This window comes from Pomacea canaliculata, linkage group LG12 (genome assembly GCF_003073045.1).
Source record: "Pomacea canaliculata isolate SZHN2017 linkage group LG12, ASM307304v1, whole genome shotgun sequence".
NCBI lineage: Eukaryota > Metazoa > Mollusca > Gastropoda > Architaenioglossa > Ampullariidae > Pomacea > Pomacea canaliculata.
The window spans coordinates 8,868,638-9,092,637 of NC_037601.1; the positions used below are offsets into that span (position 1 = coordinate 8,868,638).

At 41.5% G+C, this 224,000-nt stretch overlaps 6 protein-coding genes and 1 long non-coding RNA gene across 17 annotated transcripts; 6 read left to right on the plus strand and 1 right to left on the minus strand.

Annotated features, from left to right (window-relative positions):
- The first annotated feature begins 4,274 nt into the window (after nucleotides 1-4,274).
- Nucleotides 4,275-8,847, plus strand: LOC112553179 (epimerase family protein SDR39U1-like). Its single transcript, XM_025220233.1, has 6 exons — nucleotides 4,275-4,424; nucleotides 4,905-5,011; nucleotides 5,797-5,882; nucleotides 6,052-6,173; nucleotides 6,728-6,874; nucleotides 7,944-8,847. Exons 1-6 carry the CDS (start codon nucleotides 4,409-4,411, stop codon nucleotides 8,348-8,350), a joined length of 885 nt encoding a protein of 294 aa, XP_025076018.1. The 5' UTR covers nucleotides 4,275-4,408; the 3' UTR covers nucleotides 8,351-8,847.
- Nucleotides 8,848-11,079: 2,232 nt separating this feature from the next.
- LOC112553173 (AP-1 complex subunit gamma-1-like) lies at nucleotides 11,080-39,829 on the plus strand. Of its 4 annotated transcripts, none has more exons than XM_025220220.1 (23): nucleotides 11,091-11,193; nucleotides 12,487-12,524; nucleotides 21,404-21,613; nucleotides 22,247-22,371; nucleotides 22,626-22,767; nucleotides 23,089-23,185; nucleotides 25,896-25,972; nucleotides 26,286-26,303; nucleotides 29,123-29,218; nucleotides 29,510-29,590; nucleotides 30,693-30,791; nucleotides 31,821-31,876; nucleotides 32,114-32,227; nucleotides 32,620-32,760; nucleotides 33,070-33,124; nucleotides 33,345-33,557; nucleotides 34,451-34,578; nucleotides 34,802-34,906; nucleotides 35,345-35,495; nucleotides 35,733-35,949; nucleotides 36,257-36,414; nucleotides 36,889-36,987; nucleotides 37,438-39,829. In XM_025220220.1, exons 2-23 carry the CDS (start codon nucleotides 12,513-12,515, stop codon nucleotides 37,537-37,539), a joined length of 2,496 nt encoding a protein of 831 aa, XP_025076005.1. In that variant the 5' UTR covers nucleotides 11,091-11,193; nucleotides 12,487-12,512; the 3' UTR covers nucleotides 37,540-39,829. The 4 variants fall into 4 exon arrangements, with proteins under 4 accessions (XP_025076008.1, XP_025076005.1, XP_025076006.1 ...); XM_025220221.1 differs by lacking the exon at nucleotides 26,286-26,303 and adding an exon at nucleotides 26,705-26,713; XM_025220223.1 differs by lacking the exon at nucleotides 12,487-12,524 and having other exon boundaries at nucleotides 11,080-11,193.
- Nucleotides 39,830-41,040: 1,211 nt separating this feature from the next.
- On the minus strand, nucleotides 41,041-217,291 carry LOC112553174 (leucine-rich repeat and coiled-coil domain-containing protein 1-like). 4 transcript variants are annotated; one of them, XM_025220226.1, is made up of 19 exons: nucleotides 209,047-209,178; nucleotides 125,279-125,412; nucleotides 87,737-87,836; nucleotides 78,043-78,161; nucleotides 75,425-75,559; nucleotides 73,921-74,060; nucleotides 66,297-66,413; nucleotides 62,759-62,843; nucleotides 60,593-60,706; nucleotides 51,508-51,579; nucleotides 50,023-50,097; nucleotides 46,375-46,474; nucleotides 45,255-45,343; nucleotides 45,047-45,121; nucleotides 44,403-44,516; nucleotides 43,873-43,967; nucleotides 43,395-43,532; nucleotides 43,095-43,230; nucleotides 41,041-41,375 (listed from the first exon to the last, which is right to left on the minus strand). In XM_025220226.1, the coding sequence occupies exons 2-19, from the start codon at nucleotides 125,384-125,386 to the stop codon at nucleotides 41,250-41,252; spliced, it is 1,938 nt and encodes a 645-aa protein (XP_025076011.1). In that variant the 5' UTR covers nucleotides 125,387-125,412; nucleotides 209,047-209,178; the 3' UTR covers nucleotides 41,041-41,249. The 4 variants fall into 4 exon arrangements, 3 of the variants coding, with proteins under 3 accessions (XP_025076011.1, XP_025076010.1, XP_025076012.1); XM_025220225.1 differs by lacking the exon at nucleotides 209,047-209,178 and adding an exon at nucleotides 125,657-125,697 and having other exon boundaries at nucleotides 41,239-41,375; XM_025220227.1 differs by lacking the exon at nucleotides 66,297-66,413 and having other exon boundaries at nucleotides 41,239-41,375.
- On the plus strand, nucleotides 94,790-140,542 carry LOC112553176 (FMRFamide receptor-like). Of its 5 annotated transcripts, none has more exons than XM_025220231.1 (3): nucleotides 129,157-130,000; nucleotides 136,489-137,706; nucleotides 139,569-140,542. In XM_025220231.1, exons 2-3 carry the CDS (start codon nucleotides 136,560-136,562, stop codon nucleotides 139,589-139,591), a joined length of 1,170 nt encoding a protein of 389 aa, XP_025076016.1. In that variant the 5' UTR covers nucleotides 129,157-130,000; nucleotides 136,489-136,559; the 3' UTR covers nucleotides 139,592-140,542. The 5 variants fall into 5 exon arrangements, 3 of the variants coding, with proteins under 3 accessions (XP_025076015.1, XP_025076016.1, XP_025076014.1); XR_003096972.1 differs by having other exon boundaries at nucleotides 129,158-130,000; nucleotides 136,489-138,198; XR_003096973.1 differs by having other exon boundaries at nucleotides 129,158-130,000; nucleotides 136,489-137,834.
- LOC112553178 lies at nucleotides 169,217-171,170 on the plus strand. Its single transcript, XM_025220232.1, has 3 exons — nucleotides 169,217-169,348; nucleotides 169,708-169,980; nucleotides 170,597-171,170. The coding sequence occupies exons 1-3, from the start codon at nucleotides 169,239-169,241 to the stop codon at nucleotides 171,168-171,170; spliced, it is 957 nt and encodes a 318-aa protein (XP_025076017.1). The 5' UTR covers nucleotides 169,217-169,238.
- On the plus strand, nucleotides 186,559-202,862 carry LOC112553175 (FMRFamide receptor-like). The gene is made up of 4 exons (XM_025220228.1): nucleotides 186,559-187,534; nucleotides 197,903-198,644; nucleotides 199,073-199,291; nucleotides 199,601-202,862. Exons 2-4 carry the CDS (start codon nucleotides 198,240-198,242, stop codon nucleotides 200,204-200,206), a joined length of 1,230 nt encoding a protein of 409 aa, XP_025076013.1. The 5' UTR covers nucleotides 186,559-187,534; nucleotides 197,903-198,239; the 3' UTR covers nucleotides 200,207-202,862.
- Nucleotides 217,292-219,202: 1,911 nt separating the features above from the next.
- On the plus strand, nucleotides 219,203-223,233 carry LOC112577216. Its single transcript, XR_003102024.1, has 2 exons — nucleotides 219,203-219,476; nucleotides 220,497-223,233. It is a non-coding gene; the product is annotated as an uncharacterized LOC112577216 (long non-coding RNA).
- Nucleotides 223,234-224,000: the final 767 nt, after the last annotated feature.

Consider the following 224,000-nt stretch of genomic DNA (forward strand, 5'->3'; position numbering starts at 1 on the left):
ACACACAGAGTATTACATCTTCACATTGAGACATTTACGATCGCACCTCTAAAAATTAGTGAAATAAAAGACAGCTGTCTTCTAAAAGAAAAATTCAGAATCCTAAAACATACATTTGCAATTTGTAAAGGACTTCTTGGGTTATTTTCACTTTTGTGTATGTTTATGTGGCCAGTTTTTCATTTAGTTACAGACACGTAGCCAGTTCAGCTATTTGTTGTCGTTTATACCTTATTCTGAAGTTGACTGCATGTAATATTTTAGTTAGGTAAGCTCTTATAGAAAAGACCGATTGTGATCCCCATGTTCCAATGCGCCACAGCTACCTGTAAGAGAAACAGGAGGATGACTATTGAACAGACGGGAAAACCAAAACAGGAATGGAGATCATAGGAGACAGGAGGAGTACATTGACTTAATTATATTGACAACGGATCTTGCAATTGCCATCCTGGTCTACGAAGACAGCCCCTTCTACAACTGTTTCTCCTTGAATCTGTCAAAAAAGCGCCTTTATATGTTTCGCATTCCTTTTCCATGCTCCACACCATTTCCTATTTTTCACGTCAACTGGAGATATGAGTGCTAAGACTTGAAATCTTCAGATGTGGATAACATTATCTTAAAGCAGCTTCTATGGATGATACGCTGTATTGCGGAAGAGATTCTTAAGATATGGAACTGATAAGACTAACCCTAAAGCAAAATTATCTCGTCAGTTTGGTTAATTCATTAAAATACTAATTCCCCAAATATGAACAATTTCCTCAGTTCTCTTTACAGGAACAATTCTCCAAATAGTTCCCTTCCCGAAATACAGACCTTTTAACGCCATAGCTCGTCACCTAGGTTTAGAAAAAGGTCAAGTACAGGTTAAGAGAAATACTAATGCCAAATGTGAAGCCTCAACATCAACAGATCTCGAGCTGGAGCCTGGACCGATCGCGGGACAGCACGAGTCGGATGCCGAGTGTGACCTCTTCCGCGCAGCGGAAGTACGATTCCGCCTTCTCGTCCTGCCTTCACTCCGTAAACCTCGTCCGACCATCAAAGAGATATGAGATACTAGCATACTCGTAGCCAGTTCTTTCCGATTTAAGGTTGTGTCCGCTCTCATCTTTGAGATTTCGGGTGTATGTTTCCTGTCATGTTTCCAGCTACATAGCGAGATTTTTTAAAGTTCTCCACCTCGTCCGTAATGGGATGTCGACGGCGGGTTCATTCGCCAACAAGATACTGGCAATCTCAACGGAATTTGGTTTCCGTTTGGAAATTTGACCTTTTTTCCCCTCGAAAACAAAGTTGGAGAGGCTTTGTAGCGTGCTTAATTGACAGTAAAGCAGGTCATTGGGTAAATAGTAAATAGGTCATAGGAAAATTCCCCTATCTCGCAACACAGGTACGTGAAATGTCGGGATTGGTAAAAGTGCCACATGCCATAGCTCAGAATTGACTACCCCTACAGTAAGCAGATTATTTAGTTGTTTATAATCTTTACTTTCTTAGTTAAACAAAGTTCATCCAGAACTTTAAAAAATCTAGTCTTTTCTATCCTTTGTATATACTTCGATAATTTGAACGAGACTTTTCAATATTGTATTTCCGCCTCAAAGGGTCAAAAACCCTTATGCAAGACTCAAAGGTGATAACGCCTTTTTGAAATCGATGAAATTGTGATAGCGGTCTACCATATTGAAAATGTTTCTCAATCATGATGCGGCTGTTGAAGGTCTGTTAACTGTGCTTGTTCATCCATTAACACCCCTTATAATTATGTCACCTGCACTCTACAGTGCCTTTCAGACGAGGATGATAAATCAAATCAACGACAACAATTTAAATTTTAAAAATAATATAATTTAAATTCAAGAAAGCACAAAACAAATCCAAATTTCCCAACCCACAGTTTGAACTCTTCCAATGTCACAAAACATCTAATGTTCCTTCCCACTATTCAATTCCCCACAAAGTCTCCACTTGAGACAGCACAAAATCCACACTTGAAGTAGCACAAAGTATCCTCTGGCATTTAATACGAAGTTTCCACTGGCGAACCCCAGGCGGATACAAAGAAGAAGAGTAACAACCAAAAGAGAAAACACAAAACCACAAAAACCTCAACAGGTTCAATGTTACATAAAGATTTAAAGATTGTACAGTTCAGTCAGGACTACGTTCAAGACTTGTTTACAATAGAAAAACCAAAACACTACCACACTCTTTCCTTTGTTCGAACAAAAACCTATCAACACCAACTTAATTAAAACAAAGACCGGCCGGCCATCCCTGTATGGCGCGGCACCCCCCCCCCAGGCTGTTGACACTGACAGCCGTGGTAACAGCTAGGTGTCTTCCAACCTCCCCCTTCCAGTTACTTCTCCCTATCCCCTTCCTAGCTTAATTTTTTTTTTTAAATATATCGAAGCAGGTTTGTGACACCTTAGCTATGGGGTTGAGGTGGTTTTAGGTCATTTTCAACACGATCTTGCTTTGATGGATTATCAGTCTGATGGTCCAGTAGTTCTGACATTCCTTACCGTTGCCCTTCGTTGGTAGGGCTATGACAAGCAGTAGCGGCTATTCTCTGGGCTACTATTTTCTCTCTCAGACCTTTCCACACATTGTGGTAGGGTTTCACTGTTTTTTTCCCCATCATGCTTGAGCATCTCCATGGTTGTTTCTTCTTCTTCGGCTTCCCTACTGCCTCTCCGGCTTTTGAGAGTATCACCTCTTTGATGTTTCAAGAGAGATTGTTTGCATCCCAGATGACTCTGTTGAGGAAAGCAAATCTGCCTTTTCCGAACAATGTTTAGGTCTCGCAGCTTGTCCAGGTCACAGCAAATTCGAGGAATGAATGTACACGTTTCACTTACAGCTTCAAGCTTAGGCTTGTTAGGATCTGTCATTGTGAACATATGCGCCTGGATATGCCCTCTTTTTGGCCTTGTTGATGTTAGATTGGAAATGTCTCGGTAGTAGAATGAATCTGATGTGCAGGTAGATCGAACCGTCTGAAGAATGTGATCGAGGTACTCGCTCTCAATTTCATGTGAGGATTGAGGGTATTGGCTAAAGTGAATCTGTGGGGATTGGTAGTATTGGCTAGGGTGATTCTTTGGTTCCCTACAAAACTTAGGAGTATTAATTAAAGCCTCTGTCGTTCATTTCCCCAGATTTTGCTCACCATTCCTTTCATTATCAGTCTATGTTTGGGTCGACCTGAGCATTCCCGTCATCAAAACGCCGAAGATGTCCCCTAGTGGGACTGTTTTAATGACTTTGCCCACCTGTAAATAAAACTCCTTCAATTCTACGTCGTCATGAACGGAGGTTTGGATGTACACTTGGATGGAGGGGATATTGTGGCGTTTGGCAGCGTGGCGAATGGAGATCAGTTTTTCCGGAGATAGGGGAACAACTGACGACTGTTCTAGCCACTTCCTTATGTACGAGAAATCCCACACCATGTTTGTGTTGTTTTTTTTTTCCTCCCAGCTTGTACGTGACTTTCCTCCATTACTATTTCTCCAAATCATCTGATCTCTGCCAGGCCCACGTTATCCTCATTGAAGTTCATGTTTCCTTACGTTTGCTGTCTATATCACGTTATTAAATGAAATATAGATATCGATAATCGAATTGTAAGAATACTACTATTTATTGGAAAAATAATTACAATTATAACCAGGGCTTCTGCTTACGCAAAAAACTGCGTACAGCACGCATTAAAAGTTTGGAGGACCCCTTCAATTTTCGTCAATGAGGTCCCAGGGGACCCCTTAAAATTTGGGCGAAGAACAGATACAAAATTGAATAAGTATAGTGTCTGACATCGTAGCCCAATCTAGAGTTGTCGTCTGCTACAAGGTGAGAGTTACTTCCCCTGCAGTGAGTTTTTTCCCTTACCGGTAAGAGTTCCATCATGGACAGCATGGTTAAAATCATCGTCTCAGAATCGGAAAGAAAGAGAGCATCCCAAGCACAGTGAGCATAAGCTCATCACAGATGCTTGCACAGACTTCATGGCACAGAAATCTCTCCGTTTCTGACTAGACATTACAGTCATTTGTGTGCCTGAAAGGCAGTTGAACAAAGTAGTTGATTTGTTGATTTTTTTTCACAGTGTAAAGGGACCCCTTAGAGTTAGCCTGGGACCCCTTAGAAATCTGAAGAAGGGGTCCCTGGGACCCCAAAGAATTTAGCCTTAGCAGAAGCCCTGTTATAACCATTAATACAAGGGGCCTGATGGGAGGAGGAGCCTAGCTGTGGTGGCTACTGGGGTCACCGTGACGTCAGCTGACCTCCCAGTCCACGGGAGACAACTCACGCAACCTTGAATCTCCGCTCACTGCTTCAACGATCTGCGTAAACATCTACTGTTGTTTTCGGAAGGAGTCAGGTCAATAAAATGAGTGTTTTAGTAGGTAAGAATACAGCAGCAAGAGCTTTATCTAATCACATGGGTATTCGATTTAAACCTTGTAACATTTGAGGTTAAAAGGGCGAAGCAGTTGGCTGACCAGCGACTGTAGTAGATGCGACGTAGTGTCAGAGTTTGTTTCAATGTAAGCTGGTGCACACAACCTGCAATTACAAAAAATATTATTGCACACAAATTAACTTTGATAAATAATGAAATATTAAGCGTTTCTAAGTTTTATCATTATAAATTGTGTGGCAGTCTGCGTAACACGATATCATGATTATGCAAGTACATGCAGTAAGTAAACAACATTCAACCTGTCATAGAGGTCATAGAGAGAACCTGAAATAGAGTTTATGAAGTGCATTTATCAGTCTAGAGGTGGGTTCAATGCACTATGCTTACAAGATGTGTATATTTAGGTTTGTGTGCATGTTTACATATATGTTTTTGTACATAATTTTCATACACCTTGCTGAAGGTGGAGGATCTGGTTTCATTGGACGACATCTGACCAAGGTCCTGAAAGATAAAGGCATGACAGTCACCATGGTATCTCGAGAAGCTGGGCCTTCACGAATCACCTGGGTGAGTGTGTGCTGTAATAGCCTGTGCACATGATGGCAGCAGTAGTTGTACCGATGGCATGTATATGTGTACGTGTGCATCTATATCAAATTTGTATATGATGTGTTTATGCTTATGTGCAGTTTTGGAAATGCTTTCTGATATTTTGACATGTTTTTACTGTCAGTTTGTCATTTACAAAGTTCTAATCAGTTATTCAGCAACAGCATACATAAATACTGTTAAAAACAATGCCTCCAGCAAAATGTTGTCAAGTGCAATAAATCTGATTTCAATGTGACTACTGTTATTTTATTTATCTGATTTAGCTATTTAATGGAGAATAACTCAGTTGCATTTCTGAAAAGGCTATTCCCACCATTGCATAGATGTTATCAAGATAATACAGCAATATAGCTAAAAGTGAATGTTAATTATGCTTAGCCATATGCTAAAAAGTTTTGACTTTATTTTGAGAATGTCAGTCTTTGAAGGCTTATGGATTGGAGGGTCATGTCCCCAGATTTTGATAGCAGTTGTATACAATACCATACATCTTTTTTTGTCTATTTCTGCATGACAGAGGAAGAAATTTTTTTTTTTATTGGGAGCTCATGAACTGAACAGACTAACCAATGATCTAAACCAGTCACAACATATTTTGCTTGTGTCAGACTTAAAAAAAAAAAAAAAGAAATGTTTATAAATAATACAATAATTTATTGTATGTTTATGGTGTTTATTGGACAAAAGCTATCATCTGGTGGAAAAAGCTTGTGCAGATTTTTTTGATGCATTTATTTCAGTCAGATATCCAGCGCAATGGGCTGCCACATGAGTGTACTGCTGTTGTCAGCATGTCAGGGGAGAACATCTTGAACCCCATGAAAAAGTAAGTTTTCTTTCATGCTGAAGCTGAATAACTCTTTGATACTGGACCTTTTTTTTCCCCCTTACCACCTTATTAATTTGGCTATGCCTGTTATTGATTGTGATGAAAATGTTAATTACCAAAAAATCTTCATCTAATAATGGTCAAAAGTAAAACTTTTTTTGTGCAGATGGGATGACAACTTTAAGGCTGCAGTGTGGTCCAGCCGAGTAGATTGCACCAGAACACTGGCTAATGCGATCATCTCTGCAAAGAACCCACCACGTGTCTTTATCTCCTTTTCTGGTGTTGGTTAGTTGCAATGGTATTTCTGATTGTTTTCTCCTGAAAACTGAGCAGGTTCTTTATTGAACTTGGTTTAGTTTGTTTATCTGGGTGTAAATGTTTGCTTTAGCAGCTTCAAGAATTACCCACTTTTATAGAAGGAAATTTGCAAAACAGAAATATTATGGAATGTGGACAATGTGCCATACAGCAGCAAGAACGTTGGAGACCACTAAAAACATTAGAACCTCCATGTTCTACAAAGGCCCTTAAGAACAAGATAAAATTCCAGATCACATACTATAGTTTCAGACCATACTGAGTAACAACTTAATGAAATTTTACTGCACTGTTCTGAAAACACAAGTCTATACTGTATGGTCATCCTTTTACCCATGCTTAATTGCAAGCTCATGTTTTCATGTTCCTTTAAGTATAGCTTTTGCTTACATTTAGTGATTTTCTTATTTCACTAACTGATCAGTTATATGATGTTTGTCAAAGCATCATCATTTTTTAATGAATGAATCCACTTTGCTGTTTGAATGTTGCCATTAGATGCAGAATTTTTATTTCATCAGGATTCTACAAGCCAGACCCTGTGAAGGAATATGATGAAGAGAGTCCTGGTGGGAATTTCGATTTCCTTTCAAGACTTTGCACAGAGTGGGAAGCTGCTGCTAAACTGCCTAAAGATATTGGTGTTAGACAAGTCATTCTCAGATGTGGTGAGTTTTGTGCTCTTCTGTCAAGAATCAGTCTTGTTTTGTGTGCAGTTTAAAAGATTTTTTTTCAGCTTATGCTCATACTTCCTATCCTTGAGTCCCAATCATTTGTGAAGTGATGAGTTAACATTTGTGATCTAGAGTTTATATGATAATTTATCATTTTACACAAACCCCGTGAAGCATGCTGAGTAATTGAGTGAAGTGGAACAAACGTTTTGTTCTTGTAAAAACTTAAAACATTGTAAATAAAATTTTAAACAGCAATAAAGCAGTATTTTAGTAAGTAAAGATACCGCATATATTCTTTTAATGATCAGTCAGCAAGATGTATGAAATTCACCGAAAATGTCAACAGACAGGTAAATAACATGATTAGTGTTACCAGATGACAGTTTTGCAGAAAGGATTTTAGTCAGCTTAATTCGAAGCTTCACTCTGTACTGTATAGCTTTTAAAATGTAGACATACAGTTCCATATTTTCATGAGTTATCCAGAAGGTGTGTTACAAGGGAATGTCAGAATCTAGATCTGGGTGAGCAAGCTGAATGTCACCCTACTTCAGCAAAAAAAAAAAACCATAAACAATTTTTGAGAAAGCATTTTTTCCAAATCCTTGAAGAAAAGGGTATTATTAGATGTCTTACTTCTGGAATAAATAATTATTTTTTTGCATGCATTTTACTGAAAATGTTTTAGGTATAATTGTCCATCTATTACTGTCTCCTTAAAAATCACACACACATAAAGGGGTTAGTAGGGCCTCTAGTTAATATTGAGGGAGGTACCTTACATTTTAAAACTGCATTGTATACGAGGGGAACTTAATCGTGACTTCCTAGTTTAACATCATCAGTCCTTTGTCTTAGTTATGGAAGGCATAGAGGTCAAATGAGCTATTTGATTCTTTTTACTGAATGGTTCTTGTTTTTCCACAACTCAATACTTGTGATTCTTACATCACCAGACATTCAACAACTTCAGCTTAGGATTTATTCTGACATAACTTTTAAATTATTTGAATTATAATTTTGGCTTCATGTTAATAATAACAGTACTTTTTTTGTGCAGGGGTTGTGTTGGGACGAGATGGAGGCATGATTAAACAGATATACTGGCCATTTTTCTTTGGTGCTGGGGGGCGCATCGGTGCAGGAACCCAGTGGTTTCCCTGGATACATGTTGCAGATGTTGCTGGAATTGTAACACATGCCATTGAAAATGATAAGGTTTCTGGTATTTTGAATGCTGTTGCTCCTCACCCAGCCACAAATGCAGAATTCACTAAAACATTTGCATCAGCATTGAGGCGGCTGGCAGTTTTTCCAATTCCAGGCTTTGTCATGAACTTTGCCTATGGTCCCGAAAGAGGAAAGGTGGTGTTGGAAGGACAAAAGGTCATTCCTAAACGTACTTTACAGTCTGGATACAAGTTTGTTTTTCCTGACTTAACTTCAGCATGCAGAGACTTGACATAGACATTAATCATGAACAGCACCTGTGGAAAATATGCTTTTTCTTTTTTATGTGAAAGAAAAATTTCTTGTGTGTTAAAACCCCTTCCATTTGTTACCACTTCGTAAGTACAACAATTTTTTAGCCTAGGATGCTTGTGAGTCTCTCAAAGTCATCAGAGTCACTCAATCCATCTCATCAATGAATTTAAATCCAGAACTAGCAAAATATAATTTTTAATGTTTCATAGAAAATTTTAAGACTTTTTTGTTGCCATGTTGGCTGCATTTTAGGCATTGCCCATGTGTTGGTTCTGAAATGTGTTATTGAAAAGAGTCACTTGACCAGCGTCATCACTGGTTGTTCAGCAGAAGCAAAGAGAGGTGAATGTTTTTTCTTTTAACCTGCAAGTAATGCATCAGTATCTGTAAATATGTTACCAGACCAGAGAATGTCTTCATTAGATCTGATGAATCTGCAGTATAATTTCTGGAACATAAAAATTTTAAGATATTGTGAATCTTCTGAGTGGAGCTTATGTGTTCTGTATGTTTTTGCTAAATGCAGAAAAACTGTGACCAGAAGAATTAAGGCCAGTAACTCACATTTAAATTATTTGGAAATTAAGGTTCAGACTTAGTAATCTGTTAGTTTGTAGCTATTTGTAAATTTGTTTTTGATAATAGAGACTGTGAGAGTGTATGAACACATGCACATGTGTGATGTACAAGGGACGTTCCGCTTTTGCCCTGACCAGTATTTTCGCGTCCTTTCAACAAGTGCAGACTTGATAGAGTGATTCTTCAAGGTGTCTCCACATTTTCATCATTTTTTTCCCCATCCTGGCTTTTCCAGGATGGAGAGGATAACATGACTAGAAACCCTATAATGTCTCCACTGAATGAAGAGACGGAGGCAGGGCATTCAAAATACTCTGATTTTATTATTTGTAGTAAAAGTTTGCTCCAAGATAAGCCCATGCTTCTGTATTTCATTTCTTCATCCTGAAAATGCAGTGAATGCACGTTTTATATAGAAGACATGATCTGCAATGTAGAACAATGCTAGACACTTGTCAGCGTACAAGGGCTTTTCATCTTCTAGAGGTCTGAATAAGGGTTCCCAGTCACTTAATCCCCAGACACTTCATCCCCAGACACTTCATCCCCAACGCTTCATCCTTAAAATGAAATTTTAACTATAAAAATTATGAAGCCGGCGAAAAATTTAACTGAAATTCAAATAATTATCTTCATATAAACATCACAATAAGTTTTACAATTAAAATAAATATTGGAATACATTAATAATATTCAAATCTTGCTATTAACTTCAACGTCATTTGAACATCTACAACATTAGTTAAAGTATTTTAATTGTAAAACTTATTGCTTTAGTCATTGTTTGGCTGACATGACTACAGCAGGTTAGTTGCATTATTGTGCTTTGTGACTTCTTCATAACTATAAAAAATTGTAAAGCATATAAAACATCTCTTGTAAATCTAATACATTGCTTAAATTATTACTGTAACTCATGTGGAGTGTAATGTGTTCAAAAAAAGTAAGCTGTGAGATTTAGACATTAATGACTCTGCTATCCCCCTCTCCCCCTTTTCACAATCTGCCTTCTCAGTCTCTTGGTCACCTTGGTACAATAGACTTTTTTTTAAACGTTTCCTACTGGGGATTAAACTGATGGCTTGACTGCTTCTGTGTACTCAGCTATTTGTTTTAGTTTGCATGACTAGAAAGATTTTGTCTGTTTGGATGCACTTCTACTAGCCTTTAAAACAAGATCTGCTAGACTGCATAAGCAAAAATTGCACATATGCAAAGTTTTATAAGCTATTCAAAAGACTACAGATCCCTCTGATGTGTATTTGTAAATTTCACCTCATCTATCTTAATGTGCCTCATCTGCTTTCATTTGGGAGTTACTTTTGTCATGCAGCAGTCAGCTAAAATGCTTGTATATACTTTATTGGCATTTTTTCAGACTGCTATGTTGTGCATATGGTCTCTGGTGCCTTGTGCAGGACTATATTACAGGAGAAATACAAAAAAGTTAAAACATTGAACAAAAGAGTTTTACAGTAATACTTGCCTACCAATGTATTTGTTAATGAAATATATAATGTGAAGCACCAATTTTCGCGATAATACAGATAAGGCTCACTCTCCTCGCTGATCGTATGGTTCACTCGCTCGATGTTGAAGTTTTAAAAAAGTTTTCTGCTGTAAAAGGATGTAGGGCTCGCTGCTCGAATTTAATTAATATAAACATTTTATTGAATGATGAGCTTCAGTGCTATTCATTTCCTGAAGTGGGCGTGGCCCGAGAATGAGAGGGTACTTACGTATCGCATTCACAGGCTCGAGATACTCCTACTTGCCACACGAGTTAATGAAAAAAAGAAAATCGTTTTAATTCCTTTACATTAACTACAGAAGCAGTTTCTAAGCTCTTAGAAAAAGAAGCAAGAAGCACAAAAGGAAAGAAATTGTCGTCTGTCAACAAAGTGGTCTCCCGTTGAAAGGAAATGACGTCACGAACTCCTGCCACGGGTCGACGAACTTTTTTTCCCTGCTTAAATTACTTCGCACTGCCGGTAAGACTTTTTTTAAAAAGAAGCACTATATATAAATAAGAATTTTTAAAATAATGGACTGTAGTATTAATATTACAAAATAAATGATAACCATTTTAATATTTTTGAATTACGAGAAAGATCTTAATTATGCTTATTACACTATTTTCTGTCGCGGATGAGTATATTTTCATCGGCACAGAAGCCATCTTGGCATGAGGCTGTGTGTTATCTGCTGTTTGTTGTGCGACTGATTTTCGTCAACTAGTTTTGAAGGTACGTGATTATAATGGTCTACAAGACAGTCGGGAAATAGATCCATGCTTCATAGGGTGCGGTTATTGTTTATTTAGAAGACAGGGACAGTCAGTCATTTCATTGATTTGTCTACCTTTTATTTACTGCATATATGCTAAACAGCAATTTAGAATGAAATCACAGGTAGAGCACTTGCCGGAGAAAAAGCTACATGTAGAATTTAGCATTGGTTATCATATTTCGATTAATATTTAACATATCCAGGATTTACATTGTGTTTTATATTTTGTTTTCTTGAGGCAGATGTGTTAAATGAATTGTTAAAACCACTTTACCTACCGTCTGTTACGGTGGCATAGTCATGAGAACTTTTAATTATGATTCTGGTACTTCATGTAATGTAGGTGTTGTCATTTGAGCAACTCCCATTTGCAATATATCTGGTCGTAACTTAGCCATAGAAAATACTCATTACATAATTTGCTGTTGTTATCCCCCAAAATATAATACTAATATTGTAAACCTGTTTTGCTGAGTGCTTGATTAGGCAATTTGATAAACGGAAATGACTACCTACAGGATCAAAATATACAGTCAATGATACTTAATATATTGCAGCAACAGGTTACTGTCTTGATTGTTTACCTGTTCATTGGCCTCGGCGCTTGGCATGTTCACTAGATAATTATTGAGGTGTAAATTCTGCTTTTAAAAAGTAGTACATTTAATAGTTTGTTGCCATTTTATAATATTAATTGCCTGTTATATATTTCATACAATGAAGGTAGCATGTACTGTGAGCATCAAAGGATTCCACACTTTGACCCACATGGTGGTGGATTAGCAAACCTTTTGAGTTTTAGTTTATTTTGTTTAGTCACTTCCTGGATATTAAGTTTTCGAAGCGTTGTTTTGTATTCTGGGTAACCGCATATGTAGATGCATATGTACATATAGGATCAAGATTACAAAACAAAAAAACAGAAAGAAAAACCTAAAGGAGCCCTAAAGCTTTCAGTCCTTGAAGTTGTCTTAACAACTAGCAAGTAAAGAAGTTGGTGTGAAGTATATTTTACATGATTATATGGTGTGCATTTTGTCCTTGAAATTAAGCACTAGCATTTCAGCAGTATTAAATCATTGGTTTATTCATCATTTTTATTTGCTGTATTTGAGTTTGGGGTTTTTTTGGGGGTTTTTTTTTTTTTTTTTTGCAATATTGACAATGATCATGATACCTCAAGTTTTAGATTTTCTTTTGGTTAGTTTAGATGCTTTTGTCTTAGCTTTATTTGTTTTCTGTTTTGACAGAGAAATCTACATCTTACACATTTGTAATGAATTTCGGTGTAAGTTCTTTTCCTCCCTCATGTTTGCTATAACATTTTTAATATGGTTGTGCAGTTTTATATATATATATCCTATTGTAGGCATTTAAGGGTAAATGTTTTAAATATATATTTTAAATATAAATAGCTTTTCTTTAATTTTAACAAATGTTCTTGTCTGCTGTTATTATACAGTGTACTTTGTAGTAATTATTTCTGACATTCTGATACTATTAGCAATGTGTGAAGGAATAGTTCTTTACTTTTTGTTATGAATATGATTATATTTTGCAAAAGTTTTACTGAGAATAATTATTAAATATTAATGAAATAGTTCTTTTATTAGCCTTTCCTTTATTTATTGTTTGCTACCAGAACTGAAAGAATGCTGCAAATCTTAGACAGTGACTTCAGTAATTATTTAGAATTTTGAATTTTTCGATGATGTTAATCCTCTTACTGAGAGAATAATACAAGAAAGCTTGATGGAAATTTTCTTAATGCCTTAAAATTTTGTGAGATTGCTAGTAGTTTGCAGCATACTTTTAATACTGATTTTTTTTAAAGCCTGAATTATTTTATATTATTTACTACTGGTTACATACATTTTTATGTTCTTTCTTGGCATGTCTTGTGACAGTGGAATTGCTGGTTTATAAATGTTATATTTTGACAAAACAATAATTTTTATGCACTTTTTTCTGTGTATTATAGTCACATGTAATGATTAACTGCTTTTACTATTGCCTCAACTGTAAATACATAATGCAGTAATACAGGTGTAGGTTTTTGTGTAGACTTGCTTGCTTTGACAGTCTTGCACTCTTCCTTCACTCTATATAATTGTTTAGATATTTGGTTTAATTAGTCCTTTGCTCTTTTAAGTTTGTGTGTGTGAGACGGAAAAAGTGTGTTTTTTTTTTAAGCCATGTTAGGTAAATTCTATTTGAAAAGTTAGTATCTAACACTAACATTAAAACTTGACCAGTATGGAAAAGAAGTTGATGTGTCACAAAGGAGACTTGGAATTGAATTTTAATTTTAAATGATGATTTAAAAAAAAAATTTTGTGTGCAAAAGTCTTGTTTGTGGTCGGTTGGTTAGAAAAGTATGAAATAACCTACTTACAAGCTGGTGGTTTGGTTTATAGGTGACATTGGTCTCTTGTGCCAAAACAAAAAGACTAGAGTGTTGATCACACTGCTCTTGACCTGCAGAGACTAATCAGCACGAACACCACCTTTAACTTATACCATGTATCTCTTCTAGGCCACGTGTGTACTTTTAATGACACATTGTAAATAGCCTGTACAACTTTTGCCCCTGAAAGGATTAAAGGGATAAATATGTCGGATGTAACTGGATCAGAATGGTATCAGCAAGAAATGGCTTTTAAAGCCTTATATACAAAGTTTTCTGATTTATGGTCCCAAAATAGGACTCTGGTATTTAAGAGAAATTCAAGACACAAGCAGATGGGTGCTGTTAATGCCTGTGGGGCACCTAATGCCCTTTCATGCCATTTACAAACTAAGAATTTTAAGGAGGGGAGAAAGCTACTTCATAGGATACTTGGGTTGTTTATCCTATATGACAGGACTGCTTCTGTAGAAGACTTTGTGCATCTGCATGCACCACACGTGGAAATGGGCAACATCCTTCCTGAACATAGCCTCTGAGTTATTGCATCGTTCCCATGCTATCAGATTCCTTTTGTCATTGCTGTCACCAGGATATAGCCTTAGTTGCTGGCATACTGTAAAACTCCAACAACAAACCATTTTTTCAGTTCATGTAACACCATGGATACAGATAACTAGATGTTGGCAATACTAATTACTATCAGTCCCTTACTTGTGGGGCTTCCAACATTAGAAATCTTGATGGGTAGATGTGGGTTGAGGATTTTCTTTGCAAACCTGAGTGTTCAGTAAGCCTTTTTGAATGCCATATAATGCTGTTGTTTATCCCTAGCTTTAATTGTTTTGATCTCTGTGTTGTGTTGACGAGTTGAGCCCTGGATCTGTGGCACATTTGTTAAGAAGGACAATTTAGCTTGTGCACAAGAAACATCAACGTTCATTACTGCTTCAGTTCTGTAAATGGGAGAAACTGGAGTGCAAATTTAATGCTAGTTGTACAATTTGGTTCTGAAGTCTTCCACAAACTGAGGTTTGTATTGTTTGCTGAGTTTAACACACCAGCCTTCTGCAGCACATCATGTAAGCTCTGTATTCTGCAGCTAAAGTGATGTCTGTTACACAGTAAAATCAGATCAAGTATGTTAAAATGTGCATAGAGGTGTTTTCTGATGTGTAACGTTAAAATGATGTTGCTGCATGAGATTAAATAATTCAGATAATTCAGCTACCAATGTTCAGTGTTACCAATGTAATGTTCACGTTCACTTAAATGCATATGTATTTGGCAAGCAAATCATTAAGTATAATTTACAGCAGTAGACCTTCCTCAGCAGCAGCATTATTGTTTGATTTAGTTTTGCAGACACACTTAAACTTGCTGAAGCTCTTTTTCCCAGAATATTTGACTGATATTGCATGCTCTTATTTGCTTTTATTCTTTTTCTTTTTAATCATCCTGTCAAAAATATATTCTGTTTCATTTATTAAGACTGGTCATGAGTAGATATATAATTTGTGTCGCTACTTTTATGAATTGTGTGCATGCCAGTTCGAAGTGATTGACCATCCAAGTTTTTGGTGGTGGGCTGGTGGCAGGAGGGGCAGCATGCATTAATATATTATCCTTTATGAATCGGTTAAAGTGAAATGCATGCAAATGCATATCTGTTCTTGAATTCTGAAATATTTGTCAGCTGATTAAGCCAGTCTACATAATACAGATCTCAAAATGAGCGTCAGTTCACAATTGTGCGTGAAGCCAGTATGGCTGGAAAATCTGGTGAGCTGCCTTCAGTGACCAGACTGCATTATTAGTTGTTCACTGATATAATTATTTCTGACATTTATACCAAAGCACAGTTACTTTACAGATATTAGCTTTATCCTATTTGTGATTATAACATTTATTGCATAATAAATGTAGGCATATGGCATAAGTAGTAGATTCGTAAATTTTACTCTATTGAGCGTGCCTGTATATAAGCTGCACCCACAATTATTTTTTTTTTTATTCTTTACTTTATTCACAAATACATACAACTTTTTCAATGGCCAGGTCAATTGCCTTCAACTTGAAAGCTGCATCATAAGCATTTCGTCTCGGTTTTGGCTTGACGCGGGTGTGTACTTGTGAGCAAATGATCTGAATGCTTCAATTGTATACAGCTTTGATTTAAAAATATGGACAGTCAACTCTGTAACAGTGTTAGCAGTTAACACTTGAACATGGAGCTCATCAGAATCTGAAAAATCGCTGTTTTAACCTGTACAAAATTTACAGAATATATATTGGAGAAAAATTATTCTTTCTCTAACTAGAGGTAGTATAAAAAAATTTTAACATTCTTTGCACATCATTGTTTATCCAAGTATAGTTATTCATGTTAATGGTATTACATTGTAATATGTGTTCACAGAGCAGATTAATCTTTGCCCTCAGACTTGAGAGGTTGTATTTAAGCTGATTATCTTCTGGTGCTGTGGTTGATCATCAGGCAGCCAGTGTTTGTGACAGGCTAAACAGAACAGGAAAGAGAAGTTCCATTGTCTGAGTCCTGGGGTTGCAATTATTTTTAACTTTATGTAGAGTTGTGAGAACCACAATCACCCTCCTTTAAAAAAAAATGTTCTAGATAGAACAATGAATTACCTTGAGTCTACCTGGTTTACTTTCTAGTCTGTTGAGCAGTCTTGTGAAACTAAAAGCTTGAACTTGCCGGACTTCTCTGCTAGTTAGAAGTGTCAGACACTTTACTGATTTATTGGAAGCCTTTGTTGAGTTACTAAGTATTTATCTGATTATTTGCATTTCTTTCCTGCTTTCATGTAGATTGTAAATACAAATGAAATTAAAAACTCCATAAAAGTCTTTCCAAAATATATATATATGATTGTCATAAGACAATCAAAAACTATTTTATAAAGTTTATTAGTTGCAGAAAAGGATTTTATTTTGTTTCTTCTGATGTTGAAGCATATTTTGGGTATTCTTTAGTGTGATTTTTAATTACTCTTATGTGCTATCATATTGTAGTCGAAGACTTATTTTTTATTTAATTTTCACTACACATAGAATCCTCATCCATGTATTAGCTCACATGCTTGAGACATGAAGTGTATGCACTTTTACAGAACCTGTTAAATGGTAAGGTTAGTTTTGCCGTTAAGTCCCATTGATAAAATGCAAGGGGTTTGAGACCCAGCAGACTTACAATATATAAGATTTTAAAGCTTTTATTGTCACAGGAAAAAAAGAGAAATTTGAATGTGCGCATGTTGTGCGTTACAAATAAAATTAAGTACAATTTTTATTTTCATCTCATTAACTTCTTTAGCACCCATACTCTGACCCAAGCACAATGCAATTACTGTAAAAGGGAATTTTTTAGGTTTGCATATGCCAAGTCATGAGATCTTGCCTGTGACAAATTTTTGTGGAAGTGTAATGAGACAGTCCTATGCAGGTTTTAACACAAACCATGAAAGAATCTAAGCTCACATGTCTTCTGAAGTAGCTTAATAGTTGTGATTGAAGTTTGGAATATTAAGGTATAAATAAAGAAAATGAATGACGTTTACCATACTCAGGCCATGTTTTTTCAGGTTAGAAAGTTTTGATATTTTACATGAACCCTAAGATCTATCAGAAAATGTTTCTAAAACTACATTTATGCTGGTGACAACAAACTAGTGTGTACAAATATACAGTAACCTGTATAGCAAGACAGCAAACAAAATGTGTTGAGGTTTAGGTATGTTTGCAATACTAAGTTGTACGTGTTTAGGTAGTAATGATACTGATAGAGATCACAAATGTGCAGACCAATCATTGTAAGCTGTTAAAGGAATTCCCCCCCCCCCCCCAACCCAACACACATGCATGAACTAAAAGGTTAAAGGTTTATGTGCCTCATATTTCGAGCTTATTTGTGAAAAAAGGTAAGCTCCATCTCGTCAAAATATGCATGTTATTCTGGTTTGTTTTTTCATTGATCGGTATTATTTTATAGCTTTAAACATGCAGCCTGTACATTTTGAGTGGTTTCATTGGATCTTTTCATCATCTCTTAGGTATGTCCTTCATAACCTTGGCTGTTCTTAGAAAGATACAACTTTTACACCTGTGTTGATGAGTGTACAGATGGTTAGGCTAGGGTAAGGAGAAATGCTTTCAGGAGCCAGGCATGGCAGGTCTTTTGATTGTAGTTCCTTCTGTCAATGAGACATCTGCTGTGTGTAACTCACCCATGAAATAGAATAGTACTGGTAGAACACTAGGAGTTTTACAAACAGCTAGACAATGTTATAAAAGCAACCCTGTACAGGGGCCTCAGACTTCTAGAATTTGCACAGAGCAGTTGATTCACCTTAGCCTATACTCTACACCTTCACAAAAAACCAAGGACACTAACTTAGCACATACCAGATGGATGGGTTTTTAACCAAATCGACTTCATCCTGCTACTTAGACACTTCAGATCCAGCAGCAGCAAGACATAGACGCGGACATATTCATGTAGTCACCACAACCTTGTCTTAAAGAGCCTGAAGTTGACACTCCCATATTTTCATTGATTGGGAGAATCTGCAAGATACAAATGTTGTAGAAATCTTCAAGGCTAAAGTGGGAGGTAAATTCTCTGCATTAAACTTGGTAGACTGTGATGTAGACACCTCCGCTGGAAACATCAAAGAGGTGCCACTGTGAATGGCCCAGGAACATATGCATCAAAAGAAGGAAAACAGCCCTATGTTATGAATGTCATCCTAGACCTCTGTGACCAAAGGAGTTCTTTGAAGAGAGAAAGGAAAAGCAAACCTGAATCACCTTTCAAGTCCAAAGAAATGTGTCATTAGGAAAGGGATGAAGGCAGCTAAGGTAACTGGATTGAGGGCCAGTGCTGAACCATAGAAGAAGGAATAACATGGGCAGAAATATTAAAGACCCTCACCAAATCAGGTCAGTTCAAGAGCTCAGTCATCAAAGACAGCAACAGCCACCTTCTGACAGAAAGCACTGCTGTACTCTGTAGCTGATGAGTGAACATTGCAGTCTGGAGATTACGCTGTATCTTGTACAGAGAATGTAAAACCAGTGACTTTTTACAAAGCTTAGTCGCAACACTCTTAGGACACAAGTCAGTCTGGCTTAGCCATTTGACCTGACTGACATTTGGAGGGTGGTTGATGTCATGATGGCCAGTTTTGGTTTACTAACGTGAAGGAGTGGACTGGTCATCCTGTGCAGGACCTGCTCAATATCACCCAAGACAGGTGTGAGTAATGGGCTTTGTCAGCTGTGGGAGTATATCCTTATTCCCACCCTCCACCCACTCCCACTCCCATTACCAGGTGTTTGGGTGGCTCAACAGTTGGCGCCTGTCACCGATACAGGGCTTCTCTATGCATGTGGCATCTGTTTACAAGGTTGGCTGCCTTGCCGTGATATAGCCTTAGTTGCTAGTTTGGCCCCTTCCCTCATGATCAGCACCATGATGAATGCACTGTAAAGTTTTTGCTTTCACAAATGACATTCCAAATCAGCTCTGCATTTGCATTGTATTTAGTAGAAAACAACAATGAAGCCTCGGTGCTGTGAGCCAAGTGTCGGGTGATTGCTTACACATGTTCTGTTAAATGTTATTGAGGGTCAGGCATAGAGGTTCTTACCTGGCACATTTTCTCATGATGTGACACCTGTTTATATAACTGCTTAGCTGATCAAGCTTAAAGTCCTGACTTGGGAAGACCAAGCAGCATCTAAGCAAACCATAGCTCTAGTACCTGTAAAATATGGTGCAATATAGGGTTTTCTTGTTGAACATAAAACAAAATGGCTTATAGTTAGTGGAGTAAAATTCTTCAGTTATATGCTAGTCATTCAAAGAGGGTATTCATATTTTAGAATGAGGGGTTGGGGGAGATGAGATCTGATTTTATTTACTCATTCTCACATCTGTCATTTTACATACTACAAGTTCCGGAAAATCAGCTCCATTCGCCATATTCTATCCATCTTAACCAAAAAAATTCTCATCTGCTCATTTGTTCTGTCTAGACTACTGCAATTCTCTTCTTGCTTACTGTCCACAGTACCTCATTGATAAGCTTCAGAAAGTCAGCTGCTTGCCTTGTTTTCGGGACTTGCAAATCTGAACATGCCATACCACTTCTTCATTCTCTTCATGGATAATGGACGTTCTCCCACTGTGCTGTTAAGCAGTGGAACTCTCTTCCACATCACATTTGCCACTCGGACTCCATTCAAACATTCTCTGAAAACATTTCTTTTCACAAAGTACTATCCTTGAATTATTATTCTTAACTTTGCAATACTGTCTGTCAATCTAACCATTATGTAATGACTCCATCTTACTCTGTTTATAGTATCTACATCCCTTCATACCTTCATTGCTTTACGTTCTACTCTTCATCTTTGTTGTTCAGTGTGTCTGTATGTACCTTACTGTCTTCTGGCTGTTATCTTTCATTTATCATTATTGGTCTGCACAGAGAGTGCGATCTAACTTTGTCATGATGCTTTGCGTTACAAGTTCACATTATTATTATTATGATTATTATTCTATTACCAAAGAAAACCACAGTGTTTCAAATGCATAATTACTGTGCCTGTTGCTCTGTATATTCTAGAAGTGAAAAAATTGTTTTAAATTATATTACCACTTCTTGAAATTCATTTTGGAAGAATAGCGATCTGTGACAGTTGAACATGTTCTCATATAAGAGGCGTGGAAACAAGCTGGATTTTGATTAGCCATTTTGACCAGAAATGTTTCTGATTATTGAGAGAAGTTTTTACACACATGTAGAAAAGTAGCTTGGGTGCATAACACTTGTCTTTTTAGCTCAGCATAACATGTAGCATGTGCCGCCGACTGATCTAATTAATGTAGTGTAACAGATGGCGAGGAGAATGCACTGACAATGCACATTAAGGGTTTAGGGTCATGACTCGCTCTGAGAACTTATACGAAGTGATGTGCTGGCCTTCAGATTCTATTTTTGTTGGATGCCTAGCATTCAGATCTTTTCTGTTATTTAATATTTTTTGCTTGCAATTAGCACTTTGTATGGGTTGTTACTGAAGGTTAGTTTGAGCCTGTCTGTTGTTAGTATTTTAAAATGTTGACAATATATAGAGCTGCTGATTATCTCACTGGTGATGGTATTGAAAATGGTAGTAATTAATTAGTAAAGGCAGTAGGGGATGCAGTGGCTGAAATGCTTGTCACTATGACAATGAGAATGGAGTCTTATCACAGACTATGGCTCCACCATGCAGAATAGACTGTCAATGGTTTTCTCCATAATTTGTATATGTGCATGTGAAAAATAATAGTTTTGTGCCACATTTGATGCCCACTTCCTAAGATTTGTTTGATATGTTTGTTTATTCTGCATTTGGTGGTTTGGAAAGGTGCAGTATACATACTATTTGCATACTAGTGGTGGTGGTTGTGTATACGCTTGTTCATGTATGAAAATGCATGTACGGAGAAAAAACATAATGGTGTAAGACAGTAAACATAAATAACATTAATGTGATTAATTCAATTGATTTACATGATAATAATATAACAGAATGTAACATTGAACGTAAATGTGTTGTATCTGTTGATTCATGAATCATGGGAGGGGACACTTCTATAATTTTCAACATAATCATTTGATAACAACCAAATAATCATCAGTGCAATTGGTCACATTTTAGCTTTTAAATGCTTTGCTGTTTTGTAGATATCTGCCATGCCAACGCCAAAGCGGCTGCGCGATCTGATTCGCGAAATTCGGTCAGCGCGCACTGCTGCTGATGAACGAACTGTGGTGAACAAAGAATGTGCTAGCATCCGTGACTCTTTTCGTGATCAAGACAATACTTATCGATGCCGTAATGTGGCAAAACTACTTTACATCCATATGCTTGGCTACCCCGCCCACTTTGGACAGGTCTGTATGACTTTTGAGTCATTTAATGTAATAGTGGTGAACACAGGAAAAGCAGTGCAATGTAGAATTAAAAGAGCCAAAACCAGCTATTGGTACATTTGTTTAAAAGGAAAATGAAGTTATTATGATCATATGTATATGTGGCTTAGAGCCAGCATACAAAACATCCAGGAATAATTCTATCCATGATAGGCAGTTCTAGTAAGACTCCATGCACATAATGTCCACTTTTTCTGCCTCTTTCTGACTTCTAGGCTTTGGTAAATTGACACACGTTTTGGATGTTTATCTGGTGTCAAGCTTAATTCTGTTCTTGATATACTGCCTGCAGAGCTACTAGATTTTTTGACATGGGACACTAGCAGTTTCTGTCCGTTCATATTGAACTTGATAAGTGATGTGTAATGTGTGAATAATAATTTCAGTTGCATGCTCTAAGTCCTTCATTCATACCATTGTCCTGTTAGATATGAAATCTTCATTCATGCCATTATACTGTTAGGTATGAAATCTTACCCCAAGGGTTTGTCATGGTTCTTCTGTTGATACCGCTATGCAAATGATCTTTATGTATTCTCTTCAGCTTGCAATACCTTTGCATAATTGAAAATCCTTTGTACTTGCTTTTTGCAGCTGGAATGTCTGAAGTTGATTGCATCACCACGTTTTACAGACAAACGCATTGGATACCTGGGGGCCATGCTTCTTTTAGATGAGAGACAAGATGTACATCTCCTTATTACCAACTCCCTAAAAAAGTGAGTTGGCTGGATTTTATTTGTAGTGGGTTTGTAAAATGTCAGGGATATTTTATCATTTATATTTTACTCTGTTAAATTGACTGTTCAGACAAGAACTTTTTTCACACAAGAGAAAGAATTTGCTTCTAGAAGTTTTACAGTCTTGCATCAAGTAATCCTTTAGAGATGTAATATTTTCTTCTGCATGGTAAATAGTGATTCACACCTTTGTGATAGAAATAGAGCCTTAACATTTTGGCTTATGATTCCAGTGATCTTTCACATCAAACACAGTACATTCAGAGTTTAGCCTTATGTACCATGGGTTCTATTTGTTCCACGGAGATGAGCCGTGACTTGGCTGGTGAGATTGAAAAGATGATCAAATCCTCCAACGCTTACATCAAGAAAAAGGTAAGAGCACGCTAAGAAAGCTTCAAGTGTTCGAATTTTCATAAGTTGAAATTGTCATTGTAGCTTTGTCGCTATCAATATCTGTTGTTTCTTTTTTCCTTTTGCTGTAATGCCTTAAGCCATTGTGTGTATTATAGAAGATCAATGGATAATTTTTTAAAATGTCATCTTTCTTCTAACTATGAGTTTCAAAAGAGCTAACTTTCTGCAGTTTCTGTATGTGCAACATCACTTTTATCAATACTTAGATTGTTAAAAAATATATTGACATAATGTATGCAATCATTACATTGATCATCAGAACTGTAATTGCTTTTGTAGGCCATCCTGTGTGCTTTTTGCATCATTCGCAAGGTACCAGACTTAATGGAGATGTTCATTCCAGCCACACGCTCCTTGCTGAATGAGAAAAACCATGGTAAGGAGTAAGCTACAAAGTACATAAACATGATATACGGTAGACATATAGCAGTGATGTCATACATTAGACATAGTATGGTAAACAGTAGCAGTAGGTGAACATACAGTAGATGTAGAATGACATACAATAGCTGTCATTAATAGAGATTAGAATATAATGCCTGCCAAGACCACAGACTTTGTGGTATACAGTAGAAGTATGTGAACATCATGATGATGTAGATACAGTAGATGTTATAAAAAGAGTTGTCATATGTAGAGATTAGACTAGTTACTAGTAGTCCCTGCCAACATTTTTTATGGCTTTTAGAGTTGACTGTAACACTGCGTGCATGCTTTCTGAAATCTAAAGCCATACCTAAGAAAACATCTGCTCTGTAGAAGCCTGCAAGGTCGACAGAAATTTTTGTCCAAAAATATAGCTCTTCAGATCAGTTTCCTGAAGGTTTCTTTAGTGCTGTATGATAAGCTTCAGGCCAGACAAATCTTCCCAGCACTGAGTTTCTGAGGAAGATTTTAAGGGGATTGTGGTGGTGAGTCAAGAAAGCAGGTACATTCCTCCTAAAATAATCTGCCTTTAACCATCAAAATGTTGCACTTCAGCTTACGTAATCATTGTATGAGGAAACAATGTACTCTCTAATTTGATTGATGAGGTCAGCAAAAGGTATGCTGCAGATGGAAAAGAATGATTAGATTTGTTAAAGTATGTCAAGCAAAAATGGGGAGAAGGAAGCCATTTATGTTCTCAAGTGGGATAAGGTGCTATACCTTCAACACAGAAATATTTTATTTTGGGCTAACATGTTAAAGGTTCTTCAAGTGTTTTCACAGGCCTACTTGCAGAAATAATATTATTTCTGCCCGTTGAACTTAAAACACTTGAATAGTCAAGTCACACTTTGGCCCAAAGAAAAACAGGACACTTTTAGAATGATGTCTAAAACTAGAAGCTGAGTTATCCATATGCTTTTAAGAACCAAAGACCACCTCAGCCAGCAACGGAATACTCAGCACACAGCCCAGAGAAAAAGAAATCCTCATACTTTCAAAAAGCAAGCAGAATCAGCAGAATCTTCTTCAAGCAATAAGAATCTGCTCAATCTGCTTCTTCAGGGCCTTGAAGAAAAAAAAAAAAGCAAACTCAGAGCTGCTACCAAAAGAAGTGAACTGTGCCAACAAGAAAGGAATGAAGGTAGCTATGGAGAATTGGATCAAGAGCCAGTGTCGGGACATAGAGGATGGAATGACACGAGGTGACAGCAAGAGTGCTTACCAACTACTAAGGACCCTCACTAAGACAGATCAGCACAAGACCTCTGTCATCGAAGACAGCAATGGCCATCTCACAGAAAGCAATGCTGTACTCAACCAATGGACTGATTATTGCAAAGGCCTGTACAACTTCCAGTTGAGACCAACGCCAACATCCTTCTAAACAACTAGACTAGAGACAGTGAACCTGCAGACCTACGAGTTGTTCCAGCTGAGCTGCTCAAGCAAGGTGGAGAAAAAACTACAAAGTTCCTGACTGTCCCATGCCAAAGAGTCGTGGATGTAGTCACTAATCATACCCCTCCCCAAAATAGAAAACAGCAAACAGTGCCAGAACTTCAGAAGCATGCCTTATCAGCCTCCCAAGCAAAGTCATGCTGAAGATCATGCAAAACTGCAGAAGACCTGCTAGCAGATGAACTGGCAGTATTCAGACCACATAGAAACACAGTTGAGCAAATCTTCTCGTAGAAAAACATCATCAGCATGAGCGGGACCTCTACCACAACTTCATTGACTTTAAAAAGATTTTAAGTTAGTTTAGTATGAGGGGCATGTGATGCGAAAATTTAACATCAACAAAGGCCTCATTCAAGTCATCGAAGCGCTATGCAATAGCTCGAGTACAGTACTGCTGAACAGCCCAATAGGAGCTTCCCTTTGAATCACAGTAGGTGTATGTCAAGGATGTCACCTATCACCTATGCTATTTAATATCTTCCTGGAGAGTATCATGCTCGAAGCTCCCCACAACAATCATGCTTCCATCTCAAATGGTGGAAGACTGACTTGCAACCTATGCTTAGGTCTGTTATCAGGCACTAAAAAGAACTGCAAGACCTCACCAACAGACTGACAGTTCAAATGCATATGGCATGGAGACCAGCATTGAAAAAAGCAAAATTATGGACAATTGCAGCAGCTAAGCAGAGATCTGTACAGCTCGAAGAGGAAAGTAGCTTCAAATACTTGGGAGCCACCCTCTCCAAGGATGGCAGATCCATACCAGATATCCGTATCAGGATCACAACAGCAACAGTGGCAATGGCTAGACTAGACAGAATCTAGCATAGTCATAAGATACAGTTCACAACCAAGTACAAGCTGTACAAATCTCTGGTAGTGCTGATCCTGTTCTTACGGATGTAATGAAGACTTTGCTCACCGTGATGGAAAGGAGAATTCAGGCATTTGAGAACTTTGAGGACTGCAGCCTGTTTTATTGTCTGTACCAGGCATAATCTGGGACAAATTTTTCTTTTGCTCACAAAATAATTTATACATGTGAACATAATACATATATGTATAAAAAAAAACCACGTCCATATAACAATTTACATGCACACTTACCTATACCCTGTCACGGCTTCCTGTATTATTACAGAAAGTCCTGTTCCTATCAGTCTTGTGTACATCTGAGGTGTTCATTTCAGGTGTGCTGCTGACATCAGTGTGTTTAATCACAGAAATGTGTGAGAGAAGTCCAGACACGCTTCATCACTTTAGAAAGGTAGAGTATTCTAAACTTTTACTTGGGTTTTCTAAACAGAGCATGAAATCACCAGCATGCACTTGTACATACATACTAAGTAAAGGTCTTGTATTACAAAGTCTGGTTTGCAAGCATAGTTATCAGGCACTAACATTGTATTTAAGGTGGATGATTGCAGGTTATATTGTGGCAATTGTAAATTAAGTTGTAAATCATGTATTGTTGCAAAATTAATAGCTTTACTTTTCTGAATTCTTGATTTTAAAATAACTAGCATGATGTTGTTACTGAAAGCTTTTATATAACACTCTTGTTTTCATGTGGATGCAAGGGAGTATTTATAATTGAGGTAGGCTGCTTTTGAAGTAATTGTGCATGGACTATAAACTTGCAGACTTGTTCCGAAACTTTTAATTTTTGCTGGTTTATCATTTTATGTTTTGTGTTAAGTGTGTTTGATTTCGTCCTGCTCCCTGTTAATGACAACCATCTGAAAAATGGAAAATAGCTGTTCAAATAAAATTTTGTTGCTGTGTGACCTCACAAAGCTTATATTTTACAAAAATGATGGTAGTGTGCCCTTGCATAGTATACATAAGCTAACATTTAAAAAACAACCAGAAGTATTGTACATTTTCTATAGATGGTATAAAGGGAGCCTTCATGAAAAGGGGGAAAGTATGCAGATATTATTTAGTCTTCAGTTAAAAAGTATTAAAATTGTCATTTGATTTTTTTTTTCTCTTGAAGGAATCAGAGGTAGGAAATTCAAAAATTTCTGCAGGCTTGTAATATTGCAAAACCATGCAACAGGGGGTGTAGTGACTAAAGAATTAAGAAATCACTCCATGTGGAGAATAGCTAGAACCAAAACATTACCTGCCCTTGGGTGCCTTTAAGTTCCAACTTGCTTGCATTATTGAGTTCCTCTACTAGTGCTAGACAGGCATATTCTAGTCTTAAGAGAAAGTTGAGATGCATTGAAATGTGCATGATTGGTTCACCCTTGATATCCAAACATGGAATGGAATTTTGTAGCAGGTAAGAACTACCTCTTGCCACTTTTTAGTTTGTGGAGAGACTTTCTCTTTATACTGGCATGCTTGTCTACCTGGCAGTTCCCAATTTCTTTTCTTGTCCTTTTACAACTGAGATTTTTCAATCTTTACAACAGAGATTTTGCCACCTTCACAGTTGAGACTTTGCCATCTTTACAGTTCAGATTTTTTTAAACAATTTGTCAATTTATATAATTTTATTTTTGTGTGTGCTGCTCACCCTTTGTAGCTTGAAGTCTTCATCTTTGCTCATGTTGTCCACAATTTCTCCAATTTCTGTGGTGAAGATTGAGCAGTTTTAAAAGACTTTGATGTTGACCCTACTCCTCGTATGTAAAAAGCTTGTGGTCTCTTTGGACTTTTGGGTTTTTTAAATTTTTAAAGGGCACCTTTTTCTGCATCACTACTGTTTGATTTTCTTCAGTCATTTTTCAGTCTGCGATACATTGAAAGTTTACACATAATGGCAGTGTTCACATCCTTGCCAGATACAGGTTTGAGTTTTGTTCAGTTTCTCAGTTGGACAGCAATGCATGGAAGGACAAATCAGATGAAATATAGTCACTCAGGTGGACTTTTTACTAATTTTCATACTTGTCGATTCTTTCAAATATTGCGTAATGTTAATAGGGTTTTCACCCCAGAAACTGGTAAACTGTACTTGTGTTTACACTTTTACTGTAGGGGATGTCACTTTTAATCCCTCATTATAATTTTTTGCTTTTGGCATGAGAATATTTAATAACCATCAGGTAGATGGGGATTTAACTGAAAGCTGCCTCCCCTGTTGAAATGGGTGTGCTTTGTTTTGCATGTATCTCAGGATGAGTTTTATTAATTTTAGCATGCATGCTGTAGGTCCCTTCTGCTGCTAATTTTTTTATGAAAAGATCTTCCTACTGTTGCTTGAAGCTTTATTTATTCCTTTCGAAGTAGTTATAACAAGACATACAAATTATCACAGTATGAAAGATGCATGTGAGCAGTGCTTTATATTGGATGCTCAGCTTTTTTTTTTTTATAGAAAATGTTTTTGCATATATTCTTTCCTTTCTAGCCCAGTGTTGGGAGAGACACTTGTCCATAAAGATGGGTTGAGGGATAATCCTACACTAGCTGACACAACATTACAACCTACGCAGTAAATTTTGCTGCATTACAACCTACGCAGTAAATTTTGCTGATTTTGGTAGATTCTGCAGTCAAAACCACTCAGTATTCAGCAGTTATAGAATAGAACATTCGTACAGAGCAGAGGACTGACTACCATACCAAATACTCCTAAATAAAGTTATATTTTAATAATTTCATAGCTTGGTGTTGAAGGTTCTTCACTATTTCAATATGTTGAATATATTTACTGGTTGATTTCTTAAAGAAATACAAATTTATCATGTGCAGCATACTAATATTTTGGTTAGCATGAATCCAAACTCCATATTGTGATAGACTAGATACCTTTCGGTGCTGTGCACAAGAACGGGAAACACGTACATGTGCAGTTGGATCGCACCCCTCTCCTGCCAGACACACAAAAACTTGTTCCTGCGCACATGCTTAGGTGCACCATAGTTGTGTGTAGGTGGTTCATGAAGATCTTTCACTTACATGTGTGAGAATGACACAACAAATATGAAGTACCGTCATTAATGACATATTGGAGCATTAGGATTCACATCTCTTTGCTACAGTCTCATCCTGTTAAGTAAAATTTCCAAAACACCTTTAAAAAAAGGAATTATAGCAGCTAGTTGAAACCCATTTAAATAAAGCAGCAGTACTATGATTATTTACTGCTGAGGGAGATTGCCGGTAGGGATCGATAGTGTTTCACTATCATATAATAAATGTTTACCAAATGTTTATCTTATTTATCCTTGTATGGACATCATTTTTTCAAGTTTTTAAAAAGCAGGTCTATGTCTAAAAGTCTAAAAGTTAGGCATGTTAGTCAGTAAGGTTGTTTGGGAAGTTACAACAATTGTGAATTAAAGAGTGTTGTTGGGACATCAGTTTTATTCTGTATTAAGTGACAAATTTAAACTCTTGGCAATATTATGCTATTGTTGCAATTACTCCTTGATTTGCAGAATTTTCATGTTTCTTTCAGTTAGTACCACAGTTGGTTCGTATTTTAAAAAATCTCATCATGGCTGGCTACTCACCTGAACATGATGTCTCTGGTGTCAGCGACCCTTTCCTGCAGGTAAAAATATCACTTTGTCAGTTGTAGCTTTGAGTGAATCCACATCATTCTATTTTTCACAGATGTAGGTACTTTTCTGTTTGTGATATTTAGAAGTAATTAAGAAAGTGTGCTTATTTCTATACAAGCTATAGGCCTGTCCTTGTAAATGTATGGCAAAGATTTTTCTAAATGTATCTGCATGAATGAGAATCTCTTTGGAAAATTATAAAGAAGCTTCTCCATTGCCAGTGTTGACTAACAGAAGTTATTGGCAGCATTTATTACAGTAGCTCAGTTTTAATTCTGTAGGTGAAAATTTTGCGGCTTCTGCGTATACTGGGAAAGAACGATAATGAAGCCAGCGAAACCATGAACGACATTCTTGCTCAGGTGAGATGGCATCTTATCTGAACATTTGTGATTTGATGGGACAGAATGAGAGGTCTTTTGATGATCATGCTAATTCTTTTTAAAAGAGCACGCTCGGTGAACATTGCTGGAAATAGAGCATAAAGTATCACAAAAATGCATCACATATTCCGGTGGTATAACAAAGAGGCTTAAGAACTATTCATGTTTTTGTCTTAATCACACCTGAATTTGTCGAGAAAACAGGAAGCGATGAAAGGTTGGTTTTTCTAAAAATAGTTGCACAAACTGAAATCAAAGAGAAAAGATCCAATCCTCAGTAAAAAAAAAAAAAGAAAAAACAAAACTCGGACACAGTCTGCTGTTGCTGAATGTTCTCTTCAACGCTCAAATGGACTTTGTGTTTGTTTAGGAAATCCTAAAGATAATGCCAACAAACACCATTAGATTAACTTTGTTCAGAGATGTGTGTGTATATATATAGACATACACAAAACACTTTGTTTAAATGTGCCATGCAAACTTTGTTCCCACACCGTACTCCAGAATTTTCTCAAAACATTTCAAAATTGATTGTTATCCATATTAATGGAGCTTAAATGGGAACACGTGTGAGTAAGTAAATAGTAAATTTTGCATGCAGCTAAATGAGGAAGAAATAAGTAATTTTCTTCTGCTTTCCTAGTGGCAGGTGAGAGTGTCGATGTTTGAAGGCTTATATCTTGAAAATTAAGTGTAATTATATATCCTTATTTTGGTAATTATTTTCAAATGAACTTAACCCAATTGCAAAGAAAAAATGTTGCACTCATGTTGTCCTTTTAAACCATCATTACAATTGGAAACAGGCTTTCAGTGCAGACTTTCTGATAACTACATCATGTTGGAGAAAGTTTCATTTTAGGTTTGCAAGGTTTTATTATTAGGTGCTGCTTCTGCTGCTGTTATTGCTGTTTATTATGTTATTACAACCTAGATAATGTTACAAACAATTAAAAACAGTTCTGTTCATCAGCAGGTCACTGTAAACAAGAATGCATATGAATCATAATGGCTGCATTCAAGTCTCGGCATACAACACTCTGGGACATTTAGCATTGATAGCAAGGTTGTGTGTGTGCAGGTGGCAACAAATACGGACACCAGCAAGAATGTGGGTCATGCCATCTTGTACGAGATCGTGCTGACCATCATGGGCATACAGTCTGAAGCTGGCCTTCGTGTAAGCAGATGTATTAATGCTGATTTGTAAAGAGTTGTTGTTTTATTATTAAGAAATATGCTTAAGTCGTATCTTTAAGGCTTTCATGTTATAGGTCTATTAATGGTACCTTCCCCTGATAGCTTTGATATGCTTATGACTCACATCTGTATCATAAATAAAATACAGTGTAGCTCTGTGTGTGTGTGTGAGAGAGAGACCTCCGAGCAAATTTGGTATGAATATTTATTTGTTGATAGCAGAGGTCATAAACTATGTTAGGTAGATGTACACTGCTCTGGAACATGTTTATTTGCTGTGTTCTGACAATCAAAAACTTCAGCAGAAACAATGCAGCACAAAAGAAATTGCAAAATCTTTAGTTTTTCTCTTTTGATGTGGTGATTTGAGAGTATCTTATGAGACTGGAACAAAGGAGGTGTCAGCAGGAAAATGATGGTGGGGTTGGGGGATCACAAGGTAGTGGCAAGGTGCAGAAAGAGTGGAAAGGTAGTGGAAGGAAGGGAAAGGGTCTGGACAGCTATGGTCACCTGGCAACACTACAGTTTTTATTTCCCCTTTTACTGGGAACACTGTGCCTCCATTGCCAAATGAGTTGTGAGCCCATCATGTGTGGGGTGGGGTGTATTGAGTACATTATACAGTAGTACATTATACTATACTGAGGCTGCACATAAATATGCTTGACTCCAATGAAGTGATAGTTGAAAATAAAATAACACCTGGAAGAGCTTGTGGCAGAAAAGCAACCTTGACAAAGCCAGATAGCCTAGTATTTATGATAAGTATGTGCATTTATTAGTAATTACGACACTAACATTTGCTGATATGTTAGTGTGATATTTTTTGAATAAAGACAGTACTGACTTCTTTTCCTTATTTATAAACATAATAAACCTTTTCACATTTAGAAAGGGTGGAGAGAAATTTTGAGTATTTTTTAAAAACACTGCAATTTTAATATTATATGATCTCTGGTGGGAGATATATTTTCATATCTGTAATTGGATGTATCTTTCTTTTATATAGGTGTTAGCCGTCAATATTTTAGGGCGGTTCCTCTTGAACAATGACAAAAACATCAGGTATGTACTTCCATTTTGATTGCTTCACATTGTGTATTTGTGATGAAAGTCTTCCCTTCTATGACACTGTTTTCATTGTTGTGCTGCTTTACATCAATTATTATACATGAGAGTAATCCCAGTAGCATGTGCTGCACAGTTTCTACTGCTATACGAGGACTGGGAGTTAAAAAAAAATTAGTTCTTTTTCTTTCGATGAAGATGGCTTTTCACATATTTTTCATCATATGGGTATAGGTATGTAGCTCTGAACACCCTACTCCGGGTAGTGCATGCTGATTACAATGCTGTGCAAAGGCATCGCACAACCATCGTGGACTGTCTGAAGGATCCTGATGTCTCCATCAGAAGGTAGATAAATCTTTCTTTGTAGATACAGTCATACTAGTTTCTCATAGTAAAATATGCAGCAAGCCTTAAAGGTGACGAAAAACCTAGTTATGATAGTCCAGAAGTTATCTCCACTCTTGTGATGGCGGTTTGCTTATGACTGTACAGTAACATTGCATCATTTTTAGACAGAAAAGGTGCTGATCAGTAATTTAACAAGCAAAAAAATCTGATCTTTATCATGAGCATAATCTATTCTTCTTTAGCTGTTCACCTGGATAATTGCTTGTAGATATCATCTGAAGTTCCTTTGTGATGTTTGCATTGATTGAATAGTTGTAACATTTCTCGCACTTGTACCTGTAGATGCAAATGCTGAGGTTATGACCTTGACACCATTTCCTCCTTGTTAGGCGTGCCATGGAGCTATCATTTGCTCTAATCAACTCCAACAATATCCGTGGCATGATGAAGGAGCTGTTGCACTTCCTGGAAACCTGTGACCCAGAGTTCAAAGCTGACTGCTGCTCTAACATTGTTATTGCAGCTGCCAAGTATGGTGCTTTGCAAATCATTTGATTAATCATATTTTTTTCCTCAGCTACAACAATTTATTTTTTCAAGTGTTTGTCACCAGACAGAACAGGGGGTGGGAGATTCACCAGCATAATACATGTTATTTTAACAAGAAGAAAACTAATTAATCTGTGCCTTTAGATGTGCTTGTAATTTGGCAAGACTTGAATAGAAAATATTTTAGAAAACTAGCCATTCAAATTTGAAAATTCATTTCCAAAGCCTTAGTTTTTTTGTGTTTACAGATTATATGTGTTGGGATGTTACACCAACATCTTTATTTTCAGGTACTCACCGAACAAAAGATGGCATATAGACACAGTCATGAAAATCCTGACATCAGTAAGTTCCAAGTTTGTGACTGGTCAGTTAACACAAATAAAGTTTTGTGTTTGGGTGGGTTTAGGGATGCATGCTTCAGTGTGAAAAGAAAGTCATTGCTTTGGTGGAAGGATGCCATTGATCACAGCATGTTTAAGTACATTAAAAACACGATTGGTTAACTCTCTAGCCTGCCTGAAGACCTACCTTTTACTGCATGAAGCATTTTTGTCTGTCGCAGGCAGGGAACTACATCCGTAGTGATGTTGTGACAATCACCATCCAGCTTATTGCTGAGACCACATCCTTGCATGGCTACTCGGTGCAGCAGCTCTTCCGTGCCATGCAACAGGACTACACACAGCAGCCTCTTGTCCAGGTGGCATCGTGGTGTGTAGGCGAGTATGGTGACCAGCTTTTTTCCACGACAATTGAAGATGAGGAACCGTTGCAGGTGGGTCATGACTGGAACTCGTTATTTATTAGCCGCATCCACCAATTTTAACTTGAATAAGTAAGGGAAGAAACTGTTGGTACCTTTAGGAAATATTCTGTGGATTACATATCTTACGAAGCTGAGAAATAGTCAACCAATCAGGTGTTTTGTTATATTTGAAAGTAAGCAGGTAGTCAGTTCTTCAAGCACAGTGTTTGAAATGATTGCCAGTTTCTCATTTTGACCTGGATTTGTGTTCCAGCAACTGAAAATGACAATAAAATAGTAATAGTTGAAGTTTATGTTCTAATAAAATATTTCCATCCTTCACACTTTATGTTTGTATATTATAGTGTAAATTGTTTTTAATTTCTACTTCATGACCTACTTTCACAATATAAACTCTCCTTTTCATACATTTACCATCTTTCATTTGAATTAAGTACAAGATTACCAGAACTATATTTCTTAAACATCACATAAATGATTAAAAATGCTTTTTAAGAAAGTGTTTCATGGACGTTTGTCTTTATTGTAGATTAATAGGCATAAATATTGAAACACTACTGTTCAAAATGCTCATATTGATATCAAGCGAAAAGAGTAAGTTAATGTCTGTGACATGGGTCACTGTCGGTCGTGTCCACGTAGACGCCTGGACATTTTACGTGTTCTTTCTATGCAAAAAAGACTCAGTCTCGTTTGTAATAATTTTAACTGATAAAAGTGATCCTTAAGGCTTATGGTAAAGATCTGCATGCCCATGCTATGTTAAATTTAAATCTTGCTACTGATGTTTTGCATAGAAGAAATAACTTGTTTTCAAATTTAGCTTTTGTGGACATTTTTGTTGAACAAGGCCCTTGCAGTTTTTTTGTTTTTGTTTTGTTTAATGACTTTCTTTTTGACAGATCAGCGAGAGTGATGTTGTCGACCTTCTGGAGAAAGTGGTTGGCACTGCCAACTCCTCTGTTGTCACCAAGGAGTATGCCATCACAGCATTGATGAAGCTTTCTGCACGTTTTACAGCTACTGTTCCGTGGGTCATTTCTGCTAAAATATTAAATTTTCTAGGCTTTAGTAAAAAGTTTGTGTGAAATGTTTTTAACTCTAACCAAAAGAAAAAAGTAAAAATAAAAAAAAAAATCCTTCAGTTTCCATCATAGCAGCTCACTTTGGGTGTTATGAAATGACCATGTGCAGAAAGAATGCTTTAGAAAAGACAGCAAAAAACAATGAAGGTTTGACTGTGCATGTGGCAGGCGTATCCGGCAGGTTCTAGAGCTCTATGCCACTAGCACCAACATGGAGCTACAGCAGCGGTCTGTGGAGTACTCTACAATCTTCAGTGGCTTTGACCATTTGAGGTGAGGCGAAGATTTGTACTTTGTGCACATGAACTGTTAGCATGCAGATTGGGAAAGGGACTTAAAAAGGGATTTTTGTAATGTTTTAAGAAGGCAATCTGCTCAGATTCTTGGAGAGATTCACTTTGTGTTTGTTGAAAGCCTAAATCTCTGATAGAAGTTTACACAAGCATGAATTTTAATGGGTGAAGACTATTTTAGCCTCTGTGTAGATCCATCATGTTACTTTCAACAGTTTTGCTTCTACTTGTATAGTTAACCTTGGCAAATTTGTGGACTGTTAAGATGACTTCAGGTGGAATTCAGATAGTTGCATTACTTTTATTCAAGAGCTAAATCTTTAGCATTCCTTGTAGCATTTAGCCATGCAAATCAGAAGTGCTGGTGAGTTTTGTGCAGGCATCATTGTGCTGGTAAGCTGTTGCACGCACGTTTCAGGGCTGCCCTTTTGGAGCACATGCCACTTATCGTCACTCATCACCACACTCTGGAAAATGGTTTGGAGGCTGGGGACGACGAGTATCTATCAGAAAGAGACTCAATTTCACGTACTAACCAACAGAACATGCAGCCCTCTGCACCACGACAGGTGTGCCTTATGGCTAATTACAAAAGATTCTTGGTGGGGATCAAACTAATAGGACAGATGCATTTGGTTTTGAAGACTGGGAGTTCTCATAAGCATTTAGTTTCATTATTATTAAAAGACTAGTTGTTAGTCTTCTACAAAATAGCTTGATGATGCTTTTATATGTTGCAATAAGGGTGAAGGATTAATTTTTACTACTGGCTATGGACACTTAAAAAAAGTATTTCTTGTCTTCAGCCTGGAAACATCTTGGACATACTTGAGAATGGACAGTCCAGTGGACCAGGGGAGATGACTAAGATAACTGGGGCAGCAGACCTTCTGGACCTGCTGGGTGACTTGGGTCCAGCACAACCACTTTCCAATAATGTGGTGAATGTGATGCCCGTTGGCCCACTTGATGGCATGTTGTCTCCAGCAACGCAGGCCAAAAACCAGATAAATGGTACAGCAGGTTCGGAAAGTTGTTTCACAAATTATATATCAGCAATTTTAATAGATTTTTGAAGGGCTAAGTGATAAAAATAGACCATTTATTCTGCAGAAATAGATTTGATTTGTAATATCTTGTTGGTTAATTAATTATCTAGCGATTAGTAAATCTGTATCAGCAACATTGGAGTAGATAAGAGTCAGTGAACTTGGACTCAGGATATTGTAGTGACAAGTCTTTTCTAAAGTAGCTATTTGCCATGCAATTTTTATGCAGTCTTTTGTCAGATCCTTTCTTATCCAAGTGATAGATCTTTCTTTGACTGCAGGTTTGCAGGTCACAGCTTTTGAGAAGAACGGGTTGTGCATCCGATTTCTATGTGAAAGAGACCCAGGTGTGGTGTGTGCCACTGTTATCAACATGATAGCCACAAATTCCACCCCTTTTCCTATTACAGACTTCGTATTCCAAGCTGCAGTGCCAAAGGTAATCTGTCAAGAAAATGCCAGAAAACACCCCAATCTCTTGTACCATGACTCTTCCCCTTCTCCCTTACTGCCAGTATTCTCTTAAATCCATCATATTCTTTTTGCCATCTTCCAGATGTTTAAGTTTCGTGTTTTATCAAATCTGTACATCCTGTGGGAATACCCCGAGGGTATGTTATAATATTTGAACCAATATTTTAAAAATAGATTAAAACTGATCATATGTCGAAGGATTTTAATCTTGAAACTTCGTGCTGACTTTCCCGACTTGTGCAATGTTTTAGTGTGTATTTTATATTAAAAAGAATTGTGAATGTTTTTAAACAAGAGCTGGTTTAACCACAAGACATTAGGTAGAATGATTAAGGCTGATATTTGGTGTACAAGATTTAAACATTGTATTATATACTATCACAAGTGTTTTACTTGGTCAGCAGAATGATGACATAGTCATGGAATCTCTCTATTTTAGTCTTTCCAGCTAACCCTGCAGTCTCCTTCTAGCAGCATCATTCCCCCTCTGAACACAGACAACCTGACACAAGTTATACGCATAAATAATCCACAGAAGGTGAGTCACTCTGATCTTGCAACTTTTCTTGCAGCTGCTATGTGTGCGTGCACAGTCCCTGACATGTCTTGTGACCACATCTGTACATGTGTGATGTATGTTTTGACCTAACTTGACTGGGAAAAAGACTGCTATTAAAAGTACAGCCATGACGAATAGGGTACAAATTTGACCAAAATATTACTGTGGTTTATACCCTGGTACATTATTGAAATGTTTTTGGAACAAAGAACCTCTCAATATTTTTATTCTTATTATTTTTTATTTTTATATACTTTTTATTCTGAATGCTTTTGCGGAAGGCTGATATATGACCGTTGGAACCATATGTTTGATACAGACTTGCTTCATGAGTAAAAATTTGTGAGACTCTTTAACTTCTTTAGTTATGGGGACGAATAATTTACAGAAATAAGATATGCTATTGCTGTTTTTTACTTTTAATTTCAGCAACCCATAAGAATGCGTCTGAAAATCAACTACATCCATAATGGAAGTAATATCAATGAGATGGGCGAAGTCAACTCTTTTCCTTCAGTTCTCTGGGAATAGTAGTGAATGGTTATGATAGAGTGCTGTTGTGTGCGTGTGTGCACACTTGTGTGCATGTAGCACATGCATGTGTCTACGCGTGTATGCACACAGGAATGCAAGAGACAGAGGGATACAAAGATGTCAAGCGTACAAGACCTTGGCCACTCCTGCAGATCCTGTCATTTTGACCACAGTTCTACTAAAATACACAATGGAAGGATAGTTCCCTGAACGCCAGGTTTGGTGGAAGCCATGGCACTGAATGTTTGACTTGCAGACATCCTACCTTGTGCAGTGTTTGTCGTGGGCAAGAAAAATTCCCTTAAAGCTGTTTTTAATTTTTTTTTTTTTTTTGTGATGCACCAGGTGACAAAAAGATAATTTTGCTGAAAGTGGAATATGGGAAGTTGCAAAATGAATTCTAGTGAAGCATTGGACCAATGAGACAGGCTATGGGGCATTCCTTCTTTCTTCACTGTTAGGTTGTGTCATATGCTGGCAACGTGTTACAGTATTGTAGTGCTTTGAACCCATCATATGCCTCAAAGTGCCAATGGGCATTGTCAGCAGAAGCTCCCATTAACAGCTAGCTGTTGGATGAAGTCAGTGATGGTGTTGGGCTTTACTAACACCAATCAGCTGACCGATGCAGGTGATTTTTCTGACAACAGGAAATAATTTGGGACAACTTGTTTGGAACCTGAGACAGGAGTCGAAATGTTGGCTCTATTGTCGCATTCCTGTCTTGTCATTTATGTGCGTGTATGTCTGTTGCTTCTCTAAGCCTGCATTCTGAGCAGAAGCAGTAGAATGTACCAGGGCGTGCTGTGTAATTCTTTTCACTAGAATTATCAATGAATAATTGTTTTAAAAATTAATACCATAGGAATTGAGTTAAGAAGAGCTTGATTTGGGATCTCTTGAGGAGAATATGTAAAATACAAGTGCGAGGGACCTACTTGCGAAGCTTGATGCACTGATCAGGTTCTGTGAATGCTTTACATTTAGTGCAAGTCATTAATAAACCTTTACATATAGTGTAGGTAGCTAAACAGTCCTTTGAAGGAACGGTAGGATCCAGTCCCAACAAGTGCATTCCCTGATTTGTTTAAATGGTTGAAGGGGGTTCCTTTGAACAACAATTTTGAAAAAAAAAAGCTGGTGCATTTGGATGTTTTGTCATTTAAAACTTGCCCTGGGGAAATAGCATTCCAAAATAAGGTTCAGCCTTGTCAATACATGCAAGACCTGAACATGTTTAAAATTGTGATTATATCTGTATTTTTAATTATAGATTTGCAAGTTTTGGTGTGCAAGATTGTTTGTTGGCTTGTGTTGTTGTTTCAAGTGTACTTGAAGAGGGACTGATAGAGGAATGGAAGAGAGGATGAAAATTGTTGCAATCCTGATTGTATACTATTGGTTAGTGATGTGAAATGGATCAAACCTACCTTGATGTATACACTTTATTTATGACTATGATCTACACTTCTGTAAGTAAAACTGTGTATGGTGCAAGAGTCACTTATTATTATGTAAGGTGTAGCAGTGGGCTTGTCAGAAAATGTGCAGCACTTACACTAGGAGTACAAGCAGGATATGTGGTGACTTTGTGGTCTTTTTTTTTTTTTAATCATATTTGAATCAAGTTGGTTGCTTTTATTACCAAAAGCATGCAACTGTATAAGTTCTAATATTGTTTTTCAGACTATGGCTTAAAATAATAGGAAGATATATGTCATGAAAAAGCATGTAAACCTAGCATGTGCACGCATGGATGCATTGTGTGTACTGGTGCATTCCCTTCCAGTCATAACCAAACAAGTGTATCCACAAGTGTTTTTTAGAATGGAAGTTATGTAGGCCATTGGCTGTCTACATGAGTTAATGCAATGTGTACATGGAGTGTGTGGGTGTGTACTTGTGAAAAGATGCATACATGTATCACAGTACTAATAATAGTAATTACAGTAATAGTATATGTGGCCTGGCAGCCACAACATTCTATCCCAGCCATTTAGGACTGACGTTGGAAATAAGAATTAGAAGCGCAGCAACTGTTTGTACATCACAGTTTGTAGCATGTTCACAAACCTTGTTAGGGAGCAAGACATTCAGCTGAAAATATTGCCGTGACCCACCGACTCCATGCTGTCAGAGTTTTGGCTAACCACATAATAATAAACGCATGATTTGTATAGCGCATACTCACACTCATAAGGAGCATGCTTTTAGCTCTTGAGACATGGACAGGAACAGAAGGATGAATAACAGTACTGATGACCAATAAAAGACATTTCGTAATGCAGCATTGTGTGGATTGTTGTCGAGAGTAATGCTTAAGGAAGAGATGAGTCTTTCTCATTTGAGAACTAATGAGGCTAGGTCAGTTTCTTCATTACTCAAAGCAAAAGTCTCAGAAGCTGGAGAGAAAGTAGCTGTTAAGGTTGCCATCCATTAGTCCCATGATCCAACTAAACCTGTTTGTTCCCAGTCAAGGTTTATAGGGGATGCTGCCCTAGACCAGACAAAAAAGCAGGTGCAATGGCATCTAATAACTTGTGTAAGGAGGTTGATCATAGGCTAGTGTAGTCTCAAATCAAGTGAATTTCCTGTTCATGTTAAGAAAGCAGGAAGATAAAATGGTTAGTATACAAGTGTCTTCTTGTCAGACTCCATAACAGGTACAGAATAGTTACATAAGTGAATAGAAATAATGAATGAAAAGTTGATGTCAACAGCAGTTGCTAAAGGAAAAAAGTAGTAAACGTTCTCAAAGGGGCGTTGGATTCTCTTCGTAGATCTCCAGCTTTTTCCAGTAATGCCTGATGAATGAGTTGAACATTGCTTTTAACTGAAATAAACTTCCATTCAGTCTGTACCCGTCATTGTTGCATTTGTTATTGTGTCATTTATCATGACTATCCAGTCAACCAAGCATTGCTTGCCATTGACTTTGCATGGATGAAATGATAGAACAAATTACCTCAATAGAAATTAAATTACTACAAATCTGCTAAAACAAAATTACGTGCAGTTTAAATGCACAGCGCCTTCTGAAACCAAACAAAAACAGACATCTAAACTTGAAGTTGCCTTGAGTTCTGACCTGGGTCTATCTACATGTTTTTTCCTGGTAATGCAACTTTGTTTTCAACACTGAATATAATTAAGATAAAAACAAGTCTTTTGTGCAAAAGTACATAGAAAGTTTCAACTGTAAAGTTAAAAAAAATTTTTAAGTTGTAAATTATGCTGCCTTTTAAAGACAGCTATACCTAGATTAACAGACTTAAAGGTCATTCAGCCTTTCATAAGTCATGATGTAGAAAAATTGAATAAAGGATTAAGAAAACCAGTTTGTCTAGTGGTTGAAGATGCAATCAGGAAAGCAGAGAATTTTGCCGAGAAGGTCATTCAGCCTTTCAAAAGTCAATCTTCAATGTAACCTGGTCATTCAAAATGATCTACAAAAACATGCGACATTCACCTGTTTTGAAAGCATCTAGTAGCAAAAAATACAAGGACAAAAATTTATTAAAAATTTGCAAGAACTGGCACATGCTTCAGCATATTTAGTGGCAAAGGGCTTTAGAATACACTGTCAATGCATTAGCCTTTAAAAGACAGTTTGTTCATGTTTAATTGTAGAATTCATCAATTTTTTTTTCCTGGGGTAGGGGAAGGAATGATGAGATCTGGCAGAAAATGTTGCTGTTCCCTGGTGGTCAGAGAAGATCAGACTGAAGGTCACCCAGGGCTTGGGTCAGGCGTTTCACTTTGTCCTCCATGGTCCTCTTTGCCTGCTCTGTCTCGCACAACAGGCGCCGCATTTCTTCTTCCACAATCAGGACCTACACAGAAAAATACACTGCATCACTGCAGTCAGTACAGGAGTCTGCAAGACAAAAGTATTCTGCTCTCACTAGCCTTATATAACAGTATGTTACAGAGCTTAGCAATATGGTAGGGTTTTTTTTTTTTTTTTTCGTTTCTATGTGAGGATTGATTTTTCCAAAGTATCCACAGGTTCATACCCCGTGGTGTCGAGGGGTATCGGTGACGGCAAGGCCGCCCTCAGTGCCTGGAGGGACCTACACTCTTGTTGGATGTGTTCCGTGGTTTGCATCTCTACAGGTGCATATTGGGGATGATACTAGATGTAGCTTACGGTAAAGTTGGTGCTGTAGCCTGTTATTCCCTGTCCTGAGGCATAAAATTACCACCTGTTCTAACCTGGACAGGTGGTGGTAGCTGTCTGCATGGTGGTTTGGGTGGTCTGTGCAAAGCCTTGATGGTCTTTGTCTCTGCTAGGCTGACCCTGTTTTCACCCTGCCTGGCTTCAGCTTCTAATTTTGCCATTCTGTCAGCCTGCTTATTGCCTTCAATAGGACAGTGAGGGTATCCACAGCAGTACTGTTTTCAGGCAATAGGTATTTCTCTTTCAGCTTCAGTAGCTGGTTACTGTGAGCAGCTTGTAGGACAGGATATTTGTCAGGAACATCACTTGGGAGTCTGTGCCTGCTTTGTTGCTGACACTGACTGCATGCTGCTCAGATCAAGGCTTCATCTTGATGTTACCATCTTCACCTCTGGCCCAACATTTGTGTCGAATGAATGGTGGAGAGCTAACCAGTGGGGACTGTTAACTGTTCATTAATAAATGTCAAGATCTGTAAGATAATTATTATCAGAGGTAAAACTGATTACAGATGATGTCAGTTTTCATGAGAGAAGATACGCAGAGAATTATTACCAAGGACAAATATCATCAAGTTTTTCCAATTTCCTTAAGTTATTAATGATCTCATGATGACAAAGCCAACTTAAAACAAAAAATTGGAGTGGGGAAGAATAACTATTTTGATTGTAGGATTTAGACAATGCTGCCATGTTGTTAGTAGTGTGCTGATGTTTGCATGCACACATGGGACAGAATGAACGAGCAGGTGATGTAGACAAATTGAATAAACTGATTAAGAAAATCAGTTTGTCTAGTGGTTGAAGCTGCAATCAGGTAAGCAGAGAACTATGCCGAGAAGGTAGTTTTGCCACAACACCCTGCATACCACCCTCCTGAAGTGGAGGAGCTCCTTCAATTACAGATTTATCCTCAAAAGCTGAACATTATTTGACATCTTTATTAGATCTACCCTTGGTAGATACCTCTAGATATGGAAGGGTTGCAACTGTTAAACCATGTGTGTTGTGATAACCCTGTAATAGCTACGAATACTTATCTGTTCTTTCTGGCTGGACATCAGTACTTGCTGTCTAATGCAGTAGTTGAGAGACTGGTTTGATAGAACTACTTGCTTTCTAATGATAATTGATTGTTTTCTGATGAATGGATAATTGACCATGTGGTTGGATACTGTTGACTGATAATTTGTTTTTATAAATATTGTTTTGAATGGAGATATTTATATTGCTTTTATTACTGATGCTCTGGTGGTGTGTAAATAAACAAGGATCAATAAAATATTGTAGTGACAATTGTGATAAAGCTGCCTCGTAGTACATATTTGGACAACACAATCCTGTTTGGATAAGGAATATTTCCAGCTTTTTACCTTCTGCTCTGCAATGTGAACCTCCTGTTCCTTCTCTTGAGTGACCTGTGCCAGTTCCTCTCTGTGACTTTTCTCTGCTGCCTCAAGCTGCCTTCGAAAGCCGTCATCCATGCTCCGCATCTTCTCTATTGCCAGACTACCAAATGGAAGAAAATTTACATGAAGAGGCTTGAATGATTTAAACAAAAGTTCAAAGTGGACATGTCTATAACTGCTTGCTAAGTGCCTGACCAACATGGGCTTGAGAGGTGGCACAGAAGTGGACCATCCCATTATGTAATTCTCAACACTGACACTAACCTGGCTGCTTCCTTAGCTTGATCTCTCTCTTGTGTCAGTCGCTTCTCCCTCTCCTCCCAAGTGTTTTTCATATTGGAGACTTGTTTCTCTAAACTTCCAATCAGGTCAGACTTCTCCCGCCATCGGGCACTCAGCTGTCTAAAACATTTAATATGCACACATAGTCTTGCAGGAATCTCATCCACACACCAGTTTGTGTAATTTTTTTAATGTTTTTGTTTCCAATTGCAACACAAGGCCTGCTGCTTTTCAAATTAATGATAAACACTAATTATTTCTGTTGCTCATGTTATGGTGGTATATGATGCGATTGTCTGTAATGATAATTTTTGATTTTGAAACGGAAATTGCCTCTCTCTTTGGTACAAGTTCAACAGATGTCTAAAAAAAAAAAAATATTCATTGTAAAATAACCAGCAAAGCAAGTGAATCAAATAGCAAGCAGTCTGAGTGCTATAATGGCTGCTAACGTGCTCACTGGTGTGCATGTTGTGAAGTTTCCAGTTCAGCCTGCAGTGTAGACACCTGTTGTTTCAGATCATTCTTTCTATGTCTCATTTCCTCCAGAGCTTCCTGCAACACAATTTAAACATTCCTGTTGCTGTCTGCAGATTATAGATCACCAATTAGTTAAAGCTATTTGTGGTAATCTGGGCTGCTACAACTATTAGCTTTAAATAAAACTCCTCCTGGGAATAAACAAGCTGTGGTTTCAAATATTGAAAGCAAGCAGGCAGGCTTGCATTGCTGCAATGTTCCTTGCTACTAAGGGTCCGTAGATGTCTCCAAGTGTATGTGTGAGTCAGAGGTACCTTTAAGTGCAAAAACATTCATTCAAAATGTCTGCTGCCACGAATTTTGAAAGCTTTAAATTTTAAATCAAGATTAATTGTAAACTACTACAATATTAAAAGCCACGTAACTCTCAAAAGCCATATCTGAAACTTGTAAACATGAAAGCGTTTTTTCATTAATATTAAAGTGGGCTAATTTTTGCTTGTTCTGTACTTGTAAATCCTGATGAGCTGCCCTTTCCTCAGCCAGCTGCTCCTCCAGCGTTCTCTGGACTTTGAGGGTGTCCTCCCGTGCAGCCCGGATCTGCTCGTCTCGATCCAGCAAACCCTTCAGTTACAGACGAAATGTCATACAGTAAGCGCATTAAAAGTTTTTGAGAAATGTTACTGTTGTAATTTCTTTCTACTCCCAAACGGTTGTTCGGTCAATATAAAAAAATCAACCTTCCTGTTCTACATCCACTGACTGAAGATTTCACACGCGCTGTATTTAAACACTGGCAAAGAAATCTTATCGGCTTAACAAGCAAAATACCCCACACCTGCTTATTTTGAACAATTCTGCACAATTCAGCTTCTCCTCTCCAAAAACCACGGTAGGCATGTATGCACAGGCACACACACACATACACGCTGTAACACGTATACAGACTTATCTGACGATGGCGGCCTGGCGTTTAACGCCGACATCTGCGTCATGGCTGACTTTCTCCTGCTGTGATACTGGAGAGACTGGGCGTGTTGGCCACTATTTTCTAGCGGTCAGGTGGAAATAAGACTTGGACTCTTTATTTGAGGCATTGTATAGCTGCCTGGGTGGGGTGTTGGGGAGGAGTGGCTGCTACTACTTCGTCTCACCTCCTTCAATTTCCTGATTGTTTCCGTCTGGTCATCCACCATCTTTGTTTTGATCTTGACGAGGTCGGTCTCTCTCTGTGGACAATATCATCAAATGTCTTAATCTCTTCTCCATTGTCAGGCGTCTGCCAGTCCTAAAAGTGCACACACACACACACACACGCATGCACACACACACACACACACACAGAGACAGGAAGCATCGCACCTCCAGCTGTTTCTTGAGAGTGACTATTTCCTGCTGCAGTGTCTCGATCTTGGCCTCCAGACGCCCGCGGTCTTGTGACAGGGAAGCACCTGCAAGAATGGACCGACGCATCCTGAACTGCTCGTCAAGTGAATGTAAATGAACTATTTGCATTCAGGCGAAATTTATTATCTTTTTACTGAATTCTTGGATGATGGAAATGACGAAGACGATGACAAACAAGAAAAGAGTGAAAAAAAGGGAAAAGGGGGACAAGATACACAGCTTTAAAAAAAAAGAATGATGACTGTACAAATAAGAAAGAAGAAAATTGATGAAGAAATTCTCTGAAAATAGAAGGAAACGAAAGAAAGACAGAAAAGTTATCTACTGTCGCATCTCAGCGTGGATCAATACGGATCTAGGATCTCTCTCCATATCAGGGCCTCTTCTATTCTTTACCTACATTAAAGATCTTCCTCTCTACATATCCCAGTCATGTGAAATGTTTGCAGACGACACACAATACATGCACACCTTCACTTGTACCCAGAGTCTCTTGACTATTTTCCTCCAATAACATTTGAACTTCTCTAAAACATAATATTCCATTCCTAGAGTAGATCTTTTTAAATCGTCTGAAATACTCATGGAGCGTGCAGTGGAATAGCCTCCCTCTCCATCTTTAGCAATTGAACTCCAAGAACTGCTTTCGACACCAACTTCTCAAATATGTATTATAGATGAATATAGGAAAATTTGATGAGGCTTGCTTAGTTTACCATTCTCGTTAATAAAGAATTTTCATTCTCTCTCACACAAACAATTTGCGGTTTCGCCGTACAAGGGTGTGAACTTTCTAAATCTTCTGAGACAAGCATACGATAACCTGCAGAGAGAGAGAGAGGCAAAAGACAGAGTAGAAACTAGTGACGAGGGCTAGCGGTGGGACAGAGATGGGAGCCTGACACGTGACCGGAAGACTAGCGAGACACAAAACCGAGAGGCTGGGAACGTGCACTAGACGGATGATAGCCCGAAAGGCGAGGCTGGAGGGAGGAATAATGGAGGAGATGGCAAGTCTGCAGATGGCGAGGCTGACAGCAGCGAGTGAAGAGGTTGAGACAGACAGTTGTGACACCTTGCTGAGCCAGCTCCTGACCCCACAGTCTTCTCTCGGCCTTCAGTCCTTCGATGATGGACTCCTGGGCGTGTACTGTAGACTGTAAGCGCGTGCTTTCCTGTCACACACAGAGAGAGAGAGAGAAAAGAACACATACAGAGATGCCATCAGTTGAGTATTCAACACAAAAACCATCTTATAATGAATGGAATTTTTAAATGGCTAACTCGAAACAGCACTTTAAAATTATTTTATTTCAGCTCCGATGAGAACGACACTGACACGATAACAGATGGCTAACAATGATGACGATGACAAGATAGCAGATGGCTAACAATGATGACAATGACACAATAACAGGTGGATAACAATGGCACGATAGCAGACGGCTATCAGTGATGACAATGAAGACGACGGCGGCGGTCGTGTAGTGTAGTTGACGTGAAAAATCCATGTTTCAGATGACCAATCTAAGCTCATGAAACAAGAGAATGCGAGCTTGTGGCCAGTCAGTCGGGAGCACGCCCCCATTGGTGAGGACTCGGGTCAGTTCCTTACAAGAAGCAATCTTTGCTTTGCGTGCAATCGGACGGATACCCGTGACAATGCCAAAAAAATGACCAGAAACCACAGCCTACAGACGACTAGACTGACGCCATTGCCGGCTCGCTGGGCAAGAATGGGGAGTGGTTGAGCAGTGCTCACAACATCGCTGACTGGACAGCTAAGATGGAGTCAATAAAATATGAGGATTAGAGATGTCTGCTTGAAGTTACACTTGCATCGCACCCCCGAGCTCCCACCTACCCAGTTGCCTCTGGTTCTCCATGCGGGTGTAAGTGACAAGACTTTCTTGGAGCACGACACCCTGATGTATGTGTTTGTGAAAAGATTACAAAGTCTTAGCTTCCAGGCCGGCAGCAGATGTCTTGACAAACTCTTACTGTCGCCCCCACAGCGCCATGTTGCTCGCGTTGACCCACACGGTGGTCTTGTCTGACTGGCATCGGTCTCAACTTTCAAATCCCACCGCACCCTCCCCCTCCCTAAAAAATATCCAATTTTTATGTGGAATTATTTTCATTTAATCTCTTTTTTGTCTCTAGGTTTATTCTGCGGGTGTCACTGCTTGTGCGCACTCATCATCATCAATCATCAGTCATCAATCATCAGTCATCCTAACGTTTCTATGAGGAGGGGGCTCCTGACCGTATTACCATTATCTTTCGCCAGATTTCTCGGTTCTCTGTCCTTTAGGATGCGCCGAATGCTAGGCCTGTCCATTATCGGAATGAAAGTGTTTCCATTCAGACAAATATCGTCTAACACTTCATCAAGTATCGCAAAGTTTTGTGAAGCCTGTGGTTTCGAGGATAATGCGAGGGACGTTAGAATTTCGGTTAACATGTCTGTAAGATCTGTTTGCCAGTCCAGTGGTCCGTACAGTGGAACTTTGGTTTGACGAGGTTTGACGATTTGACACTTTGCCCGGGTACACTACAACCTTAGCTGTGACCTCTGGGCACTGACTGATGCTCGACTGATCCAGTCGCCTACGTGTGTCGTCTTCAGTCGACGTGGTCGTCACGTAAGTCACGTGACTATTTGTTAGTACTCTCCTCAAGTCGTTCAACTCACACATTGCTGTAAAGAAACGAAGACACAGATAGGGGTAACTTTCTCATTTGTCATCCCTTTCAACATTTAAAAGTATAAAAGTGAAAAACAAAATCGAAGTCTGTATATCATGAATTTAAAAAAAAATACTGAAGGAAAAAGGAGTTCAGAAGGAGAACGAATTAGCTTCGTTTTGTTTTTACTTTCTCCCGACTGCAACAGGAGCACATGACATTGAAAACCAATGTAAAGAACAGAAGGTGGACTGGGTGGATGGAGGAGATGGGGACGAGATTTAGTCTGGCATCACGTGCAGTGGGGCTGTAAACAAGATGTCACCACAGACTTCTCACTGAACATTTCACGGAGAGCTTACATTCCAGGCAAACAGAGAGCGGAGTGTGTTTGTAGAAACAATACTCCAGCGTTTCTTATTTGTAGAAATGGCGACCTCATGCTGTGCACTCCATTGCACCAAAGACAACAGACGAAAGATTATAACATGTCTTTTCATGTGCAAGGACTGCTACTGATAATGCCTTTTGATGTTTTTTTGAATACTCTGTAGGTAAAATTGTAAACACTTCTTGGAGCACACCTGTCATCCATCGATCAGTGTGAAGCACTTTAGCACACGTGCAAGTTACATTTCACAGTTTAAAAGTCTAATCAGACATATATATATATACACAGTTATATACATATCAGTTTATGACACTACATGCGATGCAATGTTGATATCATGATGCAACATATGAAGAAGACTTTTCAGATAACTGTAAAAGTTGACAACACTTAAGGACTGAAATGGCAGAAGCTACATGAGTTAACATACAATTAATGGTAAGTGATACTTGTAAGAATACAGCCTGCTTAAAATATTCATTTAATCAAAATGATTTGTTCACAAGCAAAAGTGTTGACATGTTCAGGTTACCGTTAGAACCACCAAGGACAGCTTTGTGGCCAAGTGTTATAAAAAAAAGATTGGTCTCAGAAATCAACCTTTCATTTGAAACTTCCAATTCTACATCATCCTGAAATAGCACTTTGAAGCTGCACTGAAGTCTACATTGCCATCCGTTCTGTTCATGGAAGAGGCATTGAAGGGTAGTTGATGATATACAAAAACCCCAAGAATCCGGTTTCTCTTTTCCATATCCGAGTTTCCTTTTTAGATTCTATAAAATGCAGAGTTTCTTCTTGAACCTCCAACCAAATGTAGGTTTTCGACGGTAATAATGGACAGAGGTGTAAATCAATGATTGACATCAGTCTTTTTTTGGCTGGTTCGCTCAAAAACTAGTTTCTAGTCTCTCAAGGAGAAAGAATGAATCGTATAATCCGTTTGTCGAGTATCATAAAAATAAACTCGCGCAAAAACTTTTATCGCTTGCAAACTGAGGTAAGCTTCCCTACTGTACTCTTTCACTTTCACTTTTCTCTTTCACTCACTAAAGGCTTGTGTCTTGTTCTTTTCTGCGTGAAAATCCACGAAGGTTTAAGAATGGACAAAGAAACACAAAGGCTTGTACAATCCTCCGTGATTTTTCGTTTAAAAATTTAATACGCATTCGCGAACACCTCCACAAACACTAAACAAAACACGCAAATGCACGCAGGTGTAAACAAAAACAGCCCAGACAGGGACATGAAGTGTGCTGAAGCTGGAAGCACAGTTTCATAGTTGGTCTATGATTTGCGGAATGTGCGGCGAATGCATGCAGACACACGCGTGAAATTCAAAGCCATGTAAGGTTGTCTTAAATGACCAAACATTCCCAGTCTGCACCGGGTACAGGGGGACCACCGGTCATGATCCATCCCCAACTGTCATTAAGTCTGAATGCAGAAAAAATACGTGCGTGCGTGTGAGTGTGTGTGTGAGTTAGAGAGAGACTGTCTTTACGACTTTTTGAAGGGAAGTACGAGTGGCCGTGCAAGTCTTGCGGACTATGTCATCATCCCTGTCGGTAGTAACAGCAGACGGTGTAGATACAGGCCGGTGTTGACTCAATGAAGCATGTGGGCGACAGGACAGAGACTAACCTGTTTGAGGAGTTCAAACTGCACCATCCTCTTGCGAGCCTCCTCCAGGCTGGCCTCCAGAGTCTCCACGCGCTCCTGTATACACACAATGTCATGGTCACAGACATACCATGGAGTATAGTCCACATGAAGCTTTGGCATTGTACACACACACAAACACCACCTTACACACACACCTACAACATAATTATTATCGCAGTACTGTTATTATATTTTATTGCTAAGTTGAAGCCTCAAACACAACTGAAACATTAATCTTGTACAGCCATCCACTCTTAACATGTTAAGTATGTGATGTTGACATGGCCAGATGGCTTCTCAAAAACTGAATGAAATTATTGTAATTATTGTTACACACACGCGCGCGTGCACACACACACACACACATACACAATGTAGATGAAGTGGTCTCACGATTCTGGGCCCATAAACACATATAATGACGATGAACAAAAGGTCGTACTTATAATTCCCTTTAAAGATTGATGGAATTCAGGAAGATGGTTGATCATTAGAAGTATGTGTTATTCTTGATAATAGTTTGAGTTTGACTTCTATAACGTGTAGTCAGGGTTCAAAACATCATGTTCATGAACTCAAAGGAAATAACTTTTATTTTCCCATTCCATTGTCTCATCTTTCCTGACCCACAGCCAGCCAGGGTAGGACAGTACACGTGTACTAACTTCATCCTTCTTATCGCTTTGTCTTACTTACTCCGCTGATCAGCGGATGACATACGAGTCCCACCCCTCTCTTCCTCTACATCTCACACCCTCGAAGTCTACCCTCATCAGGAAAGTGACGCGAGGAAGGACGATGCTGCGAGGGACAAGAGTGAGGAGGAGCTGGCGATGACAGGCGGCGTGTTGACCCAGACCCAGCACCATCGTGTACGTCGATGACGACCATCTGCTGCGTCCACGGCGCCCGGGGACGACATGCTGCTGAAGTAGTTTCTGTCCTTCTCATCTCGTCTCAACGACAAGCGGCCATTGTCTTGCCCCTCCTCACACACGCACTCCATGGAGGGTACCGACTCACGTGACCCAAGGTGTCTCGCGCAGCTGTGAAGCAGGCCTGAGGACTACAACCCATAATCATCCGTAGGTCGGCGCTTGACACCCGGTGTGAAGGATGAGTGGCGTGCGAGTTTTGGTCACCGCCATGAGCGACGCATGGACAAACCGTTTGTTGTAGTGGCCGTTGGTGTCCTGGGTGTTTGGGTGAAGCTGATGTAGTTCACTGATAAATCGAGTACGACATTCTGTGCATCAATTCTTTCACTTTTTATACATGTTCTTCTTGCTATCTTTTTTGTCTGCAGATCAGTGTGTGTGTGTACGCGCGCGCCTTAGCGTTAAAATATGAAAATCCCCAACAGCCACAGCCAAAGAGAGGGCACCGAGATATGAACCCAGGACCACGGAGAGCCTCAGTGAAGTCGACACAAGTAACAGGTCTGTGGAACTTTTGAATACGTACCCTGTACTGGCTTGCCTGCTCTTGCTTGGCTCTAGAGAGTTCAGTTATCCGCCCCTTCTGCTCCTTGACCAACTGCAAACAACGAGAACTGATTAGTGAATACTGTTGAGAAAAGCCTGTTCGCCGTCATTCCGCATCACTCATTCTCACTCAGACATCCTGGACATCTCAGTACATTTATATTTACAAAATAAATAGAATTTGTAAAGTGCTCACACATTTATACAATATACAAACATAAACTAGGACAAAGAAACAAATGCTTTAACCTTCTGGCAAACAGGTTAATGTGTGATCTGCTTTAGCTCTGAGCTAATGTCAGTGGTGAGTATGCACATCATCCTCCATAAGATGGATTTGCCTACACTATCGTCTACAAAGTCCTGTTGGGATGACACGGACACATCCATGGAGGGCAGATGAGCATCACTTGTATCTCTTCCTTTGTCTCGCATTTCCTGCTCAACAGTGAAAGTCTTGAACTCTAGCAACACGATGTTGTCGGTCAGGTTGCACAAGTCATCTTTACGGATTCACGAGCGGAATGGATCTCACACACACACACGATAGAGAGGGAGGGGGGACTAGCAGACATGAACAGATGCCAGACCATGACGGTAGAAATACATTTTTGGCGGACAAGTTGTTGCAGCTGCTTGTTCAAGACAACAGATAACTCAGACATACGATGATCCGATGACATTTTCTTTTCTAGGTAGGAGATCTATGTCTATTTTGGGGTTACTCACTTTTGTCTCCTACTTCTGTAGACGGATGCATCCTTGTGTGCTAATGTGGAGACTGATCATTACATTTGCGTATATCATCGGTTCATCTGCGCACGATGCTGTTTTGACAGAAAGGCTGAGAGCAATGCCACTGTGTCGAGGACTTATTGTCCATGCTATAATTCACATATTGTTGTTTCCACAGAAGGGACTGTGTGGAAACTAGTCCTGCGAACGGTGACAGATGCGTCCAGTTCATCATCGCTGACATTCTGAGATGCTGCAGACCGGGGGAAGGCGGGTACCTACCTCCGCACGATGACGACATGCAAGTAGGTAGGAGTCCCTCACAGGGAGCGGTCACCACAGTGGGTGAGTCCCATACCTACAGGCAGGCCTCTATGGGGCGCCCAGGAGAATTTTCTATAATGCATTATATAGCTAAATAATTTTATTTATATAGAATGCATTCTACGCTTGTACAATTCCGCAGTTACAGAATGCATTTTATACGTACAGAATGAATTTTGTAACTACATAATTCATTCTATAGTTATAGAGAGAAAACACTCGGTAAAAACCAATCTATTTCATATATAGTCAACTCAGAAGTTGTTAGCCAATTGATTTTATATGTACAGTTCCATTCTGTAGCTTTACAATTCATTCTAGCTAATTTTATTCTTACTCAATAATATCTGTAATTAGAGAATTGAATTGTATACAGAACGAGGCTGGCTCATTTGCATTGTATTTTTGTTGCCTGCAGCAACCACTTAGTGCCCTCGCAACATGCCTTACGTTCAGTCGTCTGCTAGAACGTCTCGGAGCAATCGCAAAAAATATGTCAACCAACTCTGTGATCGAGACAGTTCGGGCTCTGTTTAAGACCATGTCTGGTTTCCGAGAAGCGGTTACAGATGTTCTGGATGAAGATTTTCTTGCACAGCAGTTGAGCATTTGACTTCTTCACATGTTAACAGCATTGCGCTATAGAATGCATTTTATAGAACAGAGAGAAAATCATAGAAAATGTCCCTCTTGGCGCCCATAGCCCTCGCTACACGGGTGTGTCCGATGCCAAAAAGCCGTCGTCACCACGCGCACACCCTGGTTGCTATGGTGGCGGGTGTGTGACGTCTCGTAGTAACGCCGCCTACCCAAGACTGCGCGCTGGATGTACAATGGCGTGTGTGGATGGAAGCCACAACAGTCTGTATGTTTATCGCAGCATTTATTTCCCAAACAAATCATCCGCAGCCCTCGGGACGGACGCACATGCGACAAGTTGAGGGGCTGCGGGGAGCAGATAAAAAGCGAGGTGTGGGCAAGAGTTGGTAGCGGCCACCCACTGGGTGTTCAGCCACACACTTAATACACTGAGCAGACGGAGTGAGAGTGAGACCAGAGAGTGAGACAACCTAATGGTCATCGAACTGCTGCTAACGACAGGCTCCAGACGTTGGCGAACTTTGTCCGTAGCGCGCGCAATGCTAAGATTAGCAGCAGATGCTTGTCCAACTCTCTGACCGTCACATCAAGCAGCTACAAGGAATGCAAACACACACACACACAATGTGCATGTTGTGCTCATCATAACCTTCAAGTCTTTCAAAAAATATATAGAAACTTCATTCTTTGAAGACATCACAGAAAGAGGACATTATGCAGTTGTAGTGTACTGCTAGGTTCTCTACCTTTCTCACTTTCACCTGTACTTTTTTCTAATAAAATGCCTTCTTGTTATTTTACACTATGGTTTGTGTTGATGACTGCGTTGTATACATCTTACACCTTAGGAATACTGCTAAGTGGATGAACTCACCTAACAGCTAGCATGGAAGTCACAGGACTCCCCTGATACCGTGTCATCTGCCCGCCCAAGAAGAAAGCGTTCGCCATTAATAACACCACGGACATACATACACTCAACTTATTGCAGACATTTTATATTTCCGAGTTTCTTCACGACTACTCAGAAATTAGGTGCTGGAGCAGAAGTATCGGGTACCATCCCACTGAGCAGAAACGCATAACGAGAGGAGAGCGGGTGTGGAATGGGATGGCTTTAAGAACCGGGTGATAGTGATGTGTTCAGTTGGTTGTATTAGGGGTTTACATCAGTTAGAATCAATCCTTGCAAAGTCACGTGACTAATTTTGAAGTTTTACTCAACTTTGGTGAGGGACATCGGATGAATAAAGCCTCGATTGCTGCCCACACCACCACCATCAAAATTGTTCCTAGATAAAGTCATCAGCTAGCTACAATCCCTGGCTAGTTCCAATCATTAGCTAGCTTAGCTACAATCACTAGCTACAATCACTGGCTAGTTTCAATCATTAGCTACAATCCCTGGCTAGTTCCAATTATTAGCCAGCTACAATCACTGGCTAGTTCCAATCATTAGCTAGCTTAGCTACAATCACTAGCTAGCCTCCGACCGGAGACAAGATGATGAATACCGACCCCCGCTGCCAAAGACTGCGCCTGAAGTGAACCTGAACGAGTCCAAGGACTAACCCACTGACCAGTGGAGTCACAGGCTGCCTTGCGCTCTCTCTGGGTTCAGGTGGGTGCCGGCATCTCTAGCGACTGCACAATGGAAGCCAATAAAAAGACAGCCCAGAAATAAACAGCAGATGGCGCTGAGGAGAGAAATGAAGACAGACTTTGTGGAAGAAACATGTGACTGACAAAGAAAACACTCAACAGTCCCACAATCCTGATCTGCTGCGGAACTGTGAAGCCATGACAAAGGCGCTCAGTGTCACGACCCGCGAAGACCTTGGACATGTAAAGCCTTAGGGTCTGGTGGGCAGACGACCACGGCATCGGCTGTTGCTGATTTAAATGCAGGTAAGGAATGGTGTCAAGGGAATGCGACCATCTTAACATGCTGCTCACCCTGTTCAGCAGACTCTATGAAACAGAGACACCCAATCATTAATGAAAGTTTGTAAAATACCAGTTTGAAAATAAACAGTGTTCTCATATCAGGCAACTTAAAAAACTGGAAACAATGGAAAGCCTTTTGAAACATTAAATAACAACTCTTTGACATCATCATCCGTCAGTTCTTCCCGAATGATCATCAAGCTGTAAATCAGGAATGTTTGCGACGCAAATGGCACAAACACAGGACCATAAAACTTTCAAAGTAGATTGGCAGTGACACGTGCCGAGAACACTGGATTTAAAAGAATAGCCGCCAAGAAAGAAAATAAACCAAAAGAATCGTGACAGGAAACGGAAACGGATTAGAGGCTATTAACATCTTTGACAACAAGAGACTATATCACAAGAACAAGATGAACTCAGTGATTACTGTCGAGATGAAAGAGATAACATTCTACGTATTGTGGAAATGTACGACAGTCCAAGAGTTCGGGAAAGATTTTGAACAACAAATGAAAAAAAAAAAACAAAACAAAAAACAAAACAAAAAACGATGCACGAACGTCAAACACAAACACAAATTTTTGAGAAAATCTTGTACTTTTGTATGTATTAATAATTTTAATACTGATGCAGCCTCCGACTTGATGTTACTGCTTACTAAACTATTTACTCATGTAACATGAAAAAAGAAAAACCATCAGTTCAATGAGACATTTAATATTTTGAAAATTAATATTTTTTTAACCACAAAGCATCAGTTGTCCTCAGGCTGTAACCGTCCCTACACCATGTTGTAGCCATTATTATCATGTGAGTTTTGTACTCTGTGTGTGGTCCTCACTGTAATTGTTATTACAATACTGTCATGTGGTGTCATATAAAATAAACTGTAAAGAGACTATTTAAGATGTCTGTACTTTACACGGCAAGTTCCTAGCTCTGTGGTCTGTCACCTGTCACTTTGCGTGAGTTGTGCTCACTGCAGTGATTTCCACTCGTACACAACTGACCAGTGCCTGCTGCTGGAAATCTTCAAGATCAAACCTAATACAAAAGCATGTTGCACTCTGAGGGTTCATAACACTAATTAACACCAACTCAAAACTACAAAAAGAAAAATACATACATCAATATATTTGTACCAGCTTGATTTCAAGGATTCAAAGCTTTCTTCTATAAATCAAACATGTCCACGTGTTTTTATGTTTGCGCCACGTTGTCATCTCTTTGTTCCTGCTTGTGCCTCTGATGTATGACAAGCTGTTGGTTGTTTGTAGTCTTTTGTTTACAACGCTTTTGTTGAACTCGTCTCTCGATTGGAAATGCGCTCTTACAAATTCTTCTTCTTCTTCGACGACGACGACGATGATGATGATGATGATGATGATGATGATGATGATGATGATGATGATGATGATGATGATGATTTAAAACACGTGTGGTAGATTGTATTTCTCTTTTTAACTTCGGTTTGTTTCTCAGTCTCGCTCACCGAAACATTCCGTACATTGGCTCTTGTGACAGAGGAATGTCTGGAATAATTCAGTCGTTTAGCTCCAGCCGCCATCGATTGGCCCCCGCAATGTGTCCGGCGATCATTTCTAGCGATTTACTGTATTATCCACCCTTGGATCAGACCCAACGGTCAGTCCAGGCTGAAGCAAGAGCAGGAGTAGTTGCAGACGACATAGAAGTGCCACTTGCAGACTTTCTTCTTCTATACCATGTAGTAGGTTGCACTAAGCTCATTATAGAACCAATAATAAGCAAAAAGAAAATTACACAAATAGGTTTTCAACGGTACCAAGTTTTTCATACAGCTAAAATAGTTTCCGAGTCACAAATTTTAAATACTCGTGTTACCCAGGTAATTTAATGCTCTAAGCAAAATACGAATAAATATTTTTTTCAAACAACGGACACATACAGTTAGGTATAAAAACCTAGAAATCATCAACTGGCAGTACTACCTACGATGAACTGCTCAAATTTTGTTCAGGACGACCAGGTACTGAAAAATTTAGTAAGATCACTTTGAAATTGGGATTTCAGGCAAATGTTACTGCTCTGAGTCATAACACATGTATGAAGTATTCAAAAATGAAAATATCATTTTAAATTATGTATTTTGGGTTGTAATTAGTCTACAGATTATGGTTTTGGTATCAATGGATTCAGCATGTCCAGCGCTTTTCAGCAAATGTTAAAAACATCATAGACTGACATCAAAGTATGTTGTACAATCATGCTTTTTATAAAATGATAAATTTTAATCCACAGCAGAAGTACAATTCAGGCACACTCACACTTCAAAGATTACAAACTCTTTCATAGTTATGACCAACGCCTGTAACACCTAAAACCTGCCATATACCATATTCTGCCATCACTGGGAACTGACAGAATGTCAGGGAACATGAAGCATCACTTTACTTCTAAAAATGTCTTTTCTTTGCATGACCACCAAGAAAAAATTGCTTCTCCTTGATGTCCTCATGCGAGACTAGAAGGCTAGCTTGTCAAGATAAACAACTCTCGGTCTTAAGAATATCTTTTTGGACTTCAATGGGATGGATTTGTAGGTGGCCTACCCTACAGTCCAAGATAGGCTCAAGGCTTTTTTCTGGTTCAAAACAAATGTGTGAGAAATGCTTTGATCCAACAGCTGACCTCGTGGTAGTGCAAGAAATTTCTTCCGAATGCGTCTTCTGGATTAGTCTTGAGACTTTTGTACTTTTGCACTTTTTCTTGCTGAGTCGGCGCACCTGGCTGCAATTCTTGCCTTCTTCAACTGCTGCTTGCACTGGTTTTTCAGCAGTTTCCTAATCTTTCTTTTGTACACAAATTTTAAGTACACAATTTTCTCCTGTTGCCTTGACGGCTGTGACTGTATCTTGACTGTGTTCGTGAGCTCTGGCTGTTCATAACTTCTCTCAACAGGCCACTGGTTCTTTGTGGTTGTGCCGCAATGTAAACCAGTGCGGAAGAGAAACATGGCTTGACCTGCTCATAATTAAGTATACATTTTTGAAGATTCTTTCTCCTGGCTTATTGGTGGAGCAATGGTTAGCACCACCTGTCACCAATACAGCCAAGGTTGGCTGTCCTGGGTTCAGCTCTCGTCTCGGGCCACTGTGAAGGTTGAAGTATGTGACCGCTACAAATTGTATATTTTCTTATAACCGTCAGCTTTTGTCCAGGTGGACAGATGGACAGGGGTGGGTATTTAAGTCCGACCGTTAACAGGCAGAGACTGTTGCTGGTTGCTGTTGTGAGGGCTGCTGTTGCAGTTTTTGGTTGGAAGCTGTTTGCTGAGACCCAGAGCTGTGTGGTTCGGAACCCGCTTACTGCTTGTGTGCGGAATTGTAGCATCTGGTCGAAGCTGGAGCAGAAGGCCGGGTTCAAGGGAAGGCGGGGACTGATGTTGGAGCAGGCGTAAGGGAGGCGACAAGAGACTAGCGACTCGGTGTTGAGCAAAGGGGCTCCACCATCTGTGACAAATACTTTTAAGTTCGGAAACGTGTCCTTACGTAGGGATTTGAAGAACTGGACAACTTTTTGTTGGTAAAAATAATCCTCAACACTGTAAATCGATCGGCTCGAGTTACACTGGCGCACTTGATTTCAATAAGATGAACCTAGGTTTAAATTGAAAAAAAAATAGTGCACTGGACACTTTGGTAGACGGGCAGGTCCAGTACTGTGCCCACCACTGCTCTACACTGACCTCACTCTGTCACGTTGGCGGCGATGGACCTTCTGTTGCCATTATTAATCCAGTTTGTACTTCGTATCTATCAATCATTATTCAAACTTTGTACGCTTGATTTTAGCGCACCTTGTCAATCGACCATCACCAGGTAATTAGTATGAAATTAAACCCTCTCCCCTACATGACCAAACTGCCTATTTTTAGATAATGTACTCTCACGCACTTCAGATCATTACTGTCGTGTTCTCTCTCGGGAATTAATAATGAAAGTGGACTAGAGTCTGACGACGGCCATAACCAGCTTCTGACGCCGAGGGCCTAAACGAACCGAGTGGTGTAGCTCCAAGTCCTTTTATGCTATTTGTTACATCCAGTCATCAAATAAACTACACCAACTGACAGGAAGAAAAAGGAATATTATTTTCACGAAGCATTGACACGCAGAGCCTGGCTGTGCTTTACCTCACCTGCATCAAAGGTGTGGAGAGAGAAAAACTGTATTTCGCGCCAACAGCGCGGTTGTTGATCGTTCGCACAACAAAAACAACAACAACAACAACAGGCGTGACGGATTTGTCATCGACTGCATTTTGCAGACAAAAACGGAAGTTTTAGAAAAGAATACACTGAGAGATTTGGGGAAAACATTATGAATATAAATTGAATGTTCATGAAAGAGGAAGGACTATAATAATTCTGAGTGATAACAAGCGATACAGCTGGTAAACAAGGGGACAAAGTCAATGGAGGTGGCAACAATTGATTCGTTTTTTGTTTATTTTTGGTTGGGTTTTTTTTCGAGAATTTTTTTCGTTATTACATCCCTTGATTACGGCGTTGCAAAATTTACAATTAACAATTCTCAACAACTGGTAAGATAAACAAAACTTTGCTTCTCCAGAGCAATCATCTGTGTTTTGTCCAACAGTCAGCCCGATCTCTCAGGGACAATTGCTGGAAACAGTGCATAAAGTATCAGAAAACAAAATTCTGCTTGTATTTTATAACTAACAGGCACGATATATTAATGTTTTTCTCTTAATGACACCTGGATTTGTCGAGAAAACAGGAAGTGACGAAAGGGTGGTATTTCTTTAAAAAAAAAAAAAAAAAGTCGTCTGCATGAGCTTGATTGGAAGAGAAAAGATGTCATACAAGGTAAAAGGAAACCGAACAAAACATAATGTGTTGTTGCTGAATGTTCTATTCTACGCTCAGATGGAGTTTGTACTCATTATCAGTTCCTAAAGATAATGACATTATCCGTGTTTGCTTGTCCTATGCTCGCAGCTGTCGCTGGAGAGTGACCTTTTCCACCTGACCTATTCCATGGCAGTGACTACTTAGCTCTTCTCCCACCATTGCAGGTACCGAACAAGTGAATTATTCAACTTTGATAAAACTCCTTTAGCTTCTTGTAAGACACCAGCCTAGTCATCTTCATCCGTAAGTCAGCTGCCTTGTAACAGTATGCGAAACAAGCTAAGACGATTCTTTATAAATAGCTGATGATGTAAACACTTCTATCATGCCAGCCTGTAATTAGACTATGCACGCGCACACAGACTAAAACAAAAATAAATAAATAAACACGACGAAGAGAAAAAAACGGAGATAAAGAGTAAACAAGCACAAGAAAGATGGAGAGAGAGAGCAAGAGAAAGAAAACAGGGGACAGAAATAAAAAAGCAGTAAAAAGGAGTGAAGGTTGGGGGGAGGAGGAGGAGGACACTCGCAGTCTTACCGCCGTCAACTCTGACAACATCACTGATGTGTTCTCGTCCTTCTTCTGTGCAGCTACAAGGAGTTGCTTGTTTTCTGCGTTTTCTGCGCTCACTCGTTCAAAGGCAGTCTGTATCTGGAACAGAAAACAAGTCTGTCCGCCAGAAAGTCAGGACACGTGTTGGTCTGCTGACAATAAATAGTTACAGTAAATAAAATACAATAAAAAGACGGGATACACCGATACACTGCCTTTCTTACTCGCCCTGTCCTTGTCATTCAACAGCGGTCCGGTGGCGCAACGGTTAGCGCTGTTAGCGCCTGTCACCAATACAGTGAAGGTTGGCTGCCCTGAGTTCATTTCTCGTCTCCGGCACGCTGATCTTTCTCTGCACGTGGCATCTGTTTACAGGGCTGGCTGCTTGCCGTAATATAGCCTTAGTTGCTGACACGGCGTAAAACACCAATTCCCCCCCCCCCTTGTCATTCAACAAGCAATAAATCTGAAATGTCTGACTTGGTAAGAAGATGTATCTCACAGCCAAGTTTTCGCAGGGTGAGAACAGAAAGGTGATGGTGAGCACAAGGCATCACGGGCACGGACTCCCCCTCCTCATGTCTATATCTTCTAGAAAACTGGAATACAATTCATCACGACCATGATGGCACTCTCTGTGCCGACTAGTACTGATAAATGAAAGATGACAGTCAGAGGACAGTGAGGTACATACAGACACACTGAACAACATAAAGACGAGGTACAAGATAACAGCCAGAGGACAAGTACACAAAGGGCAGTTGTCATGCCTCTTCCTGTCCATTACTCCTACAAGAGCAAAACACTAAAGCTGTCTACCAAAACAATGTTTTCTACATTGGGCAAAAATTCTACCTGCTGCTGATGATGCACGCAATCAGGTTTCCTCACTGACATGAAAGGCTGAAATAACCGAATTAACCTCTTCTCTTTTCTTCTTACTTTTGCTGACAACGACCACATCCGCTCCGACATACTCTTTTTCAGACCCAAAAAATGAGGATGGAACAAAAATTGAGAGCGTGGTAAATGTAGATGATCATGGTGTTATTTACATCCTTTCAGCGGGCAGAAAATATGTTTTTTGCCAGAAAAAAAGATGCATCTATTATCCGTCTATTTCACAAACATCAGATTTTTGCTTTTTCGCCACCCAGTGCCAGACCTGACTCAAGGCTGACTAGGAAAAAACGATCGTTACTTCTTTCCCTTAGTGTAATTAAAAAAATATGTCTCAGCAAGTGTTCGTCCAGAAGTTTTTCACTTTCTGAAGAGAAGTAACGAGAGATAGGAAGAGAGTGTAGTGAGAGAGGAGTGAAGCGAGAGAGGGGTGGAGCGAGAGAAAGAAGAGGAGAGTGGAATGAGAGAGGGAAGCTACACAGTTAAGCTATGGAGTGTTGTTAGCTTGCTTCTTCAGTCTCCTGAGAGAGAAAGACAGTGAGAAGGAGAGAGCGATCCCTTGTCCTGCGATAGGATGGAGCTGTTCTTGTTGGAAATACAAATCACATAGTATTCATCCTATTTTGCTTCTGTACTTTCTTCTCACCCACTTACTTCTGTTAAAGTTTGAAACCAAATCATCTTGTAACTTCGCTGGAAGCTAAACCAGACTTTCATTCTCTCGCCAGCCAGGCAAAAAAATTTTTAATTTTGTGGGAAATTCTAAGACTGAGACGGAAAGTAAACTTTGTGGCAACCAGTAGAAATAAGTTCTGAGAGTCGACTCAGGTGACCTGTGTGGATGTGGCCGTTACATCCTGCTATCCAGACGGAAAATGCCATGAAGGTGGGCGACAGGGTATAATTATATGTAATCTGTTCCATGTGCACATGCAACAGGGTATAATTATATGTAATATGTTACCATGTGCACAGGCAACAGGGTATAATTATATGTAATCTGTTGCCATGTGCACAGGCAACAGGGTATAATTATATGTAATCTGTTGCCATGTGCACTGTTGATCATTAACAAGCAGAAAGTTTAACATCTTTCATGTTCTTGTCATTTTTGCCGACTGCTCGGCGTTCAGCATCCACCTCGCGCCTGGCCAAGCGCTGTGCACCTGGGCTCACGTGCATGTAAAATAATCACGTGCACGATCACCTGCTTCCCACAGGTAGCTATGCGACACCTGGGTCCTTGCTCACCTCTCGGAACTTGCCGGCTTCTATCTGCAGCGCCAGACGAAACTCGTCCTCCAGCTGCGAGTACTGGTGGCTGAGGGTCTCGATCCTGCCACAGACAACAACATTCTTCATCTTTCTTATGACAGTGAAGGGGCTGAGCTTTCACTGCGGTTCTTGCCGGGGTACTTAACATCCTTTAAAAAATATCTAACATTCTACCGTTTAAAATATATTAAAACATTTTTTGAGGACACAAATAAGGTTTTCCAATTTATCTGCTCAGATGTTAAGAAAAAGAATTTCGACGTAAGATTAAATGGAAGCAGCTCATGTAAAAAATATATATATGTATATGTGTGTGTGTGTGTGTGCATGTTGCTAGTGCGGAAAGGCAATTGAAATCCACGAAAGCTAAAGTCGTGTTTTTATCAACTTTATGCCGCATGTTACCTGACTGAGCTCAACTCTACGTGCAGTTAACTACCTTCTTGTGTTTCAAGATCAAGATTATTAAGGGAGTGCCAAGCAATCTGAGTTTATACCAAAACCTTTTACTAAAGGTGCATAGAACTAAATGAAAAGCAGCGCCACACAGGTCCTTGGTGGTAGTGTGGTCGTTGCACTCAGGTGTCAGAGGATAAGCGGGTAACATCCCCAAGATGGCCCGGCAGATGGAGTCTCGTTTACTAGTCACGTGCTTACTCAGGCACGAGCACTGACGACCAACTGGCATTGTCCAACCTCGAGGTTATCTGGCTGCCCTCATCAACACACGGCGAGATCCTGCAGGTCGGCGGTCGTCGTTACGGTCTCTGCAGATGGCCGCCACCCGGATTAAGTGGCTCCAGACAACGACTTTAACAGCCAGCAGCCGCCCAGCTGTCCGCCCGCCACACGCCTGCAATTCCAGCCTCACGTAGCGTCTGGCAGCTTAGTGCCCTCCGTCTCCCCCATTTCCGCTTCCACAGGGGTCAGCAGCAAGAGCTTGGGGCGAGTGAATGTCCACGACTAATGTGATGAGCATCGGAGACACACACTGTGGTGGTGGGACTCTAGTCCGTGTAAGAACTGATCCTCCATGACAAGCTTTCATCCTCGGCCGGTCAGTTAGCAATCTGGGTCGCTGGATCCAGTAAAAGCGATACAATCCCAAGATTCCCGTCAAACAATGCCCTCGCCTGGTGTCTAAGGAGTCTCGAGCTGGACGTGCGAGGGTCTTCAGAGAACAATGAGTCGACATGTTCACGTCCATGCAAGGTAGCAAAACATCAGCCTCGCAAGTAAACTGGCTTGGCAAAGAGTTTGACGAGGTCTGTTCCACTTACCTGGCGTGTACAATACATTGATACCATCGTGTATATATGGATCTTTTGTTCATAACGATAGTCTATGGCCATATATCAATAAACTGTGGACCAAACAACCAATCAGCCGATCTGCGTTCAAGCACGTGCTCAGGCGTTGTACAAATTTCATGTCCTCTTCTCTAGAATTTAACTACTTTCAGCAGCAAATACAACGAATTAATCAAATACTTAAAAACTGATTTTTAAAAAGAGGGTAGCTGGGTCAGGTGTGGCGGTCATTTAATTGAATTTACACGAAAAGTGCAGGTCGAGCTGCTGCCGCGCATTAATCACAACGCACAATGAAAACATCCTGTTTCCCTTTGTAGAATGTTCCAGAGCGTCTGTCAGAAACTCTGTCAGAAAAAAAAGTCAATTTATTTTTCTTTTCTAGTAGTTTTATGAATTCAGACAACTTCAAGTATTCGAGATGTTTGTATGAGTGTTGGACGTGGTGAAGCTTATGTACCTGGTCAAATAAAGTAAGTTGGCGGTTTATTTTTATTTATAATTTATATTTTGTTGACACGATCTCTCCACATATATTCGTGGTATGCACTGAAAGCCCCTGGAGGCACGTGAAGGAGTTTGACGGGTTAGGATAAAATCACATCGCGAAAGGCTCAAGATTTCAGGATTTATTCTTTTTTTATAAACTTTTCTGTGTGGGCATTAAATGGTGTGTACTGGGCTCAATGAGAGTTTCGCACTTTAATTTTTGTTTTGTTTCTTGTAAGTTATATCTTGAGCTTTTTTTTATTCTGTTTTGTTTTATTGGGCGGGGGGTGCGGAATAGGCGAGGCTGCAAAGCCATTATTTTTAATCATATTGCTTGTATGTCTTCCTGAACTTTACTGATCCCTGTTATTTTCCTCAAAAGACAAAATATTGCCTCAACGCGTGTCTACTTTATCTAGAAAGGAAATATATAAATTGTTTAGTTTCAACAGATATATGGCGGACATGGGAAGATCTGCAATTATGTTAAATAGTAAAGCCATCAAATTATCAATAATGATAATAATTTATAAGACGCAAACTCAACATGTACTAGTCATATTCATTATTGTACAACATTTATGAAACACGAAACTCATCTCATTTTCAGTCAAACAACGCGATACTGAACGCCGCCATATTGCAAGCACATGGCACTTTGAACAAAGACATCTTTGGTTAGAGTTTAAGGTCAGATTTATTAGTCTTGCCTAATATAGTCGGCAAGACTTCATTAACTAGGTTTATGTCTGTTTGGTCCACATAGCCGTCAACTGAAAAAGAGTTCGTTAAATTAACTTTCTGGTATGGATCAGACGAAGCCATATTTGTTAGCTAGATTTTTTTTTTTCGTCTCACCCGCCAAGGTCCCAGACTCATGGGGGAAGTTAGGTCACGTGACCGGGTCAAGCCCCATTAGCAGGCTCATCAAGAGCGGCGGTGCAGGCCTTGATTGTGTTTCTGGACGGAAGCGGAGATGAGGCGTCCGGCCTCTGGCAAGATCAACAGGTTTCCTCCCAGCAGGAAATTGTCACTTCAAGTGATGGTCCTCCGGAGCTGGACGCCATGTGACTGTAGTGGGGTCTGGCGTGACGGCCCGCCCGCTGCCTCATTGCCACGTGATCAGAGATAAACACAGAGATAAACACAGCCCATATTTATTTAATAACTGGCCTGGCGAGTGGTCCTCAGGGCTCCGGCGCTGCTTAGACGCACAGTCGGTGTCGGTGATTGAATCTCTTCGTGTGGTTTTCATTATTCTACGTGTCTTGGCGATGGCTGCGAAAAAGTATTGGCCTGAACAAGGGTGTGCTGACGTGTACTTCATACCACAGGAATAGGCTGGTGCCAGCCAAAAGCTACTTTGTGACAAGAACGTGTCAGTGCATGAGACAGCGTGCATGTGTTTGAGTGTAGGTCTGTGTGATGAGCGGCAATCTGTGTGGGTCTTCATCTTGATAGTTATTTACAAGAAGGGAGAGCATTTTAAAACTAATGTCTGTCTTTCCCGTTGTCACTAGCAAGGTGTTCTTTGAGGTATCAACAGTAACATTCTATTAGTCCTTTGAGCTGCTGTGTGAACTGATTTTTTAATAATCTACAAGCGTTTGGAAGTTGGTCTGCAAACGCACGATCTCAGTAAACAAAAACTAGTTTTTCGTTAGACTCTTAAAAACATCTGTACAAATTAATGCATTTACGAGACTTCAACTCACTTTTCCTGGCAAGAAGTCATCTCCTGTCGATGTTTCTTCTCCACAAGCTGAACTTCCTTCTGAAGAACCTCTCGCAGCTCTTTGCTGTCCAGTCGGTAGCGTTCTGCCATCTCTTGCCTGCACACAGCAGTTCACACTGATTGAAACATGATTGTCACAGCGGTAGGAACACAGGATTAAACTAATATTTAACAGCTTGTCAGCCAGTCAAAGCACATACATTTCAATATGTATTCATCTAACAATAAACAGTTTGGTGACAGTCAGAATTCGCATGCGTGTTGAAGCTGTCGGGCACTTTTTCGCTTCTGAAATTATTCACAGAAATAGCAGACGATAGTACTGCACATTTCACGAAGAAATCTTTGCCAAAGCTATAATAAACGAACAAATAAACAATAACAGACGCGAAGAAATAATAACCGCCAGCGTTCTTTCGAACGAAATCTTACAAGGGAAATATTATTTTCAAAATGATAACATATAATTCTCATGAAACATTACTATCACTCGTCACCATGATCAACCACATCGTCCTTGTTGACGCGGACGTATTCCAGCAAGACAACAAAACAACAAGACTATTCCCCAAACACTACACTACTGGTAGACATGGCCAGCTATGAGTTAGTGTCTCCTAATCATAATGGAAGAGTATCACTCCGACCTTCTGCTAATCACTGGCAGGACAGCCCACAGACCACGTGATTCTTATTGTATCGTTTCGTGCAACTGGACCAGAAATTGTTTACTTCTTAGAAAAAAAAAATAATCATAACACACTACACATTTGTCAACAAAGACATCGTCAAGTGGTGACTGAATAAAATTGCTCACAACTAAGGTCTAGACTGCAACTGGCAACATGTCCTCAAGCCAGAGACCATATAAGTAATTAAAAGGAAGTGTTGAGACAAGATAGACTTCAGTGGCCGGAGAGAGATGGACAGCGACTGGGTGTCGCCAGCGCAGACAGCAACAACGTCCACGACAGGGTCCGTGGGCGACATGCCACAACACGGAGGGTGTACATACGGGGTCTTGGCACCCGGCTGGCGGGACTTAGCCTCATCACATGGAGGTGGCGGGGATGTGGGTAAGATGATTTGTGGTCAAGTAGGGTGTGGTCTTCTGTCTGCCTATGATTGGTTGAAGGATGCTGGGTGCGTGTGCTCGTCCAATGGCATCCATTGTTGTAAGCAAAAGTACGAAGCAAGGCGAAAAGAACATCGCAGAATACTTTTCGGTACATCAGGCCACATCTTAATAAATCCACGTGTGTTAAACAACTACCGCCAAGTTTCTAACTTTTATTTTCTCTCTAAGATAACTGAGAAAGTAGTTTTGACACAGCTCTGGGCTTACTTACTAAAGCACTACCTCCTTCCTCAAGTTCAGTCGGTTCCAGACTTTTACACAGTACAAAAACTACCTTCATCAAAGTAAACACGGACATATTATCTTCCCTCGTAAGTGGTGATGTTTGGTCTCTCTGCGGGATTCCACACTATTGACCTGTCTATGCTTCTTCAAAATTGTTTTTTTAATTACGGCGACTACATTGAATGCAACGGCTTGGATGATCAGAAAAGGAATAAAAATAGTGTGAATTTCAACACACTACTATTTAGCAAAAACATGTTTTATGAACTGTACAGCATTGTTTTAACAATCACATTAACTGGTGTTTTTTAAAGCTCAATGCAAAGCTGTTTGTTAGTCACATGACTGCGTTTTATTTCCGTCTAATCCCTGCGAATCTGCTTCTATCATTCAGTAAAATGTTTTGTTTTGTTTAATTCGGTGAGACACGGAAAGTTCAGGGTAAGACTGGGAAAAAACGTGAGAAATGAAATTTTAAAAAAAAAATCGTTATCAAAGCCAACGAAAGAGTTTTAACCGACTCAAAACAGCGCTAGGGCAGAGGTCAAATGGTCAAAGAGCACTGAGCAGGGTCAAGCCAGCAGGCGGAGGGTTCAGACTTGCAGGACAGTCCACACAGCTTGTAGGCGGTTCGTGCTCCACTCCACGACTCACACAAACATCGACAACAAAGTTTGCTGTCAACTGCAAGTTCTCTCTTTGTATGGCTTACAACAACTTGTTTTCCAACTTCTCGGCATTTAGACACAGAAAGCAGACAGCACTATAAACTCTGTCCTGCCCATCCTTTTTTATTATTAATCATTGCAACAACAACTGATAACTCAACAATGTCTTCCACTGATCTGTTTGCATTTGTATGTATTGGTGGTAAATGCAGTTCTCAGTGGCTAACAGCCGCGCTGATGTATGAATACCGGGGAATGTGTTGTACATGTGCTGAACATCTGCTCTCATCAGAGCTCATGCATTTATCTTCTGTAGCTCTGTGTCACAGAGCGATGACCTGATGACCAGCACAACGAGGGTGACCGAGATGCAGTCACATGACTAGCAGAATTTTCTTTTAAAGTGGGAAAGAAAGGGGAAGACCATTTAAGGCTGCATCTGCCTAGAAAGATACGATGTTCATATTTTTTTTAGTATTTCGGATTTTTTGAATTTTGAATTTTTCCTGTGTTCTTTTATGATATAAATAAGTATTAACAATTTGCTTTTGTTATAACTGTCAATAGGAGCTGTCTACAGGGTCGGGAGATGGGCCGTAAGTGTTTGAGCTTGACTAACTTTCAGGACTGGATTGTTGAATGTCTTCTGGGAAATTATTTTTAACATTCATTGAGTATTTTTAATTAGTTACATTTAGTTAATATCAATAAATGTATACAGGCCTGAAAGAGAGGCAGAGCTCTTTTGTGAAGAAAAGTATGCGCAAATGTCTAGGCGTCTACGTGGATCCGAGTGTCTGTGACACTGTGAAACCTTTCTTTGTGTGAGTGTGGTGGAAGGGGGGAATGCAACCTAAATAAATAAAATCTCAAATGTAAGCTATCGAAGTTATTGTCCTCGGTGATCGGTAAACAAATTCTCCAGCGGCAACTGGGCATCATCAGAGGCACTACTCCCGTCTTTCTAACAATAGGATGCAGGTGTGTATTCGGCTTTAGTTCCACAACAAAGAGAGACACATAACTGTGTTTACTTAAATGAGAGAAAGAAAAACACACAAAAAAAATGCTTCATCTAAAAGGAAACAATGCAATGAGTTGTAATAGGTCATGTATTGTTTTGTTTATGAGCGGTGTCTGCGTCTGACATCCTTGTGCGTGTCATTTGTCTGCGTGAAGCTGCACAACGAAAGTCATCTGTGAATAAAAAAAAAATAATATTCTAGTTCTAACATCCGATGGATGAGCTATGTTGTTGACGTCTTCGTGCAGCTAATAAAACAGTGTACTTTCTCCAGCCTTCTTCCTTTCAGACCGCTAACATCAACTGTCCTCCCTCTCCATTTATGGGACTTCAACTGAAGGTCAAAGGTCTCCATTATTCAGTCGCCACTTTTCTTCCCCTTTATCTGCGGGGGCTCGTCAAAGTGTTGTGAGCTTGTATGCGTTGGACATTTTACAGATGAAGTCCAAACGAAGCACACAAAGATCTACACCACACAATATCAGACCTACTACAGGTTTTTTCCCAAGACTAGCAAAAAAATCTGCCGACAAAAAATATTACAATACATTTGTGACATACGAGCAATACCAGCGACATTTTCTCCCCCCCCCCCCCAATTAACACACTCACACATACTCGAAGCCGACACTTTCAACGATGACCTCCCCTTCCCAGACGAATGACATATTATCAATCGATCCAAGGACAACAAAAGTTGATGTTACAAGAGACAAAATAAGAAAAGAGAGAAAAACATACAAGTAATAAACTTTCAAACTCGACACTACACTTATGCGGACAGAGATGGCAACAACAACAACAACAACAACAAAATCAACAACAACAAAACCCACGCGCCTCCGCCCCAAACCTATTTCTCTCCTTACCCTCGTCCTCTATCTGCTCCTAGTCGACGAGACTCAGCAATAACTGCCCAACTCGCACACTCCCAGTCAATCTGTCTAAAAATAAAACTTCTAGAAAGGACTGTCTAGAGTTAGACGTAAACATGTGATTAGGGAAAATGCACAGATAGCAAGCAGGCTGACTCTCCCATTCCTCCCATCAATCCTCCCATCGAGGCTCGCACTGTCCTGTACAGGTCACAGAAACAAAGTCCTGATCCTCATGTGCTGTTCGTGTTTGTAGACGGGGGTACATAAAGTCAATCCTTTGTCAACAGAAAAAAAAAAAACCTGGCGCTGCAACTAACCCAGTCAACATGTAGGACAAGGAATAAAACGCAAAATTCGGAAGAGAAGTATCACAGAAGAAACAAAATACAACACAGAAGTTATCCCCCCAAAACCCTAACAGCTTGATTTACCTCCCTGTTGTGACGCTCACAAAACTGCACCAACGGCTTCTGGCACAATGTCCTCCCAGCCTCTCGTACAGATTGCAGAGATGAACACCCCCCATGCCGCAATCAGGTGAATGCCCCTCCTTCCACTCTTAAATCCGATAAAAGTGTGCTGCCAGTGGATGGCAAAGTACGAGACAAATCCTCCCCCAGACAACCCATGACTCGGCGTGGATATCTCGAACAACGAAAGTTCTTTTCCTGACCTGTTTAAAATAAAACTCTAGTCTGACATTCCTTCCTCCCAGACAATGGCACCATGCTTGCAGAATTTTGGAAGATATTCATCTCTCAAAAGAAGCACGCACAACATTGCCGTTGATTATTGAGGCAGAGAGAGAGAGACCAGCCCTGTGTATGTCTGGCGGAAGACAAGGCTGTGAACCAACACTTGCCTACTTCATCTTCTGCTTCTGTCTCCTCCTCTAGCTACGAGACTGGCTGTCTCCTCCACTCAGCTAACAGGAGCACAGTACTGCTAGAAGTGTACAAGTTTTGGTTCTTGTGTGTGAAAGGTGGAGGGGGAGAGAGAGAAAATAGGCAGCATTTCAATCATGTCTTATGCAAAGTTATAAACACTATCTTTAGTTGCCTGGTGAAATAATGACAGACTTTATTTTACTAAGACAAAATTTCTCACACTCTCTCTCTCTCACGCGCGCATCTACAGTGGTCACGGTCACAGACTTGTCCGGGATGACCCGTCATCGTCAATTAACGGCTTACGACGGGCAACACAAACTCGCGAAAGTTTCTTGAAATTAATCTGATTAGCAAAACTCATTTTTTGTTAAAGCTGCTTGTCACACGCAACGTGGAGAGGCCGTGAACATGTTCTCGCTAACATTATTTACATCACAGGCCTAGAGTGACGAAGGGAGAGATTAACCGACAAACAAGAGAAAGAACAAAAAGGCTGTGTGCACTAGTAACGTACTTGTGCTGCTGCTGTTAGTGTGTGCGTGTGTGTGTGTTGTTGTGTATGTGAGGACATCAAATGTTTCTGTGTATACAGCACATGATGTAAGTGTTGTTGTGTATGTGAGTACATCAAATGACGTGCAATGTTTCTGTGTATACAGCAAATGACGTAAGTGGTGTTGTGTATGTCAGTATATCTAATGACGTAGGTGGTGTTGCTGTGTGTATTGACTAATGACGTATTTGTGTTGCTGTGTGTATACAGATAATGACGTAGGTGGCGTTGCTGTGTGTATTAACTAATGATGTATTTGTGTTGATGTGTAAGTACAGATAATGACGTAGGTGGTGTTGCTGTGAGTATACAGTTAATGACGTACGTGGTGTTGCTGTGTGTATTAACTAATGATGTATTTGTGTTGATGTGTAAGTACAGATAATGACGTAGGTGGTGTTGCTGTGAGTATACAGTTAATGACGTACTGGTGTTGCTGTGTGTATTAACTAATGATGTATTTGTGTTGATGTGTAAGTACAGATAATGACGTAGGTGGTGTTGCTGTGAGTATACAGTTAATGACGTACTGGTGTTGCTGTGTGTATTAACTAATGATGTATTTGTGTTGATGTGTAAGTACAGATAATGACGTAGGTGGTGTTGCTGTGAGTAGACAGTTAATGACGTACTGGTGTTGCTGTGTGTATTAACTAATGATGTATTTGTGTTGATGTGTAAGTACAGATAATGACGTAGGTGGTGTTGCTGTGAGTATACAGTTAATGACGTACTGGTGTTGCTGTGTGTATTAACTAATGATGTATTTGTGTTGATGTGTAAGTACAGATAATGACGTAGGTGGTGTTGCTGTGAGTATACAGTTAATGACGTACTGGTGTTGCTGTGTGTATTAACTAATGATGTATTTGTGTTTGATGTGTAAGTACAGATAATGACGTAGGTGGTGTTGCTGTGAGTATACAGTTAATGACGTACTGGTGTTGCTGTGTGTATTAACTAATGATGTATTTGTGTTGATGTGTAAGTACAGATAATGACGTAGGTGGTGTTGCTGTGAGTATACAGTTAATGACGTACTGGTGTTGCTGTGTGTATTAACTAATGATGTATTTGTGTTGATGTGTAAGTACAGATAATGACGTAGGTGGTGTTGCTGTGAGTAGACAGTTAATGACGTACTGGTGTTGCTGTGTGTATTAACTAATGATGTATTTGTGTTGATGTGTAAGTACAGATAATGACGTAGGTGGTGTTGCTGTGAGTATACAGTTAATGACGTACTGGTGTTGCTGTGTGTATTAACTAATGATGTATTTGTGTTGATGTGTAAGTACAGATAATGACGTAGGTGGTGTTGCTGTGAGTATACAGTTAATGACGTACTGGTGTTGCTGTGTGTATTAACTAATGATGTATTTGTGTTGATGTGTAAGTACAGATAATGACGTAGGTGGTGTTGCTGTGAGTATACAGTTAATGACGTACTGGTGTTGCTGTGTGTATTAACTAATGATGTATTTGTGTTGATGTGTAAGTACAGATAATGACGTAGGTGGTGTTGCTGTGAGTAGACAGTTAATGACGTACTGGTGTTGCTGTGTGTATTAACTAATGATGTATTTGTGTTGATGTGTAAGTACAGATAATGACGTAGGTGGTGTTGCTGTGAGTATACAGTTAATGACGTACTGGTGTTGCTGTGTGTATTAACTAATGATGTATTTGTGTGATGTGTAAGTACAGATAATGACGTAGGTGGTGTTGCTGTGAGTAGACAGTTAATGACGTACTGGTGTTGCTGTGTGTATTAACTAATGATGTATTTGTGTTGATGTGTAAGTACAGATAATGACGTAGGTGTGTTGCTGTGAGTATACAGTTAATGACGTACTGGTGTTGCTGTGTGTATTAACTAATGATGTATTTGTGTTGATGTGTAAGTACAGATAATGACGTAGGTGGTGTTGCTGTGAGTATACAGTTAATGACGTACTGGTGTTGCTGTGTGTATTAACTAATGATGTATTTGTGTTGATGTGTAAGTACAGATAATGACGTAGGTGGTGTTGCTGTGAGTATACAGTTAATGACGTACTGGTGTTGCTGTGTGTATTAACTAATGATGTATTTGTGTTGATGTGTAAGTACAGATAATGACGTAGGTGGTGTTGCTGTGAGTATACAGCCAATGACGTACTGGTGTTGCTGTGTGTATTGACTAATGACGTATTTGTGTTGATGTGTAAGTACAGATAATGACGTACTTGTGTTGCTGTTCTCGAGTGGCTAGTAGCTCCTGTAGCTGCTGTATTTGTCCTTTCTGAGCCTTGCTGTTGCCCCGTGTGATCTCCAGCTCCCTGGCCAGCGCTGCTGCGCGCAGCTCACTTTCCTGAATTTTCTTGGCCTTTAACAACACCAACAATCATCATCATCATCATCAATCAACATCCATCAATCAATCAACATCATCATCAACATCATCAATCATCATCGTTGTCATCATCGTCATCATCATCGTCCATCATCGTCGTCGTCGTCGTCGGTAAGAGAGGATTGAAACTGTACCCATTACAAGTATGCAGTACGAGCATGTTTAGTTGAATACACACGTGTTTCCCGTCTTTATCTGAATAATGAAATAAATACGAACGATGCCAACTGCCCGTAAATTGCTGCAGACACCCCCTTGTCATACCTTAAGCACCTAGGTTTGGCCTTTCAGGAGGAAAAGTGTGTTATTTAGAGGGGGGGAGGAGGAGGTAGACAGGCTGAGGGTGTGTCTTATCAACAGTTGAGAGAGAGACCGTGCAGCTATCGTTCACTTCATCCACGGTTGTCTGACCACCGTGCCGCACCGAGTTCACCCCGACACACACAAACATTCCAGAACACGTGTTGTTATTGACTGGCCCTCTCTTTCCACATGCATGACTGGCAATTGGAGAAGCATGCTGGAAGAGTGGAGATAAGGAACATGCACCTTAGCAAGCTGAGAAAGGTTGACCTGTGAGAGAGCAGGCTGTGCAGACTTAACGGGGCCCTAGCAACAACCACCTTCTCATTCCCACGCGAGGAATGGGACGCGAAGTCACGAGATGTTGTGCGACTAAATGCAAGTGGGTGCTGGTGACCAACTATGAGCGGCAGAAGTGAGGCAAAAGCTGAAGTCATCATTGTAACTGTCGACAAACCAGAATTAAGCAAACAAACGCGAAACAGCATAGGAAGGGAGACGAAAAAGGGAGACAACAGCCCACAAGCAAGGCGCCAAATGGCACCAGGGGCATCATCTCCCCCTCCCTCCACCCAAAACTATAATGTGCTCAAATTATCTGCTTGCATGCAATCACGGATCTCATTGATGAAAAGTGTTATCGCGCGCCGAGCAAACATCAGCAAACAACAGCGGCATAACATTAGCCTGGCGTGGCATCGTCTTCCCGCGATACATCGAGCACCTGCGCCTCGCGCTGATTACAGGTGCAAAATGCCTACTTTGCAATCAGATATTAACAAGCACCTGTGCCTAAGTCTCTGTAATTTACAAAAAACTTTTAAAAAATCTTGCCAATATGACGGGCGCGACGTACGCGAGTAAAAGTAGATGAGAAAAAAGACGTGATCGTCAGAAGTGGGGAAATAAGAGAGAGAGAGGGGTGAAGAGAGATAGAAAAAAACTTTTCTAAAGAACTTAAAGCAAGCAAGTTTAAAATGTATGTTCAATGACCAATAAAACGCCTGTCTGTGACCTCTGACCCTCCCCCTCACCTCGTGGGCCTGCTGTTGCAGACGTTGTCGTTCCTGGCCGGCTAGCGTCTCCTCCAAGGAGCGGACCGCGGCCCTGTTGGCATCCTCCGCCTGGCGGGCTCTGCTCAGCTGCTCCTGTAGCTCCGCTACCTGCGTCTGCAGCGCCACCACACGTCAGCAGGTATGAAACAAAGCATCAGTCTCACAAGTTACACAATATGTTTCAGTAACAGTCAGAATAACAATGTTACACTCGACGAGCATGTTGAGTATCATTCGTTAGTTCAAAACTACACAGAATGACAAGATGAGAGATGAGAGATGGGGAATGTCAAAGACTTTCTTTAATTTAAAATAATACTTAAAATAGCAACTCTATTACTTTCGAGAACTACGGAAAGCGCCGAGACCCTTCCTTAGTTCTAAACATCATCTGTCGCAAACGCCAATCATTTGTGCATGCACATATGGAAACAAAAATATATTTGAAAGAAGTCTACAAATGTTCGTCTCACTAAAAACAATTATGATAAATGAGAATTTTAATCCTCCTCTCGACGGCTTGGATAACCATACATCCGGGACCATTAGTCATCCATGACAGAGAAACATGGAAGGTTGAGCCGAGCATCAAGTGGGATTTCTCCTAGTATGTACAATCCTCGTTAGCATTCATTAAATGTAGGTAGGATGTCATAAAGAAAAAAAGTGGATAAATCAGAATATTCAGAGGCTGCAGTAATAAGGCGAGGTTCTTCGTCCAGGAAATTTATCAAGAACTCAAAGAGACGACTCTCGTTTCCTTGGTTACAACTGGAGGTGGAGACTCGGTGGACTTTGTGTTTCTTTACCTGAGGGCATCTTTGCCACGGGTTTATAACTACACTCACTGCTCGATTAATCCACAACCCGTAGTTGAATGGTTCATATCTCAGTCGATTCCCCCACGTGTCTGATCAAAGAGGTGTCAGACCCTAGTGGGGCTGTCTTGTCTTCTCTACAAAAGTCTACTATCTACACCTCGATGGCACAGTCCTCGTGTCTGTACTTCTTTACCTACAGCTGTTATTTCTACACCTACACCTGGCTGAAACATTTAACCGTACCTCTAATTGCTTCCGCTGTTTGTTTGTTTTGTGTGAGTGAGAGAGCAGACTTGGCAGTTGAAATATTGGAATATTGGAATTTTTGCTCCCTTGGCTATTTCATCTTGTATTTATTTCTATATATATATATAAAACCGTCGTAGCCTCGTGGTTAATATGCTCAACTCGCTTCCTGGTTCAAACTGGATTTCCTCCTCCATCCTCCCCCAACAAGACGTGGGAACCTGATTAATGAGAGAAACTGCAAAATGTTTGGGTTCTGCGTATTCTTTATGCAGTGTGAATGAAACCACTTAGTTCTGTGGCCGGAAGACAAATAGTGCACCTTCTGACCTTTTGCTTACCTGAGCAAAATTAAAAGCCACACGATGTGAAAAATTAAGCACAACATTCTCCCGTCATCTTTACCTTCCCTGATCAATCAGGTTCACATTCCTGATAAACATCTACTGAGTGGACAGAGGGAGGTTTTTGTTTTCTAAAAGCCCGCAGGTCTCGGGCAGCAGATCAGCTTCACAGTGGAGTACACTGACCATGAAGACTAGGGAGCCTCCCTGATTATTTCTTATTGGTGAAAAACAACAGAGAGTAGAAAAACTGTAAAAGTTGCAGAATCAATTCCGGGATTGTACCTACAGTTTGGGGGTTATCGGGTATCACACACCTACAGAAGTTATTACAACTACTTGACCTTCCACCTCAGGCAAGCACTCGTCGGCTCTTCTAATCAAAACTATTCTCGGCATTTAGCAACGTGCCAAGTTCTGAAGAGTTCATGGAAAAATGTCTATAATACCATTGACCGCTGACAGATTAGGGGCAGTCGCTAGTAGTGATAGATTGTTGCCGTGCTTCGTCGATCTTCTCAACAAAAACGATAGAGAAAAGCTCGGAAAGTGTGAAGTGAAAACGGGGGAGGATTGAAACTAATTCCTCTTAAAGACGGGAAGGAGTCTGGAAAGGAAAGAAAAACTATCTTCTGAGTAAAGGGGAAAAAAAAATAACGGTGATCGTTTCGTTCTTCGACGTTATCACCGACGAGAATCCTAGCCTGCTGAAAACACCATTAAAATGACCCGAAGCAATCAACTGGAGGCAAAATCTACCTGGCAGACACTACCAACCGACAAAGTGATGTCAGCATTTACACACAGCTTTAGAAAGCTCTCTAGGGCTGTCTCAAAACATTCTCTAAGTACCGGATGTGCCAGGGACGGCTATGTACCTCAATTTCATGGTTTAAGGCCGCAGGTGGGAAGAAAACAAAAACAACAACATTTTAAGCCGCTAATTGCTCCCCGTGGCTGCAGGTAAGTGCCGCGAAAGTGACTTCAGGGTTAGTTATGTACATCCGAGTTATAAATCCCGCCTAGGGATAAAAATAAATGAAGATAATGAATTTTGTCTTGACTGAAATTAAACCAATCAACCAAATGAATTAATAAATAAATAAGTCGGAATCCTATTATTAGAAAAAATGGTGATGTAAGACAGCATTCCTCACCCAATGGAGTTTGCTGGCGACTAACTCACCTGCAGGGCGGTAACCTGGTCCTGAAGTCGAACTTTCGCATCTCGCTCGTTCACCAGAACCTCCTTCAGTCTGCCTGTTGCAGCTACTGCTGTGATCTTCAGCTCGTTCTCTTCGTTCTCTGAAAATGTGAGGACGGACAGGTGAGCAAGCGCACACACACATACACACACACACTGAGACCAGTTTTAGAGTATTAATAGGATCGACGTGCAAATAGTCTTGTGTATCGAATAGAATTTACATGAGGATGGTGCCTATCTCATCTCACTCGCTGCCTTACCTTGCCCAACCCTCTATGGAGTTAGGTACCCATTCCTGTCAGCTGGGGTGACTGGGGGAAGTTTGCTGCGCTAATCGGGTATTGAATCAGCGCGCTCTCAGTTTGGACACCAGCGCTCTAAAAAACCCGTCTATCCGCTCTTCCTTTTCCGATCCACCGAATGATATCCCCAGCACACAAAACAATACTAAAGCAGATAAACTCTGCCGATTAAAAACAATCCAAGACTTGTTTTTAAGCTTCTGGATAAAGAAGCCCTAAAGTTGCAGTTAACACCATGGCTGCAAAGTTGAGTTCTGAGGTTGAAGTACTCCGCCATCTAGTAATCATTGGTTTCAACTACGGAAGGCTTATGTCAGAGGCCATTGAGAAACAACACAGCACTCACTTATTTTATTTATGATGCCACTTAAAGACGAAGATAACTGGCAAGGAACTAATGGGTCAGAGTTTTCGCCAGTCGTGGCTAGCTGCACATTTTTATTTCAAGCCGGAGCTCGCTGTCTGGATCACGAATTTCTCTGAACAGCCTTAAGTGGAGGAGGACACAGTTGATCCCATCTGACGATGAGTATAGGAAACAGGCTTATCTAGCCTCTCTTTGCCGTTCCCTCCAGGTGAAGGAGTTGCCTTTCCTGCCTTTTCCCCTGATCCCACTTCCTGCCCCTGGATCGCAGCTTAATGACATTGGTTTCTCTCTCTGTGGACTTTCAGCTCTTGCCCTCTCCAATCGTCTCACAGCATGGCGGCCATCAGCAAGGCAAAGCCGGTCATGAGCTGGTCAATTTTACATCTCTGGACCAGCGATGTGAAGTCGATGCTGAGTCGATGTCGAGGTTTTTTTTTCCCAGAGGCTGAAGTAGTAATTTTTGCCAGTATCTTTGGCAAGTTGATGTCTTTCAACGGTCTGTTCCTAACTACTGCATAAAGCTCTCCTTTCTTTCTTCTTTAAGCAAATACTTCAAAAAGCAAATATTTCTATTAGAAAAATATATGCTCCGCAAAATCTATGTAAAGAGGAAGACGAGCTCCTCATAAAACATCGTATTTAAGAGCATTTTAGTTAAAACCTTGATAAGTTCCCTAAAAGAATGATAATGGCTACAGTAGCCCTTCTCCAAACCAGGCAAAGCAAAAACATCTCCACCTATTAACAGATCATGGGCGCTTACTTCACAACTAGGCAAGAAAATTGAAACAGCTATTTACAGCATATTTATGAAAAAAGGAAACAAAATGTCCTAAATTAATTCTTAACCAAACAACCGTTTACTTAACTCACAGGTTAAATTTTATAAGTAATTTTCTCAGAAAAATACAATCTGGACGCACATGTAGACAAAATTAATAACAAAATTTTCCAGAAAAAAAGAGTAAATCTAATGAAAGTGCTTATTGGTGATGGTGCACAAATGGTACAAATATTTACATTCACCTTTTCGGGAACTCTCAAAGGGGCCCCAGTGCTATCTGTCAAATCCGTACTTCTAAGCAACAGTGTCGTTAACTCCGATGAAGCCACCATCCGCTCTCACATACACACCCACATACACTTAATTAGTTAATTAGCTCTGGCGGTTGTAACTCAGGCGGTCTCGTACTGCAGTCTTCCGACTTTTTAATCTCTCCACTCTGAGAGCCCAGGCTTGAGGTGAGGTGAGGAGCAGGTGTCCAGGTGGAACGTTGGCCTCATTACCGACCACTTCTCGCTCCACTCCCCCTCCCTATCCTCCTCCCTAGCGGCCGCATGTCGACGCCAGTGATTACCTCCCCGTTCCCCCCCAAACCATGGCACACACGACTATAGCTTTCGAGTGTGAAATTGCCTTGGTGGATGTCAGTGAATGGTGGGAGTCCATCGAGGCCTCTCGCATGACAAGCTTGTTCAGCAAGACAGTGTTTGTCTAAAAAATAAATATTGATGCGTGGGAAAGACAGGAACAAAATGAAAACCAACAGTTTCAGCACTTGTACATCCCGGATTCAGCGTATGTTTTTTTGGGAAGTAAGCATAAAAAATTCATAATAATGAAATAAGTACATAAAGGACAAGTGTCAAAAAAAAAAACGAAAAGACAACTCAATTTAAAAAGTCAGTAGCTTCATCACGACCAATGAAAGTAAAGAGAGAGAGAGAGCTGAAGTTAACAATAATGATGTGATAATAATTTTCTGTCGGGACTAAAATGCATATTGAATATTGTGCTTAACATTATTACGCTCGAAGCAAGGCTTCCGACACAGTCATCTCCCTTTGTGCTTGCATTGTCGCACTTTCTGATTGCTTTTAACGCAGACCACTGAGCTTCAATAGCTGTTTACGTGAACACAGAAAAATATGCAAACATCGCCCACAAACAAATAGAACCCACGCAACAAGATTAAAAAAATAAAACTGGGTAGACATGAAATCAGATCAGAAAAGCTGAGAATGACATCTGGAGAAGAAACCTTTCCTGCCTTTCTTCCTCTCAACACAATTTGTCTCTTTCTTTCGCTTCGATATTACAGAGAAGGGGAGGCGATGGCAGAAGAGAAAGGAGGAGATAAAATAAGAAGACAGGTTATGACAGGCATGTGCAGTAGACTTGCTGTTGTTGTTTGGCATATGATTGAGAGCTGCAGCTGTCGGTACCCGGGGTGGTGGCGGCGTTAGTGAGCGGGTACTGACAGGAGAATGTCTGGGTTACCTGAGGTTACCTCAGCAAACAGTCACTAATCAAGTAACGGCCTGTGGTGTTGTGTTCGCCTAAATCGATGTCAGTTCTGGAACTTAAGAAAAAAAAAAAAGGTTTCATCCATGTTAATGGAAGTTAATTCGCAGTCCTATTCTCGGTTTAATAATTGTATTCAAATTAGGAAAACAGTATCCTGTACTGCGGTCAACTGGAAACAAATCCATCAATAACAAAATAGTTTTAAATCATCTTGCAATCATCCAATCTTGAAATCAGGTGTAATGAACGGTGAAGGACACAAAATATTGACCATTGATTCAGTCCCTCGTGGTAGAAACACCGGATGCAGGCAACGTCTGTGTCTTAAACAACAGGTGGGCAAGATCAAATTCTCTGAACGGGTTTTAACTTTGCTTTAGAATATTGAGACATTTCTTGATTGCCTTGCTGATTACAAAAAATGAAACGGTTTTTGTTACAGTATGCGCGTCAACCAAAGATTTATGTGTCGCAGATTGCAGGAGATGACAAGAACAAGAGCCCTCCTTCCCGCGCCCACTTGTCCACACACCTGAAGCTTCCTTCCGCATGCGTGGGTCACGTGGTGTCAGGTGACACGTCAATACCGGATGTTATCTGTGCCACCTCTTCAGCAGCCTCGCACTTTCACTCGCTGTCACGCAAAGATGAGTCAGTAGCTGAAACCAGAGATGCTGTACCGGAAGTGAGATGTCAAGACGGAATCAAGATGCTCATTCTCTAAGCCTTTGACAGACCAAGAGACCCTTAACAAACTAACAAGGTCCCATCGGTTCCGTCTCTCACCTGGTCAGGTGAATGTTCTCACTGCCCACCACACAGACCTGCGGCTTTGCTTCGTGATGTGAGCATGTGCAGTGAAGCAAAGCCGCAGATTTTTTATGTGTGATGACAACAAACATGACCTGACTGGACTGTGATGATGTCCGTGTGCACATCTCCCGCCCTCCATTTAGCTCTTCCGGTTTATCGGGATTAATCTTCATCCACTTTGTTTTAATGTGGAAGTAATCTTTCAGGTTAATCGAAGGAAATGTATGCAAGGTCTTTTGGTTTCTCGTAGTGTTTTCCAATCATTATGGACGAAATTGCAAAATCCCTTTAAATAAACATTGAAGATAATGAGAAGAATTAACTTACAAATGAGAAGGACAATATTTTACCATGTACTTTAAGTCAGATACCAGATTAATACTCCATATGGTCAACCTTCGATTTAACACACCAGCACAATTCTATGAGTCATCAGTGCTCGATATTATTGGAATATTTAATCTCGCCCTGTCTCACAACCCACTCATATTTTTCACAGTGCAAAGACCACATTCTCCTCTGAAAAAATACTTGTCTGTCAAACCACCAAACAGTTCTTGAGTGCTAGTAACAGTCTGCTTGTACAAACCATTGGCACTCCATTACCGCCAGTGTTTCCTGCACAAGAACTCTGACAGAAATTTGCTGATTTCTTCACCAATAAGATTGTACTGATACGCTTGGCTGTGCTGTTGCTCTATCTTCATCTGTGTCAGATACCGTTTACAATGGACCTAAGTTATGTGGTTTCGAACCAGTTAGTAAACAGCTTGTTAAGGAAATTTGACTCAAGACATGTGAACTCGATCCTATTCCATCCTCTTTGCTTGATATCCTGTTACCACATATAACCTATATTATTAATGCTTCTCTCATGCCTGGACACTTCCCTCCAGAGTTCAGGTCGGCTATTGTTTGTCCATTTATAAACTTTTGGTATTCATGATGCTGCTTTGTCCTGGTTTCGATTCTATCTCATAGACTGTGTGTATGAATGGTGTTTACTCAGATGCTTCTGTCCTGAGATATGGTGTCCCGCAGGGATCTGTATGGGGTCCAATACTTTTTATGTTATATATCTCTCATTTGTTTGATGTTATGTCCCGCCATGCCAAGTCATATGTGAGTTATGCTGATGATACACAGCTTTATCAGTCAACTCCATCTACTCAACTTTCTGGACTACTGACACGGACATAGGAATGTATAGATGATATAAAGTTCTGGATGCTCCAAACCAGACTGCATCTGAATGATGATGAGACTGAACTGCTAGTTACTTGTCCAAAGAAATTTCTAAGTCATCCTTCTATGCCTTAGTCTCTGTTTATAAACAACTTAATTGTTCCTTTCTCTATCTCTGTCTGCAGCTTTGGTGTCATTCTCGATCAAAGTTTGATTTTTCATCAGCATATTTCTCATGTCCGAATAAATGCTACCTTGAACTTCGTAGGATCAGTACCATTTGTCATTATCTCACCACTGATGTAACTAAAACTATCATCTGCACATTTGTGCTATCGAGGCTGGACTATTGTAATTTTCTTTTAGCTAGAATTTCCAAGAATCTTCTACACAGACCTTTAAAGGATCCAGAATACCTCTGCTCAACTCACCTGTAGACCATCTAGATACAAACATATATCACCTATCATTCACTCTCTTCACGTGGACCGTGTAGACTACATACTTTCCACTTTGACTTACTCTACCGTTTCTGGTACTGGTCCTCAGTACCTCTCCGAACTCACTCCCATCTGTACACCAGCTCGACCTCTTCGCACCTCCTCTGACACCTAGCTTCTGCGAGTTCCACTAAGACAAAGATGTATGGACAGAGGTCTGTCTCCTACCAACCCACATCATCTTGGAACAGATTATCCATCAGCCTTCGTCAATCCGATTCTATTACCACCTTAAGTCCAAACTTAAGACATATTTTCAGCACAACTTCACTGTGACCCTGTACTGACCATCAGCCTACATACAGTGACTGTATTTACTTTGTGTGTGAGTGTCTGGAGTAGGAGCGAGTGTGTCTTATATGCGACTGTGGGGGTATGGTTGTCGTGATTTATGTAAAGCGGACTGAGCATATCTTTGGAACTATATCAACCCTCATAATTATTATTAATGGTGCACTTAAAGACAAGTAGAATGAGCTAGTTATCAAAACTATGATCACATCAGGTGTGTCAGACTAACCACTGTCTTGTCGAGGTAAAGCTGTGAAGAACTGTTAAGTGTATTGCGCTGCAGTTGCCAGCATCAGTGAGAGCAATGATTGCGGTGTATAGTAAATAATGTAAAGCTGTGATTTTTCACTATAAAGCATGCTTTATTACTATATTTTCCCCCATCTAACTAGTAAACATCCCTAATTTACTCTACCTTGCAATTGCCATCGGCTTCCCACTGCGGTGGCCCTAAAGCTCGTGTGAATGTGGATGTTTCGTCAATTATTCAACGCATGTCGGTGGTTACAGCGCAAGTTAGGGCAAGCCATTCAGCTGAGGGACACACAGGGTATTATAAATTACCGAAACAGTAAATTTTAAAGGGCAGGAAAAAAGTTAATATGATCTGCTTTTCAGATGGTAAATGCTTAAAACCTCGAGAGACGAGATGTTGCTCGCGATATGAAGAGAGAACTTGGTGCTGACAGCAAACTCAACGGTATCTGCGGCCGACATTTGGTATCGGGATTTTCACACAAATGACATGTTTAGTCAGCTCTATATCCCAATATTAATTACATCGTGGGTATTAAAGTGAGACACACACGTGTCACCGCGACGACCAAAAGAACTTACCTACAGTGTCCGCTCCAACGTCTTTGCCGGACTTGGAGACAAGGGATGTAACGGATGCGAGCTGCAGCATCAGGCATTGATTCCGAAGTAACAGTGAGCAGAGGGACCAAGACATATATTAATAAATGTATTAATAATAAATATCCAATAAGCTGTTACACAATTAATCATGCTTTGTTACAGTAACGAAACGTTGGAGGAACAGAAATGTACAGAGTGGAACCAAAAGTGGCTAAGAACTTCTCTTTGATTTCAATCGTTCTTTTAGGAAGCTGAAGTCGTGATGGTCGTGACAGACCGCTACAAACCCAGCCACGCACACAGCCTCATCCCCCGACTTCCGACTACAGCTAAAATCGCTGCTAAAAGCTGATTAAATGTTGTTGTAGGTCACCGACCTTGATGAAATAATCTCATTCGATGTTGCACTGACCGACTTTGGCTTGCATAACATTTAGCCCTCGCCAGCTCTACGGCCTCCAAAAAGTTTCCCATCGTGAATGTAGCTTTCTTGAAATAACAAAAAAATATATGTACACCTTTTGGCAGAGTCGTAATGAAATGTTGAAAGGGGGAAAAAATGATCACCAAAGTCACGTGGCAGAGACACGAGGTTCAGTGGACAAGTGGCCATGTTTGTCTCAGACCGGGTGGTGTGTACCACGGGGTTACTAGCGTAGTTCGTGAGTCGTACACACCACACTCACCTCACGCTGTACTCTCATTGCGGCAGCGACCCCTTGTGGTCCACAGCGGTTTTATTATATTTATAAAAAAAATTATTTTACGAATTTCATTTGCAAGCAGTGATTAACGCTATAAAAGAAGTCCTGAAAGTGATATACACTAGTTAACTACTGAGCAAACTGACAAAAGTAGGTGAACTTCTACCTTATGTGTATAGCGTGTGTTGAAACAAGTAACAAAAATGTTTTTCCAACTTTGACATTACTTATACGGATAGTTTATACCTCGCCACACATTTAGAGCTAGGTCAGATCCCTCTCTAAATTCAGGAAAATTCAGAGACAAGCGACATCAGAATTTCTTTCTCTAGTTTATGTTCCTCTGCTTTCTCCTCATAAAAGATTGCGTGCGTGAGAAAGAGTGATTGAATGTGTGTGTGTGTGGGTGGGTGAAAGAGAGAGGGACGGGTATATAATTATTTACTTTCTACAGAGGGCTTGGATCGGTTTTGTGACCCACTCTCAGCACCTGATATTTGAGGGCTGCACACTCCTCATTGTGATCAGTTTAGGAACCAGCATCCATCCTTCTTCACAACAACTCTTCTTGTCTCCCCTTGACACCGCTTCCTCATGAAATTCTCTGCTCTCGCTCATTACTTGCTTTCACCCTGGAGTGATTCAATAGGTTTAATCTCGCCTGAGCCGTGAGAGCACATAGTGTGTGGGCGAGAGAAGGTGGACTACAGGATAAAAATGTCAAGAAATGTGCAAATCACACACGCCAGTTGCAGCACTACCGACAACAGTCATCATCCCAACAATCCTCTTTCTCCCCGCAGGCACCGTCGTCATCATCGTCATCATCAAAACTCACAAAAGCGAAGGGACATCACTCTCAACATAAACTGATCAGTTCCTCAAACTGACATTCAAACTAGGTCTAGTTTTCCGCTGCTACCATCTTCACTTTTTTTTCGGGGGGTATCTCTAAGTCTCATTTAGTTATCACCCAATAAACAAAAATGATGACCACATCTGCTACATTTTCAAATGAATAAAACTTCTCCCCAAATGGTTGAAGTCCTTCACAAAATGATGAAATGTACCCCCGATATACATAGTGGTTTGGATATTATAGCTTCCAAACTTTTTGAGACAGGTGCATGAAAGTTATTTTGGCCCATGATATATAAATACATAATAAGTTGCTGGATTCTGTACCTCTGGCTAAGACATTGATGGTTTTAGTAGGCTGTAGTAATATAAGGACTTTCCTTGGCCCACCAATAGTTATGCAGAGCAAAACTCAGCTGATGACCAAATATTTCTAGTGCATGCTAAATCAGGTCCACGTACAAAAGCCGGGTTTCATAATAAACTATATTACAAATAAACAATAAACTTCACAAGCAGCAAACACTACAAACCAAGACAGTCTACAAAAGCACCCATTTCAATAAAGTAAATTTTAAATATCGAAAGCTTTTAGTATCTTATGACCCTTCTGTTGTCTTCAAAATACAAATGTCAGAGAAAAGAGAATTCACCTTGCACCTTATGTGTATAAGCAATCACTAAATAAACATTTCATCAGGATTGCTGTGGCTTGTTCATCATTGTATCTCAAATCCCGCTAGTAGTGTCCCTTTAAAATAAAGTTCTTTGAACAATTTCCAACACAAAGTTAGTCAAGGATAAAAGCAGCAGGGTCTCCCCAAAGAACTTAATGGCTCTGTCCAAATAAAATTATGGACACAGTTGCTAAATCCGCACAGGCTTGCTTTGCTGCACAGACACTCCTCCCCTGGCTCTCTCACTTCCTGTGCCCTCCGCCATGAATCTCTCGCCATTAGTGCACTGAGCACACAAACACTAGCACAGGGGAGGGTTTTCTCAATTTCTTTTTAAAGAATCTGTTTTGCCAGTTCAGTCCAGTGCGCATGGCTTCAAGCCCAGTAAAGCTTCACCAAGATACCAATCCGCAGATCGGGATAACTTAAGGCCACAAGTCCACTTCATGTTTACTTATCACCATGTAATGCACGTTTACTGCTCCTCTCCTCCATCCTCACACACGCATGCGCCACGCACTCACACAGATTTGGGGTTGCGGTGACCTCTGGCACCCACTAATAATTATTTGCGGCAGGCCCAGGTCAGATGGCTCCCTGAACCAGAACATGCAGCCACTTCAAAACACTTCAGTGTGCACACACCCGTCTTGGAAGAAACATTGCAGAAAGAAAAACAATTGCAAGACGATCGCTGAGGCAAACTTAAAAAAAAAAAAAAAAAAAAAAAAAAAACAGAGAGAGAGAGATTTGCGGCTTTTGTATCGGAGGGATTTAAGGGAGCGGTAAAGTGGACTGAATGCTACTCACGCTTGGCCTGCACGTCCTTGATATGGTCGGCCAGCCGGCGGGCCGCGTGCTCCGCTTTCCACCGCCTCTCGCGCTCCGTCTCCAGCTCCTTCAGCAGTTGCTGCAACAGACGACAGAAGCATCCCGCCATTACCTGTCTGTCCAAACTGCGGCATCGGCGGCGCCCTGGACACCTTGCTGTGTCCCTCAAATGCTTTTTTAACTACAAGCATGTTACGACCTAATCTGGTATTTGTTTTTCTAAGACCGCCAAGTAAACAAGTGCCCAATGGTCAGAAATTTGACAAAAAATGATTGAAGTTAAAAGCCTTTGAACCCATCCCCGCCCTCTCAACCTGCTCGATTGCTGCTTTAGGAAATGTAAATGATATTTGTTAGTATGTGTCCACCAGTTGCCGAAGATGCTTATACTGAAGTTTATGACAGTTTGCCTGTTGACTAGCAGCGCGCACCAATGGGATGGTAAAGGTTGGGTGGTTGGGGGCCTTAGTTGGACATAACAAGATCAAGGTAATAAAAACTGGTCGTATCAAAGACTTGTGAATTTTTAGTTTTAGCTTAATTTAGATTGGTTCTGGCTCCGAGCTGGGTTTTTTTGTTTTGTTTTTGTTTTTGTTTTTGTTTATTTTTATTTTTTTTGGAAGACTACAGCGAACTACACGAGTAAACTGACAGTGTAAAGAAAATCAAACAAATAAATTTAAAGACAGGTCATCGATTAAATAAATCGTCGATGACTTAAGTGATAGATGAAAATAAATGCGAAGAAAATATTAGAAAAATCAAGATCGGGAATTTTTGTTACATCACATCCTCAGTAAAAATGTTATAAGATTCAATGGAGTATTCTAGAAGATATCTGATTTCAACATCAATTGTCATGTCACCTTTACAAGAAACTGAACTAGAAAATGGCGGCCACAGTTCAAGGCAGGAGGAAATCCGCTGTCAACAAGCCACACCTTTGTTGTGAAGTAGCACAACATTCTGATGACAGGAGTCTGTGCTGGACTGACAAGGTTCAGTCTCCGAGAGTGCTTTTCTTTTCTTTCTCGCCGCCACCAATCATTTTCCCTCATTCATCATCCGCTGTCTTCTTGTAAGCTTCTTGGCTTCACCACTTAGCTGATGGCAGTTTCTACTAATGAGCAGTTCTCCTCCACTGACCTACCCAGCCCCCCGCACAAAGCACACTGTAGCGAATCGCAAAATGTGTTATGTAGGTCTTTACATACCTTCCTGAAAAGTTTTTTTTTTTTAATTTCAGGAAGCTTGACTCGAGGATTATGGCAATGTTCGTATCTACCTATGTGTAAACATCAATTTTCTTTCATGAAATCAACGAACACCTCTCAAAGAACATGACGGACTGATATAAGTTTAAGTAATGAAAATATTCTGCAATTATTATTAAATGACTTTAATTACTTGTGGCATACTGTCCTCATGACAACACAAATGTGACCCATGTGACCCTCAGTTTGTAATGCCTGCCTTAGCCAACACTCGCTGACAACATGAGAAACGCAGGAGGGTAGCTTGGCTCTCTCCTGGTTTGGTCCACAAGCAGGCAGACTTCATCGTTGTGACAAGGTGTTTCAAATCAGGCATCAACGAGGCTAAAACAACGACTAACCCCAAACCGACATTGGCAGCGACTATAAGTGTGTTTTCACGAACCTGAAGTGGACACTGGCACGCTCTTCCACCACCTCCACAACTGCCTTTCATCCTGATGGGATGTAGTCACACTCGCTAGTGCTCATTTCAACACCCGGTCGGTCCATTCCTTTACCTTCGCCATCCAGTTCTCCCGCTGTACTGGACTGTACAACTTCCAGCTGACTGCACAAGCTAATACATCTAAAGCAAGTGTGAGTTTAACCTTACCAGTTCTACGGGAAGAGGTTAGAAAAGCGATAGAAAGTCTAAAGGAGGCAAGTCAGTTGGCGTTGGTGGGAAAGAAACAACAAAGACCCTTACTGCTCTGTGCCAGAAACCCTGGTAACGCAAATTATTCCTCAAAGAACGGACGGAATCATTAGTCACTCCCCTTCCAAAGAAAGAAAGCAGTAAACTGGGCAAAAATACAGAACCTGTGGTCTAGTCGGCCACCCAAGCACAGTGATGCTTAAACCGCATTAACACAACCACTGAAGGACTGCAGGCAGAACAGGCTTGGTGTAGAACAGGTAGGAGCTGACGAGCTCTTCACATATCGCACCTTGATAGAAGAGCTGCTGCAGCACCAGCGACATCTGTTAAACCGTTAGCTGTAGAGTTGAAGCAGTGGTCACGTGACAAGATGGAGGCATGGCGTGGCTGCTGTGAGGCAAGGGACTGGCAGTTGGTCTTTGACAGCTGCTCTGATGACAATGAACTCACAGAAACTGCGACTGCGTATATCCGCTTCTCTGTTGTACAACCAGAAATGATTAAACTATTGGTCAACAATAAGCCACGTATTAGCAAAGACCTTGCGGCTTGCCTTGTTGCCAAGAAGCACGAGTTTATAGAGGGTGGTATGGAAAAGGTGTTAGATGTGAACAAAACAAAACAAAAATCGACAGAAAAGCTGGAAAGCAAAAATTAAATATGAAAACAAGTGGGGATGAAACTAAAGGAAGGGAACGCACGTGAGGCATGGCTGAAATTGGGCAAAAGGACTGGAGGTAGTAGGATGCCCTGCTGTGGGCTGTGCAGATGACTTCAGCAAGTTTCATGCCAGGTTTGGTGCACGTGACTTTTCTCGCATCCCTGAAGTGTTTTGTTCCAGACGCTCGTATTCTATTCAAAGACTTCTCATCTGCTTTCAGTACCATTCAGCCACACTTGCTATTACCTCTACCACTAAACTTTAATACATTGCTGGTGCTCTTGATAAGGGAATTTCTCCGGCACAGGCCTCAGAGGGTCAGATTGGGAGGAACACTCTTGAATACTGTCCTCATCAATACACGCCTCTGATGATCATTGCTGGATGAGGGATTTAAGTGTAAATTTTGTAATTGTATGGTGTATGAGATTTGACTGTACATTGTTTATTACTTATGAGAGCTCCCAACAAACAAAAACTTATTTCTCTGATGTGAATAGAAGTAGATAATGAAGATACATTGTAACACGTCTAGTCAGGACTTGACAACACAGCACCAAAGAAAACTGTCAGGTTCCTCCTCCAAGTCAAGGACACAAAAACAGCAGTTTAAAAAAAAACAAAAAAAAAATATTTTCTTTTGTCAACCAGATTCTTCATAACTTATGCTAGTGGAGCCTCTCAAAGACGCCATACATCAAAGAAAACGCGGCCGCCATGAGACGTCCACATCCACATCCACGCAAATCACTCGCCATCCGCCCAGCTCTTCCGGTCCCCCTCCCCCCACCAAGTACAAATGATTACCAAAAAAAACAAAAACAAAAAAATAGCAAGTAGGTACCGCTGGTGAGCCAGCAGGCGGCCTCCATGTCGTCTGATCGTGATGTTGTCACCTTCAAGCGACTTCAACGACGGCCTGACAGCAACGCCAGCTCGCGTGCTACGAGTGCGTGCTCGCACAACAACGTCGCTGGCGGCTGTCCACTGGTGGAGGATGCAGTCAAGCCCCTTGCCCCACACCCACGATTGTAGACCTTACTAGCACAGGGCATGAGGGGAGGGGTTGTGGGAGGAGAGACTTTCATTCGCTGAAACCAGTGAATAGTTTCATGGACGAATATTCACTTTAGACAGGAACAGCAACCAAGGTACACCTTGCTCCAACGTGGCTGTAGTGAGTGGTCTGATCCTTTGTTACTGACGGCAGTCATACACACACGCACACATTATTATACATATATTGTTTGTTATGGTTATTTGGGAAAATTTCACTCGTACAAAGCAAGTAGTGCGGAGAAAAGGCTTAATATAGAAACAAATGGCAAGAGTGAGTTGAGTTATATCCATGTTGGTCCAGGCATTCGGTTACATGCGCGTCTGTTCGTGTGTGTGGTTGTGACTAGGCCTTTAATGCATGCAACTTCCGCATGTGGTTCAAACTTAAAAATTCGTGTTCATAGAATATTTTATTTCTGGGCAAGAAAGAAAGAAAGAAAAAAAAAAAAACAGACAGATGAACAAACAATCGCATTTTTCTGTGTGCATATGTCCAACTTCAGCATTCTTACGCTCTGTAATGGAGGCTGGACAAAACGTTGTAAAATCTGAAGTTCGAAGCCCAGATTCCCTCTATTTCACGTATGTGATTTGTGGTCGGCAGCTACAACTGCAACCCTACCCTCCATTTGCCCCTACCTCCCCATGAACATTGATCTGTCGACCCTAAGTGACCTCAACCGTTTGCCCACCCCGTGGTACTGCTCTCTCCAGTGAACAGAGAAATCGCATGTGTTGGCCTGCGAGTGGCAGAACATCTTTGACAACATCTCTACCAACATTATGCAAGGCCTCTCTGGCTTTGAGAAAGCAATTCAAATGACTACCGATTTTCACAAACGCGCTTGTCGGTAGTGCCGGCAAGCAGTTTCAATTAATTTAGTCCATCAAAAATCAGCGACAGAAACTTTACTGGGGTAAACGAAGCAGGATCTTTAGAAGGAGTTAGTTATGAGGCTACAGAAATGTACTTTTGATGCTTGATAAGTTTCCTTCCCCCGTATGTGGTAAAGGTAAATGTATGAAAAGTTATATATGCAGAAAACAAAGTTGTATTATATTGTAAACGCTCCCTGTATACTATTGCTGTCTGTGTTGATGATATCTTTCAGTGCGCGCTAATGTATCTCAACAACGGAATGGGATAATCCACCTAGACCTTTGCATCCAGACACACCTTTAATGAACTTATCCCGAAGCTACGTGATAAACAAAATCCTGCAACCAGAAAGCAGTAGTCTACAGGTAAACTATTCCTGGTGGCTTATCCCTATTTTTTTTTTTTTAAATTCACGCCACAAACAGGAAATCCGGTCGTCTTATCCTCTCACAGATAATGCCCCGCATCAAGTTAAAGAAAATGGGATCAAGGGAATAATGCAAGGTCTTCCCTTGGTCAACAAGCATCGTGCCCAGACAAAGGTGTCGGGTGGCCCTGTGGAATAGAAACAGTGTCATCCATCAGGGTGCACACAGAGTAACCAGAGCTCAGATGGAAAAGAAAAGTTGCGATCAACAATGCGTTTATTGTAAATGTCTGATGGTCCTGCTAGCAAGAAATTGTCCATCGACTGAGCGATGCTGGGTGGCCGCATGCCAGGGCCACCAACAAAGAGATGAAAAAAAATGATTACAAGGCGTGGGTGGGTGCTGGAAAGAATCAGTAAAGTATCGTAAGCTGTGAGCACCTGACTGCACTCTTCATCCAACTCGTGACGCACCCTGGACCTCCAACTACGGCCAAGCTCTGTGTTTCTGTGTATGATGATGTCTGTAGACGGGTATTTGGAGAAAAGAAGACTTCATTAAACAGTATCTTGCACTGAGCGTTGGTTGTCAACCGCGGCTGCAAATAATGATATCCTCATAATATTCTGCAAATATGTTGTTCACGTTTTGTAATAAAATCAACCACTATCTAAATGACTGATACATTACAACAAATTTTTAAAGTACGCAATCAATCTCTGATTTCTTTGCCGTCAAAACTCCAATTTCCTCTGTACTTACAGGTCTCCCTAAAGTTTAATTTATAAAAAATACGTGAATCACAAAATCTACAATATTTTATTTAAAAAAGAAATAAAATGAAAACTTTAGGAAACATTTAAACAGCAGTGACGTGAGCAACATCTCACTAAATTATGAACCACATTATAAAACCTAGCTAGAACTTCTATAAAGAGAAAAGTAACATGCTTCTTCAGTTAAAAATGTTGAAGGATGATGACAGCATTTAGTGGTTTTATGGTAAATTAAAAAACAAGAAATACCGCATGCTTACCTTCACGTTGAGGTAAGGGACACAACCATCACAGGTCTGTTTACATTACAGTAGGGTTTGAGGAGAAAACCATTTAACATTCTAGCAGTGTAGAAACCACTTTTATTTATTCGTATCAACGGAGTGTTCAACAATCAATCATAAAACACCCAATATTTACACAAATTTTATCTAAAAATTAAGTGAATATTTATATCCGTGGTGTAAAAGAAACCTTTAAACGTCTCTTCATATCAAGGTAGTGTATTTGAGACAATTAAACTTAGTCATATCAACGGACTAGCAAGGAGAAAAAAACCTTTAAACTTCTTATATTAACAAAGTATTTTGAAGTAAAACATCGAACTTCCGTTTAATTGGAAAAAAAGTATTTAACAGGCGACAACAGCATGTCTGTTGACGGCAATGTAAGAAAATAAAAAGTATATTTACGTCAATGTTGAAAAACAAAAAGTCAGTTTAATCCAGATATTCACCTGAGACCAGGAGATACGGGCAATTACAAACTTATCTAGTTGTCTTTGTACACCTCGTTTATTTTGATTAATGTACTGATCATTTGTAGAAGACACCACGATGCCCAACCTCCAGTGGAGAGAAACTAATCAGATAAGGAATCACGCATGGCGGCTGGAGGAATCCAGGCCGCGACAAAAGGGTTAATCTGGTTTTGGTGGTGATGGGAGAAACGGGAGGTGGTCAAGCCGCCATGCAAAGACACGAACAGGAGACAGGGAGAGGTGGGGTGCCGTGTGGCAACTGCCAGAAAAGATTACAGAAACAACAAGTCGCAGCTTGCCTTTTCTGAGATCGAATTCTCTCGCTCTCTCTCTCTCTCACACACGCACGCACCACGCATGCGCACTGACAGAGACTGGGGATAGATCCCACCCATCTCCTCCTTGGAACCGTTTCATGGTTAGCCTTCTCACAGCTTTTGCAGACCAGCTATGGCGCGCTGTGTCGCCGCCCACCAGCCTGCAACCAGAAGTTGTCTGAGACTTGGCCGAGCACCGCGCCTCTTCGCACGTTGCAAACTTTTTGTTGCAGGTCAACCGCGCAACTTATAAACTGCGGCCACACTTCACTCCGCCATTGTTCACCTCTTGTCGTCGAGGCCGACAGTCACCTGCTGCACGCCAACTGTGTCGCAGCAACAGGTGTAAGGAGCTTGAAAGTTCGACAGGTGTCGATGATTGTTCTCGGTAACTGACCTCCTGACAAGCATCAGTTGACAAAAAAGAGTTACACAGGTTTGCGCCTGTCACGTGCCTCGCAGGTAGCCTGTGGTGATCCAGAAAGGGTCTCAGACTTTCTCTCATAGTAGTTAATACCCGAAAAAAGCAAAGTCCAGACCTTTGGTGCTGTAAGAGGCAACAAGAAAGGGACATTACATCAGGAAGACGCTCTGCTAGAGCTGTTTGTGTTGCTAGAGGCAACCAGAAGGTGACGTCACACCAGGAAAGCAGCACAGGGCCCTGTTTCATCCACTAGACCGAGTGGACAAGGGCAGTCTCCGTGTCCAGCCCCTGTCGCCACGCCGCTCGCTCATCCCACGAGGCTGCTGCTGGTAGTCGCGGACCACTGACCACCCGCCAGTTCACAGGTAGGTCGCATGCTCAAGCTGGTGATGACGATTGTGCAAAATGTTCTTAGGTTCTGTTCGGTTTCCTGTATATATTTAAACAGACTGCCCCATGCCAGCTGTCAATTCTTTCGTTACTCTTTCGGTGTTCGCTGTGCAACCTATGAGATCTGAGTTTATAATATTTATGTTCTGTTGTCTAACACTATCTTTTTGTTTGCTTGTTTTGTTTGTTTGTTTTGTTTTCCTCCCTCTACACTTTCTATTCTTTCTTTTAGGGAGGAACTGTTTTAGTTGGAGTCTAGTTATTGTCACTGCTAAAATGTACATCTTTGCCATCTCCTTGTGACCTAACACGCCCATTTAACATTGTTTGTCTGATATCCCAGCACTCGGTTACTTATTCACACTTTATAAAAAAAAGTGAGCGTTTTATTTTTCCAATGCTATTCTTAGCATTTTCGAGCTTATTTGCTCTGCCAGGTCGCCTCACTACACACTATACACGGTCTCTTTTACAGTATCTAAATGCTAAAACAAAATAATTAATGTCGAGTTGTTATATGGTATGATAAGTAAGGAATGTTGTTATATATTATTACTAAGCCGAGTGTATGGCATGGTTGGTAGAGTTTTCCACTGCACTCGATCTCGCCAGGTTGCACAGGTCAAGGGTCACACAATCAGAACCTCTGTTTCATATCAGGATCGCACACACGTCGCTCTGGCTTCCCATGATTCCCGGAGTAAAAACACTTTTATCGTGGCTAAAGGTGCCATCAACACCGATATTTACAATGTTTCCACAGAATGCCAGGCATTCCTGTGTGATGTAGTGTGACAGTTCCCAGAGAGGCAAGACAATGATTGAACACGAGAATAGGGATGACAGGGGTAACGATGTCAAAGTAAGAGCAGACCCAGAATAGTCTGTGCAGGGTGCACCACAGCTACCCCGGGTTTTTACCACGTGGCCTCACTCTCTTCTGATGAAGCACAGCTTTTTAAGAAACGCTAATTGCTTCATGGTGTGAAATGTTGGAAGAGGATGTTTGGGTTTTCTTCTGTTTCGCTGTCTGGCAGTCTACTTCTGGAAGGAACCTCATACCCGACATACCGATGACCCCTCATGTTCGTACCTCAAAGAAATGTTTTTGTGTGCACACATCTCTATGTCAGCGCACGACAGACACACCAGAGCCCCGAGGTTTTATGACACCGCCGTGGATGTCACAACAGTGAGCTGCAATCACTTACCAACCATTCCCCTAAATAGCACGCCCACTCCTTTCTTCCTCTTTCTCTTTATCCACTTAGTGCCGTCTGATGACCCGAGACATTAAAGATTTCATGCCATGTCACTTACTGACATCTTCACTACACTCCTCCCTAAACAGCATCATCCACAAGATCTTACCCACCTTCTGGCTGTTCCTAACAAATGTAACTGAAGAATAGTTCGACCAACGGAAGTTTGTTACAACTAAAGTAGACAAACTTTCATAATACGCATGGTGTGGTGACTAAAAAATTTAAAATTTCCTGTTGAAACTAACCCTTGCCCAACTTAGCAATATTATCCTCTTTATACTTTATTTTTTATTGTTAAAATTATCAGGACAAAGGGCCCCAACAGGGGGGAACGTTTCCTATTGTCGCCACAAAGGAGAAGTAGGGTGAATTTGATAGCAGGGTGCACGGTGCATGCAGGTTTCGGGTGGGCGGGTGGTCAGCTGAATGCAAGCTATGACGAGGCCGACAGCGACCCCCCTGCACATCAGCGTGCCCCTAGTTTTTACCCCTGTGAACCCTTTCCACCCTCTCAGGACAATGCCTTTCCGGGCGATGAATGGGTCTTGGTGAGCCGACGCCACTGCAACAGGTGGGACGGTCTGTAGCCAATCGCCAGCAAGTCCTTTCAGGTCCCAGACCAGGTGATACGCACCTCCCCGCGTCGTGTTTGGAGAAAAACAAATAACAAGCTGCTGTGATGTGCTAGACAAAGAGTAGGGTGGTCGTCCAGATGCTGCAGCAAACATATTTTCCAAGCTCCTAAAACAATGTTCAAGGACAGCAATAGTCCGCACGCACTCGCTAACTCCCTCCTGCACTTCTCCCTCCCTCTACGCCAACGCAGAAGGCATGAACTGAGAGCATCAAGGGCTGAAAGAGAACAAGCCCGATGCTAACTCCAATCCAGCCATAATTGAGAAGCCTTGCGCACGATTGTGGGGCTGAGAGTCGTGATGGATGCAGCGCCCGACTGATTACACACACCGGGCCACCACGCTCCCAGCTGCTGTCGGCCATAAACGGCGCTCTGGTCAGCAAACACCTCCACACAACCTGCCTGGGGATAGGTAAATACAGACTTGGCATCTGTTCGTGTCCACAGATGACACAACAACTCATTCACGCACGCACGCCCTAGACAGGTGCAAACATCCACCCGTATATACCCGCGCGCGCACATGGCGGCGGATGCAGGACGTAGAATTTGTATGGAATACAGGAACTGAGATGGGTTTTTGGTGAATACCGGAAATTAGCATGTATGATTTTGGTCCATGCGACATCTTGCACATATTGGAGAGTGTGTGTGTGTGACTTGCGTGCAAAAGTGAAAGTAGGGGAATGCGTGTGTTTCGTACATGTCGGATGTGCATAAAGAGAAAATAACCGACTGCGTGCCGAAGACGTTGTGAATAACAAAGATCAAAGTCAACGGACACAGTTCAGAAGGCAGAGGGCAAGAACAAACTGACCCGGAATACGACCCTGCCATTTCGTCTCGCAGCTTTATCGCCTTTCTTGTTTCTTCTGGCACGCGCAGTGCGAATGTATAAAACTAGCTCTGCAAATGTATAATTTATGATAAGACGGTTACGACCTTTAGATGAACCCTCTTTCAACCTGTCTTCACGCGCAGTTTTACAGGGTCTCGCTATCCTTGATGCCTCTCATGTGACAATCAAGCATGGCCGTTACAATCTTTATTTAATAGACGTGTGAGTGGTGTCCCTTCCAGGAAGGCAGCATAGCCGCAATTTTTGTAATTTTGATTAATTTGTTGTGTTTTTGGTGCCCATTGTACAGGCCAGTGCTTTTTTCTTCTCTCTTTCCAAGTCGTCACTGCTTTGATATTTATATTCCCTTTATCATTGTAATCATCATCTCGAAATCATAACAACGCAGCAGCATGAGAAATTTTAGTGATACCTCTACTTTGTAAACAAGTTATTTAAATATCCTTTACTATCTGTTTATACTTGTGATTCATTCAAATTTAATGAAAATTAAAAGTAATTGTTATTCCTTCGTTCCTCCTTTCATTCATTCTTTTATTCAAGCTAGTTTGTGTAAATACCTTACAATACTGGCTCGCACAATGCATGAGAAATTCGAGGGATCGCTGTAGTTTGTAAATAAATTGTTTAAATGTCCTCTCATAAAATGTACTTTAATATCAGATTACACCTCTGTGATTTTGTCTCCATCTAAATGTAATGAAATGGCAATATTCATGTAACCACTCAGTGCTGTCAGACCTAAGACCACGGCACTGTCGTCTGACTTATTAAAACTAAGGAGCTAAAAGGAAAAACAAGACAATCCTCAGGTGCGCACGTCACATTACTACACAAAACAATTTAAACACTAAAGAGTTTCTCAAGGCAAAAATAAATCACAGTGAAACTCTAGCAAAAAATGTTTTCTGATTTTTTCGGCTAATTTGATTTGTTACCGAGTTACCCGTAATCTGACCAGTTTATTCTGTTACGATTTTTTTTTTATCTTTTGTTGTTTTGTTTGCTTTTGTCGGTGGATGCTTCATCATTCAAGTCTTGGAATCGAACATGTCTGTGGATGTGATTTGCGTGCAAGCCTGTCAGTCATTAGATTGTGGCGGCAAACATTCTCCTCTTGGTTTCTCTCGTCAGCTGCTTTCAATGGTTTTAGCTTGGCTTTGGTGAGGCCTTCGTGTCAGCTGTTAGGCCGAGGTTTCCACCTCCACATGGATCTTGTTATTTGCAATAGCTGTCTGTACTCTCCTTTAAACACTTTGCCATGGTTATGTGTAAACAGTTTTGTTTAGACTTTATGGATAATCTTCATCACAGCGGTCGCACTCTTACCATTCCCAGCTGTAGTCTTTATCATTCACGTTTACCATGGTCAGCTGTAGTCCATATCACCAATGTTTACCATGGTCAGCCGCGATCTGTATCGAGCCTGTTCCTGCCTCCTCGAGTCCCCCTAACAAAGCTCAGTGTCACGGCCCCCGCACCTCAGCACGAGGACATTAATCTTCTTGAGACACCGAATCGATTCCAGCAGATTAATGCCTTGAAATTGGATAAGGCTTACCTGGCAACTTAATTACTTGGCTACAATTTTTCTTTAGCTGCATCTCTACCCTCTCTCTCTCTCCTTCCCTCTTTTTCTGGCTTGCTGGAAGCTGATCCCATAATCTTCCACCCACCAACCACCCATCCCGCACACAAACAATTCCAGGCAGGACTATTTGTCACTTAGACTGCTTTGTACCCATTTCTTTATATCGTCTATAGGAAATATTGAACAACATCCGTAACATCTCTCTACTCCGGTGTCGGTCCCTACTATCTTAGTGCCTCATAACAAGGGCTTCAATACGAACCTTAAAAGTGTCAGGGAATATTTCCGACAAAAAGTAAGGTAGGTCTCCCAAATGTCAACAGCCACTTGACATGACAGTATAAAAATCCACGTGGCTTATATCTGCTCATAGATTATCTTTGTATTGTTAATCTGAAAAAAGGCTCATTCTAGCACAATTTACCTCAACATAACTCTTCCCAATCCTGAACACCTGCTACAGTTGGTTGATGTCGATGTCTTGCTTACAAGTTCATGTGAAAAAACTGCTGTGTTCAAAGATCCACCGAGATGAGATGCGGAATTCGGGCACCAACAAGAAATCAAAGAAGACGAAAAGTGTTTCTCTGAGGTTTACGAGAACCTCCGGGCCGCGGTAGATGCGTGGCGAGGGCGGTCCTATCGACTGCGTGGCACGCGCCAGTGGACACGGTGGTCTCCCAGACCTGACACACGATGTTGCGCACGCCAGGCACGTCCTCGCAATGCAACCGTCCTGCTCTTCTGTAATGGGCAGGAAAATGATTTTCGCGGTCGAATCGGAGAGCCCGGTTTTATTTTTCGCCCTCCATCACAGTCCGCGAGAAACCACTTTGGAGAGAATCGATTACAAGGCTGGGGGCGAATGAGAAACCACGAGAAAGGGGTGAGAATGGAGGGGGAGAAAGATGAAGGGACGGTCACAGTGTAACGGATGAGAGACAGAGGGGCGGCCACAATTTAAAGAATGAGAGATGGAGATGCTGCCACGGTGTACAGGATGAGAGATGTAGAGACGGCCACAGTGTAAAAGATGAGAGATGGAGAGACGGCCACAGTGTACAGGATGAGAGATGGAGAGACGGCCACAGTGTAAAAGATGAGAGATGGAAAATGTGGTCTGAATGGCGGTCTGCAATCAAAACGAGGCTGGAAAAGACAGACAGAAGAAGGGGTTGGGTCGAAGGCGAGAAGTAGGGGCGACAAAGCTTCCCTCAATATGGAATAGCGCAATCCTGCCAGTAATCCACTTACGGCAATACCATTTCTCAAATTCAATCATTTCTTGGTTTCCCACAATCCCCTGGCTGACTCCATCGGCAAGAGCGGCCCTCGTATAGGTCAGCGGAAAATACCTTCGGAGCGGGAAGTGTTTGGACACAAACAAACCATCTGCACGACAAACTGACCCAGCTGATGACATTGTCCTCGCAGAATTCTTGCACACAGGAGGCAGCAGCAGTCAGATCCCTAAATATTCACGAAAACCTATTCGGAGATCACTATTTAAATTAAACACTACACTGCATCAAACCTCGACATGGGTGTCAACTAATAACGGGCGTTTTAACTATTAACGAGCGTTTTCCTGAACAGTTACATAATTTTATAAACAAATAAGATTATGAAAGCCCGACCTGTGAACAAGAGCAAGCCAACCTCCACAGAAATGTCCTCAGTCTTCCCGCCCAAGTGTTAATTTGATAACCTGGCTTAAGTGGATTAACAGTCGCAAACGGTTCAACTCCACTTCGCGATATTTATAGGCGTAAGTGCAGGTGGATACTGATAATAATGTTCTGTCTTGCGAAGGGTGAGTCCCGGGAAATGCAGGATGGAGAGATTTAGTTCACCTTCAGGGAAGGAAATGCATGCACAAAGCGTGAAATAAGGAGCAGGAAGCGAGGGCTGAGGACTAATGAAGCTGAAAGTAGCCCAATACCAGGGCGGAGGGATTTACTTGGTCCTGGTGTAGGCGTGCCTTTCTCCGGCTTACGAAATCCATGGAGCCTCGACTTCACCAGACATCATTACAACTTCGTGTCCTGATGTCACTGAATATTACCATTGCCTCCACTTCACCAGACATCATTACAGCTTTGTGCTACGATGTCGCTGGACATAACCGCAGCCAGGGATCTACTGGTCGACAGATTATTATAGAGCTGTCAAGTTAGTATACGAGAAATGGATTTATTTTAAGATTAACACAAACCTAGTGTATTAATCATTCAACTTATTTCTTAAGTTAGTGAAGAGGGATAACGAGTACCGTTGATGTCAGAAAGATATCTGCTGCAAGAAGCTTACTAACTTCTTCTGAGCTAAGCACGTATTTTGTGAATTTTACTAGACGCATATTGATTAGTTGATTTGGTTAGTGACCTTTCCTCTCAGAGGAGAACATAGTTAAAAATATGACGAAGACACTCCTTAACGATCTGTCCCTGTACGAGTGTGCGTCATCGCTGGTCGTGAAGCTGCTGCGGTAATTATCAGTGATGAGAACAAGCGGCGCCTGGAGTCGAGGGCTTGATCTTCACCGTGAAATATGGACAGACGACTGAAGGGTAGGAAGAAAAGCGCTGAAATTACTTCAACGGAACCCAAAGCAAAAAGTCCTCAAAGGGGTCGTAGGTCACTGCTGCCAGGTCTCTAGAGAAATAGAGGTGGGTTGTGGGGGTGAAAACAAAGTAGGAAAGCAATTGTTTTGCACCCTCCTCCCAACTACATGAAAGCTCGAAATGGGCAAAACTGCAAAAAGGTGGTTAATGGACACAGGTATTTGATAATAGGGACAAAGCTAAAGCTAATATCTGGCTTAAAGGTCAACAGAAAGAATACCGAAGTGATGAGAATCAACAACAAGCAGGAACTCCCAATCCAATTTCAAGGGGAGAACATCCTGGAAACAGATCGCTTTGTGTATCTGGGGAGCATTGTCAACAAGAACGATGGAGCCGACGATGACATCAAAAGCCGCATCAACAAGGGCAGGCATGCTTTCAACAGGCGTCTCTGCCTTCATTTTATGTGCCTCACGCGCACGTGCTGTGCGCAGTAGCGACATCATCCGGTTGATAACAGGTACTCGGGCTTGTAACTATAGGAGGGTCGTGAATGCAGTGCTACAGATCAAGAAGTTGTATGAAAGCAGCACTCTTGTTACACACTATAAAAATATTGCTTTCAAAGACATACCAAAGATGCAGTATTTCTATCGTCTGCTATTATGACTATACAATTCCACACAAGTCCACTAAGAGAAGAATAAAATGCCCGATAACATGACGGAAGGACGAGAAGGAACAAAAGGTTTCCAACAGCAAAAACCTCCTATCGACCTGATCTGTCCCCAACCTCAAAAGACAGCCAGGCGAATTACAAAAAAAAAAGGAGTCCATTTGAGGTTAGTGCCAAGATTAAGTTAAAAAAATCCAAAGCTTGCAACTCTCTAATACCTACTTCGTTTTAAATTCTGCTTTTTCAGCATCACTGATCGAGCATCGCTCGATAACTTTTTTAAGAGGCGACAACAGCGTTCCTGCGTCCATTAGAGGCTCGTGTTAAGCGGCCAGCCCCTTCTCACACAGGTCCACAGAGAGATGAGTGTGTCAGGGAAGGCGGGATGCGAACGCTCGTACATCACAGCCCCGCTAAACTCATCGATTTCCGCTTCCCTAACGAGCGAGTCGTCCTCGTGACCAAGCATGGCTCTTGTTTCGCGGGTCTTCACGCAGGCGCTCGTCGATAGCTCGCAAAAAGGGTTGTTTTTGGTTTTTTTTGACGGGAGGGTGGCTTCAAATGTGAAGTGGCTTGTTACCACGTTTGATGACCACAACCAAAAGGGTCTTACATTAAAAAGATTTTACAAAATAACGATGTTTGAAGTGGAAAAAAATCTATTCCAAAAATGATAAATATCCCTCACTGTTCAATGTTTCGTTTCAAAAGCGAATTCAGATGAAAAACAGTTTCGTCACAATGCGTTAGATGTGTCAAACGAAACCTGTTTGGTACAATGTTCAATACTTTGTGTCATGATACATCAGGTTTACAATCTGACAGAAGTTTTCCAACGCTGATGTTTATTGCGTTTGCTGTTGAGAAAGAACAGGCAAGAGTTGTCCGAACAAGGAATAGTTATCTGTCTTCCCCAAAACCAGCAAAACAATCAGTCATGCAGTCAAGATGCTCAGCCATGGGTTAGACACACGGTCAGTTAGTCAGGGAGGCGGGCAGGCAGGTGGTGTGTCATCTCTAGCCCCGCCTGTCTTCCCCATCAATGGCGCCCACCTTCATCTGTTTTCAGACCCCCACAAAATGTAGGTGTCACTTGTTAGCATGGTTAATTAACTCGCTTACAATGGGGACTTCCTATGGACACCACTCTGCACTGATGGCCTCCATTCTTGTAAGTCTCGTCTACAGCGAGTTATAAAGACAACACCTCCATCATGTCCCTGGTGAGAGCCAGCCATCGGCAACTTACTCATGCGTGACTCTTCCCCAACATGGATAGGGAATTAGCAGGTGAATGTAACCCGAAAGATAAACAAATTTCTATTCATGGGTAACTTGATCAAAAGTTTACCCTCCCTCCTTTCTCCCTCCCTTCCGAAAAAAATGGTTGGGGTGGATTTCGCATGAGTCGTTCGGTAATGTGTGTGTGTGTGACAACTGTCAGATTATGAATTTATCACACAGCATGAGCATGTATCACACAGCATGAGCATGTAAGAACAGTACGATACCATCATAATGATCCACGTTTTTATGTTATCTCTTGAAAAAATAATGTGATCGTCTATGTTGAATTGGATCAATCACGGTCCTCAACATTCCCTAGAATGTTATTAGAAGGAGGTTATCTTCGATGCAAAAAATAAAAAAAAATTAAAAAAAAAACAATCCCAGGCCATTTACTTCTGAATGGCCATCATCTCTCTGTGATAACCACAAGTATTACAGCCCTCGGCTCTTTTATAGACGGGATGGCATGACAGAGCCTTTCACAACAATCCTTTCAAAATGGTTTGATTGTTTCACGTACCATCAGTCCTTTTTGTCTCCTAATAAATTTATAGTGAAAATCTTTTGAGTGCCTCGTAGGTGATAGTATTATAGTCCTTCTCACATAATGGGGAGAACACCGTGAAACTTGCCACGCATGACAGACAATGTGTTTGTCAAGTGTAAATAAACCTTACAGCCAACGCAGTCAGCTGAGAGATTCGTTAAAAAAAAATATATATGAATGGATACATGATGATTTACTAGGTAAGGTACAGAAATGTGATTCCAACCTCTTGAGACCGAACAAATAAAAAAAGAAGACATACAGAAACAGCTCACTTGATTTGCTCAAGCCAGCAGTTTGTGAATTAGCCTTATCAGCGACGACAGCGCCACACAGTTCATTAGCACGTGGTTGTGGATGTGGTTTTTACTGGAGTGAGAGAGCAACCTCTAACGAGCATCCTGGGAAGGGAATGTCGGGACGGGTTGTCGAATCAAATCGAATAGCAGAAGTGTGATATCGCATTTGACTTTGTCCATTTCTAGTGCATTACATACAGATATACTGCAACATGTGTTGTATATACAAAGCATACAATTATACGAATCAGGAACGTGTGTGTATTATATTGTCTATTAGATGACACCTATATAGGCACAGAAATACTACATGCTAAAGATCAGAAGCTCACGTACTGTACCTAAGGGTATGGACTTTTATTAAAGAGACACCTACTCCAAATCTGATTAAAGCATTTATAATGTTGACCTTTTTTTTTTTTAGTACAGATGCTGACTATCAGTAAAAGATCTCAAGGAAGTATAGAATTGATATCGCTCATTGGAAAATAAAACTTTTTTTTTTACTAACAAGAATAATCCTGATGCTAACAGTCTTGAAGGACGGGTTGTGAGGATGAAATGTCAGAATGGGTTGTCAAGATGCAAAGGTTGTCAAGACTCCTCATTGTCCTCCTTTCCTTATCCTTTCCACCCATCCGTTGCCGCACTTGTCCGTTGATTACTATTCCAACTAACCACACCCTTCACTGTTCAGGCGATGTTTAAATCCACAAACACTTGCCAGACTTGGGGTGTGGAAGTTGTGGGAATCCCATTCTGCGCTACAAGAGCGAACCCAAACTTGTCAGCTGATACTCTAACCTCCTACAGTACAGTACCTGATGTTTACAGCCCACGTAAAGCACTTCTTGGACCCTAAACCAACAAAATTACTTGTATTTCTGTAACAAAAAAAAAACAAAAAAAATGCAGAAAACCTTTTTTTCAGACTTCACTATCTGGATGACAGAAACACTAGACACAGGAACAATAATTGAAGTAAATAAAAAAACAGAAAAGAAAGGCGTGTTAGCAGGAAAATTTTGCAACTCAAGCACTCTGTCTTGAGCAGATAAAACTCCTCCTCCTCCTCTTGAGAAATCTGAGACCATAAACACCCGTAAATAAAAAGCATACCGACAGAATCGGTGCCCATTAGGACTGCGAAAAACAGACATTTCGTCACATCAGGACATGGTGGAGAATAATCACACAACACGGGAAAGGACGTATAAACTCGTAGTTTAAGCCTTTTAAGCAAAAATAAAATAAATGTAAGCTTAGAGGGTTCCAACAGCCGCTGCTCGCACTGTTTTGTGTAATACTTACGAGTGTGGCTGCACGCCATAAGACTAAGAGACTAATCTTGAGAATATCAAGAAATAGTATGATATATCAAGTTTACTGCCGAAGTGAGGGAAGCACGATGGATGGAGTGGACTCCAGCCAATAGGTTCCAACAATCTGACTTTAAAATAACATTATTTACAGTCCTGCTGCAAACCAGAAGAGGACGAAATCGCAGTAGAATCACATGTAAAGATGAAGGTCCAACGCTTTTATCCAAATTGAAGCACGACCACAAAACATAGACAGAATCAATGAGACCCGATCCCCTCAGCATTTGAGCAAAAAGATATTTTGCTGAGCTGGGACCTGTCCACTAGCAACATGTTTGCACGTTCTCTGATAGAGTCCACAAGAGTCCATTTGTCTAGGGATAGAAAACCCACAATATAAACAGCACCAGTCCTCTGTTAATCAAGATATCATACAGGCAATGCATCGTTATTATTTCTGTACACTGTTAATCAGGATATCTCATAAGAAGTGTATCGGATATAATTTGTATTATTTATATAAATAATGAGAATAGCTCATTAGTAGCTAATCATAGATCATTTCTGTACAATGCTAATCAGAAAATTTTATAATGTATCATATTTAATATCTGCGTGGTCAAAATAACTAGGCCAAAAGTTAAAAATACTCTACTCCTCTCTCTCTCTTATTCTATCATCTCGTATACACGCACGCACACACGCACCGTTAAGAAGGAAAGAAACAGGAGAAGGGATGAGCTTACCAGTGCCATAGGGAATGTGGAATCTCTGTGAGCGTGTCAAAGGTTACCCCGTTTCTCGCTACAAGACCAAAACTAACCACTTTATTATATACACAAACCGATTAAAGTCACAATAGGGCGAAAAAGACAGGAACACTCCCAAGAACAGCGGACCACAGATATAAAATGTTCAGGCCACAGGCTCCCATAGTCTTTAAAGAAAGTTTTTTTTAACAGTCAACCCCACAGCCTGCTGAAGGACAGCGCGCGCAGTGATCTCAGAAATGACAGCGTTCACTTGTTACAAGTGTGAGCAAGATGACATGATAGTAATATCGACAGCGAGGATATATCATTCTACTATGATGAACGAGCTCTCTGACACTTGGGAGCAGCCGGAGTGGGAGCTAGAGCCCGTGTCTTGGCAGTGGGACGCGCAACTAATGTCTTTCGCTTCTGGTTTGTCCTCTACTATAACAGCTTCTGCCTTGTCCTCTCTGATACTCCAACTGTCACAACTCCAGCCAACGGCGAACCCACAGCATTCATAATTCATCAAATGAAGCTGCATAATACATGCCAGTACAAATATCGACTTGGTACTAAAATCTAGCATTGTGACTGTGTTTTACAAATCCTTCAGTCCATTGGGCCCACAGTCCTCCTCCACAGAGACTAAGAAACACTGTATCCCGACCTCTCTATTGATGGCAGTCAGTGTCAAAATGTCAAACGAAAATTGGACAGGAAGTACTCTCCTTGCTGAAAGAAAAAAAAAAGGTTACATCCGACCACACAAAGGACTTTTAGGACTAATATTTTATTCATCGCAAACTCCTGAGTGTGATGTGTATATTGCTGAGAGCTCGTGAACTGAGACACTGTGGTGCCGAGGGTCAGCGGTGTGTAAACCCAATCTCTCCACAAATCCGACACACACGATCCGTCAGTGTGCAGCATTCAAATGATTATCTTGGCTTGGAGTGGACACAAACACTTTGTTTCATAAATTTCGCGTGTACCCGCCGACTCCAGCACTGCCCTCCTCCCCAATAACCACAATGGCGCAGCAGGGTTGCTATGTACAATCAACTAAAGATGCCAGCAATAAAACAGATTTTTTTGTCGTGTGACGGCCACTATATAGGGCTCTAAGAGATTGAAGCCTCTGGTTTTTTTTTTCCTAAGCCCGACTTTAGCAATGCCCTTCCATTACCTGTGATATCCCCTGAGAGGTCAGTGTGCTAGAAAGCCGGGTGCCCTGTAGTGGGGTGCACAGCAAGATGATGGGTGCAGGGGTACTGACCAAGTGAAGTAATTACATCTCTGCTTCTCCCTGGCTCTCTTATCTCTGACTCCACTCACCTCCTCTCTTCATGCTTTTTAACCTCTTGTTTTCTTTCTCTTTTCCCCTTTTACTTGTTCCAGTGCATTCCGCCAGCACGGATTTGTGTAATTCCCTTGGTAAAACATGGACACTGGGCCAAAACACTCCCACAAATCATTGCGCGCCGTGCGATGTAACCGCAGCTGTGTCAGCTGCGTGCCCTCGCCTCCACTAGTCAAAATAGGCCAGCAGCCACAACTGCAACTAGCTCCGTTATTTCACAATATGCACCTTAATAAAGATGACAGAGAAAAATCGCTCTCTTGCAGCAAAAAAGTAGGCACACTTTTATTCCACTACAGTTTTTGTTTTTTTGGCAGCAACTCATATGTGAGCAGTGATTAGATTTTTTCAGTGTATATATAGTAGCTGACTATATCTCTGATAAATACAGATCTAGGAAAGCAAATAATAAACTTTATGATAAGTAGATATTCCAAACTACCACGAGTGTAGAAGTACCCAGTGACCATGCCCCAGAGCACGCCTGACCAAGTCACCCTCCGTCTGACTTTTAAGGTCAAACAGATGCACGCTGTGACTGGCACTGACAGCTGGAACCGACACCAGCAGCGACACAACAGCTCTCCAAACGGATGCCAACAGAGAATGAGTGAGAACGCATCCCCATCCACCCCTCCTCCTCCTCCTCTTGTGGCGGAAGGCGCCGCCATTTGCATGGCTTTCTTCACTCGTGGAGATGAACGTCCAGGGGAGATTAATGCGTGACCACGCTGCGGTCGTCTTCTCTTGGAACATTGCGAAATTCCTCGCTCCGACAGAAAAAAAAGCGACTAGGGGTCGAAGATTGCTTTCTCGGCATGCCGGCGTGCATTTCCACTAAAGCGCTCCCTTGACAGGGCGTGTGGTTGCCCCAGCGAGAGGTCCAGCTGTTGCCCACTGGCCAACGCACACAGCAAAACAACCGGAAGTCCGGGGCTTACGTCTGCAGGAATGGACCTGGACAACGACACCTCAGCCACTGATCTGCGGAGATAAAAAAAAAACTTCCACTTCTTGTTGTTCTGATTGCCTCCAACCCAAACTGCATCTGTTTTGCATGGTCTGGCTGCGTTTCAAGCTATATATACACTCTTTATGTACAAGATTAATATACTCTGAGATGGAGCTTCTGGCGAAGGGTCTGCAAGCAAAATGAGGTTATGTCCGCCAGCCAGTGTTTCCCGTAGTGTTTGTAGGATTTACACAAACTTCAACACATGCTACTACTCTCAGTGCTCACTGATTTCCCTCAGAGTTCAGAGACAGGTCGTACTTCCTCGCACAAAGCTTCTGAAAGCTTTTTGGTGAGAAACATTTTAACAATTTTTTTCTGCAAATATATTCATTCCTTCCTTTATACACGCACACGCACGGATGATTGCATATCCCACTCATACACTACACGTCACCCAACCAACTATACCTAGCTATACAAGTATCGTCAAAGGACATAAGCGGTCGGAAACTGACCAGCAGCCTATGATACACTTCATGATATCTTTGTCCAAGAATATTCCTGCATTACTTGTTTATTTATTTAATGTTATATTATTTAATTATTATATTATAAATTAATATGTCTATATGTAAATCGCCTTGAGTCTGGCTGATGCTGGAAAAAGTCGCTATACAAATGTGCTATTTATTATTATTATCTCTTATGCCAATCCTTTAAGTGTTTCTTTTTCTGGAAGCATCCTAATGCTTCAAAAGGAATGGCTTGCTGTTTGTGGCACGGATCTCGGGTCTGTGTTTCCCAGTGGAGCACTTGATGTCCTCGCTATAACGGGCACCGGAAGGCGCGATCCTCGTTGACCCAGGCATTGCAGGTCGCCTCGGGAAGTAGACAAGTCATTGTGTACCTTGGACAAGAGCGAAACCCGACGGTGTCCAGCCTTTACTCAGGTCTTCAACCATTGCCAAAATCTTTCCACGATAGGGTTCGTATTGGTCGCGAACATCGGGGACCTTAATAATGCTGAAAACCTGCCTGGTGTCCTTATCGTACAAAAGTTTTCTTCCTGAGAAACCATGTTAGCCTTAAGATTTGCTGCAGGCATTTAGTTGGTTATCCGTTATCTCTTCCAAGATAGAGACGAGGCATGAAAACAACCCTTGATTGCAGCGTGTGTGTGGGCCAGCATCCCACTGCCAACATGTGCACCAGTCAACAACATCGGCAGCTGCACTCGATACGCGTCTGAACTCTATCACTCCTTCCATCTCTCTCTCCCTCACACACACAGACATGTCTATATATTATGGGAATATAATGAATTTGTGAATGAGAGAAAAGACTAATAGTATTTTTTAAGAAAAAGAAACATTTCAGCTCACTCTCTTCTTTCTTTCTCGCTCGCATTCACAAAATCTGTGTGTGAGAGAGAGACATCCAAAAAGATAAGAATGGAGAGAGGCATGTGCCTCGCTCTGTATCCAAATATTGTTTTCCGTGAATATTTTATCCTCTATATATCACCTTACTGAGGGTCGTGGCAGTCCTCAAGACAGGACACAGGGACAGTCACACAGGGCCTAACAAAGCCATACGTCTGACAGAAGTGTCTTGCCCAGGCAGGACATTTGGTCTGCTTCATGCTGCTGACCTCTCTAGAAGACAGGACGGCCAAGAGTCCGTGATGCGTTTACCGTGTAGCCAGCTCAATAACCATCTCGCAACTGCGCGAGACCCTGAGAGAAACAGCGGGAACTTGAGTGACTTACGATGGATCCCCGAACGAGCCAGACACTGGTATTGTAAGTCACATCAGCGTGCTCTTCCGCTCTGAGCTTCAGTTTCAATTAGCCGCGAATATTACAGCAGAAATGTGTCTGCATGCCACTCACTTCAGTCTGTCTGTCTGTCTGCGTGTTTGTGGGGGTGGGAGAGTAGAGCTAGTGCCATGAGTAGCGTGCATGGGTGTTGTATGCGAATATATGTGTATGGGTGTTTATGTAAAGCGGTCTGAGCAAAATCTTTTGAAAAGGCGCTATATAAATCCTCATGATGATGGTGATCATTATTATTATTATTCTAATTATTATTCCTCTAGAGTAAATACTGTTATGAGCTTTCTATTGACAGCTCAAGTCTCGAAATTCGGAAAAGCCACCAGGTGCAAAGGTTTTTAGAGAAAGCGTGGATTCTTTTGTAAGCGCGAGGGAATTCTGGGAAAATGTTTGAAATGCACAAAACACATACAGCCCTGGAAAAGCGTGGATGTTGTCTTTCAATCTCAGACGGAGGCTAACTGGCGTCACTGTAAAATTCTTTCACTGAGATCACTAATTTAGGGCCTTGCTGATACAGTCAGATGATGATTCCTCTTCTACTGTAGCCGCCACAAACCAAAGTCTCTTCAAGCAGTAAACTCGTTTAATTCATTCATCTATCCAAGGAGAGAATGCCGATTCATTCAGATTACTATCCAATGGGTAAACAGGGATTCAGTTAATACCTGCAACTTAATAGACGGTCGATTAACTTTATCAAATATATTTAAAACCAATTCAGTTCATAAGATAAAAAGATATTCACAAGATAAAAACTAGGGTTGGCTGAAGTCATTGCAATACATCAACGCGTAGCTCGTTCTACTTCTAGATATCAGTGGAGGAAAACCCATAGCAGTGTAACTCATTCACAGTATTTATTCATGCTCATATTACCCCACAACAATACCAAGCGGGTACTCAGTGCTCAGTGTGGGCAGACTTCCTGTTACCAGAACCTCTTGAAATATGGTCATGGTTGACACATTCATCATCGGCTTACCAAGCCCCTGGGAAGACCTATCACTGGCTTGTCAAAGAACGATACTTCTCCGTTTTCTTGATGACCTCAAGCTCCAATATGTGACCTACAACAATAAATTTACCTCCACAAAACGGTAGCTCAGTCCCGACATCGAGCAGTGAAGGAGGATTTCCACTAGACGGAACTCATTTCCACATTCACCTCATTTTTTTTAACCGCCCAGCCCCAACCGTAAGCTGTGGATGGCGATGAAAAAGCTTTGGACTCTCTACCCCGGCCAGAATATTCAGGGTGCGGAACCCGGATCGACGTCAGCGGCACGCGACTCAATCAGTGTCGATGATGCTCGAGTCGTCACGTGCTTCCCCGCACCAACACCCACAGGAAGGGACAGAGACAGTCGAGTGGACAGTACAGGGATGGAGGTACGTTTGTTGGAGGCTAAGGGGAGGTTTACCGGATGTCGATATCTGTTGAATGACACGTGTGATGGAGGTAGTCTCTAGTCGAGATTTCGTCAGATAATAGATAATCCCAGACCTTCCCCGCCGTATCTCAACAATATTCCCACACAGTTACAAGGAAAACCGACAGAGAGTGAGAAATTGGAGTCTGGAATTTAGTTATGCTTCACTATTATCTAGACAATTGGAAGAAAATGTACCGGACACAACACATTCAATAGTATTAAAGCTGGAGGATTGGACGAAGGATGAATGTTTAGACACGAGACCGGCTACGCTTCCTTATCCGCATTTCACGCCACTTCTCGATGAAAAGATGTCTAGTAAAAGAAGCTACGGGGCGAGATAAAACAAGGCATGTGGTTTCTGGAAAAAAAACTGGAAAATAAAACTGACAGCTTCGGTGAGCGCGCATGCATTGTCGTGTGCACATGCACGTGGCCTTGACATCCATCATGGCCGCCTAGAATGAAAGCAATTAATGGACGAGGGCAACTGGTATCTGAGGTCGTCTGCTGGACTCACAATTGCCAGTGAGACAAACTGTGTGTCTGTATCAATCCTAAGTCGAGGTAGGTTGTTTCTGTACAACCACCAGTCGATACGAAGACAGTGTCTGTGTAGTGGAAAAGCTTGTCGCCGTAGTTGTCGCCAAAGTCACGTGTCCAGGAAACGCTCCATCACTCGCCACTTGATCTGCGGTCCGAACTGGAAACTATAAACAGGAGTTAATAAGACTGGCCATTGCTGTGTTTCTGTCTTTGAAGCCACGCAGTTTCCCTCCTGCCGCGTGGAGGACTGCACGAGCTGCCCATGTGATGGTGCGGGTGGGGAGCTACCCGTGTAATTCAGTCAGAGCACTGTTTGTGCGTGCTGGGGGTGGCTTAATGAGACAGCTGATCGCTGTGGCGGCCAGTGTAACCAAGTTGTGACAATGTAGTGGTTACACTGGCCGCTGGATTGACATGCACGGGGAAGGGAAACGTCACACCACTAGCCCCGGGGATATTTACACTGCCCCGGGGAAATGTTCCCGAACACACTTCTAGTCACCGCAATCAATACAGTTTATGGCATTGAAAAACATTTCATTCTTCACACACATTCAATATGCGGGGTGTGTGGGGGGAGGGACGAGACGTTGTCAGTACAAATGTCTTTGTGCATCCCAAATAAAATAAGTTTTTCAGAAAATTAAAATTTCTTAATGATGTGCTGGTCATGGCTGGTGTACATCTTTCCAGAATATGCTCATAAACTAACGATATCATAACTGATGACTTATTATCTCTTCAATTAGAAGAATTTCCCAGAGACCTGTATACTAAGCATTGTGTAGTCTTAAAAGAAAATACAGAGATGCAGACTACGGCGGTATACAATCTCGTCTTTATCATCACCTCATGTCTTTTTGCTTTCGCATTGTTTTACAAACTGTACTAACTATAAGATGCATGCTCTTGGCAGTATGAAACATGTTTGAGGTGATCATAATCAAGTCAATTTCTGGTTTTAAAAAAATGTAAAAGAAACTTTTTATATTGTTTCCCTTCTACAATTTTTTTCCGCTTAGTTCTCCTGTTGGTTGTTTTTTTTTTTTTCGGGTGGGTCGGTGGTTAGTCCTATTTCTAGAACTTCTTCCAATTTCTGGTCTTTCCACATAGTGTTTCTATGGTGACAGATTACCCGTTCCTGCCTGCATCCAAACATCAGGAAAATAACCTTCATCAACAGCTTTATCTGTACATATCTAATTACGCCCACTTGTGTGAACAATTATAAGTCTATATATCTTGATCAATGTATATCAATGCCTACATGTATTTATTACCCAAGGCCATTTATAACAACAGCCTGCAGATAGAGTTTTACACGCCCAACAATAAAATCTCTAGTGTATCCTCCTCGTCCCGGGTAAAAATAGTCACGTGACCTTTTTTATCGATGAAGCCATCACTCAGCGACCAAGACACCACCAGTACTTACCTTGTTTTCAGGGGTTGATGCAAAAACATGTTTACTGGGAGTATGAGCTCATAGAAAGTGTTAAAAGGCACAGTAACAAAAAGAAACAAGTGTTGACTGTACCCGCTTTGCTCAGTCTTCAGACGCCGTAACAAGGGTCTGGTAGCACAAAGCCAGGGACAGGGTAGATCAACATCAAAAGATAAATCGGTGGCGGGGGGTTGTATGATGTCTGGGTCTTTGATGTTGAGCAGCTTCCTGCCGCTGTTCTGTGGTGTAGGAAACTCGTGGCAGCGAGTGAAAAGTTCAGAAAATGCACCGTCCACGCCTTCAACCTTTTTGTAAGGTCCTGTCAGCTGGAACTCGAAACGGTCAACATGTTCACCTTTGTGTGAGTTCCTGTCATGTGGAGACCAACGGCGATGTTGATCACCTTGTGATAAAACAACAGACAGTGAGGAGGAGAAGCATCGTGCCTCATCAGCAGCAGAGGCAACAGTATTCTCTACAGCCTTTGGCTAGAGCAGTGGTTCTTAACCGGGATTCGATCGAACCCTAGGGGTTCGGTTACTCGGTCTCAGGGGTTCGGCGGGGCCTCCGCCACGGAGGTCAAGACACACCCGCAATTCGTGATGACACTAAAGAAGGGTTCGGTGAATGTGCATATGAAACTTGTGGGTTCGGTACCTCAAACAAGGTTAAGAACCACTGTGCTAAGGTAATACGAAAGGTGCAGTCTTTGTTCTTGAGAAATTCCCGCCATCTTAAAGCTCCTGGAGGCCGCGCAGGCGCACAAGTACCGTTGCTGACATACATCGGAATCTGCAATGCTGCACACTAAAAAAAATTATTGTTAGCTTTCATCGAATGGGTTTAAAACCAAGCGTCCAAAATCGATGTTAAAACGTTTCAAATCGATCAGAAGTTATCCACCCACCAACTACAAATTTCAAGGCAAGAAGCTGATTAAACATTAGCGCTCGTAACTGATACCTGTCACCGTAATGGAAGGTAAAGACATGAAAGGAGATGTTGTGAGACTGGGTCTGTTAGCGCTTTGAAGTCCTTCTGCAAAACAGGGTGTTATCTCAGATTCACTTTTAACAGCAAGGCAAGATTACAGGCTTGCCCTAACGAAGGTAGGACTCGTGAAGCCGACAGAGAATGGTTTTTGGACATGTGGACATCACAGATAGTGTTGTGACATAGTTTGATGAAAACGTAATCCCAGCTTCTTTAGTATGCCTTAGTATGTAGTATTCTGTACTAAAGCAGACAATATAGTCTTCCAATATAAAAAGTAATAACAAAGAGGCCTCTCTCAGCTGTTGCTGCCTCAGTGAGCACAAAAACTTGAGTTACATCTAGTGCCAACTGTCTTCACTTCGTTGGCAGAGAACCCAGACATCTAACTAAGTGTGGTCAGCTGCTGGGCACAACTGATCATCAATCAAGCTTCCGCCCGACTTGTTCGCTTCATTTTCCTCACGAATCCTAAAGAAAACAAATTAATCTGCTTCATGACTACGTCAGGCGGTGTGACACTTACAAACTTTCTCCGAGGTGTTTTGCTTCCGCACTCTGCGTCTAATCTCCTGTCAACGACACTCGTTCCATCAGCTCTAAGACCCGGTCACCACCATCAACAACAATATTTGAACAGCAAGGCTGAGGATGTAGTGACAGAGGGGCGCCCTAACCCCTATCCAATCAGTTCCAGCGCCGACACTTGACTACCGGAGTTACACCAAGCTCCCTCTGGTTCCGTCAATGGTGTGCTAAACCTTCTCCAGTGGGTTCCAGTGAAAAGTTTCTCTCTCAGAGGCTTGCCCACACATTGTAAGATTGGTAACTCCATGTTGACAAAGGATTGGCGGTGTCCGTGTAATACAGAATGCTCTGGCTTACATGACAGACCACACTAATTCTCCATTGTTCATTTTGCTGATACCATCTATCCCTGCCATTAATTTCTGCACCACAGTTGAGACGAAACGCTTTGCACGCTGAAATCAGATATTTCCACACATGCATCACAAGTACTATTGAGCTGTTTGGTTCGGCTTCAAGAGTTGTGTAAATATGAAACAAGTTTCACAGTTTAACCGTGTACTTTTGAAAGTGTTTTACCTCCAATTCATTCCTACGTGCTGGGAGAATAAAACTCCGGTAGCTACGAGCGATACAGAGACTAATGCAGAATATAGAATTAAGGTTGTCATGCTTAATGGTTGATAGTAAGATTGCACCAACTGCAGCTCAACACTTGTTGTAAATGCTTCGCGAAGTCTAACTGACCTGTCAATTAAGGTTTGTTGTTCTTGTCAATAAAAATTGTTCCGTGCTTCTCAACCGAAGAATGTCGCTAGTAGTCCTTCCTCTAAATGGTCTAATGCAAATTATTCTCAGCACAAGGACCAGCTTCACAAGAATTTTTTTTAAGTCTTGACGAGAAACAAGAGAATGCATGCCTTTCCGATGTGTCAGATAGTAACAGCTGTAGAAGGCAAGAGTTTCGCCATTAGAGAGGAACTGAAGAGTTACCTGTCCAAAGAGATCAGGAAATTAGAAGGCTTTAAGGGACTTCACCCACACGCGCTGTGCCTTAATAGTTTTTTCGTCATTAGTAAAAAAAAAAAAAAAGGAGAGGAATAAGGTGAGGGAGGGTTAGTAATGCAAACAAACAACCTTTCTCTAATGAGACTGTGGTTTAGCAGGAGTTACCGGCCGTAACTTTGAATGTGGCCGTCATTTAGCGCGAGTTATCGTTCTTCGTTACGGTATCAGCCTTTTCAGAGAAGTGGAAATGCATGCGACTTTCATATGAGTAGTGCGAGGCCTGGGTTCAGATCTCATCTCGGGACACTCTGTGTGACACCTGTTCGCAAAGCTGAGCGCCAGAGATTTGCTCCGGGTACTCCGGTTTCCACCCGTAGTGCGAAATCATCTCGAAGTGGGAGTACTTTCCCACTAAACCAACCAACGAATCATGTTAGCATCACTCTAAATGCCAGTTTGACCTCTTTCAAGTATGGGACTTGATTTTTTTGTTTTTAAATGTACATTTAAAGTTATTGTGTAAGCTTTTACACACAAAATCTACAAGCTACAGTACGCACAGTGTATACATTCCTTGCCCCTTGAGTCAGCATCGCTGTAACATTGGATCCGTTGCCAGCGCATCACCGTGATGGCAAATATCTTGTTGGACTTCACAGAGAACAACTTTAATGAAATTTAACCCAAAAAGTAAATTCCTGACGTCTGACGGCCATGCTGGTAGTGTACTGTCTAGGTCACAACGAACGGAAAGCAGAGCCAGAAACCTATACCTGATCTCAACTTTAACATCCCTGAGAAATCAATGATTAGTAATCCAATAAAATGCCAGACAGGGACTTCAACCGACTATATTTTACTCTGAAGCAAAGTAATCACAAGGCTAGCAGACGGAGAGAGACGTTGACCAGAAGCAGGGGTCAAAAAATGTGTTCAACATCGACTGCGCTCATACGTCGTTGGCGCTGTTACTGATGTGTAACCGAGGACCATTACCGTAGTGCGCAGTGTGCAGACAAACACTGCTGGGGTCCTTGTGACGTCAGCGATGTATCTCCTCTGTGACCGCATTGACACACCAACATCTCCATCTGGTAAAGACAGTTTAGCTGCAATGTTCTTTAACATGAGTGAAGGGATAGACTGATGTCTGTGGTGTCGTTTATCAGACCCGTTCAGCAGTTAGCCAGATCCTGTCTTCGCTATTTTTCATTCGTTTGAAGGAGCAGGACGAAAGAAGCCAGCAGTGTGTGTTAAAGGGTAAAGGGACGCTCGTGTCTCTGTCCACGTGATGTTTCTGCACGCGCTTCCTTCTGATCACGCCTGAAGGAATGACGAACTAATAGTCATGGGTAGCGAGGAGGTAAATTGAGACAGATAAGTCTGGCACAGCTTTGATCACTTTGTTATTTCGTCGTCTGGGTGAGGTCACCTGCACTTGGGGGCTTTCCAGACGGATACAGCAGTGACATCGACGCTATTCTTCACACACAATCTTATGTTACAATCGCACCGGGGATGAACAATAAATATTGATACAGCGCTTTATACCTGAAACCAGACTCAAAGTGTTTTATATACACGAACATACGCGAGCGCGCGCACACACACACCAAGCATGGCCCACGTTCAAAAGAAAGAATATTATCGTCGGTAAGCCCTGTAAACACCCCAGAAAGTGGTATTAGATACGAATCCACGACACCCGATTCTCACTGTCGTAGTGACAGGCCGTGCCATCAATCGTCTTATTTTTATTTATTTATTTTTTTCGTGAAATCTGTCTTGTGCGAGTCCGACATACACACAAGTCGCGCGCCTCCTGTCCTCCAGGGAGGGATTTCGGAAAAGTTTAGACAATAACTATTTTTAGCTGCGCTCCTTGTGTCCCCTTTGTCTGCCTTGTGATAAGGTTTTTATCTCTCTTTGTCCTTTCTCCTGATGGTGGTGCTGTTGCCGCGCCACAATGGCCTGGGGATTCAACAGACACAAAGCTAACTAATCTAGTCTCGATGTCCTTTCCTATGTCCAGACCTGACCTCGCTATTTTAGACCACCCACTTTCTTTTTTCCATTAATATCCTTTAAGAAATCCTCGCCAAAGATGACTTTTTCTTCAGTTTTCTGTTTCTCTCTCTCAACTATAATTACTTCTCAGTTATTTCAGTGTTTGAAACCCAATCGTGTTTCTGGCTGCGAGATTAACTCGATACAAGCAAGTCATGACCAGTACCGATTTTTTTTCGGGGGAGGATGGAAAAGGTGGAATGCCAGCATGTATGATTTTAATGATGCCATGTTCAGGCTGTCGATGTCGTCTGTTAGTGACAGCACCTACAACTGTAAGAATGTCACGTGTCCACAGCTGCTGATGTCCACTGCGGCCATCGGCTAACTGTGAGGACAGAATGAGGGTCTCACTGCCCACAGTGACTTACTGAGACTAAGAGAGGAGAACTTGACAAGAGGCTAAGCGTTGGTCTCGGCAGACAGCAATCCACATATACAAGTCCTTGATACAGACAGACAGCAGTCCACCTACACACGTCCATGCTACAGACAGACATGAGTTTGTGGGCTGCGGGGTCTGCAGTCACGTGTTATTTTGTTGACGACCTTATGAGACTAAAGGACCAGTGATATTTCTCCACACAACACCAATAAAGCTGGCTGCCTCTGTGAGGCACTCCCTATTAATGACCTGCAACATCAGTCTCCTCATTAAATCTGCTCAACTCCGCCTCTGCGGGAAAGTCTGGACACAAACAGCCTTCCAAACTGGAAGTCAACATGCTGGTTTGAAGAGACAAGTAACACAAACCACTCCTGCTGAGGATGAAAGCAGCAATGAGAAATGTTATTTCAACTAGGCATGAGAATGTACTCCCACATACATCCGTCTATTCATTAAGGTCGTTTGATTGGCGTCAATGAAGTATGTAAGCTTTCTTCTCCTCTCGAAACCTTTTCAGCGTCAATTTTTTCTGTTTTTTAATTTCTTTCGTCGTTTATTTGATCAGAAAACCATGAAATGAAAACATTTTATCCAAGCAAACAGCTTAATAACGAGTGGGCTGAAACAAGAAATAAAACACATTTATTAGCCGAAGTACAAAATAAATAATTTAATGACACAAAAATGGCATGTTCCTCGATGAAAAATATCTTAATGAAGGAACGGAAATACACAGCTTTCATGGAAGAAAACAGTTTAATGAAGCTCGCGCACTCGTTCGCCTCTCTCTCACACACATTTTTTCTCTCACACACACACAAAAATGATTTTATGATGTTAAACAACTTATTTGTACGGATGAGACGTGAGTGTATGTTGCTACCGATGCATAATGGCAGATTCCGCACTCACCTCTTGTCCTGGAAATAAGAAAGGGAGAATGTGCAATATTTTGTGTGTGTGGAGGCGGGTAGAGGAAGGACAAGTTCTCGACCTGCGCTAATAACACGCAACATCTAACACAAGAAATCCCCAGTTCGCCATATTGTTTCCCCTCTGCACATTCCGGAATCGCCAGGAAAGATAAATAACTAAGAGTATATTTGCGACCAAAAATTCCAGTACGGTCAGTTTCTCTCAATGTTTTTCTCAAGGGCCAGATAAAAAGACATCTGTGATCGCAGTCAATCTCACGAGATCCCCCGTGACGGAAAGAAGGATAGGAAGGTCTTTAACGAGGCAATAATGGGGGATGTATGTGCTGCTCGTGTTTTGTTGGCGCTTTGCACGCCAGCCTTCGCCGGCCTTTGCTTTCCACCGACTCCAAAGTCTTTGGTCTATGACAAAAGAAAACTCCCCCGACGCAGAGGACAAGAACTAGCGGCACAACAGATAAAAAGCCTGATTTACCACGAGTTTTTGGCTGGGAGGATCAATGACTACTTCCTGTGGCCTATGCGAGATTTTCATAAGTCCAGGTAAGACGACCACGATCGAACGCCATCACCATCACGGTTTCCCTCAACACGATAGGGCAGCGGCTATGTTCTAGACAACAGGGCTAAATTTCCTTTGCTTTTAAACAGTGCTCTTGCGTTAGTTTGGAAGACAATGTTTGGCAGAAAATGGAGAATTCTGATGTACGCAACCTTTCTGCAAACATCAAAGAGGTGCGCCTGTCAACAAGCCAACATGTTTAGGGTTAAGACAGAAAAAGAAACAACCTGGGATACGAACGACTTCCTAGATCTCTCTTTGACTAAAGGAGGACCTAGTCAGCCACCAAAGCAAATGATGCTGAGAGTAAACCGAACTTGCCTCAGCACCACGGCTGAAGAACTATTTACAGAAGAACAGGCTGGCTTCAGAACAGGTAGGAGAACAGTTGATCAGATCTTCAACTGTCGCATCAAGATAAACATCTCCAGCAATAGATGGACCTCATATCACAACTTCATCGACTTTAAAAGGGCTTTTCTTTGAGTCTGGCAAGAGTATGTAATGCAAAAATTCAACATCGAAGGTCTCACCCAAATCATCAAAGCGTTAAATAAAACGACTGGAAAACCAAATGGGATCTTTCTTTCACAACACGCTAGGCGTCTGTTAAGGGTTCCCTCTATCATACGAACTGTTCAGCATCTTCTTGGACAACATCATGTGAGAAACCCTTCACTACCATCATACTTCCATTTCCATCGGTGAAAGACTGATGAGCAATCTTAGCTTTGCAAATGACATCGATCTGACTGCAGGAACCAACAGAGAAAAGCAAGAATCTACTAAGAGGTAAACAGTCTAAAGACAGTTAGAGTGTGGGCCAGCACTGGCAAAAACAAAGTTATGGCCATTGGCATTCGGCCCCATCTCCTAAACCGGCGGCTGCAAGACAGACATCTCCATCCGAATGGCGACAGCAGCAGCAGCAATGACCACGCTGGACATGATCCTGCGAAACCATTTTATCAAGTTTACTACGAATTACACTCTGTACAAGTTTTTCGTAGACCCGGTTCTGCTTTACGGATGTGAAACACGGACCAGACATTTGAAAGCACGTGCATGATAAGCTACTCCACATCTCCTATATGAAACATAAAAACCTTCCAGGTACTTGACAGACACGAGAGACTACAGTGGTCTCTCCTCGTTCATGACCAGTCGAAGAACAAATGTATGATGTACAGTCTTCTAAGATGAATTCTTTCAAACTAAGGTTATTTGCTTACCATGTAAAGAGGATCAAACAGAATTTTGAAGTGATTCTCCATTGTAATGATGCACGAACCAGTGAGATGCATAAAGGCGACAAACCTGTCACATCTAGCAATTTAAAGATGAAAACTTTTAAAACTTTTCTTAATTAACACAATATTCAGTTTTAATCACGAAAGATCCATAATAAGATCATATTTTGTCTATATTTGACAAACCTGTTGTAATTGAAAACAAGTGTTAATATTTACATTAGCATTAAAAAAAAGTAATCACCATCTTGTCGTCAAATACAATAGGTTTGTTAAATGCAAACAAAATAAAACGTCTACAAAAGAAATATAGTATAATTTTATGCCTGAATTATTTTGTAATTCGTCAAAATATTTTGTTTATCGTCCAATTCTGTAAGGAAAGGTAAATTTTCTGGTGGCGAATTTCCGTGTAATCTTCGTTGCATATACCTTACTGAATCTATTAACTCACAAAATCACTGGCATGTCTTTGTTGTTGTACAAATAGGGATGATGAGAATCGTCCATCGTACCAAAGCTACAAATAACTGCCACATGCTCTTTCTGTACGCAGACAAATAAAGCCTGTTGATACTTGTTTCTGACAAATATTTTGTCAAGGTCCACACGCCACTTGCTGCGACACAAACAGAACTAAATAAACAAGTGGTTAACGATGTGATTGAATTAGAAATAACTTCCAATCTGCTTACAATCCAGGTTACATTATGCATTTTTTTTAGTATAAATGAAACTAATCTCTTTTGCTGGGGGAAAAGGCAAATTCTCTATTGTCAGCTTCTCGTTGGGCTACTAACCCATCAATCATCAAAACAGCTATTTGCTGTTGATGCAATGATACCATTGATATGTTGTGGTCAGTTAAAAAAACGCTCAAGTGCCTCCTCTCCCTTAATCTTTATTATATCATGTAATTCCGTAATGTATTAAGACTTAATCTCGACAACAACAAAAAGCTGTATGCAGAGAGACAGAGATAGTTGGTACGTCAGTGAGCGTGTCCTTTGATCCCTGCATCTGACACACAGTAGGTAGGTTACTTCCCTTTCTACTCTTCTGCAACGAAGGACAATAAGTTACACATCGCCAGTGAGGAGCAAGCGTGGAGGACAAGTTCAATCTTATTTTCCACAAGGGGATTATTCATCGTGTAAAGAAACGCGGCCTCGTCACAGTCAAACGAATCACAGACGGTTTCGCTTGTTCCGCTTTTCGTAGCTCCAGGCGCGAGCTCTCCACCCGCGGTAAGGTCCACCCTGGCGGCGACAGAATCGACAACTCCAATTAAAAGTCACACTGACTTATTTAAAACAGGAATGAATATTAAATTCAACAGAGTGGGACTTTTTTGGGACAGATGCCAAGCAGCAAGCTGCTTCCAGATTTCGGTTGTAGCAATTTGTGAGACAAGAATGAGGACATTTGGCCTGGACCACTGATTGGCTGCCGGCCCTCGGTCTTTCACTCAGACCCTGAGTGACGGCTTGCAGACAGTACAGTGTAGTCAATCACAGCAGACGACCGAGAGGATAAATTTGGCCAACGACTTTCAAGAGGGTCGTCCCTGCTCCATCGATGCTGTTTAGCTATAGCTATCGATTCCAGCCTCCTGGGGTCGGGTGCACAGCTGCGCTATGTGGCGCTGGCAGTCAGCTAGATTGCTAATATTTTAAATCATTTTAAGCTCACTGCTCGGCGTTAGCATTCAGCTAGCGCCACTGAACACCTGGCCTCAGAAAAAAATACCTTAGGGATGCTTACATTAGCCAGCGGTAGGAAACGGTGCGTTCAGCACATCGTATTTTCTGCAACTTATTGTGATGGCTTCCTTCCCTTCTAAGCACTTGACAGCATCAAGACAGGTAAAGCACAAAAGTGGTAAGTGTAAACCATAATCAGGCTTGCATTAATCCACACAGCAAGTGTTTTATCACTGCCATTTAACCCAGGCCAGCTATGACAAAGTTGAAGTGGGAACATCTGTTGCGCCTGACCACTCCAGTTGCAATCGCCGCCATTGATCTCGCGGTACAAAGGAGGGCCTCGATGGCTGGAGCACATGTACGGGTCCCACGTGCACATTGCAGCACTGCCACCACCTGTTACAGGAATTTCCACAGCTCTCTCGGTCTTCTCTATGTGCAGTTGTTTTTAAGTCACCCATGCAACCAGATTTCGCAAATTTAAGCAAATTGTTCCGCAAAATTTTACCCAATCTAGAAACCACTTGAATGGTTGCAGCTTCTGTCAAACTTTTGATTAATTTTCATTTGTTAATAAATGTTGATGAATCCATATTGGTCGCGTTCGGGAGAAGGGGAGGGGGATTGTATGAGTGAAATTTAAAGTTCATAAGCATTCACATTAGCATGAAAACTTACAACTTAACCCTTCTCAAGATGTTCACATTAAGAAAAAGCCGCTCCTGATTTGTTGAGACACTCTTCATGTCTGTCTCAGTAAGACGACTCTTGTCAGTGCTGGCCATTTTTAACCACTACAAAGTGTGACGGGCTCATAAATCGCTCTGTTAATTCCGAGAATGAGCCCGTGATGAGGCCATAAATTGTTCTTGTCTGACCCCTGACTTGAAAGCGGTGTCACTTCAGTGTGAAACATTAAATACTCGAGTGTCTGAGTGTCCTGCTCGCCAAATATACGACATGCCAATGATGTTGTTCTCATTATTATTATTATTGCGTGTTCGCACTCTTTACATCTTTGATGCCTGGTGTAAAATTTTTCGATTGGATTTTTTTTTCTAGATGTTTACTCCAAGAACACCGACGTCCAATGAACGTTTATTACTGTTTTCCTCTCCATGTTTTCGACATCCATTGTGAGCGGTACTCACCACATAGGTAGCTTGCAGGTCTTCTCGCTGTTTCTCGTCTTCCCGAGCCCTGGCGCTGCCATCTTGTGACGTTGGGTGACGAACTGGACACGTGCTCCCGTCTCCCATCGGCTTTCCCCGGCTCACGCACTGACCTGCAGACACACAGAGGAAGAAAGACATCAAAGAGACTGCCGCCCAGCACATGGAGCATGGCGGAGATACAACTACATGTACAGGAAGACCCTGACAATCATGGTCATGACCTTATGAGAGCGAAAGGCGAACACAAGATGGGTTTTATCCCCTGGGGTCGAAGAAAGTGTTGCAAGTAGGACTAAATAAAGTTGGAAGAAATGGACGGCTATCCGCTTCGCCGGTTTATATATTTATTTATACCTCGTACTGTGACAGTGGATGTAATATAGTTAAATCCACTCCTCTGTGAGTGTGTGGGCGGTTGGCGGTCGAGGATATAGGGAGAAGCCCGTCAACCTGTTGAGAAGTCAATGAGTCTAGTCTTTCATGCGTGACGGCGGTTCGATTATTGACAAACTCTATCAACTTAGTGGCGCCGACATGTTAGTCGCCGCCCAGCAATGCGTGTACTCGGGTATCGAGTGCTCGAGTAACCATGGGATAATCTTAAAGCCCACAATCAAGCGAGAGTGCCAGTTCTATCGCACCTTGCATCCCACGAGGTGCAAACGGATGTGATAAAAGTTGTTTTTGACGAGTTTCACGATGACAACGCCATGTGCGCGCTGTCGTGGTCCAGAAGTTTGAACCAAAACCTGTACACTTCACTGTCATCCCATCGTCTATCCCCATACCATCCCACTGTGTTTATTACTCACACTCATTCGCTCACCTGCGCTCTCTCTCTCATCCCCTTTTACTCGCCCCAACCAAAAACACAAAGAAAACACTCTTGCAGCCCCTCCATCAGTTTTTCTGACGCCGACAGGCAGCGCAGATGGATTGCAACTGTCATGTTCAGTTCAAACCCAGAGAATAAAAGGCGCGAAAAGCTCACAAATTGCACGATAAAATCCTTCTCAGGTTAAAATATTGTGCACTTAAGTGTTTTCCCTCTCTTTCTTCCAAGCCTTTTTTTATTTTTATGTTTTAGAAAGAGCACTCAACAGCCAGCAGCTCTAGACATAACTCGAAATGATGAAGGCGGCGGCAAAAAAAAAAACCTGTGTTCGCCAAGCTCCGCTCCTAGCCACACTGTATATCCCCATCAAGAAATCAGCTCGCCAATCTGATGTTATTAAAAACAATATTATGGGCAGAGGATGAGGACCATGAAATGTAACAAGTTGATCGCGTGACTGCGAGAGCTTATTGGTGTTGCGTAATAATCGCCTGCTTCGCTTTCTGTCGGAGTTAATCAGGCGTGAGTGCTGGCGTGTACGTGCTGGCGCGTGAGTACTGGAGCGTGAGTACCGACGTGAGCGCCATCTTACAGTACTCTGCAAATCACTAATGGAAAATTTACACGAATTTGGGTGATCAGAAACAACACTCGTTTAATTTCTGAGAAAAAAAAAAAACTACACTGGCTACAGCTAAACATTCGTTCAGTTTGATTCCCGTTAGGAATTCTTCAGAGGCTGCACTGCCTGTAAGCATTAGCAAACCACGTGACAGAAGAATACAACGATATAAACAACGATCTGGTGGAAGATCATTTGTAACGGAACATCTACGTGACGCAGTCACCGTCCTAGACTTCCAGTCACGACCTGACGTTTGTGAGCAGACAACACAACGCGCTGCCGCAACTGCTGAAAACTACTTCCGGTGTTGTCGATTATCACGTAAACCATGGAGCTAACATCGGGCTTTGTTCGCCACCATTCAGTCGAGGCTGGGCGAGGACCGATTTGAATGGAGCTGCTTGTGAGGCCGGCGTAATTGAGGCCAGATGGTAATGGCGCAGATTAATATCACGTGAGGCTCTTCTAATCGCCGGCGCTGTCACAGTCGTACACAGCATGATGGATCGGCAAACAGACCACGGACTTCGTGATGTCGTCCTCGTAGACCGGTCTCAGGGCGTCGGCATGCGGAGACGGACATCCACGAAAAATTATACTTCGACGGAGTAAACAGGAGATATTTACAAAGACTAGAGCTCTGTGCGTGATTTAATTCAGTCTCTTCCTACCCACACCCACCCCACACACACACCTTTTTCTTCCAGCACGCACAGACCTGCACACGCTCTGGTACCAAGCATAAACATGAATGTTCGCTCCAAGACCCCCATTTCAAACTGTAAGAAGGGACTTTAATACACACGCCAACGACACGAGTCTCTAGCGACGACGGACCTCGAGGACCACTCCCTACAACAGCTCGATGGCTTCACGTTGCAGTTGAATAAAAAAAAAGTAATAAAATTTGAAAAAAACTCAAAAACTCTTATATAGCTCGGGTACATAATTCAGCAGTTTTTACCACAGACTATCAGCTGGCGCTATCGAGCAGTCTCTCCTGTGAATGGTACGTCCGGTACCCGAGATAAAACATCCGCTCCGACGGAGTGGTCTTCAGAAAATCTGCTCTCATTCCTTCAAACTGCCGACTACCATTACAATGCCTACTATTCCTCGCTCAGGAAACGATACTGAGAGAATAATAATCACAAAAAAATGTTTAAAGCAAAGTCACTTCCTTCCGTCGATCGCTTGCTCTCGTGACATGTTCACATCGCATGTAGTCGAGCCTTTGATACCGTTGGACGTTGCTGTTGGCAACAATATGTTGTTGCTCCCTGCTGATCAATAGATGATTGTATCAATAATATGTAGTTGCTCCCGCTGATCAACAGATGCATCAAATGTAGAACTAGACACGTTAGTTCCTCAAACATTCCTGTGTCACCTGAGCTCCTTCCAAACTCATGTCAACTAACCCATCCTCTCCCTTCCCCAATCCTTGACACACACGACAAACTAGTAATTACAGGTATTTGCGTAATGTTCGCCATTTTGGAATGCTATTCAACATACCAAGTCCAAACCTGTATATTAATGCATTCCAACTGCCAATGCAATGGGACTTAATGACACTTTTCAAAGTTCAGAACGGCTTTCAATGAGCGACCCTAGGGGCAGAGGCTTGACGATGTGTTCACCGAAAGTACTTGCATCAAAGCCATGCGACCGGTTTTGGAAATACCTGGAATGGCAAACCTCGTGTAATGGAGCAAGGTGCTTTAGGTTTTGACAAACTACTCTTTCACCCATCGCTGGCCACACTAATATACTTCTACGCGGGGGGGATGGGAGGAGAGATATGAGGGAGAGGGATTCAGTGTTACACCTTCAAGAGAGTACCGGGTAGCGATGTCAGGACAATTGTGACAAAGCATGAATGGTTCGGACACTTTAATAGGGTGTTTTGAAATGAATTCAGCAGGATCAAGTTCTGCTAGAGACCTACCTAATAAGAGTCGGTATACTATATAATGACTTCAGCAATGTCAAGACACAGATACTGGTACTCATCGCTCATTCTCTGACTCACGTGTCGTACGCTCACATTACACTCACTCTCGTCCACTCTCCGACATTCACTCAATAGTCGGCACACAGTGATGTTAACAGTGTGCGGCATCTGCCACAGGCCACCTATCGTCCTCCGCCACTCGGACTTGTTTTACATCCGTTTTGTATGCATTGTGCATCTCATTATCCGCAATCGTCCTTGCCTGTGCTCTCACGTGCAACACTAGTTGCACCCTGCCGTCACACCCTGACTTCCAACGTAATCGTTGACTTCCACCACCACTACCACCACCACCATCACCACCACGCGTTTCCTCCCTCCCTACCCCTCGCAACACATGTCCACGTGTTGACATTGTCTGACGAACTATATACGCGCATTCACACGTTTGCAGGCACCAACAAACTGCAGGTCTGACCGCCGGTGCTTCAGTACTGTTATTGATGGGGACTGTACAGGTTACCACGTCATACATCAGTGCTCCTCCGTGTGTCCGTGTGAACTTGCGAATCGCACACTCCCCAGAAAGAAACAGGAGAGCTCGGTGTGATACGACTGGCGGGGCAGGTCATGTTACAAAAGACCGTTGACTTGACCTGCCACACGGCATTCTGACAGTTTCTTACTATCGGCCACGCTCCACTACACCCAATGGTGCGCACTCAGCGTGGTGCCAAAGCACGATAGAGAGATTAAAAAACCCCGTGCTGAACACTTCTCTCATTCTTTCGCCGACACACACACATCCGCATACCGTACCCCTTAACTTCAAAGGGTGAAAATATTTCCGATAGCGAGATCCGAGCGTTTTCTTGTGCAGCGCGTCGGTCGACCGAGATCGCCTCAAGTTCAAAAAGTTCGGGTGAGGGAGATCGAGGTCCGTGCACGGGTACAGTCCCCCTTTTTTTTTTGTCGACAGGGAGGTTGTGAAACGCGCCACGCCACGCGCCACGCGGCGGGTGGATCATGAGTGGGGCCCGCGGGTTGTGGCTGCACAGCGTGGCTGCCGACGTTGACGGGCTTCGAACGCCGCGAGCTGGCGGTCAAGGGAGGTGAATGCGTCGCGCCGCTGATCAGGAGTTGCTGTTCCTGGCCGGCGCGTTCAGGAGCGGTTGTCAGTGTGGGACAGTAGTTTCCACGTCGGCTGTGTGTTCATATTAATTGAGAATAATAGGTTTTGTGGAGAATGTCTGGTCCATTGTTGTAAACTGCTTTTGAAAGGTATGGTTTCTTTTTTCTTTTGTTTCTTCTTGGCGGTTAATTCTTTCTGTCTTGCTGTCTTTACATGTACATGTTACATACAATAAGAGTCCAGTCACTAAGCAGCTGTAAATATATTTGCCAACTCTTGCCACTGTTTTATTTCAGACTGCTGTCGATCATTATTTGTCTCTCAAGGACAGACTACTTAATGTTCACTTTAAATTTTAAATAATCAAAGGCCCTTCTTTACACCAGCTACTCAAGCTTCTCGCTATCATGTACTTCGGCAATCACGTATGTGATCAAATTCATCAATTGTACAGCAAATTGCTCTCGATCTTTGCCTCTAAAGGGCATTCTATTTTCGCTTGAAACTAATTATATTTTTAAAAATTTCAACCGGTAAAACTTGTTTCGCAAACATACGACCCGTCTCTACTCGAGAGACTTGAACCTCTCTAAATGGTCCTTTGATAGACACCTGCTATTCAAGAGAGGCTGAATCGGTAAAGGTATTATGTACTTGCATTGATAAAGCTAAATCACGCTGTCTAGTGCAATATAGAAGTAAAATCCACCCCATCTCCACCACCACCCTGGAACCAACATACGCGCACTTGCGGGTCTGTCGTCTGTCTAAACCAGGAGCTGGCGGATAGAAGGGGTCTGTGCAGCATCTTTTGCAGGTTAGCCCCTCTGTGTGATGCCCATTACGACTACTTCGCAGGAGCGACCAACTCAAAGACCGAGCCAGTGTATGGGTGTAATCAAACTTGACAAGTTCTGAACATTTTCAACATCCCAAAATCTGCACATGCACCCACAGCAAGTGGCGATTACACTACACACGCCCTTGATTTGCTTGATGTGACGAGCAACGAAATTAGGAAATGAAATATAATATGCGGCGAGTATCAAATGAAGTGAGTGGATAATATCAAATGTGGTTTGAAGCTATCACTGCATAATTTGAAAATAAAACAAAGGCCCAGATGATTAGGTGGTGGAAAGGGGATCTTGCAAAGGAAGTCTTTGATACGCTTTTGGACAGTGAGGGGTCTGTCCTATATAGGTTATTGTTAAGATTTGTCCTGTTCTGGCAATCCGACACGGTCACTGCCCACTTCAAAACACGGTTCAAGCCCCACCTATCCACCACCCACCCGCATTCCCGTCCAAACGCACACTAGTAAAGAGAAAATGATAATGATATTTCTTTAATAACGAAAGTGTTACGATACGCGAGCAACAAGTGGAGTTTTTTTTTTAACGTTAGGTCCTCACCTTACACAGAACAAAATACATTAAAAAATAATGCAATAAAATGTATGAAGCACTACCTACATGTTACAAGATAAGTTTCTAAGAGGTAAATTATGCGTAGCCATAAAAAGAGAGACAGAGCGACGGAAAAAAGGAAAGGAGCAGCATGGTTAAAAGAACGACATAATATGCAGCTCCAGCCTCCCTTTCGTTAGTCGATGAGGGACGGAAATAGCTCCGAGTGCTGACCAGACCAGGGACGGAACCTTAACTTGGGCAAAGTGCTGCTGGAGCCCAAAGTATCCGACTTAAGTAGGCATAAGGCCGTCTACCCCATTTTAAGCAGCAGGTTATTAACCCCGGGGTTGTCTAAGGCCATTTTAAGACCCCACATATCAACCGTAGGGTCCCGCCATCTTGGCAGCATCTCCTCCCCTCAAACGCCATAGCAACCGACCTTAGAGACCATTTCGCGTGTACTGAACGTGCTTAGAGGCAGGTACAGACAGCAATTAGCAAAGGCATAAAATGCTTCTTCCTCCGTCTGCTGACGCATAATCGCACATTTCATGCGGATGGCATATTATCCCTCTCTCTAATCATCATGACATTAAGTCATTCGAGATAAATTAGGGCTATATGATATATTGAATTATCTAAAAGTTTCTCTAACGAATTCCTTCAAGTGAAGAGCTATCGACCTAAAAGTAGAAATGAAATCAACTTTTTTTTTTTTTTTGTTTTTTTTTCTTCGTGTTACCCATGTTAGCGAGGACAAAACATGCAGTTACAGAACCGGGTAAACACACAAAGATAACTGCACACAGGTACATGAGCAGGCAAGCATGCAAAGACCGTGACCACGCCCTGCTCCTCATCACTTTCATCAGCACGTCCATGCCATCCTTCACCATTTACATTGAGCTTCGAGCGTTTAAGTGTAAAGGTCTTGATACGGAGGACACCCGTTGATTGGAAAGAAAATGCTTTCTCTCTCCCCCTCCCCTAAGCCCCGCAAAATTGCCTGAAGGAAATGAAGCGCAGACACCATCACGAAAACCCAGCATCCTCTCTCGTTTTCGTCGCCTGCAATCGACCGTAAGTGGCTAATGAACGTCTCCATTAACACGCTTTTGCTGGTCGATAACGGAAACGGAAAAGACACCGGGAAGATGAGAATTCAAAGCTGGAACCGCTCCCTCTCCTCTGTTTATCCCTCCCCTCTCTCCTTATTCACCTTCTCCGTCACCTCCTACTCCACTTTAACCTCCTCCCCGGGAAGGCATCCCACCCACGGTACTCAGCATCCCTGATGCTGACCATGAACAGGCAGCTATAGGCAAGGTACATCTAGACCTTGGGAATAGGAGAATCTTGGTGCTTCACTTTCAGCCACTTCACCTGGGCTCAAAGAATTCCTGATCTGCTGTATCTGTCCATTTGTCATGATGTAAACTTTTAGAATGCCGTTGAGCGCCTTCCCTCAATGCCCCCTTTTTGTTGGAGATTGTAAGATCTTTATTCTAAATCCCAAATCCAGTAAACATTTCTTCACCTAAACTGTATTTTTTATTACAAAAAAACTAAGTTTATTTATCGAGCAGTAACTCTTGAACGCTCACTTTATACTAATAGTCTATTAAGGAGAGAGGGGATTGGTGTTTTACGTCTAGCCGGCAACTAAAGCTATTTCACGGCCAGCCAGCCAGCCCGTCCATCAAGGCCCTTCACCATCATGTTGACTGCTAGATTGGTCAAACATGTCCGGTTAAAATAATAAATAATATATTAATATCAATATCTGAAACGCTACTTAAGTTTAAAATATGTGCATACTGTTCTCCTAAATAGTAAAAATGTTTAAAGCAATAACAAAACGCCTGTTTGAAAGCTGTGAGATATTTCACGTTTTAAACCGTCACACGCTCGCGCTTGCGCACACACGACTTCCGTGCAGCGTACAGTTGACGTGCAGCACAACGCAGCATGCTGCACCTCCCGGGTCAGTCAGGTCAGCGCCGACAGGATTCGAGAATTTGAGGGATGCTGACCCGCCACACTACCTCGTGACAGCAGTAACTCATGGAATCACATTAACGCTGAATATCAAAACCGAGAGGCAGGCAGCGCGGGGGGTAAGGGATAGAGGGAAGAGAAGGAGAAGTGGCGATGGAAGGGCATTTTTCACGACACACCAACGCAATTAGCTTTGCAGACGATAGAACCTTCCAAATTTCATGGAAATTAACGCCGGCATAAAACTGAGGCCAAAGCCAGTCTCATCCATACCCCGTGGGGAGGGCCGTCCTTGTCGATTGTGCGGTCGACAAAGAAATGAAATGGTTCACGGCAGGCCGGCATTGAAGACGGTCTGTCGACATCTTTACGATGGTGTGGATTTGCCCGCCACTTCCTTCCCACTGTGTGCTGGGTCTGTGATTATCCGTCAATCCACAGGTCAGGCTGTTGCTATGTTATTAGGAGAGCGAGAAAACGCCAGAACTGCCTACAGCTGCCACGGACTAACTTGCTGAAGAGGGGTGTGTTGATGTTGGCTGAAAGGTGGACATGAGCCCTGCCAGTTCCAGCGGAAGACAACTCGCCTTCTTTCAAGAAGTGTGTGTTTTAGCACGTCCTACTAAATAACTAAAAAAACCAACTTCTATCGCTCAGGAACAAAAAAAGCAACACGAAAAGAACAGATGTCAGCACTCACCTTCAGCAAAGACTATCGAAACATCCTGTTCTCGAGCCCATCCTCCAGACCTACAGATCGTTAATCTTCATTACGGAGTCTCTTTCAGTAGGTGGATGTCGATGTACCAATACCTTGCACTAACAGATTATTATTAAACTACTCAGATAATCCCAGACTAGCGCATGTTTGCCGTTGGTTACAGCCCATCGATTGCAAAAATCAGTGAGGCTAGCTTGCCAGGGAAGGTAAAAGATACAGCTGTGGTGTTGCTTGTAGTAGGTTGGGTCTACATATCAAGTTTACATCGCACATACACGATACAGCTGTGGCATTGTTTGTAACAGACTGAGTGTGGACACCAAGGACTAAGTGACACTTCTGGAAGCCAGACAAGTCATCAGACTGATATTTACACTGCAGACTGTGTTCGTGCTGTGTGTACACGCTGACCTTTGACCTGGAGTACACAGTCTGCTAAAACCCTACGTCATTTAGTTCTGTCGTCACCTTATTTTGACGTCACGCTACCTTCTGTCAATAATAATAAATAAAAAGCACACGCGTGACGCGCCTTGTCCAAATAATAATAAACAGCACATGTTAAAGCGCCTCGTCTAAATAATAATTCTAAATAATAATAACCTTGTGTGAAGCGCCTTGTCCAAATGGCAGGATAAGTTACTATAGAAACGAACAATTTTTTTTGGGGGGGTTCCTTTTTTTTTTTTTTTTTTTAGTTTTGCCGTTTTATGTCCAGCTATCAAAATGGAGTGACTCCATCTCGGACACACTCTTGAGTCCCTCGCGCATGTGTAGTTGATGCTTTGTCTCGGCACAGTAGAGTGAACTCATCTAGCGATCCGTCTCACTTCACTGCGTGTCGTGTTCTATATGTACTCCCTCTCCCCTTGCTGACCCAGATGACTCGAAGGTTCTTTAAGTAATAAACAATAGAAACAAATAAAATTTTAACAGGGCGACATAAGATCCGGCAATCAGCAGGCCTCCTGCACACCAACAACAAGAGACCGCAACAGGGACAAAAAGGACACCAGCAACAGTAAACAACACCTGCGGCGTCACGTAGCAGCGACCCTCTCTTCCAACACCTCTCCTAACCCCTTCTCGCCCATCCCAACCTCCATATTCCCCATATCCCCATCCTCCCACAACGCTCAATCGCCTTTAGGAGCATTCTTCACTTACACAAACATCTTGACACTGAGGTGAACATCACGAGTAGTGCGCATGGGAACTTTAAAAAAGAAACTTCCTGCGTATCATTGTACGTATCAAGATTCTTCTTGTAGAGGGTTAGCTGTTTATCATACAATGGCGATACCTCCCGTGACATTATCACACTTCTCGAAACCAACTCCCTTGTGAGATCTGCCACATAAAAGCCGATGCCAATCTCCTGTATCCGATATGATCATTTCTGGGGCATTTTCTGCCATCTCTCTCTCTCTAAAAATATTGTTTCTCCTAATTTTTATGTTCTTCGTGTGCGTGGCTCTGTGAAATAACATCTTGTCAGTTTTGTATCCCAGTTTGTAACCCTCAGCTCGCTCATTTCTAATATTTCCTTCGTCTTCCACTTTACTTGCAGCTTGCATCAGCCCTCATTTGGCATATTGACTTAAGTGTCTTGTTTTCTATGTTTACCTTTTAAATGGACGACAAACATTACAGGCTCTTACTGCATTCTGGTTGGTTAAAGTTAGAGCCACCTACACAATATTTTAAAACGAAAACATTTTCCGCTTCTTTTAAAAGAGTGACTTTTCTTATTTCTGACAGATTTCAGATAGCAGTTGAGGGGAGGAAAAAAGAAATGCTATTGCATGAAGCCGATTTCGTTTGCAAAAAAAAAAAAAAAAAGGTTTCAGGGGCGTTCAATACCAACTAATTTTCAATATGCGGCCAAGAAAAACGCTTTTACTGACTTCTCCTGCAAACTAAGAAAAATAGAGGGTGTGCGAGCGCACGTGTGTGTGTGTGTGCGCGCGCTGATCTGACTGCTGTTCATTACAGCCAGCAGGATGCTAGCTGTTTTCGGAACAAACATACAGGAAATGAAGGTGCCTTGTTTTATTAACTAAATATCGTTGTTCTTTAAAGCAAGTTACTGTAGCGCACAGCGGTAACATTTGTGACAAAAGATCTCTGCGGCGGTCACCTGACAACGGATACGGTGACAACATTTCCGCTCATTTTCCTCTAATCCAAAACAGGAGTGAGTGAAGAGAAATAAAACGTGTCGAGAATCTTGAAGAAAAGGATGAAGGGTTGGGACACACAGACACCGGACCCCGTATAATTCAGCGTCTTCTAACATTACTATAAACATGCGTGTGTGTGAGTGACAGAACAGATTACAAGGAAGAACAATTGTAATCGGTAACTGCTTATATAACTCACAAAGATCACCTTTGTCGCTCACAAACAAAACCATGTTTCAGTAACAGTCTGAATGAAATCTGTCCTATCATGTTTCTGTGGCAGTCTGACCAATGAAATTTCCGCTTTCATGTTTCTGTTGCAGTTTGAGCAAGGAAATCTATCCAAGCATGCAGACGGCACCATTCTCCTGAGGCTCCAAGTGAGCCCGCCGCCATGGCACATCAAGGCAGCGACAGAAGTGACGACATCGACGAGAAAGGCCGGCAAGTTATTTTAAACCTGACACACGACGCCAACATGATGTACTACAACACGCTCCTCAACAACACCACCACCCACGAGGCCAACGGCAGCGAGGACAACGTGGGCGAGAGCATCGAGGCTTACCAATTCGTCTTCTTCGGCATACTGGGCCACGTGCTGACCGTCTTCGGCCTGCTGGGCAATACTATGTCCATCGTGGTCCTGTGCAACCGTCGGATGCGCTCTTCCACCTCCTACTATCTCATCTCCTTGGCCGTCTACGACAACCTTATCCTGCTCTCCATGTTCTTCTTTTTCAACCTGCCGGCGCTGGCGGAGCGGATTGAAGCGTTGGCTGTGTACAAGAACAACTACATGCACGCTCTACCCGTGGGGTACCCGCTGTCCCTGACCGCGCAAATGGGGTCCATCTACACCTGCGTGGCCTTTACCGTCGAGCGCTTCATCGCCGTGTGCCGCCCGCTTCACGCGGCCAACACGTGCACCAAATCTCGAGCCAGGAAGGCCATCCTCCTCATCTTTCTGTGGTCCGTTGTCTACAACGTGCCGCGCTGCTTCCACTACAGCGCCGAGCGCCACGTGGACAACGCCACCGGCGAGGCTGTGGCGCGCCTGCACGAGACGGAGCTGGGCAAGACGGAGACCTTCCAGCACGTGTACATCATCTACTTCCAGCTCTTCTTTATGTTCCTGCTGCCCTTCCTCGTCATCCTCGTGCTCAACGCCGCGCTCATGCGCGCCATCAACCGCTCGCGCAACACGCGCCAGAGGATGTCCACCTCGGCCACGCGTGAACACAACCTCACCGTCATGCTCGTCGCCGTCATCCTCGCCTTCCTCGTCTGCCAGTTCCCTACCATCGTCGACAACATCCTGGTGGCCATCGTGGGCTTTGAGATGCACGGCAGCATCTTCGCCTTTATGGTCTTCTACACCATCTGCACCTTCATGGTCACCATCAATGCTTCCCTCAACTTCGTCCTGTACTGCCTCTTCGGAAAGAAGTTCCGCCTCGTGCTGTTGCACATCCTGGGCCTGCGGGCGGCCAAGAAGGAGTGCCATTATCGGAGTACCATCTATCAGTCCAGGACTAACGGTACGAGGACGACCAACTGCGATATGAAAGTGTCCTTGGTGTGACCGCACGCGCGCCCTTGTTGGCGGTGGACAAAGTCTCGTGTGTTAGTCGTTGTTGCTAGTGCCGTGACCGGCTCAACGTTGACTGTGAGTATGTGCCGCTCCCTCCAGCTCACACCTTCGCCATCGTTTCCTCTACTTCTCACTTCCTGGGCCAGCATGTTGTTTAAAGGCTAACCCGAGCGCACATGTTAATTTAAAGGCCAATACGAGGGCGGTATGAAACTAAACCAAAGTCTGCGAGTGCCACACGTTCCTTGCTGACCTTTCTTCTCTCTACTACAAGAAAGGGAATTCGTGCAATGAAAACTGGAAGTGAAATCCCGCAAAAACCGCAGGAACTGTAAGGTCTTCATATACAGGAATCGCAATGTGATACCCAGCAGCTGTGACCCCAAACCACCAAGAGATTTCAATCGCTTCGGATTGTGTGATGTCGATTATCAGAAAGGTATATCTCGCTAAAGAGAACGGAGTAATTCAGTCAATCTTTAGGATGAGGTGGGGGGGGGGGAATGGGAGGAATCTAACTAACGCCAGCACCTGAACAGTTTTGCTTTCGGGTTAGCCTTTAAAATTCATCTCATGCGCTGTTCTTGACACTGATACAAGTTTCTGTTATTGTATCCTCTTGTGTCGTTGGCTTTTAAGAGCTCGTATGTGCAAGACAGTGAGTGTTTCTATACACCTTAATTACTCACATACTAACCTCACTTTCTTTCCGGAGTTAATCCCTGAAAGTGTATATCACCCTTTCTAAGAAGTCTTCTTTTAGTGTTACATTTGGATTCTTTATTTTACCGAAGATCAGTTTTTACTTCCTGCTGCAATATTTCCTCACCACTAATCTTGCTGCTGTATTGTTATATTTCTGCAAATCATCCAACATCTGTAGATTATGTTCCTAAAAATAATGCAACACCTGCAGATAGTTATATTCCAACAGATAACCCGTGTAACATCTGTAGATTGTTATCCTCCTACAGATCACCTACCCGACACCTGTAGATTGTTTTCCATCACTATGTTCCCAGCTTTTCACAGCTGCTTACAATTGTTCACTCCCTGCTTGCTTTATGTTTGCATCACTGTTCACAGGCTTTGGCATCTTCCTCATGTTAGGATGTAGCAGCATGACAAAGGATGAAGTAGGAAGTAGGCATGTTATTACCGTATCACGTTCTGTCCATCCATGCCCACTGGTGTAGCTGCTGTTCAAGAATCACGTTTAACATAGCTACATAGCTATACGCAGTTATCTACAGCTTTGAATGGCACTTTTTGTATATATGCAATGCATGTGAAATGTCTCTAATTCAAGAAAAATACTATACAGCAGTTACATCCAGGTTCCCTCCCCGCAAGTAATGCATGTACTGATGTTAGCGAAAGAAAGGGACGAGAACCACGTTTGGCAGCTATACCTCACACTAACTTTCATCATCATCATACCGCCCACATTATCACAGTTAAAAATCGAGTAGTTTTATTGCTGATTACCGGCAATCAGTTGCTTTTGGAGATCTCAGTGATAGTAATTGTAAAGATATTCTAAATCCATGCTGTTGTCTTAGTCGCTAATCAGTCAAAGCTTAATTATTTCAGATTATTATGAGGATAATTAGCCTCTGCGTATTTATTCAGTCACTGTGTAGACGAGAGATGAAAATCAGACAACCCCTACACTGATGACAGTTCTCTCGTGTAACCACCATTCCAAATACCTCTCCACTAGCAAATCTGTCATGTTGTCTGTTTATTTTTAGTATATACTGTGCTCGTGACCCTGCACTTGGACAACCCTGTTACTTCTTGTTGCAGATGTGAAGCCTGATTTACAGTGAGTTGTTAACGCGTTTGAAAGTGAGAGTCCACAGAGTGAAATCATCGTCAGGCTAGCGCTGTGCCGCAGTAGCTTTGAATGTGCGTGTCTGGGGTCTGCTTTCCTCTTGTTCATTGTTGTGATGGTCGAGTCCAGCCAGGTCTAATGGTGTGAATCACAAGCCGCCATCGATACCCTAACTCGAACAGAGAGATACGTTCCTGTGAGTATTGTAGTCCAACGTCTTCGTCAGAAAGGAAGTGTCGGTACAAAAGGGTGTCTTTGAAAACTGTTAGCTACAACACACAAACAGGAGTGTTTTCTGATCTCATCCCCACACTGTGGATCCGTTGTGCCGCTCAATGTTTACCCACTGATGTTACTTAACATTGTCTCTGAGTTTCGAGAGTATATATGTGCAGTGAAGAAAATGAGGACTGAGAGGCTGTAGTCAAGAGCAAAGTTACCCCGACGGTAGCTACGGACCGAAACGGTTGTGGGGTTCAAACAATCCCAGGGAATGACTGTATCTCGGTTACAACTACGGCCCTAGGAGGATACTTGGATAACTGAAATCATTTTCTCTTCCAGTCTTTGTGAGTGTAGAGAAGGGGGACGAGTGGAGATGGATTTAAACAGAAAATGTGAAAAGACAACTGAGGTCTAAACATCTCCCAGTCTGGGACTACGAGACTTATAGTCCACCTGGGATTTCCATAACTTCATGTGTTGTTTGTTAAATGCGATGTGTACAGTATGTGAGACTTGGTGGTGGTTTGGTGAGAAGCAGATACAGCCGTGGGGACACGTCGTTCATTACTCTCGTCTTGTGATGGCGTCACAGGCCCTGACACAGGGCCAGCCAGTCTTTGTGATATGGTTACGTGGTATCTGTTACTGTTGTTTCGTGAATACTGCGAAAAATTTGCTTTTGTAAGGTGGAAAGTGTATAAAATATACTTGAGATTTACGAGACAAATATCTCTGTCTTGCAAATGCGTGAGAAAATTGCTGAGTTTTTTTATCTGAAAAAAGTGTGTTGCTGAACGAAGATTGTGCAAGGCTACATTCATTTAAAACCGTAAAGAAACTGTTTAACTGGTGTCGAACCCCCATTCCTGTAAATGCTGCCTGAATAATGCAGCGACAAATTCGTTGCCATGGGCAGTTTCACCGATAACCTAGAGCCCTACAAATACCAGCCAAATTATACCATATAAAATAATCTTAAGGGCTAGTTTCATTTGCTTGTTAATGAAGCTGATAGGACATTTTGCTGGACTGGGGATGTAGACCATGTTCAAAGTTCAAAGTCGTCTGCTGCCAGAACATCTCTGGTGGGTTAATGACGAGAAATTGCTGACAGCTATGATGGCTCTCGGCAGACGCAACACCCGGACATTACACATAAATAAGAAAGAAAGTCTGTAGTTATCCCCTAAAATCTCTCTAACTTAAATACACGAGAGACAGCAGATCCTAAAATCACCCATCCTAATGAAGCCAAATGATCACACACTAAGCTCCACTCTACATTAACTGAGTGAACCCAGAATAAAAAGGATGGTTTCCAAAATAAAGATTGAACGTTCCTTATGTTAACTCTATGGCTGTCAGAATATATGAAAAGGAAAAAAAAAAAAAAAACAACAAATTGTCAGTAGTGAGCCTGGAAGCAGAGAGCCGACTGGTTCAATATCCGTGTAGCGCACCGTACTTTCTCTAGCTTATAAAGCTTGGGGAATGAGTGCCTACTCCACAGGAGACCGGGGAAAGCAGGGAGAGGTAATGGGCACAATCCTCATCAAAGAGATAGCCTCAAGAAACATTCACCGTTCGGAGTTACATTTGAGGTAGTTTAATGTTTCAGTTCATAGGGCATCGGCCGCCCTCAACCTTGTAATGCCATCTTCGCCCAAGGTGCTGTGACCGAACCACTTCACTGACTTCAGCTTTCGTCACCTGACGGTCGTGAGCAGGTTTCCTCACTGTTTCTCACACCAGTGGTGACAAAGAGTGTTTTACTCACTACACTACCGGGCGCTCCCCAGGCCTGCTAGTCTTGGGGGTAAGAGTGGGGTGGTGTGTTCATGCCGAGTGAGCAACTCAGGACATATCACGGAAAGGCAGCCAGCCCTGTAAACAGATGCCACAGCATAATGGCGGTCATGCATGATTAGCTCACATGCACCACGACTAGAAATGGGGTAATTCAGACCGCTCACCAGTCCGCCAGGCTTCGATGACATGAGTTAAGGGAGCAGAACAAGGTCTATTATATCTATATGGATTGCTCCCCAGACTGTAAACGGCAGATTGTAGTAATCTTATTAGCAAATGCTCTAATGACATTTAACGGTTCACTAAGTCATGATTCCCTGTTTGCTGAGTGATTAAAACATTATATGCACTATTATTTATTAATATAGGGCACTACCCATCATCAATATAGCATACATGATGAGCACACAGAAAACATGTATACAAGAAGGCGCAAGAGCGCGTGCGCGCACACACACACATTTCGTCGTAACAGGGGTTATGTTGATCTGGGGCCGAGTGGTTAAACCTGATCAAACCCCATATGCACGCCAGTTCGATACTCGTGTGGCGCTGCAAGCTTCCATCAGTCGACCCAGCAGTCGGGAATGGGCACCTGACTCCACAGAGGATGGGGAAGGTAAGGGAGTGACGCACAGGAGACAGGTACCGCCCTCGCATAAAGCTGGCCTGGAGGCTGATTTTTTTTTTTTTTTCTTTGGTAAACGTCTCAGTAAAGGGAAAAACTTTTAAACACTATGAAGGACTTATAAAGTTAATGTCGAGCTTAGCGCCATAAGAAGGTTTGATAGCCGACAAAAATTGAAACGGAGCCTTAGCGCCGACTGTTAAGGTCGCTGAAGGCTTCCGAAGTTTTTCTCTTCACTGAGTGGTTTACAAATTAAAGAAAAAAGTCAGCGGCCCAGAAAACTGTGAAGTTTGTAAGCCCTCACTCTCGAAACGACCTTTACTACCTTTACATGTGATAAAGATTTCTGTAATTAAACCGTGTTCTCTCATTCAACCCTTTTAATCAAGCAGCCATCACTGGCCAGAGCTAGTATGGAGGCTAGCCTGGAAATAACTATCATATTCTGTAATTTATCACGTCTGATGCCACACAGAATCAGGGGATCTAAACTCTCCTCTTTGTCGAAATCGTCACAAAAACACTTTCTGTTGAGCTGTAGCCTGCAGCAATGGTTCGTGGACTGCACTACGTACACTAAGTCATCTGCCACGTCTCGCAACAGTGACAGACATGTGGATAAGGACCTTGCTGATACCGGAAACCCGCTGTCACCGCGACTCAAGATTGCTGTAGTCTGATACCCAGCCTGGTCCAGCCTCCATCGCCATCATGAATGCAGCCACCATGACGGATATGAGCTGAGACGTCTCCTCCACTTTTAATCAGTTCATTCCATGAGGTTTAACTCAATATTGCTAAGCATCGTGCAGGGCTTCTGCTAAGGCTAAATTCTTTGGGGTCCCAGGGACCCTTCTTCAGATTTTTAAGGGGTCCCTGTTCTTCGCCCAAATTTTAAGGGGACCCCATTGACGAAAATTGAAGGGGTCCTCCGAACTTTTAATGCGTACTGCACGCAATTTTTTGCATAAGCAGAAGCCCTGATCGTGTATGTTAGGTTTTCTCCTATGCCTAGCATCTGTTTACAACACAAGGGTATGGTATTTTGCCCCACACAGCGGTTTCTATCACATGAATGTTAGTCAACCGTACAGAGCGGAAAGACAGTGATGAAATGCAGTGAACACATCTTACAATAGACTTCACGTGATGTCATTAACTGTCAGGGATGTTTTGTGGCTGTTAGTCTCTCTCTTTCTCACTCTTAACGCTTCAGTCCCATGTGTGACTATATTAACTACTCATGCATAAAACTGCCAGCTCCACTTTCGCATAGCATCACATTTTGACCTTTGATGGACTAGCAATCTCTATGACATGTTACACGCACGAGAAGTTCTGTTTGTGTTGATGTAGCTGTCGCTAATTAAAGAAGTTACCTACTTGTTACACTTACAAATGGGAAATGGTGTTTCAGCGAGGCAAGGTGTGTACAGATGTTGTTAAGACTACGGTATATGTGATAGCTTCACCAATACCGTCTCCCTGATGAGCTCCCGACATAATGGGATCAGACTGTCGCCATCAAGATGATTAAAAACACTTGCTTGGCCTGAAATCTCTGTGCACTCCGTGTGAGTGAACACTAGACCCTTTCACTAAGGAAGAAAAGAAACAAGAGAAGAAAGCCTAGTCTATCAGTTCTCTCCCACCGATGTGAGGACAGTGGTGATGTGAGCACAGCAGAGAAGTGTCGCTGTACAAATTACAGGTGTCAAGATCGTCTTTTACAGAACTCCGCCGACAGATAGCGACTCGCGATGTCTGAATCCAGAAGAAATAAATTCTTATAAATCTGCGAATTTGATGTGTACGTTCTCTCTCAAATGTAAGAGAGTTGACAACCCCCATGAAAAGTGTCCTTACTGAGGGGACTATAACGGAGGTCCAGTGTTGTGTTCAAGGGGACATTATTACATGGCTGCATAGAACAGTAACAATACACAGTTATCTGCCGTCTCACTGCCACTCAAACTTTTAAATGTTGCGAATGGTTCTCATGCCGAGCTTGCTATTGTGTTTTCCCTTTATTTATTTAGCATTAATGATCCGACACATTACAAGATTAGGAAATTTCAGCTTTGCAATCCAAAACTAAAATACATGTTTGCTTCTATAGTGATCGCTTGTATTAAAAACAAAACATATTTATAACACGTTAGCTCCAAAAGTTTGATAATGTCGACCACACATAAGCTTCAAGGAATTAAAAAAAATTGTATCCAGACAATGAACTCTTTGCTCTAAAGTAACATATAGAATTACATTTTTCCCTTTTTGCTTACAATGAAACTTGTTAAATGTCGTAAAACATAAATAAAACGTTAGCGCATACATACTGATATAACTTCGGGACGTGTTTCTTTAAACGCAGGGGCAATAATCGATGATAATATTTTTTTAAAGGATATCAATGACAGACATTTTCATTTCACTTTGTCTTTTTACACAATACCTCAATTTCTCATTGGGTAATCTTTGTGCTAACATAAGTCAGCCAAAATTTATCACACACACCCCCTTGTTTGTGTATAACTTTCCAGCATGAATGAATATATGTGTGGCTGGGTAGTGAGAGAGAGAGAGGGAGGCGGGATTCTAGCAAATACGTTTAACCCAAGTGGTACAGCAGAAAAAAACAGTGTGCGCATGATAAGATCTGAACGCAGGACAAGCGTTTAACTGCTTACGCCGGACCGCAGCAGAGTTGCAAATTGTTTACAAGGGACGCAACTTCGGAAGCTTACTAAAAATGTTATTACCTCCCCTAGATTATTTATTTACTGATCGTTTTGTGAGACGATTTCTTTGTTCTACCACATATGCACGTACACGCATTTTCGTGTACACATTATCCACGCAGGTGTACAGACAGTGTTCACCAGCTGGTCATAAATATATGTAATTCAGCAAAGGATCGAGTTCTCATGCTCTAGAAAGCTGTAATGACACCAGACATTTTTTAGTTTGATTGTTGTGTTTTCGATGCGAAAATAAACTGACACCATATAAGTTTCTAATATTTATCATTTATGAACTGTTAAAATAAGATCTAACGTGACAGGGTGCTTAATTGTAAGTTCGTCAAAAGTGTCAAATAAAGAGCCCCACGAGGTATGATGAAAACAGAAAGTGTCGTGAAAAAAAAAAAAAAAAAAAAAAAAAACCCACAACGCGTGATGAAGCTAGAACTGTCGATAACAGAGCTCAGTGTGTGATGACAGCTGGAAGGTCAGCAACCGAGCTTGTGATGACAGCTTGATGTGTGCAAACCTCCAACACACATTGTGTACTATAGCAGTGAGTCAACCTCTGCACTCAGGAGCGCCAGTGAGCTGCAGATAAACGCACCTGAACCAGGTGTTCACAAACACTCCTCGCACGCTTTGATCTCCGCCTATCACACGGCATCCTGGAGGGCGACCACGGTCCGATATATACTCACCTATCTGTTGACGGTGGAACACAGTACATTCTTTCATCAGTCGATTTCGCTGACAAGTTCAGAAAATCAACAGTGAGGGCAAGAACGCAATCATCTTACCTGCCAAAATATCTGAGCTGAGCGTTTCAAGTTTTTCGGATCACAAATCGAACCAATTTCCTATAAATGTCCATAATATACCCTGGCAAAAAGTACATTCCTAAGAAATCTAGAGATAATGTTTCTGGCCGAGATGCAACGCTTCAGTGAGTATCCCAAGCATGCTAGGCCCTACTCCCTGTGAAAAGTTTGCACCCACAGACAGAAGTCCCATGGGACACATCAAACAATGAATAACACGGATTGTTAAATAAAACCCACAACAAGGAACAACGGATTGCAATGCCGAACAACAGAAAGGTCTCAGAAAAACCAACTTGGGTACCAAACCTATGGTAAAACCAATGTACCTAACAAACAGTCCACATTCTGATTTCCACTAAGACACAGACAGCATCTAATCGACATTCCATCGAAGGATTAAAGAAAGGTTTCATAAACAGAAACTCAAGACCTCTGACCCTTAGCACTCTAAAAATGGCGGCTTCTTAAATATGATTCTTATGCAATTTGTAAACAAAATGGCAGCTTGTCACAGCTCATCCTTCAAACGTGGATCCGTTAACCTGCCGTTAATCTGACTCAACAACCTGTACCAACTGATTCAGAAAGTATTATACATATATAACTCCTAATAAACAATACAGAGAGCAGAAAAGCAAAAATCTTCAGGTGCTTCATCACAACAAACATGATTCGCAGTAAGTTTAATTAAAATCCCATGTTTCTCACGTGCAAGGGGTTTGAAGTGTCCTATCCGGTGAAGTGCATCATAACCAATGTTCAGCAGCTTTCAAAAGATAAATATGATAACAAGTGTGTTTCAAAAAGTCAGACATTATTTCACTAAGTACACCTCCTGTAACTTAAGTGACAAGACTCGCTTAAAGGGCTTTCTAAACTTTAAATTCTGTTCTCTAATTTATTTTTAAAGATAAATTTAACTCCTTCAAGATTTCATCTCTTCTGCGTTTTGATACTCAAAGCACCTCTTCATTTACGTTGTGGTAAAGAATTAGACAAAGCAATTTCGCCATGACACTCAAGCCGATGTTAAGTTTTTCTCAAGCATATTCATTTTCTGTACATATATGCCTGAAAAAAAATAATGCATCTAAATTTCTTCAGGGGAGAATTATAAAAATCAGCAAATGAAAACGTATGCCTTTAAGGCCACGGTCTACACCAGGGGTGGGCCAACTATAGCCCGCGGACATCTTTGGACCGGCCCGTCTGCAAAACGTGAAGTGCACTTCTTTTCATTTTTTATTCGGTCTAGGTTTATTTGATTGACATTTAATTTATCAAGTACACCAGTGTTAGAAACTGGCAGTCCGTAACATTCTAACACAAAGCACAAAGATAAATAACACGGCTGACATGTCTGGAGTCGTTAGAGACCATCGGGGCGGCTGTCTTCAAAGGAAAGGCTGGTTTTAAACTTTTATTCGAGCGAAGTCAAACAGCTTCACTTTACTCAATAAATTTGATAAGTGGATGCTATTTGTGCTGATTTGTCTTCCATTCCATTATCAGCAAGTTGGTTTGTAGTCAGTCATCTGATGCGTGTTTTCACCCGCCCGCCGCATGGCTTAGAATTTTGAGACCAGCCTGCAAACACTTTGCTTAGAAAACTTTGCCCACCATTGGTTTAGATGAATGTAAGCAATAGTTCTCTTCAGCAGCTGGTATTACGACCTCAGATATCTGCCCCAACAGACAAGCATGTCCCTTAAAATGTGCGCGGGTGCTTCAAACACAATGCAGGCGCACTGAGTCCACTAAGAAATCAAAGCCACGATGGGTTTCCAAGACTATTTCCGTGATAATACAACATTCCAGAACATTTCGAAATCCTCATAAGAACGGATGCTGCAAAAACATACCAACATGACATGTCCATATGCAGTATTTTCCTGTTTACGTGCACTTAGTTTTCCTGTTGTTTTTGTTGTTATTTTTTGGGGGGAGGGTGGTATTTGGGGTGGGTTGGTGGAATTCTCATCCTCCAAGTACGGATGTGGAAACGCCGCCCATTGATGTGCGTTGGGCATGAATCCTGTAAAAATCATATCCGCGATTTGAAATCTTACGAGTGTGCACTTTAAGGGGGAGGGGATGGAATTCATGTGCTCGGTGCTCTGGCCGCATGTCTGAGAAAATTGAGGACTCTCACGGGAACCTGTAGCTCTGGGAGCCAAAGTCTAATGTGTTATGACTAAACTCGGCAAATTTTACATAACGGTCAACGCACAAAATAGTCCATATCTGACAAACACAGTGACATATTAGACAGTCACACATTCGACAATGTGTCGAGTAAAGGCAGCAGCAAATGGTTGGTGTCACGTGTTGCCACCATAAGTCTCACATGGCATCTCTCTCTCCACCTGCTCCTGGACAGTGTTGGCGGCACAGCAGGAGACGGCTGGGACTGTCAACAGAATGGGAGAAAAGACAGCGGCTCAACAGCATTGGTGCGCCTAGTGTTTGCACAGCCTGGTGCGGCCACGCAGCCTGCCAGACGGAGAGTGATGAAAGAAATTACACTGTGCGGATGCTGTGTGCATCGTGATTAAACAACTGAAAAATGTTTTCTCTCGCGGAAGAAAGAGAGAGAGAGAGAGAGAAAAAAAGAGTGTGTGTGTGTGTTTTAGTCGGGATAGAAGAGCTGAAAAGAAGGGCAAGCCAGCCATCACTCTGTGTTGCCATGCAAGTGTCAGAGAGACTTCATCTTTTTCGTCTAAAATATCGATACCTGAACATGCAATGCCTTTTCCTCGGTCTTCAGCTCCTTGGCGGTTGGGAAGGTATGTGTGGTGTGTGGGGGGGATGTATCTTACACCATAATGCTGGATGTACAACCATACTAGATGTATCCAAACGTCAATCAGTTTCAAATACTGACACAACTAACCGCTAGAGGTTATCATTCAGCTAAAACATTAATCACCAGGCACCTGGAGCTGGTCGCGACCTGCCCACCGTGGCACAGGGACCTGGAAGTAACCGAGTCCCTGTAGGTACAGTTTCAAACCAACATGCCTTCTCACTCTCAGACTCCGGGGCGCCATCGATTTTCCAGAAGAAAGTGCATTCAGTTCGACCTCGCTTCCTCCTTGAACATCGGACCCTTTCACATGGCGGTGAGCTTTCCTCCGCGCCCATAAACTCTCCACAGCACCCCCACCACACTCATCCGGTGCTCCAGACACAAACTTCTAAAGACTCTGCCTCTGCCCTCGGAATGGGCTTGCTTATTGGTCATGCATGCGTATGAATCTCAGGTTTTGAAAAGGTCTCCTAGCCACAAAGAAAATAGCAAAATTAAATGAAGAAAATAACAGTTTCTAATTTTAGAAATGCGCTAGACTGCGGACTGCGTGACAAAGTGTGACCCAGGACATCAGCAGGGGAGAGGGGTGGAATGGACTAAAAAAAAGAAGAGAAATCTTATCCACACCACTCGCCACATCACAGATTAAGTTGGTTTAAAAAGAAATAGAGTTTGAATTTCTTTTTTATTTTTTGTATTCAATTATCAGTCGAATTTTTTTTATCAGATCTCTTTAAAGATTCACTATGTCTGACTTTCTTTTTTTTTAATTTTATTTGCTTTATCACTGAGAGGTAGCTGAAATCTGCTGGTGATGAAGACAAGATGCCAGATGTCACACCTGCAGGTGTTATTCTTCATTCCTAGTCCAGAATGACACATGCCGGTGGAATTGTGGTCTTCTTTAAAATAATTATTGAAAACTGCATCGCCATCTTAACATCCGTTGGCAACTTTCACACCTTGCAACTCTGATATGCAAAGTTTCTGTGTACCGAAAAGATGCTAGAAGGATACATTTCAAAACATTCCTCTAGAACACTTTCACTTGCAAATATTTTCTGGACAGAAATTACCCATCAGAGACCAGCAGTCTCTACCTTCAATATTTATTTCCGGAACACCTTTACTGCAGTTTGTGCTTGTCCCCGAGTCTCAGGTCAAGGGACTAATTTACCTTAGACATTCTGTACCCGATTACGACTACTACCCTCACCCCAACCCTTCACTTGATTACAGTTATCGCATCCTCAATCACTCCCTCTATACGTGTTGTTTCAGCTCGCTGTCATCGCACTCACTTCTGAAGAAACCCAGCCTCGACCCTAATGACCTCAAAAATTATCGTCGTGTGTCCAATCTCTCTTTCCCGTTCAGAATATTCCGGTCCTAGCTCCTGAACCATCTCTCCAGCCTATTGAACCGTTTCGGGCAGTCTATCGTGAAGATCACTGGACTGGCACTGTGTTGATACCATCATTACAGGATCTATCGGCTGCGATCGATACATTCAATCACCACTTTCTCAACGCTTCCCGTTACTTCCGGCCTCTGGCACTGTTTGGAAGCTGCGTTCGGTCTTACTTGTGTACGGGCTTTGAAAGCATCGCATCTTCGCCTGCTACTTTTAGAATACAGGGTGCCTCAAGGTTCGGTTCTCGCACCTCTTGTATTCACTGTGTATTTCGCTGTATTTACTGTATACCTCACTACATTCATTGCGCACATCCCAACACTTGTTCCCGCCACCCTCCATTCGGACTTGCTGCATCACCTCTTCTGATGATACAGTTACTAGCGCCTGACTTCGCTTTAAAGCTCCTTCAGCTGAATACATCAAAGAGAGTGGGTCCGCGAAGCCCTGAATATCTGCAAATCCGCTGAAAATGAATGTCGACAAACATCAGGTAATTCCATTAGCTTCTGCAACGAGCCTCAGACACTTTCATTTCCTACCTAGACTACCTACCTACAGGACAAACTTCAAAGGGCTCAAAATAATGCCGCTCGCATTGTCGTCCGTGGGCGAAAAGCAGACCATGCTGCTACCCTCCTCCGCGAGCTCCAGTAGTTCTGGTTGGAGTTCTCAGTGATTACAAGATAGCCACACTACACTACTGTGATCTTCAAACCTTACCTCAACATACCTGTCAGAGTTACTGACACCAGAGTCGGTGTCCTCGGTCTGTTGGTGTTGTCCTGCTCATCAAGTGGGAGAAATTCGGCGAAGCTCTTTCTCCTTCTCTAACCCTTTTTTCGTGTCTACCTTCAAAGCTTTGAAGTCCGGTCTCTAGACTCACCTCTTTAAGAAATAATTCTCATAATCCAGCGAACCCTTCTGTTCAATCCTCAGTTTTTCCTTTTCATCCATATCTTTTGTTCATGTTCGTCACGCTATCATCCGTTTGCTTGCGTTTGATTTTCTTTATTGAATGGCTGTCTGTCGGTAAGTTTCTGTGTAGTCTTTCAAGCACAGCAAATTAAGCTCGCCTGCTAACGGAGAAGTTTACTCAGCAAATTATTATTATTAAAAGCATCGTCCGTAGGTAAGGACTTCTACAGAGATAGCCCCCAGGCCAAAGACAAATCAAGTCTGAGGTGATTTTTTGTAGTTCTTATAGTCACAATATTACCCTGTAGTTGTCTATAGTGAGTTCTGGCTGTTCTCAGCAATACCACTTTTCTCATAAGCTTTCTCTCACACCCTGATCGACTGCTCTGGGTTCAGAACTCGTCTAGGGCCCGCTGTAGCATCTATTTTCAGGACCAGCTGCTTGGTCATGACGCAGCCTTAGTTGCTTAGTAATCTTTATGATGCCCTCCCCCTTCGCACTAGTACTTACACATTAAATTTCACAGTCACACAAATATTTAATCGGTGAGGTTGTTGAGTTCGTGCACTGAGTTCCTCGACAAAGAATCTTTAATTCAGGGTGGGTGGGGCGACCTTCATTACATCAGCGCAGCTTACAGGGAGGAAATGTCTTGTCTGAGAGGACTGCCTCCATTAACTGCCGCCGACATTGCTATCCTGGTGTCTGCCAATCCTAATGGCTCTTTCTGCTGACAGTTTGACAAGAAGACTGGCACTTTCCGTTCACAGCTAGACGACTAAATAGCTCTTTAACTTAACGGCTTGACAACAAAAATGTCGGGCGCCGCTGCTAGAGTTTCCAGCTTGTCGGAGAAGTAACCAAAGGCAAATACACCTCATCAAGTGTGCTCGAGATGGCAAGAGAGCAGGAAGTTTTAATAATCCGACAAATCTTTTCACAGTCACAAACATGTGTTAGTCGGTAAAGAAAACTCGGGAAGGAAGCAGTTAAGAAAGTTTATAAAACTTTAACATGAAAACTTGCTACAGATTCGCATTTCTTCACACACACACACACACACGCCCAACCCTCAATATTGCTCACCTCCACTTCAAAGAATTAGTCCCCCCCCCCCACACTCATCATCATTGTCTCCCCCCCCCCCCCTCATCATCATTGTCTCGCCATGGATGTAAAAATACTAATCTGTGCGTGCTCTCGGAGATTGACTGTTGAATTGTCTGGGGTATTCTCGACTATCTTCTTAACAGACTTCAAAGGGTTAAGAACACAATGCTGAACGTCTAGATAAGTACTGATGATGATGTGTCCAAAGTGCTTAGTGATGATCACAAAAACACAAGATGCTACCCTGTGTTGTCATGAAACAATGAAAACTCGCTTTTTATGCTCACAATCTGCCTAAAAATCTCTTGTACAACCGAGGGTCTCATAAAACATTACCTAATGTACTCATGGCAAAAAAATTAACATCTACCAGAAGAAGCTGTGTCTACAACTCCATGTTGCATCTCTTACCAAGTGGCCTTTCGCATTCGGTTCAATGTTGAAAAAAAATGCTTATACAGAAATCAATGAGATATTTTTTTTTCTTCGGATTGCACAGAAAAGGGTTTGAGAAAGCACGGCTATTATTTAATTTACGACAGCAGATCGTGTCGGTGGACGAATCGATGGTTCCTTTTGTCGCTGAGTTCTCTGTGCGTTCGTGCGTGTGTCCGTGTAGAAAGCGCAGTTTGAGCTCGGGGTGACAGGATCCAACTACAAAAACAGGATCACACAGTATGCCCAAGGATTGTTCAAATTTTCGAAAGTTTCATTGTTTTACTGAATATTTGAGACTGCTATTGATTGTGAGGACTTATTTCTGGAAAGAGAGTAAGTCGTCATCCAGGTTAAATCCAGTCATGCGTCTTATCTCCGCAGTTATAGTGTCCACGGAATAATGTTTTACCCCTTGGACCGTAGTTACAAATTTGTTATAAAGATGCTCTAAACGCAAAGTAACAGTAACATCCGTGCGAGTCCGGGCAGCGAATAGTAACTACGGAAACAATCCGTTTATTCCCGATTTCGCCCACAGATAACGACTTACCCTCGCTTCATGAATAAGTCCCCTGAATGATTACAGAGAGAATTCGGCATATAAATTTTATCTTATTAAAACAAGGAATAAATCAAAAATTTATTTGTTTTACCTGTGAACATTTATGTCCAACTTTCCATTTAACTGTGAGGCTGAACCTGTTTGTTAAATGCAAACCTTTGAACTGTGTCCCGGAGTAAGAAGGATCAAGCTTAAGGCCAGGCCCTAGCAAAGCATTCTAAAATGTGGATGAGCTCGGGTTTTTTACCTTAGAAAATGCATGCTTTAAAAAATAAATATTGCGTGAAACTTGCACACGACCGAAATTCTGCTTCTAAAGCCATTTCCTGCTAAGAAGAACATTTTCTAGAAGCTACCTCGCCAGTGCATGACGTTTATCCCAAACAATGTGGAAAACCACCAGTCATTATCGCTTGCTAACAACATTCCCACAACGATGTCAAATCACGTGAGTCCTGAGAAAATGTCCTTCCCGCCAGAACAACATAAGAATGCTTAACTTCCTGATTTTAGGCTAAATTTTCTCCAATGCAGAAATCTCATGCTATTACAACGGCTCCGCATTGCCTCTAACTCTCCCCTACCCAAAGGGTTTAAAATATTGAACGACATGGGGGAAAAAAACAACAAGCAAACAAACACATCCGTTGGCATTTTGAAGCAACGCAGGAGTCCAGTGAGTGTAATCCATCACCAAATAACTCACTCGTCCGAAAGAAGCATATATATATATATATCGAGAATAAGTATTTCAACGAAATACCAGATAAACCGCTCACATGAACAAAAGCATGTAGTTACTACTAAATTGACAGCCCATGATTTTACTTTGAAAGCCGCTAAACAAAACACCTTTACTCGACTACGGTACCCCACTACACGTAGTAAAAACGGACCGGTCCCCCCCATCATCAGAGCGACTGACATTTTGACAGTTTCTCTCAGATCGTAAAGATCTCGCTAATTACCATAAAATGGTATTTTTGCTAATTTTTTTTTTTTTTTTTTTTTACACATTTGTCAGAGTTTGATTGTCAACCAACGGCAATTTCATACCTTTAGAATCGGTGGTGAAATTTTTAAAAAAAATTAAGTGGTCGGACTCCAAATCTTTCCTCATCAAAGTCTAGCAAGTTATTTGCGCAAAGATAAAAAGTACCTCCATACTCGTAGAAAGAGACCCAGAAAGTAGAATCACGTGATGTGTGTGTGTGTGAGAGAGAGAGAGAGGGAGAAAGAAATGAAATATAATAGCAATTTGAGAAAGAAATCAGTAGCAAAACAAAATAAAATGAGAAAACAGTGACGTCAACTAAGCTTCAACAATTTACTAACCCTAAAATTATCTAGCATTATCGCACAAGCAGCGGTTTGTAAGCTGGGGTTTTTTTTAAAGAAAAACTTGACAGTTTCACAAAAATCAGCTGCCACCATACCCGCCTGCATAAAAACAAGAGAAAATGCTATTTTCAAGTCTGTTTCAAAACCTCAGCTTGCCAGCCAAGGGTTTGTGTCGATGCGTATTGCCACATCCTCGGCCTCTCGACAGCTGCGGGTAGTTTTGTAGTCAGAGACTTCTTCCGCCCCGTCACCTTTTTCTTTTTGATTGGGTTTTTTGTTGTTGGTTGTGTGTGTGTGCTGAAGCAGTTGAAAGAGGTTTCTCTTTTTTTTTTTTTTAGTTTGAAGACGCAGGTGGCAAAGAGACGGAGTGAAAAACATTGTTATAAAGTGCTTGGAAACAGTCCCCGGGGGTTCACGATGCAACATCCGGATGAGCTCAACAATGGAGGAAGCTGAAGTGTGGGTCATTGAGTTCAACCCTTTGCTCCTCGCTCCATCTTTTGGGAAAAGTGCAAAACGTCCTTGCATCATGCTCAGCTCACTCGCTCCACGTGACACACACAAACGGTCAAAAGGCCATGGACAAAATACGAAAAAGGTCTGTCTGCTTGTGGGCAGGCTCAATCAGACGTCTGCCTAAAACCTCACTTCCATTAGTGCAGTGTCTCCACAGTACTAAAACAACTCGGACAATATCTAGTCCTTCACGGGTATCCTCTTCGTCAGAAGGAAATGAATTCCCTGGTTTGCCTAGGTTTCTTCATCTTCTGCTCACTGACACAGTCACGTGATGTCTTTTAACATCAATTAAAGGATTGGAACTTCTTTCACATTTAACTGGAATCAATGACTTCTCCAGAAAATATTTAGAACTTACAAGAAGTTATCTAGATATTGTATACAGCTAAGGAATTTAGACACAAGAGTGACAGTGAACCAAAAGCAGCCAGCCCTGTCAACAGCTGCCATAGAGAAAGAACAGCGTGCCCTAGACGAGAACTGAACCCAGTGGCACCACCGGACCAGACAGATACTACAAGAAGTCATCGGCAAACTGTATACAACTGACGAAATTTGGATACAAATTATCGGTAAACTGTACACAACTGAGGAATTTAGACACTACAAGTTATCGGCAAACTGTATACAGCTGACAGCTGAGGAATTCTGGAGTCCTCAGCCCTGTCCTCTGTTTGATATACGGCAGCCTGCTTTGATTGAGACTAACATTCTGTCTTTGTGATGCAGCGGTCTCTATATCAAGGATAAAACTTGTTTGATAAGAGTGGTAAATGCTGGCAAGATCAATGGCATTCCACAAAGACCATTAGGTGATCTATACACCAGGGCTGGGATGTTACAAGCTGTTGGCATTATCAGACCGTGCCCACCCACTGCATCACCATGTCCAAATGCTATCGTCTGGCCGATGATGGGAACTCCTGGTCGCCGTGAAGTGTTTTTGTCAAGTTCTTCTTATCCCCTGATAGCACTCTTTAACATGACTGGAAAATAAACCTTAGTTTTTATTAATCATAGCACGTGACACTGTGGTCTGCCTCTGGCAATCGTCACTGAAATGTTAAGTGTAACTGTGAGGATGTGAGTGTAACAACTGTGTAAGGATGTAAGTGAGTGGGTGATTGAGGGTGGGTATTGTTTGTTGTGGTTTATTACTTACAGGAACTTACAACAAAGAAAAATGTGTCTGCTGAGAATAAAAGTAGACCATACCGGTGGATAAAGACTACCGTATTATATAGCTCTTAATTCCCCGGCCACCACTGTGGCAGTCGTTCCAATGTTTTTAATTTGAGGACCACCGGTAACTCTGACACCAGTAAAAATTGTTACAAGAAGTCTCATCTTTAGCTGGACAGGCTCTTCGATCTTGGCTTTGGCTGAATGTATCAGACCCAGGCGCACGTCCCTCACATACATCTGTAGTTTTCATCACACCTTGAAACATATTGTCATTATTTTTGAAAGACAAACAAGTCCATGAGCGAGAGAAAATGAAGACAAGAGAAAGGGGGTGGGCGTCCTTCTGACGCAGCACTGTGCCTGAATAATCAATACCACCCGTTCCTGAACGAACAATCGACCACGTGACAGCACTGAACGGATTGGTACAAGAGGACCCCCACACACCCAGTCGCTCACCCCCGACATCCACGCACAAAGGTCAGTAAACATAACAGTAAGTCAGTCAGGGAAGCCAGAGTCCGACAGCTGCCGTGGTCTGCTTCTGGCACAAAGTATTGTCAGGACAAGGTGACAAGCTGACAAGGTGCAATTCCATTTCTTCTAGACTCCTTTGTCAAGACTACACTTCCTCGAAATAACCGCCGTAGCCAGGCAAAATGACAGCAGCAGGGAATTTATCTTGAGTTTCACTTCCTTTACCATAATCTGCTTTAAAGGAGACTCCATCCATGTAAAGCAGAACACTGTTTCATCCTAACAGCCCCCTGAAGAGATGTCTCTATCCATATAAATCAGGCTAAACTTTCTCAGACTATTTGTTGAAATGCACACGACCCTAAGGATCTCGATCTCCCATCTCTCTTGTCAGCAACATCCCATAACGAAGTTCAGCCAAGACCATTACCACAATGCATTGCACTGTGTGGTATCCGTCCCCAGTCGTCAGCTAGCATCAGTCAAGGGGGAGCAGCCAGCAAGGTGGTGATGGTCACATTAAAGAAAACGGTGGTGGTAACCTGGGTCTTCAAAACTGAATCACAATATGGCTTGCTCATCTTTATAAAACACATTGGAACTGGCGACAGTACACCTAAGAGATGCTTTCGGCATAAAAAAAAAAATCAGCTGCGCTACACTAAAAATGACCGTTGAAATGGATGGTGGTGGATGGACAACCTCATCCCTCTCGTCAGTAACTCATCAACATCAACAGCATCAACAGTAAGTGGACTTGAAGTAAGAACACAGAAAGCAATGTCCAGATCCTGGCTTCCTGTCTTCAGGGTGACAACAAACATGACTTACTGGAATAATGCATTTATGATTTTGAAAGGTCTGACATATAAGCTACAGTCTCTAGCTTCCTGTCTAAAGGGCAACAGCAGACATGAATCACTGCAGTAATGCAGTCGTGATGTTTAAGGGTCTGAAATGCTTTTCGTGTCAATTTTTTTATTACCTTTTTTCTTTGGTCCCTCTTCAGTCTTCTCCCAGAAACGTTCCACCGTTTTCATCTATTTCTCTTATGTATTCACACTTCTTCTGAATATTTTCTTTATCACAAAAGCTTTTACCTTAAATCAAATTTTCGTCTAATGTTTGGCTAGAAAATTTTTTAAAAGAGAACTGTATCGCATAAAGGTTTGACATGAAAAAGCTGGTCGTAAGCTTTTTGATATAGCAGTTATACTTTTTTCATTCTGTGTATTAAGAAACTGCAACGCTTAGATAAACAAGCAACAACAACAGCAAAGCTCCAGCGAAGACATTGAATCCCAAAAACCATACTTAAAGAAATAATAAAGAACTTCAACTGAAATTACTTATTTTCTTCTTGTATTTCGCCAATTCAACGATGATTAATACAAGAAAACAACGGTATAAATATCTAGCCATTTTGCGTGTTTACAAGAAGTGATTAGAGGGAAGATGTTCTTGCCATGATCAGATTGACCTTTCATCTGTCACATTTGAAGAGGTGTACGTGGAAACTGGCCGCTGCACGCAGACAGCAATGGTGAGCACGGCTCACTCCACTGCAGTGCCGAGATTTCTTGCCTTCTCTATTGATTCTCTTATCGTCGGCCTAAAAGACATTTTCAACTGGAATGACATCTCCAGAGACACGACAGCGAAGGCCGGCAGCGACACGAGAAGCTTGGATTACCGGCCCTGCTGGCTCTGTCTTGTGTAACGAACCTTGAGGCTGCTGACCACGGCACCAACACTGTCACTTGTCTGAAACTGCAGCGCCCCCGGTGGATGCGTCTGTCGGCTGCACTGATCAATAAGGGGGTAGAGGGGTAGGGTGGAGGGACGACGGCAGGTGACGATAAATGCTGCATTACCTCCCCTTGCCACTGAGTCCATCACAGCATCCTTCAGGCTATGCATAAAAAAAGGGAGAGATGGAGTTTTACGGTTTTTAGCAAGCCAGCGTTTCCAATCATGCTATCTAAAAACAAAAATGAGCGACTGACCCTTGTGATTGCTGCTGTGCATAAGTATCCCACCTAGTCACTAAACTCTTCCTGCCTGTGAAGTTCACTCTGTCATTAGTCTCGATCGTTATCATCGCAACTCAAAGTAGGTGGCTCATAATTATTCACACACTGCCTTTGACTGTAAATGATTACAGACAATCGTTTCTTTTAAAAGGAAAAAATAACTGTCGGATTTTGTATTTTTTGTTTTTGTTTTGTTTTTTGTTGTTTTGTGTTTTTTTAGTTTTATTTTTTGTTTTATTTATTATTTTTTTTTTTTGGCAATATTCTGAGGCTCGATGACACAGAGGAGACACCTACAAGAGGCAAAAACAATATACAGCAAAATACCTGCAAAGTTATATTACAGCCAACCGAAATGTCATTTATAATTACATTTATCATTATTGACCTACCCTGCATTTTTTTCACCATAAAGTATTTCTACTGATTCTGCTTGAGTGAAGCCATAAGACGTTCTTCGATTGGCAAGACCACCTGCTCACGTGGGCAAGAGATACTCCACGGTTAATCTGTACACCTGTCAGGTGCAAACAAGCACTTACAGTCGCTGACGGCAGGAGGCACGCAATTTCGTATGTTGGTAAGTCAAGTGAACAGAAACATCTATGATGACCAACAGAAAGAAAAGGCAAAAATGTCCACGACGACCACAACTTTCATTTTTTAACTCACCGCAGGGCATGAGTCCGACTCATTCTTTAACTCGGTCAATAGGAATTGTGTTGGGCACAATAGCGAGGCTGATGTTGATGACAACAGTGATCACAACGATCACAACAATGAAAATGATAGTGTCAAACGCGGTTGTATGGGCATACTACCAGCTATTTAAATGATACTGCCAAATGTTTCTGTCAAACATTGCTGTATGGGTATACAGCCAATTATTTAAATGGTTGAAATTACTCAGACCGCTATACAGTCTTTGCTCAGTTTCACATATACAGTGGCAATAAATATGTTAGAGAAAACTTCAAAGACAAACCAAACTCTCAAGGTAAAAAGTGAGTTAGTGAGATAATCATCATTTTGCGCCGCATTAGCTGCAGAATGTTTTCACTCTGTCAAACAAACCAACTTATTACATTTCCACTGCCTGGCTTTCTACGGATGCTCCGTGCTTGCCGTGGGCTTGTTTACAAACCATGCAAGCTATAAACATCATTTGCTACTCTGTCTTTTCCGCTCGTCTTTTTTCCCTGGCATTCAGCAACAGAATTTCAAGTCGAAAAGAAAAAGACAGAAAAAGAGCTGATATTTGCTGTTCAATCTCTTACTTTCTCCAGGCAGTCGTCAAAACAAAAACAAAATCCAGTGTTGGACTGTCCACAGCGAACAATACATCATTCACTCTTTGTGAACAGAAATAAAATTTGGAAAACTATTATTGTCTTTACTGACCAATAATATAACTTCAAATGCGCAGTATTGTGTAAAAACATTTTGTTTACTGTGTATCTGAAAAAATGTTAATGGAGTAACAGTCGTCTTCTGGCACGGCTACAACATGGCTGCTCTTTGTAATGCTGTAATACTTTTTGTAACCTGACAATGTTTCTTGTTTTTCAGTAATGCTCTTCCAACTCTATTATGCTCCTGAAACTGTGATGCACCCAGTTCTTCTCCAAAGTCTTATACTTCTTTGATGCTCCCAGCAACTCGGTAATGATCATTGTAATTCTGCAATGCTCACTGCATCTCTAAAATACATCCTGTAATTTTGTAAGGCAGTCTGTACTGCTCTTTTTTGCAAAAGATTTCTTTTTTAAGACGCGTTTTATAGTCTGGGTTGCATAAGCATTTGTGTGTCCTCTTTTATGAAAGTGCTCACAAAATGGTAGTCCAGTGACTTTAAGTTTGTTTTTAATGGAGGTGTTAATGCCCTCACTTATCTCGGGAGCAACTTTCTGTGATGGCGGTGCACCTCTCTGTCTCTGCCTTACCATTTCAGCCTTTAAGTGGTCAGGTACCTATTCCACAAGGGATCAGCTGTAGGGGGTACCCTGCGCCTCACGAGTCAAAATCACCCAATACGCGCGACTTTATATTCGAACGACATTTGTCTAACATGTGACACATGCTACCTGCTTCCCTCAAATTGCACTGAAGTCCAGTTAAGCCTCTAAATGAAACTTTTTTTCCTATTTTCTATATGAAAAGGTAATATACATGCTCAAGCAAAGCAGCCTGGTAACGGCTCGGTCGCAACAGCACTCGGCTGTTTAATAATCTGTATCAGCTTCTCTGACTGACGGACCAGACCGTGCTCTAAATGACATAACACCCCGAAATCAAATAAATGTATTTGTGTATACCCCAGGCCGTCGTGACTATAATTGTTTCAAGATACTGTTTAATATTAAAAACACACCTCTTTTGTAAACAATGCAGGCAATATGAACTGTGTGCACAATTGATTTGGCTATGAGCAAGAAAACTGAGCAAGAAAGATTCGACTGCTGTTGCCGTCAGCTGACGCCTGCAAGCCATGCTGCCCCACGTGACCACGTGTAGGTGTCTCCCAGGTAGCAGGACGCATTCTCATGATAACCAAAATGAGATCCCATGTACCTTTCGTCTGGAAGGCAGGATTACAGCATCCTTTAACCATGTCAGCGACGGCCAGGACTGACAGTCTCCTCGGTCCAGGCACGTCCATGAGAATGAAGAGGAAGAGAAATCGGAGAACAGGGGGGCTGACTGTGTCAACAGAACCTTTAACATGTCCACGGTCACCTGATGAATAATTTCACACTCCCTTCACACTAAGATTTCCTGTCTGGTACATCAATCACGAAAACTGAACGACTGCCTTAATCATATACTCATGTGCCAAAGCGGGTTTTACAATTCAAAAGCGAAAGAAAATCCAAATTTATTCCTAACTTTGTCTACCTTTTCCTCTTTTTTTTTAAATCAAAGACTTCACTGTGTTCCTGTGAGAAAAACTGGCGGATAAAATTGTCATTGACAATAATCGTCTAAACAAGGCCTTGTGTAAGCACACCTTCACTGCGGGGGATAAACATGACAAACTGCGGTGAAAACTGTATTTATTTCTGTATACTCCGTAATCTCTGAGACACGGCTCGTCCCCCTGGGTTCTTCTCTTCCGCCAAATTAACTCTTTAAAAACTTTGGTCGCTATAACACTAGAACCTGTCGCATATAGCCCACACTGGCTTACAAGGCACATTACTCATTTCTGCCCTCGTAAAGAATAGAGCTGAAAGGCAATGAACCATGTACAGACTGTCTACCGCATCGTCACTAACATATTATCTATCCTATTATCCTCTTATCAGCTCCGCGCCGTGCACGGCCCTCGGAAATATTTGTAAGCGCGCATGGCAATGGAAGACGTTGGACCACCATTAGTTTTGAGACTGGAAAGCATGAAAGCCGTGCATCAGTGTTGGGCGTGAGAGTTGGCCATCGACTAGGTTTGTGAAAAATGATGGCGTGGTGATGCCAGTTCTGTCAATACTCCAGGTAAGTGTTACAAATTCTCTACAAGTCAGGTTCGCGATTCAGACATTATAAGCTCAGGTAGCTTATGAATCAACATCCTCATCAAGTGTCCCTGAGCTTTGTAACGTAGTAATGTTTGAACTAATGTACTCGTCTCCCTGTTCTCCTATTGTGTCCAGGTATGAGTTTTTCTCATACTTTATGAGGTTGTTATGGACTTTCGTTCAGCAATGTGTAAGTCTTCCCATTTATTACCCACTTCAAACAGCATTGGTGTGACACAGCTATCCTGTACATCAACACCTGTTTGCGAGAGTTGAGTTACATTGTTAGTGACAGCATTTCAGGTACACCAGCTTCAGCCATGGTTTATTGACACGTTTCTGTTGTAGTCTTTTTCTGGAAGAAAGACAAAACGAAAGAAAGGAAAACGCATAAGTTGCATCAAGAACCCCACTCACTCACCACCACTACCTCTCCCTCTCCATCTCTCGGGCGGCCCTATCAAGCGTGTGCCTGTAACATCCATCTTCATTTCCACTTCTTAACCGGGTGGAGGTGAAGGGTCGTCAGATACCTCTCTATACTCGCTCCTCCAACATGCTTTCTGCAGGCGCACACAAGTACAGGCAGTTGCCATCAGAAAGTAGTATTTCTAGGGGGAGGAGAGTGTTTGGAGTGCCCTTTACTGCCTAATCTGATTCGTGTCACCAGCAGGGTCTGTGATGGCTCAGCACCCTCACTGGGATCAGCGTGGTCCTTGTGGCACACCTGAGTAGGGGTGAGGCTGTCAGCAAGGACAAACAACATGCTTGTTTATTCGGCGCTCAGAGTTCACACTTATTATTGATGACTAAGTTTCTACAGTCTAACATCAACAGTCTTGTCCCTAGCAACGAAAAACTTTTACAAACAGTACGGAGAGATGCCTGTGTGCAGTGACAGGACATAATTAGAACCTGAGTTGATGGACTCTCAACATGTCCAATCTATGTCATAGGATTAAAGGCTGGCAGCACCATCGTTCCGCTTCTCTGTCATCTGCTCAATATTAAGCCAGTGGAAAGGCATTACATAACTCCAAGATGTTCTTCAAGTTATACAAGCATGCTCCCCATGCACTCAGACAGAAAACATGTTTATCAGTTACGTGAACCTCCCCGCACACATCCTCAAAGTATTCACCAAGACTTTTCCTTTCTTTGCTTAATTTCTTCCTTTTCTCCTCCTCACCCATTTCTTCTTCGTATTTTATTTGTCTGATCTTCGTTAAAAAGGGCTACATAAACGCACAAGCAGGTTTGCAGAGCGCGGTGACTAGCTTCGACTTGCAGTCAATCTGCCAGCATGGACAGGACAGCAAGATGTCCTACAGCTCAAGGCGCAGGACTGTTCTTCGGCAGCAAGAGGCTGGTCTGCCTCAGTCTCTTGCTCTCTTTTTGCTTGACTGTCGATGTGCTGTCACCTTATTTGCTTGTGATGTGGTGTTAGACAACCCTAGACAGCCTTTCCGGCTCTTTTTAAAGAATAACAAACAGAAATCCCAATTACATATTGAAACATTATTTGTTTTCTAGCCGCATGCTCAGGCGAGTCTCGCTCGACAAGGTAGGTGTTTAATGCCAAGTACAACTGACCATCGGGCTACCTTCTTCACCGACTCAAGCTCCTTCCTCGCCACGCCTGACTGCACGACTGGTCATGAAGCCACTTCAGGTCCTCCACCGCCATGTTTAACCATACGACTCCAATGTCAGCTCGTTCTGTCCCCACTTTCGATTTATTGCAAGACTCCAGTCTTAAAACCACCTGTCAGTCCGTATCACCAAGGGCTGAAATCACTGTATCGATTTCTTAACATGTGGCAAATTTATCTGAAAACTTTTTTAGCGACTTCTCTTGACTTGGTGCTGGATAATAGGCTTTGTTAAAGTAAACTCTGCTTGTTAAGAAAACAAGGGAAAAAACATATAAGGAAGCGCGTAAAACCTAGGCGCCACGAAGTCGATGAGAATCAGTGACAGGGAAAATATACTTGTTGAAGATCTTTTGAAGTCAACAGAAAAATAAACTATTTTTCTTGGGAACAATGACATACTGAAAGGTGAAAATAGAACCTGTCTGCATTTATTTGCTTTGGCTTCTAGACGTATTAAGTATATACACGACCACCGACACAAAACAGAATAAAAAACACGTTAAGGGCTTGGAAGACTTGGAAACAAGAAGAAAAAGATTAAAACAAACAATAGCATACGCCATTCAAAGGACAGCAAGAGAGCCTCGTGCGCATGTTTATTAAAAAGCCAGAGAAAAGGACCTTGAAGTGACGGCTCGACACGAGCTTAAGAATGGATGTTTCATGTGAGGTCGCATCCCTGAAATAAGGTATGGCGGAAGTGCAGTGCTTTGACTTGTTTTAAGATTTTTTTAAATTGTTGAATTACCATACTCAGCTCGTGTTCAATTCCTAGTTTCCTTCATGTACATACAAGATCCACTTTAGCTTGTTGAAACTTCTTTCCAAGACTGTGACTAAAGGGTTCGTTTTGCTGGTAGCTTCAACCCCCGACATTCCTAATCAGCCGCGACTTCCTGTGTGACGCACACGTCACGCATGCGTGCTCACCACATCCATCTGCATTGAGCAGCCAGGAACCGGCATCTCTCTACTCACTGCTCTTTTCGGCGGGGATCCGCTAGCTGGCGCTGTACCACCACAAACAGGCATCTTAAATTAACTTTGTGATTTGATCTTGAGAAAGCGCAGAGCCCACTGGCTCCAGTCGCCCAAGATTTACAAAGTACACTTACGGGAAATGCTATAACACTCAGCTCAGTGACATTATCCATCTTCTGTTTAATAAATAACGAGTTTAAAATCGACAGTTTCAGAAAGCTGACAATGTTTCACTCAATAAAAGTGTAATGCCTCCACTACATCCCAGAATGAACGTACTCAGGTGCTCCTGCTAAGATATTCCTGACAGCCTCTTACAGTCGACTGCTTGTGCACGAGGAGCAGTAAACTGCCAGTCGTCGAAAGACCTCTCTTTGGCATGGACAGCGCAGTAAAACCAATCGGTGATTGGCAGAAATTAATAAGGAAGTGAAGCGCGCAAACATGCTGGTCGATGGTGTGTCCAGAATAACTACCCACAACAAGTTGTGTATGACCATATAATTGTTGATAAAGGCATTGTAACCTTACCATGTTTAATAGGAGCATGTTTTATGTGTAACAATTTGTGCCAAACAATTAGCCACAACAGCGGGTGGTTGGTTATCAAATCGATGTCATCTGCAAAGCGTAGATTACACAATGGCCTCCCACCCATGACCACGATGGTGCGGTGATCTTATAGAGTGTCTCGCACATGTCTTCTTCAGATGTCAAACAGCAGCTGACAGAAAGGTCAGATATTCAATAGCACCTGTGAGAAAAGTCAGCCCTGGGGAACACCTACCGTCGGCGGAAAGAGCTCTCCCAGTTCCTGGAGCCTTTATTCACTCCTCAGTGCTTCCAACGAGATCCTCCGCGTCACGTGCCACTGCCCAGCCCCTCTTGAAGCGTTCTTAAAGTCAGTCATGCTGCAGACGCTCTTCGATCAGGATGTGACTGTTCAGAATCTCTTCAACAGTGCTCCTGAATGGCCTCAAGCCGGCATGCTCTTCTGGTAGCAGCTCCTCGGCCAGAAGGGTGAGGCCATTTTGGATCATCTTCAAGATGACCTTGCTTGAGTGTTAGTGCTTACTGTCTGTATGTCTAACACTGTTTGCGTTGCCTTTCTTTGAGAGAGGTATGACAAGTGAGTGCTTTCATTCTTGGGGCTACTTTCCGCTTTCCCAAATTGTTGAACACAGTCTGGTAAATGCTTTCAATGTCTCTTTCCCGAACGCTTGAGCAACTTCGCTGGGACGTCGTCGACCCCAGGAGATTTTCCTCCCTTTAGACTAGACCTGGGCAAAGGCCGGCCCGCGGGCCAGATCCGGCCCGCCTCCTGTCTCTGACCGGCCCGCCCGCCAGTATATATGCTATATATACAGTATTGGGTAAAACTGAGTTAACTATATTAGTCCGGCCCTCTAAAACCATCCCAATTTCTCATGCGGCCCCTTGGGAAAATTAATTGCCCACCCCTGCCTTAGACTGTGTGCGGCTGTCAGTAGTAGGAGTCGAGTAGTTTTTAGCGTGTGTCGAGGAGTTGCCAGGTGTATACAAGTGGACACTGCTATATAGCACTGTAAATAAAGTTCTTCGTTTACAACGTCTCTGGCTGCTAATATTCAGTTTCTTGGAGAGGATGGCACCGTAGATTAAGGACCCGAAACCAACCACAGACGACGACATAGACGCATGGGACTTAAGCTTCGTCGCTCAATGTAATACGGGAAACCACTCCCATCCTACTTCATCCGTAACACAGAGCTTGTCTAAGTCAAAGCGAAACCAGCTGATAGTATGTCTACATCATCTTTTTATTAGTTCGTCCAGTCAAGATTTTACTTGACATGATCTTTTTTAATGTAAGACTCTATGCCTCCTGCTCTTTTTTAACCGGTCTGTCTTCTGCACACACAAAAAAATCTTTTGTTCTCTCTTTATTTCATTCTGTTAAAAAGAGAACAAAGCCCTTCAAATCTGCATGACAGGGATGTGCGTACACCTCAGATATCATCAGAAGAATGTGGTCTTTATTTGCGCTTTCTTTTTTAAATGTGGGATCTGAACACGCCGTTCTCAAAACAGCCGAAAGAGTTGCCTATCTTATTCAAGTACACTTTTTGGCTGTGAAGCTTACTTTGATTATTTCTTTCCACCATGTTCTGCTAATTTCCACTTCTTAAAAGTCAAGCATTTTCATCAGAACAGCTGCACTGTCTTTATTTTAATTTCCCGACTTATAAAAAGTATCAAAAGAAGTTTTAAGTATTGTTCTTTAGTAATAACAACTTTTCTTACTAAAAAAAAGTCTGGAAAGAATCAGTTCTATCCCTAACTACACAGCATAAAAGTAAACGCCGTTTCATAATTGGTTGGAAGGAAGGGAAAAGTGGTTTCAATATAAATGATTATCTCTTACAATGAGATAGAGCTAATATTGAATCCAATGGCGGTAGACAGGGTAAAATCACACAACCCTTCGTCTTCTATACACCTATCTCTTATTGCACATTGTCTTCTGTACAGCTGTCTCCTTCTGGAGCCTGATGTCTTTTGATTTTCGTTCTTCTATCCCCAACTCTCCCATCGTCAATACCACATTTCACCTATCACCTTCACTACTCTCCGGTGCGAGCTTTTGATCTTGCCTTCCTGCTCAGAGTGGAAACCCCAGAGCTCACCAAGGCTCAACTTCAAAGTGTTTTAAAGTGCCCACCTCATGGCATTCCAGTCGTTAAAGGTGACAGTCGCAAATCGAGTCAGAACTTTCCATACTACGAGTGTTCCAGTAGTCTTACTGAAGTTCTCCTCATTCTCGCCAACTGAACGAGAGGAATGTAAGTGGTCAAGCCGTTCTCGAAAACATGCACAGTTCTAAGCACAATGGAAAGTACAGCAACTCCAAAAATGAAACGGCGCTTCATCCGAGAGGTTGGATCAGGGTAGGTACACTGAGTCCTTCTGCCCTTCAGTCCACCGTGGTTATTTCATACGGACAGTCTGGTCGTGAGAGTAACACGTCTGCTGAGCTCCCCGGCAGCGTATCTTTTTTCCATAAACGGTGAAGCAGCTTCGGAAGCCTTCGGAACTTCGGAAGCCTTCGGGAAGCGTGACGTCACAGTTCCGAGACGACCACTTGAGTTACTTTTTTACTATCGAATCCAAGTGATTTTAAGATGGCATCAACAGGAGTCAGCGATCGGGGCTTGGCTGTTATGGATGATCACGCCTGCAGTGAGCAGCAACTTAAGTGTGTGCAAGTAAGTGTTAATTTTTATCCCAAGAAATGATGTAAAAATGCAAAGCGCGTGAAAATCGGCCACATGTACGTCGATCACATTTCGACAGCACTGAATTTATAGTCACACACTCGCACAAGCAAATAGTAAGAAGATCATATCCCATCACAAACTTCTTTTGAAATCGGGTTCATACGAGAAAGAGTGAAGAAGATATATATACTGGCAAAATTTTAATTTTAAAAAAATCCGATTTATACTGATTTATACTGACTGGACACACACAGGCATGCACACACACTCGCACGCATAGGCAATTAAATGGTCTAATCGACCAGACCCTAAGCAAAATAGACTTTTATCGGAATATCATACATTTTATAAAGACTAATGTCGAAAACCGAGTGTATGCTATGTTTTACTAATTAATATATAAATATTGTGATAAGTTGTAACATCCAAGTATACAATGCATCTTATAATTGTAAAGACAGAATGACGAATACCAATTTGCTGTGAGTCAAATCAAACAGTTAGCATGTGTGTGTGTGTTAAAAGTATTCTGAAGACAGAACTGAATATAAGCATAAGGAAATGTAGTACTATATACACACAAATATAGAAATATATAAAGAAATTGATTGCAAGGTCATTGACACACATACCCAGATTTCCCCTTTTTCCAGATATGTTTCACCATTACCAAAATATAAAACGTTTATATATCTTCATTAGGATTGTACAACAAAATATGAATATTAATTATACATCTAAAAGATGTATAAATATCAGGATTTAACAGTGGAGATCACAGTCATAACCGCTGGAATTCTTCCTGTGGTGTTTATATTCACTACTGTAAAAGTGATGCACATCAGAATATGTATTAGAGTAAGTTTGCATTTTTAAACAAATAGCTATCAAAATCAGTTACACTTATTTATAACACTTGAATAGCCAAATGCTCTAAAATTACAGACAAAATTCTTATCTCATTATTTTAAATTTCCAGGAGGTTTTACCACATGGCTACAGGTATAGAGTAACGGCATTTGAACCTAAATCTGAGGGAAAATTCAAATGTGAAGTCCGGCTGGCAATATTTAATGCAGATGATGCAAAACTGTGGCTTACGAAATTTCAAGAAAGAAGCAAGGTTACCTTGCGTGCTAGGGCTTGTGTGCCAGCAAAGGAGCGGGGCAAAAATATTTATAAACAATACTTCAGATGCCAGCACAATACCAACCCAGCTTCAACAGCCGTCTTGGTTCCAAGAATTCAAACTGTCCAGCTCTGCTAACAATTGTTGTACGGAGACAGCTTGGAAAACACAGCAGGTACTACTCTTGAAGTGTAAATACTATGATGATCAAAAGAAAGATAATGAATATGGGCGAAGCAGCATGTTAAGTTTACACATGTTTTGTCTGTTAATGTTCAAAAACAAAGTAACTACAGTCTGTATGTCATTAATTTTAATAGTACCAAGCACTCCTCTTGAATTAAGAAATGTTTGTATTGTTTTAGTATGTGCATCCATGTGGATTAAAAAAATGGAACACTTCTTTTGCTCAACACTTACATAGTAAATATGGGGAAGATGACATTTGATCATTGTTGAAGCTGTGATGGGTGTATGGTTATGTAACTTTCATAGCAATGAACAGTCAGTGAGATGTTACATCCTTTTTTGCAGAGCAAAGAACATAGACCCACTTTTGAAAGAGTTCCCTACATGCCTTCAGATTGAACACACTCACAATCATAGTCTGTATAGTGCTGATTCTCTACGTCATAGGGATGTTAATGATGAGACAATCGCCAAATTCAAATGGCTTTTTTCAAAGGGCCACTCTCCATCTTCAGCACTTGAAATGCATCAGATGGACCTCCAAATGGAACATGGAGCCAACTATATATATCAGGCTGCTGACAGAGCTTTTTGTCCTGATGTTCAGTTTTGTTACAGGTACTTAACATCTGCAGCTGGTTTATCAATAGAATTAGATGTTCATAGCATTTTACACATGACTTGACCATAATTTCACCTGTTCTACATAATCCTTAAGTCCCTAGTGTTTCTTTACTTGTGTATTCTTATACGTTTACTTTACAATTAAAAATAAGTTCACATAAATAAATATGTGCCTTAAGCGTTAGAGCACAGTATAATTGCTAATGTTATACCCTTACAATCAAGGTTTTTTGGTTTATTATATTATAGAATTTTATCAGAAACTGCAATATTGATTTGACGTTGAAATGAGAAGTAAATAGTGGCTAAAATGTCTATGATTTGAACATTAAGCTATTTTTCTTCTATTATAAGGGGTGCTGAATGTCCTTAGTTTGGACAGAGCAAGCATGAAACATGTCAGTTTTTAAAAAAAGTTTATCTGTGTTTTTATTTTATTTTTGTAGCATACTTCAGCTCTTGTAGTAATGTCTTTTTTGGATGAGCAAATATCACATGTATTTGGTCGATGTAAGGACTGAGCCGTTGGGTTAATTAACTTTAATTTATTCTAAACAAAGAAAATAAGACACTCTTTCTTATTTCATTTCTTCCTCCCCCTACATTTCAGGCTGTACAAGAAAGTATTTGATGAGAAATACCCTTCAACCTCTTCAGAACAGTTGATTGACAGCCTAGAGACAACTTGCAGGACATTCAATGCAGAACTAAATGGGGAGTTCTGCAAGGTAAAAGAAACAGCATCAGGGACGATAGCCATAGCTGTCTGCACTCCCCTCATGATGAGAGTGCACACACTGCACCGTGCAAGCGGTGAACTCGTTTTTATGGATGCCTCAGGGGGGTGGACAGGTATGACTTCAGTTTTCCTGCTTCTTACTCACAGTGTTGCAGGTGGACTCCCTTTAGGCTGCCTTATTGTTTCTTCTGAAGCAACAGAAGTAATAACAGATGCCTTGTCACTGTATAAAGAACTTTTGCCATCTGATGCTTTTTTTGGAAGGGGTAATAGAGGACCTCAGGTGTTCCTCACAGATGACAGTAGTGCTGAAAGGCAGAGCCTGCAAGCTGCATTCCCTGAAGCAACACTTCTTCTTTGTACGTTCCATGTACTTCAGGCCGCTTGGCGCTTCCTCTGGGAGGCCCGAAACAACATACAAAAGAAAGCAGGCCTCATCTACTGAGCATCATCAAAAAAATGGTTTATGCTCAGAGTGATGATGAAATAGTTAATGTTTATGATAATGCCTGTAGAGATGATGTTGTTAGGAACAATCCCAAATTCAAACTGTATTTAGAAAAGCAGTTTGAACGAAAAAGTCTATGGGCAGTTACTTTTAGAAAAGACCTTCCTGTGCGTGGAAATAACACAAGCAACTACTGTGAAGCAGCTATGCATGTTTTGAAAGATAAAATCTTCTGCCGCACACGTGCCTATAACACTCAGCAGCTGCTTGATTTCTTATTAACACGGCTTCCTGCCTACTATGAAAGGCGGCTGTTGAACCTTGCCAATGGTAGGAGAGATGCTACAGTTAGCAGACGTTATTTATATGGTACAGAAAATATTAAGAGGGAAATGGTTCAGTCTGTAGGAGATTTTCTTTTTGAAGTTAAAAGTGAGAATGAACATGGTAAGTCATACCAAGTAGACATGAACACAGACATGTGTTCTTGCCCAAATGGCATGACAGGTGCACCCTGCAAGCACCAGCATGCTGTCATAAAATTTTTTAATGTTTCTTCATGTAATATATTTCCTGTTAAGGATATCAAAGCAAGGAGACATTTCTTCCAGCTAGCAACTGGACATGATAATATTCAGGAGGAATGGTTCCAGCCTCTTGTTGATAATCGAGAAGACGTCATTGAACCGCATACTTCCAGTACAAATTTGGAAACTGAAGACACAAAATTTGAGACTGACAACAACAACAGGATTGAAGAAATACTGACTCATGACTCCGAGGACGAGTTTGACATCCATACCACTAACAAACAGAATGATGATATAATACAACAATTAAAAAAAACCATGGACAAACTTTTAAAAGAAATAGAAAATAATAACGAACTTTTGCCAGCTGCTGACAGTTTTAATAAAAAATTTGCAAAGTTAAGAACCACAAGTGCACTGTCGACAGCACTTTTCAATTTTGGAGAAAACACTGGAGTATCTTCAGTTGTTCGACGGGGTATTATTCCTGTTCAGCCATCAGCAATTGCCCGTCGAACAACATATGTTGGGGGCAGGCGGTGCTTGCAAAGTGGCAGAAAACCAATCAATGCAAAATTTTCTAATAATATAAAAAAGAGAAATTTATCAGAAAGCTGTCAGCTCCTGCCAAGAAAAAAACACAAAGCAGCACACAGTATTAGCCAGTGTGTTAAAAACAATGAAAGCTTAGGGAAGTGCCATCATGCAAAGTGATCAACTTTAGGAATAATTTACAGAGTGAAAAATGATAGGCTTTTATAAATATAAATTCCATGTTTCAATAATATAACCATAAAACTCGTCCAATTTATTCAACAGTATCGGGTTGTGAAAGCTTGCTTTAGAAGTAGACCTTTTCTTACAGGATATATTTTTTCTTCTTGTGTCTATAAGGGGGATTCCTGTTGCCGTTTTTTTCTATTTATTAATAAACTTGCCGTTAACATGACAATGGAGAATGTAGTCATGTTCATGGACACGTGTGTGGCAAAAGATTTTATCTTTGCTGCTTTATTAAATTATTCATTTTCCTTGATGTGATACTTCATATTTCTGAATCTAGAACTTATGAAAGTAAAATTTATTGTAACACTGTTGTAACTACAGAATGGGAGAAAAAGAAAGATGCACGTGGAATGGTTTTGACTGTTGTAAAATTTATATCATGTAAAAGGTATGTTTATGTAAAAAAAACATGCCATCTAAATAATGTTGGGTATGAACACCTCTCAATACTTTTATGGGAGTTTTCGAAAAAGAACATGATGTAAATTATTTTGTAAACTCTGCTGAAATAATCCAATCTCCTACAAGTTTAAATATCTGGTAGCACTAAGAAAGATTTTAACAAAATTTATAAGAATAATCTAATTGCCAACATCATAGCAAATTCGGTGAAAAAGAATTCAGATCAAAGTTGTTATTGTGTACATAGTGAACATTTAATTACTTTCTCTTCATTTACTCTCTGTGTATTATAGTTCTTCAAATATACTGTGCATTCATCACATATTTCATTATTGTGTATAATACAGTTTGTTCTACATGCCCTCTGAGGGTTCTGAATAAACCTTTTTGGACTTTGAGCTTTGATTATACATGTTTCAGTATGGTTTTACGAATGTCTGACAGAATGAAAGCCAGGGTGGAACAAAAACTTGTTTATGTTATTGTTGACAAATGATAAATCTTTATTTACTATGGTAACATAAGCAAAAGTTGAGGTTTTTTTTAATACATCTAGCCCTGTATGAATATATGAGAAACATATTATACATTTTATATTTAAATTTTTTGTTTCCACTTTTTAGAAAGGAAGCGACTGAAGTTGTTGCTTAGTGCAGCTTTTGCCCTCTGTCTTTCAGTTGAGTTTCAGTTAGTGCATTGCTATATTAAAATTGTCACCTCACTACAACATCAGCCCTTTAGTTTTCCTATGTTTTCAACGTAAACTTTACCTATACCCCTCGATTGCTGAATACTAGCTCCATCGTTTGAAATTACAGATCACTTTGCAAAGGCCTGTCTAACAATCTCGCAGTGGCTGGGAGTAGTTTGAATTGAGAAAAGAAACACACATATAAAAATAAAAATATGTTCTTTCAAAAGCAATAATTATTATTACTGTGTTGATGCAATTTTAAATATCTGTAAGTGTAAAATATGTACATTTCAATATCAAAGTATCATAGTAGAGATTAGGTGTCTATCAATAAGACTAGACTTTTAAGACTATACACAGCTAGATTACATGACTTCTCTCGACAATCAATAGGTTTTAATGAAAGCCTTGACAGAAAATTGATCATATTAGAGAACGAAAACATCCCAATGCAAAACTGAAAAGAGAACCTCCCTAAGTTTCTGCATTTTTAGCATAGCATAGCATAATCATTCGATTGTAGAGGACAGAAAAAGCCCACGGCCTGTAAAGAGTGATGGAAGGGAAGCAAAAACAAAATACATAAAATAACTAGCTCCACCTAGATTTTAACATTGTCGATCATGTCAAACAAATAGTCGTTTGCAAGCACTAGATTATATGGTTTCCATTGTCAATCAATCGGTTTTAATGAAAGGCTTGATAGAAAATGGATCATGTTAGAGAACGAAAAACATTCTAAAGCAAAATAAAAACGATGGTCACCCCAAGTTTCGAACACACCTACTTTCAAACATCAGGCCACAGATGTAACCACTAGACTACAGAGGCGAAGCACACCAAGCTTTGCAATCTAACGTACTTGTAGAAACATCGTCTCGCTTGTGTTGGATGGGCCCTCGTTGATTTTACTTTGACCTGTCATCAGTTTAAGGCCTTGAGCTATTTTGCCTGTCATAGTTCACTTTATGCCACCCTTCACAGTATTTAAAAGTTGTAGAATTAGCCCCCAGAACAAGTTTCATAGCTGTCAAAGAGTGAAGCGGAGGTTGGCTTAGAAGGGAAGTGTGCAAGGTCGCTGACGTCACGCTTCCGAAGGCTTCCGAAGTTCCGAAGGCTTCCGAAGCTGCTTCACCGTTTATGGAAAAAAGATACGCTCCCCGGCAGGCACCGGAAGCTGCTTCGATAAGGTTGTAATCTCGGACAGACGACACGAGAACGCGGAGAAGGAAAGAGAACTCCACGCGAACGGCCGCCATAATGGCGTGGAGACCTAAGTGGCCGTGTGAAGCAAGTCCGGCAGGAGACAGCAATTTGGAGAGTGCTGACAGACCTCACTGGTTCTGGCGCGTCTCGCAGGCGTCTACAACACAGACGGTGTGGGTGGACGCAGAGGGTGGGACACATAACATGTTAGCTTTTCTCCCACATATTTTGTGGTAGCGTTGGCAGTTTTACAAAATACTGACGTTGTATTCAATCAACAACAAAAAAAAGAGAAATAAGAAAAAGAACTAAAAACAAACAAACACCAACAATTCCAGAAGAGTGCAGGAATGTCTTGCCAACACTTACCATCAATACAATCTCTTTCACTGCGCAGAACCCTCTGGTGGAATTTCAACAAGAGCCTTGTTCTGCCGGTTGGTGGGGAAGCTATACAGTGGAACCTCGGTTAGCGAACGCCTCGGATAGCGAATTTTTCGGTTAACGAACAAAAATTTCGCTAAAAATTTGTCTCGGATAGCGAACAAAATTTCGGATAACGAACAAAAATTTCGTTAAAAATTTGTCTCCGATAGCGAACAAAATTTCGGATAACGAACAGCCACGTGAACCTCACGTGACCGACCAGCATGTAATCATTCGCGCTCGAGACACAGTTACGATCAGTCGTTCCTTACCTGTGCGCATCCTTCTTATTTAGTGATTGTTGTGCTTTATTTTAATAAGATAATCATCAATCATGGCTCCAAAGAAGATTAAGAGCAATTAATAGTAGTGAGGTAATGACAAGGCAGCGGCCAACAAATGAATTGAAAAAGGAAATGATTTCAAAGTATGAAGGTGGCATGCGTCTGTCGGATATGTGATGTCGTCTTACCGAAGAGTTTTACAAAAAGGCAGAAGGAACAGACAGTGGACAAGTTTTTTTCTTCAACCTCAAAGCTACAGAAAAGGGAAGTCACCTCCGATTTTATAATGTCACGTGTGCTCATGGAGAGGGGATTCAAAGCAGTAATTCCACCCTTCCTCCCCACACCTGCTTCCAACCACGCCGTCACAACGGCAAGTTTTCTGATGTTTAAATGCTTTCGTTAATGTTTTTATGTTTATTTAACTCCGTTTATATTGCATTATAACTGTTCTCATTAAAACAAATACCTATATATATATACAGCCTGTAACTTTCAAATAGCGAGTCAACAGGGGCTGGGAACCAATTAAATCTATTTCCTTTATTTCTTATGGAAAAAATTGTTTCGGATAACGAACATTTCGGTTAACGAACAGCTTTCCAGAACGGATTAAGTTCGTTAACCGAGGTTCCACTGTACTTGATATTCCTATGATGCTTTCCAACATGTTACAAACAATAACAAGACTAATGCCTATACAGATGCCTCAAAGCCATCAAAAAAAAACAACTGATAATGATCAGCTTTATTTATACCAATAGGCAATTGAATTAGGGAAATACTTCGGTTACAAAAAGTTACAAAAAAAGACCGCAGAGAAAAAAAAACCAGAACAACTGCTATTTACACGATATGTATAAGGAAAGTGGTGGACGGTAGAAAAAAAAACCAAAAAGAAAAAAACCATTCGATCTTGCCTGTAAAAGACATTCTTAAGACGCACCTGCAACACCACGTACGCGCACACACACACACACAAATTTGACAATTCATCTATGGCTGAGAGGCTGGACTGTGGAGGTTACAAGCGATTGCAAATGCTTATTACTTCTACTTACAGGCACAGCATTACGTTTGTCTAAACTAAATAAAACATTTTCCCTATGCGCGCAAAGATAAAATGCTAGAAGCTGCTCTGGCTGATCACTAAAAAGAAGCCAAATCCTTCTGCTTGACACCCATTACCTTAGAACAAACATGGACCTATGGGATTCTCCCAGATCGAACAGAAATATATCTGCCTGAAGAAATATGCCTGCCTGAAGGTTACGAACAAGAGTTAGAATATTCCTGTCTCCTTTTATCCGACCAAAAGACATTTTACCTCACACACACAAACACACACATAAATCCAACAACTTCATTGATGAGAAGAAATTTAGCGATTTCAAGCAGAGATAATATCCATAATCATCATCATTTAAAATTTTGCATCCTTGATTATACTCAAGCCTTCATCCGAACCTAACGAGGAAGTGATTAGCAGAAAACATTCAGGAAACTAGTTCCGCGCATGTCATGCTTGTGGTGCTACATGGATGCGCGCGCGCATGCACACACACACATACACAGAATTGCTCAAGAAGAATGCGACGCAGCGTTCAGTCAGCGTGCCCACCCACCTCAGCCTGCACACCCCTAAAGAGCCCGGATGTTAGTGGCGTGTCCGGGTACCGCGAGCAAGTAGAGTAGCTGTGCCAAAGCGCCCACAGTACAACATCCGGGGCCGATGTTCCAAGCTGTCTGGATTCTCCTAGTGCACAAAACCACTTTCATGCTAGGAATTTATGCATCTTCTGGTTGGTTTTTTTTTTTTACAGGTTTGTCTTTGTATGTCACCATGATGCAGCAAGGCCATTTCTCATTTCAGTCACAAAAACACCAACAACCTCGAGTCCAATACAACATAACATTCACTTCTGAAAACGTCACACACAATCGCTTTCAACGAGATAAGAAATGAGATTTGACTCCGTAGTTTGCATTCCTGACAGCAAGACAACGGCAACTACTATACGACTGATTCGCTTTAAGCAATCTTCCGATTTAAAATACCATTTTTTATTCTCATGTGGCTTTAGCCTCCAGACTTCCGTTTACTGCGAAGCTCAGCAAACAAAAGTTTGCCACGAGACTGGAATGATTCTCAAGGATCACCCCTGTTGTAAATAGTCAGGGTTAGGGCAGGGCATGCGGGAGAAAAGTGCAGGTATGTGGGTGAACCTGTACGTGTAGTGTGTATGTGTGTGTGTGTGCTACTCTCGCATGTTATTCCTCACTCTCTTACAGACGAAAAATCTCAATGCATCATCGTCGTCCCCGCAATGGACTGTAAGGCTGTGGACAGAATGACCGGTCGCCATGACAGTCGGTCCTTATATAACGACACAGCTCGGCTCGCGCTATAGTTATTCTACGGTCACACTGGTTTATTAGCGCAATTAAAGTCGAACTACATGCACATCTAGGTGCAGTTGAGACCAGTGTCAGTGCTGAACTATAACAACTCGACAAATGGACAAGACATTGATGTTCTTTACCGCATTTTCTCACAAACAGCCCACATCCTCCTCAGCTCTGCCAACATGTTTCTCCCGTCAGCTTTGGCAAGGCTAATTTTCTTCAGTGGAGAACTTGGAGTTATTTTAACATAAATATCTTTTTTTTCGATCTTATCTCGAAAAACACATTCTTCATTCTGTCAGCTATTTGAATATTTAGGTACTGTTTACGATGGCCGCACCAAAATAGTAAGAGGATCTAACAACACAATTTTTGACTGAGGACTGTAGTACCATGCTGTGTACCTCCTTACCTCTGTGTACCTCTCTCACCGCCGGAAGACGAAAGCGCGCACTGTGGCAGATAAACATCTTCATCAACATGGCAGCCTATACTGCTCACGGCAACGCTGCCTCGGAGTACTATCCTGCTCTCATCTTATAGTGTTTTTACTCCCAGGGTCGGAATGAGAGGCAGTAAAAAGGATATTGATAGCAATAAAGCTTGGGACCGCGTGTGATAGTTGTGCCGGTATCAGCCACATCGCTAACACTTGAGATAAACACAGGTGATAAACTTGACACAATGATTACCTCTAGGTTTCACAGGCACGAGGCGTTGGCGCGAAACAACTTGCAGCGGGTGTAAAATAAAACTTTTGACATCTTAAGTTGCCAGCGTTTTTATATTTATTTTCCATCAAATGTATACACCCTCACTGTAAGAATTCATGAGAGGAATAAACAGTCAATTGTTCATGATTTAATCTACAGCCCTAACACGTATACACCAATAACAGCATTTGTTTCCCACCCTACCCTCACCTTGTGAGACCAGCATAAGCTGGACGACATGACCACCCAGGTGATGTTTAGAAAAAGTGATATATATATACCTATACAATGTAGTAAACACAAAATTAACAAGTTGTATTCGAACAACAGTTTAAAATACCAAATACTAGGTATTTCTATTAAAATAAAATTATTTTAAATATATTTTACATGGCCTTGGTAATGATACTACTCATTACTATTTTATTGCGGTTTTTTTAATCGACATTATTGCCATATTTTACAATCATCTGAACGACCTCCTGAGCGACCACAGCCTTAATCTATTATCGTCCTCTGTGCTATCATCAAACGTTTATGATCAAACAGCAAAAATAAACAAGCAGTCTTTCAATTTGTAGCCAGAACTCTACACCTGATGTGTGATCGATGACGAGTGTGGTCTACAAAATGGCCACTTCCTGTGAGAGGTGAAATGCATTCAATGTCGTGTCTCGTCTCCCTTGGCTAAACTACTCTGGCATGTAGAGTCTCCTATCACCAGCCCGGCGGGCGGGTGCGATCTCCTGTAAATATCCAGGCGGACGGGTGCAATCTTGTGTAACAAACCCCACTTCATAGGCAGTCGTCTTGAGTGAAAGGGGTTGTCACAAGCGATGTCGTGTTAAGTCCACAGCATCGTCTTTCTCTTCTCTTCCTCTGGGGGGTCCTCTCCAGCATTTTAGTTGAAATGGCGGCAGTAGAGCTGGTCTCGTTCTGTGGTTACCTCGTCTACACGCGGCTCGTGCATGAAGGACACTGAATGCTCGCGACTCAACGAGACCCAACAGCTCAACCAACTCGTCCTGTACGTCTGCTCTGGGCGTCGTTTCCTGTCTGGCATGAAATCTTTCTCCCCGTAAAATGACTTTTCACCCTGGTAAAATGTTTTTCCAAACCTACAACTAAAGATGACCTGAAACACAGTGAAAACTTGCTCGGTCGCGGTGCCTGTGTGCACTGCATTTCTCCGCCATTGTCCCTAGGAGTTTACTAATGCCTTCTAGACTAGACCCTATTATTCCCTTTCAAAGGCTAGACTGTTTCCGTCTTCCTCTTCGACTGCCATTGATTTTTATCTTCACGTGCATTCTTGTAAAAAAAATATATTTCACCGATTTTCTTACACACAAATAAAATCAAAACTTTATCAGTTTAAACTACCGTGACCTTAAAACTCACTTCAGACATTCTCACTTGTACCATCTAAAAAAATTAGAGTTAAAACTATCAAAAGATGCACGTATAACATACCATTACTATTAGAAGAAAAAAACTACTCTCTAGCTGATAGAAAGTTAAGAAAGAGCTAGCAGCGCTTGCACAATTGGTCCTCCTCGAAACTGTCATTATGTCAGCATCCAAGTATTTGTACACGAAAATTCATTCCGTTAATCAGTTAACCAAGTCTACAAATAAACTTACCAGTATACAGGAAAGTCTAGTCATATGAAAGTGTTCTGTACAGTATCTGTCCACATGCTGGCGTGCATTGCTAGACATGTAATGTCCAGTTGTCAATCCTATATCACCCGCACGACATAAAACACAAGATGCCGTAACGCAAGCTGATCCTTTTAGCATATTCCCCAATATTCGCATGCCACAGAGGACGAAAGACAACATAAAAAATAAACCTAAACGTCGATTTAAGTCTCTCGTTATTGTATTTTGTGCGGCTCGACTGGACACACCTGCATGTATGATGAATCTGCAGTTTTGTGCAAACTCATCCGTCTTGCTATTTATTTTGAGAAAGTTTTCTTTTCTTACGAAACGGTCTTCGTGCAAAAACACAATGAGCGCGTGTGCGTGCTTGGTGAGTGAGTGAGTAGTGTGTAGTGGCTGTGTTCGCTCAGGTCATTAGTGTGTAGTGTGAGTAGTGAGAAACCTGACAGTCACTGATAGGAAGAGGATGTCCAAGAGACATTGCTAAAATAAAAGGTTCAATCTCAAAATCTGAGGTAACTATCTTGAATCGTGTGGAGGGAAGACGAGACAGGCATAACCCAGCAAGATACGGACCAGACTGATGTTCGTCAGCTAACAAGACTTACAACTTATTCATACGCTCACGACAACCACCGGTGCAGTGAGAAGACACAGGTGAGCGGCAATATCAACATCCCTTTGAAGTTCCCCTTAAGTGACGTGTCTGCACGGTAAGCGGCTGGACGCCCAGCAGACAGGCCTGCACGGGGAAAGGGGGAGCGGGAAATTGATGTTTTAAGCCGAGTCAGCAATTAAGGCTAAGTCGCTGCACACCAACCAACTCGGGGCTTGGAAGAAAGGTGGAACAGGTTCCAGGTACTCTCGACTCGAAGAATGCTTTGCGTTTGAGATGTGGTTTGGTTACAGTTACTTTCAAGTAGTAAGGCAATGACCAATGGTGTTCTCTTTCTCGATTTTTTAAACTCGTATTACTAAGACAATATAATACTCCTCTTCTCCGTTCTTTTCTGTGTCCGCGAATCTTCGAACACACTGGAAAATCGCAACTTGTACTAAGACGATTCAAACGTTGAACCCGCCATTGTACAAGTGAAAAATATCGCTTGTAACTTTACACGAGCAAGAAGGCATTTCCTGTGAAGTCGATGAACAGTCTACCAAACCCTCATTCATCTTTACTGTGTGGGCATGCACCAATAGCTTATGAAGATCCACATATGATTCTGTCCCGTAAATATCCCGGAGAAACGACAGATCGTACATACGCCATGCTAATGTTCTGCCACCTGGATCCTCTCGGACCTATCGCATTTTAGCTGTGTGCCTGTATTATGACCAGCCAGAACATTCTGGTCAGCAAGGGGGCAATTAGCTTATGATTTATGGATGACACAGCCTCAGTCCACAGTAAACCAAAATCAAAACTTACAGCCTTGTCTCAATCAGGAGAAAACGTGATCAGTATTTAGGTCTGCGATAAGTAAACATACGAGACTGAATATTTGCTTGGAGTTGTCCCTTGGCTGCAGCCGCCAAGAAACTGTGGCCCTGTCCCCATCCAACCTCCTGGAGACGTCTGCAGCAAGAAACTTTTGCTTAGCAGAATAAGTCCATGCTGACCGGTGCAGTGTTAGGAAAAGCCGGGCATTGCTTGGACACAGCAGTAGTCTTCTCGCCAACATTTAGTGTTAAAATTGTCCAACAAAGCTTGCACATGAACACTTGTTGGGCTCTCAGTGTCTTCAAAGCATCTGTCTTCAAACAATGCGACGCCTATTTATATGTGAGAGCAGTCACAAGAAGCATGTACATAATATCACACGTGGGCACGCATCTCCACTACCACTAGCAACCCCACCCCACCCCCTCTCTCTTATATTTCCAGTATCTCTGTGTCTCCGTTTAATTGCGGCCACAACCTGCTCAGCAACCGCTGAGAGCAAATAGGGAGCTGGGAGCAAGCAAACACGTGGTCACGTGACTCGTAATTCCAGTGCAATCCAGTGCCGCGTAAATAAAGCTCCCAAAGATGAGCACCGCGCCACGCTGGCGAAGAGCACCCAGGACGTTGCACTTGGCGAAGACGACCAGCGAGCGCCGTAAACTGCCGCCGCGTGACGTTTCCTGTGACGTCATCACCGCACTTTAACCGCGACTACAAGACAGCCAGTGCGGCGACCACCTGATGCGCAAGAAGGTGGAATCTAATAATTACTAGTAATAAACTGAGACAAAATATTTCATCATTTTCTTACATTTCATGTACTGAGATGGAACAAAGCTGTGTATACTCCACTCTGTGTGGAGCTGCAGTAGCTGATTGGATTCAGCAGACAAAGAAGTGCGATAAGACAATTTGTCACGGCTCCATGCGATGGCGGCTAACGGTCGCCACGCCGTCGTCAAACATATCTCCCGGGTAACGAGCAGGACAGACGCTTCGGCTATTGTTAGAAAATCAGAGGCGGACTCTTCCTTTGGGAAAAGATCCTTAATCAAAAGTCATTGGAGTTCTTGACAGTCCTAACTTTCTCCTCATCCTAAACCTCTTCCCGAAGGACCTTCACAAACCCACACGTGTTACTAAATGTCTGTAAGCTACTTCATGAACTTCTTCTAAGACACATACAAGAAAATCAGCTCACACATAAATCCTGTTGGTGCTTAGGGGCCCTCATGTAAGAAATGACGAGTTCCTGTCATGCTTGCTACGGGGTCAGCTTCTTCGACTTTAAAGTAAGTTTCTTTTTACAACAAAAATGCCACCTGCCTGCTCCCTAACCTCTCTTTCAAAATGACAAATATATAAAGCTAGTAAGTACAAGACGGTAACGTGTCCCTTCGTGTATACATTCATCCATGTATGTATGATTTATGTTTTAGGTACATATATGTAGGGAGGCATCCAGATATGTATGAATAAATAAATTTTTAACCCTTTCTGATGCTTTTTTTTAATCGGAACATACAGGAAGTACGAAGAATTCGTCACGATCATTGAATGAATAAGTCTGTTCAGGTTGTTTTTCACAGAACTTTGAGAAATATTTTTGGCTTTAAAGAGAAGGAAGCGAGCAATTCGTCAAAGGTGAAACAAATGTGTCCTGCTGAAATCTCATTTCCCGCCGTTTAATTAGCTATCTCTATGCTCCCCATGATGAATGTCAAAATTACCGAGGCTGTGGTGTGCGCGCCAGCACTGCTGACCTCACCAGAGCATTAGACATCTAGAAAAAAGAAAAGATGGTTGTAAGAAGCTCATAAACTCTGCTGAAAGCGGATCCTCAATTGAATGAGCGAAGGGCTATGCAAGAATTCTTGTGTGAATATTTTTTTCGGTCCTCTTGTCTTCCAAGCTATCCCCACTCTCTGTAGGCGATGCTTGCCTATCAGCTCCAGTTCCGATAAAGCGGTGGTGTGTAGTAGAAACCAAACTTGAAAGATGAATGATATTTGCTCGGAGATCCATAGCGAGATGTCATCAAGCCAAGTGTGGCGAGGCGCGAAGCCTAGCGAGGCTACTGTTAGTCTCATCCGCTTTGCCAACTTAAAAATCATGGCAGGTGCTAAGGGTCAACAGAAGCCAATTATTTGATTGCAGAAGTTGAGAAAGGCGTGTAACTGATGCTTACTGCAGAGGCTTCATGTCCACTTTATCTTATCATAGGACTTCCATTGTGGATTCATCACCTGTGTTGTTAGCGTGGGAGAGGAAAAAAGGGAAGTTGTGATGTTTATGCTCAACATCCAGAGGTGAATGTAACGGTGATTAATAGTAACCGGACTTAAACAGTGTGAACAGCAATGTACACGACTGCTTCTAGAGCCCACCACTGAAATACCGCTCAGTACATCAATGGTAGTAACATTAGAATGCAGCTCCCCATATCTCTACAAATGCAAACATAGGAGGTAGATACTGCAAAAGGTGTATGTAGAACGTAGTACTCGCTTTCTAATACCCTAGTGATGCCACAGCCTAAAACTATTTAGTGTGTACAGGTGAAATCAAGTGAGGTCACAAAAAAAGGACGTCTCGGAAAAGTTCTCATATACCTGGGATAGCAAACTGTTACAGATACAGCAAGAGACTTAACAACAGAACAGAAAGTTCAGACAAAGTGCCGATAACTTTAGTACACGAACAATGTGAGGCTGTTCACGGCCATTCGGATTGTTGTAATGAATCCACACCAGCCACAACCTAAAGTAATAAAGAACATTCTACGACAACGGGACACTCGTCTGCGAGGTGGAGGAGATGGTATTGAAGGAGGTGGATGAGGTGGTGTTGAAGGAGGCGGATGAGGTGGTGGTGGAGGAGGTGGTGTTGAAGGAGGTGGTGTTGAAGGAGGTGGATGAGGTGGTGGTGGTGGTGGAGGAGGCAGTGGTGGAGGAGGTGGTGTTGAAGGAGATGGAGGACACGGTTGTGGTGGAACACAGCTTACCGTAAACACACAAAATTATTCAAACACGCGACTGGCTGCAGGTCTCTAGCTCGACAACACCAAATGTAATCTAGACACGGCCTCGGTCGATAGAAGAATGCCACCACCTGTGCCATCACTTTAAAAAGCGACGAGCCCAAGGCCTGCCTGTGCCCCGCGCAATCACAGCTGGCCCGTTACCGTAAGTGGCCATTACAAACATGGCGGCGGAAGCAGGGGCGCTGGGAATGTAAAACACTGGGTCCACTGAGTCCTTATCACGGCGTCGGCGGCCCCGGGAACAGCTTCGTGCGGTCGTGCAGTCGGATGTTCGATCGTGTTCTGGCTTATCTCCCAACTCTAGCTGAGCAGGTCGACATAGAAGTAGAACAAACTTCAGTTTTGTTAAGGTGAACCAGCTGAGCACCTCCATAACTCTTACGATAATTATTACTTTTTAACTTAGACCTATCATTTTCTCACACATCTCCATGGTACCAGCTCATAATAGGGATCAAAAGGTTGACAGTAAAGATAATGCCTATAGATAAAAGTAAAGAAATTATAAAAGTCGTTAAATGTGAGCATTGTGGGAAGGCTGGTCAAAGGATGTTTCAAATATTAAATAATAATAATAATTTTTAGAAAGTCCATTATCAACTGTAGTACATTTCCAAATAAATTTTAAAAAGTAGTTAAAATGTATTGTTACCGCAATTCGGTATAATTGCATTTATCAAATACAAATAATCATATTAATATTATACATACTGAACAGTGAACACACTCCTTTTCTTGAGGAAAACCGTGCAAAAATGTGTGTCTTGCCGTGTCAAGAAAGCTTCTTGTCATCAGATATAATTATTGTTATTTAGCTGACCCACTGAAGTTGCCAGTGTCGATGGAAACATATTGACGATTATGCGACGAGATCATAGGGTGGAACAGCTTTGGAAAAGTGGGATTGGTTGGGAAATTTAGCTGTTTTGTCCACTTTTCCGTTGTCTTTTGGCATGACTACATTAGTGGTTAGAAATCGAAATGATGGGACAACTTCATTTGTGCTCGACTCGACTACAGGGTCATAGATATCTATTGAAAGTGGACAGGTGATGCAAGAAAAAAAAACCCTCTACAGTCTGGAGGCGTCCATGCTTCGCACACACAGCAAATCAGTTGATCTTTGCATGCGCATTTCAGTTTTTTTTTAATCATGTTACAGTTTTAAGAAGTGGCCTACGATAGAACAAACGAACAAAGAAATTACTTGAAAAGTATAGACCATGGGTAAACGAATAGCAACAAAATCCCTTCACATGTTCTCCCATCAAGGAAGAAAAATACAGAGGGAATGGATAAAGAATAGATTAAACGGTAAATATTTTGTTAAAAAAGTTTTTTTACATCGAGAGTAAATGGCAAACAGACATAAACCAACCAAAACGTTCTTTACAATGTCAGGTAACAACGAAACTGAATCTGTTATTGCTATTATTATTTGTGTGTTTTTTAACAGATTCAGGGGATCCTTAAATTTTCTATTTATCGCCAAATTCGAGACAATAGTAACAACTAGGCAACCAGTCTCTATTAGCCAAACAAGGTGGGACTTGAATGACCTGTGTGTACTCCTCATGCTACTTCAACCCTTTAAATTATTTTTATCTTATTTAATCAATGAACTAATCGAACAAAAAATACAAAATTAAAAAAACTTATTTCTCTTAGTTTGTTTAGGTCACAGCTTTTTTTAAGAGCACTTCCCGTCCCCTGCCCCTTTTTAAGAGAAAGACAAAAATGTGCTGCACTAGTCAACAGCGTGGAAAGATTGCGATAAGCTTTGCCCAAAGTTTCGCCAGCATGGGCAACACCTTGCTTGCACGCACGCACGCACACATCGAGAAAGAGAGAGAGGAAGATGAAGGGTAAGAAGGAGACTTAAAGGATGAAGTGTGTTAAAGCCCCTGAGGACAGCCTAGTACCCACTGACCCCTACAAGCAGTGCCTCGCGCATATAGCTTTGTCCCCGGCGACTTCCCGATAAAAGGACCAACTTTAATCCACCCTTTCATTTCTGTTAGGCCCGTGCACGCACGTGCTGCAAGCGCCTCCCGAACAATGCCGCTCTGTGAACACACCCGCACCTTCTCCCTGAAGTCTCGAGGCTCCCTTATCCCACTATTATTTCCCTCTTTTCTTTTTTCTGTCCCTATTTTATTTCTTTCTCTTTTCTCTAAACTATTCAGGATAAAACCACCAACGGCATTAGCAGACATGTCTGCTCGCTTCCTGCAGTTTTTCTCTGTCTTCTCTTCACACTGAGAAAGATTTTTGTCTTTCTTCCTTTGGGGAAATAACCTTTTATTTAATCCCATTCCTTGTAACGGACCTCTGAACTGCTCAGTAAGACGTAGAAAGTCTCCCCGCGCTCCCTCTGTCGGTGCACAAGCGCACGGGCTCAAGGCCTTAGAAATATTTCTTAGAAATACCCTTTAGCTCAGTGGGGAGAGGAGGGTCACAGCGGCTGCTGAAGAAGGGTCGACACTCCGGGGGCGACTGGGATCGCGTGCGCGTGTGTTTGCGCACCACGTAGCGCGCGCACCGTCTCGCGCCGCCCAGAGTTGCCGTCCGGGGCAGACAACTGCTGGTGCAAGCATCACACGTCTTGGGCAAACTGTCCACTCAAGTTCGCTCCCAACTGCTAGGTGCCACGCCATGGATGCAGCGGCAGGAGGACAGTTACGGACTAACACCTTCTGTCTGCCGTAGTTTGCACTCGCTGGCCACGCGCAAAGGGCGACTGAGGTCTCGAGAAAGTAAGTGGAGTTACAAACTGTGAAGGTTTCAGCCGTTAGTTTTAAAGATATGCACATCGTCTCGTTTTCGCAAATTTTCTTCTCGGTATTTTGCCCAGATTATGGTGTTTTGGCAGCGAGTAAGCACAATGATTAGCTGTCGTTTGAAAGCTGTGAGTTCACATCCCTTGGAAGAACAGGGGTGAAAAGTGTTCTCTCCTTTCTCTCTCTCTCCCTCCATTCCTCCTTTTATTTTGAGAAGGTTATGGTTTATCGTATCTTGGAAGAATTTTTAAATACATGCCGAAGGAGGGGGGAATTTGGTAGTTTTCGCCGAGGCAACAACTAAGGCTAAATAATGGCAAGGCAGCCACCCCTGTAACAAATGCCATATGCAGAGAAAGAAGAGAGTGTCCATGACGAGAGCTGAACCTAGGACACCCTTGCATGCCGGAGGAAGGATAAAAACGAGAACATAATTCATTCAACAACACCAGGGGTCTCTCATCTTAGCAGTTGTGCACGTTCATCTTTATAGTCGCAGATTTGTCAAGGCGCTAAGAAGCTTCTACCATGTCTTTCCTAATAAGTATAAAGACATTTATTTTCTACCGATTCTGATACCTACGATGGTTTCGGGACATAGCAAATGCAAATGGTATTTAGTATCTTATCGAGAACTTACGATCTAAAAGGCACAAACCATGATCCCGACAATCTGACACCAGTTGTCAGCCGAGGGCAACGACGGTTATTCAAAGGCCAGCAGTGGAGCCGTGAGGGTTAACTTCAAACAGATGACAGGTTAACACTAGATAGGTCTGTTGCCAGGCGCGATGTGTACACACGACGACAGCAACCCTGCCCCACTTTCCACTCGTATGCACGCAGCAGCCAAGCAAGTCTCCGTACTGGTCGAAGCTGACTGCAGCAGGCAACTGATAAAGAGCTTTTAACACGACTTTTTTTGGGGGGAAGGGGAGGGTAAATGACTGGAAAAGCGTCTTGACCTCTTATGCATACTGCTACGCTCACATTCATCTTCATTAGCGGTCTGGCATAATTAGAGGATTTCATTTACCTGTATACAATCTATGATCAAACTATTATCCTCTTCTATCTTTTTTTTTTTCTTTCTCTTCCCCTCTTCTCACTTTCTGTTCAGTAAAGTTTTTCTTGGTGTTTTGACAGGAAGATCTGCTTTAAATTAAAAACCAAAGGTAATATCTGGAAATACTTCCAACCTCGAAATAAAATCTGTCCAACTCGGCTGACAGTACTTAGAAGGGAATGTTGGTGACATTATGCGAACACTCCTTTGTTAGGCTACGTCTACAAAGCTGACCAGCAGACGTCCTTCATGTTATGTTACACACCTTATTGACAATCCTTTCGGATATTTTTTTTTTTAAAGAGCAAATTCACCACGTTACAATAGCAATCGTTAGCAAGTTACGATGAGCAAACTTCCAAAAACAAAAACTTTGCTTGTTTTTAGGCATCTTCTAGCCATCTTCAAGTTTTTCTGTATTATTTCACTGTCATGTTGTAGCACAACAGGTGAACATTCTCCAACTGAGGGCCACAGCGAATGAATAAAAATATTACTGAACCAAATCCAATCATTTTCATCAAGACAAAAGAATGAGTACCAAAAGGAAAAACAAAATTCTCCTCCATCGGCATCCATCTAACTGACCGTTGTACTGTCATCGCCCAATCGTTTTTTTTCGATAATGACTAAGGTAACTGGGGCTGCGGTGCTCTTTTGATGATCTCCTTCAACGTTAACGATGATGCAGATGTCTGAGTTATCCTACTCGCGACTGTGCTCTACTCAGACGATCCAGTCCGCTGCTCTGTCTAGCCGGTCTCCAATTGCCCGCCGAACAAATTGCAGCTCTCTCACAGGCAAACACTCATCAACACCTGTTTTAAAGACCAAAAAGACATCAGCTGTTCTTCCTGTGGCCTTTTCGTGGTCTGGGCTGATACAGAAATCACGTCTCCCATCAGTCCTACTACGAACTCCAGCATAGACTGCAGGAGTCAACAACAGAGTGAGTCAACAACATGTGGACTAAGTGATGCTTGTACAATGTAGGGCCTACACAGTGCACGAGCCACCGACACAGTTTTAATTAGCGCCTTTATGGTTAAGGGCCTTTTCGAATTCAATAAATTCTGTGCCATTTCTGCTTGGTATTTGGTAGTTCTTACATTGCTTTCTTTATAAAAGTTATTCTTGTAGAATTATACTTCTATTTGACTACTTTCGAAACTGGGTGGTATAAATTATTTTATTTCCTTCGTTTACGAAACGTAAACTGCTCTTTCCAAAGCATAGTCCAATGTGATTACGTTATAAAGGGTGTGAAATTAAGCATTATCATGCAAAGAAACACAGCCAGTTATTAAATCAATCGACATCTTTCTTAAGTCTTTCTCCCAGTTGCATTAAATACCGGACATAAGGTTGCCAGGGAAACGCACACCGTTAAAGACGTCTGCCTTTGCCCGGTGTTTTCTCTAGTTCCTTTTTTTCCTTCGTTTGTTTGTTCTCATGACTGTTATGATTTCATTTACATCACGTACACTAAACCATGGCGCAGTTGTGTATGGATAAATTCAGAAAGCAGAAATATGAAATCGCTACTCGTAGGAGCTGCAAGCTTAATGTGTCCTTGCCTCAGCCTCCGAGAAGTCAGTCAGATGAGGTGTACCGCGGCCTGGAGGCTGGAATGGTTGGAGGCAGACAGAAGGGAATCTTACGACCTCATCATTGGTGGCATGCGCCACTCGTACCAAAACAATTTCAGGCTGTCTAGCGATTTTGTAATGAACTACCATAATGTGGTTAGGGACCACAGGCTGGCAGAATTGTCGTCCCCGCAATTTATTTCTATCAATCATTACTACGCCCTCATTGTAGATAAAAACTAAAGCTTTATGATCCATTTTTTCTCAAAACCCTTTTTTCAAAATCAGCAACAGGGGTTTCATCTTTGTAACTGTGATATTACTTGCAGAATCTGCAAGCGTAAGGGTATGGCATTCATTTCTTCCTTCCATTGCACATCATCAAACTATGAACTAAAGACTTTCAATCTCCATTTACAGAATGTTTCTATTTTAAAACCCAGTGAGCTTTGGCACCAACGATTAAAAATAAATGTACCAAAACAAATGAAACCTAGGAAACCAAGCAACAATATAAGGCTCTCCACACACCACAACAGCGCGACAAAGAAAATTACCACCACGGCCAGCAGAGACATCAAAAGCTCTCGCAATCGCTGAGCACTCGTCCACACTTAAGCCACCATGTTCTCTTTATTTGCGCTGCCTCCTCGTCGACAAGGCAATAAAAGAATATGAGACTAATAACTGCCAACAAGCAAACTCTAATTACTCGGAGAAGAAAGTCCCCAGCCAATGGAGTTTCCGAAATCTTGGAAAGTTTTACCTCGTAAGTGGGAACACCAACACTGTTCCTCGGTTTACTAAGACCTCCCGAACTTCTCAGCCAGGTATAGCTGGATTCGAAAAGCTATAAACAGAGATAAATGTGGAAAATTGTATATTTTTTTGTTACCAGCACAATGTCGACTGCACTTAAGCTGAAACCAAAATGTTGAAGTCTTTTATTTGTTGTCAATCAGCAGTTTAAACTGTGGTTTGATCGAAAGCATGAACCACTGGGGCGGCTTTATTCAGTTTCTCTCGGCTTCAGATTGTTCACAAACCTCTCTTTCCTTTTTGAAAGATGGCCAAGACGGATTACCATAACACCCTTTGCCTGGAATGCTGTGGAGTGTGAATGTTGCGTGACTACATGGAACTTGTCTAGTAGCGGAAACATCACAATTTGAGTGCTGCCTTCCTCGGGTAATCTAACTCCGGACCTCAGGCATGTATGATCATTCCCTTTCGACATTTATTTTGAGCTTTGTCAACAAGTTGCTGGGTGTGTGATGTCACGCTGGTTGTTGATTCACTTTGCCGCCTCCAAAAACCGAGAGTACCTGGGATTAATCAAGTTAACTGCAATGTGCCGAGCTTAACAGGGACTCCGCCATTCACCCTTGACCTCTCACTCTTTCCGCTTTCTTTTCTACCCTCTCTCTCTCTCTTTCTCTCGCTCTCTTTACAAAGGAACTTTACTCGTTTTTAAGGACACTTTCCGTCTCCGAGCTGCCATAAACCACCTTAAGTGGTGGAAAATGTAAGCTATTACGAACGACTTCACTTCAAGTGAAATGAACAGCAAGCTCAAAATAACCAAGGAAAATAATGAGAAAAGAGCTTGAGCGACCGATATATAAATGTATACAAAATATACACTTATCTAAATAATTCAGAATAAAATTACATCGCCTGTAGTAATCTGTTAAATGTTATTTAATGTTATGTGCATATATCCTTTCAAATGGCGACATATCTTCTAATTTAGGCTTGTAATTTTATCTCGATCATTTAGCTGGGATAATTTCATAAGTTTATAAAGTTTAGTGTTATGTTTGTAACGGTATCTGGGCAAACTGGATGACAATGAGCGAGAATTACAAAGGTTTATTTACAAATTATGGATCACAAGTTTTGTGTTTGGTGACAGTTTCCCGAGAGCAGCATTGGGCATATTCGTTTTTATTGCCTCACTTCTTTTTCTTCTGAGTGAATACAATATATATTTTAAGGTCTATATTTTAAGTTTACATAAAGGGTCATAGAATAGAATTCGAATAGAGTTTTGTTGACGTGTCCAGAGTTTCGACGAATATTGAAGGCCCTCTTCAGCCCTCCCCCTCTGCCCTCCTCACATTCTAGCTGTTGGGCAAAAAAAATTGCCGCTCGCTTCTCTCCAGACTGTCGCGACAAGCTTTGCTGCTAAAACGATTGGAATTCGTCAGGGCTGTAATTTCCTGAACTCTTACTCTCTTCCCCGAGTCATCAACTGGTGTCGTTTCTTCTCCATCCAGCTCTACACACAGCCTCTCTCATCATGTTCGTCTACAGTAGGTGACAGTCAGGATGTCCAGCCTAATGCCTGGCCAGCCTAGCCAGAGTGCCATCTGCTTTCCAGAACAGACATCCAAACTAGTAGATACTTTGAAAGAAGGACCTCGTCTTTTCAATCAGAAAAAAATGGGACGCTGGGTCAGTTCTTCTATAGTTGTTACCTCCGGTATATATTCCACGCATAACTATTCCTGACCCAAGAAAACAGTTTACAATTTTCAATGTTACAGTTATAGTTCAAAAATTCGTGGCTCCACCCTTTTTCTAATGTCGCTAAAGTTCTCAGCAAGCTGCAACTTCACACCGACAAAATTTACTGCCAGTAAGTCTCACGACTCTACATTTAGCAGCCATACTTCTAAACTTTCCCTACATGGCCTTAAACTTTTCTCGGTTACTAGATTAGAACACTGCGATCATACGTTATCTATCTCGGTATATGAAAAAAGAATATCTGAAGCCAAAAAAAAAAAAACAGTAGCTGATAGGGTCTTCTTCAATTACCACATTCGTCTGCATCGGCGACTTTAAAACGAAGGCATTCTGGGGTTCTCTCTGAAGATGGCGAGCAGCGGGCTTTCAGAAACACGCCACAGAAATAGGAGTGGTAAAGCGAGTCAAGCTTGCAGCCAGCCACGTTTATTCCCATTTAGGCAAGGCCTAATAAGGGTCTACTAGCACCAAAAAAAAAAAAAACACATAAAAAGAAATCTGGTTAGACATAAAAATGCAGTTCGATTCTGTAAGAGATGTTTCCCTCCTTTCCTCTCTCTCACACAAACGCCCACACACCCACAGAGAGAAAGAAACACAACACGCACCTTGTGAAGCCCTCGACTTAATTTGAAGTCGCTCTACCAAGCCAGAGATTGCTGTCAATTTGCTCTCACCAGTCGCTGACAAATTCCAAGTGACAAAGATGATTAATAAGAAGTGATTAAGCTGGCTTCAGACGGAATTTACAATCAAAACTGTAAAAAAAGAGTCTAGAGAACTATGCGATGATATCAACGCACAGTCGGAAATGAAAAGGGTACCATTACACTCACTCTCTCTCATCATTCTTGTTTTAGTTACTTTTTATGACAATTTGCGTGGGTTGTTTTTTCAAGATGTGCTATTTAGATTTTTATGTAAAAATTTATGAATGTAAAACACATCGCGTTTCTTGTCTGCCGTTTCCAAGTTGTGGAGGTTCTACCCACGTAAGGTAGAGACAGATACTCTTAGCCAATCAAAATAAATGTATGCCGATATACGTTAAAATTAAATTTTGTTTTGTAAAAAATTGATGCAGTGCAGTTAAAAGAGCAATGGTTTGTGTGTTCAATAATAATAATAATACAAAATTTGTACAGCTCATACTCACACTCCTAGTGAGCAAGCTCTTAGCGCTTAAGAACAAGAAGGAAACATGGACAGCATAGGAGGGACAGGAACACAAACAAACAAATAACATATGAGCTCTAAACGAATAGACAACCGTACTAAACGAAGAATACAATCAAATACAGAAAACACAAAGAGGAACCAAGTAACAAGAACAAGAACTGAGAGTAACATGACACAGCAAAAGGAAGGGCGGGACAAAGGACTAGCATGGCGGGAAAGGTTGTTAGGAGTAACGGAAGAGGTGTGTTTTCAGTGCATGTTTAAAGGATTCAATTGTGGGTTGGTGGCGGATACTGAAAGGAAGAGAGTTCAGTTGTCATTGTCTCCCCCTTCGGAATACTTAGTTTTTGTTGTTTTATTTTTGTTGTTTTTGTTAGCTTGTGCTAGAGGCAGTCTGCCTCTCTTACCTTCTAGCTCTTTAACTTCGGAGACTGCGAAGCCCGGGTCACTGGATGATTAGTATTAGGGTTTGTGATATAGTGTGTAGTCACAGAAACAGCCTTATTCCCCACCCCCACCCCCCATGTCTGAGTGAGAGGGAGAAAAAAAAGAATGAAAAGTCAATGCCTTAGCATGCTAGCTTGGACGTAGAACTGACTGACTGGCACCATCAGCCATAGATAAAACAAATCCTCTTCACGGCAGTTGCTCAAATTTTGAAAAGGAAGTGTCTTGTAGTGTGTTTGGGATGGCTGTGTCTAATTCCACATAAAGGCTTGTATTCTCTGTCTCTTCTCTCTCCCTTCATCTTTCACATTATCGATAAAGCGCATATTTTCATGTATATAACCAGACCCGTTGAATATACGACAGTCAATCGGCCCTCTTGTGTCTCGCAGTAGGCTCGTGTGTTTCTGCATGTGTTCTTTTTTATTTTATTTATTATTTAGTGTTAATTTTTATTGGGTTGCTTTGGGTGGAGGTAACTGTTTCGTTGAGCCTCTTTTCCTTGTCGCCAGTGCCGGCAAACAACACTGTCAACATCACGACAGAGCCTTTAAGCACGAGAGGGGAAGACAGACAAAGCTTGTGTTCAAGCAGCAAGCAAAAATCCTCGCTGCATGATTTATAATTGCAATTCCAACTGCCGATTCATTAGTTATAATGAAAACAATTAAACGTGTTTACAAATCTTTTGCCTTCGCAGCCACTGTTTATTCTCACCCCTCCTACAGGAATGTCCTCTCGGATATAGTATTCAAATTCTGGGGTGGTGATTGACAAGATCTCTTAGTTTCTCCCGCTTGCGGAGATGTTAAGAAATTTTCAAGCCCAACCAGGGTACAAAGCATGGCACATGTATGCAGCAAAATGGAAGGGGGAAGACTGAGAGGTCACAGTTTGCTGTTGGCGGCTTTCTTACTCTATCCCTCCGCCTCCTCCGCCTCCCCCGCCTTCCCAATCTCATCCTTCCCCTTTTTTCGGTGTTAACATGAATACAAGAAGTAGGTCAACACCACTAAGAAATCCTGAGAGTACACTCCATTCCTGATTTCTGCTTCACTTTCTAATCTTTAAAAAGACTTCTACGGCGTTTGAGGATTGACATTTGTAAGGCTGCAGAGAACAAGATAAAAATGAATGTCATTATTGAAGAACTGTAATGTCATTAGGAGCAGAACAAACTTGTAAAAGCGCAGTAATAAGACTGCAAAAACAGTTCTCTAATTACTCTGTGTTGATCAACCAGTCATTGCCTTATAGTTTGATTAATTCATTAATTTTATGCCTCATACACATTTTAATATTTGTTTCTCATTAGATCACGAGCCATGATGTTCAGCCGATCCATGGATGAATTAGTGCCAACGAACATTTTTAAAAAGCCATGTCTGCAAGTAGAAATTAAGGAAATACAACACAGGACAATATTTCCAGGTCCAAAATCAATAATAAAACTTAAAGCCAAGAGAAAGAATGGACATGACAGCGCTGGCAAAAAAAATGTTTTTGAACAACCGAAGAAGACTGCGCTAATGTAGCAGCATGTGGCGGTGGCCTTGCTTGTGGCTTTATGTTGCGATGGCAAGCAGGTTCAAGTTGCATTTTTTCGAGATAACAATGTGACTTCATTTAAACCGAAAACGCCGGTAAGTCTACTGAAGCCGTGTGATGCTGCTCCGTCTTGCAATACGAGCTACATCGCAGCTTTCCCATGCTATCCTATCAGACCAAGCCACGACATTGTAGAAGAGTGCACCAAGCTGGACATTATCTTCCAACGTCTGTAACCGGCACAGTTACGTGCTGATCACGTGGTGCTGGGTAGCACGAGATCAAAAGCAGTGTTAACCTGAGTAGTGAGAGCGACGTCCTCTTTATCTGTCTGATGAAGTTGTGCCTGCCTCTGAAGTTCTTCCTCAGCAAGTTTTATCTCTCCACCGATCCCGTAATGAGAGATACAATCAGCAACCAGAGTGTTTTCCTATCAAAGACGGGAACTTGTAATCATCGCTTTTGTTTTAGTTAAAAGCACAGCTTCGCATTCCGCAGAAAAAAAATGAGCTGCCTCCTGACATTCCAAATGTTTTCTAGCTACTTCTCCCCCTTTTTATAATTCTGTGCCGAACTCCCGCTTTTACTTTAATTCTACATCTCTTGGTTAATCATTTATTATTTTGTATTTATAATTCTGTGCCGAACTCCCGCTTTTACTTTAATTCTACATCTCTTGGTTAATCATTTATTATTTTGTATTTATAATTCTGTGCCGAACTCCCGCTTTTACTTTAATTCTACATCTCTTGGTTAAACATTTATTTTATATGTGTAAGTGGACAAATCGTATTTTTATTTCGTTCTTTCACGTTAATTTGCATATTCATAAAATGTTCCTGAGAAATAATTGTGGGTTTTTCCTCTTTTTTATGCTTTCTTTGATCTCTTTCAATGCAGCCTAGAACGAGAGCAGAGAAAATGCATTCTGTAAACGCAGTTTGTAACGGACTTTCCAAACAACAAGGGAAAAAAATCACCATTGCTCGCATGTTATTATTTTTAAGAAGTCTCTCGCCGTGCAACCAAAAAAAAAAAGAAAGAGAAAAGTAAAACACAGATAAGACATGATAAAAGGACGAAGACTGGCCCCCCCAGGACATGGATGTGGAGGTGTGCGAGATGCCTTATTGCATTATACGGGCTAATCTAACATCTCGCCTGTTCTCTCTCACTTCAGTAGACATACTGACAGAGCGTGCACAGGCCATGGCCTCCTTGCCAAGAATTCCTCATTTCCTCGGCGTTTCGTGAAGGAAATATTGATATTAACCTGTCCGCTGTCAGACCCTGAACTGCGAAATCATGGCGTCCGCTTGAAGTGAGTGGCTCGCGGCAGTTGATGCATTAGCAGCGCGTCTTCGTTACGTTCCAGCCGTTAGGCCAGTTGGACATGCATGTGACGTCACACTAACGAGTGTCGTCATTAGGGTGATCGATGCCGACAGCCAATGGGCTAATCAGCATTCAAGCCTGAGAAGTCTCGGCATCCTTTGAACTTCCCGTGTACATACACCAACGACAGTTTGTGGTTTACAGCTGATTAAAAAGAAAACTTTTCTGATCTTGACAGCATAACCATCGTCGTCAACATAATGAAGTCGAAAGGTCGTCTAGAACAACTTCTTTTTGGAAAACTTAATTCAACTGTCTGAAATGCCTAGCAATACTATTGTTGTATAAGTAAGAAGTGACTGCTATTATATAAACCTTAACAGTACAGTTATTACATAAGTTTGAAGTACAGATTTCCCATAAAGCCAAACACAATCAACTCGATGCTATTTTCTAATTGCAGGAAATTCAAAGTGTAGAACCTCCTAGTAAAAGCGATGTCCCGGGTAATTTTTCCAAATCATCATACCCTCTTTAGAAAACCATTTTTTCTTCTTAGAAACGCTGTTGTAATCACATCAAGTAGTGAAGTCTTCTAAGCTTCATCTGTGCTTGAAATTGTCTGATGTCAACTTCTTTGATGTGCAGCTTGTCACAGCGACATTTCCAGTCTACCAGGATCTACATCACGAGTACAAATAATGAAACAGGTCGCTACATAGTATTATAAGTCAGTGTGCTCAGAGTAATGCCAGAACACAAGTGAAGGAAAACTGTCCAGTGTGCTGCAGACTTTATCTAGGAGAGACCTGTAACCAGAGACTAGTGTTTGTATTGCTATTAAAATGTTTTCTGAACTGTTGTGCTAGTGGCTGCCTACAAAGAACTGAAAGTTGCAAAGGCCAATAAGGTGGCGTGTGTGCGAATCCCTCTTTTAAAATGCTGCTCAACAGCCCTTTGCCACGAGTGTAACCAATGACTGTCCATGGAAATGATGGAAGCCATCTCGGAAAACAGCCAGATCGAGAATGACTATGACATCCAGGAGGAAAGTTTACAGGATTCTCTCATGTACATGCACGCCGCCAACAACAACAACAACTACTATTACGACGCCCAAATGTCGCAGGAACATCTCCTCTATTGGTACTACATCAACGGCCTGGCTGGAACCGCCATCGCCATCTTCGGACTGCTTGGGAATACCGTGTCCATACTGGTCCTGACCAGGCGGACCATGAGGAACTCGACGTCAGTCCTGCTCATCTTCATGGGCATCTTCGACAACGTCTTCCTGCTCTTGAACCTTCTTCTTCAAACCTTCCCGCTCATCTTCCGGGTACACGACATCTGCCACGAGTATATTGATGTCAGGCAGTTTCTGTTCCGGGTGAGCAGTTCAGTGTTGTCTATTAAGCAAAACACTAGCTTCTCCTTCACCACCTACGACTTTTTTCTTTAAGTTGATGCAGAATGTTTCGTGTGTGCGCGTATGTGTGTATGTGTCTGTCGAGCTGAGCATCTCTTAAATAAGATTCTATTCATTAATTAGGCTACATCATTAATACATTTATAATCATATACAATAACCAGCATAACCGTATCTGAAAGATTATTCATTTTCATAACCTCCAAGTTTGACTGTCAGTCAAATCAAGGCGGTGAACTATGATACACTAATAGCGACCAGATGATATATTGATAATCGTCATGTGCAGCTTTCCTAACGCTCCACTGCGCAGTGCAAAGCTTCATTTGTAAAACCTTAATACACCATCGAGCAGTATATTGTGACATATGCTGGGTGTCTGTTTGCAGAACTTCTTCGCCGTGACGCACATGGGACATACAGGCACCATCTACATGACAGTGGTGGTCACTGTCGAGCGTGCTATGGTCGTCATGCGACCGCTCAAAGCCAAGTACATCTGCACCCGACGGCGTGCGGTACTTGTATCTTTGATTGTGCTGGGCTGGTCCATCGTCTTCAACATTCCCCGCTGTCTAGTGTACGACACCCACCAAACCCAACAAACGGTGAGAAACAACGAAACAAACCCAACGCTTCACAGGCACAGAAAAACAAACCAATTATTATAAAAACGACCTTCCTAAGCGGACAATAGAATATGTCCATGTATCTTTGCATGTCGATAATATCAGAAGTGAAAAAGGCACAAACATGTACATATATGAAACGTGCAATGTTTTCCTTTTGTTTACATTCAACGGAAGTAAAAGAGGTGCAAGGAAATGTTACTTTGAATTTCACAATCAGGAAAAGTGAAAAATCTTAACCCACCAAAACACAATGATATGAAAATTTGTTTTCGTCTTCTCTGACAGGTGGACCCCTTAACAAACACAACCATTACAGAATCCATCGTGGACAAAAGCGACTTTGCCCACAGCAACTTCTACAACGTGTACTACCTAGTGTACCTCAACTCCATCTTCCACTTCATTCTACCCTTCGTTGTCATCTGCGCCCTCAACGCTCTAATCGTCTCGCGCCTCGTCAAACGACGACGCCACGTGCCACGCAACCAGCGCAGCAACATCCAGGTGGAGAGCGAGAGCAAGCTCACAGCCATGATCCTCTCCCTCACCGCCATTTTCTGCGTCTGCCAGGTCTTCGCTGCCATCGAGCTCATCGTCGTCCAGATGGAGATGGACTACAAGGCGGAGCTCGGTCACTGCTCTGCGGCCTGCGAGGGGTTCAGCGCCTTTGCGGAGACCATGACCATCGTGAACTCGGCGACGAACTTTCTGCTGTATAGCATTTTTGGGGAGAAGTTTCGCCGTGCGTGTATTAAGTGCTTGTGTCCTTTCTTGAAGACCCAGCTGAGGACCAGCGAACCGCCCAGAACCTCGCAGTCGCTGCTGACGAGCAGTTACCGCGGAGAAGCATTCCAGCTGCGCAGAAATGAGTCGCTGCCCTTTGAAAGTTAGAAGCCAGAAATGGCAGCCTACAACTCACAGCCCAGGTTTCAGTACCTCTGTCAGTGTGCCAGTCTTGTACTGTGACTTTCCCTGAGATACAAAGTTCCGTACTGTCCGTGTCGTCGAGATCATGTATCTCCAACACTACTCACTAGAAGCTGCGACACGTGCAGCACGGAGGTGTTGGACATTTAATTCGTGCTGTGCATTCCTCTCTATACATGTTATCCTTTCCTTCTTCAATCCTGCAGTCAACTGCCATCAACACCCTCAATTCCCGCCCTTCTGCGCAGTCCTAATCCCCGTCCTCCAGAACAATCCATCCCTCTTCCTTCAGCCTTACTTTACTGTTTGTCCCCCTTTTTAGGACCACTCTCGTCTGTAGATTCAGCGTATGTGAAAAACTTAAGTGAAACTCAGCTTGAACAGATTTTAATCCTCCAATGTCAACCTGCTTTCTTCTGAACAAACATTTGCTCTGTCGTCTGAAATGTTTCAAGGGTCAAAATGTAGAAGATTAAAACGACAGCACGACAAAAGGATCGTACCACTGCATATTTCCTCCGATAATCTTTGTAACGTGGTATTTCATGTGTTAAGTGATTATCATGTGTGTTTTCTGGTTATATTATGAGTCCACTTTGTTACATGATCATCATGCTATGTGTCATTATTATGGAAAGGCTAGATGTTGCCACTCCAGTAGCTAGAGTGTATTTCCCACCGCCACAATATCCATGGCTGCCCAAATATTGTGCGCATTTTCATCATGCCTGTCTGTGATAATTTATGTGAAACAAAGACCTCATATTAAGATAATCCTACCATAAGGTGACTTAATTTCAGATGTAACTAGAAATAATTACTTTGCACCACAATGTGATGAAGCATCCAAAAAGGTGATGCTAAAAAAAATCGTAGCTTTGATCCAGCCGTCTATTATATATTAAAATAAATTAGTGGAAAGTTTTCTGGAAAGCCAGAACTATTTTGAAAATTACAAATGGAAAAATACACAAAGAGTGGGGTAAGAAATACAATCTGACCTTCTCTATTAATTTTTTTTAATTAATCCAAGAGAATTCAAACGGACTAGGTTACGTAATAGTTTTCTCTTTCCACTCCACTCATTAGTGAATCCATACTTGATGAAATCAATTGGTAGCTCCTGGTCGGCTGAGTGCTGTGTGTCTTTGCCTCATCTAACTCCTGGTATAGCTAGTGATAACGTGAGGCTAGCTGCCATCTATAAAGCAGCAGATGGCGAATCAATGGACACCAAATGCCGCTATGTTCATGATTTACAGCAGACATCAAATAACATTTCAAATGTGTAAATTAACTGATCACGATCCATTTGGCTTGTATTTGTGTTTTCTTGTATGTTCGTCACTTTAATGCTGCTGCTGTCTTGCCCTCTCCCTCTCCCCACTCCTGCCTTCCTTCTCTCACGTTCTTCAGTACATAAAAGACACATTTAACATAATCTGTAGACAGCATACACGGCATAGACTGATAAAAGCCCTCAAACCAAAAGCTGTTTACTTTGACAAGCAAGCTGGAACCGAAGCAGCAGTGATCCACAGAGGAAGCAGGTGAATGGGCAGCACTCAGCGACAGAGATCACGAGTATGTTTATGCAAGTGTAGGTGGCAGCGAGCAGTCAACCCAAGATCAAACAAGTATCGTAAATCAACACGAACGAAAAGCCGAAAGACCAATCCTGAGAAAACAAGTGAAATAACCAAAATAAAAGCGCACAAAGCGTCCAGTCAGGCACCGCACCTTCATCGGCCGCCATCGCCAGCTCCTGTCGCGCTGGAAACTGTTGGAGAGTTTGCACTTCCCCGATGAAAAAAAAAAAGCCGTCCAGCCTTTTTGCGAACTGATCAATGTCCGCGCCAGGTTCACTTACAACTGGTATATTCTGGCTTTTCAAACAGGACTTTTTACTCCAACGGACAAATTAAAACTTTGTCAAAAGCGGGAAATGTACCGTCACACGTAGGGACATAACCTTTTGCGAGCACACAACCTTTTATGAACAAGTTTTGCAATGTCTGTCTAGATGAGGGCTGAAAGCCGCGAAACTTCACCAAATCATCTTTGGAAATGGAAGGCATTTCGCTTACAAGGACGACGCCGGGTCCTTTAAAAGCAATGCCCGCAGTAGGTTCACTTACAATTGGTATATTCTGGTTTCTTAAAACGACTTTGTACTCTAATGTAATAATTTAAACTTTTCCATGAGGGCTGAAAGATGTAAAACCCTGCACCAAATTTTCTTTGGAAATGGAAGTCATTTCGTTTACAAGACGTAGCCGGGTCCTTTAAAAGCGCATTTTTAACATACTTGCGCTAACCTATAATTTTTATTATTGAAGAAGTTGATAATACCATTATTTCTTGTAAGATCAAATATATAGCATTTGGAAAAGCAAAAGGAAATTGAAGTTTTTGTAGGCCTCTCATATTGTATTTCAAAGGCTTCAATGTTGATAGGCGGTTAGGCGTGTGGCACTGTATTATGCTGGCAAAACTGTACAAATGATGAATGAATGGGGGAGAAACTGTGCTAAAGGTGTGACTGCAGGCTCACAGCAGACTGATTAAACTACTTACCATCGTTAACTGTTTGATCAATAAAACTTTAAAAGCGTGTCAAGTTCGGTATTCTTCCTCATCATTTTATCGCTGCTCATCTGTCTCCTCGTTCGTCTTCTTTGTCGTTGCCTATCTTACTCTTTACTATTCTTGAACGTATTCTCTAACTCAGACCTCCAGCAAGTGAATACGAAGCAAAAAAAACAATTATTACTTGTTAATTACTCATGCTAACAAAAAATTGATGACAATGGACAAAAAGCGTCGAAACTGCAGATTAAATAAAACGCGCCAAACTTGTTCTACAAACTCCTCGGGCTACAGGCATGGACCGGAGGTAAGGACACCTGAAAGGTAGCCAATGAGCAGACGCAAATCGGAGACGTGGAGGCACACATTGGGGTTCATCTCGGGGTCGAAAGTCCCCGCACTGGGTCTGAATCTTTCCCTGCGCCCTCCCCAGAGCGCCCCCAGAGCACCCCCTGACAAATCTGCCAACATTGTGAGGCAGTCTCTATGGCGACATGTTGCCTGGCAGTGTTGTTACAAAACAATTTAAATCTGATTTAACGCCAGCAGTGTGGCAAAAGCAAACCGCAAAAAAGGTGACTGAGAATTATGATCTTAAATTAGGGTTTGCCAAAAGGGCCACTGTCGAGAACATCATACTTCACGGCCTTATTGCACTTTAATTAATGTTTACCACCTTCAAGCAGGCCTGCAGGTGAGATTTGGGAGTGGTATTTTGGTAACACTTCACAGAATGTGCAAACGCTGGTAACAGTCGTGTGTCGCTGTTTGCTCAAGTCGGCTGAGGATCCAGGTGCTGGCTTAATCAATGTAACTGTACTGAGTTCATCCACATCCCCACCAGACAAGCTACAGTGTCCGGCCCACAACGATTTCAATGCTGCAGGAACTGACCGGCAATGCAAAATAACAGTAACAGCAATGAATACATCATAAGACAGAATGCGCAATAATAAGCAGAGAATACATTCTTAAAGACATATTTTTTTCCAACAGAGATTAACAGAAAAATAATATTCATTGTATTTACTGCTGGAAGATGCCCATCGTTGGTCAGATCAGTGTGTGCGACATAGAAATCGAGCCTGTTTGATATAATTATTGTGCGGCTGGATGAGGCCTTTAGAAATGTATGTTCTCGTCAATGCTTTTCATCTCTACTACGAAGACGAGGCTAGCCTCAATTTAAAACGAGTATTTAACAGTCAGGTACTCAATGACAGGTAAGATGAGAGGCGACTGCCGTGAATATCTTAGACAATGCTCCATCTTTTGACCTATCGGAGTCATTTACATCTAAATCAGATTATTTTCGTCAACAAGGAATAGTCGTTTATAAAGTTATTTATAATTCATCATGAAGCAGTTTCTACTGTCAGGGAAATTTCCTTTTAACGAAATCTGACCCTCAACTAGCAATATTTACCGTTGATATGTATTTTCATTTTCAGACACAGAATTGGTTCAAGCGTTGCGTTTTTGTTCCGAGACGAATTCCCTTGTTGGCGCCCATTGGCGACCAGGTGGCCAGCCAGTGGTGCAGCACGAGTTATCTTAGTGCAGCACGAGTTATCTTGCTGCACTGTTTGGTCGACAGCAACGCACCGCACGCAGCTCCTTCCACCATGCTCCTGATGGAACTTGCTGAAGGATGAAGTCACGGGCGTCGCCACTGTAGCAGACGTTTCATTAGATGTTCCCCACTGCGACCCCACCAAGTCTCATACAAAGCTGCAATAATGGGAAATTCGCCATCACTACTGAAGCCAAGAAGATGGATCAGCAATCAGCGGGTACCGAACTGTGGTGCCAACCTCTTTCAAAATAACTTCTAACTGTTCTATCGTAATCCTTTTAGCCTGCCTTGTTTTTCTCAGCCAGCCTAAGAAATTTACGTGTAATTGACTGTGGTCATAGAAAATCACCATCCTCAATCAGGTCGAAAAGGCACAGAAGGAAAATAACTATTACCGGCATAATCATCTATATTTATCGACATTATTATCATCACCATCAGTCCCTTTTATGTTTTCATTATTTCTTTGTGTGTGTGTGTGTGCAACGTAACACTTCTACCATTAATGGATGTTGCTAATCTGAATTGCTAAATTCGCCCACAGTCCACAGATATGTTTATACCTGCAGAATGACTTCTCGTGACGCAAGAGAAATTTACCGGAAGTCAGCAGAAACTCGCCTAGGCAAACGCTCACAATCTCTTTTCGTTCCGTATCAGTTTAAAAGAAAAGTAAAGGTTGTTTAGAACTGTTTAACCTATTCATGCACACCCTTCTGTCTCCCCTGTTTACCGAAGCCAGCGTGGCTAGCGGTATGACGGACAAGTCCCTGAGCCTGTTTAATCGTCGACTATGAGTAATGAGCCAGCATGAAGACCGGGCGTCCCCTAACTCATCTGTGTGGACAGGGTTTCTGATTAAACCACACAAACATACCTCATCTTTAGCAGACAGAATCTCTGATGACAAAGACAAACAGAACGGCACATCCCGCAGTCTCATTAACCCCGCGAGTCTCATTACCCCTCCACTGAATTTGTCATTCAAGAACTTTTTCAACGCTCGACATTTACGCCTAAACACGCGCAGACAACACAGGGGAATGGAGGCGATGAGATATGTAGATGCTTCGAAAAGGCAATGCACTCTTTATGTTTCCCGCAGAATGTACAGCCACTCTTGTTTTCATGAGCAAGGTCTGTTTCATCACAACCATCCCATCACAAACCAAATTACCTAATTTATCAGCGTGTTCTACGACAAGAAGCTCCTCTTGAGCACGTCCACCAGAACATCGGCGAGCGCATCGAAGAAGAAATCGATGGATCTTGCATAGGCAGGATGGTCGTACGGCCATGCCATTAGAAAACAGTTTTATTACCAACTCCATGCTCAGAATTGATGAGAGCAGGCCTACGATAAAAATGGTGCTTCAACCTTTGATTTTATCGTCTAGTGCATGACATCGGTGTGATTGAATAGCACACGACTGCGGCTGTCGCTGATTTGGTCTGTGGGGGTTTGACACAGGCAAAATCGTCCGAGTGTAACGACTCATACTATTCTTCACTGACTGCAAGAGAAGTAGATAAAAAAAATTACTTCTAAGCCATTAACACAGCTCTTTAAGACTGAACAAAGTCTGGCTCCTGCTGTCTCATGAAAGTAGCGCACCTGTGGTATTTTAAAAAAAGCGCATTTCCCTCTCATCTGTTCCCCCTCTTACTTCCTCCCATCTGTTCCTCCTCTTACTCCCCTTACCCAACTCATCCCCCATGTGTAAATACATTTGTCGGCACGATATACGTTCCACAAAACTAGAGCTGTTTTCGCAACCTGCTTCTCTCTGCTTTCTTAATTCAAGCAGACATCAAACACAATTCCGTTTACCTCGAATATAAAACAAACAAAAGAACGGCAATGAAATGCCATTCTGATCAAAGGCGTCTGCTTCCTACTTTCTGTTTTCTGGAATTCAAAGGGTCCCCCTCTTCCCCATTCATGTGACGCTAAACTTCTGCTCGCGAACTCCTGAGCTCCGCTACTCGTTAGTTAAGAGTGGAAGGACACCTGGCAAGCTCTGGGTTAGTGCTTACAATTTACCCGGGTCTCGTGATCTTAAAGCTGTCACACATGGAGACCAAAATAACACCTGACATATCACCACAACCCTCTACTGCCCCGCTAAACACAAGCCCCGGCGGGTCGGCCCCGTGCCAAAGTCAATTCCTATTCTGTAGAGCCACTTCCCGCTTCAGGCGTTGAAACTGCGAGACGACTTGCCAGCCAGACTCAATGTTTTTCCTTCATCACATCCGATGTGGGTGCAAGTGTCGAGGAAACACTGCAAGAGATCTCGTGTACAAAGAAACTACAAAAGCTGTAGAAGGTTTTCAGCATTGCTGCCCTTGCTCCCACCATCGCCCACCAGCAAATATTGATTCTTAAAGGTAACGTGCTGTAATTACATCTCAGGAACGATGAAGTCAGGACATCCAGAAGCACAGGCTGTAGATGTTGAACACTCAAAACAATAAGCGGCAACTTGCTGGCTGGACCTACGTGTCTTTCCCGGATCTTTCTATTAACTCTTCTGATACTACTCCAAGTCTTCACTTACAGACTGTTGACCAAAGTGAAAACGTGGTTTTGTTCTTTACAAAAGAAGACAGCACAAATCATTAATAAAATGTTTACATTATGACTTCTTCCCTAAAGGAAATTTCTTTAAAGGATTTTCTCCCTGATAAAGTGTGTGCCATCACGTGCACAAACTAGCTCTTAAATGTTGCACGGAAAATACTAAAGAGTAAATGTCAACAAAATAATCATAAGTAAAGTCTCGGGCAATGTCCAAAAACCAAACCACAAATATGCACACATATACCTAGTCCCTGGTTTGAGAGGCACTAACGCATCGGACAAGAATTTCCGGAAACACATCAAATAAAGATGCAAGAAAATCGAGAACTAATTATTAATTAAATCTCTCTCCACACACACACACTAATTGTGTAAAGTTATGCATTAATCTTATGCATCACAGTTGGCATAAGAATAAGTAAAATGCAGATTAAACAATACTAATATAACATCGGATGTATGATTATAATTATGTCTGCCTTTTCAAGAGACAGAACAATGCACTTCCAATCAGAGTATAAATGAATGATGGGCAACCAAAAATGTTTGGTGCCTGATGGACACAGACGTATTCCTGGATACAAACAAAACAAAAACGTTTAAATATGACATAAAATTTTCTTATTTTTCTGTTGCTGCCTTTCTCAGATAGAGATTTGGGGGAATCTCTGACAGAAATGAAATAAAAACCAGGGTATATGCAAGTAAGCATTTCGTAAGCCCACAGCGAGTTCTGGCAAGATGTGGACGAACCAGGCCTTGCTTGCTGCAAGAAAAACGGGCATAATTAAATGTCTGCTGCTGACATTTCACTTCCTGCGCCATTCGCCTCTTGCTCTGCAGGATGCCTTTCTGCTAAAAAGTCCTACTTTCCAACGATGATGTCCGTCTCAATACTATACTAGAATATACTAGAATGTTTCGTGCCAGCGGAGGGGCAGTCTGCTGCAATGTTAGCTACAGGAACCCGAAATCGCAATATTGATACAATAACTTCATATGACAGACCTTCAAAATAAAGGACAATATTTATTTTTTAATATACCCTCGTCAATCAGACGCACCTCCCACCTTAAAAAAAAATGTTTGTCGGAAGAAAAAAAAATGGAAAAAAAATAACAGGATCATTCTTAAACGCTCAGTTCACTAGCAGTCCGCGTATGCTCTCGGTTACTGATCCTTCTTATTCAGCTTCATTGCTGTAGTGTCAAGAGGACTAAAATACATCAAAGAGTGCTAAGTTCATTTCGTGCCATCTGTCTGGAAATGTAATCTTGTTACATCAGGGCTCTGCTCAAGACTGCCGCACCCTGATGTGTTTGTGAGAAACCACTACTGTCACTAGCTGTCGCGCATATTTGGGAAGACGCGCGCGCCCTCTCGCCCAGCCCCACCCACACACATTCTCGGAAGAATGACGGAGAGAAAGACTGACATACACCGTACAGCAAATGTACAGATTGCGAAAAAATGCTCGAGAGACAAACGCTTACTTATCCCACCTACCTTCGTGTTCGTAACTGCGACGATAGACGTAAAAAAAGCCTTAATCTCCCCACCCCTCCCGGCTACCTCGCCTACCCCGCTTTTCGTCAAATGTCATGACAAAAAGGTTTTATAGAAAAGCTTCATAAATCGTACATAATGCGTCATCGATATTACTTGACTAATATCTAGAATATTGCACAGGTTGCATTTAAAACCTGGGGGAATATTTTACAAACAAAAACATAACCATCTGCTCTTTTTCTTGGTGTTCATCACTACCCATACGTTCAAGAATACAATTCTGGAGTCGGAAGTTTATAGTCACATATAAGTCTGAGTTCCTTTTCGAAACTTGTTAACTTTGCCACTTTAGTTTGTGCTTCTGTGTTATTAATCAATAAATTTACAAAATTAATATTTATCCACAATTTTAAAAATCACAATATCTACGATTTCGCTAAAGCAATCAAAAAGGTATTGGAAACAAAGTCTGGTAGCTATATGCGATATTCATCAAAGTGTGACTGAGTTTCCTCGTGTATGACTCTTTTAACGACCAGACCTTACCTTTGTTTCCTGGCAGATCCCCTCTTGGTCTGAGCCTTTATCAGCGTAGTGGGGGTCACTGCAGGGGTGGGTGTCTGCTTTCGCTGCGCCTGGCCGAGGTTGGGTTTCTGCTGAGACTTGGCAACATTGTCTCCTGCTGTGTTCCTCTCTCTGACAGGCTCCACTTCCTCTTCTGTATCATCTGCACCGATAATTGTGATGTTTTTCGGATGTGCATGTTGGCCTTTAATTAACATGCCTTTCTAAATATGAGCTCCTTTTATTACAGAAATCTTCAGTGATGCGAATCATTTTTTAGGTTTTCTTTCTTGTTTTTCTTGTACAATTAACTTCTTGTGCTCCCGTAAACTTCCACGTCTCAATATACAAGAAAAGCACACAGCGGCCCATGAACACGCGCACAAAACATACATGAGCACGTCAAAGACTGCTATTCCTTGCCTGTGCTATAGTCAGGTAAGCAGCTACAAGAAATGTCCAAGGAAAGCTGGTCATACAAGTGGATACTCAGCAGTTTCAAGCATCAAATATGAACACTGCCCCCACTGTCTCTTACCTCGACGACTAGAGGAGGCTGAGGAGTTGGTCCGCGGTGTCCTGCCGCTAGGACCTACCTGCACAACATAGATATTGGGTTAGCAGGTGCTTCTACGCTCTAAGCATTCTGTATACTTGAACTATGCTTGTGATTATTAAAAATTGCATCGTACATATTTATAAACCAAATGTACATAATTACAATCTGCTGAATTACATGTAAAATGTCGTGCACTGTTTCAATGCATTGCATGTTACAACGATGCATAGTAATCTTTTACTGTAGACTGTTCGTTCTCACAGCATTCCCATAGTGAACCACAGTCACCCACTGCTACATCTCTGTTGCAGGTTATTGTTTTTTGCACTGCAGAGCTGCACAGTTGAAGATAAGCATATGTGACTGGATTCTTTAAATGCGTACAATGTCTTCTATGATAAAATCCCTCTGAAATAAACTCCGATTCTACAAAGGGAATGTGGCTTTGTGTCTATCCCCTACTACCGTTCCCTTCCACAATCATGCACAAACTCAAGAAATAAACACTTCAATATGGTGACAAACGCCTAGTAGAAATAATGATGCATCGAAATCCGGGGTCTCCTATACCACCACACCGAACAATAAGCCGATGAACGCTTGATTTGTTGCTCAGAATATTAAAAACATGCCGTCATGTACACGAATATTACTTCTGTTTCTTAAGAAACTTAAAAGACGCTAAAGCCCAAAGAGTATTGATAAACCAATCTTCCATATTCTGATAATGAATCATTTCCCGTGTTGACCGCCTGCCTCTCGAAATAATGGGCTGTTCTTTCTTCCCTATCCCACCCACACTTCTTTTTTCCTGTCACTTCGTTGAGCCCAAAGACGATTGAAGAACGTGATGAAAGATGAAATGTGAGCAGTCCATACTGCCATACACTTCTGTAAATGAAGCACTAGCGTTCGAACTTCTAGAGGTTTGTTGTCGCTGAGTGAGTCTGACGAAATGTTCCTGTTATGCCTGGCTGTATTTAAATTCCTCATAGCTAACACCGTGGAACAGAAAACAATACCCAGTCAATAAATAAAAATAAAAGTCATATAAAATAAAGGCAGCTGATTTAAGATTGATTACCCGGAACAATCTCGAACTCGCCAATCCTACGTGTGTTTGAGGCCCAACAAGCGAGAAAAACGCGCCTGCTCGATAAATTTGTAAATATATCCAAACAAACTTCTGTTGTTTTCTGTATTATACATAAAACACAAAAACAAGATTCGCGGCGCCCTTACCGCTAATTTAAACTAATGAAGCACATCTCTAATTCTACAGATGTTTCGTGTTTATCGTGATTGGCTTTCAAACACTGTTGTTTTGGGCAAGTTGACCCACGCATCTGGACATAAATGTCAGGGTTATAACTGCGACATTCACACTTGAAAATTGTGTGAACAATTACATAACAAAGCTGTCTGAAAATAACTTATCAACAATTTGTTTTTGAACGTAATGTTTAAAGGAAATGGAATGGCAATAGATAGCCAATCCTTAACAGATGAAATGGAGGAGTGCGGAGGGATGCGGAGGGGATGGTGGAAGGGGGGAGCGAGAATAAACATCTCCCGTAGAGACCTCACTGTGAAAGCCCGTAACTCAGCGATATTGATTCGTTTGCTAATAATCGTGTTTACTGTATTTCTGGACCGCTAGGGGGTGACAATCGGGCTACTCTCCCAGGAGGTACATGCGCGGCTAATGAACAGTCACGTGTCCCTGTCAGTGCGCGCCATTTCTTGGCCCCAGCGCTTTGCACGTTCGTCCGGTGACCTGCCCTATGCCCTATCACTAACCCTGATAGTAGAGACAAAAATGTGCTGAGGAACTGACTTCAGTAACTCTAGTCCCATCACTCTGCCCCTCCACCCTCAAACACTCAAACTTCCTTAGCAGATGCAGTCCGTACCGCTTTATTATTGTTAGTGTTTTTATTATGAGGGCTAGCCCCAGTGCTATCTTCTTGCCCTGATAAAGACAAAAAACTGTTTAGCTGAAGGGAGCGAGAACCGCCAATGTTTGCGACACTGTAACTGTCGCGAGATATATTCCTGGCACGTGTCTCCGGCGGAGACTGAGAGATGATTTGTTTGTTCAAGTGCTGTAGCTTAATAAAAGGGTGCAAGCAACAATAAAACAAATAAAATATCTACTCTAACCTTATATATATATCAAAGTAAATATGTACTAAATTACAAACATTAATATAAAAATCAGAATCAATGGAGACAGAAAAATAAAGAGTAAGAGGAAATGATTTAAAAGCTCCACAAAAGGAGGTACAAACAACAAAAATATGTTACAATCACTACTATATTACGGAAAATACAGACAATGACGCACGCACCCATCCACCCACACACCCGCGCGCGCACACACACACACAGAGCCAGAGATAGAATAACATTGGCGCACATCTGCTGCCAGCAAAAGAAGGGCTGGTGATGGGCACATCATTTACTTCACCTTGTGCTGCGCGAGCTGTAGCCTCTTCACTTCTTCTTCAAGCTCCGACAGGCGGTCGTACTGATCGGCGACAAAGGTCGTAAATCTTGCCTGCAATGAAAAATCGCTTCTCGTGAAAACCAGGCCATTTTGTTATGGTGGCAGGGGAGGAGAAAATTAACCGGTTTCTTGGGATCGAAATACGTCCTTTACCGTCTAAAAGAGTATGTCGCCTTCGATTTACTGGAGGAGAGCAAGCGCTACAGTGACACCTGCTGAATCCGCAGCTTACAAACTCAAAGCCAACGAAATTTAGAGACGTTGAGTGACTTTCTCCTTCTGCTTTCTCATAGCTCTTTATTTACTAGCTGGGCGTTTGGTAATCGGCTGGAAAGCTTGATAAGGCAGCGGTACTGTGAACATTAGCTTGTACCCGTGTTTCCCTGGCTGCCTTGTTGGTGCAAGGGATGACAAAACGTCTGCATAGTCGTCAGCTAATGATGCCACTGCAACCCCTACTGACTTCTTCAAGCCATCGAAATCCAAATCTCTCCAAAATAAAATCCATTAAAACGTGTTATTAGCAATAAAAATCAAAGAAAGAAAAACGTGATGGAGATACAAATTTTATGAGAGAAAGTCAGCACATGTATCTCATTTTGTAAAAACAGTATTTGTAAAGATAAGACTTTCACTCCACTCCAGCCAAAGATGGAAGACGTCTGTGTGAGTGAGGGGGGGAGATATTTCTACTTTCTGCTGCAAACTTTACTTGTTGTACCTGCGTCATTCTGCTGGCTGCCTGCGGTTTTCCGGGCGTTGCACCCGCTGACCTCGGGCTACTCTCAGCTTCGGTGCCGGACGTGGCGGCGCTGCTGATGCTGGGTCCTGCCGAGGTGGCGCCTTGAAGCCGGAACTTGGCCAAGACTTCATCAATTCTCGGTGTCTTCACAGTGCTCCTTGTTCCTTCCTAAAATAAACCCCCGCCAACACCAAGGAAGAAAATTTGAAATTATTTATTAACTGCTGCCAGAGAAAAACGGAACTCACCGACTTAACAATTTTAGGGTAGCAAACTTTTTTTTCAATCAATCCTGATCTCTTTATTTCTTTATAATTGACTGGTTTTTAGCTAGGCGCTTTTGTGCATATTTACATCCATAAGATTAAATCACACACGTGCACTAAGCGAAGAAGTGAGACAAAGAATCAGAGGAACTGAGAAAGGAAATGAGGCAATTAAAGTATGTTCAAGTAATAGCTCTACTTTTAAGTTTGCTCTGACTTTCATAAGCGAGTAAAACTGCACTGTCAAGCAGAAATGATCAGTTCATCGCATACTGCTAAAGCGCAAGAGGATGAAAGGCTGAGTAAGCAGTGTGCGCTAGCTCTAATGTGTGCTTGCATGTTGGCACAGGTGTGCATGCGCACGCGCCTTTTCGAAGATACAATCGATGATTTGTGGAACGATTCCGACCAAACTTGGCACTCCCTCCCTTCACACCCGTCTTTCAGATTACATTATCACTTGTTAAAAACGTGTAAGATATACTAGACGTCAGACACTGTCGCCAAAAATCTCTAGTAATCGTCCAACGCGGTCTTAAATTTGATGTAACAGCTGCAGAGGAAACGTGCTTTCCCTTGTATCGCTTGTTTTCAAAAGCACTACATAAGTTCGTGAAAAAGTCCATTATAAAATGTTTTATAACACAACAAATAACCAAGTCAGTTTGGTTGTAAACATCTAGAAAAGCGAGGAAATATTATCATCATTATCCATGTTAAATGGCAGGCACCCAAACTCTGCACTGTTGCAAACCAAACTGCCAGGGTTATCAAAACCCAAAAGCTGACAATAAGGCAGAATAGCTTTTACTTCTATACATTGAGGCAGAGAGGCGTGAGGTGATGTAGTCGCGCAGGATATGTTTTCCATGAGAAGCAAGGGTTGTAGGTGTTTTTTACTTGAATTTAACAAAGCGAAGGGTAGGCGATTAGTGTTTTACGCCGAGCCAGCAACTAAGGTCCTATCATGGCAAGGCAGCTAGCCCTGTAAACAAATGCCACATGCAGCGTGTCCGAGACCCAGGATTTGAACCCCAGAGAGTCAATCTTAACCGTACTGGTGACAAGCGTTAACCGCTGCGAAACCGGACCGCCTTCAATTTATGCAACAATGTCTATCAAAGCAAATGATTAATGCAACAATGTGTATCAAAGGATATGATTAAAACATTCGTTAGCAATCTCAAATACATGCACAAAGGAAGCAGAAATTGGTGCTCGTCAAAACAGCTAAAACAAACTGAAAGAAAGGCTGGTAGACAAACAGACAAAAGAACACATGGAGAAATTCAAGGGACAAAAGTGTTCAACTAACAGATGCTGTGCTGGTATTTGTGCTTCCCCCTGACAGAAGAAAATCGAGGTATGCCTCTAGCTCTGGAATAAAAGAATTTGCTAAATTAAACGTTGATATCTTCATGAGGAAACACAAATTATTTACCCCCACAAAGCAGAAAAATATATACAAACAATACAATATCTCTCAAATTTTAGTGAAATTCAAAATCCTGTAAATGATTTCTATTAACATATGAAAAGCAGACTACAAAACATTTTGGTGCTAACAGATTTTGTGCAGTATAAACACCTAGGGGCAAAATTTGTATCTTAGTTTCAAAACTACATTTGTAAGGCTGTGGCAAAAAAAAACAACAACAAAAGAAAAAATATTTTCCAACCTGGAACATTCGATCCTATCTCTGGAGGTAGAGTTCGACGCCCTTGCCTATCAATACCATTTAGAGTTTCAAGCTGAGGGAATGCAGTAAATAGATCTGTCTGGTATCCTAGTAACATTAAATGTACAAATTAATAGCCACTCACAGAACACATCTGATTTAAATTAGTAAAATAAAAACATTATATCACTACTATTGCTACATCATACCTAGCTTTCAAACTTTACAGGCAAATGTGTCAACTCAGGCCCCTGATATTTTGATATTACATTCAATGTCAGTGCTCCTAGTTGCTTGTAGGGTTTACTGAAGACCTCTTTCGTGTTAGACTTGATGATAACTCGAAATGCCTGCCACTGATTGCTAAATGCACAGATTATCTCTAATTTGTGTATCAAATGCCTCAAGTTAACATTTCACACTTCTGATAGGAAAAATGTAGACCTATAACTATTAATAAGATGAAATACAGCAAGGAAAAGAAACACTTTCACTTTCAGTGTACATGCATTTTTCCTTTTACATTATAATCCAAACCCACATGATTACTGTGCATGCAGTAGTAAGGCAAGAAGCTACTATTGCTAACAAGCAGGTAATTCACCTTCTTGGTGGCAAACAGGGTTTGATGACCCATCCTGGCTAAGAATTAGGTGTCGAAGATTGCTGCATAGCCTTAAGCTGTGTTGTACGTGTGTCAGACTCCGTAAACGGTTGCCGTGTAGCTCTAGCTGGGATAATTTATAGTCACTACCTGCAAGGGATCGAAGCCCTGATATATCTTCAATCTGGTTGTAACTCAGATTCAGCTTAACCAAAGACCTGTTTGGACATAATAAAAAGCACCGTAATAGATGTGATGAAACAAAATAAAAAGAAAATAAACTTCCTTAATGCCTGCTTGCACATTGTGCCTTATCAAGTGAAAAAAAAAAAGTTTCATTCCTCTGTAGGTATCAAAATTATTGATTATTGTTAATAAAATGGCAGTAAGTAGGATGCAGTAGGATAATTTCTCTCTCACACACACACACATTCCCAGCAACTACAGTTGGTGACCTTAGGTCACCTCAGGCTAGTACAAGTTCATGGTCAGTAGAGTTGATCAAGTGAATGTAACATGAAACAAATAAATTGCGGTGACGATTGGTTTTGCACACAGGCATCGAAATTCCTATAGCTAAACCGCAAGAGTAAAAACTCACATGCCAACACATGATCAGAAATAGGAATCAAAGTAGGATTCAAGTGGTTTTAAGAATGATGTATTAAGATAAAACAATGTCCTCACATAAGCATGCATCCATACATATACAAGTGTCTGATAAATTTATTATTCTATGTATATAATTACAAAGAGTTCAGAAAAGTACAGAAAATGCCACAAGAAAAATCTGACCCATGCAGCAAACTATACAGAAAAAGATTCTTTGTCCTTATTATATTACTCACAACTCAAAATAATCCAGAGTAAAAAAATATACCTTTCTAAACAAAGAGATCTGATCTCATAATGACTTTGCTATAAGTAAAAATACTGACATTGTACAAAATGTACATTTCATGAGACACATACCTTAAGGCTGACAATCCCTGCACAACAGTTATCAAGTTACAGGATAAATTAAGAGTTTTCAGTGAAATGAGGCTTTCAAGGCCACTGATATTGTCAATCTGATTAGCAGAAATGTCCAGATGCTTCAAATTGTGCATCAGCTCCAGTCCTTGAATGTGCTGTATGTAGTTGCTGTGCAGATTCAAAGACTGTAAGTGTGGTGAGAGTGGCACATCTTTCATGCTCTGAATGCCAGAATCTATAAGGCTTAGTTCAAGTGAGTCTAAATTGATCCTTCCGATATCACCAGATGCCATGTTCACTCTTTATTAAGCAAGGTAACAGTTTAAGTCTCCTGAAAAAAGATAAAATATACTTGAATTTACAGGAAAGATATTTCATAATCTTTTCTTTTCTTTCACTCCTTTACTGTTACTGGAAATAATCCCCAAATTTTATTTCTCCTTTCTATAAAAATCCCATTGTCCACAATAACCCTTGTTAATTACATTCGCACCATGCTGTTTAGTTTTTATTTTAATTTCTAAACATGTAAACGTAGTACGTTGCATTTCTTACAGCTATTTGATCATAGTGTAGAAGCTTAACGGAATTTTTTTATTTCTTTGACTGTTTTTCTACCATTGCATCAATGGGAAGTTTTGTCAACACAGGCTATCGTCTACTGCTATCGTCTGGTGGTTAATAATAAATGCTGACAGTTACAACTAGAAAAACCCTCGATCGTGATTAAAGAAAGTGTGGAAGCTACGAAATTTTATAAAATCTTATTTATGAAGCAATCACAGGGTCTCTTACATAAGTACGCATCTCACACTCTTATTTCTCATTCATGTGGCCAGTGTGGCACGTTTATACTTGTAACGAGACGCGAAGTCTCAAACCCTACGTCTCCTTGAGGTCTGCGCATGCGCTAAAGGTCACAGTTCATGCAAGTCTGTTTGCAGGTCATTTAATCAAATTACAAGTTTTTACGAAGTTACATTAAGCGAAGAATTTATGTTTCCTCATGAAGATATCAACGTTTAATTTAACAAATTCCTTTATTCCAGAGCTAGAGGCATAGCGCTGATTTCTCCTGTCAAGGGGGAGTACAAATACCAGCACATCATCTGTTAGTTGAACACTTTTATGTCCCTTGAATCTCTCCATGTCTTCTTTTGCAAGTTTGTCGACCTTTCAGTTTATTTTCCCAATTGGTATTCTTCTTACTTTGTGCATGCATTATGGTTACCGAATATTTTAATAATGTGCTTTGATACACATTGCTGCATTAATCATATGTTTTGATAGACATTGTATAAATTGAAGGTGGTAAGTTGGCACAAAGGTTAACAACCCCTGTCACCACTCACCAGTGCAATAAAGGTTGACTGTCCTGGGTTTTTTAGATCTCTCGCGCACGCAGTTCTTTATCTGCATGTGGCACCTGCTTACATGGCTAGGTAGATTTCTCTGCAGCTGTTACATCAAATTTAAGACCGCGTCAGACGATACCTGGTCACAATATCTGACGTCTAGTATATCTTACCAGAGACGTTATGCCTACGTCTCTGATCTTACACGTTTTTAACAAGTGATAATGTAATTTAAAAGACGGGTGTGAAGAGAGGGAGTGCCGCTAGATGGGTAGCCAAGTTTGGTCGGAATCCTTCCACAAATCATCAAATGCATCTTCAAAAAACCGATCGAGTGCGCATGCACACTTGTGCATACCTGGTGCAGGCATGCGTGTGCAAGCACACATTAGAGCTAGTGCACACTGCTTGCTCAACCTTTCAGCCTCTTCATGCTTGCGCTTTAGTAGTATGGGTTGAACTTATCATTTCTGATTGACAGTGCAGTTAGTTTTGCTCGTTTATGAAAGTCAGAGAAAAATAAAAGTAGAGCGCCTATTACTTGAATATGCATGCCTCATTTCCTTTCTCAGTTCCTGTTTCTTTGTCGCACTTGTTTGCTTAGTGCACGTGTGTGATTTAAACTTATGGATTTAAATATGCACAAAAGCGCCTAGCTAAAAACCCGTCAATTATAAAGAAATAAAGAGATCAGGCTTGACTAAAAAATAGTTTGCTACCCTAAAATTTTTAAGTCTTTTTTAAGTTCCGTTTTCCTCTTCTTCTTCTTGTTCCTATTCGCCCCCAGTGGAGCATAATGCTTGCGGTTTCTGTAGCGTTTTATTTTTTAACAGGGTACGTGGGGATGTTACGCCCAACCCTCCTCCTTCATCCGGGCAGAGACGTTACACCCTATATAACGTCTCTGATCCGGGCTTGGGACAGGCAGGTTACCCGAGTGGTTTCCAGACGGAGTTCCGTTTTTCTCTGGCAGCAGTTAACAAATAATTTCAAATTTTCTTCCTTGGTGTTGGCGGGGGTTTATTTTAGGAAGTAACAAGGAGCATTGTGAAGACCGAGAATTGATGAAGTCTTGGCCAAGTTCCGACTTCGAGGCGCCACCTCGGCAGGACCCAGCATCAGCAGCGCCGCCACGTCCGGCACCGAAGCTGGGAGTAACCCAAGGTCAGCGGGTGCAACGTCCTGAAAACCGCAGGCAGCCAGCAGAATGACGCAGGTACAACAATTAATGCTCGTCTCCTGCTTTTGGTCATTTCTTGCGTAACTGGTCCTTTTCCTCTTGCTTCTAATAGAATTGAGTAAAACTTGTAGTGGTGGCAGAATTACTGCAACCACGTATAGTGTACAACATGTGCGCACCATTTTGAAAACGGTGTATTTCTTGTTTTGTTTTTTTAAATATACCCGAAGTAAGGGAAGTCACTCGCAGGTGATGACGTCAACCTTGCAGGCCTCTATGTCACAAAAAATTTATTTATACTTTATTTCAAATATATGTAACACAGATATCTACCATTTCATCTCTTATATTATATTCAAAAGCTACTGATTAATATTTTTCCAAGAACCTTTTTTCTCATCGTGTGTTGGTCTCAAACCACATAAACATAAACATGGTATTTGGAAAGTCAAGCCGCAAGTCGCCAAGTAGAGGTCTGAACAGCTTTGCCATCCGTAAATTCAGGGGGATTAGTTCCATTTATAAATGGACACAAGGCATCAGGTAAACCAGCCTGTTTGTACTTAAATATTGCGTTGCCTTTGTAAATAGTGCAACAATGAACTTCTGAAGTTGAAGCAGTAAGCTCGTCCGGGAGCACACACAAGTAGGAATCAAGGACGTGCATTGGGATTGAGTTCGTGGTAGGAATACTGTTCAGTATCGCTGTCGCTATCATTTGATAAGTATTATAATTTTACGATCACCATTTGCTGTTTTCAGTCGGTGTACGTTCTAATTCTCTAATGCTATAACAAGTTTTATAAGATATGGCAAGTTCCTTTGGCAAGAGTGTTAAAATGCTGAAAGTAAAGTCAGCATATTTGAATGTCCAAAGGACGGTAACGACCAAGTAGCGCAAATAGTGCAGTGCAACAGTAGGCCCGCATAATACCTGTAGTTTGACACCCGGATCTTTTTTGTTGAGTGTATAAATAGCTCACTGGTGAAGGGAAAGAATTGTTCTATTCACAGCAATACAACAAGACAATACAACTTTATTAATACACAAAGGTACTTATTCCAGATAGTGCTCAAACTAGCAATACACAGATAAATATTTACATGTACATGTTGAAATAATTTCTCTCTCTCACGCACTATATGTACCTATATATGCACATACTCCCAGCAATGGTAACCTTAGGTCACCTCAGGTTAATACAAGATCATGCACGACCAATAGTGTCGATCAAGTAAAAGGTACATAGAATGAATGAGTTGCTGTAACAATTGGTTATGGCCACAGGCATCGTATATCTACAGCCAGACCACAAGAGTGAAAATTCACATGCCAATACATGATCAGAAATAGCATTAAATTATGTTTGTGATTAAATTATGATGATGTCAACACACATATACACATCTAAAACACATAAAATATATAAACGTGTATATATTTATTTGCATTATTGAATATATCAAGAGCTCTTAAGATAAAACCCTTTCTTTGTTCTGGTGATGTGACCTATAGATGTATTAGGATCTCACACTGAAACCTATTAATCTCTTATGTCCCAGCCAGGCATTTGCATATTTGTTCTTCGCACCTGGAAATAACAACTGATGGTCATATAAGCTGCAAGCTACAAAGAGGTTGGTCATAAAAAGATGGAGAGATTGCATAGATGGAAAAGACTTTTTTCAGGATTTCGTCGCAGGAGATTCCACACAAATATTGTGTTTCAAAGACAAGTGCCATTATCAAATCCATCTTGGCATCCACCCCTTTTTTTCTTGAATAATATAGCTGATACTGTGATGAGGCAACCAAGGTGTTTGCAGAATGTAGACTGTACACAGCTTTTGACAGGAGGCAGCACACATTATGAGAATTTTTCTTCAACCTGTTGGCTGGAAGACCATCTTCATCACTTTGGAGAGGCATCTTCTTTCAGGGAGATTATTCTTGCTCCAGAATATTCCTCACATTACTGTGCTGCTGAACATGAAGACTGTAATCCACCACCCTACGATGATGAGCCACCACCCAGCTATGAAGAAGCCATTGCTGTAGCACAACATTGTGATACAGATAACCTCCATTCTGAAAATCTGTGGTTCTAAGGAAATACTGGGGTATCTTTTTTCCTTTTTCACTGTGTTATTCTAATACTCGACAGAAATACTTAAGGTTTACCATGCAAGTAAACCACACAGTAAGCAAAGTTAAAACCTAATTTGAATGTACCGATTTGTGTAAAGAAATTATGTCAAAAACAAATTGTTACATAAAAAGTTTTCAAATTTGGAGAGCAAAAACTATAATATTAGCATAACTTTATGTTATACAGTCTCTGTATTGTGCAATAAGTCAGATTTTTATATTATCTGCATATTACAAATGCATATTACATTTGCTTTGTTAAATTGGTGTTTTGGTGCATAATGGGGAAGCAAAGGAAGTGACTATCCCATTGAAAGCAAGTTTTCACATTTGTATATGTATTTATTGAAGTTTTTAAAATCTATCTCAGAAAAATTATCTTTTGCATTTTCTTCCACTTGCTATACTCGAAGGTGAGTCAAAACAGCATATTTTTTTACAGAGCTTGTAGGTAATCACTAGTTTGAAAAATGAATAGTTTCTCAGTGAGCACAGCAATCTTGAGCCATATTTATCAGTCATTCATTGAAAGTATCATCTTCTTCCTTTGCTTACTAGTTTGTTTGTCATAACTCCAATAGAACAGTATTGTACATATTTGTTCTAAGCTAATTGGTGTCATGCATAGGGACTTTGCTTCTTTTTGTTATCAGCAAATTATCAGAAGAGCTAATGCATTTTGTCCGTACTATAGCATGCACTAAAGTTGTTTTATTGGGTTCAAGCAAATTTTATGCTATGCCTGTTATACAAAAGTAAGAGGCACTTAAAATCATTATACCCTCAGTTCAGGTGAATTGTTGATTGTGTAAGCATGTGGCTGTAAGGTGTTGAAGGTGTACTTTACGAATGGTTTTAGATGTAAGATTGCATGGTTTTGAGTTTTGCTATGATGCACCACTTGCCTTATCCTTGTCTTGCAACTGGCAGTTGGTTTTTTTCTGTTTTTTATAACTGGGGGCATTTCCCAAGCTATAATTGCCCATTGGAATTAATAAAGTTGGTCATTTGTCATTTGTGTGTGAAATAAAATACAGAACTGTATTTTGTTAAAAGCCTTTATAATTGAGGGTGATTTTGCAGTTATTGTCTTCCTTTGAAGGTTGAAATTTGTGTTAACTTTATAGAATATTTCTTGGTCAGTGCCTCTATTTTTGTCTTCCTTTCTTACTGTTAATAATAGAATTTTTAATGTGGAGGGGAGCTTGTTGTGCTAAATGCTGAGCTCAGCTCACTTGCTCTGCATTTGTCTCTCTTTCTATTAATGTTGCCTCTTTCACTCTGCCTGGGTCAGAAGAAAAAAAATTTACAAAAGTTGGTGGATCTATATGTTTGTGTGTATATGTGGACACCTGAAACATAAGAGCACTTACTTGTTCAGTTATATTCAGTACTTTTCAGATGGTTAGAGAGGTGTGGAGGTAAAAAGAAAGAGAAAGAATGAGTGCACGTGTGTCTATATACATAAATTGCTTGATGAATTTAAATTTCATTTGCAGTACTCCAATATTTACTGATTCATATAATTTTATATAATTTTGTACTATAAATTTTATCTTATTTTGTTAAAGAGGCATGCACCAATTCAATATGGGTCATGTATATGTAGTTTTGATATGGATAAGATATGTAATTAATAATAATCCAATAACAGTGTTATGATCTGTAAGCTAGCTATATTTCAATAAAATTTATGTCATTCTTTATAGTCTTTTTGCATTATAAGTTTTGAAAATATTATTTGCTTGCATTGTAAATATATAAATCTTCAATTCCAAGGTGATTAAGTAAACTTAAGTTTTAAATACTTTCATTAAGTACCAAAATATGTCCCCGTAATTTCTTTTGACAGTTCAAACTGTCTGTAAAGAAAAATCAAGCAGCTTTGCATTAAAAGTAATCTTAGGAGGTATTGAGATAGATGAAAAATGTTAAGATTACCTTCTTGGCTATTCTTTTATGTAGGCCTCAGATGCTAGTCTCAAAATATTTTAAGACACAGGATTTTTATTTGTGTACTTTTTCAGAATGGGTTAAAGAAAACAGCCTATTGCTTTGTGTGCTTAATACATAAACATCTTATGGTTATAATTACATCATTTTTAGTAGATTTTATTTCTGTACAAGAAATAAACATACTGTACAGTATAACTGTGTGTTTTGTTTTATAAGATCTTTCTAAATGTTAGAGTCTGTTTGACAGATGAAAGAGCAGCGTATGAGCAGTTCAAGTGAATGGTGAAGCTGCGGAGATATGTAAGAGTCATGAGACAAGCGGAAAGCAGTTTTCTTAATATCTTGAAATGTTTTTGACAAAGTAATCAAAGTTGGTTTTCATTGAATTTCCTTTTGATTGCCTAATTCCCTCTGCACTTTTAATATGCATTTCATCACACAGATCTTTTTGTACTCTTTCTCCCTCCTTTACTATTTGTAATAAAAGAGTTATGTGGCTTTAATTATTATTATTTCAGTTTTTAGGAGAAAGGAATTTTCTTTTTATTGACTAAATCTCTATATGTGACTAAATTTTGGTTAAGTTTTAGTTCAGGATGAAGCGACAGAAAGCTTAAAAGGTTGCTAGTTATCAATTATTAAGTGTTTACAACATCCGGCTACTTTTAAATAATAAATTAGATTATACTGATCACAGAGTTAAAATAGTTTCCTTTCAATCATTGGTGTGTGATTAATTAGTGGCGTTTTGAAGAGATAAGCGATATAACATACACAAAATAATATATACGTGTGAAGGCTGACTTGGATTATGCCTATAGTAGAGAATAAATCCAAGTCTTACGAAAAGATCCTCTATCACAAAACCACATCATTTCCATGTGCATCTGTTTGTTCATTGACTGATGCATAAATTTTAGCGCCCGTTGCTAATGCCTCCATGTTGTTGACACTTGCGTCAC

Excerpts from the sequence above, each read along its gene's own strand:
- LOC112553179 (XM_025220233.1), top strand. Across the intron at positions 5,883-6,051 it reads ATCTTGAACCCCATGAAAAA|ATGGGATGACAACTTTAAGG; the intron begins GTAAGTTTTCTT and ends TTTTTTGTGCAG. Across the intron at positions 6,174-6,727 it reads TATCTCCTTTTCTGGTGTTG|GATTCTACAAGCCAGACCCT; the intron begins GTTAGTTGCAAT and ends TTATTTCATCAG.
- LOC112553173 (XM_025220220.1), top strand. Across the intron at positions 31,877-32,113 it reads AACAATGACAAAAACATCAG|GTATGTAGCTCTGAACACCC; the intron begins GTATGTACTTCC and ends ATATGGGTATAG. Across the intron at positions 35,950-36,256 it reads CCAGATAAATGGTACAGCAG|GTTTGCAGGTCACAGCTTTT; the intron begins GTTCGGAAAGTT and ends CTTTGACTGCAG.
- LOC112553174 (XM_025220226.1), bottom strand. The coding sequence starts at position 125,386 with ATGGGAGACGGGAGCACGTGTCCAGTTCGTCACCCAACGTCACAAGAT. Across the intron at positions 75,560-78,042 it reads ACCAGGTTACCGCCCTGCAG|ACGCAGGTAGCGGAGCTACA; the intron begins GTGAGTTAGTCG and ends GTGGCGCTGCAG. Across the intron at positions 62,844-66,296 it reads ATGACTTCTTGCCAGGAAAA|GATCGAGACCCTCAGCCACC; the intron begins GTGAGTTGAAGT and ends TGTCTGTGGCAG.
- LOC112553176 (XM_025220230.1), top strand. The coding sequence starts at position 136,560 with ATGGCACATCAAGGCAGCGACAGAAGTGACGACATCGACGAGAAAGGC.
- LOC112553178 (XM_025220232.1), top strand. The coding sequence starts at position 169,239 with ATGCCAGCACAATACCAACCCAGCTTCAACAGCCGTCTTGGTTCCAAG. Across the intron at positions 169,349-169,707 it reads CAGCTTGGAAAACACAGCAG|AGCAAAGAACATAGACCCAC; the intron begins GTACTACTCTTG and ends CCTTTTTTGCAG. Across the intron at positions 169,981-170,596 it reads GATGTTCAGTTTTGTTACAG|GCTGTACAAGAAAGTATTTG; the intron begins GTACTTAACATC and ends CCTACATTTCAG.
- LOC112553175 (XM_025220228.1), top strand. The coding sequence starts at position 198,240 with ATGGAAATGATGGAAGCCATCTCGGAAAACAGCCAGATCGAGAATGAC. Across the intron at positions 198,645-199,072 it reads TCAGGCAGTTTCTGTTCCGG|AACTTCTTCGCCGTGACGCA; the intron begins GTGAGCAGTTCA and ends GTCTGTTTGCAG. Across the intron at positions 199,292-199,600 it reads CCCACCAAACCCAACAAACG|GTGGACCCCTTAACAAACAC; the intron begins GTGAGAAACAAC and ends CTTCTCTGACAG.